The 288,358-nt window shown below is 28.9% G+C and overlaps 4 protein-coding genes and 1 long non-coding RNA gene across 8 annotated transcripts in view; 3 read left to right on the top strand and 2 right to left on the bottom strand.

Moving 5' to 3' along the window:
• The first annotated feature begins 62,373 nt into the window (after window positions 1–62,373).
• Window positions 62,374–186,864, top strand: LOC130665126 (zinc finger protein rotund). Of its 3 annotated transcripts, XM_057465408.1 has the most exons (14): window positions 84,839–84,926; window positions 85,835–86,639; window positions 94,638–97,819; window positions 98,557–98,667; window positions 127,155–127,485; window positions 158,743–158,936; window positions 176,253–176,385; window positions 178,947–179,159; window positions 179,347–179,469; window positions 180,610–180,747; window positions 181,237–181,434; window positions 182,363–182,586; window positions 182,703–182,859; window positions 182,974–186,864. In XM_057465408.1, the coding sequence occupies exons 3-14, from the start codon at window positions 96,722–96,724 to the stop codon at window positions 183,093–183,095; spliced, it is 3,042 nt and encodes a 1,013-aa protein (XP_057321391.1). In that variant the 5' UTR covers window positions 84,839–84,926; window positions 85,835–86,639; window positions 94,638–96,721; the 3' UTR covers window positions 183,096–186,864. The 3 variants fall into 3 exon arrangements, with proteins under 3 accessions (XP_057321390.1, XP_057321389.1, XP_057321391.1); XM_057465407.1 differs by lacking the exons at window positions 84,839–84,926; window positions 85,835–86,639 and adding an exon at window positions 62,374–62,796 and having other exon boundaries at window positions 127,167–127,485; window positions 158,743–158,927; window positions 178,992–179,159; window positions 182,363–182,604; window positions 182,703–186,864; XM_057465406.1 differs by lacking the exons at window positions 84,839–84,926; window positions 85,835–86,639 and adding an exon at window positions 62,374–62,796 and having other exon boundaries at window positions 178,992–179,159; window positions 182,363–182,604; window positions 182,703–186,864.
• Window positions 186,865–262,832: 75,968 nt separating this feature from the next.
• Window positions 262,833–268,091, top strand: LOC130665377 (aminomethyltransferase, mitochondrial). The gene is made up of 5 exons (XM_057465719.1): window positions 262,833–263,154; window positions 264,970–265,310; window positions 265,372–265,691; window positions 267,544–267,626; window positions 267,704–268,091. Exons 1-5 carry the CDS (start codon window positions 262,968–262,970, stop codon window positions 268,042–268,044), a joined length of 1,272 nt encoding a protein of 423 aa, XP_057321702.1. The 5' UTR covers window positions 262,833–262,967; the 3' UTR covers window positions 268,045–268,091.
• Window positions 268,092–272,201: 4,110 nt separating this feature from the next.
• LOC130666093 (uncharacterized) lies at window positions 272,202–272,700 on the bottom strand. The gene is made up of 3 exons (XR_008989608.1): window positions 272,616–272,700; window positions 272,433–272,546; window positions 272,202–272,335 (listed from the first exon to the last, which is right to left on the bottom strand). It is a non-coding gene; the product is annotated as an uncharacterized LOC130666093 (long non-coding RNA).
• A 4,166-nt stretch (window positions 272,701–276,866) lies between these two features.
• On the top strand, window positions 276,867–282,191 carry LOC130664568 (probable ATP-dependent RNA helicase DDX23). The gene is made up of 3 exons (XM_057464530.1): window positions 276,867–279,087; window positions 279,157–279,331; window positions 281,964–282,191. Exons 1-3 carry the CDS (start codon window positions 277,051–277,053, stop codon window positions 282,185–282,187), a joined length of 2,436 nt encoding a protein of 811 aa, XP_057320513.1. The 5' UTR covers window positions 276,867–277,050; the 3' UTR covers window positions 282,188–282,191.
• A 42-nt stretch (window positions 282,192–282,233) lies between these two features.
• Window positions 282,234–288,358, bottom strand: part of LOC130664569 (venom acid phosphatase Acph-1-like) — a 7,200-nt gene continuing 1,075 nt past the window's right edge. For both annotated transcript variants that reach the window (XM_057464531.1, XM_057464533.1), the window contains exons 4-6: window positions 287,455–287,694; window positions 287,164–287,349; window positions 282,234–282,785 (exon numbers count right to left, since the gene is read on the bottom strand). In XM_057464531.1, the coding sequence (XP_057320514.1) occupies window positions 282,270–282,785; window positions 287,164–287,349; window positions 287,455–287,694 (942 nt within the window). In that variant the 3' untranslated portion in view covers window positions 282,234–282,269. The remainder of the gene's footprint in view (window positions 282,786–287,163; window positions 287,350–287,454; window positions 287,695–288,358) is intronic.

The raw sequence follows: 288,358 nt of genomic DNA, 5'->3' as shown, positions 1-288,358 counted from the left end.
ATTTGACAGCATCTCAGTTATTTGATATTTGTAACTTCCCGCTAAGAAAATCGACGATTTTTAAAAGATTGGTAAGTTATTGTTTTCACCCCGATTTTCGAAAGTCGAGTTTTCATCAGATGTCGCAGTTTTGAGGTCCTAGGAAGCTATTCTGACTATTTACATAATGATGTCCGAGTGTATGTGTGTGTGTGTGTGTGTGTGTGTGTGTGTGTGTGTGTGTGTGTGTGTGTGTGTGTGTGTGTGTGTGTGTGTGTGTGTGTGTGTGTGTAAACTCTTTGTAATTTTTTAACTAACGGATCGATTCAGATGGTTGAAGTGGCAATTGAATTGAAAGCTTGTTGGCCCTCAACTTTCCTGTAAATTTCAGATCATTTGATCAAGCAGACTCGAAAATAGTGGCGAATCACGAAAAAAAAAAAAATTCTTTTTTAGTTTTTCAGTGATTTCTCAGAAACGACTCGAACGATCGACTTCAAAATCTAATCAGCTCTAGAACTTTATAAGCCGCGACGAATGCCACCTCAACCATCTCAATCGGTTAATTTGTTCGAGAGATATTGTTGGCGAAAGAAATGATAAAAAACGTTTTTTTTTCGATTATCTTTGAAGAGACTAATCCGATCAATCTCAAAATTTAATCAGCTCTAGAACTCAAGGAAACGCGCCGATTGCCACCTCAAACGTCAAAATTGGTTGATGAGTTCAAAAGATATCTGCGCTGAAAAGTTAAAAAAATAACATTTTATATTATTTCTTCCAGATAAATCAAAATATAATGTGCTAAAATGTGTCTGAATAAATCATTCCTACTCTTTCTCTTTATAGTCTCTCCCGATCATCAGATAATGTCATATAACTTTTTCCTTAGTTTCAAACATATTGTCAGCAAAAAATTCAAAAACCCAGTCTTTAATGTTTTTCTCAGATATTCCATCTATTATTGCTCTGACTTAAGTCAAAACTCATTCAAATCTTGATTTTGATCACTGACATTGATTTCTGCCTCAACACATTTATTTCAGAGAACATAATCGATAATAAAAATTTAAAAGCCGCTTCTTCATTAATAATTTTCGATTCTTAACTTTTAAAACTCTAGCATAAAACGAAACTTGTTTGAGCTTGAAAAGCTCATAAAAAAATGATTTCATGTAATAGCGTTTTCAAGCTCCTGGAGCTCGAAAACAGCAGGAAGTTTTGGGGCTGGCCCGCAGGGTCAACTGACGCCCAGATTTTTTTTTATTCTAGTCTTTCGTCTAAAAACAATAAATTCACATACATCAAGTAATGAATGTTTATTATATACTTGGCGTATTTTTATTACAGAGAATTTTTTATTGGTGAAATTTTCTAGTTTTTTATTATCGTGTTTACGAAGTTTTTCTACACGACAATAAACAATTTGTGTCTCTAGGATTAAAATAATTGATATATTATTGATAGAATAATCAATCGCCTCAATGTTTAAAATTTCCGCTTTCATAAAAATAATATTTTGTTAAAAAAAAAAAAAAAATTTTTAAATCAAAAATTTAAAAAAATTGCGTATATTTGAGATAAAATGAAATATTTCCAGTTCTTGATTATTGAATCATTCTTTTCTAGATATAAAAAAAATTTTTTAAAGATTTTTTGAAAATGATATTTAAGAATATAGCTTTTTGTTCCGAAACATACTTTTTTTTATCACACACATATAAACTACTAATATGATTTATCCAATACAAGTATAATTGAAGGATGCAGTTATTTTGAAAAGATACACTGAAAAAAAAGTTTTTTTCCTCCCAGGATACAAAATTTTTTTTTCCGAGTATTTTAATATCCAGTATAAGTTTCTTAATATTAAAAAACTAGTATTTCTCCCCTGAGAATACCTAAGTTTTTTCTAGAGCTAAAACAATGCTGCGTTACCATAGCAACCGCAGTGGTGGCGCCACCAATTCTCTGATTTCCCGCCAATTCCACAGTGCTGATGTTTGTTTACACTCGAAACGTTTATGGAGTAACCGATATACTGCCAGCTTGTTTTATTATTAGCTATAATGATTTATTTTATATTAAGCCTTTAAGTTTAACATTAAAAATTGAAAAATATTATATAATGTTGCGTCATTGTTTATAAAAATGAAATTTAAATTCAAATTTTATGTTTTGACTCTGTGTAAATTATTTCATAAAAATATACTACTTGTTTTCATCAGAAATTTATAGTTTTTTATTATTTATACATTCTTATCTTATAGTAAATTGTCATAATAGTAATTTCGTTAGTAAAAATATTGACATTAATAAGAATTTGTAAGTTTTTAATGGGTATTCAATATTTAAATTTACTGTAATGAAATGAATATAGAAATCAAGCCGTTCAATAATGGAAGATGTTTAATAATTTTTAGAATTTTTTTAACAAATAGATTATGGCAAAAAAATGAGAAAAAAAAATTGAATTGTAGAAATTAAAAAAAATTAATAGTACAATTTTTGACAATAATTTTTCAGAAAAAATTTATTTGTTAAATATAATTAAAAAATTATCAAGTGGCTACTAACTTTATTCAAGGTAATTATTATTACATCCTAATCACTACATTTCATAGAAATTAAATTTTCCAGTAATTTTATTATAAATACAACTTTTAAAATTAGTAGTTAATTTAATATTATTAAAAAAAGGCTCGTAGTAAAATAAACACTTAAATATGTGTCAACTGAGTGAGGTTAAGTCAGCCATATTTTTTATTTTGGTATTTTGCTGAGAAGGAAACCGAGTTTTTTAGCAATCAAAATACTTATTAGTGTAGGAAAAAAACTTTGGTATTTTAAAAACTAGAATACCAGGTTCTTTACGGGAGGGAAAAATTTTCTAGGTGGAAAAAACTTTTTTTTCAGTCCCCGGAAATCATTTTTTTTTCTTAATTATGGATATATTATGATTGATCTGTTCGAGATTGATCGAAACAACATGGATAAGGGAGCCTGGGGCACGAAGGACCCCTTAAGTCGAATTTTTCTTTTTGTGGCCTTTAACCATCAAAATCGTTTATTTTCCGTCTATTTCGGAAGAATCAGTCGAAATTATGCAAAAAATCGGAAAAGGAATTTTTTCTGGGGCACAAAGGTCCCCTCCCCAAAAAATTATAGAAAAAAAATTATTTTTTTTTTCCCGTCAGATTATGACTTCTGCATTATTTTTATCATATTTTAGGGGGATATGTAATATGTGGGGTAAAATGGAGCACTCAAAAAAAAAGTTTTAACGAAAAAATTAACTTGACGGAAAATGAAAATAAAAATAATTCTTGGAGTTCACTCCTTAAGAATCGATTTTCATATAAGGAGCCCGGTATGGAAAAAATATGAGGAGTAAAATACGTTCAACGAATGACCTCGTTACGACCGTTACGCGTTACGGCTTTCACTTTTCAGGCGTGAGTGTATAGGGTATGCAGACTATATACGTATAGTATAGGGTATGGAGACTATATATGTTTATTAGACTGATTCGATCAATCGACTAATTTCTTTTTTCTTCATTATATCGAAAATATTGTTGAAAATGACGAAAAAAAAAAAAGTGAAATTTTGAGCTATTAATATTAATATTAACAACTGCCGCATCGCAATTTTCTATTTCCCGTTTAAAAAACATGGGAAAATTTATTTTTTGAGCTTTGGAATTTTGTAGCTCTCGGTGGGAATAATACCTTCAAATGTTCAAGACATATTCTTACGGAAAATTTGACGCTCTACAAAAAAGCTCTCCCATAATTTTTTGATATTTTTATTTCTCTAAAAGTTAATCAAAGTTAAAGTGAGATTGACGATAATTTTTTACATTTTTGGATGCAACCATCAACTTTATTGGATAATTTTGAAAAATTTTTCACTGAGAAAACTAAATTTTAGTTGATCTTTGAAGCACCGTAACTTTTTCCCTGTTCGTTTGACGTAAATAATGCACTGAAACTTTTTGTAGAGATTTATTTCCCTAGGAAATTATGCTAGGCAGAATTTGAAAAAAAAAGTTTTTCGAAGCTCTAATAACAAAAAAATTTTCGTGGGAATTTTAAAGGGGAAAGGACACCCTCCTCTGTGATAGCTCAATTTTAAAGATATCTGGCTGAAATTTGGTGAGGATTTTATTTATAATATAAATTAACTTTTGAGCCCATAAGACGTCAAAAAAAAACATCCGTTTTTTTTTGCAACACCTCGTTGTATACTAATACAAAGACAATTTAGTAAAGAATAATTTTTATCCAAAATTGAGGCGGTTTTTATTCTATCAATAATATATAAATTGTTTTAATTCTTGAGACACAAGTTGCTTATTGTCGTGTAGAAAAATTTCGTGTAGAAAAATTTCACAAAGACGATAACAAAAGACAGAAAAACTTCACCAATAAAAAATTCTCTGTAATAAAATTACGTCAAGTATATATCAAACATTCGTTACTTGTTGTGTGTAAATTTATTGTTTTTACACAAAAGACTTAAATAAGAATAAATATCAAATAACTGAGATGCTCTCAAATTATCAAAAATTTTTGTTTTAATATTTTGAAAATATACAAATTATTAGAAAGTAAGTCATTAACTTCGCGCGGACCATGGAGAAAGGCCATAAGTCATTACCTTCGCGTGGTCCACGGAGAAAAAAAACTTTTATTTCCTACAAGTGATTTTCAATGAAACTTTTTCGAACTCCGCATTTTTTCCTAGTTATTTTCATTTTAATTCTAAGAGCTTAAAATTAGATTAATTTAAATTAACTTAAATGTTAACACTCCGGACCGGAGTAAATTGGGAGTGAAATAAAATCCACGTCACTCCGAGATCACTCCGCTAAAAAAAAACTCCCAACTCCGGAGTGATTTTTTTTAAAACTCTGGAACTCCGAGTGGTAGAGGGAATGCAGAGTGAACTCGGATCGAAATGAAATCTGGATTCACTCCCGATTTTTTACAGTACATACAGAGGGATAGTGATAATCGTATAAGAAACTAATGATAATTCATATCATTAGAATATCCTCCAACAACTTATATTTTAAATAAATATAAAATCGACAGTATATATAAAATATATTTTCTGGTACACACATGATGTCAACAGTAGTGTAAAATGGTATAGGGGAGGCCGAGGAACGATGGCTCATCTAAGCAGCTAATTATTTACTGTAGCGTTTAGGCATCAGGTATACATATATACATGTTGTTTCGATCTATCTCTCACAAATCCATCATAATATATTCATGATTAAGAAACAAAAACTTCCGGGGAACGATCGACCACTTCCGAAAAATTATAAGAAAAAATTTGAAATTTTTTGGACTGTTTTTTTTTTCAAATAACTACATTCTTCAATTTGACTCGTATTGAATAGATCGCATGAGTAATTTATATGGGTGTGACTAAAAAAAGGTTAAATCGGAACGGAAAACCCTATTCTTAAATATCATTTTCAAAAATCTTTAAAAAATTATTTTTTGATCTAAAAAAAATAACTTAATAATTTAAAGCTGGAAATATTTTATTTTGCGTCAAATATACTCGATTTTTTATTTTAATTTTTGATTCTGAGAAATATTTTTCTTTTAACTAAAATTTATTTTTATTACAGCGGAAATTTTTAAATTACACTAAACTCACGAATCTAGACCGTAGAAAATTGTTTTTTATTTTACACCTTAACAAAAGCGCTGGAGATGCTTGTTATGATCTATCTATTATTTTCGACTCGTTCACTCATATCAAGGTATCTTTAACTTGTTTGATTACACAAGAATCGTTTCGAAATTAATGTTTTTGGAATTTACTTTTCGTTGATGTTTGAAGCCCTGCAATTTTATTCTCATTCATTTGACATACACATGACATCAGATACTTTTTGTAAGGAATTGAATTTACTATAAGAAGGTTCTCATCACAATTTGAACGAAAAATTGTTTGATAGACTATAATTGAAAAATTTTTGCAGGAATTTTAAAGGGGAAAGGAGACCCTCCTCTGTAATAGATCAATTTTAAAGATATCTGGCTGAAATTTGGTGAGGATTTTATTTATAATATAAAGTAACTTTTGAGCCCATAAGACGTCAAAAAACAAACATTCGTTTTTTTTGCGACACCCTATTGTGTACTAATACAAAAACAATTTAGTAAAGAATAATTTCTATCCAAAATTGAGGCGATTGATTATTTCATCAATAACATATAAATTATTTTAATCCTAAAGACACACGTTGTTCACTGTCGTGTGGTAAAACTTCGTATGTACGATATCAAAAGAGAGGAAAATTTCACCACTAAAAAATTCTCTGTAATAAAATTACGCCCAGTATATATCAAACATTCATTACTTGTTTTATGTAAATTTATTGTTTTTACACAAAAAACTTAAATAAGAATGAATATCAAATAACTGAAATGCTGTCAAAATATCAAAAATTTTTGTTTTGATTTTTTGAAAATATACTGTTTCAGTTTAAATAGTTTATTCAACATCTAATAGTACATTGTAATTTCTTACAATTTACAACAGTAATATAACAATTGGGTTCCTGTTTATCGAAAACATTACCCAGTATAAGGTCTCTTTACAATTTATATAATAGTATGACTAGATAATTGATATCGAATTTTCAGGGAAAAAATTTCAACAAAAACCCTATGCGATACAGAAAATATACACACTGTTAGAAAGTGAGTCCCTGACTACGCGCGGACCATGGAGAAAGACCGTAAGTTAGAAGTGTGTGTGGAACATGGAGAAAAAAAAAACTTCATTGTACTTGGTGTACATAATATATTTTCAGTCGTCTTATATTCTTTCAAAATTGATCTCATAAGTCATTCATTTTTGCATGGGGATATCCTAGTAAGTTCCCAATTAGGTCCCACTCAGTAAAAACTGATGTTGGGTAACTAACTATGGCATTGAGATATCCCAACAAGTTCCCGATCGGGTTCCAACTGCGGTAGACCTTCTGCGCATGCTACAGTGAGTCCCAATTGGGACCCAATATATGTATTGGGACAATTTCTAGTCAGAAATACCTATTTTTGTTATTTTTTAAAGCCCTAGAAAAAATATGTAACAGTTTATAGAATTTATTTGGAATATATTCATAAGTTGAAAAAAAATTAAATTATTAATAAAAAAAATTTTATTTTTGTTAATAATCTATAAACAAGTGCCAATTATGATTTTAAAAAAAAAAATAATTTATTAACTAATCATTTAGACAATGAAAATATTTGAAAAAAAAAAAAAAGACATTTAAAAATTGATGTCACTGAAATTATAGTTCACAATTACGATGTTAACATCGTAAATTTTATTGGAATTTTTTTTGAGTGTATTTTAAGTTAAAGAAAAAAAAATACAATAAACAATTAATAATAAATTATTATTATAATAATAATTATTATTATTTTAATAATAATAATAATAATAATAATAATAATGATGATAATAAAGTAAAGTTATTTTTACTTAAAGAATTTTTTACGTTTGGAAATATTTGGTGGCCCTGAAAAGGGCCGTTTGAGTTTAAAGTCTTAATATTAGTAAAATTTCAATTTTCACATGTGTTAATTATTGAAATTTTGAGGAGCGACGTAGGACACGGATTTTTTTCTTTCTTTTTTGGGAAGGTTTACGAGAATGAATCAATAATCGTTTTTTTTTCTTTCCCTCGTGTCGGCATCTTAATCGTCTTTCCGGTGATTTCCACATACAATCCTTGCACATGAATTTTTTTACAAGATGCCTGATGATGCAGTGGCGACGCAGCGAAATTTGATCAACAAACACCTTTCTACAGGGCTCGAACTCGCACTGGTACAGCTGTGGCTGTACGAAGATGTGTTCCTCGGGAGACGGAACAGCAGGTGTATGATCCTCCGGATTGGTCGAAATGCCACTAGCGCCAATATCGAATATTTGTTGCAGAAAGTCTCCGATTTCCTGGCTATAATCCCAGTTGTCCTCGGAGGAAATTCCCGTACTTGAACGTTCTTCGAAATCCATGAGTGGTACTTCCATGGCCATTCCGACAACTTCTGAACTCTTCAAGACTTTTAAATTTCACTATTGAACGTCCGTACTCTACGGCTTGAACTAGTAGTATAAAGTACTGTATCTTACCCTCAGGTATATATAGATTTTTGCGTAGTTATCGCCGATAATTTTGGGTCTTAATTACTCTTGGACTGTGGCTTCACCTGATTGGTTCGCCTTAGCCGACATCAAGCACGCCAGTGTAAAGACGTAAGTCTCAATTCCCACTCCAGGTATTTTCATACTTCCCAAGAAATGTCCATGGTATACATATATTAAGAAAATGATGTTTCTAAACATAATATTCAACACTACTATCCTTTTCTGAATACTAAATATTACTGTTGGAAGTAATTTTCATTTCCATGAATAAATGTCTTGAAAATTTAATAAAACTCAGTTATTTCACATAAATAACGTCAAGATAAGAAAAGTCAACGAAAATACAAAAGTTGAAACTTGTTTCTTGTGTTAAAATTTTTTTTTTTGATTTTTGTATTTTGTAATATACTGGAAATCTTATATAAAAAATATACATCATACTGTATATTAATAAATATACTGCTTTCAATACAATATATCAATATATAATAAAGTATACCAAGATATATATGCTAATTATATATGAAAAAAGTTATATTGATAAATAGATAATTAATATATTGTAGCAATATATTTTTTTCTAACATATTATCATATATTAATACGGCAAAAATATAAATATTATTTTATATACTGTGCAATATATCACATATAAAATTCATATATTTTAACGTATATTTTTTCACATATAAAGTTTTTTCATGCGAGAAACCAGTTAATTCGTTCGCGAGATATCATGGAAGAAAGAAATGCTAAAAAACAGTTTTTTTCGAAAACAATGGCATACAAAAGTATTTTCGAGCTCGAAAAGCTCCAAAATGTATTCACAACAATGTTTTCGACCTCATGGAGCTCGGGAAGTTTTGGGACTGGCCCGCAGGGTCAACTGACAGACAGATTTTCTTCATATGTAAGTATATACCGACAAAAATATTAAAATCAATGTGAATGAATGAGTCAAAAAGTTTAGAGCGATCATAAAGCACACCAGCGCTTCCGCGCTTGAGGTGTGCCAAAAATCGTTTTGTAGGCTCATGCGATTCTATTCATGCTCATGTCTCCCAATGAAAATAATTTATAAATAAAATAGGGGAGGGTGGGGCAGAGCGGCCCCCTTAAGCCAATTATTATTTTTTGTGGCTTTCAACCATAAGATCACTTTACTTTTGTCCTATTTCGAACAAATTTATGGACATTTTGCCAAAATTCTGAAAAATTTTTTTTTTTTTTTGTGGGGCAGACCGGCCCCCCTTCTAAAAGTGATACAAAAAATTTTTTTTTTCGTTTTTTATTTTTAAATTGTTTTCATCATTAAGAATGTATTTCTTTCTCTTGACAACTATTTTTGGTTTTATATTACCCGAAAAAAATTTTTTAAAGCGTAAAAAATCGTTCACTCTCGATTACCTTAACTACTAATTGTTATTTAATAAAAAAAAAAATCAATTCTACAATTTTACTTTATTTCAAAAATTTATCAACTAAAAAAAAAAATTTAATTTTTATAAATTTTTAGTGACCAAATTTGCCTCTTACATAAAGAAACGGCCGAAAATCATAAAGAAATAATTTTTTCGGAAGTTTCTGCTGGTCCATTTTGCCCCAGGTGTTATGCGTAGGGCTAGAAATGTGGAATTATAATAATTTTTTTTTAATTTGATGATAAAAATATGAAAAAATCACTTTTTAAAAATTTTGGGCTTGTCCATTTTGCCCTAAATGTCATGCGTAGGGGTACCAAATGCGCAAACATATCGGATTTATAGTAATTAGTCGAAAAAAAAAAATTTTTTTTTTGGTCAAAATTTCAGGGGGGCCGCTCTGCCCCACCCTCCCCTATATGGTAAAAAATATAAAAAATATATTACAAACACATAAAAAATATATTTTAAATAGCCATTGGCCGATTTTCGTATAGATTTATTATAATTTTAATATATTAAAGATATATCTTAGAACATATAAAAATATACAAAAAAAATATTTGCTTTTATATTTAAAATGTAAAAAAAATATAGGTATAGTAATATAAAAAAATATATTATTTATATATTTTTTATCTAATTTGACCAACATAGGAAATAAAATATAAAAAATATATTTTTATATTTTTTTTTACCTAGATTGTTTGTTGAATTAAAAACCTATTTTTTATCTAAATTTTTTATACTTTATTTTCTATGTTGGTGATATTAAATTAAAAATACATTACTAGTGTATTTTTTTTATAATATCATACCTTTTTTTTTTAATTTTAAATAGAAAATAAATTTTTTTGTGTATTTTTATACATCTATTTTTTATATATTCTAAGATATATTTTTAATATATTTAAAATATACAAAATATATCCGAAAATCGGCTAAAAGTTAGCTATTTAAATAGTATATTACATACCTAGGCCAGTAAAATAAGAAAAGTCTCAGAGCACATGTGATTGTTGGCCGAGGCGAAGCCGATTTTTTTTAAATATTGTCTTACTGTACTTGCACACGAAAAAAAAAAATACTACCTATTTGAAAGGTAACAGCCTTGTATATCTCTATACTCTAGTCGATTCGAATTGTTTTAAATCATTGTCCTTTATCAGGAAGTAGAATAATAAAAAAAAAATTACTATTTCATAAGTTAAATTTACTATCATAGTTCAATTCTCGACAAAAGTATATCTGCAGATTTTGTCTACGACGCATCAGCAGCTTTATTACAAAAATTAGGAGACGCGAAAAAAAAAAAATTCGATGTTATTTTTATTGAAAATGTGTCATGCGGAACCTCCTACTGTTAATATTAAGAGCTCTTTTTTTCACAGGCGTATTTTGATATCTAAATGAAACTTTAAAACCTGTGTCCAAGAAAGAAAAAAAGTTGTTTATTTTTTTTAACACCCTAGTCTGTACGTATGTCCCAATGATAAAAATTAAAAAGAAAATATGAAAAAAATATATTGGAGAAACATAAAAAATATATGAATATGTATATGAAAAATAGATTCTTAACATTTTCATTATTATATTTTTTAATATACACCCACGCCATAAATTAAAGAAACAGAAAAATTTTAGAAATTTTTTAGCGATTTTTGCAAGGTTGTAACTTCGTGAACAATAATCCTATCGGGATTTTAAAAAAAGTATATTTTATAGCTTGACATCTCTAGTTTCGACGCATTTTGATTTAATTTTTTCAAGAGCTACGGTTATTGCGCAAACATGAGAAACACCGCGAGACGAAAGTTTTCTAAATTTTTTTTTTCTTTGAAGGAGTCCACGCTGTGGAATTTTTTTCTGCTCAACAAACGCATACGTCAGTTAGCAAATTCATTCAGCGTCAATTTGAATTTTTTTTTAGATTCAGACGGCAACTTGTCGCTGAGATATCAGGCTTCAAACGAAAAATCATTATTTTGAACTTGATTATCGATATTTCAGGTACCAATGATCGCACAGTAAATTGGAGGGTGGCGTTAAATTCTTGAATAAATTATCTACAAGACCCTATCATCATTTATATAAAAAAATTTTTTTTTATTTTTAACATCCATTAAAAAGAAGCACAAAAAAAATGCGTTTTTTTGGGGTTTGAATAAATTAACCGCTACTCTACAAATATCGATAAAAAGACTAATATTGCCAGGGATTTTCTTAGCTTTATGTACCTCCAATAACCCTGTAAATTTTAAATTGATTTACTGAGTCGTTTTTCGGGTTCGATTGATCAAAGTTTTGCTAAACAATTAAAGGAACAAATTTTGTTCCTTTCATTGTGTAATCATCATCAAAATGAAAAAATCATTTCCTTTCGGCTTTGTTTTCATTTTTGCGTTGGTAACTAAGTACATGTGAAGAGAAGAGAAAAAAAAAAAAATTCCCAAAAAATAAAAAAAAAAAAATTTTGAACTCAAAAAACAAGTTTTAATTTTTTTTTTTCTTTCACTTTTCATATGTTGACTTGGTTTCTGTAAAATGACTGAGTTTTATTAAATTTTCAAGACATTTATTCATGGAAATGGAAATTACTTTTAACAGTTATATTTAATATTCAGAAAAGGATAGTAGTGTTGAATTTTATGTTTAGAAACATCAATTTCTTAATATATGTATACATTAGACCTTTTTTGGGAAGTATGAAAATACCTGAAGTGGGAATTGAGACTTACGTCTTTACACTGGCGTGCTTGATGTCGGCTAAGGCGAACCAATCAGGTGAAGCCACAGTCCAAGAGTAATTAAGACCCAAAATTATCGGCTATTACTACGCAAAGGTCTATAAATACCTGAGGGTGAGAAACAGTACTTCATATTACAAGTTCAAGCCGTAGACTACGGACGTTCATTTGTGAAATTTAAAAATCGTGAAGAATACAGAAGTTCCGAAATGGAAATCCAAGAAGAGTTCTTCGAGTCCATGGAAGTGCCAATCGTCGATTTTGACGAAGCTCTAAGCATAGAAAGTTTCTCGGAGGACGACTGGTTGTCCTGCGAAGCTATCGAAAGCTTCTTCGAAGAACTGACGACGAGTGACGATAGTGGCAGTTCTACCAATCCGGAAGATGATACACCTGCTGGTCCGTCTTCCGAGGAACATATCTTTGTAAAGCCAACGCTGTACCGGTGCCATTTCAAGCCCTGTCAGGAGGTGTTTATACATCGGATATGTTGGCGTCGCCACTGCATCAGGCATCTCGTCGAAAAGTTCAAGTGCACTTTCTGTATGTTCCAATCACCAGAAGCAAGATTAAGATGCCAACACATAGAAAATAAAATATCATTGTATCATTCTTGTCAACACATCCACAAAAAAAGGAAAAAATCCCATATCTACATTGATCTTTTAAATTTCATTGACCAAAATTTATAACATCATTGGAATTTTAGTGATTAAGACTTCACACTCAAACGGCCCTTTTCAGGGCCACCAAATATTTTAAAACGTATCAAACTATCCAAGTAAAATTAATTTTACTTTATTCTTATTATTATTATAATAATAATTATTATGATGATAATTATTATTATTCATTGTTCATTAACTTTATCTTTTATTTCCAGCTTAAAATACACGGAAAGAAAGTCCACTCAAATTTACGATATTAACATCGTAATTGTGGACTATAATTTCAGTAGCATAGATTTCCAAACTTTATTTTCTCTTGAAAAATTTTTTCTATTGCTTATCATCTTTTTGATATTCTGATTGTTTAAATAATTACTTAATAAATAATTTTTTTTTTTAAAATCATAATTGGCAATGCGTCCGCGCAAAGTTTATGAGTTTCTTTCAAACAATTTGTATATTTTCAAAAAATTTTTGATAATTTGACAGCATCTCAGTTATTTGATATTTGTAACTTTCCGCTAAGAAAATCGACGATTTTCAAAAGATTGGTAAGTTATTGTTTTCACCCCGATTTTCGAAAGTCGAGTTTTCATCAGATGTCGCAGTTTTGAGGTCCTAGGAAGCTATTCTGACTATTTACATAATGATGTCCGAGTGTATGTGTGTGTGTGTGTGTGTGTGTGTGTGTGTGTGTGTGTGTGTGTGTGTGTGTGTGTGTGTGTGTGTGTGTGTGTGTGTGTGTGTGTAAACTCTTTGTAATTTTTTAACTAACGGATCGATTCAGATGGTTGAAGTGGCAATTGAATTGAAAGCTTGTTGGCCCTCAACTTTCCTGTAAATTTCAGATCATTTGATCAAGCAGACTCGAAAATAGTGGCGAATCACGAAAAAAAAAAAAATTCTTTTTTAGTTTTTCAGTGATTTCTCAGAAACGACTCGAACGATCGACTTCAAAATCTAATCAGCTCTAGAACTTTATAAGCCGCGACGAATGCCACCTCAACCATCTCAATCGGTTAATTTGTTCGAGAGATATCGTTGGCGAAAGAAATGATAAAAAACGTTTTTTTTTCGATTATCTTTGAAGTGACTAATCCGATCAATCTCAAAATTTAATCAGCTCTAGAACTCAAGGAAACGCGCCGATTGCCACCTCAAACGTCAAAATTGGTTGATGAGTTCAAAAGATATCTGCGCTGAAAAGTTAAAAAAATAACATTTTATGTTATTTCTTCCAGATAAATCTAAATATAATGTGCTAAAATGTGTCTGAAATCATTCCTACTCTTTCTCTTTATAGTCTCTTCCGATCATCAGATAATGTCATATAACTTTTTCCTTAGTTTCAAACATATTGTCAGCAAAAAATTCAAAAACCCAGTCTTTAATGTTTTTCTCAGATATTCTATCTATTATTGCTCTGACTTAAGTCAAAACTCATTCAAATTTTGATTTTGACCACTGCTATTGATTTCTGTCGGAACACATTTATTTCAGACAACATAATCGATAATAAAAATTTAAAAGCCGCTTCTTCATTAATGATTTTCGATTCTTAACTTTTAAAACTCTAGCATAAAACGAAACTTGTTTGAGCTTGAGAAGATTTTTTTCAGTCCCCGGAAATCATTTTTTTTCTTAATTATGGATATAGTATGATTGATCTGTTCGAGATTGATCGAAACAACATGGATAGGGGAGCCTGGGGCACGAAGGACCCCTTAAGTCGAATTTTTCTTTTTGTGGCCTTTAACCATCAAATTCGTTTATTTTCCGTCTATTTCGGAAGAATCAGTCGAAATTATGCAAAAAAATCGGAAAAAAAAATTTTTTCTGTGGCACGAAGGTCCCCTCCCCAAAAAATTATAGAAAAAAAATTGTTTTTTTTTTCCCGTCAGATTATGACTTCTGCATTATTTTTATCATATTTTAGGGGGATATGTGATATGTGGGGTAAAATGGAGCACTCAAAAAAAAAGTTTTAACGAAAAAATTAACTTGACGGAAAATGAAAATAAAAATAATTTTTGGAGTTCACTCCTTAAAAATCGATATTTATATAAGGAGCCCGGTATGGAAAAAATATGAGGAGTAAAATACGTTCAACGAATGACCTCGTTACGACCGTTACGCGTTACGGCTTTCACTTTTCAGGCGTGAGTGTATAGGGTATGCAGACTATATACGTATAGTATAGGGTATGGAGACTATATATTAGGGTGGGTCAAAAAAATCGAATAATTTTTTTTTTACTTTATACTCTGAAAAATAGGTTCGTAGACACCTAAAAAGAATTCTCTCCAAGTATGAACTCTTAATTATAACGGGAAGGTCCTCCGCTTTGCGGGTTTCTATTTTTTTCGAATAATCAGATAAAAAAATTTATATCTCGCTTCCAACTGCTTGGAAAAATATTCCGTGGCATAGACTTTGTAAGAAATTGAACGCTCTACAAAAAAGGTCTCTTATGATTTTTTCAAAAACCTAACCGATTAAAAGATATTTCTAGTTGAAGTTTGGCTATTTTAAGAAAAAATATTCGTTTTTATTATGAATTTTATAAGTCGATGAAAAAAAATTATTTCGGATTGCGGAACTCATGATTTTGTAGGAAATTTACTGCTCTACAAAAATGGTCTCTTATGATTTTTTGATTAAGTGAAGCCGTTACGAGATATTCATCGTCAAACATTAACGAATATCAATATTTCCAGTTTTTGATCAATAATTCGATAAATTTTAATTTAAACTATGAGTTTCAGGAAAATTTACATAAATTTGAGTTTCGATCGATAAAGAAATGTTATAAACAATTTTTTAACTTCCCGCTAAGAAAATTGTAAATTTTCAAAAATTCGGGAAGTTATTGGTTTCGGTCCGATTTACGAAAATCGAATTTCCATCAGATGTCGACGTTTCGAGGTCCTAGGAAGCTATCCTGACTAATTTCACGATGATGTCCGAGTGTATGTATGTGTGTACGTACGTACGTACGTACGTATGTATGTATGTAAATATTCATAACTCTTGAACGGATGAACCGATTTTGATCGTTGAGGTGTCATTCGACGCGACTTGTTAATGTCTTGAGGCCGTAGAAATTCGAACTTAATCGGTAGGGTGCGTTCAGAGATATCTCAAAAATAAAATTTTTTCAAAAATGTTTTATTTGGATAACTTCCAATTTGCTCGATGGATTGATTCCAAAATCTAATCAGCTCTAAAACTCTATAAGCCGCGTCGAATGCCACCTCAACCATCAAAATCGGTTCATTCGTTCAAGAGAAACCGTTGACGAAAGAATTCAAAAAAAATTTTTTCCTTGGTTTTTTTGAAATTTCTCAAAAACGGCTGAATAAATCAATTTCAAAATTCGACCAGCTTTAGAACTTGATAAAACGCGTCGATTGCCACCTCAACCATCAAAATCGGTTAATTCGTTCGCGAAATATCGTGGAAGAAAGAAATGCTAAAAAATGGTTTTTTACAAAACAATGGCATACAAAAGTATTTTTGAGCTCGAAGAGCTCGAAAATATATTCACAATAATGTTTTCGAGCTCAGCGGGAAGTTTTGGGGCTGGCCCGCAGGGTCAACTGACAGACCGATTTTTTAATATTGTTTTCAGTCTTGAGCTTGTTTGATTGCATTAAAACAAGAAATTATAGCATTTTTTTCGACATATAGCCGATGATTAGTTCAATTTGAAGTGAATGACATATTTTTTTGTCAAATTTAATATGAAAAGTATTGAATCAAGTGAGAAACAACCAGTATTTAACTTTTTTATAGATAAATTTTTTATTGAATTATCAATTTGGAGCACTGAAAATGTACTGATAAAAAAGTAGACAACGAAGATAGTTAAGAAAAACAACATAGGTGGCGCTAGCGTTAGAGTACCAACAGAAGAAGTAATGTAATTCAGAACAAAAAGCCTCTCTCACAAAAAAATTTATGTATAATTGGTAGAATAAAATTTGAAAATACATACTAAACAACCGTAATAATATGAAATGCCAATGCAATTGACATTTTAAATTATTACAAATAAAGCTTACAAAAAATATCATTAGAACAAAAACTTCTTAGTGAATTTTTGAACAAATAACTCCTGTAGGAGTGACTTTTATAATAGAAATTTAAATTTATCGATCGAAACTCAAATTTATGTAAATTTTCCTGAAACTCATAGTTTAAATTAAAATTTATCGAATTATTGATCAAAAACTGGAAATATTGATATTCGTTAATGTTTGACGATGAATATCTCCTAACGGCTTCACTTAATCAAAAAATCATAAGAGACCATTTTTGTAGAGCAGTAAATTTCCTACAAAATCATGAGTTCCGCAATCCGAAATAATTTTTTTTCATCGACTTATAAAATTCATAATAAAAACGAATATTTTTTCTTAAAATAGCCAAACTTCAACTAGAAATATCTTTTAATCGGTTAGGTTTTTGAAAAAATCATAAGAGACCTTTTTTGTAGAGCGTTCAATTTCTTACAAAGTCTATGCCACGGAATATTTTTCCAAGCAGTTGGAAGCGAGATATAAATTTTTTTATCTGATTATTCGAAAAAAATAGAAACCCGCAAAGCGGAGGACCTTCCCGTTATAATTAAGAGTTCATACTTGGAGAGAATTCTTTTTAGGTGTCTACGAACCTATTTTTCAGAGTATAAAGTAAAAAAAAAATTATTCGATTTTTTTGACCCACCCTACTATATATGTTTATTAGACTGATTCGATCAATCGACTAATTTCTTTTTTCTTCATTATATCGAAAATATTGTTGAAAATGACGAAAAAAAAAAAGTGAAATTTTGAGCTATTAATATTAATATTAACAACTGCCGCATCGCAATTTTCTATTTCCCGTTTAAAAAACATGGGAAAATTTATTTTTTAAGCTTTGGAATTTCGTAGCTCTCGGTGGGACCAATACTTTCAAATGTTCAAGACATATTCTTACGGAAAATTTGACGCTCTACAAAAAAGCTCTCCCATAATTTTTTGATATTTTTATTTCTCTAAAACTTAATCAAAGTTAAAGTTAGATTGACGATAAATTTTTACATTTTTGGATGCAACCATCAACTTTATCGGATAATTTTGAAAAATTTTTCACTGAGAAAACTAAACTTTAGTTGATCTTTGAAGCACCGTAACTTTTTCCCAGTTCGTTTGACGTAAATAATGCAACGAAACTTTTTGTAGAGAATTTAATTCCCTAGGAAATTATGCTAGGCAAAATTTGAAAAAAAAAGTTTTTCGAAGCTCTAATAACAAAAAAATTTTCGCGGGAATTTTAAAGGGGAAAGGAGACCCTCCTCTGTAATAGATCAATTTGAAAGATATCTGGCTGAAATTTGGTGAGGATTTTATTTATAATATAAAGTAACTTTTGAGCCCATAAGACGTCAAAAAACAAACATTCGTTTTTTTTGCGACACCCTATTGTGTACTAATACAAAAACAATTTAGTAAAGAATAATTTCTATCCAAAATTGAGGCGATTGATTATTTCATCAATAACATATAAATTATTTTAATCCTAAAGACACACGTTGTTCACTGTCGTGTGGTAAAACTTCGTATGTACGATATCAAAAGAGAGGAAAATTTCACCACTAAAAAATTCTCTGTAATAAAATTACGCCCAGTATATATCAAACATTCATTACTTGTTTTATGTAAATTTATTGTTTTTACACAAAAAACTTAAATAAGAATGAATATCAAATAACTGAAATGCTGTCAAAATATCAAAAATTTTTGTTTTGATTTTTTGAAAATATACTGTTTCAGTTTAAATAGTTTATTCAACATCTAATAGTACATTGTAATTTCTTACAATTTACAACAGTAATATAACAATTGGGTTCCTGTTTATCGAAAACATTACCCAGTATAAGGTCTCTTTACAATTTATATAATAGTATGACTAGATAATTGATATCGAATTTTCAGGGAAAAAATTTCAACAAAAACCCTATGCGATACAGAAAATATACACACTGTTAGAAAGTGAGTCCCTGACTACGCGCGGACCATGGAGAAAGACCGTAAGTTAGAAGTGTGTGTGGAACATGGAGAAAAAAAAAACTTCATTGTACTTGGTGTACATAATATATTTTCAGTCGTCTTATATTCTTTCAAAATTGATCTCATAAGTCATTTATTTTTGCATGGGGATATCCTAGTAAGTTCCCAATTAGGTCCCACTCAGTAAAAACTGATGTTGGGTAACTAACTATGGCATTGAGATATCCCAACAAGTTCCCGATCGGGTTCCAACTGCGGTAGACCTTCTGCGCATGCTACAGTGAGTCCCAATTGGGACCCAATATATGTATTGGGACAATTTCTAGTCAGAAATACCTATTTTTGTTATTTTTTAAAGCCCTAGAAAAAATATGTAACAGTTTATAGAATTTATTTGGAATATATTCATAAGTTGAAAAAAAATTAAATTATTAATAAAAAAAATTTTATTTTTGTTAATAATCTATAAACAAGTGCCAATTATGATTTTAAAAAAAAAAATAATTTATTAACTAATCATTTAGACAATGAAAATATTTGAAAAAAAAAAAAAAGACATTTAAAAATTGATGTCACTGAAATTATAGTTCACAATTACGATGTTAACATCGTAAATTTTATTGGAATTTTTTTTCAGTGTATTTTAAGTTAAAGAAAAAAAAATACAATAAACAATTAATAATAAATTATTATTATAATAATAATTATTATTATTTTAATAATAATTATTATTATTTTAATAATAATTATTATTATTTTAATAATAATAATAATAATAATAATAATAATAATGATGATAATAAAGTAAAGTTATTTTTACTTAAAGAATTTTTTACGTTTGGAAATATTTGGTGGCCCTGAAAAGGGCCGTTTGAGTTTAAAGTCTTAATATTAGTAAAATTTCAATTTTCACATGTGTTAATTATTGAAATTTTGAGGAGCGACGTAGGACACGGATTTTTTTCTTTCTTTTTTGGGAAGGTTTACGAGAATGAATCAATAATCGTTTTTTTTTCTTTCCCTCGTGTCGGCATCTTAATCGTCTTTCCGGTGATTTCCACATACAATCCTTGCACATGAATTTTTTTACAAGATGCCTGATGATGCAGTGGCGACGCAGCGAAATTTGATCAACAAACACCTTTCTACAGGGCTCGAACTCGCACTGGTACAGCTGTGGCTGTACGAAGATGTGTTCCTCGGGAGACGGAACAGCAGGTGTATGATCCTCCGGATTGGTCGAAATGCCACTAGCGCCAATATCGAATATTTGTTGCAGAAAGTCTCCGATTTCCTGGCTATAATCCCAGTTGTCCTCGGAGGAAATTCCCGTACTTGAACGTTCTTCGAAATCCATGAGTGGTACTTCCATGGCCATTCCGACAACTTCTGAACTCTTCAAGACTTTTAAATTTCACTATTGAACGTCCGTACTCTACGGCTTGAACTAGTAGTATAAAGTACTGTATCTTACCCTCAGGTATATATAGATTTTTGCGTAGTTATCGCCGATAATTTTGGGTCTTAATTACTCTTGGACTGTGGCTTCACCTGATTGGTTCGCCTTAGCCGACATCAAGCACGCCAGTGTAAAGACGTAAGTCTCAATTCCCACTCCAGGTATTTTCATACTTCCCAAGAAATGTCCATGGTATACATATATTAAGAAAATGATGTTTCTAAACATAATATTCAACACTACTATCCTTTTCTGAATACTAAATATTACTGTTGGAAGTAATTTTCATTTCCATGAATAAATGTCTTGAAAATTTAATAAAACTCAGTTATTTCACATAAATAACGTCAAGATAAGAAAAGTCAACGAAAATACAAAAGTTGAAACTTGTTTCTTGTGTTAAAATTTTTTTTTTTGATTTTTGTATTTTGTAATATACTGGAAATCTTATATAAAAAATATACATCATACTGTATATTAATAAATATACTGCTTTCAATACAATATATCAATATATAATAAAGTATACCAAGATATATATGCTAATTATATATGAAAAAAGTTATATTGATAAATAGATAATTAATATATTGTAGCAATATATTTTTTTCTAACATATTATCATATATTAATACGGCAAAAATATAAATATTATTTTATATACTGTGCAATATATCACATATAAAATTCATATATTTTAACGTATATTTTTTCACATATAAAGTTTTTTCATGCGAGAAACCAGTTAATTCGTTCGCGAGATATCATGGAAGAAAGAAATGCTAAAAAACAGTTTTTTTCGAAAACAATGGCATACAAAAGTATTTTCGAGCTCGAAAAGCTCCAAAATGTATTCACAACAATGTTTTCGACCTCATGGAGCTCGGGAAGTTTTGGGACTGGCCCGCAGGGTCAACTGACAGACAGATTTTCTTCATATGTAAGTATATACCGACAAAAATATTAAAATCAATGTGAATGAATGAGTCAAAAAGTTTAGAGCGATCATAAAGCACACCAGCGCTTCCGCGCTTGAGGTGTGCCAAAAATCGTTTTGTAGGCTCATGCGATTCTATTCATGCTCATGTCTCCCAATGAAAATAATTTATAAATAAAATAGGGGAGGGTGGGGCAGAGCGGCCCCCTTAAGCCAATTATTATTTTTTGTGGCTTTCAACCATAAGATCACTTTACTTTTGTCCTATTTCGAACAAATTTATGGACATTTTGCCAAAATTCTGAAAAATTTTTTTTTTTTTTTGTGGGGCAGACCGGCCCCCCTTCTAAAAGTGATACAAAAAATTTTTTTTTTCGTTTTTTATTTTTAAATTGTTTTCATCATTAAGAATGTATTTCTTTCTCTTGACAACTATTTTTGGTTTTATATTACCCGAAAAAAATTTTTTAAAGCGTAAAAAATCGTTCACTCTCGATTACCTTAACTACTAATTGTTATTTAATAAAAAAAAAAATCAATTCTACAATTTTACTTTATTTCAAAAATTTATCAACTAAAAAAAAAAATTTAATTTTTATAAATTTTTAGTGACCAAATTTGCCTCTTACATAAAGAAACGGCCGAAAATCATAAAGAAATAATTTTTTCGGAAGTTTCTGCTGGTCCATTTTGCCCCAGGTGTTATGCGTAGGGCTAGAAATGTGGAATTATAATAATTTTTTTTTAATTTGATGATAAAAATATGAAAAAATCACTTTTTAAAAATTTTGGGCTTGTCCATTTTGCCCTAAATGTCATGCGTAGGGGTACAAATGCGCAAACATATCGGATTTATAGTAATTAGTCGAAAAAAAAAAAATTTTTTTTTTGGTCAAAATTTCAGGGGGGCCGCTCTGCCCCACCCTCCCCTATATGGTAAAAAATATAAAAAATATATTACAAACACATAAAAAATATATTTTAAATAGCCATTGGCCGATTTTCGTATAGATTTATTATAATTTTAATATATTAAAGATATATCTTAGAACATATAAAAATATACAAAAAAAATATTTGCTTTTATATTTAAAATGTAAAAAAAATATAGGTATAGTAATATAAAAAAATATATTATTTATATATTTTTTATCTAATTTGACCAACATAGGAAATAAAATATAAAAAATATATTTTTATATTTTTTTTTACCTAGATTGTTTGTTGAATTAAAAACCTATTTTTTATCTAAATTTTTTATACTTTATTTTCTATGTTGGTGATATTAAATTAAAAATACATTACTAGTGTATTTTTTTTATAATATCATACCTTTTTTTTTTAATTTTAAATAGAAAATAAATTTTTTTGTGTATTTTTATACATCTATTTTTTATATATTCTAAGATATATTTTTAATATATTTAAAATATACAAAATATATCCGAAAATCGGCTAAAAGTTAGCTATTTAAATAGTATATTACATACCTAGGCCAGTAAAATAAGAAAAGTCTCAGAGCACATGTGATTGTTGGCCGAGGCGAAGCCGATTTTTTTTAAATATTGTCTTACTGTACTTGCACACGAAAAAAAAAAATACTACCTATTTGAAAGGTAACAGCCTTGTATATCTCTATACTCTAGTCGATTCGAATTGTTTTAAATCATTGTCCTTTATCAGGAAGTAGAATAATAAAAAAAAAATTACTATTTCATAAGTTAAATTTACTATCATAGTTCAATTCTCGACAAAAGTATATCTGCAGATTTTGTCTACGACGCATCAGCAGCTTTATTACAAAAATTAGGAGACGCGAAAAAAAAAAAATTCGATGTTATTTTTATTGAAAATGTGTCATGCGGAACCTCCTACTGTTAATATTAAGAGCTCTTTTTTTCACAGGCGTATTTTGATATCTAAATGAAACTTTAAAACCTGTGTCCAAGAAAGAAAAAAAGTTGTTTATTTTTTTTAACACCCTAGTCTGTACGTATGTCCCAATGATAAAAATTAAAAAGAAAATATGAAAAAAATATATTGGAGAAACATAAAAAATATATGAATATGTATATGAAAAATAGATTCTTAACATTTTCATTATTATATTTTTTAATATACACCCACGCCATAAATTAAAGAAACAGAAAAATTTTAGAAATTTTTTAGCGATTTTTGCAAGGTTGTAACTTCGTGAACAATAATCCTATCGGGATTTTAAAAAAAGTATATTTTATAGCTTGACATCTCTAGTTTCGACGCATTTTGATTTAATTTTTTCAAGAGCTACGGTTATTGCGCAAACATGAGAAACACCGCGAGACGAAAGTTTTCTAAATTTTTTTTTTCTTTGAAGGAGTCCACGCTGTGGAATTTTTTTCTGCTCAACAAACGCATACGTCAGTTAGCAAATTCATTCAGCGTCAATTTGAATTTTTTTTTAGATTCAGACGGCAACTTGTCGCTGAGATATCAGGCTTCAAACGAAAAATCATTATTTTGAACTTGATTATCGATATTTCAGGTACCAATGATCGCACAGTAAATTGGAGGGTGGCGTTAAATTCTTGAATAAATTATCTACAAGACCCTATCATCATTTATATAAAAAAATTTTTTTTTATTTTTAACATCCATTAAAAAGAAGCACAAAAAAAATGCGTTTTTTTGGGGTTTGAATAAATTAACCGCTACTCTACAAATATCGATAAAAAGACTAATATTGCCAGGGATTTTCTTAGCTTTATGTACCTCCAATAACCCTGTAAATTTTAAATTGATTTACTGAGTCGTTTTTCGGGTTCGATTGATCAAAGTTTTGCTAAACAATTAAAGGAACAAATTTTGTTCCTTTCATTGTGTAATCATCATCAAAATGAAAAAATCATTTCCTTTCGGCTTTGTTTTCATTTTTGCGTTGGTAACTAAGTACATGTGAAGAGAAGAGAAAAAAAAAAAAATTCCCAAAAAATAAAAAAAAAAAAATTTTGAACTCAAAAAACAAGTTTTAATTTTTTTTTTTCTTTCACTTTTCATATGTTGACTTGGTTTCTGTAAAATGACTGAGTTTTATTAAATTTTCAAGACATTTATTCATGGAAATGGAAATTACTTTTAACAGTTATATTTAATATTCAGAAAAGGATAGTAGTGTTGAATTTTATGTTTAGAAACATCAATTTCTTAATATATGTATACATTAGACCTTTTTTGGGAAGTATGAAAATACCTGAAGTGGGAATTGAGACTTACGTCTTTACACTGGCGTGCTTGATGTCGGCTAAGGCGAACCAATCAGGTGAAGCCACAGTCCAAGAGTAATTAAGACCCAAAATTATCGGCTATTACTACGCAAAGGTCTATAAATACCTGAGGGTGAGAAACAGTACTTCATATTACAAGTTCAAGCCGTAGACTACGGACGTTCATTTGTGAAATTTAAAAATCGTGAAGAATACAGAAGTTCCGAAATGGAAATCCAAGAAGAGTTCTTCGAGTCCATGGAAGTGCCAATCGTCGATTTTGACGAAGCTCTAAGCATAGAAAGTTTCTCGGAGGACGACTGGTTGTCCTGCGAAGCTATCGAAAGCTTCTTCGAAGAACTGACGACGAGTGACGATAGTGGCAGTTCTACCAATCCGGAAGATGATACACCTGCTGGTCCGTCTTCCGAGGAACATATCTTTGTAAAGCCAACGCTGTACCGGTGCCATTTCAAGCCCTGTCAGGAGGTGTTTATACATCGGATATGTTGGCGTCGCCACTGCATCAGGCATCTCGTCGAAAAGTTCAAGTGCACTTTCTGTATGTTCCAATCACCAGAAGCAAGATTAAGATGCCAACACATAGAAAATAAAATATCATTGTATCATTCTTGTCAACACATCCACAAAAAAAGGAAAAAATCCCATATCTACATTGATCTTTTAAATTTCATTGACCAAAATTTATAACATCATTGGAATTTTAGTGATTAAGACTTCACACTCAAACGGCCCTTTTCAGGGCCACCAAATATTTTAAAACGTATCAAACTATCCAAGTAAAATTAATTTTACTTTATTCTTATTATTATTATAATAATAATTATTATGATGATAATTATTATTATTCATTGTTCATTAACTTTATCTTTTATTTCCAGCTTAAAATACACGGAAAGAAAGTCCACTCAAATTTACGATATTAACATCGTAATTGTGGACTATAATTTCAGTAGCATAGATTTCCAAACTTTATTTTCTCTTGAAAAATTTTTTCTATTGCTTATCATCTTTTTGATATTCTGATTGTTTAAATAATTACTTAATAAATAATTTTTTTTTTTAAAATCATAATTGGCAATGCGTCCGCGCAAAGTTTATGAGTTTCTTTCAAACAATTTGTATATTTTCAAAAAATTTTTGATAATTTGACAGCATCTCAGTTATTTGATATTTGTAACTTTCCGCTAAGAAAATCGACGATTTTCAAAAGATTGGTAAGTTATTGTTTTCACCCCGATTTTCGAAAGTCGAGTTTTCATCAGATGTCGCAGTTTTGAGGTCCTAGGAAGCTATTCTGACTATTTACATAATGATGTCCGAGTGTATGTGTGTGTGTGTGTGTGTGTGTGTGTGTGTGTGTGTGTGTGTGTGTGTGTGTGTGTGTGTGTGTGTGTGTGTGTGTGTGTGTGTGTGTAAACTCTTTGTAATTTTTTAACTAACGGATCGATTCAGATGGTTGAAGTGGCAATTGAATTGAAAGCTTGTTGGCCCTCAACTTTCCTGTAAATTTCAGATCATTTGATCAAGCAGACTCGAAAATAGTGGCGAATCACGAAAAAAAAAAAAATTCTTTTTTAGTTTTTCAGTGATTTCTCAGAAACGACTCGAACGATCGACTTCAAAATCTAATCAGCTCTAGAACTTTATAAGCCGCGACGAATGCCACCTCAACCATCTCAATCGGTTAATTTGTTCGAGAGATATCGTTGGCGAAAGAAATGATAAAAAACGTTTTTTTTTCGATTATCTTTGAAGTGACTAATCCGATCAATCTCAAAATTTAATCAGCTCTAGAACTCAAGGAAACGCGCCGATTGCCACCTCAAACGTCAAAATTGGTTGATGAGTTCAAAAGATATCTGCGCTGAAAAGTTAAAAAAATAACATTTTATGTTATTTCTTCCAGATAAATCTAAATATAATGTGCTAAAATGTGTCTGAAATCATTCCTACTCTTTCTCTTTATAGTCTCTTCCGATCATCAGATAATGTCATATAACTTTTTCCTTAGTTTCAAACATATTGTCAGCAAAAAATTCAAAAACCCAGTCTTTAATGTTTTTCTCAGATATTCTATCTATTATTGCTCTGACTTAAGTCAAAACTCATTCAAATTTTGATTTTGACCACTGCTATTGATTTCTGTCGGAACACATTTATTTCAGACAACATAATCGATAATAAAAATTTAAAAGCCGCTTCTTCATTAATGATTTTCGATTCTTAACTTTTAAAACTCTAGCATAAAACGAAACTTGTTTGAGCTTGAGAAGATTTTTTTCAGTCCCCGGAAATCATTTTTTTTCTTAATTATGGATATATTATGATTGATCTGTTCGAGATTGATCGAAACAACATGGATAGGGGAGCCTGGGGCACGAAGGACCCCTTAAGTCGAATTTTTCTTTTTGTGGCCTTTAACCATCAAATTCGTTTATTTTCCGTCTATTTCGGAAGAATCAGTCGAAATTATGCAAAAAAATCGGAAAAAAAAATTTTTTCTGTGGCACGAAGGTCCCCTCCCCAAAAAATTATAGAAAAAAAATTGTTTTTTTTTTCCCGTCAGATTATGACTTCTGCATTATTTTTATCATATTTTAGGGGGATATGTGATATGTGGGGTAAAATGGAGCACTCAAAAAAAAAGTTTTAACGAAAAAATTAACTTGACGGAAAATGAAAATAAAAATAATTTTTGGAGTTCACTCCTTAAAAATCGATATTTATATAAGGAGCCCGGTATGGAAAAAATATGAGGAGTAAAATACGTTCAACGAATGACCTCGTTACGACCGTTACGCGTTACGGCTTTCACTTTTCAGGCGTGAGTGTATAGGGTATGCAGACTATATACGTATAGTATAGGGTATGGAGACTATATATTAGGGTGGGTCAAAAAAATCGAATAATTTTTTTTTTACTTTATACTCTGAAAAATAGGTTCGTAGACACCTAAAAAGAATTCTCTCCAAGTATGAACTCTTAATTATAACGGGAAGGTCCTCCGCTTTGCGGGTTTCTATTTTTTTCGAATAATCAGATAAAAAAATTTATATCTCGCTTCCAACTGCTTGGAAAAATATTCCGTGGCATAGACTTTGTAAGAAATTGAACGCTCTACAAAAAAGGTCTCTTATGATTTTTTCAAAAACCTAACCGATTAAAAGATATTTCTAGTTGAAGTTTGGCTATTTTAAGAAAAAATATTCGTTTTTATTATGAATTTTATAAGTCGATGAAAAAAAATTATTTCGGATTGCGGAACTCATGATTTTGTAGGAAATTTACTGCTCTACAAAAATGGTCTCTTATGATTTTTTGATTAAGTGAAGCCGTTACGAGATATTCATCGTCAAACATTAACGAATATCAATATTTCCAGTTTTTGATCAATAATTCGATAAATTTTAATTTAAACTATGAGTTTCAGGAAAATTTACATAAATTTGAGTTTCGATCGATAAAGAAATGTTATAAACAATTTTTTAACTTCCCGCTAAGAAAATTGTAAATTTTCAAAAATTCGGGAAGTTATTGGTTTCGGTCCGATTTACGAAAATCGAATTTCCATCAGATGTCGACGTTTCGAGGTCCTAGGAAGCTATCCTGACTAATTTCACGATGATGTCCGAGTGTATGTATGTGTGTACGTACGTACGTACGTACGTATGTATGTATGTAAATATTCATAACTCTTGAACGGATGAACCGATTTTGATCGTTGAGGTGTCATTCGACGCGACTTGTTAATGTCTTGAGGCCGTAGAAATTCGAACTTAATCGGTAGGGTGCGTTCAGAGATATCTCAAAAATAAAATTTTTTCAAAAATGTTTTATTTGGATAACTTCCAATTTGCTCGATGGATTGATTCCAAAATCTAATCAGCTCTAAAACTCTATAAGCCGCGTCGAATGCCACCTCAACCATCAAAATCGGTTCATTCGTTCAAGAGAAACCGTTGACGAAAGAATTCAAAAAAAATTTTTTCCTTGGTTTTTTTGAAATTTCTCAAAAACGGCTGAATAAATCAATTTCAAAATTCGACCAGCTTTAGAACTTGATAAAACGCGTCGATTGCCACCTCAACCATCAAAATCGGTTAATTCGTTCGCGAAATATCGTGGAAGAAAGAAATGCTAAAAAATGGTTTTTTACAAAACAATGGCATACAAAAGTATTTTTGAGCTCGAAGAGCTCGAAAATATATTCACAATAATGTTTTCGAGCTCAGCGGGAAGTTTTGGGGCTGGCCCGCAGGGTCAACTGACAGACCGTTTTTTTAATATTGTTTTCAGTCTTGAGCTTGTTTGATTGCATTAAAACAAGAAATTAGAGCATTTTTTTCGACATATAGCCGATGATTAGTTCAATTTGAAGTGAATGACATATTTTTTTGTCAAATTTAATATGAAAAGTATTGAATCAAGTGAGAAACAACCAGTATTTAACTTTTTTATAGATAAATTTTTTATTGAATTATCAATTTGGAGCACTGAAAATGTACTGATAAAAAAGTAGACAACGAAGATAGTTAAGAAAAACAACATAGGTGGCGCTAGCGTTAGAGTACCAACAGAAGAAGTAATGTAATTCAGAACAAAAAGCCTCTCTCACAAAAAAATTTATGTATAATTGGTAGAATAAAATTTGAAAATACATACTAAACAACCGTAATAATATGAAATGCCAATGCAATTGACATTTTAAATTATTACAAATAAAGCTTACAAAAAATATCATTAGAACAAAAACTTCTTAGTGAATTTTTGAACAAATAACTCCTGTAGGAGTGACTTTTATAATAGAAATTTAAATTTATCGATCGAAACTCAAATTTATGTAAATTTTCCTGAAACTCATAGTTTAAATTAAAATTTATCGAATTATTGATCAAAAACTGGAAATATTGATATTCGTTAATGTTTGACGATGAATATCTCCTAACGGCTTCACTTAATCAAAAAATCATAAGAGACCATTTTTGTAGAGCAGTAAATTTCCTACAAAATCATGAGTTCCGCAATCCGAAATAATTTTTTTTCATCGACTTATAAAATTCATAATAAAAACGAATATTTTTTCTTAAAATAGCCAAACTTCAACTAGAAATATCTTTTAATCGGTTAGGTTTTTGAAAAAATCATAAGAGACCTTTTTTGTAGAGCGTTCAATTTCTTACAAAGTCTATGCCACGGAATATTTTTCCAAGCAGTTGGAAGCGAGATATAAATTTTTTTATCTGATTATTCGAAAAAAATAGAAACCCGCAAAGCGGAGGACCTTCCCGTTATAATTAAGAGTTCATACTTGGAGAGAATTCTTTTTAGGTGTCTACGAACCTATTTTTCAGAGTATAAAGTAAAAAAAAAATTATTCGATTTTTTTGACCCACCCTACTATATATGTTTATTAGACTGATTCGATCAATCGACTAATTTCTTTTTTCTTCATTATATCGAAAATATTGTTGAAAATGACGAAAAAAAAAAAGTGAAATTTTGAGCTATTAATATTAATATTAACAACTGCCGCATCGCAATTTTCTATTTCCCGTTTAAAAAACATGGGAAAATTTATTTTTTAAGCTTTGGAATTTCGTAGCTCTCGGTGGGACCAATACTTTCAAATGTTCAAGACATATTCTTACGGAAAATTTGACGCTCTACAAAAAAGCTCTCCCATAATTTTTTGATATTTTTATTTCTCTAAAACTTAATCAAAGTTAAAGTTAGATTGACGATAAATTTTTACATTTTTGGATGCAACCATCAACTTTATCGGATAATTTTGAAAAATTTTTCACTGAGAAAACTAAACTTTAGTTGATCTTTGAAGCACCGTAACTTTTTCCCAGTTCGTTTGACGTAAATAATGCAACGAAACTTTTTGTAGAGAATTTAATTCCCTAGGAAATTATGCTAGGCAAAATTTGAAAAAAAAAGTTTTTCGAAGCTCTAATAACAAAAAAATTTTCGCGGGAATTTTAAAGGGGAAAGGAGACCCTCCTCTGTAATAGATCAATTTGAAAGATATCTGGCTGAAATTTGGTGAGGATTTTATTTATAATATAAAGTAACTTTTGAGCCCATAAGACGTCAAAAAACAAACATTCGTTTTTTTTGCGACACCCTATTGTGTACTAATACAAAAACAATTTAGTAAAGAATAATTTCTATCCAAAATTGAGGCGATTGATTATTTCATCAATAACATATAAATTATTTTAATCCTAAAGACACACGTTGTTCACTGTCGTGTGGTAAAACTTCGTATGTACGATATCAAAAGAGAGGAAAATTTCACCACTAAAAAATTCTCTGTAATAAAATTACGCCCAGTATATATCAAACATTCATTACTTGTTTTATGTAAATTTATTGTTTTTACACAAAAAACTTAAATAAGAATGAATATCAAATAACTGAAATGCTGTCAAAATATCAAAAATTTTTGTTTTGATTTTTTGAAAATATACTGTTTCAGTTTAAATAGTTTATTCAACATCTAATAGTACATTGTAATTTCTTACAATTTACAACAGTAATATAACAATTGGGTTCCTGTTTATCGAAAACATTACCCAGTATAAGGTCTCTTTACAATTTATATAATAGTATGACTAGATAATTGATATCGAATTTTCAGGGAAAAAATTTCAACAAAAACCCTATGCGATACAGAAAATATACACACTGTTAGAAAGTGAGTCCCTGACTACGCGCGGACCATGGAGAAAGACCGTAAGTTAGAAGTGTGTGTGGAACATGGAGAAAAAAAAAACTTCATTGTACTTGGTGTACATAATATATTTTCAGTCGTCTTATATTCTTTCAAAATTGATCTCATAAGTCATTTATTTTTGCATGGGGATATCCTAGTAAGTTCCCAATTAGGTCCCACTCAGTAAAAACTGATGTTGGGTAACTAACTATGGCATTGAGATATCCCAACAAGTTCCCGATCGGGTTCCAACTGCGGTAGACCTTCTGCGCATGCTACAGTGAGTCCCAATTGGGACCCAATATATGTATTGGGACAATTTCTAGTCAGAAATACCTATTTTTGTTATTTTTTAAAGCCCTAGAAAAAATATGTAACAGTTTATAGAATTTATTTGGAATATATTCATAAGTTGAAAAAAAATTAAATTATTAATAAAAAAAATTTTATTTTTGTTAATAATCTATAAACAAGTGCCAATTATGATTTTAAAAAAAAAAATAATTTATTAACTAATCATTTAGACAATGAAAATATTTGAAAAAAAAAAAAAAGACATTTAAAAATTGATGTCACTGAAATTATAGTTCACAATTACGATGTTAACATCGTAAATTTTATTGGAATTTTTTTTCAGTGTATTTTAAGTTAAAGAAAAAAAAATACAATAAACAATTAATAATAAATTATTATTATAATAATAATTATTATTATTTTAATAATAATTATTATTATTTTAATAATAATTATTATTATTTTAATAATAATAATAATAATAATAATAATAATAATGATGATAATAAAGTAAAGTTATTTTTACTTAAAGAATTTTTTACGTTTGGAAATATTTGGTGGCCCTGAAAAGGGCCGTTTGAGTTTAAAGTCTTAATATTAGTAAAATTTCAATTTTCACATGTGTTAATTATTGAAATTTTGAGGAGCGACGTAGGACACGGATTTTTTTCTTTCTTTTTTGGGAAGGTTTACGAGAATGAATCAATAATCGTTTTTTTTTCTTTCCCTCGTGTCGGCATCTTAATCGTCTTTCCGGTGATTTCCACATACAATCCTTGCACATGAATTTTTTTACAAGATGCCTGATGATGCAGTGGCGACGCAGCGAAATTTGATCAACAAACACCTTTCTACAGGGCTCGAACTCGCACTGGTACAGCTGTGGCTGTACGAAGATGTGTTCCTCGGGAGACGGAACAGCAGGTGTATGATCCTCCGGATTGGTCGAAATGCCACTAGCGCCAATATCGAATATTTGTTGCAGAAAGTCTCCGATTTCCTGGCTATAATCCCAGTTGTCCTCGGAGGAAATTCCCGTACTTGAACGTTCTTCGAAATCCATGAGTGGTACTTCCATGGCCATTCCGACAACTTCTGAACTCTTCAAGACTTTTAAATTTCACTATTGAACGTCCGTACTCTACGGCTTGAACTAGTAGTATAAAGTACTGTATCTTACCCTCAGGTATATATAGATTTTTGCGTAGTTATCGCCGATAATTTTGGGTCTTAATTACTCTTGGACTGTGGCTTCACCTGATTGGTTCGCCTTAGCCGACATCAAGCACGCCAGTGTAAAGACGTAAGTCTCAATTCCCACTCCAGGTATTTTCATACTTCCCAAGAAATGTCCATGGTATACATATATTAAGAAAATGATGTTTCTAAACATAATATTCAACACTACTATCCTTTTCTGAATATAAAATATTACTGTTGAAAGTAATTTTCATTTCCATGAATAAATGTCTTGAAAATTTAATAAAACTCAGTTATTTCACATAAATAACGTCAAGATAAGAAAAGTCAACGAAAATACAAAAGTTGAAACTTGTTTCTTGTGTTAAAATTTTTTTTTTTGATTTTTGTATTTTGTAATATACTGGAAATCTTATATAAAAAATATACATCATACTGTATATTAATAAATATACTGCTTTCAATACAATATATCAATATATAATAAAGTATACCAAGATATATATGCTAATTATATATGAAAAAAGTTATATTGATAAATAGATAATTAATATATTGTAGCAATATATTTTTTTCTAACATATTATCATATATTAATACGGCAAAAATATAAATATTATTTTATATACTGTGCAATATATCACATATAAAATTCATATATTTTAACGCATATTTTTTCACATATAAAGTTTTTTCATGCGAGAAACCAGTTAATTCGTTCGCGAGATATCATGGAAGAAAGAAATGCTAAAAAACAGTTTTTTTCGAAAACAATGGCATACAAAAGTATTTTCGAGCTCGAAAAGCTCCAAAATGTATTCACAACAATGTTTTCGACCTCATGGAGCTCGGGAAGTTTTGGGACTGGCCCGCAGGGTCAACTGACAGACAGATTTTCTTCATATGTAAGTATATACCGACAAAAATATTAAAATCAATGTGAATGAATGAGTCAAAAAGTTTAGAGCGATCATAAAGCCCACCAGCGCTTCCGCGCTTGAGGTGTGCCAAAAATCGTTTTGTAGGCTCATGCGATTCTATTCATGCTCATGTCTCCCAATGAAAATAATTTATAAATAAAATAGGGGAGGGTGGGGCAGAGCGGCCCCCTTAAGCCAATTATTATTTTTTGTGGCTTTCAACCATAAGATCACTTTACTTTTGTCCTATTTCGAACAAATTTATGGACATTTTGCCAAAATTCTGAAAAATTTTTTTTTTTTTTTGTGGGGCAGACCGGCCCCCCTTCTAAAAGTGATACAAAAAATTTTTTTTTTCGTTTTTTATTTTTAAATTGTTTTCATCATTAAGAATGTATTTCTTTCTCTTGACAACTATTTTTGGTTTTATATTACCCGAAAAAAATTTTTTAAAGCGTAAAAAATCGTTCACTCTCGATTACCTTAACTACTAATTGTTATTTAATAAAAAAAAAAATCAATTCTATAATTTTACTTTATTTCAAAAATTTATCAACTAAAAAAAAAATTTAATTTTTATAAATTTTTAGTGACCAAATTTGCCTCTTACATAAAGAAACGGCCGAAAATCATAAAGAAATAATTTTTTAGGAAGTTTCTGCTGGTCCATTTTGCCCCAGGTGTTATGCGTAGGGCTAGAAATGTGGAATTATAATAATTTTTTTTTAATTTGATGATAAAAATATGAAAAAATCACTTTTTAAAAATTTCGGGCTTGTCCATTTTGCCCTAAATGTCATGCGTAGGGGTACAATGCGCAAACATATCGGATTTATAGTAATTAGTCGAAAAAAAAAAAATTTTTTTTTTTGTCAAAATTCCAGGGGGGCCGCTCTGCCCCACCCTCCCCTATATGGTAAAAAATATAAAAAATATATTACAAACACATAAAAAATATATTTTAAATAGCCATTGGCCGATTTTCGTATAGATTTATTATAATTTTAATATATTAAAGATATATCTTAGAACATATAAAAATATACAAAAAAAATATTTGCTTTTATATTTAAAATGTAAAAAAAATATAGGTATAGTAATATAAAAAAATATATTATTTATATATTTTTTATCTAATTTGACCAACATAGGAAATAAAATATAAAAAATATATTTTTATATTTTTTTTTACCTAGATTGTTTGTTGAATTAAAAACCTATTTTTATCTAAATTTTTTATACTTTATTTTCTATGTTGGTGATATTAAATTAAAAATACATTACTAGTGTATTTTTTTTATAATATCATACCTTTTTTTTTTAATTTTAAATAGAAAATAAATTTTTTTGTGTATTTTTATACATCTATTTTTTATATATTCTAAGATATATTTTTAATATATTTAAAATATACAAAATATATCCGAAAATCGGCCAAAGGTTAGCTATTTAAAATATATTTTTTATACATATTATATATATATTTTTATATTATCTATGTATTTTTATTTATATGAAAAATTTTTTTTTTTCATAAATTTTTTTCATGGGGGGGGTAGTCTCAATATTCTGACTCAGAAGTACTCTTGTCCCGGTCCTCTAAGAAGTTAATTAAAATTCAATACTTCTAAATAATTCAACCTTGTTGATAATTTTAAGTAGTCAGTCTAATGTGTAAAAATTCCCAGTTCATTGTCTCCATAGTCTAGACTCTAATGAGTATTTTTATATTTAACGGTAATGACAGATGGGATTATTCTAAAAGACAAATTACCTGAAAATGTTCTGATACGATCATTACTCATAATAGTCTCGTCGAGAAGATGAATACCTGCAAAAAATAGTTACAAGTCTCCTAAAAATATAAATGATGGCTTAAATGATCCGGAATGATGTCTAGAAAAAGACGTTTTTTGGATTTTTTTTTGGATAAATATAATTACAATTGTTATGAACAAAAAACCGTTAAAAAAATTAGCCGTCCAGATTTTTTGGCAAAGTCTAAAAAAGTATAAGTGATTGCTCAAATATTGAAAAAGTTTCTGAAAGAGCAGAAAATTATAGTATAAAAGTTCCTGACTCCTCGAATTGTAGCTCCAATATTTATAATCTTAATTTGACCTTGAAAATCTGCTTTTGCGCGGCAGTTTTGGCATGCGCGCGCCGCCACTCTAGTGAGCGTAGTTTTCAAATAATTTTTTTTTGCGATTAAATATCAATTAAAAAATTTGAAAACATTTTTGCGTCATCTAGACACTTTGAAGAATATGATTTCACCGTAATAAAAGTTGCATCACCATTTTTTAAAAAGTTATTCGATTGTTAATTAACATTTTTTTTACGGGTATGTGTTGTTATAAAAGGCGGTGTCAGAGTTTCAATAATTAATCTATAAATTTTTTGTTCATTGGAGCCCTTTTTATCAACATACTCAACAAGTTGACGTGATGAAAGTTTATAAAATATTTTTATTTCATTAGTTATTAATTTTTGAAGTACCAAAAAAATTAGAAATTTAAAGAATGTATGTTAAATATTCTTTTTTTTAATTTTAAGCTATTACTAATTTCAAATCCTTGCTAGGCATTATATGATTACTTTTTAAATTTTTTCATGGCATTTGTTTATAAATTTTTTATAAACAAATGGATTAATGAAATATTTTAGAAAATTTTTTTTTCACCATATTGTTAGCGTAAGAAAATAAAGATTTTCAAAAACAAATTTTTTTCTTAAAAACAATATCTTAATGTTTATAATAGTTTTTTTCATATTTTGATTATTTAAATAAATAATTAAAGAATCGTTTTTATTCTAAAAATCATAATTTGCATTTCTAAATATATTGGCAAGAAAAAAAAATTTTTTTTGTCGACAATTCAGGCATTTCTTTATTTAAAAATTTGTTATAAACAATTTTTTTCTAGAACAAAAAAAAATGACAAAATCAGCAACCTGCAACAATATAGCAAAAAATTATTTTTCAATTTTTTAAAAAACATTTGGATTTTGGAGCACGACAAAGTCCAAACACTGACTCGATTTGTCAACAAACAAATTGCTGCAACTTTGCAACTATTGCAGATACATTTTTTAACCTTCGGGTCCTTTTTGATACAATATGAGCTAAGCTTTCTCATTAGTTTTTAACCTAATGTTTATTTGTTATAGTTCTCTAACTACACGCATTTATTTCTAAAAATTATTATTTTAAATATACGTATATTAAAATTTAGATCTAATTTAACTGGAGTTGGTCATACGAATAAGAAACTTTATTTTTTATACACAATATAATATATGTTTTTATATATGATCATAATATATTTTTTGTATATGATAGAAATAAATATTTTTATGTATGATAAAAATGTAGTTTTCGTATATAAAAAGAATATATATTTTCATATATGATAAAAATATATTTGTTGTATATGATTGACATATATATTTAATATATGCTAAACATATACGGACTCGTATATGATGAATATTAAATTTTTTAATATAGAAAAAATATATCAGAAAATATAGTTAAATTGGCCACATATATTTTCTGATATTTATCATATATTTCTACATATATTTTGATCATTTATGTTATTTTCATACATGCAACAATAGTACACAAAAAAATTACTAAAAACTAGCGCGCTGTTGCCGTACTTCCGCGTTTATTTTCTAATCACTTATTTTATTAAAAAAAAATTATTCGATTAACAATTAATTTTTTTATGATTTAATGCGATAATAATAAAAATATATTCTGTTAATTCTTAAAACTAAGTCAATTTATAATATTCTTTATCAATGAAATTTTAGAGTGAAGGAGCAGTTGTAGTCATGCAAAAATACAATAGAAAATCTACGAGATCCCTTAGAAAGATAATCGGTCTCGAACCTCCTTTAACTTACACTTGATGGTGTCAAATAATCAACACACAATATTTGACCATTTAATTTTTGTACACAATAACACAAAATTCTCCACTGTCTAGGGATTAGGATCTCTTTACATTTAAGTAATTTTGTAAGCTGATTAGTGATCCTTTTAATGACCTGGCTATTCCAATCCATAACTAAAATATGTATAGTAATGAGATATACTTAAGGTATGATAACATCACTTTCTATGAGTTTAAAACTTAAATTTAAAATCCATCAAGTCAAAATTAACATTTTAGAATCGGCGCCTGACTGTTTATGTCTTATTATGAAAGAGTTTATTTTCTGAATATTGTCTTACTGTACTTGCACACGAGAAAAAAAAAAAAATTCTACATATTTGAAAATTGAAAAGTAACAGCTTTGTATATCTATATACTAGTCAATTCAAATTGTTTTAAATCATTTTTCTTAATCAGGGAGTAGAATAGTAAACAAAAAAAATTACTATTTCATAAGTTAAATTTACTATCATATAGTTAAATTCTCGACAAAAATATATCTGCAGATTTTGTCTACGAAGCATCGGCAGCTTATTATAATAATATCAGGAGACGCGAAAAAAAAAATTTTCGATGTTATGTTTATCGAAAAAAGAAAAGTGCGATGCGAACCTCTTGATGTTGATAGTAATTTTCGCAGGCGTACATTTTGATGTCTAAATAAAACTTTTAAAAATTTTTCCAAGAAAAAAAAAAATTAGTTTATTTTTGTAAACACCCTAGTTTGTATCTTTGCCCCAATGATAAAAATTGTTAAAAAAATGTTTGTTAAAATATAAAAATTAATATTTTGAAAAAACATAAAAAATACATAAATATGTATATGAAAAATATATTTTTAACATTTTTATTATTATATTTTTTATATACATTCACGCCATAAATTAAAGGAACAAGAAAATTTTAGAAATTTTTTTTTCTTTTAAGGAGTCCACGTGTGAAATTTTTTTTCTGCTAAACAAACGCATACGTCAGTTAGCAAATTTATCTGAGCTTCAATTTGAATTTTTTTGGAGATTCGGACGGCAACTTGTCGCTGAAATATCAGGCATCAAACAAAAAATACTAATTTTATGATTATCGATATTTCAGGTACTAATTATCGCACAGTAAATTGGAGGGTGGCGTTAAATTCTTGAATGAATTCCTTACAAGACCCTATCATCATTTAAATAAAAAAAATTTTTTTTATGTTTAACATCCATTAAAAGGAAATACAAAAAAATGCGTTTTTTTGGTTTTTCAGTGGTCAACTGCTACTCTGCAAATATCGATGAAAAGACTAATACATATTATGTCTTGCCAGGGTTTTTTTTTGGCTTAATATAACCCCAATAACCCTGTAAATTTTTAGATAAATATACTGAGCCGTTTTTCGGGTTCGATCGATCAAAGTTTTGCTAAACAATTAAAGGACATAATTTTGTTTCTTTAATTGTGTACACTGTAAAAAATCCGGAGTGAATTGGGAGTGAAATAAAATCCGAATTCACTCCAGATTCAGTCCGCCACTTGGAGTTCCGGAGTTTTAAAAAAAATCACTCCGCATGCAGAGTGAATTGGGAGTTTTTTTTAGCGGAGTGATCTCGGAGTGACGCGGATTTTATTTTACTCCCAACTCACTCCGGTCCGGAATTTTAATACTTGAATAAATTTATATTAAACTGCTAAACAATGTGTGTGTGTGTGTGTGTGTGTGTGTGTGTGTGTGTGTGTGTGTGTGTGTGTGTGTGTGTGTGTGTGAGGGCGAATGTGTGTTTGCGTGCATGTGTGGGTTTGAGTGTGTGAAAATGTGTGCGTGTGTGCGAATTTTTGCGTGTGTGCGAATTTGTGCGTGTGTGAAAATGTGTGCGTGTGTGCGAATATGTGCGTGTGTGCAAATGTGTGCGTGTGTGCGAATTTGTGCGTGTGTGCAAATTTGTGCGTGTGTACAAATGTGTACGTGTGTTAGAATGTGTGCGTGTGTGAAAATGTGTGCGTGTGTGTGTGTACGAGTGCGCGTGTGTGCCTAAATATGTATGTGTGTATGTGTGTGCATATCAGCTGATCAATAATGTAATACGCGAATTTTTACTTCGATTTTATTGAGTGGAGTTATATTTTATTAATAATATTTTCAAAACTCCGCTCCGGAGTGAATTTCACTCCGGAGGGATTAAATTACTAAAAAATTATCTACTCCGCGAAAACTCCCCTGCGGAGTAAATTCACTCCGAGGGGAGTAAATAATTAAAAATTCATTCACTCCGCATTTAATCCGCATTCACTCTGCGATTTTTTCACAGTGTAATCATCATCAAAATGAAAAAATAATTTTCTTTCGGCTTTTCTTCCATTTTTGCGTTGGTAACTAAGTACACGTGGGGAGAAGAGAAAAAAAAATTTCCAAAAAAGTTCAAAAAAAAAATTTTGCACACAAAAAACAAGTTTCAATTTTTTTTTTTTTCTTTGACTTTTCATATGTTGACTTTATTTATGTAAAATTACTGTGTTTTATTAAATTTTCAAGGCATTTGTTCATGAAAATGAAAAATACTTCCAACAGTAATATTTAATATTCAGAAAAGGATAGTAGTGTTGAATATTATGTTTAGAAACATCATTTTCTTAATATATGTATACCATGGACATTTCTTGGGAAGTATGAAAATACCTGGAGTGGGAATTGAGACTTACGTCTGTACACTGGCGTCGTTGATGTCTGGCTAAGGCGAACCAATCAGGTGAAGCCACAGTGCAATAGTAATTAAGGCCCAAAATTATCGGCTATAACTACACAAAAGTGTATATATACCTGAGGGTGAGAAACAGTACTCCATACTACAAGTTCAAGCCGTAGAGAACGGACGATCGTTAGTGAAATTTGAAAGTCCTGAAGAATTCAGAAGCCACCAAAATGGAAAGCCGAAACGAGTTCATTGAGGCCCTACAATTGCCACTCATCGATATCGAAGAATCTTTAAGTGCAGGGATTTTTTCGGTGGATGAGTGGTTGTCCAGCGAAGCTATCCAAAGCTTCTTTGAAGAACTCACAACGAGTGAGGATAGTAGCGGATCTACGGAGCCGGAAGATCATACACCTGCTGGTCCGTCTTCCGAGGAACATATCTTCGTACGGCCACCGCTGTACCAGTGTCAATTCGAACCCTGTCGAAAGGTGTTCATACATCGGGGTTCTTGGCGTCGCCACTGCATCAGGCATCTTATTAAAAAATTAAAGTGCCCGCATTGTAAGTGGGGAGCGCAATCACCGGAATCAAGATTGAGATGTCGACACGAAGAGAATCAACACTATTGATCCATTTCTGTCAACACTCACTAACATATAAAAACATTAGAATTTTAGTGATTAAGACTTCACACTCAAACGGCCCTTTTCAGGGCCACCAAATAATTCAAAACGTATTAAAACTATTCAAGTAAAATTTATTTTACTTTATTATTATTATTATTATAACGATAATAAATATTATTGTAATAATAATTATTATTCATTGTTCTTTACATAATTTTTTTTTTCAGCTTAAAATCCCAGAAAGAAAATTCCACTAAAATTTACGATGTTTACATCGTAATTGTGGACTATACTTTCAGTAGCATCGATTTTCAAGCGTCATTTTCTCTTAAAAAATTTTTTTTATTGCTTATCATTATTTTTTTGATATTCTGGTTGTTGGAATAATTAGTTAATGAATTATTTTTTCCTTAAAAATCATCATTAACACTTCTTCATAGGTTAACAAAAAAAAAATTTTTTTTCATAAATAATTTTATTGTTTGTTAACTTATCAATATATCGAGTTACAGATGCCATAAGGTATACCTGCAAAATATATCGCTGGAAAACCATAAGGGCCTATAAAAATTTTTTGGGAAATTGACGTAATTACTCTTTAAAACGAATCAGTGAAATTCACTTCAAATTAGTGAATATTCACTGGGAACCAGCTATAAGTATACCACTGGTTGAATGAGTGGTATACTTATAGCTGTAGAAATAGTGACTATCCACTGATTCGCGAGAATTTCACTCATTCATTTTTAGAGAGTATGTTCTACAAGTATGATAAAGACGAAAAAAATTTTTTTTCAAAAATCAAATTTTTTTTACACGCCCTTATGTTTCCCGGTGAGGGTAAGGGAGCCGTAAGCGCGTGTAAAAAAAATTCAACTCTCGGAATTAATGTGATAGTGATCTTAGAGTATAAGACTAATAAAAAATATTTCAATTTAGACCAAATTTTTCGTTACTTAAAAAAAAATTTCAATTTTGAAAAAAAAATTTTTTTTTCGTGGTATGAAAAAAAAAAATTTTGAAAAAAATTTTTTCTCTAGTACTATCCTTATAGAACAGAATTTCGTCGATTTCCGAAAAATCAATTTTTTTATACATCCTTATGGCTCCCGGTACCCACGCCGGGAGCCATAAGGGCGTATAAAAGAAATTTGATTTTTAAGAAAAAATTTTTTTGTCTTTTATATACTTATAGGATATAATTACGTTAATCCTCGGAAAAAAATGTTTATATGCCCTTATGGTTCTCGTGTGCCATAAAGGCGTATAAAAATTATACGCCCTTATGGCATTTGTAACGTAATATTATAAAAAAATTCTATAAACTGTTATATATTTGTTCTATAGCTTGAAAAAATAACAAAAACAGGCACACCCGACTAGAAATTGTCCCAATACATATATTGGGTCCCAATTGGGAATCGCTGTGGCATGCGCAGAAGGTCTACCCCAGTCGGAACCCAATCGGAATCTTGTTGGGATATCCCAATGCCATAATTAGTTACCCGACATCAGTTTTTTCTGAGTGGGATTTAATTGAGAACTTACTGGGATATTACAATGCGAAAATCAATGAGTTTGAGATCAATTTTAAAAGAATATAAGAGGACTGAAAATATATTATGCGCACCAAGTACGTTAAAATAATGTTTTTTTCTCTATGGTCCGCGCGATTTCATAACTTACGGTCTTTCTCCATGGTCCGCGCGGAATCAATCACTTACTTTCGAACAATTTGTATATTTTCAAAAAATTAAAACAAAAATTTTTGATAATTTGACAGCATCTTAGTTATTTGATATTTTTTTTTATTTTAGTCTTTTGTGTAAAAACAATAAATTTACATACAACAAGTAATGAATGTTTAATATAAACTTGGCGTAATTTTATGACAGAGAATTTTTTATTGGTGAAATTTTCCTGTCTTTTGTCATCGTGTTTACGAAGTTTTTCTACACGACAATAAACAATTTGTGTCTCTAGGATTAAAATAATTTATATATTATTGGTAGAATAATCAATCGCCTCAATGTTCAGCGCTTTTGTCGAGGTGCAAAAAAAATTTTTCTACGGTCTAGATTTATGAGTTAATTGTAATTTAAAAATTTCCGCTTTAATAAAAATAAATTTTTGTTGAAAAATAAAATATTTTTCAAAATCAAAAATTAAAAAAAAAAATCGAGTATATTTGAGGCAAAATGAAATATTGTCAATTCTAAATTATTGAATTATTTTTTTTTAGATAAAATAGTATATTACACTACAAGGGAAGAAAGTTGAAATTCCTGCCCTGTGTGATAAGATGCCCGAGGCGAAGCCGAGGGCATCATGACACACAGGGCAGGGCTTCTAACTATCTTCCCGTGTGGTGTATACGATTTTTCTTTATACCTGGTCGAAAGTACGTTTATTAATTACATTTTTGAATACTATAAACAACACAACCACGTTCTGCCTTCAGCTGAAAGGTCGGCCATGTTTTTTTTATTTGCTCCCTATTGACGCGCCTCTTTCGGACATACATAAAACTTTAATTTTTTTCCATCTCTCTTTTTTTTTTTGTTGCGTTTTTGATGCCTGCCCCGCGACATTTGAAAGCACGAGCGAAGCGAGTGCGTCTGGTCGGCGGGGGCAGGCATCAAAAACAAAACAAAAAAAAGACATAATTATACTTATAAAAAATAAAAAATAATTATTTTTTTTCGAAAGAAATAAATTTATGCCTATGAACAAGATTTTTTTCCTGCCAATAAATAATATATAAATAAATACATAAACTTTCAATAATTAACTTCGCCTCTGCATCAAAATCTTTTATCACCTCATCCTCGTCCATAGATTCATCCGATGAAACTTTTTCATTCATCTTATTATTGTAATTACACTGTTTAATTAAAATATTACATACAATGAGACACAAAAATACTGACGCATATATAAAGCAACGATCTACGACGTTATCATGAAAAATTTTATTTATAAAGTGGTAGATGATCACTAGATGGCAGCAACCGGCTGTTTCTGTAGGCACGAAAAAATTTTTTGCTCCCGGCGATATAAGTGAGGCGCGTGTAACTCCACCAGGAGAGGGAAATAAGACTTTAGGCCTCAAAATTAGGGAGGGAAGTGCGTACTTTCGACTAAGGTATAAAGAAAAAAAAATTTTTTAAGATTTTTTGAAAATGATATTTAAGAATATGGCTTTTTGTTCCGAAACAAACTTATTTTTCTCACACACATATATAAACTCCTAATATGATTTATCCAATACAAGTAAAATTGAAGGCTGCAGTTATTTGGAAAAGCAAACAGTCAAAAAAAATTTCAAATTTTTTCTGATTATTTTTTGGAAGTGGTCCATCGTTCCCCGGAGTTTTTTTTTTCTTAATTATGGATATATTATGATTGATTTGTTCCAGATAGATCGAAACAATATGGTTAGGGGAGCCTGGGGCACGAAGGCCCCTTCCCCAAAAAATTATAAAAAAAAAATTTTTTACCTAATTTTTGAGGGGGGCCTTCTTGCTCCAGACTCCCCTATACCTGATGCTTAAAAGCTACAGTAAATAATTAGCTTCTCAGGTGAACCATCGCTCCCCGGCCTCCCCTATACTATGTTCTACTACTATTGACGCCATGTGTGTACCAAAAAATACATTTTATATATAATGTCAGTTTAATATTTGATTTAAAAAATAATTCGTTGTAGGAGATTCCAATGATATAATTTTTCATTAGTTTCTTTTACGATTATTACTATCCTTCTGTATGTAGGAGAGGAGGGGGCAACGTAGGTCCCTTATAATTTTTAAAACTTCAAAAAATATGGGGGCAAAGTGGGACCCTCAAAATTTTCTATACGTCAACAAATTTGGACGGATAATAAGCTCATCGAAATTTCTTATATAATGAGGGCTAAAATAGACCACTAAAACTGTTCATTAAATATAATTTATTGAGAAAGTTAAAGATCATAAAATTTCGTCTTAAAGTTATAGGGGAGACCGGGGCAAGACGGCCCACCTAAGCCGGTTATTATTATTTGTGGCTTTTAACCATCAAGTCGATTTACTCTTGTCCAACTTGAACTCAATTCACCAAAATTTTGGTGAAGCTCCTGAAAAAAATTTTTTTTTTTTTGGGGCAAGAAGGCCCCCCTCCGAAAAAAATGAAAAAAAAAAAATTTTTTTTTTTTAATTGTAAAAAAATTTCCCGCGTAACAAATGTTTATGTTTTTCTCTTTAACAACTGTATTTACTTTAATATTACTCGAAATACCCTTTTTTGATATAATACGAGTAATTTTTTCACTTCTGTAGAAAATTGATTATTGGTTTTTTTAACTTTTTCAAGTGCTCTATTTTAATCCAAATCCATATAATTAACCAAAAAATGATATTTCTATTAAATTAATCATGACTAGGTTATAATACTATGAAATACATTTTCTTTTAGAATTTTTGAGTGGTTCATTTTACCCCAAGTTTCACGTATCGGGCTAAAAATGAGTAAATAATCTAAATTTGTGATAATCAAAAGAAAACAAGAAAAAAAAAATTTTTGGTTAATTTTTGAGGTGGGCCGTCTTGCCCCGGTCTCCCCTATCTCGAGTCGGAATATTAGACGTAAATTGCACGTTTTTAACGTTTTGAACGTAATCTGAACGTTTTCGACATTAAAACCTCAATTTAACAGCTTCAACCTATTCAAAACGTAGATTGTAGTATCATAAATCGAAAATGTAACTAAAACCTATTTAGACTTACAATAAGAAAACATAAGTATACTATAACAGGGTATTTCTCAACCTTGCCAAGTTTGGCCCCTTTATTAATTGATCTTAATAAGGGCGCCACTGGAAGATAAGACTCGGCCTTCCAGAACCGGAGATGTTAATGTTATAAATCAGGGTCGTTGAAAATATATAAGAGTGAGGAGATTGAGGGATTAAATTAATTTTTACACACAATTTTAATCGATATAATTTTAGATTTTATTCACTAAATCACAATTTCGCCCACCGGGCTTTTCTTTTACTTATAACTATTTTTAACACGTTGTCCACCGGACTTTTATTCTTAACAACTAATCAACTAAAATTTTGTCCACCGGACTTTTATTAATTATACGAATGAGTCCCCTGGACTTTTACACGAAATGGCCACCGGCCTGATCCCCTGGATCTTTTATTAATTACGACGAATGAATGAGTCCCCTGGACTTTTATACGATATGGCCACCGGCCTGATCCCCTGGATCTTAATTGAACGACGACGAGTCCCCTGGACTTTTTATAACGAAATGGCCACCGGCCTAATCCCCCGGATCAAATTATTTAAAACAATTTGGCAACTTGCCAGATCCCCTGGATCTATTATTTTAAAAACATTTCCACAGGAAACTTAATTTTTCTCTCACACACACACACGTTTTTACATTCGAGTCCCCAGGACTTATTCACACTCACACACACGTTTACAATGTATCATTTTCCCGATTATTTTACACGCACAATTTTATTTAATCTCGATTTTATTTATGTGTCCACTGGATTAAATTTCTATCCGTAATTTTTAATGATTCTACAATTTTATATACTTTCAGTTTTTCGAATATCAAGTTGTTGAGTAAGAATTTACTGACACCGAAAAACTGCCGCCAACGACTGACGCTATCTCTCTTTTATCCATTTACAACTAGTCTTCACGTTAATAACAAATTTGTACAACAAGAACTGATTTCCATTACTAATAAATTTAATTACTTATATCCTTATTCTTTTATCACTAATTTCACTGCACTTTTAATTTTCCTTTAATTTTCGGTTTTGTAAATTTTATATTTTATATTTTTCTTATTAAATAAAATTGATTAATTTATAGTATAACAATTCCTTAATGACTAGATTTATTATTTATAATTTCTGGCCCTCCTGCCGAGAAATTATCAGACGGACCGCGTGTAAATTTATTTTGAATACTGTTCTTCTTGCCGACAATTTATATTTTAATCAAATCGGAAATGGCGACTGCTCACGAATTATTTAATTATTATTAGTTAATTAGTTACTTAATAATTTTTGGCAACCGGCCGACAATTTATTTACCTCTCCTTAAATTTTTCCAGCGATCGTGGCGTCCCTTTTTATAACAGCCTTCCTGCCGATTTCCGTTGACTTGGTTCTTTCCTCCAACTTCTCTTGCTGTTCACGTGTGGTCACTCGTCCGTGTCTTCTGCCGGTCCGTCCGACTGTGTCCGTTTTCACTCTTGTCACTCACTTATCAAATCTAAGTTCGCGATCATTCGGCCCTTATCGGAAAATCCACCACTCCAACTTATTTCTTTATTGGGTCTTGGGGACGAGCCCCTTAAATTAGCGCGCCCGGCGACAAGTCGATAAAATAGTAACGCATATGGGGTACTATGGGTAATTAATCAACCGCGGGAAATTAGGTTGATTTAAAGTTATAATTTTAAATTTTTACCCCGTTACAATACCGAAAAATGTTTTTCATAGATTTTGTACTCCTGGATTATAATCACGTCAATTCCGTAAAACTTTGTCGTCCACCTTTCCGGCTCTTAAAGAAAAAATTCGTATTTTGAAAAAAAATTTTTTTCAGTTTCATACTTCTTTCTTTCTTCTATCTTTCATACTTCTATCTTTAACACTATCCCATACAGGAGCTGCCAGAGTTGAACAACGGGCCCCTACTTGGCCCAGCACTGGGGAACCTAGCTTTGGCACACCTATATTGGCCCAGGCTTGGGCCAGGACTGGGTAACCTAGCCTTGGCCGTCCAATGGCAAGCCAGACTTGGGCCAAGACTGGGTAACCTAGCCTTGGCCGTTACAATGATTACCCGGGCTTGGGCCAAGACTGGGTAACCTAGCCTTGGCCGTCCAATGGCAACCCAGACTTAGGCCAAGACTGGGTAACCTAGCCTTGGCCATCCAATGGCAAGCCAGGACTGGGTAACCTAGCCTTGGCCGTTACAATGATTACCCGGGCTTGGGCCAAGACTGGGTAACCTAGCCTTGGCCGTCCAATGGCAACCCAGCCTTAGGCCAAGACTGGGTAACCTAGCCTTGGCCATCCAATGGCAAGCCAGGCTTGGGCCAGGACTGGGTAACCTAGCCTTGGCCGTTACAATGATTACCCGGGCTTGGGCCAAGGTAGGATTACCCAAGTTTGGATATACCCATGGTTTATACAAGTAGATCATATAAATGTACCAGTTCAACGTTAGTAGGTTCGTCCAGTAGCTACCGTTCGGACCCAGTAATCAGAAGGACGACAGTTCGCGCCCAGAGTCCAGCAGAATATCCACCGAGTTTTTTTCACATCATTTACTCCCCTTAGATAATTAAATCGTTAATGATCATGAATTCTACGAGGTTAATAATAATAAATTTTTTTTAATTAAATTTATTCGTTTCCTGGAAGCCTGGGCCAGGTCTGGCAACCAAGCATGGGCCAGGTCTGGTAACCAAGCATGGGCCAGGTCTGGCAACCAGGCTTGGCCCGAGATTATCATTCCAGGCTTCTACCGAGGCTGGGCCAAGACTGGCTTACAAGCCTGGCCCAAGGTTCTACAAAGTTGGGCCAAGTCTGGGCCAAGCCTGGGCCCGTGGTACTTTCCTCTCTGGGTATATAGTTATACCTGTTCATTTGACTGATTCAAAAAAATCGACTAATTTTGTTTTCTTCATTATATCGAAAATATTGTTGGAAATGACGAAAAAAAAAATACTGTGAAAGTTTGAGCTCTTAATATTAATATTAACAACTGCCGCATCGCGATTTTCTATTTCCCGTTTAAATAACATGGGAAAATTTATTTTTTAAGCATTGGAATTTTGTAGCTCTCGGTGGGACCAATACTTTCAAATGTTCAAGACATATTCTTACGGAAAATTTGACGCTCTACAAAAAAGCTCTCCCATAATTTTTCGATATTTTTATTTCTTCCAAAGTAATTCGAAGTTAAAGTTAGATTGACGATAAATTTTTACATTTTTTTACCCAACCATCAACTTTATCCGAAAATTTTATAGGACATTTTTTGTAGAGCATTTTATTTCCTACAACTTATCTCAAAAAAAATTTTCGATATTTCTCGTAGGTCGTACGTTATTTGCAATTAACTAAAAATTTTCTCAAATAATCTAAATTTTGTTGCTTAAAATTAATTATATTAAATTTTCAGTTAATTGCGAATAACTTACGACTTATGAGAAATATCGAAAATTTTCTCTAAAATAAGTTGTAGGAAATAAAATGCTCTACAAAAAATGTCCTCTAAAATTTTCAGATAAAGTTGATGGTTGCGTCAAAAAATTAAAAAAATGGGAAAATTTATCGTCAATCTAACTTTAACTTCGAATTACTTTGGAAGAAATAAAAATATCGAAAAATTATGGGAGAGCTTTTTTGTAGAGCGTCAAATTTTCCGTAAGAATATGTCTTGAACATTTGAAAGTATTGGTCCCACCGAGAGCTACAAAATTCCAATGCTTAAAAAATAAATTTTCCCATGTTATTTAAACGGGAAATAGAAAATTGCGATGCGGCAGTTGTTAATATTAATATTAAGAGCTCAAATTTTCACAGTATTTTATTTTTCGTCATTTCCAACAATATTTTCGATATAATGAAGAAAAAAAAAAATTAGTCGATTTTTTTGAATCAATCTACTGTTCATATATTATGATATCAAGGTTATGAAAATTGTTATTGCAAATATTGAAATAAATTAATTAATGTTAACATTAAACTAAAATCATAACTCATGGAATTACTAATTTTTTATGAACCAAAATACGTCTAATATTTTGACTCGGTATCGCAGCAGACTATTAGAATAATTCTTCATATTATTAGAATACAATTGTACTACAGTTATTTGCAAATATCACACGTGTAAAGAATAAAAAATAACAAATCTGGAATTTTTTAAAGGGCCTACTTTGCCCCTAATTTTCGATTTTTCAATTTTACTGGACGCAGCATAATGAAGTGAAAATAAGTATCAAGGGTCTAAAAAGTAAACGCGTAAAAAAAGTGAATGATATTATAATTATTTTCCTTGAGGGCCCACTCTGCCCCCCTCTCCCCTACTTAGGAAACAGTCTGAATACAATATAACCGCTTCTATAGAATGAAGCGAAAAATCATGTAGTATACTACAAATTATTATATAGTAATCAAATAATTTATCGTCTATTTTACAAACTTCAGTCCTACACAAAATAAAAATTTATTTATTACGAAATTATCTAAAATGTTGCTGAGAAAATTCATTTAAAAAATACGGCCCAGACATTGTAAAGCTATTAGAAACTGGCGCCAGTCGAAATCTTCTCAGTTATTAAAACATTCAAAGTCTGCATTAAGTCTACTTTAAATGAGGAGTATACAGACAGTCAATACCTACAATATTTTTCAAAAGTAATCCGGTAAAATCCTACTCGCATTTTCTTAAATATTGAGGTACTGTGAGATTTTATTGTTTGAACTAATGGTCACTATACCTGAAAAACTATATGTGTACACAGACATATATAGTACACAGACATACGTATTTATATATATTAGACTGAATTAAGAAAATCGAGTATTTTTTTTCTCTAAATTTTTTTTGAATTTTAATGTTAAATGTTAAATATGTCGACTTTAACTTTGACTCGAAGAGCTCGAAAATGTGTTCAAAATAATTTTTTAAACTTATTGGCGTAAAGAAAATTTTGAGAGGCCCACTTTGCTCCCTTACAATAGTTATTTTGGAATGTTTAAAAGCCATTTAAAAAATACAACTTTTTTTATAAAATTTTGGGGATACCCCGTTTTGGCCCTTCTTCCCCGATTAAACATTTTGATTTATTTAAAAATTTTTTTTTGCGCCCTTATGGCTCCCGGAATAGGTACCAGGAGCCATAAGACAAAAAAATTTTTTTTTGAATCCACGCATAAAATCTATATCAACTGGCGACAAAAAAATGTATACACCCTTATGCATCTGCAGGGGTATTTTTCTACAGTGTACGTTTTAAGGCTGTAACGCGATATGAATTTTATAATTTTGTGAATTATAAATTTCAAGAATTGGTAAATTTAATTTTTTAAATTAGCTTCCAAAATTTTTCTTGGTAAAATTTATTAAGTTTTAACAGAATTTTTATCAACATGTAATCGAAAATTCTAAAAAACATTTGAACGCCAATTGAATCCTCTGATAAAAATATTTTCCAGTCTTAATTTTTTTTATTTTCAACAAAAAATTATCTAAAGAAAAAAAGAAATGTTTGCAATTTAAAAAAAAAAAATACTAAAGGTTCTATTTTTTCTAAATTCTGTATTTTTTTAATAGCCGAGAGTCAGAAAAAAATTTTTACCACTAATTAAAATACGACCGAAATATTTTTCGATTAATTGTTAATGTAATTAACTAATTAATCTCTTTTATTACCAGTGCAAAACTTTTATTTATTTAATTCAGGGCATAGACATTCGAAAATATACAAATATATGTATATTTAAAAAAAAAGCCGACACTGACTTTTATATATATGTTAAAAAATTCACCCCTAACTTTTTTCGAACCCGCGACCCCTAGTTAAATACCCCTAGTACTTTTTTTGTCGGCATCAAGTGACTCAATAAAAAAACACCCAAAGTTTACCCAGGTCCTTTTTTTCAACCGGTAGTTCTTTTGTGGGGTGACACTTGTTCTCTGGTTGTTTAGGGTACACAGAAAAAAACGACGAGGGTCAACAGGTACATCAACAAGTGGACTATTCATTTTGTTATTTGTATTTTCTTTTTTTTTTTTACTCTCAATTTGCTGATTAATTGATGTAACTTTTGTAGAAAAGTTTAATAAATAAAATTATTTATAAAAATTTAATCGGTGATAAAACAGAAATTACGAAACTGTAAAATCCAATGCTGGCATCTAGTGTGATTTCAAGTACACTTACCCTCGGTTAACATGTCGGCAAATATGAATCCTGTATACAATAATAATAACAAAAATAATAATAAGAATAATAATGATAATAATAATAATAATAATAATAATAATAATAATAATAATAATAATAATAATAATAATAATAATAAAAATAATAATAATAATAATAATAATAATAATAATAATAATAATAATAATAATAATAATAATAATAATAATAATAATAAAAATAATAATAATAATAATAATAATAATAATAATAATAATAATAATAATAATAATAATAATAATAATAATAATAATAATAATAATAATAATAATAATAATAATAATAATAATAATAATAATAATAATAACAATAATAATAATAATAATAATAATCATGGTAATAAACCAAAAAATCAATCATTTTTTTTTAATTTTTTTTTCAAAATTAAAAATTAAAAAAAAAAGTAATATAAGAAAATTGAAAATTCTATGACTCGATTCTGAATTATTTTATCGTGTTAAAAAAAAAAAAAAATTGATTTTAAAAATTCAAAACTTCGATTGATTTGGATTTCAAAATTTTCCAACTCCAAAAAAATCCTGCGAATTCGCAGGTGTCAAAATAACAAGGATCTGAAATTCGAAAATTTTCAATTGTACATATTCTTTAGCTGATTTTTTTGTATAGAAAATTTAAGTTTGTTGCTGGGGAATAAAAAGTCAAGTTTGAGTATAAAAACGAATTTTTAAAAACATTTTTTTTGTTAATTTTTTTTTTCAGTGAAAAGTCGACTTTCGATACAACTCTAACTAATTAACTTGGGAAGTTAAAAATAAAAAAAAATTGAAGTTGATAAAAAAGTTTTTAGATAAAAATTTCAAGATTGATAACAAAATATTTATTTATTAATATGAGACTTTTATTTATTTATTTATTTATAAGAAGACCCAACAGCCAGATGGTAAATAACAGGGTCATAGTAAAATATATATATAAGTATAACAATATATAATAATATGGCATCAAGTAATAGCATATATAGTAAATTACAAGATATCTTCAATACATAAATTTGTGTTCAGAACAAAAAAAAAAAATAATAATTTCAGTAAAAACTGAAATTTTTTTAAAAATCTTTACAGAGAATTTTTAAGTTCTGTTGTTATATATATGATCGTATATCGAATGTAAATTTGATTAAATATTAAAAAAAAAATTTTTTCGTACGTTACATTTTTTTTTATTTAAAATATATAAATTTTCAGTATTTAAAAAAAAAAATTCAAATAACGTTAAGTTGCAATTCAAAATTAAATTTCGAAATTATTATATTTCGATAATTTAAAATTTATTTTTATATATTGAACATATTTGTATGCATTTACGAATTAATATCATAGCTCAAATATAAATATTGGAAACTTGATACAATATATAAATATTTATAATATCAAAATAATATAATAATTCTTCTAAAAAAAAAAAAAAAATAATCATAATAATAAATAGAAATAACTTTCAAAGTTTCAAATTTATGTAAAAAATCGTTCCTTTACTTTTTATAGGAAATTTTATTTACTACAATTGTATTTCTATACATTTTTCTCATACATTTCATAGCTTAGCCATAATTGGAATTCAAATAACTTCGTACCCTAAACTATAAAAAAAAAACCTCTTAAAATTTTTTAATTTTCAATAACTTAAAATTCCATCTAAAATATCACAGATACAACAAAAATGTCCTCCAGCAAATTGATAGATAATAAAATTTCCTACAAACTTTATTCTATACATTTTTATCAAATTTCCCCCCATTCAGCCCCAATTTGAAATCAAAATATTTTCCATCAGAAAAAAAAATCTCTAAACTTTTTCCAACTCCAATATGAAAATTCGAGAATTCCAGCCAAAATATCACAGATACAAGAAAAAAGTGCTCTTACAATTTTGTAGGAAATTAAGTGACTCACAAAAAACGCATTATTGCATTTTATCGTAAATTCGATATTTAACGAGATATATGACTTTGAGAGTAGATAAATTAAAAGTATCTTTGAAATTGATTCAAGAATTTATAAATTATTATTTGTTACATAAATCAATTTAATAATAATGATTATAATTATTTATAAGACAAATAAAATATAAATAAGCAGTGTATGGTCAGAAGGAAAAGTTATTCTCATCAAGGCCGTAGTTGCAGTTTCGTCTGTACCATCACATTCGTCTCAGTGATCATGGCCCTCTTGTTGTCTCTCTATCCCCTTTATCAGTCTCCCTCCTCTCCATTTATTCTTTCTCATACATATATATATATATATATATATATATATATATATATATATATATATATATATATATATATATATATATATATATATACATATATATATACATACATATATAAACATATATGTATATATAAATCTTATATAAATTTAAAATAAAAATAAAACCACGAAAAAAATTAAGAAAATGTTTTTTCGTTTTTTTTTTTAATTTTTATTTTGAGTTGAATATTTTTGTAAAAAAAAATTTTGTCGTTTGGGTTACAAACAAAATAAAAAAAAAATCAGTCGTAAGAAGTATTTGCCAATTTTAGAAACTTTTGTTTCTGTATTAAAATTTTATTTTATTTTTTATTTATTTTTTTTTTAACTTACGCTGCCATTTTATTTTCGCGACGCCGACGTCCACGTATGTTTAATACATACAAAAACTCATGATTATTTTTAGGCGTTCTAGAAATCGCAAACCACAAAACCCTCTTCCGCGACTCTTGTCGAGTGCAAATGCGCTGTTTCTAATTTTTTATTTTTTATATTTTTTTTTTTTTATTTTAAACCTTTTATACGATTTTGTGGTAGGTCGTGCCAAGATTTTATTTTTTCTTACATACATTCTACGAATTGAATATTCGTTTATAAATTTACACAGCTACATTTTTTTTTACTATTTTTACCCTCAAAACTACTGATCTTCCAATTTTTTTTTTTTTTCCAAAATTCAAAATCATACAAGAAATTTTTTTTTACAATTTTGGAAAAAGTCCGAGTACAACTTTAAGCTCACAGAATTTTTTATCTTTAATTTTTTTTTGTCTAAAATTTTTGAAATTTTCTTTCATCGAAAATTTGATGATTTTTTATTTTAGATAAAAATTTTTTTTTTTTACTTTTGCCAAAAGACTAAAATTTTTATTATAAATTGAAATTTTTTATCGTTGTATAAATTTTTGAATTCGATATTAAAAATCAATGAAATTGTAAATTTCAAATTGGGTTTAATAAATTAATTTTAATGGAATATTGAAATAAATATATATATATATATAAATATATATATATATATATGAGTAAAAATATAAAGTCAATAAATAATAGATGGATATCGCAAACGCTGGATTGGAAAATGCTAATTAATAACTTAATCATTATATCAGTTAGCAATGAAATTCCTGTGTAGTATCATCTATACAACTATACAACTCGAAATAGCGGAATTCCATCGAGATTCCATTATCATGCAAATGAATGCCCACATATACTCATCTCGTCTCTAAAAAACTTGAAATACTCAAATTTCACCCTCTGCATCAAATATTTTTATTTATTTATACTTCATTTAAATATTCACATATTTTGTTTATCAATCCCATTATTTAACGTGTACTCTATCATCCAATAAATTATTTTGTTATTAATATACATATATATCATACGTATATATTTTTTTCGCATTCAAAATTTGAATTTAATTATGATTATATATAATGGCCTAGAAATTTTGATTGAAATTTTTTTTTTAAAGTTTGATTTCTGGGTAAACTATCAGAAATATGAAAAAAATGTATGGGAACAAATTTGTACAGCATAAAATTTGCTACAAAAAACATTAAAACATTTTTTCCATAAACTCAAAACTTTAGTCGTAATTTAATTTTAAAAATGAAAAATAAATTCATGCCCTTTTTTAACTCAGTTCTTATCCTTTCGAATCAAAATCAAAATTCTGGCTAAAATATTGAGGATACGATAAAAATATATGAAAACAAAATTGTAGGAAATTAAATTTTCTACAAAAAATGTCTCTTTGAATTTTTCGATAAATTCAATAGTTTCAAAGTTATTGCAATGGAAACTTTAATGACCAAAAAGGAGTAAAAATAAAAAATTAAAAATTTGAAAAATGTTCAATTTTCCAATCAGCCAATCGAATACTTTGCTATGGCCCCTTCTACATCAAATTCCAGGAAATAATTCCTCTTCACACACTAACACAAAACACACACACACACACACACATGCACACGCACACACTAGACCAAATGATCATTTATATCATTCGTACGCATGCTCAGCCCGATATCCGCACACTAAATCAGTCTATACATATATTTACATGGGGTGGAATATATACATAAATATATCATTCAATACGTATACGATAACGCTGAATTTTTGTTTTTTTTTTAGAAAAAAAATAAATAAATAAAAAGTAAATGAAATAATATATTTAATATTTTTTTTATGTACTACTTGTTGCATTGGGTTTTATAGTATGAGGTTATACTGATGGTGGAAAAACCGGAAAATAGAGGAAAACAAAAGCAGGAAAATTGTTAAACCTCATCCCGTGTAGCAACTGCCGTTTTCATTCCACTCGGGCTCGTATCATCGCACTTTTTTACTCTTTCGCTTCTGGACACACGTGGGTGTATATATATATGTGTTGGGGGTGAGTAGGGTGAGTGGATGAATAAAAAAAAATGGTAAAAAGCATCGCGGGACACGGATTTAGCCAGGATAAAAAAGGGTGAGCGAGGATTGAGGAAAATAAAAAAAAAAGGAAAATTGAACAAAAAAAAATATAATGGGGCTATTTTACTCACATTCCCGTTCAGGGAATTCATTAGTGTGTGATACACATGTCATTGAGACGCTAAACCATTTAAAACTTTTTTTTTTATTGGTTAATTTATCAATACGAGTTATTTTTAATTACGGGCAACGATTGATATGACGTTTTTTTAGCGGGTTGATGTTTGCTTTTGTTTTAAATAAATATAGAGGGATAAAAATTTTTTTTGCAAACTTTAATCTTGTAGGAAATTTAGTGAGCTACAAAAAAGGTCCAATTGAATTTTTTTGTAAATTTGATAAAAAAAAAGTTATGGCCAGAAAACAGATGGAAATTTGAATTTGATTGGAAATATTTTTTAACTAGTTTTGAATAATAAATAAAATAATTAGAAATGAATGTCATATTGTAATAAATGATTATTGAAATTTATAGGAAATTTTAAGGGCTACAAGAAAGGTCTCATTGATTTTTTCAATGAAATTGAGTCTAATAAAGTTATGGCCAAAAAACGAATTTAGGATCAATAAAAATGATGTAAAAATTTTGTTTTGTTAATGATTAAATATAAGTAGCCAAGCAAATATAATGACGAATAATAAAAAAGTGAGGTGGCTTATTGTAAAATTTATGAGCTACAAAAAAGGCCTCGTATATTTTTTTTCTAAAATCAGTACAAAAAAAATTATAATCAAAAAACAAAATTAAAAATTAGTAAAAATTAGTCATATATTCTATTGTTGTACTGTGAAAATTAAAAGCGGTGTCAAAATGGACTTATTTTAACAACAGTGCAGTGTTTTCTTTCATTAAACTGAACGAATTGCATTAATTTTTGATCACTTATCAAATTAAAAATTTAGGAACAATATTGTAATATTACTTTTATTATAACTGATTATATTTTACATAAAGGACTAAAAAATAACAAATTAATCATTGGTATTTTTGTTTTATTTATCTTGCTGATTCAGTCTGCATAGAGACTTGAATCCCCGGGTCGAAAAGTTGATCTGGTTTTAGTCGAACTAGATTGTACTTGGACTACACTGAGAAAAAAAATACTATTGTCCAAACAAAAATTTTTTGGTTCAAGAAATCCGTTCAAAATATTTATTATATCATTATTAATTATCAATTTCTTGAGAAAATTGTATCAAATTTATTTTTGTTATTATATGAATTTGAAATTATATTATGAGTAAACAAAAGAATAGCTTTACTTGAATTAAATAAAAATTATTTCCTTCGATTCTACGAATTCTTGAGTTGTCTCTTGATTTGTTTCTTTCCGTGTTTTGAAATTAGGCAGCCGAACGTTAAAATGTAATTGTGTGTAAATATTCTTTGGATTTCCGGGTCAAAAATAAAACTTGATTCAGACTCGCTTCGCCTTATTTTCTTTTGAAGTTATCGATTTGCCGACGATTTTTTGATAAGATCTCGACTTTTTCGACTTAAATTTAATTTTTTTCAACTTATTCGTATTTTTTTATCTCAGTTTCAACTTATTCGTCTTTACTTCGAGCACGATAGTTATTCACTTTACTTTTGACTTGCTGAACCAAGTCGAAAAAAAGTCATTTATTCGCCTTACTTTCGCCTTAATATATAAAAATTATTTCACCTTAGTTCTGACTTTTTCGCCTTACATTTTAAGTCGAATAAATCTAAACCAAGTCAATTTCGACTTGATTTCAACTTTTTCGTCTTAAATCGTGACTAAGTAAGCCAGTTAAGTCTAAACCAAAGCGAAAACTTAATATATTTCATACCTCCGTAAAAAAAGTCGAGTTTGTCTTGTGAAAAACGGCTCCAAATTTCGACTTGGTAAACCAAGTCTAAATCAAGTTTTATTTTTGACCCGGGTTCCTTCATAAATTAGTAAAATCTGTCATGCACACAAAAAAAAAAAATTCTCGACTGAAGGTAAATATTCTTGATTCAAGAAAATTTTTTTGGAGACCTAAATTTTCTCAGATAAAGTAGAAATCTTCTCCAATCAAGACGAGTTCTCTTGGCTCAAGAAAATCTTGACTTGGTTCCCGAAAACGTTTGTCTTCAAAAATATTTTGTTGACTCAAGATATCTGTTTTTTTCTGTGTGTCATTAATTTTTGAAACAATAAAAAATGTTTTTTTTTTGTATTTCAAATATTCGATTTCTGATACTTGAAAAATAAAACTACTTTTTTATAACACTGCGAAAAATTTCAACACTGCTACCTGTATTGTTTTAACCCCGTTCTCGGGGTTAAATTTAACACCATCAAAACGTGAACTTACACCATTTTTTTACGGTGAAATTTAATGGGTTATAAAATAAGACATATTTTTTTCTAAAATTGATTACCAAAAGTCAAATTTATTAATTGACAAAAAAATATATACAGTTATATATATATATGAACATAAATAAAAAATCTGGCTTTGGATATAAAATCACATAACGTTTTATTTAAATTAACTTTAAGGCGTTTAAAATAGAAGTTGCTTTGATGAGTTGCGAATAAGCGGGAATAAAATGAGAATGCAAGAAAGGAGGAAACTTGTGCATAACCCTTTTTGTATACTTTCTTTCTTCCTCTCCCTCTCCCTCTTTCTCTCTCTTGATTCTTTATATACACAAAATCGGTGAAATGCATTTTAGTGCAGGATAGAATTGCATGTAACACATGAGAATAAAGAGCGAGAAGCATAGTACACTCATATCATCACAAGTTGACTGGCTCTGGGCAGCATCTCATGAATCCCACATTTACATATGCATACATAACATATACACATCATATATGTGTGATGTCGAATCGCGTGTGCGCGTTGTATTGCCAGTACTGGCACTTTGTCCTATGCCTGTATTTCTATATCTCGAGCTCTGTACTCTTGACTCCTCGTGTGTATACCAGTATATATATATAAACATCACACCGGTATACTATTATATTATATATACATACAATACAATACAAGTAATGCAATGAGTGCATATGCAGGCACATCAACTCCATACCCATGTGAGTTGTTCGAGTTCAGTTGAGTTGCAGAGACACTTTCGTGTGCGTATTACTCGAGCAATTCTCTTCACTATAATCCAAATTTTCACTGTCATATATATGTATATAAATATATAGGGGAGGCTCAAAAAATAAAAAATTTTTCTTTTGATTCTCTCCCTTTGAAAAGTTGGTGAATAATAAAAAAAAAAGTTTTTATTATATTGGCGCGTAAAAATTTGAATTTGAGAGGTCGCTTAAAAATTTGAAAATTTTTTTAATATGAAAAGAAATCAAGTATTTTTTTTTTCGAGTTTTTTTTGGTACATCGGGTGTTACTATAGGGGAGAGTGGGGCAAAATGGGCTGATATTTATATTACATATAAGCCCTCATGTCTTAAGGGGCCCATTTTGGCCCACTCTCCCCAATATAAAATAAATGATCTATTGATTTTTCGAAAAATTTCACCTGAAAACATGAATTTTTGAAAATTGATAGAAAACATCGAAAATTTTGAAATTCATTGAGCGACCAAATGGCTGACAATTTGAAGCATAGTTTTTTTTTTAATTTAAAAATTTGAAGTTTGCTCAAAAATTTCAATTTTATAATTGAATTGAAATTTTTGCTCAAATAACTAGACCATGTTCTATTGTTATTATTAATTGATTAAATATTTTGGTAGATAATTGATTTATTAATTTCAAATTTTCGCATTAAAATTTAGGGGCAAAAAAAGTTTTAATTTTAAGTAATTTGCAAAATGTTCATCGAAAAAAAAATAATTGCAAATAAACGGAAAAAAAAAAATTTAGGATGAAAATTCTCAAGCTGACGACTTTTTAAATTTTTTCAATTTATCGATGAGCAATCAGAAGAAAAACAGAAATTTTTATTTAAATTTTTTGAAGCTTTACAGAATAAACCCAATTTTTTTTAAATTTTTTGATAGCCAACTTGATTTCTGAATTTGTTTGGCCCAAAATCTCTACATGAACTAGATGTCAGACATTTTTTCTTCTGAAGTATTTGTTTAAGCCCAGAGTAATTTCAAAAAAGAAATTTTCAATTTCATTATTTTTGAAATGACTCATTTTACCGCCATTTTGATTTTTCATTATAATGGCGCGTAATATTGATTGGATTAGTTCTTTAGCCAGTAAAAAAAATTGAAACAGTCAAAAAAACGTCACTAGCAATTTTTTTCCGTGTTCATTTTGTTCCCCCTTTCCTTTACGAGGGAGGGTCAAACAAAATGGGGATGCTAAAAAATGCACTTTTTCATTCTAATGATACTAAATCCTTCGACACAGCAAAAAAAAAATCGTCATCAAAATTTTTTTCCTGACTTCAAAAAAATAAAAAAAATCTTCTATATTTGAAAAACGAAAATTAAAATTCAAAATACATTTTAAAAATACAAGTATCCAAAAACAAATTAGAAAAAAAAAATACAGACAATCCCTGAAAATAATTGTCACTAAAAAATTAAATTTTTAATCCATTTTCAAAAATTTCCAGACAATTTTACTCCCGTATTTTTTTTTCCGGTCCAAAAACATTTTCAATCTTTTTTCTGACTTAAAAAAAATGCACAAAAAATAAACATAAAATTTTCCCACAATTTTTTTCATGAAACCCATCCTAGTAATTCAGCCTCAAAAGGAAATAAATAATCCGCGAGTTTTCCTGCGGCCGTACTCGAAATAAAAGCCTATCATAATCCACATAATAAAAGACGTAAGAGCGATACAGGGCTTTTTAAACTTATTAATATTTAAAAGAGTTAGCGCATGCGCAGAAATAATAAGCTCAGTAAAAATAATCATTTCCCTCTCCTCGCTCTCTTACGTCCCAAAACAAATCCATCTTTCTTTCCTTTACTCGTTATTTTATCTCACTCCTTACTCTGTACTACGTACCCTCTGTACTCCACTGTACCTCAATACGTACATACGTACATACCCCACTCCATAACATTATTCCTCTTCTTCTTCTTTTTTTTTCTTTCTCTTTCTCTGTCTATCTCTCTCTCATCTCCTTCTTTCTTCATCATCTTTAAACTCCTCCACTAGCCCTACTAAGGTGCATGCATTCTATGCGGCGTGCACCGCATTAGATGCATTTCTAAGTCGCGCTATCGCATTATCTTATACGCGATCCAAAAATAATAATAATAACAATAATAATAATAATAATAATAATAATAATAATAATAATAATTATAGTCCATAAATTTTTTTATATCAGTGTAAAAAAAAATTCAAATAAAAAAAAAATTTTACAAAAATTATTTTTAATTAATTAATTAATTAAAAAAAAAAGGTAAAAAAATTTTTTTTAATTAAATTCACTTTGTTTTTTTTAATTAAATTTTAATTCAATAAATAATTAGTGCGATAAATTATTTGAAAAAATGTCAAAATTTTTTTTTTTAATTTTAATAAATTTCTCAAAATTAATTTTTTTTATTGTTGCTATTAAATAGTTTAGCTGTGAAATTGACATTAATAATTATATGCTCATAAATATATATATATGTATGTATGTGTGTATGTATGTATATATGTATATATATGTGTGCACGTGGAGATAATTAAACTGGCGCGTGTGATAATAAATATTTAAGTGGTTTTTTAGTGAGTAATTTTTTTTAAATTAAAAAAAAAAATTGTGGATTTTTTTTTAGTGAATTTTGGGATTGTGGAATTATACTGTAATTTCAATAAAAAATGAGACTAGATGAAGATTGGAATAAAAAGACTAGTGGGACGCTGGCGTCCACCGAATTTAAATAAAAACGTTGAAAAAAAAAAATAGAGTTTGAAATTTTAGATGAAAATTAATACGGAGTTAAGTCTAGAATTAATATAGGTAAGACGTGGTGTTGTTAAGACCATTGTTATTATTTGAATGTAATGTTAAATTTTTAGTTTAGAAGGTTTTAAGCTGATGATTGATAATTCGCTTGTGCTAATAACAAATTCATTATTATTTATTATTAATTGTTTTAATAAATTTATTTAAATAAATATTTTATTCTGTCTTTTCTTTTTATAACCTTGTCCTTAGCTTAAGCTTTTTTGCTATATTTTTTTTTTTTTTTTTTTTATAATAATATTAATTATAATTATGAATAATAATTAAAAATTTTTGAAGTTTTAATAAAGGCGGGAAAAAATTGGAGCTCGTTTTAAAATGACAAAAAAAAATTTCGGCTGAAACTGTCTGTGATAGCGGCTCATTTTACCTCGGAATCAATTCGACTAGTGGTCAATAAAATAATTCAAATTAATGAACAGTAAATAAAACTAAATTTAATTTGTTTTTTGAAAATTTAAAATTTACCGCGTTATGGACTGATCAATTTACCCCATCTTTTTTTACAAACTGTAATTAAAAATTTTTGAATACAAATTTGAATAGAAATTTTTTAAACTACTCGAGTAGAAATTTTTTTTTTTAAAAACGATCTTATTTTGCCCGCAAAAAAAAAGTTCAATGGGTCGAACTTCAAAATTTAAACTTTTGTCGAACTTTTTTAACCTTTTGTCAAATTTTCCTTCTCAGAAGAAATTTCGATGACTGAAAAATTCAAAATTTTAAACATTTCTGCAATTTAAATTTATTTGTTAATTTTTTTTTTCTTATTCAAGAAAAATTCTTGAAAGCCGAAAATTTCGGATAATTTCAGAAAACATTCTGAAATTTTTTATTTTGCTTCTAATGGTACCCCATGTTTTTTTTCTGCACTGTATTAAATTTTCAGCATTTGATTTTACAAAAGTTCGATAAAAGATCGTTAGTCTCAAATTTCGACGCTTGTCTGGTCGAGCTTTTTTTACAGACAGAAATAAAAAAATAAAATTAGATTTTACTATTGATCATCCTTGAACGTCTTGTCTCTCTATTGGGACTTCTTCAGCGACTTGATCTTGTAACCTCTATGTACTAATTGTGATATAAGTATTAGAAATCAATAAGTACAGGAGAAAGTAATAAAACATGCTGCTGATCTACTTAATATATCGATATCGTGTACAATGCAATTGATGACTTATCAACTGATATATTTTTACCCACGGCTCAAATTTCGTCAAAAAAAAAATCCACTCTCAGTATCACTTCAAACGTCTACAGCTTAAAATAAAAATTCCAGTTCAACTATCAAAGATACACTAAAAATTCATATAAACAAATTTATTCAAAATTAAATTTCCCGCAAAAAAGTATTCCTTACTTTTCCACAAAATCTTAACCCATCAAAAGTTATCACAGTCCAAACTCCAAAAATTCTTGATAAAAAAAATTAAGACTAAATAATCATATGAATTTATATAAATTCCAGCTAATCTATAAAAGATACACTAAAAATTCACATGAACAAATTTATCTAAAGTTAAATTTCCCACAAAAAAGTATTCTTTGATTTTTCCCTAAATCTCAACCCATCAAAAGTTATCTCAATCCAAACTCCAAAAATTTTTGATAAAAAAAATGAAGACTAAACAAACATATGAATTTATATAAATTCCAGCTAAACCATCAAAGATACACTAAAAATTCACATGAGCAAATTTATCTAGAATGAAATTTCCCACAAAAAAGTATCTATTGATTTTTCACCAAATCTCAACCCATCAAAAGTTATCACAATTAAAAATTAAAAAAATGAAAAGACTAAACAAATATATAAAAATAAAATGAACAATAATAAATCGCCCTTGGAACAAATAATTCATATAAATAAAACCCAAGTCTTAAATTAGTATGAAAGCCAGTGATAGACATTCAGTATAGTCTCAACTCAGCAACATCTGCCAAAGGGTCTCTCTCTCTCTCTCTCTTTCTCTTTCTCTCTTTCTCTTCTCAATACTCGTTACATACCCTGGGAACGTGTGTTGCATCTCAATCGCGATCTCTTCCCTCGATACGAGACACCAAGAACATGAATCTCTCTCAAGCCAAACCCCAACAATATACAATATATATTTATAAAAAATATATATACCTTGACACTACCTGCTTACATCATACACCAGTCGAGTGTTAAATAAAATAAATTAATGTTATTCTGTCATAATGTAACCAAAATTGATGAAAAAAAAATTTTCCGACCCTTGACAAAATATTTTAAATAATAATAATAATAACAATTATTATTATTTTATAAGAAAAGGTAAATGCATATAGATATATATATATAAGACTGACCCTAACCCTTGCATGCATGCACGTATTTATCTCTCGACGCATTTGAATTTAACCCTCGGGGTAAATGACCTAGGCCACAATGAATTATTTTTAAAAATAAAAATTTTTTACAGTAAACAATTACAAGTTTATTTAGTAGTACAGTTCCCTTAAATTTATTTTCGGCTGGTTTGTGTGAACAGGACCCTAGGGGACTGGTCCCAGAGTCTGTAGGGTCAGTTTTAATCGGGACCGCGTCGTATAAACATGTTACGGGTTAAATTTTTGTTATGTTTGTATTCTAAAATTTTTTAAAAGTTTTTTTTATGTTTTAATATGTGAGTTCAGTGATTTACGTAATGGATTATTTATTAATTGGTAAGATTTTTTTATTTTTTTTGTCATGTAGAATTTGAAATTTTTTAAGAAAAATTTTTGGGATTTATTTTCTGCAGTTTTTGTAAGGAAATTTTGGGGGATGAAAAAAAATCCTGAGATATTTTTAGTATAAAATTAATTTAAAAAAAATGACATTTATCAATTTGAAAAATTTTTTTCATGTAATCGAATTTTCTGCAAATGAATACCAGGTATTTTTTGTCAAAAACTAAAACTCGAATTTTTTACTTGCATCCCTACTACTTCAATCCCCAGAACATATTTAAATTAATCTAGTAACTTTTCAAAAACATCCTTTTTCTTGCTATTAAATTCTCTAGAAAAAAACGCCGGACACTTCTTCAAAACCAATTCCCAAAAATTGATTTAAAAAAAATAAACAATTTCAAATTTTTTGGTCTCATTTTTTATCACCAAACAATCCCCGCAACTCAGGTCCATATTAGCGTAGCGCCTTTTTTAAAAATCCATTTTCCTAGTTATTAAATTTTCTACAAAAAACTATCAGACACTTTTTCTCCAAAATCAATTCCCAAAAATTGATTTAAAAATAATGCGAATTCAAATTTTTTTCACTAATTCAATTTTTTAAAATCTCAATAGCCCTATAACTCATGACCAAATTACTCTAGTAACTTTTTTAAAAAATGATGTTGCTCGTAATCAAATTCTCTACAAAAAACTATAGGACACTTTTTTTCTAAAACCAACCCCCAAAAATCTGTAATAAAAAAACCTGCGCAACCCCTAAAATAAACTGATAGAATAAAACTAAAAGAACCCAATCACATGCATTAAACAAAATATTTATATATAAATAAATATACATGTATATACTTTGATGAATGTTTGACGTGGACACGATTGGTCGCATCGAGATTCGATCACAGCCCTCAACACGCTTAAATATCTATATACAACAAACCATTTACAAAATCCCTCTTTGCCTCTCATTTAACTCACCTCCTTCCCACTCATTCCCTCAGCCCCAACTCATGTACCATCACTTCCCTCTCCCTCCCCTTCTTCCTCTTCCCTCCCCCTCACCCTCACCCTCTTCCTTCTCATCGCGTACTTGAATATCCCCGTTTAAAATCACCCCTACACTACCCCCACAAACACTTTGTCCCACTATAGTCCTCAGTGTTTTCGAATAATTAATCGCAAACAGAAATCGACTGCCGGTTGGCCAAAGCCATTTTATAGTGGGGTTAAATTAAACTCCAAACGTTATAATTTCGCTAATTTCTTTTATTTTATACAATTATTTACTCAGCTTTTACTTCTCACTTTTCACTTCTCTCTTTTCTGTTTTATTGAGAGTCCAACAAAATCTTTCTTTTTTTTTTTTTTTTTTATCCAACTGCCCTTCCCTCAGACCCCTCTCCCTACGGTCCTCTACCCACTACTGTACTCCTCTCGCTTGAGCCCTTTTGGGTCTCGGTATTCTTTTATAGAGGAGATATAAAACCGAGGGGATGTCTGTTGTGTTGATGGGATGATTCTTAGGGTGAATCTTCAAGATGGATTCAACCTTAAAAATTTTTCTCATTCGCTTTATTTTACGTTTTTTTTATCCGTATATTCCGATGGGGAATTAACATTCACTGGGGTGAGCTATACTTCAAGAATAAGAAAAATAATTACTTGCAATATTGGAATAATAATGAGGATAAAAAGAGACCTTTTTTTTTTACTGATGATTTCATTATATTTTTTTTTAATTGACATCAAGAAATTTTGGGCACGATTTTTTAAAATTTTTATTTTCAAAAAAATTTTAGTGACAATTTTTATATAAATATATATATATGCTTAGAAATTAAATCAAATTTTGGGGTATAATTGACATGAAAAAAATTAATAAAAACATTCCGAAAAGTTTTTGAGAAATTAATTTTTGATGAAAAAGTTCAAATTTTTGAATCAGAAAAATTTGGAATTTATAATATTTATATTTATTTCTCTGGAATTGTGAGAACAAGATTTGAAATTCTATTCAAGATTTGAGTCAGACTATTGGCTATATATTAAAAAAAAAAGATATCAAAATTTCGTGGTCAGTTTTTGAGAAATAAATTTTTGAAGGCCGACTAAAAATTCAAAACTGCCGATTTGAAGGCAGGTTAAAACTATTTAAATTTATTTCAAAAAAGTACTCAAGATAAAACCTCGTAATGAGGCTCAAAATTCGCGCCTAACTTCCGGCTATAATTTGCAAAAAAAATTGATCTATTTATCTCAATTAGATTTTTTATAATTAATTTCCCAAGCGGAAAAAAAAATTAAAATTTTTAATTTACAGAAATTCAAAATTTGAAATTCGATTTATATCGCAAAAATTACGAATCAGGCTCAAATTTGGACTCCGAATTCCGGTCAGACTTCCTGGTACATTTTACAGAAAAAATTTATCAAAATTTTTCCATTGCTTTTCTCAAAATATCATTTTTAAGTACAAGTTCAAAAATTCCTCGTCTTCAATAATTCAAAATTCAAAAATTGGTATCTCTCGATCTATCAAAGTTACCGGCTCGTTCACGGACTCAAAATTTTTTTCGAACTCTCTACTATAATTGAAATCAAAAATGATTAAAATATTTCCCGCAAAATATGAAAAATAAATTCACAAGCACGAGGTAAAAAATATAATATTTGAATAGTATCAAAAGTAAATAATTTAAATTGAATATTATTAAGTAATTAATCAATTAAACAGAGTTAAATCCACTGACGTTCAATATGTATTTAAATTGAAACAAATAACATTTAAAAGTTTTATAATCAATAAATACATTAAATATTTATTTTATTTTTGTTTCATTCAATTCAAATATTTTGGCACGACGTACTCTTGTTTGACAGTATCAAAGCGACTATTTGGTATTTCATTATCAGCTTTTGTTTAATAGAATAAAAAAAAAATTTTATTAAAATGAAATAAAACATGACAGAAAAAAATGAAAGCTTAATTTCCGCACGTTTCCGGAATCGATCCCGCCTGTTTAATAAAAAAAATAAAAACGAAAAATATGCTAGTCTATCAAGTGGTTAAGAATTTTTTTCATTTTTTAACTTATTTTTTTATTGACTAATTTTTTTTCCTTTGAAAAAAAATCAAAATCAGTTTTTTTTGGAATTCATAAAATTTTTGGAATTTATTCATTTAAAAAAGCGAAACGAAATTATTTCGATTAATTTTTTTTCTGTAAATTATAGTAGAGTTTGAGAAAAATTTTGAGTTCGTGAACGAGCCGGTAGCTCTGATTCGGAAATCAATTTTTGAATTTTGAATTATTGAAGACGAGGAATTTTTGAACTTGTACCCAAAATGATATTTTGAGAAATATAATGGAAATATTTTGATAAATTTTTTTTGTAAAATGTAGCCGGAAGTCTGACCAGAATTTTGAGTCCAAACTTGAGTCTTTCACTCGTAATTTTTGCGATACAAATCGAATTTCACATTTTGAATTTTTGTCAATTCAAAATTAAAATTTTTTTTCCGCTTGGGAAATTAATTACAAAAAATCTAATTGAGATAATGAGATCGATTTTTTTTGTAAATAATAGCCGGGAGTTAGGCGCGAATTTTGAATTTTTTTAAATTTAAAATTTAAAAAGTTTTAACCTGCCTTCAAATCGGCAGTTTTGGATTTTTGGTCGAGCTTCAAAAATTTATTTCTCAAAAACTGATCACGAAATTTTGATAACTTTTTTTTTAATGTATAGCCAATAGTCTGACTTAAATTTTGAACACAATTCCAAATCTTGTTCTTACAATTCCACAGAAATAAATTTAAAAATTCAAAATTTAAAATTTATCTGATTCAAAAATTTGAACTTTTCCACAAAAAATTAATTTCTCAAAAACTTTTCGGAAGGTTTTGATTAATTTTTTTTGTAAATTACACCCAATAATCTGATGTAATTCCTAAGCATATTTACAAATATATATAAATATAAATATTAAAAAAAATTGATCAATAAAATATCAGAAAAAAAAAATGCGGGCTTAAAAAAATATTTATTGATGAGTAAAAACATGATTGGTAGTATAACAAAGAGAAAAATGAAAATCAAGGGTTGCAAATTGGGAACGAGAGTAAAAAAAGGGCGTAAAAATCGAGGGTGAAAAATACGGGGGTTAGTTTTAGGGAGGGGGTGATTCCACCCTTTTTTTTAGCCACTCCACCCTCTATTATACAATATCACAACACTATAGGGTCGTTCAATATGCTTCAGTACCGACTACTGACTACTGACTAGTAACCTCCATCTTTGTTTGTTCCTTCATTTTTATTCCCAACAGAAAGTTAAAAAAAAAATGCAAAATCCCGAGACTCGATGAAACTTGAGCTTGAAGATAAAATATATACGTAAATATATATATTTATAAATTTAATCTTAGTCCCTTTTTTTCCACCCCCGGGCACTGCCACGACCCTTTTTATGTCCATTAGCTCTACAGATCCACGCGTTCCTCAACTTGCAAATGGGAAAAGTTAACATTTGCTACTGATAGAGACGCGATCTGGCTCCTTTGGGGGTTTGTATTTTAATAAATATTTTAATATTATTCTCAATCATTAAGTATTATTATTATTCACTTTTTTTTTTTAATCTTTTTGCGATTTCTTGAGAAATTTAAAACTCTGCGTAAAAATTTGCATTCAATTAAAAATAAAAAAAAAAAAATATTAAAAATATGAACAAATTTTACGGTAAAAATTTTTTACGAAACTCGGATATGGTTAAAAAAAATTGTAGTTTTTTTTTAATTAATTTGGATGAATGAATCCCAGAAATTTTTCAAAAATTTAATATGTCAATTTGAATTTTAAATAAAATTAAAAAAATTTCACCCCTTTCATTAATTAATATCTAAGTTGTAATAAAAATTTTTAATTCAAATATTTATTTATATTTTTTTTTTCATTAATTTTTTTATAAAAATAAAAAATATGTCCTTCTATTTTTTATATTTTAGGTTTTAACAACAAAATTAAAAAAAAAATATTTGAATTTAAATATTTGAAAGTAAAAAATTAATCCCCCAAAATTTATCGTAATTAGAGAATTCAAAATGTACCCAAATTGTTTTCCCGCCACTTTCAAAAAAAATTTATCAAAATTTTTCTATATTGTAATAATTTAACATTTGTTTAAAATTTTTTTTTCAAAAATTTTTCTGAAATCAAAATTTAAAAAATCATCTTAATTTTTATGAAATAATCAGTGAGAATTTTTTTTTTAATGATTTTCAAAAAATCTAAAAGTATAATAAATTATTGAAAAATTATCCCCGTATGAAAAAACAATATATGGTTAAAATATATAAAATCATATAGAAATTTTGGCCGATTCAATATAAAATTATATATGGTAGTAAATATGTGAATTCCATATATATGTAACATATGTTTTTTTTATTAACCTATATATACATCTGCATTTACCTATAATATATTTTATTGATAAATTTTCTCTTATATTAAAGAAATATGAAATTTTTATACGAAATGAAATATACGGTAGCATATATAATTTTTATTACATATGGTACCACATATTTTTTCGTTATATTTTGGCATATATTTTATTCACTGGATCTATATATATGTACATATGTATACTGACTGGGCCGATTTAAGAAAAATTGACTAATTTTTTTTATCAAGGACACACTCAAAAATTTGAGTAGGATAAAAGACGACCCCAGTTAAAATTTGAGCCCTTGAAATTAATATCACGTACTACCTAATTGCGATTTTTTATTTCCCATTCAAATAACATGGAAAAAAAAATTTTAAGTTTTGAATTTTATATCTCCGTAATGACGTATTATACAAATAAGCCCAGGATATATTTTTTCAGGAAATTTAACGCTCTACAAAAATTGTCTTTTATGATTTTTTGATAAATCCATCTGTTCAGAAGTTATTTAAGCTTGAAGTCAAATTTATAGTAAATTTCGAGATCTTTTTACTTTCCCAGCGAAACTATCAGACTTATCACAAAATGTTATAAGACCTTTTTTGTAGACAATTTTATTTCCTATAAATTATCTCTGATAAAGTTTTTCAAAATTTCGCATTTTTTTCTAGTTATTACCATTTTAATGTCAAGATCTTAAAATCGATCCAAACACTTTTTTTTAAGATCTTGACATTAAAACGGTAATAACTAGGAAACAATGCAGAATTTTTAAAAATTTTATCAGTTATAATTTGTAGGAAATAAAATTGTCTACAAAAAAGGTCCCATGACTTATTGTGATAAGTCTAATAGTTTTACTGGAAAAGTAAAAAGATCTCTTAATTTACTATAAATTTGACTTCAAGCTTAAATGATTTTTGAACAGATGGATTTTTCAAAAAATCATAAGAGTAATTTTTTGTAGAGCGTTAAATTTCCTACAATACGTATCCTGGGCTTATCTTTACATTACGTCATTACGGAGGTATAAAATTCAAAACTTAAAATATTTTTTCCCGTGTTATTTTAATGGGAAATAGAAAATCGCAATCAGGGAGAATATTAATTTCAAGGGCTCAAATTTTCCTTGATAAAAAAAAATATACTCGATTTTTTTGAATCGGTCTAATACGGACATATATATGATGAATATTATTTTTTTACATATATTTTCTGATATTTATCATATATTTTTACATGTTATGTTTTCATACAGGTCTGCATTAATTTTATTTAAAAATATCTTACAAATTTATATATAAATATGTATATAAATAGATAAAGATGTATGAGTGTAATTGAAAATATTAATAAATAGTTAAATGGATCCGAGAGTCATAAAGAAAATATTTAAGTAACTGCTAGTTATCTTCGATTACAAATTTAACACTTTTAGTTTTCTTTCCTACCAGCACACTCGTTTATCCTCATTTTAAAGTCTTAAAAATACATCTTAGCCAAATGCATATTGCGTTGCATAACACGCGAGAATAGAATCTGCATAGGGCTAAAAAATATATTTTTTATTTTTAAAAAAAACAACAATTTATTTAAAATCTCGAAGCAAAGAGGCCAGACCAATTATTCGACTGCTTCAATGCGCGAGTGCATTAAAAAAAAAATAAGAAAAAAACTGATGAATTTTAGTAGTTTAAATTTATTGGCCGTTAATTTAGTATGTATATGCATATATGTGGTGATAAATATGAGTTAAAAAATGGCGTGAAGCATAAAAAGATTTTTATAAACCCGCCCAGAAATTGTGAGAGTAAAAAGAGAGGCAGGAGGTTTGTTATAAATATAAATCGCGTTATAGATTGCGTAACGCGCGAGAATAACTTTCAAAATGGTGGATTTTTTGGATCGGTCTGTCGGACATTGAATAAATATTTAAGTACGTCAGCCAATTTTTTTTTTTTATAAGTTTTTCATTATAAACAAATTTTCTTTTTCGTTGTTTTGCTTCTCAAGTTTTGTTGGTTTAAAAAATTTATATTGGTAGTGGGGTAAGTCGGGCTTTCAAAGAGGAAAATTTTTTTACATGGAGTAATAAAGACAGGAAGTGATAAAGACAGTAAGATCTTTAAGTATGGGGTAAGATGGACTTAGAAAGGGGAACATTTTTGAAAAATAGGACAATAAGGACAAGAAGTGGGAAAATCTAAAAAAAATGGAGTAAAATGGACTTAGAAAGAGGAAGAATTTTGAAACATGGGCTCAATAGGGGCAGGAAATGGAAAAATCTAAAAAAATGGGGTAAGATGGACTTAGAACAGGGAACTATTTTGAAAAATGGGGTAATAAGGGGAGGAAGTGGGAAAATCGTGGAAAATGGGATAATAAGGATAGAAGTGGGAAAATCTTAAACAATAGGGTAAGATGGACTTAGAAAGAAGAACAATTTTGAAAAATTGGATAAAATGGTGACTAAAATTTTTAAATTAGAACTTAATATAAAAATTATTTGAATTAAATTTAGAAAAAAATTTTATAGAATATATTTAAAATTCGATTTTTGTCAATGATTTTAATAATCGATAATTAATAATCTAATTATTGTACAATTTATTTAGTCAGTTCAAAAAATTTTAGTATGACTTGTAAGGTAATTAATTTATTTGTACCAAATTATTTTCATTTTTTAATAATAAATTTTTTTAAATATTCAAAATGTCATTTGAAAATTTTTTGCCACTAGTAACTTGGAAACTAATTTCGGTACCAAATTTAAAATAGTGATTTAAAAATTCCAAAATATGTTAATTAAGAAGATAATAAGTTAAAGAAAATTTAAAAAATGGTATTATGAAAATAATATAAATTTTAAATAAATTAATTTAAATACCGATAACTCATTAAGTAATCACCCTACAATTTTTTTTAACCAGTGTTTCAAAAATGCCAGAGTATGTCCTCTAAAACACTTCAATTAATTATTGTCTAAAAAGTGAAGTTAAATACTTAATATTAATTTTCAAAAATACAGTCAAAAAATTAATTACTATAAATTATTTTTCTTTATTTTAATTACCGATAACTCATCATCTAATTACCCTAGAGTAATTTTTCTGTTTCTGAAATTTATGCCCTTTGTGCCTCCAACAATTTATTGACTAAAAAATTGGACCTCAAACTTTAATTTTCACAAAATTTATAAAAAATATTTTTTAATTTATTTTAAAATTCTAATTCAAATTAAAAAAAAATTATGAGTAAAAAAAAAAATAATAATAACAATAAAATATAAAGCTTTAATTATTTCCTTCCTCAAGATATATAACAAAAAAAAAATTTGCATATAATTTAATTTGAAGAAAACAGATCGTGGAGTTGACGATCCGATTAAAATTTAATTTTTCACGGATACTCTCTTAATTAAAACATTAAATTGATTGCGGGGTCAGGCAAGGTGTCACCCAATCTTAGAAAGAGACTTATATATATATATATATCTATATATATATGAAAGAATAAAAGGGACAATAGTAAAGAAAGAGAGCGGGTCTTTAGTTGATTTTGGTAGCTGGAGCAGAGAAAAAGGCATTTGAGTGAAGCGCCACGAGATATAAAATAAATGAAAATGAAAATGAAATTAATTATAAAACTGTTTGAAGAGAGGCTTTTCCTTCTTCAGGATTTTATATATATAGATATATAGTAAGGAAGTAGTAGTAGTGTCGATAGGTGGACGGATGGACCGAAAGAGGTGAAGAGAAAATAAAATTATGAGCAAGAATGTTCTGGTCTTTCACTTCTCTTTCTCTCGTCAAGTGAACGTTCATCATTCGTTCGATCTTTAATTTTCTTAATTTAAAATACAGACTTTACTTTCAATTAAACACGTTATTAATTCAATTATTATTTTTGGGAAAAAAAATTATTATATTTTTAATTTGCTGAGTAAATAATAAAAATTATATTTTTTTTTAACTATATATATCTTGTTAAATATATAAGATAAATATACGTCATATATGGTCATTGAAAAGGAAATTTTGTTTCCTATAATTTTGGTTTCAGTGAATAATTTCGTAAAATCATTTGTTTGAGAATTACAATTGTTTGATTATTTCAATTGTTTAAAAAATTTAATTATTCTTTTCTCGAGTTTTTTCTAAGCTCTTCAAGTGGCTGTATCTTTTAAACTACGAGTCCTAGAATATTTGATATAGGGACTAAAGTTGTAGGAAATATAATTTCCCACTATTTCGGTCTCATTGAAAATTTCCGTAGAACCAATTGTTTAAAAGTTACTATCGATTTAAATTTATAATTTTCTAAACAATTGAATAATTCGTTTTTAATTTTTCTCTAAGACTTTAAACGGCAGTATCTTTTAAACTATTGGTTTCAAGAAATTTTTTGTAAGGAATAAAGTTGTAGGGGGTGAAATTTCCTTTCTAACGACTATCGATGACGTTTGTTTATTTTGAATCGTTACTGAGATATAGTCGATCAAAAAACTAAACTTATGTGAGAGCTTTGGATTTTTAATCAATTAATTAAATGAATAATAATAATAATTATAATAGTTACTAATAAGACAAAAAATATCTTTAGGGCAACAAAAAAAATTTTTTTTCTCGAGTTGAGGCAGACTCGATTTATTATCCCACTAAATCTCACTCTCGACTCTTATTCTTTGTCGTCACTTTTACACTCTTAAAACTTTATTCATCCCGTTCAGAATAAGAAGAAAATTTCATTATTTTAACAAGTAGATAAGACAGGCTTTGCACACTTTAAAATATCACCTAATTAATCCAAAATATAATAATAAAAATTCATTATTTTTTATCTTAAAAAATTCAACTTTTTTATCCTATCACTAAGTTTACTCATCCTTCAAAAATAATTCGCTTATCTGTTACCAAAAATTTTTTTCTTTTTCTAATTGTATTAAAAAGTAAGACCTAGTTCTCTTAAACTAAAATATTTTTTAATTTTAATCCAGTTTCATTAAAAAAACAAAAATTCGTTTTGAAAATTTGATGAAAATATTAAAATATATCGGAAGAAAGAATGGGGGAAAAATGGACACTGGGTAAAATGGACAGATAAAAATTTTTTATAAATTAAAACTTCAAAAGTCAAAATGGACCTCGAATACTTTTTTTTTTTTTTCAAATTTGTACAGGAGAGTCTAGACAATATGGGGAATATACATAAATTTTATCTACGAAAATTGTTCGGAAAATATCCAAAAATTGTTTCAAATTTGTTTGAAAATTTTTCTAAGATTTTCAAACAAAACTTAAAATCTCAGAAATTAAAAATTATAAAAATTTTCTTACTTACCTAGATTGAAAGAATCAAACAATTTGAAAAACTGAGTCCAAAAAAAAATAAAAAAATACAAAATATTTTTTGTAAAAAGTTTTCGGAACGAAAAAAATTAAATCATTGAATATTTGAAAAATATGCGAAATTTTGTCACGTTTCGATGTTCGAGCTTCGAACATTTTTCGTATATTTTTCGAACAATTTTTTTTTACACGTGATGGGCCATTAAAAATTCTTTAAAAAAAATTTTAGTCAGAAATTATTCCCACTAATTTTAATTTAAAAAATTAACTCAAATTTCTGTAATTTCAATAATTTTTTCTAAGGGTTCATTTTACCCCAGATTGAAGATTTTTATTTTTTACGACTGGTTTCTATTGGCCTCAAATATTTATTTGAAGAAAAAAAAATTGAATTAATACAAAAATAAATTACTGGGAATTTTTTTGAAAACGACCCATTGTACCCCTTTTTTATTTTATGAAAATTCCGTTAGAAAATTTGAAAATTTAAATTTCCTGGAGGATTTTCTATGTAAAGTAAAAATTTTCCTCTGAACTCTTGATTTCTATAATTTAAGTGAAGTTTTTTTTTTTGAATAAAAAAAAAAATAAATATTATTATCGATAGTAAGAACCTTATAATTTAAATCATGAATCATATAGATATATATGTAAAAAAAATATATAAGTATAAAAAAGTGTACACAGCTGTACCTGAAGCGTGAGGTCTCCATATGCCGTTTTCACGGATGCCCTAGAATCACAGAATTCTCTTACAAGATTCACAAACATCTGCGGAATTGCCTTTTCATAATAAGCTATTCACTTGCTGCTGAATTATCTTCTCAATAACAATAACAATAACAACAAAAGGCATTGCTTTATTCATAAATATATACCTCCTACTGAATTATATTAAATTATGGTTACAAAAAATCTTGATATAAAGTTTCACTTTTTTTTGGTTTTTTTTTTTTTTCGGGGAAATCTTTAGTGAGATTGTAGAAATTAAGGTCTAAAGAAAATTAAACCGCGATTCTTGAGAAAAAGTTTTTCATGAATTTTATCTGTGTTATCATTCGATTAAAACTGGAGCCTCGCGAGCTTCAGAAAGTGCTTTGATTGTTAAAGTTGATAAAAAAAATCGTCTTTTTTTTTTACATTTTTGTTGCGTCCATTTTCGAACACTTGTAAAAAAGGACTGTGGCTCTTATACTTTTTTTGAAAAAATTTTAGTGGAAATTTTCATTGGTTACCAAAATTGGGGGAGAGGGAAGTGGATTTATTTTTGGAAAAATTCTTTCTTATAATTTATGAATGTCGGGAAGATAATAAACTTTAGGTGGGGGTGGGAGGGATCTGTCGGCATTTAAAAAATTTAAAGAAATTTGGGCTGGAAAATTTAAAAAAATTTTTCATTAAGACGAATTTTGTAATGATGAGTGAAAAAAATTGAAATTAATTATTTTTTTTATTTTTGGGCTAAAAAAATTTTATTATAAAATTTTAGTTTAAAGAAATGAAATTTTGGAGATGGTTTTTTATTTTTTATTTATAAAAGTTTTGAGAACGTAAAGAAAGAAATTTTTTTTTAGTTTGAATTCAAGGAAAAATTTTCTTTATTTTTAAAAAGAAATTTTGAAAAAATTTGAGTAAAATCAAAATTTCTTTTTCTTGATGGTTTTTAAAATAATTTACCGCATAAAGTGATAAGGGATAAATAATATGAGATGAGTAAAAATATCAAAAAAAATTTTGATAAAAATTACAAAAAAAAAAAATTTTTGAATAGAAACGAATCAAAATTCATTGTGATAATTTTGTAAAAGTACACGCAGAGAAACTTTTAGTAAAAATTACCCAGAAAGTTTGATACCGAGGAAATGTGGTAAATATTTAAATTTTTCCCACGCACATTGTAAGATATCCTACTCAATAGCACTGAAAAAAAAAGTATTTATCTCAAATAAATTAATCTATCTGTGGATTTTTTTAAAAATATTTTTTAATGACAAATAAATATATTTAGTACAACAAAATTTGACAGTTGATTCAAATAATTTTATAATTTGACTGAAATATATAATTTATTCGTATGATATATTTGTGGTAAAGATATTGAAGTTGTGACGAATAACGGAAAATTTGGCGATACTTAAGAACATGGCCCAACTAACCTTTATTTCCAGCAATTGGACCATTTCTTTATCCCAAATAAATCACTTATTTCACGCAATTTAATTACTCAATTACATTATATATTTCTCACAATTAAATATTTATTTGGCCATTTCCAAATATACGATATCTTTGGCTCAATTACATCTTTTTTTCAGCCCGGGAAAAAATGTTTTTACAAAATTTTATATTGAAAATGGCTTAGTAAGATTTTATATAGTTTTACAAAAATTTATGAACTTTTGTTAAATTTTATAAAATTATATGAAATCTTATAAAATTTCACCATAATTTTCCAAAAATTGTCTGAAATTGTATAAAATTTTATACAATTTTTTAACACTACACGGAGAAAAAAAAACAGTAATTTTTTCTTTGCAGCATAGGAATTTTCCCTTCTTTCCGTAAGCAAGCTAATATATATGTAAAGAAATAAGTAAATTATCTGTTTTAAAATTTTATATGCATAGGATTTATTCCTATGTTAACATAGTAAATTTCCCTATGTTAGGATAGTAAAAATTCCTATGCGAACATAGGAAAATTACCTATTTTTTTTTCTCCGTGTACAGTGAAATTTTATACTATTTCATATAATTTCATAAAATTTTACTAGACTATTTTCAGTATAAAATTTAATAAAAACATTTTTTCCCGTGTGTGTATGTAAATGAAGTGCAATTTCTACTAACAACATGTAGTCAAAATTTAGTTACTGGCTCGATGTCTTTACAGTACCAAACTTTATGGGTAAAGTTTATTCAAAAATTCTCTGCGTGGAAAAAAAAAAAAAGAAAAAATGAGAAAGTAGTTTTAGAATTTTTGAAGTGGAGTTTAGAATAGCGTTGGATAACGATGGTGGTATTGAGTTGTTTTCCATCAAGAGAGCAGAATAGAATCAACTGAAGCATCAGCATCAGCATCAGCATCGAGAGAATCGATAGGCGTTCGTTGTCCGAGCACGCTCGTGTGATTAGGTTAGTCGGGTAAGGCTAGACCGTGACACACGGGATCGAGTATGATACACTGCAATACTACCACCTATAATATACGTGTGTATTGTTTTATGTAAGTCTACGTAATAGTCTATTTTACGGTCGTGTCATCAAACTCACGATAGACGTTCACTCTGTTCAAGAAAATTATTTTATCCAATAGTAATTTCAAACATTAATTGACTAAATCTATCGATATTATGCTCCGATATTATTCTCAAAAATATTCATATATTTTTTATAAATACTCGGTAACTTCCGGGCTCATTTTACCCCGAGAATAAAAAATTTTGAAGATTTTATTGAATGAAGGAAAGGAATAATTTTAATTGGCGACAAATAATAAAAGAGCAGCAATTTCAAATGTACAAAAATTTTAACTAAAAATTGGGTGACCGTTTTGCCCTCTTTCCTTATATATTAATGCTGCATATATATTTATATAATATGATATTTAAAATATAAGGCGTCGAAAAAAAATAGTAATTAATAATATAAGTTTGTAATTTATATATATTTTTATAATTTAGTTATTTAGTTTTTTTAATTTTTAAAATAATATCAAAGAATAAATTTATATAAATGAATCGTTTATTTGAAAAAGCCCATAAGTCATGTTTTTACGAAATTGGGTTTTTTGCATTTTTGGGTTCTTTGGATGTCCCTCCATAGAAATCAATCAAAATATGCATCAAATCAGCGTTTAAAAAAAAATTAACGGGGTGACAGCAATTTCATTTAATTGAGAAACCCCATAAGTCAATGACTCAAAGAAACATATGCAGTTTTAGTTTTACAGAAATCATTTTTTTTTATTTAAAATTCGCGCTTTTTTGGGAAATTAATTTCAAATGTTTTTTTATTGTTGACTGTTATATGACTAATTAAAATGTTTAAATTAATTATAATTTTTTGTAATTTCTGAGTTTCAGAGTTCAAATACATATTTAATACTTCATTTTATCAGTGTAATAAATGATTTGAGTGGAAACATTTAAAAAAACAATGATTTTATAACTTTTTTTTCCGTTTGGTTGAGAAAACCCATAAGTCAATGAACTTTAAATAATTTTTTTAAGTAGTTTCAGTTAAAAAATTAAATTTTTCTTGTTGGAATCTTTTTCAGAGACGCTAACATTATTGTATTCAATTATTTATTTATTATTTTAATGTCAAGTTTCTCCAAAAAAAAATTTTTTGTGTTTCCTGAAAAATTTTGTTTTCTTAACTTATGGGGTTTCTCAAATAAACGATTCAGATATTTAAAATAGATTAATATCAATTTATTGATTCACGATAAATAAATAAATAAACCCGATTTTTTTGACTCGACTCTTTTTGAATATTAAAATTATTTTTATTTATTATTTTTTATTTGTACATAAAATATTTGATATTTATTTAAATAACTTGGATATTATAATTATTAGTGTAAAATAAAAATATGAAAAGTATTAAATAAAATGGCGCGTAGAAAAATAACAACCCAATTAGTCAAAAAAAATTTTACTCACGTGAGTTCATAATAAACAAAATGTCCATAAGTAAATCTCATAAATCATCAGCTCAGTTTAAATTTTAGTTTAAGAATATTGGTATCAATAACAATCACATATTTGCTGTTAAATAACAAATTATTTCGGTCTCAGATTCATAAGGTTTCAAAAATATCTATTACAAGTTTTTATTTCACCGAATTTATTTCAACTGTGTTATTTATTTTTAAATTATTTGTTTATAAAATTTCTTCACTTTTTATCGCTAAGGTCAAAGCCCCTATACCCGCTCAGTACCATTAGTCGCTCACTTTAACTGTTTAAGGCGTTTTTTTATAATTTTTATAAAAAAAAATTACAACTAAAAATATTATTATTGATAAATAATTATTTGTGAATCTAAATATATTAAAATATGATGTATCAAATTATTTTATAATAGATTATAATTTTAAATTAAATGACTGTTTTCAAAATCGCGCAAAGCCAGGCATTTTTTACTTTAACGTTCATTCGTTAGATTAAATTTAGGTGACGTCAAATTTTTTAAGAATTGTTATAACTATATCTTATTAAATACATTTTTAAAATTCATGAAATTTTATATTATGAAAGAATAAAGTAGTATAATTTATAAATTATTTGTCTAAATCAATAAACTTATCATAGTTTAATTGATATTGTCTTTGAGCGACTATAGGGCCATGTGTTGGTCGAGTAATGGTACATGACAACTTTTAGTGAGCGACTATGGGTACACTCAAGGACCTTATTTAAAAAATTAATAATAATTAATTATCAAGATTATTCTTCAAACTTAAATTTTATTCTAATACTCGAAACTTCAAAAAATAACTATAAAAAAAAATCTGGTTTTTCATTTTATTTATTAATTTATATTGAGTGATTTAATCTCACTCCAATGAAAAGTGAGCGGGTATAGGGGCTTCTACCTTACTTCTAATAATATTTAAAATACTAGTGATATAATATTTTATCGAATTTTTCTAAAAATTTATATCTGCTTTTTGCCCCATAGATTCTAAATTTGTTAATTTTTTTTTTTTGTTTACTTATGAACTATTTTAACGACCAAAAAAAAATATAAAATTCTTATCAATTTACACGACCCATTTTGCCTCGTTATTTATATTTTCAACTCAAAGCCTTGGGTATTAAAATTATTCTCAAAATTACACCTGAAATTTTCATTAAAAAAAAGAATAAATCCTTTCTAAAAAATTTTAGAATATCTATTTTTATTACGGCCCATTTTACCTCAACTTATTTTTTTTTATTTTTATTATCTTTAGTTTTATTTTAATCATTAAAAATTTTCAATAATCGTTAAAAAATTTAATTTTCATGGCGACCTATTTTCCCCACTATCATTTTTTTTTTTTTACTTGAAACTTTTTATACAAAAAAAATTAATAAATTATTCCAACGTACAACAATACATAAAAATTAAAATAAAAAATTTTCCATAGTCCATTTTACCCCACATTCAAATATTTTTTTAACTGAAGCCTAAATTCTTATGGAATCGATCAAAAATTTTCAAAAATATCTCAAAATAATTACAGAAAAATCTTTTAATGTCCTCCCCCTTTACCCCCCCCCCCCCTACCCAATTCTATTTTCTAAAAACCTAAAAAAAAAAAATAACAAATACTCAAATTTTGAAGGGTCCATTTTACCCCATACTCAAATTATTTCCCAACAACAAATTCCGTTATCTCACGGCCCATTTTACCCCAAAGTTAAAAAAAGCGCTCAAAGAAATCTTCACATTGAACTCAATCTCCTTTTACCCCGCGGAAATATAAAGAAAGAGTCTATTGTTTTGACTAATTACCGCGACCGATAATTAGGCGACCAGCCAAATGCTTTCATTCACCTCAGCCCGATAAATTAATCCACATCAATAATTACAAAAAAATAAGTCTGTAATGAATTCAACCCAGTCCTTATTAAACACAAGCTGAAAATAAAAATCATTCGAGCGCGCAATTTAATCGCGTATTTTAAATCAGCATAATTTTAACGCTCCATCTAGACTAAGACCCAGGCCTAGACCTAGACCTAGACCTTAACATAGACATAGACAAAGATAAAAAAAAAATGTTGACACACAAAAGGGTTGAAAATTTTAGTGTCCATCGTTGGACCATCACCTGGCCGCAGCTGCCGGTACAAAAAAAGGCGACCATCTCTATGCCAATTTAATTGTTTTATTTAACTCCCCTCGATTATGGTCCATGGTCAACTTGGGTCTCATCATTTTTATTTTTATTATTATGTAACCCCGTGATCCCTTTGATGCCGATAGACAACATAACACTAGACTAGTGAAAAAGTACGGGACCCTCTTTGAGTTGGCTACAGCCCATGACATTTTAAAACGGATTCTTTCCTACCGGACGTGGACTCCTTGGTATGCAAATTATGGTGACAAAGGCTCCCTTGATTCATTCGCCGAGTGAAGAGTATCCTTTCAGCGGGGCCCAACCGCAAGCAAAAAATATCCAGGTCAAATACTCTTATCCGGTGGTAAATTTATATTTTCATGATCCTGCAACTTGAGATAGACAAAAAATAATGATAATACAGCCAACGGTTTCTTAAGACAATTTCATTTAAGCGTTTTAGTTTTATGAATCATTTCATTTTTTTTATGAGGCCAGTGGGGGAATAGAATAGACGATAGTTTAGAAACACTAATAGGACAACGGTACAATAGTCATTGTCATAGACTAGTTGTCAAAAACGGTTAGTTCGGTTATTGAATAGTCGGATATTTTCAATAGACTTTTTAAGCCATGTTTCTCTACGTGATTAGGATCTTGGAAAACAAAAATCAGTCATTCCATTATCAGTAAATTGGGAAATATGGTCCAGTTTTTGTAATTTATTAGACCAAAAAATTATTTTCCGAAGGTTGCTTTCGATTTTCTTATGACGGATATTTTTAAAATGTCTGTAACTTGTAAAGTATTGAATTTTTTGAATTTTTTTATCAGACATTTTCTTTAGGAAATTAAATTCTCTACAAAAAAGTATTCATTACTTTTTCATGTAAAATCAAAATTTAAAGAGTTACAAGAGGTTCATTAAGAGGAAAAAATCTGGAGACCTGGTAATCGATGAAGATTTGCTACAACCGATAGCTCAAAACAACACTTGGGATACAGTGTGTCTAGAATCTAAGCCACAAGCATTCGAGCCTAGCATCCAGTTCATCGGATCCATAGTCTCTTAAATCTCAACAATCAAGAATCCGAATTTCCCAAGGTTATCCTTCAGCCCCGAGGTTTGCGGTCGTCAGGATTCTAAATCGAATCCGTCTCTTTTCAAGGTGTCTCAGAATTCTCGATAGCTATTTGTGTATCTACCGATACAACCTTACAACCCTAAGCACATGAACAGTACCGAGCCTTATAGAAGCGCAAACTCATGCACAGACAGGACATGGACATGAGACTGGTCGTGTTGGTGGATCCAGAACGTGGTGGTGCATCAAATACACGTTAAAGCCTGGCTATGCAATGACTGTTCTACCACCATCATCATCCAAAAGCATCATCATACCCCGCCTATAGAAGGCTGCGTCCACTCAGATCGCATGTAGGGGTTCGTGAAAACGGACACAACAAGGGGGATTTGGATTTTCAAACGTGTGTGAGGTGGACGTGTGTGTGTACGAGCTGGCCAGGATTATCTGTCCTTTCTCCTCTGCCAGGAATAATAATTTATCCTCTATCTGTTGTCCCTCTCATTCACCAGCATGTTGGTTGTTGGTCGAGGTTGATGGTGCGCGCTCGCGATCAACCAAACCAGAGGAGGGTTGCTGCTGTACATACGAACGAGATTCGGATGGTTTAGGTGAGGTGGCGAGAGGTGAGGTGGGGCCGCCCGGCACGGGGCCACGGCGCAGTTGCTACTCAGACACGGGGATGCTCGCAATGCCTCTATCAAAGGTTTAAATAACGCGTTTTTTAAATATATATTGTGCCTTAAATATAAATTATTGTATAATAAATAATTGTTGTTGTGTGAAAAAAAATATATAAATAATTGACGTGCAAGGATCTCTTGGGGTTGCAATATTTATTGGGTTAACCCGGGCTCCAGTGCTAAGATTTTCCTTGGGTTTTATACTAGTCCTCAGGCGGCAAATTTCTTGACGCGTCATCTAACGCGTCTATAGTTTAACTAGTTGTACCGTAAGAACCACGTGGGTGGTTAAATGTGCTGTTAAAAGTATGGGAAATGCGGTACCGTGCGCGAGTAAACGTTACGGGAAAACGGCAACGTCGCCCGTCTTAACGCGCGCGTCGCAATACCCTTTAAAGGGATGCTTACTAAGTAAGACAAAGATAGCGAGAGAGGGGGTAAGATGGTGGGGTTTGGGGTTCCTTCCTGTGTACTATCCACTGGCAACGGGGTGAATGAACATCGTTCTCAGGGGCGTGGGATCTAGAGAGGGAAGACAAGATTTCATTCGTTCTTACCGACACGTGATCTTTATTTATATTATATACTATGCTCTTTATATATATTTTTCATCCTATACTTCTTCTACGCATACTTTTTTTCAAAATTGTAACCCAGCGGGTTATTTTGTATTCAACATCACGGGAAATCACTCGACGAGAAAATGGCCGACCGACGCGTCATGGATGACTCGATGACTCTATCGATTTTTCGGACGCGTCCCCTGGATTTTTATGAGGGGAAAAATTTATAGGATTTATTGGGCGCCATAGAAATGCTTCAAGAGATTTTTGCTCGTTTTTTTTTTTTTTTTTTTTTTTTTTTGTTATATTTTAAATTTGTTTAGTCAAGGGGAATTTAAAAATTTGAAAAAATTTTTTTTTGATTTCAGACGCGTCGCACTGTGTTGTTATGTGTTGTAATAGTAATTATTTCATTGAAAAATTAATTTTACCGTTAACAAACCTTGTTACGCAACAGTTTTGTCTGTGTAATTATCCACATATTGCCGAAGAATTTATATAAAATCATAACATTATCAAGTCTGAAGAACCAACTCACGTTTTTAAATATTTGTTATTTGACCAAACTGAAAAACATCCTTGTTTATAAGTCACGGATAAATTTATTGAATATTTATTGTTTTATCAAAATTTAAATTTTAATAAAAAAAAAAGTAAACGACGAAGTGATATTTGAAGAAAATAAGAAAAAAAATAAAAAAAAAACAAAAAAAAATTGAAACGGAAATAATTTAAAGAAAATAAAAAAAAAAAAAAAAAGGAAACAAAAATAAGAGTGCGAGAAACTGAGAAACAAAATTAAAGCATTGCCTTAGAAAAATTAATTTTTAACAAAAAAAAATTATTAAGGAACTTAAGGGAGGATACGTTAACTAAAAAAAATAAAAAAGAAACTTTAAGAAATTTTATCGTTAAAAAGTAACCTTTAGACAAATTGTAAAGATACTAAAGTATATTTTTAACAAGTTTTGAGAATTTTAGATTTTAAAAAAAGTAAATTTAAATGACGAATTATTTAAATAATTAAAATAAAAAAATTACAAAGAAAAAACTCAAGAATAATTTAAAAATTAAATTTTAAAAATAAGAATCTTTATAAATAAAAATGTGATCTAAAAGTCGTTGCTACCAAGAAAGCCTTATGTCCTTGTTTCAGTTAGTTCGGTTCAAAACGTAAGTAAAATAACATTTTTTACTATTTTATCAAATTAATTTTACTTGCATGCCCTATTTTACGACAAAGTTAATTTTTTTTTCGAGAACGGGGGGTTAAAATAGGATTTTTGGGGTGAAATGGGCCGTAGAGACGTTCAAAAAAATTTTTATTGAGCTTTCATATGCCTATTTTACCTCAAAGATGTATTTAACTTCTTTGTTTGTATGAAAAAATACTCAATTTTATGACAAAGGAGGAAAAATATGAATTCGGGGTAAAATGGGTCGTAGAGGTGGTCGGAAATTTTTTTTTTGAGCTATCATACGCCCATTTTACCTCAAAAATTTATTTTACCTCTGATTTGTATGAAAATTTATACGATGATATGAAAGAGGAGGGAAAATATTGAGACGGGGTAAAATGATCCGTAAAGATGGTCGGAAATTTTTTTTATGAGCTTTCATATGACCATTTTACCTCAGAAATATTTTCGACTTCTTTTTTTGTAAGAAAAGATACCAACTTTTATGAAAACGGAAGGAAATTATGAAGACAGGGTAAAATGGACCGCTTACAAATTTTTGGAAAATTTTTTTTCTTAAGTTTCCTATGCCCATTTTACCTTGAATATGCATTTAACTTCTTTATTTTATCTGTCTATATATATAGAACTTTATCAAATAACCAAATTACGGCAATGGGGTAAAATGGACAATTAGAACTTTTTTTGGAAAAATTTTTTTCGTAACTCTACGTGTTCATTTTACCTCAAATATTTGTTTAATTTTTCCTTTTCACATTTACAAGGGGAAAAAAATAAGAAGGTGGGGTAAAATGAACCGTCTGAATTTTCCCTAAAAATTTTGTAATTTTTCAAGTCCGAAAATTTGTTTTTGTACGCGAAGTTTTACATCCGGTCGAATAAACGTTAGGCGCCAAGTAATTTCATGATAAAAAATATTTGAAAATTTTCACATTTGCAGATTTTAAAAACTTTCTCAAATTTTGATTTTGACCAGGATTAATTTTTAAATCCCGATGGAAAAGATTAAATAAAAATCATATTGTTTTTTATCCAGACCCACTAAAAGCCCAAGTATTTACTGAATAATATTTTACACCCGTTAAAAAATTTATTTTCATCAATTGAACAGTCGAAAAAAAAACGTAAATTGAATATATATTTTTATCGTCGATCAGTTTTTTTGTTATCTCGGTGTCTATCGGCATTAATAATCGCGCACATTCATTCCACTGGAAATGGTGAAAAATCATTGGGAAAAATAAAAAATCAAAGACAAAGATAAAAAATAAACAAATACGTCTGGCAATAAAATAAAAAATAAAAAATGTTAGCGCCATTTTGATGACGTCGATATATGCAGTAGCAAATGTTTGATATAACTCTATAGTCAGTAAATTTGAAATTTCCTATTTCCTGGCAGTGAAATAGTCGGTGCAAAATCATTGTAAAAGGGGTTGCCGGTGCAGTATATTCTGGGGTAAAGAGGAATGATTGCATTTCAGTATTCCCTCTTTTCCCCCTTTTCTCTCTTCCAACACACACGCGAACGAAAAAACAAAATACAAAAGCGCGTGGAATTACACGCAACGAGGAATCCACGTATAAAACATGGAAACCTGGAGCTGCATACCCGGGAAAGATACGGTTGATGATGGCGTCTATGGGTAAATGAACGTGTGTGTGTGGATGTGTGCATGTGGAATGAAATAGGGAGAAAGCTCGTAGAGGGTGCGATCGAAGAATTTTTAGTTGATGATTTTGTCCGGGGTCTGCTCGTTGCCTGGCTTCGTACCAACACCAACAGCAGTCATGAAGAGGCAGGGACGCTACGGGGGTGCAATATAAAGGGTAGATGACGGTCCGGTGATCGGGAAGGGGTTGTCGAGGGCTGGGCACCACCAGCAGGCTCTTCGCTCGGTGAAATTCATTATTCCGATTTTTTCCTTACCCCGCGTATTGATCCCAGAGTCATTCAAAATGGCGGCCTACCGTAGTCAGCCAATGACTGTCTGAATCGATGACTGCAGCGAGCAACCCCTGGAACGGCCAATGGGGAGGCCAATGGGATCCCACCGACGCCACTACAACTCTACCATTTACCGACTACCACTCCAACTACCTTTAATGTGTGACACGTGTGTGCCACACACACACACAACACATCTGGGGGAAAACTCGTGCTCCTCCCTAGTGAACCGGTGGGGGAACGAGTGCGTCGATGACCTCGCCATGGTAAATGATTTTCACAAAGAATTTTATATAAATATTGCTGGAGATAAAACGAATAAAAAGAGCCGACGAATCGGCTCGGGACCGGTTGAATTGCATTGGGTTGGGTTGGGTTGGGCGCCAGGTCTTGATCAATGCAAACATTGGGTATTTGTGAAGCATGACTATACCCCCCTATGCTATGCTAGTATTTTATCATCAAGTTTATTCGAATTTAGCAGAATCCCCGGGACTCGAATCGATGACTGCTGAAATAAAACCCGGCCGCGGAATAATTCAAACTTTTTAAATCATTATTTACTCGGCTATTTCCCAGATGGTTTGCTTGTTTATTTTGTTGCCTGGCTGCCTTTTTTTTTATTACCGTTGATAAATATGCGATTGGAGAATTAACTCTGCGAGTAATGAGTAGAGTTAATTAAATAATCATCAAATATTATGGTAATGATAGGTTCTGAAAGCGAATGGTATCATCAACCGGGACATTGCTGTCGTATTAATGCCATATCGTGTGTCATTGGCTTTTAAACGGTGTCTCTATTATGCATTGCTGGAAGAGTGTATATAAAGATGATTCTTCATTGGCCTTGCATGCGCTTAATCTATTTTCATAGCTACCGCACTCGAGCAGACGTCATAGACGGTTGTAGATCCTCTTGGCTTTTAGCCATTTGTAAATGTCTTCAATGAACGTCTCAATTATGACGGGATTTCATTACTTTTTTTACTCCCTGGTTAGGGACAGAATTTATCTTCTGCACTTTTATATAAAATTCAGAGCCAGTAAGACAAAGCTCAGCACTCAAAATATAGCATCCAAAAAACATGCAAACATGACTCCGAAAGTAAACTTTGTCATACGGATCCAGTCAGACGGAATACCCAAGTTGGGTTATTTTTCATTTATTCCATAGACCCAGTCCGTAATGCCAGCAAAGAGAATGTCGAAACGAATATATACTTTGTATATTGCATCACACGCTCCCATCCACGTCATATACTCATGCAACAATCTGCACTAGCTCTTAACTTGTTACACTTGTGTGCATACGTACTTAGATTGTCTTCTATTGACAGAGCAAACTGGCAGCTGAGTACAGTCAAGAAAAATACTCAAAAAAACCAGTATTCAAAAAAAATAAGGCAGGCAGGGAGTGAATTCGCTCACCCCTGGAAACTAACAGTCGTCAGACTGATGCTAATGAACAAAGGGTTTAAGTTGGGTTAGGTCCGGCATTTGTAGGGAGTCATCGATAACATCAGGATCGATATACCCTCAATCAGAAACCACGCGCGTTGATGGATATGGAGATGCTACGACTCATCCGAATACTCATGCTTCAGAGCAGACGAGCGAAAGAGAGAGGAAGATAACGAGTTGACGTTGTTTTTAAAATACCCAATTAAATCCGTTAATATCCGTTTAAATGATGAATTATTGATGATTATGCTGACGGTAGTGACAGCAAAAGTGTCATTGGCATCCTTTGTCATTAAATTATTTAACGGTCCATGTTAACTAAGGCTGTGATATATCACAGTAATAATAATGATTATTATTCTTTAGGATTGTTAATAAAATATTTAAATAGATAATGCCCAATAAAATCTAATAAAAGCTTTTCGCTCAGGCTGTACAACTCTTTATGCCTTTTTCTAACGGCAGTTTTTCTATTAAGCTTCATTTGTTTCTTTCAATTGCGTAATATAAAATACCGGACGACGTCGCTCATTTAATCCTACTCTATCCCACTCAGTGGCAACCGTTTCGCTCATACGTAAACGTTTATCCGAGTGTACTTACAAGCCGTTATTTTTTTATTAACATCTCCCCTGATCATCGCTATTTAGTTTGGACATGAACCCTGATAGCGTAGATCCTAGTTGACGAATCCGCCGCGAGACGTCACCTCAAACTGGGGTTGAAGGGTTGCGAGGCAGCTCCTGATGTTCAGCTACGATTTGAATTCTTGAAACGACTCGATAGCAGTACGTTGGTAGATCGAATTGGTTCGCTATTCGATTACTTACTTATTGCTTTCGTAACCCTGAGGTATCGAAAATGAAAGCAATAAAATATTTTGTAGAAAACACAGCTTGCATTGAATATCTATGATCAAAATAATTCAAAATACCAAACAACTGTTCCTTACGCAATGCAAAGAGTTTAAGTACTTAGTGTATGTACTTGAATATAGAGGGTGGAGTTATCTGCAGCTGCCGATAGCGATCAGTGATCAGGTGGCTGAATTGGGCTGTTTATTTTTTAACGGATTCGGATCTTCCACCCACTATCCGGCTGTGCTCGATTATCACCTGTTTTATTCTTCCCCTTTTATAAAAGCAACTCTTTATATCCTTGGGATACTTGGTCTTATTATTATATTTACTTACGGCTTATTTGTAATTTAAAGTAAGTGCGTTTTTTTTTTTCAACAAACGCCCACTGGAAATCTGACCGGATGTTTTAGTGTCCGAATAAGCTATTGGATAAATTTTAAGGTGCTTTTGATCAATGGTCGAGTGATAATTTGGATAAGTTGGGTATGAGAGACACAATGAAGCAAACGAAATAAAAAAAAAAAATAACAAGAGCCAGGGAAATAAAAAGAATATAAAAGGCTTCGAGTAAAAAGTGAGAGGCAACAGATGCCTTTAACGCGCCGTCTCCTGTGGGGTTAGATAAAAGAATGTAGGTGGGATTTTTTTCTCCGTAAGCTACTGGCTCATTGGCTAATTTTTTTACGGTCTGTAAGTTTGCACCCTCCCACTGAGTCACCGGCTCGCTCACCCGGCCACCCCTTAAAGCAACACTACTCATCTCCAGGGACACGTTCTGCTTTAGAAACTAAAAGTCTTTTCTTCTCATGGTATTTTTTTGTTACTGTTATTGTTATTTAATATGGAGGCCCTTTGACAAGCACCTGGACAAAAACAAACTTGACGCGTGGCAGGCACGTGGAAAAAAGGTCCAGTTAAAAAGACCGTTTTGTTAAAAAAACATCTTTCAAAGAAGTTGAGATCCGACCAATAGTGGACTGATGGTCTATTACATCTTGGACTGGTTTCTGATAACTTAAATACCCAAGTGGCCATTGTTTTCCCGGAATGACCTGACCAGAATTCAGTTGGACACTCGGTAAATCAATTGTCCGGATGGAAGGACGGTCAAGTTTGTTGAATAGGAGGTATAATCCCATAATAGATTTGCTCATTTTGATTTAGTTGGTAAAGACCCAAGACTTGTCGAATTGAGAACTGTTTTGACAGCTCGTAGGAGGCGGCGAATAGGTCAAAGTGGGAGGGCTTGCAATAAAAATAATAGATATATTAACAAAAAAAGGTAATAGCGACAGGCGACAGGCGGGGATACTGACCAGTATACTATCAAGGAAAAAGGTAATAGCGTTCGAAGGTTTTTCGTTCGTTAAGACCGTAGTAAGGCACCCTCCCTCAAAACAGTTAGTCACGCATGTGTTGGCATACGGGACACGCGGGATAAAAATGGTGTTCCCTAGCTATTGTCTGATGGACTATCCCTCCTACTGTATATTATTTTTATTCCTCAGGCTATGCCACCCCCTTTTTTTATTGTCAGAAACATAAGGGCCCGGAGTTTTTTTACAACTCAGTACCCTGTCGGAAGCTAGCGAGTGTGGACGCGTTTTATATTTTTCTCAAGTGTTTTCTCTCAAGGCTTAAAAAATTCGAGTAAGAACGGTGTCTTAGAAAATAGAAAGAAAAAAGTAAGACATAAGTGAAAACTGATAAAGGAAACCCCACTCTTGAATCCCTTAGATATTTTCCCCTCTTAGAGTAAAGCTTTTATTTTCTCTCATCCCTTAAAACATCCCCACGCACACATTAAAAGGCAAAGGCGGTTTGGTGGGAGTAAGGGAGAAACGTAGACTACTCGTAAAGCTCTGGCACTCTTCTCCTCAAAGCACCGTCTCTCCTCTAACTTCCAGGCGGTCGTCGTCAGAGCGTCGGAGCGCGCGCCTACGTCTATATATTTAAGCCCCTTGGCGAGTGGGGGTTGAAGTTAAGGTTCGTAGAGGGGGATGACGTGAAAACCTCGGCCGGGTGGACGTCCGAGCAGTTTTTCTGAGTATTCCGTAGCTTTATTTTGATCCGTGGACGGAGGAGGAACCGTTCGCGAGTCTGTATTACTCTCGGGTCTCCTTCGGAGGACCCGGGATCTTACCATCGACTTCCTCCTCCTCAATATTGGGGTTGTTTTAGGCATAATAATTATTGTTGTTGTTGTCACAATGACACATCTCAACACGTGAACGAATCTACGTGTGGAAAGTGAGTGTAACCTAAGAAGAAGCTGAAGAAGAGAAGGATATTTCGCGACCGCGCACCACCTAAGACAACGCCCCTACCTCAGTTCGCGTTCTTTAAGGCACGGGGGGTGGCTTTTAGTCAGACGCACGCGGTCTGAGACGCGCGCCACCACCGGCCACGACGGAGAAGGACTTAGCATTTCTCACGAGCCACAGACTCGAGTCAGTTCGGTTCCTCCTCCGTCAAGGACTCGTACACGGAAGAGGAAGACGCGTCGCGGATAACTTATTCCCGATTATTATTGTTATTATTATTATAATCATAACGTAACAGTTGACTTGGAATAATTATTACGGAATACTTATTCAAGTCCCAACCACCTGGATCACAGTGATATTACACGTGTAAGTTTATCAATCAACCCTTTTTTAAATTTTTAAGTGTTTAGGGACTTGGTCCTCACTGAGTCACTACTCGGCGAACTTACAGTCCTCGGATAGTACCCGGACTTGGGATTACCAGGATATCACTTGACCAGTGTCCGCAAGAGGGGGGTAGTGAGCGCGTGCTATTTGTGCGTAAATTCGTACGTCTGTACACACCGTACAGCTTTCATTTTTTTTTATTATTCACGGTGTCTCATTGTTACACTTCCGTACAATACTGCCGTGGCCCCTAGACAATATCCACTCGATACTCGATCATCAATGGTCAAACTGAAAGCTCTAAGCTGAGCACCAACTGTCGCTAAACCGCAATGTCATGTGCGTTTTAAGAAGTCACCGGGTCACGCTGAGATTAACTTCCACATGTCAGTCTCAGGATTATCTTAACGGATTCATTCAATAGAAAGTGAAAGTTTACTTTCATAAACAAAAAACCACAAGCTCAAAAGTTAACATAATAACTGTTTTTATTATTATTTACTGAGAATAAAAACACAGGACATAACATATGTCAGTTGTGTACGTGTGTGTGTTGACTTTCATTTTCTAACGGACTGTTGACATTTTTTTTCATTTCCGTACCGGGTTTTTCACCGATCATTAAAATAATAGCGATCAACGTCGCTCAACGCGAACTTTAAAATACTTTTATTTCTTTTTTTATTATTCGTTTTCGCGAGCACGTACGTTTATATAAAATGCATTCTCCCTTTCTCTGTATCTGTTAGTTCTGTAACAGGTTGAAAGGAATAAAGTAACAAAAAAAAAGTTTACAAAGGGATGAAAAAAAAAAAAAACCTGTCGTGTCTTCGCGTGATTTCCGTAATATTTTTTAATTTTCCCGCATCAAATATCGACGGAATGAATTCAGTAAATTTCGGATGCGATGCGACGGCCAGAATTTTGGTTGATATGAAATCCACGGGTTAGATATTTAATGGTTTTGATGAAACTGATAACGATGTTTTACAATGAATGATTTTTTTTCAAAAAAATTAATAATTATTGTTGTTTATTTGTTGCAGCTTCGAGCGGGAGACGCATTGCAGCGATAAATTCCCGCGTAGGAGAGGAAGACTGGACAAAGCGGAAGAAGCAGATTAAGACGAGAGAAGTTAAAAAGAAGAGAAGAAGAAGGATTAAGAATTATCAGCAAACTCGTACCGAGATAGACACTTGGGGGGTTTTATTATCAGTTTAAATCTGGATTTAAGTGGCTGATTTATGAAACAGTGATTTTTTTAAAAAAAATATAAAGGATTTGAGGGCGCGATAGATTTTGTTTGTGCTAGTGAGTAACGTATTTTGAAAATACAAGGGAGTAATGAAATTACAAAGTGAAATTCAGGAAAATAATTAAGTGTGACCGTAAGCTTCAACCCCCCGAGTTGTTGATAATCCGCTTGAAGGCCGCATAATTATATATTTCAGTGTGTTCAAAAAACGAGTGTACCTAAGTGCAATATTTATTAAAAAATATTAAAAAAAAAAAAAACTCTTAAGCGATAGTTTAATCGGTTAAGAAAATGCGGTTTTAAAAAAAGTTACATGATTAACAAAGTGATGGTGCAGACTAGGAATAATCTTAAAACTTATTGAGTCGCATTATTATTTAAACTCGAGGTAGAGTCTACGGACATAAAACAACCAACGACTTTTACTAAATAGTAATATTTATAAATATATAAATAAATAAATAAGCAAGAAGGAAGAAGCTGGTAATAAAAATTGACTCACAATCCAGGGGCAGTCGTTCCGTAACTCGATAATAATTACACGGGGGTGATTGTCATTGACGGCGGATATTATTGTCATCAACGAAGAAGTGTAAGAAGGATCCTTGGAAAGACAATACCCCGACACTACACATACGCACACACACAACACGAACAAAAAACGGGGCTTAAAAACTCAGGGCAAAACGGGACGAATGTTGGGATAAAAGTCAATGAGCTTCGAAAAATAAAACTGTTTTTAATTTACAAGTCGTGTCCGTGTAACTCTGTCTCGTTTACACCGTCCGGGCTGGGCAATCCTGAATAATAATAATAATAATTGATAGATTGTAATTAAGGATAATTATTGATAATAAAGAAACCTGAACTTAAGTGTATGATAGATATTCATAAGTAGATAGAAATAAATAAGAGTGTTCTACGCCAGGAACACGCGCGTAATAGATAATAGAGGACAGAATCGAGGAGACGGTCTGTTGAGGATTAGATATATTGAGACAGTGTAATAAGTGTGTGATTAAAGTTAGCTTTGATGAGCCAAGAAAATTATAAAGATTTTAAGAAGAAGCTAAAGAGGTTGACGTCGTCGCTTAGAGGACTGGCGTCGAGGTCAAAAATACGGGAACGATAGTAGGAGGTGAGTGTTGTGATCGTAAGGGTGGCTTTTGTTGGCTGCCCTTGACAATACGTTTAGGATAAAGTTATTGGGATAATAATAGTGATAGTGTCAAATAATAATAGTCACGATAACGCGGTGGACAACTCAAGTAATCGAGCTGGTGCTGCTTAAAGGTTAGAGTTGTGCCAAAAAAGCGGGCAAGCTGCGCCGTAAGGGGGTAGCACGGGCTTCGCGCGAAGGCCTCAAGATTTCGGACGCGACGGCGGCCCTGGACCTGCGCGCCCAGACGCAAGCCCATCCGGATTTTGTTGGCCTGGAGCAGCAGCATCACCATCAGCAGCAGCACCAGGTCCAAACAAGTCCGGATCAGCACTCACAGCAGCAGCAGCATCAACAGCAACAACATCAACAGCAACAACACCAGCAAAGGCATTTGCTACAGCAACATCATCATCACCATCATCTCTCGAATCACCATCACACTGGAGATTCGGGGGGTGGGTTAGGCGGTGGCGGAGCTGCTGGACCAGGACCAGGTGTTATAAGTCCTGGTATCAGTGTAGATAACAATATTGTACAGAATCAAGCTGTCGCAGTGGCAGCAGCAGCAGCAGCAGCCGCCGCAGCAGCAGCAGCTGTCGAGGAAGCCAGAAGGCTGCAAGACGAAGAAGAAGATATCACAGAACGTGAAGACGAGGAAGAAGACGAGGAGCCAAGCTCGCCGGAGCCAGATTTGGAACCGGACCAAGAGCCAATGGAAGTCCAGGCATCAGCGGTCTCCGCTGCAGCAGCAAATCTGCATGCATTACGGCAGCATGTCTTCAAAATGTCAGATTATTGGCAGCAGCCTCAGAGAGGACCACCCCAGACATCACCCGGGTTGCAGCATAGTCCGCTACAAAATTCCCAGCAGCAGATACAGGTTCAGGTTCAACAGCAGCAGCAACAGCAACAACAACAGCAACAGGCACAGCAGCATCAGCAAGTACACAGCCCGATGCACAGTCCGCTGGGGCAACAGCAGCAACAGACTCAGACCAACAATAGTGGCACATTGGGCGCCAACTCGAGCTTGGGGCCTAGTCCTAATCAAATGCACCATGCGATGGCTATGAGCCAACAGAATTCTCAGCAACAAAGTGGGCATCAGTCATCGCCTGCCCCGACGACGCCGTCGCCTCATCAACGGGATCCCCATCAGGCGGGAACCATAAGCTCGACAATGGCTCAGAGCTTACACAATCTTGCTCAAGCTCAAGCTCAAGCTCAACAGCAACAACAGCAGCAGTCAATGTCACAGGCTTCGAGCCCATCGCTGACCGTCCAAGCTGTCCAGGCAGCTCAAGCGCTCAATCAAAACCTTGGACAGGCACTCAGTCAGGCCTTATCTCAAAACATGCAGCAAAATCTGGGGCAGACTCTACAGCATAATCTGGCCCAGAGTTTAACGCCCACTTTGTCGCCTCAGCAGCAACTGCTCAACCAGCCGCAGAATCTCAGCCAAAGTCAGAGTCTCCAGCAGAGTCTGCAGCAGAACCAAGCCCAGAACTTATCACAGTCGCTGCAACAGCAAGCGCAAAACCTGTCACAGAACTTGGGGCAGTCATTGAACCAGCAGGCGCTTCAACAACAGGCGCAAAACCTCTCTCAGAACTTGCAGCAGCAGGCCCAGAGCTTGCAGCAGCAGGCGCTCAACATGGCTGGAGGAATGAACCAAAATGGGGGCATTCCGGGCATGAATGTGCCCCAAGGAAATCAACAAAATTCACAAAATTCAATGATGAGTCCTGGAACTGGGAGCCAGGACTCGCATGACGCCACTCTCACCGAGAAATTAGTTAACGAGCTTCAGGTGAGTTTATCATAATTTATATCTGCTTTTCACTCATTTTGGGATAATGGAAGCGGGTTTTAATCCTGGGTAACCGTCTCTATGTAAAGCTACTTTCTGTCATCCAGACAATATTGACTAAATTCTACAGGTTCTTGACCCGGGTTCATTGATTCAGAAAAGCCAAAACAGACAGTATAAAATTTTTAGTTAGAAATTTAGCATTAGTTACTTCTTTCTATCAGTTTTAATGTCATCATGGCTGTAAATTAATCACTTAAATTTTTAATTCGCGTCCTAAATGTTATAATAGATCGAGACTAGATCTTGCGCTCAAAAATTTTGATAATTTCTTGAGAAATAAATTCGAAAATTAGCTAAGAAAAATCATTTTTTCGCGATTTCACATCTTTTGCTAAAAAAAAGGCCAATAACACTTGCAGTGAATGGTCGATAAAGAAAGTAATTAGTTGTCTTTAAAATAATAGGATCGACTTAGCTAGCGGATAATATCGTAAACAAGACTCTAGGTAAACTTAGGCTTTAGTTAGTCGAGCGCAATGATTATAGACTATGATTATTATCAGTAGGTCATAGAGTTCTAAGTCGGGATCAAAGACACAAATACATCTATCAGATATATATAGATATAGACATAGATATAGATGGATAAAGTCAACATAGACGTAATATGGACGTATTTAAGATCTCTAATGGGTTATTTCCTTGTGCTTTGGGCTGCCCTAAATGAAATCCAGTCTCGTGCTACGGCTGCTGGTCTAGGTGGTGGTGGTCCTGGTGCCGGGGGTGGAGGAATGGCTAACATCAACGAACGCACCCTCGAGGAATGCTGGTCAACTCTGCAGCGAGTGAGTTGAATACTCAACCCACCATTTTATTTATTTTTCATTTTTATTATACTCCTAAATAATACTTACAATTTTTTTACTTATGCTTTGACGTTTTTTTGCTCGGCATGAATTATCGCATGGGTTTTTTTGTTATATTATTAGATTTAATTAGTATATATTTATATTATATGGTACGATGGCTCAAATGTTACTGTTTTGAAAAGTTTAAATGATGATTGTGGCGAAACTAATGAAGATACGGCAAAAGTGATAAGGGACAAATTGATAGGGAATTGAATTTCCTACAAAAAGTGACCCGATCAATTTTTGTCTAATCCTCATAGTTTAGGCGCTAAAATTTTTTAAAGTTGATATTTCGTTTTTAGAAAAAATGTCAATAATTTTTTTGACTTTAGGATCGAAATTATGACTAAAATAATGAAAATATGATAAAAGTGATAAGGAATTATTTTGTAGGAAATTAAATTTTCTATGAAAATTGACCCCATCAATTTTCGTTTAAATCTCATAGTTTAGGCGCTAGAATTTTTAAAAGTTGATATTTCGTTTTTAGAAAAAATGTCAATAATTTTTTTGACTTTAGGATCGAAATTATGGCTAAAATATTGAAGATATGATAAAGATGATAAGGAACAATTTTGTAGGAAATTAAATTTCCTACAAAAATGTCTTTATCAAATTTTGGCTAAACCTCATAGTTCAGGCGCTAGAATTTTTCCAAGTTAATATTTCGTTTTTTTCAAAAATGTTAATCATTTTTTTGACTATAAAATTGAAATTTTCGCTAAAATATTGAAGATATGATAAAAGTGATAAGGAACAATTTTGTAGGAAATTAAATTTCCTACAATAAATGTCCTTTTCAAATTTTATCTAAACCTCATAGTTCAGGCGCTAGAATTTTTCCAAGTTAATATTTCGTTTTTTCAAAAAATGTAAATAATTTTTTTGACTTTTGAATCAAAATTTTGGCTAAAGTATTGAAGATATGATGAAAGTGACAATGAACAATTTTGTAGGAAATTAAATTTCCTACAAAAAAGGTCTCTATCAATTTTTCGCTAGATCTAATAATTCAGCCACTAGAAATTTTTAAAGTGAGTCGAAAATTTTTTATCCGAGAGATTTTTTAAAAATCAATTAAATTTTATCTTGATTAAATTTTTTTTTTTAATTTAATGAGAAAATGTAATAAATTGGAAATTACGATGAGAAAATGAATTGTCTTAAGTAGTTGACCATTTCAAGTACCCATGTACTTATAAGTACTTGGGTCGAATTTAAGTTCGCGCCCAAGTGTCGAAAAAAAAAAATATTTTTTTAGGGTAAAAAAAAAAATGTCACTAACGAGCATTGAATTGCGTTAGTTGGTAAAAAAAAAAAATGTTTAGTCTAGTGTTGCGAGTATTCAGTTTGGGGGTACGCCAGATCGAAAAAAAAGTAAATAAATTAGCGTACAAAAAAAAGGGAAGATAAAATAAAATGCAAAATTATGAGGTTGTAGTTTTGTTGGTACGAGAAAGAAAACTCGTCGGAAAAGTTTTTAAATTCTCCGAGACAGAAGCAACAATTTGTTTCGTTAAGTAGTCAGTTCTTTTGTTTTGCGGTTGCACTTTTTACCTGCTCTTATTGTACACCATTGTCTTTTTTTTGAGGTAAATAGAAATAAAAAAAAAAAAACGTAATAAAAGAATGAGAGCTGCTCCGGGTCTTGTACTTTACTTGTATTTTCTTGAAATTGTTTTATTTTTATTATTTCTACAAGGGGATGGGGATACTTTTTTGTGTCTCTATCTTGCGTGGAAGAAGAAACTTTTGGAAATCGCAAAAACGCGTGGGCACTCAGAGAAAAAGAAATAACGTAAAGTTTCAACGTTTCCGCGGAGATTTAATTAAAACATTCACTTTTCTTTCGCTGAGCTAATTTTTTTTTTTAATTCGTTTTTTAGCTGGTTCTCGACTTTATTTTATGTGGATTTTTTTCACTAAAATATGTTTAATTAATTAAAATATCAAATTAAATTTTTTTTACAATTACAAGTTTTTTAAAACACGGGAATTTGAATTTATTTTTTTAAAGTTAATAATTAATGCAAATAATGAGAGGGGAAGGGGGAGGAAATTTTTACTTTCGGAGTCGAATGACCAAAATTTTTTTGAAGAAAATATTAAGGGTATAATGGACCTATATAGGTTTTTTTTTTAAAACGATATGGAGTAAAATGGATATGGGACAGACTGAGCCGTGGAAATTTTAGAAAATTGAAAAATTGAAATTTTATTTTGATAATTGACTAGAATTTTGCAGTGATACGTTAAATTATTATGATTAATCAATTTAATTTTTTGATGGATAATTGATTTTTTAATTTTTGAATTACGCGGGAAAATTTAGGGACCGGAAAAATGGTAGGATTGTAAGTAATTTTAAAAATGCTCTCAAAAAAAAAAAAAAAAAAAAATTAGTGTTGATAAACGAGAAAAAAAAATTTTATGTAGAAAATTCTCGATTGACCTTTCACTTAATAAAATTTTTCGACTTGTCAGTAAGCAATCAGAGGAAAAACAGCAAAGGATTTATTCTTAACATACAGAAAAAAAATTTCTTGGTGCAAAAAATTTCTGCTTGACCTAAGAAAATTTTTGCATTATGAATTGAAAATGGAAATTTTTTTGAGCCAAGAAAAAAATTTTTTCTAATCCTAAGAAAGTTTTTTTTTTATTTCATAATGAAAAATTATTCTTACGTCAAGAAATTCTTATTTTCTGTGGAATTTTATAAAAATTTCGAAGCTCCATGGGCTAGACAAAAATTTTTTTTTTAATTTTTTAATAGAATTCTTAGCTACTGATCTTTTCCTTGAATTAGATTGACCCAAGAATTCTATACGATCATTGCTCTTAAAAGTCATCAAAGACTAAATTGAATTTTGTATTTCAATAATCGATATCCTATGAACTAGATGTCAAACAGACATTTCAAGTTTTTTTTCTGAAGCCTTCAGTACTTTTTTAATCTTCCAGTAATTTTCAAAAAAAATTTTCAATTTTTCAGTTTTTGTATCCAGTCCATTCTACCCCTAATAAGATTTTTTTTTCCAATGCCTGATAATCATCACGTTAATTACTCCCTTAGTCACTAGTACAAAAAACCAAAATATTTTGCTAACCCCCTCATATTAAATAAATTTTTGAAAAAATTGAATATCAAATTTTTAAATCTTTAGATTGACTCTAAATTTTAGATTAAATTCGACTTCTAATAAAATTCACAATTCGAATCCCGACGTCCATTTAAAAAAAATTTTTTTTTTTTTGAAAAAATTCGAATTTGTAAAAAATGCAAATGTCATGAGGTCAATTAGTAATTTTTTGAATTCAAATTTAATTAAATATTAGAAAAAAAAATTAATTATCGAAAGTAACAAAAGAATGAATTTCCATATTGTATAAAATATTTAGTTCCAATTTACTACTGCCACGAAGCGAAAATAAACGAATGAAAGAACTTATTCTGCGAGGGGTGGAACCAATAGTTAACACCCTCCCTCATATTTACGGGCCGGCAATTTTTTAAGATATACCCACACCAGCGTATGAATTAAAATGAAGGGTGACATAAGTGTCGGACAGAAAAAAATGCTCGTAAAATCAATACAAAATGGCAGTGCCATGTCCTTACAATATATATATATATATATACATATACATAAGTATAATATTTTTTGCTGAGGATCGCTAGTGAATAAAATATATTCATGACACAAAAAAATTGTTAGGAAAATATCACAAGTGTTTTTAAAACAGCGCCGAGTGTTGGTTTAATTAAATGCGAAGAGTTTTAGTTGAAAAAAACTAAAAACTTTTGGGTTTTTTTTTTTCATACGTTTTTAAATTTTTTTCCGTTGTAATGCTTTCACACTTTCCCCGTTCAATTGCCCCTTACCCGCGCATTCACGTCCTCCTGATACCGCAGTCGTACTGGCGTAAATTAAAATCCAATTATATCGTCACCTTCAATCCCTTATTTCCGCGTCGTTCGTTTCTATACCATTCGAATACTGAATTTTTTTTTCTTTTGTTGTAAAGTAAATCGTAAAAATGTTAAAATTAAATGTGGCTATTATTGTTCTGCTTGAAAAAAAAAAATAATAAGTTTATTTTTATTATTTTTTTAAAGGGATTTTGGGTAAATGGAGTTGTAGTGATGTTTAAATGAATGATAAGTCGTGAGCTATTGAGTTTACAAGAAAAAGTGAAGGAGTGTTTTCTGTAGAGAATTTGATGTTCTATAAATTTGTATTGATGTGTTTTTAGTGTATCTTTGATAGTTTAGCGACAATTTTAAGTCAAAGTATTAAATATGAGGACGAAAATAAAATCAATAGAATTTTTTGAACTTTAAATTGAAATTCTGACAAAATTATCATTGATATGATAAAAATGGTCAGATATGAATTTATAGGAAATTTCATGCTCTATAAAAAAGGCAGAGTTAACTTTTAATGTAAGTTTGATAGTTTAGAAGATATTTTAATTTAAAGAAAATAAAGTGTTTTGTTTTGGAAAAAATTTATTTTAATTTTATTTTAGTTTGAAATTTTTATTTAAAAGTACCCATACGAATTATTAAATTTTTATTTTTATTATTATTGAATTGAACATTTGTCAATAATTATGATAATGATGATTAATTTAAAAAGAATTAAGTTTATAAATTTAGTGGGTGTAAATAAAAAGTGACATTTTTAGTTTATTTAATAATTTATTGCCTGAAATTTTATATATTAGGAAAAAACATATATTTATGCGTTATATCGAGGGTTAATAAATATCGGATAATTATTAAGGGAGCTGCGATTATTTAAAGATGAAAAAAAAAATTAGTGAAGTTGATGAAATTTAAATTCGGTCGACTTGTCTCCTAACAAAATAATTATTTAAATATTCCGCGGGCTAAAAATATTAATTTTATGATAACAAACATCTAGGGTCCGTTTATAATATTATTTAATTATTTATCGATACTTAAAATCGTCCGAAAGATTTATTTGTTGCTTTGATTTATTTATTAGGTCTCGTAATCCGGGATTTTATTTTAAAATTATTATTTTACAAAATAAATTTGAGTTTACTGTACTGTCAGTAGTTTGACCCGTTAAATAAAATAACAAATAAGGAGATTATCTTTATTTGTTGATGAGAAAAAAGAGTTGGCTTACATATTTTATAAATTTATTTGTGGGAAATTAAGTTTTCGCTGCCGCTTACGCGCAAGCCCGATCGCAACCCTCATTATTTTGTTTTTTATTATAAATAACCAACTATAAAAATAAATATAAAAATACAATTCACGTTTAATAAAAGTGTTTTTAATTAATTCAAACTTTCATCACTAAAATATTATCATAAATAAATAGACTTCATAATTATTTTAAAAATTTAACATGAATTTAAAAATAAATTACTACTTTTTTTTCTCGACTTCAATTTATTAATTACTCATATTTTAATTACCGTACAATTAAATTTACTAAGTGTTTAAAAAATTCCAAAATTCATTATTCAAAATTTCCAAATTTACTATTAATTCAAAATTTTTATTTTTCGCTCCAAATAAACTTTTTTCAAAATTTATCAAAACATTTTTTTTATTTCTGTAACTCAATAAAAATTTAAACTTTTCGCGCCATCAGAAGTTTAAAAAATCCACACAATTTCTAAGAAAACAAAATTTTTAAATTCTATCTCCCGTAAAAAAAAAAAATGTCGAAAATGAAATTATTTCGACACATAATTTGTTTCATCTCTGAATGATGAGTTGAGTAAATTTAAACATGATACAGCTCGCAGCTGCATCGTAATTGAAAGAGCCCAAAACCGGAATGTTTCGAAAAAAAAATTTTTTTTCGGCAAAATATCTAAATGAAAGGGGCAAATGTAAATTGAATAGGTGAATCTATTGTCTCAGTTAACCCTACACGGATGATGAGAAGACCTCATCCAAGAACAGTTCTCACGTTGCAACCCCTTAGAACTCAAAACTTTACTTTCTCTCTCCATAATATTTTTTTATCACAATTTAGATTTTATTTCAACACATCAAGGATCACTATTTAAATAACGGTTCTTCTCTTTGTTTCAATCCACTCCCTACTTTATAGAGATGCCCTATACATCCATACATACATACATACATATATATATATATACATATATATTTTATATTAATTCAAAAAAGCCTTAAAATAAAATCGAAGCTCATGTTCGTGTCCCGAAGCCATTAGCATCTAAAATATTTAAATTATTACATCTTATCCTTATATTTATTTTCTTATATATATTCTCTCTTATAATTTCTCTTCAATATTCTCGTTCTTTATTTTATTATTTTTTTTTTTTTTATTAAAAAATTTCATTTCAATTTTTTAATATTTAAATTTATGAAGATTAAAATTAAAAGGGATTCTTATATTTATTATTATTGATATTATAATATATTTGTCTATGCAATTATTTTAGGAATGAGTAAAAAAAATTATGAGGGGTAAATGGTCATGAAAAAATTTGGAGTTGAATTTTTGTTCAGTTGAAGTTAAAAATTTGAATAACTTGTTAACTATGGAGTTTATGGGAAAATTTATCAGGACTTCATTTGTAGGAAATTTAATTTTCTACATAAAAGTATCAGATAATTTTTATGGTAAAATCAATATTTTAGGAGTAATTTTAATTTTACGTAAAATATTCAAATTTTTAAAAAATTTCGTAAATAAAATTTTAGTTTTGACAAAAAAATATAAATAACTTGTAAACTATTGAGTTTATGGAAAAATTTATGGAATTATTTTTTCTAGAAAATTTAATTTTCTACAAAAAAGTATTCAACAATTTTTATGGTAAAATCAATATTTTAGGAGCAATTTGAATTTTACAAAAAATATTCAAATTTTTATGAATTTGGTAAATAAAATTTTAGTTTTAATAAAAAAATATAAGTATCTCATAAACTAACGAGTTTATGGAAAAACTGATAGAATCATTTTTTGTAGGAAACTCAATTGTCTACAAAAAATTATTCTGTGACTTTTTGTGTAAAACCAATAGTTTAGACAGAATTTTAATTTAAAAGTACAAACTTTTGTTAATGATTTAAATTTTCGTAATTTGTTGTTACTGTTGGATACTTGACATTTTCTTTTTTGCTCTGATAAAGAATCAGATAATGGTACAAAAGTCGTAAGTTTGTTTGAATAATCATAAAATATTATTTAACATCGAAACATTTATTTTAAAACCGCTTTTTTACTTGAGGTCTTTCTCGCGTAGAATAAGAGCACTCGTTATTGAACGAACTTCAGTGTTTCTATTATTTGTTACGTTCAATAATTATTTTAAATGCTGGTATAATTTATTAGGGACGCGTACGTGAATATTTAATCATAATTGCAAAGTGTAATGATAAAAATGTCTGAGTCCAAGATGACGAAGACTCAAAACTTTCTCTAAGATTTCGACTCCGAAAGAAATAAAACATGATGGTCTTTATTTATTTATTTTTTTTATTACAAGTACCGTAATTAACTATTTTTATTAATATCTGAAGATATAACTCGTTATTCTGTTAATGATTATTTGAATATTCGTAAAATATTTATATTTTTAAAATAAACAAAAAAGTTTAAAAGATTTAAATTAGGGCTAAATAACTAGGCCACTAGGAGCAGTTTTATTTTTTATTGTTCATTTTTTATAGATTATTACTGTATTAAATATGTTAATATACGTATATATGTATTGATAAGGTCGTAAAAAGGATTAAGTTATTAAATTTGATTGATCTTATGGTTAGTTATGAAAAAAAATAGTTGCTGTTAATAACTGGTGCATTTAAAAGCTTCGTCAGTCCCTATCACCGACCGGCTATTTAAAACATCAACTTACCCAGCCTCGATATTCAAAATAAACTCTAAACTATCTATCTGAACCCTTAAACATAAAATAATAACTTTCGTTAAATAATTTTCATCGAGTCAACCCTTAAATATTTATATCCACGTTTATTAGTTTCTCCAATTATTTAAAATGTAAAATATTTATTTTAAAAATGATTTATTTTATTATTTATAAATTTAAACATGTCAGTTATTGGGACATGTCGATAGTCGGGTCGTCGTCAATAATTAGTACACCAAAGCAATCTTATTAAGGTCATATTTATTATATTAATCCCACAGAAAAAAATGATTTCTTGGTGTAAGAAATATTTTGCATTACGAAATAAAAATAAAAATTTTCCGAAGACGAAAAAAAATTTCTTGCGTCAAAAAATTTTTGTTTTTCTTTCAAAAAAAATTTCTATTTTCAATTCCTAATGCAAAAAAATTTCTTGGGGTGAGTAAAAATTTTTTGTGTCAAAAATTTTTTTTTACCCCCAAAAAAATTTTTTGTTGCCTCAAGAAAATTTTGTTTTTGATTCATGGTACAAAAAATTTTCCTGCGTCAAGTAAAAATTTTTTTGAGTCAAGTAAAAATTTTCTTAGGGCGAGTAAGAATTTTTTGTGTCAAAACTTTTTTTTTTACCCCCAAAAAAATTTTTTGTTGCCTCAAGAAAATTTTTCTTTTCTATTCATGGTACAAAAATTTTTTTTTAATTAAGTAAAAATTTTCTTGAGACGAATAAAATTTTTTGTGTCACGTAATCCTTTTTTCCTGGCATCTAAATATAATATTTACAATAATTCAGAGCAATAAAATCCGCAATATCAATATTAAGTTAATATTTATAAACACGCAGTGAGTTAATAAATTAGGCCATTAAAAATACATATGAATATAATATTAAATGTAATAAAAATAATTTAACCTAGGACAATAATAATATTATTGAGATATCTTATCATGGAGGCAAAAGTCGGAGCGACGATCTTACTCACTGGAGTCAATGAACGATAAAAAAAAGGACAGGCAACACAAAGAATAAACTTGTGCCCTCTTCTCCTCTCTTCACGTTTCTTCTTCTTGTTCTTTTATACTTTTAAACTCTATACTCCCCATACTCTTTATACTCAAACTAAAGTCGGTATATAATAATAATAATAATAATAATAATAATAATAATAATAATAATAATGTCTTGGTTGGTCTTATTCTATTGCATATACACCGGCAATGTGCCCGTGTTGTCCATGTTGTGTGTCTTCTCTGGTACTGGCGTTTGTGCGTTAAGAAATGCGAGCGTGTGGGCGAGAGTATACATGCCCGCGGTCTTCCTGGGGTAGGTCACGGTAAAACCAGCCGTTGGTTCAGCTTCAGCTTTAGCCGCAGCCACAGCCTCAGACTTATACTCAGACTCAGACTTACAACATTTACGTGATTTTATTCTATGGTGTATGTATAGAGTAGATGATATATATGTATATATATATATAGGGAGAGTAGAGAGAGAAAGATACCGTTTGTATGGCATCTACCCGCACTAAAATGCATCGGTACAGAGACCGGTACTACTACTTTAGATACTTTGCGGCCGGCGATTTGCTTTACCTCAACTTTAGCTTCTTTCAATCATTAAACTAACACTTATAAAGTCTATCATTACTTTAAATATTTCATTAAGACTATTTTATCATTATTATTACTGTTATTATTGTTGTTAACATTAATAATCATTTTTTTTCTGCGGATAAAATCTTTGTTTGAATGAAAATTTGAATATTACTTGTAAATTATTGAGTATAGGACAAAATTGAAAGAATGGTTTTTTGTAGGAAATTTAATTTTGGATAAATTTGGTCTGATATGTTTTTGTCGTATCTTTGATAGATAACTTGATATTGTGATTTTTAATGACGAGGGGGAGAAAAGATTAATTTGAATTTCAGATTTGGTTGTGTTAAAGTTAGATTCTGATGAAAATATGAAAAATATGAGGAATTTAGAAGAGAGCAATTTTGTAGGGAATAAAATTTTGCGCAAAAAAGGTTAAGGGACTTTTTTTGTAGGCTCGATATTTTAGGCGGTGGATATGATCGAAGTATGGAAAGTAAATTTTTTTTTTTAATTTTAGAGAAAATTAATATTTTTGTATGGGTAGAAAAATTTTTGAAAAATTTTAGTGTTTTTTGGTACTGGAGCGGTGAAAATTTTTTTTTTTAGTGGAAAAAGTAATTAAATTTTGTAGGAAAATCTGCAGCACTTTCTAGTGAAAAATGAATTTTTAAATTACAAAATTTACCGCCATTTCTTTTTTCAAATTCAATTCCCCAAAAACCAAAACAATTATCACGAAAAAAAAACAGGTCATACATTTATACCCCAATAAACTTTTTCTTCAATCCTCAATATAAAAAACCTCAATTATTAATCCCCCCCCCCCCTTAAAAAATCCCATAACCAAACTTTCATAATTTGCACAAAAATTTTTATTTTACACCATAAATTTCAATTCTTAAAAAAATGATAAAAAAATTTCCATTAATAATATTCTTCTAAAAAAATTAATTAAAGATTTTTTTTTCTCAAAAAAAAAAAATAATTTTGAAGTTAGTAGACAATTAATAATTTTCGGATGTTTTCCACCAAATAAATTACAAAAAACAAAAAACTAAAAAATGCACATGTAGAAAATTCAAAAAACTACAGGTGCAATTTTTGCAAATATTTTTTTTTTATAATTTATCGTTTAAAAAAAAATCAAAAAATTATTAGACGTCGGCTAACTTCAGTATCATAAAAAATTAAATTAATTAAATATGGAAATAAATAAAAAACTAAAAAAATGCACATGTAGAAAATTTAAAAAACTACAGGTGCAATTTTTTCAAATATTTTTTTTTTCATAATTTATCTTAAAAAAAAAATCTAAAAATTATTAGACGCCGGCTAACTTCAGTATCATAAAAAATGAAATTAATTAAATATGTAAATAAATAAATAAAAAAAAATAGATTGTAAATATTATCAAGTTAGTATCCATGTTAATATCTAAAAATAGTATTTGTATCCAGCATCGTATTCCCAACCGAGTAAATAACTCGAATCGCGTGAGTTACGTCTGTCGGACACTCGACTCACCAGTATTAAAACTTGCAGAAATCTTTCTCTCATATTCATCTACACACATTCATCTATATATACATATATTTACAATATATATATATAAAGAGTACAGTGTCTTGTAGTACCAGCAGCATCAGTATAAGTGATCAGCCTCCCCCTCTTATAGAATGGAGCCTTAGCAAAAGATCGTTGCCCTTCTAAATATAAGTTTGCAAAATCAAACAGCAAAACTTTTATGCTAAAGCAATAGCAGTAGTAGTATAAGCAGACTCAAGACCAACTGACGGGGGGCCCCCTCATGTGTATGTTACTTTTAATATCCCTCCCCCACTCTCATTTTTATAATTTATATTTATATTTTTACTTTAATTTAAAATTTATTTTTTACTCTCCCCTACTTTTTACTAAAACATACTCGTACTTGTCGGTCCTCCGAAAGAGTCAACTGTCTCGGTACATAGACAGAGAGCTTGAGAAAACCGCAAATGCATTTAAGTGAGAAAGAAATAGTCGAGACAGATGCTAAGAGATAATTCAAAGTGTAACGCTGCCAAGCTATTATTACATCTCAACTCTTATTCTTATTTTTTACTTTTATTTATTCTTCTTTACTTTACTTAAACTTTTTTATGCTGCCGAGGATCTTTTTGCCTGATGCTTTTGAGGGGCTCGCAGACTTGGGATTAACGAAAACGCGATCCGCGAATGAGCTTTCATATTTTTTAAGGTTTTATTATTTTATAATTTTGATTTTTAAAGCTTCTAATTATCATTACTCGTTAATTATCAATTTTACGAGCAAAGTTGTCTCAACACTTTTTGTAGGAAATTTAATCCTCTACAAAAAAGTATTCATTTATTTTTTATGTAAATTCAATATTTTGAAAGTTATTTTGAATTAACGTAAAAGAAATAAATTTATTTTTTTGGAGTAAAATTTTTTTGAACTTTGAACTGCGATAACTTGTAAGCTAATGAATGTATGAAATTATTTATGAAATCCTTTTTTGTAGGAAATTAAATTCTCTACAAAAAAGGTTCTTGTGAATTTTTACGTTAATCCAATAGCTGAGGAGTAATTTTAATATAAAACTTGTAGAGAGAAAAAAAAATGAAGAATTTAAATAAAACCAAAATATATGCGTGAAAAAAATATAAACGTAGTCGTAGGTCAGTAATATCGCTGCGAAGTAGAGGAAGGAGAGCAAAGAAAGCTGACGTGGGTTGCAAGATTCCGGCAGCTTAAAATTTAATCTCATAAAAAAAATAATCAGCAATAATTATAATAAAAAAAAAAATATAAAAAGTCTGATAATAAAAAACTGCAAGATCTGGGTCGCGTTAAAAAATTTATTAAAACTATAAGACCATTCGTATAAATTCTCATACTCGTATTTCCGTTTTGTGAACAAAAGAAAAAAAATTATTTTTTTTTTCTATTATTAAAAATCACAAACATGTGTTGCGTGGGTGAATAGCCTGACCACCTGGGGCCTTATAACGCAGGAAGTGCTCTAACAACCCGCGTATCATCAACGTATGACTTAGTAGCGAAAAAAAAAAATCAATCTAATATCAAAGAATCCTAACCCCTACTGAGCCCACCCCCACTCTTCTTACCCCCTCCCGTTGCCGAATAGTCCCAGTGTAGTCCCAGTCCCCTCCCCGCTGGGGACTCAGCCCCCACTTCCTGGTCTTCGATCTCCCCACTACTGGGTCCAGCGCGAAAGCTTCAGTTCCTTCACGGACCTCAAAATTTTTGTGGAAAAAATTCGAGGAAATTTTTTTTTTATTTCGAGAAAAATTTTTTTCGGACAAAAATATTTTGATTCAATTTTTTTTAGTTTAGTTTGAGAGTTTCAGTGCGCAGTAGCTCGTAGCCAACAGACAGCGCCTCCTTCAACCTTCGCGCCAGTTTCCCCACTCAAATAACAACAAACCAATCGGGTTAGGTTATACGTTTGGAGCAACAGACTCTCCGACACTCACTCACACTCAAGCTGTATTGCGCCCCAACTATTTTATACGGCTAAGACTCTTTACCGAAGTAAGGTGCGCACGCAGCTTTATACTTATTTATATACATATATATATTTTTACACTTTTTAAATATTACTTCTTTACTTTAAATCCACTCTTATAATTATTTCCGATGCGCTTAAGCCATATTTTTATTCAACTCATTTATATTTTTGGTGCGAATATTTTTTTATACGCGAGTGCTGCTTTTTTATTTTAATTAAGTGAAAACAATTAATTTAGTTTTCGATTGACAGTTCTATGACAGACGCCGTCGAGCGTCGCGACGCTCGTGGGCGTGAGGAAAATTTTGAAAAAAAAAAAATTTTTGAAATTTTTTTTTTTTTTTTTTTTAATTTAATTTGAAAAATTTTGTGAACCATGAACTTGTGTGCCATATTTTGTGATTTTTCCTGCTGACGTGTGTAGTAGGAATACCTTTTGAGGTAAGATTTTTTTTTTTTATTTTTTTTTATTTTTTTTATTGAGAAAAAAAGTTTTTACTCAAATTTCATTGTTCTGGTTGGGACATTCTAGAGCAAGGACGACGTGCTCGAAAGAGCGCAAATGACAAAATAACCCGCGATTTTATTTGAATTTAAATTTATTTATTTTTTTTTATGGAAAAAAAAATTTCTTGTGGTTTGTTATTTGAGGGTGAAACTGTTGTGTATTGATTAGTAAATAATAGGAAGTAATTGAGGAATAAATAAGAAACGCGACGGCGCGAACGGAGACCGCGACCTACTCCAACTTGAACGCTGCCGGGCGATTCACTCGCGGCACGCACGGCCTCGTGTTCTGAGTTCGCGGCTCATCTCATTCAAGTATATGTATTTATATATATCCTACAATACCCAAAAATAAATTTCAAAAAATTCTAATTTTTTGAAATCGAAATTATTTTGAATTTTTATTCAAATTTTGAGTCGCTGTGACTTTGATTCAAATTTTCGTATCAAGATGAAAAAAAATTTTGTTTGAAAGCTTTTACTGTCTACTTTACGAAGATTTTAATTTTTTTTCTAAAAAAAATTTATGAAAAAAATTTGAGCTCCAAAATCAATTTTTTTTGTTTTCCTTTCATTTCCGGAATTTAAAAAAAAAGAAAAGGGAATTGAAATTTTGAGTACAAAATTTGAATTAAAATCCTCATGATTCCGTTGAAAAAATTTTTTTTTTCACAAAATTCGGTGAAAAAAAAAAAATCAAAATTTTTCTCAATTTAATTTGTATTTTTTTTTTTATAAATAAGTAAAAAATTTTTTTACTAATTTTGATTAAATTTTTTTTCAAGTTTTAAGATCAAATTTTTTTATGAATTTTTTACCAAAATATCGAGTAAAATTTTGAATTTTTGAATAATAATTTTTTTTGGCGGCAAAATTTTTTTTTTAAATTAAAGAAAAATTATTGAGAGCTCAGTAAAATTTGAAATAAATTTTCAATGCATGTACTCGGGTACTGGGTAAAGAAAAAAATTTTTTTGTTAAATGATTTAATATGCAGCAATAACGCGACTCGCGTTTTATAATATATTTAAAATGGCCTTCCTTTATATATATATATATATATATATATATATATATATATATATATATATATATATATATATATATATATATAAATTTTTTTATTCGCCATGTTATTTTTTTTTCGAGTTCAATGACTCTATATCCCCGGCGAACGTAGCTTAGGTTTGAAAGATGTCAAGAGTGTAGGCAGTAAGCGGCAGGGTGGCTCAAGAAAAGAAAGACCGTAAGAGCGAGCTACTAAACCTTATTGAGTGGATGATAAAGCGAGAGAGATGATAAAGAAAAAGATGTAAGAGGGGGAGGTGAATCCAAGGCAACGAAAAAAAAAATAATGATAATAATAATAATAATAATGAAAAAAAATTGCTAAGAAGTGAGTGTAGGAAGATGTTGGAGAATAAAAATAAGAAGAAGAAGAACAGAGAAAGCGGGTGGATCTGGCAACGGCGCAATGCTGACATAAAACATACATATATGCAAGATCCAGCATCCACTTTAACTCTTTTCTATATAATATGTTATGTTACTTCTTTGATATTTTAAAACTCGACTGCCGAATAAACCAGCCCCGAACTTTCAATGCCTCGCTTACGACACCGATATCTCGGAATGTATTCAAAATAAATCGACGTCATGGATGACTTTTGGATAGGAAATTTTATTGTGAACAATTTTTGTCCCTATAAAAATTTATGGAAAGTCAATTTTTCAAAAGTTATAATGACTTTAATAATTTGATAATTACTTTTTTAAATCATAAATTTTGTATGACTTCTAAGGGCTGTATTTTTTAAAATATGGGTCTTAGGACAATTTTTGTAAGGACCGAAGTTGTAGACAACTAAATTTCCTTTCCAATGACCATACATGAAGTCTATTTATTATGAATAGTTACTGAGATATAGACTAAAAAAAATGTAAATCAGAGCAATTGATTTTTAATTAGAGGGATTTTGAATGAAAAAAATAAGGTAGCGATTTAAAAAAAAAAATTTGAAATACCCGCATACATCTTGGAGGCTCTTCTCATGGAGCGCAATGCGCGGCTGGTGAACCTGACCTCCGACAACACGCGGCGTCGGCCCGGCATTCCCCCGAAGCTCTCGTAGTCCGCGGTTTGTACCACGGCGAGTCACGCCTCGGCGTCATTAAAATAAATTAAAGATTATCAGGCCAGCAGTGGCCTTCTTTTTTTATTTTTCCACTTCATCTTTCTCTCTCTCACTCTTTTATTTATTTTTTTTTCTCTCATATCACTTTAACACTCGCCTCCTCGACTCTCTCCCCCGACTTTGCAATGTATGGAGGATATACGTTTATTTTTTCAATCAGCCATGGCCTCGGTCATTGATCTTTTTTTATATCTGGTTACTCACTCGATTTTTTTTTTTTTAATTCTATTTTTTTTTACTTAATATCTAATTAAAAATATTTCGTTATTACAAGGCTCGTAATTAATTGGTCAAGGCTACATTTTTTATTTTTTTTATTTATTTATAATAATAATAAAAATAAATTAAATTAAAATTCGTTTTTTTTTTAATATTTTTATTTAATTTACATCTATAATTAAAATAATTCATCAACTATTGAATTTACGTTAAAAATAAATCAATATTTTTTTATAGAGAATTTAATTTCCTACAAAAAAGTATTCAATATATTTTGTCATATCTTTGATAGTTTACAAGTTATTTTAAATTTAAACGTAAGGAAAAATTTTTTTGGAGCAATTAAAAAAAATTTAATTACTTAAAATTAAAATTACTCATTAACTATCAGGTTTAGGTAAAAAATTAATCAATACTTTTTTATAGAAAATTTAATTTCCTACAAAAAAGCATCCCATATATTTTTTCATATATGTGATAGTTTACAAGTTATTTCAAATTCAAACGTAAGCCAAATTTTTTTTAGAGCAATTAAAAAAATTTTAATTACTTAAAATTAAAATTACTCATTAACTATCAGGTTTGGGTAAAAAATTGATCAATACTTTTTCGTAGATAATTAAATTTCCTACAAAAAATGTCATAATGAATAATAACGTGGTCTTGACCGTTAATGAGTTATTTTAAAATCAAGTTTGAAATTAAGGGTATTTGATTTAAAATTTCAAAAATAGTTTTAAAAATAAAAATAAATCATTAATAAAATTTATTTAAATGCAATTTATAAAAAAATATAGATTGAATCACGTACAAGTATGATAGCAGTAAAAAATAGATAAAAAAAAAAAAAAAAAAAAAAAAAAAAGGACAACGAACGTGAGGAGAAAAAGAGTTGGGATGATTTAACACACGAGACTTGTATAAGATGAACAAAACTGACCACAGACAAGATTGTTGATATTGTTTTACCTTGGTGTTAGTGACACGATAAAAAAAAATGAAAGATTATTTTTTTACTTCGTTTTATCAACACGCGGATTTGTGTATTGGAGAACATTGTCCCGGTTGTTAGCATTCGTTTGATATGATAAATAAAAAAGAATGAAAAAAAAAAAAAATTCTGTGACGCGGGACCCACAAGGTTACTGCCACGAGGCAACAGACCTCTCATTCTTTTTTTTTTTTCGCTTCTTTCTCTTTCTCATTTTTTATTTATATTCACTCTCTTCCTCACCCTCTGCCGCCCCGCGAGTTTATTCGCGATTTTACTCTCTCTTGTCTCTCGACCTCGCACAATGTGCGATACGATTGACCCGCACAAATCATGTGGAAAAAATATAATGTATGAAACATTTACTGCAGTTGAAATTTTTTTTTTTGTTATGGTGATTTTTGGTTTTTTTTTTTATTAAGAGTGACAGATACAAAATGAATAAATTGGCTGTGAAGTTAAAAAAAAAAATGAATTTTTTTGAGGAATTTTTTAAAAAAATTTTTTGAAAATTACAAAACTTTTTTTTTCCAATCTATAATTTTTTAGAAATTTATTGATTACGATTTAAAAAAAAAAAAAAATTTGCAGTCCAAACAACTTGCATTAAAAATCAAAAATTTTTCGTAGAATTTAAAAAAAAATACAATTTCAATTTGTGATCAATAAAAAAAATTCAAAAATCCATTTTTTGATTTTGGATAAAAAAAAATAAAATGTCATAATTAAAAAAAAAATTTTGAATAATCCAGACAAAATAAACCAAATTTTACCCCCACAAATTTTTTTTCAAGTTTATCGTTTCTAAGTGACAGCCATTCAAAAACTTAAAAAAAAAATTACAATTTTAATCTGTGATCAGTAAAAAATTCAAAAATACAGTTTTTGGTTTTGGATAAAAAAAAAATAAAATGTGTCATTTCAAAAAAAAATTTTTTAAAAAATCCAGACAAAATAAAACAAATTTTACGCCCAAAAAATTTTTGTAATTTCAGTTTCTAAGTAACAGCCGTTCAAAAACTTAAAAAAAAAATTTCCAAAAATTTTGTTTTAAGGTAAAAAAAAAAATGGATTCATTTTTGAAATGCAGTAATTGTAGATTGCCCTAGAATATTAATAGCAATTTTTAAATAAATTCAATATTTTGATCTTGAAATTGAATTGAATCATAAAAAGACAAGCAACGCTATATATATTTTATATATATATATATATATATATATATATATATATTGTCACTCTCAATTGATTTAAATATAACAATATCTATGTATAAATGTTCGGCTATTTAAATCTTGATCAGTTGAAAATTGTTCTATTGAAATATTCACAACTTATTGATTAATAAACGATAATTAAAAATTGCAATCACACGATGAGACACTTATTTTAAAGATAATTAGTATTTTTGATTAATTAAAATTTGATTGTAAAGTAAATAAATCGATAGATTCAATTATTATTAATTATTATTATCGTTATTAATGGTATGGAAATATATGACAAGTAATATTTGTAATGTAATACATTTAATATATATAGATGTATGAAGAAAAATAATCGTGGTCTTCATTATATATAAGACATATACTGCAATCTGATAGATAACACCGCAAAAAAATAATAAAGTATCTTTTAACAATTATTTGCTGAGTTAAAAACTCAAATGTTGATATATTTTTATTACATAAACATATATAAATTAAAAGAAAAATTTTATTTATTTGTAAGGTGATTTTGCGAACTAATTTATGGCGGGAATTTAGTTGACTCATTTGAAGGTGTAATTTGTTATTAAGTCGTAAGCTATTGAGTTTGCGGAAAAAAGTATAAGAATGTTTTTTGTAGAGAATTTTCTGTTCTATAAATCTGTATTGATATGTTTTTAGTGTATCTTTGATGGTTTAGTGACAATTTTAAGTCAAAGTATTAAATATAAAGACGAAACTAAAATCCATAGAATTTTTTGAACTTTAAATTGAAATTCTGATAAAATTATCACTGATATGATAAAAATGGTTAGAAGTGAATTTATTGGAAATTTAATGCTCTATAAAAAAGGTATGATTAACTTTTAATGTAAGTTCGATAGTTTAGAAGATATTTTAATTTACAGAAAATAAAATGTTTTGTTTTGGAAAAAATTCATTTTAATTTTACTTTAGTTTGAAATTTTTATTTAAAAGTACCCATACAAATTATTAAATTTTTATTTTTATTATTATTGAATTGAACATTTGTCAATAATTATGATAATGATAATTAATTTAAAAAGAATTAACTTTATAAATTTAGTGGGTGTAAAAAAAAAGTGACATTTTTAGTTTATTTAATAATTTATTGCCTGAAATTTTATATATTAGGAAAAAACATATATTTATGCGTTAAATCAAGGGTTAATAAATATCGGATAATTATTAAGGGAGCTGCGATTATTTAAAGATGAAAAAAAAAATTAGTGAAGTTGATGAAATTTAAATTCGGTCGACTTGTCTCCTAACAAAATAATTATTTAAATATTCCGCGGGCTAAAAATATTAATTTTATCATAATAAACATCTAGGGTCCGTTTATAATATTATTTAATTATTTATTGATACTTAAAATCGTCCGAAAGATTTATTTGTTGCTTTGATTAATTTATTAGGTCTTGTAATCCGGGATTTTATTTTAAAATTATTATTTTACAAAATAAATTTGAGTTTACTGTCCTGTCAGTAGTTTGACCCGTTAAATAAAATAACAAATAAGGAGATTATCTTTATTTGTTGATGAGAAAAAAGAGTTGGCTTACATATTTTATAAATTTATCTGTGGGAAATTAAGTTTTCGCCTGCCGCTTACGCACAAGCCCAATCCCAACCCTCATTATTTTTTTTCTCACTCTAAACAACCCTTAACTCATACATTACTTACCTATTCTTATTCACAAATTACCAAAATTTTGACCAATGCTAATTTTTTATTAATCACCCTCTAATTTATTTTCATAAATAAATTTAAAAAACTCCCATTCAAAAGAATCAGTATTCAATTGTAATCTTCAAGTATGAACAGTTATATGTCCTCATCAATATCACCCACATATATATAAAATATATATACCTAAATGCTATAACTCTTGTAAATTTAAAATATCCTCTCACTCTAATCAAAATCTCATACATATTAATCTTATGTTAATTAAAATACGTTTTTTGTCTAATTAACCTATAACGTGACGTTAAGAAATATATATAAGAAACATGTATATATATTAAATAAAAATATATATACATATAGAGAGTAGCACGTGAACGGACACGCTCTCACGCGACACGCAAATGTTAATCGCATCTCTATCTCCTACAACATATATATATATATATATAATATATATATATATATATATACACATTAGATCCAAAAGTGTTTAATCCCGTTGTCTTCCCAAAGGAACGCGGAAATTACATTGCGTGTATCAACACAAGAAATATATACATATATATATAAGAAATGATAAAAGACTGAATATAAAATAAAAAAAAAAATTAAAAGATAGATGTAGAAAAAGTGTTAATATAAAGAGAAAGGAATTTAACAAAAAAATATATATAATAATAATAGTAAAAGTGTAAACCAGTTCAGGTTTGGTATAGGTTCGGGTTCGGGACTGAAGATCGTTTACATTTAGCTTTTGTTTCTATTCATATAAAAAGACTAAAGATTGAGATAGAGGGTTTAAGTGCACGCACGTTAAATTGTTTCGTGTGTGTGAATACGTGTGTGGAATAGATTTATGTGTTAAATTTACACGTATGTATTTAATTTAAGAGTTTAAAGGATGGGAGGGTGTGTGCGTGTGTATATGGAGGTAAATATGAATATTGGGTTTACTTATTATTACCCAAGTCGAACTAGTGACGGGTAATGGCTAAAAGTCACGATAGAATTCCGGGTTGATGCGCCAGTCAGCCGATATTTTTTACAAGAATATGGAGGAATCTTTATTTTTTACTCGGGTTTATACTCGAGTCGTTATTTTTTAGTTTTCTTGGGCGAAAAAAATTTTTGAAATTACTGGACAAGTTTTTGAAAAATTGTCGAGTTAATAGGCATTGAAATGCGTGGCGGTATTCAAGTACTTCTATAAGAATATTTAAAATACTTTTTGTACAGAGCTTAGACATTATTTGGAGATTTTTCAAATTTTGGATGAAAAAAAAATTTGACGCTGAGTGCATAAAAAATTTTTTTTTGAATTTTGAATTCGTAGACTTGCGTAAAATTTTTCGAGGATTCAGTTTTTATACTCAAGCAAATTCAAGTCGTAATTGATCGATTAGATATTTTTTTAATTTTAAAAAAAACTTTTTGTAATTTATTGCAACGCTTCGCGCGTAATTTCGCAGAAAAATTTCAAATTCAGCGGGTAGTAAAAAAAATTAACAGGAAGCTTTCGATGCTCGTGACTTTACTGCGGCTAAAAATAAAGCATTAGAAATAAAATTTTTTAAAAATTGACGCTTCGCGCTTAAAACAAATAACTTAATAAAAAATATTGAATTTTTTGAATTTTGAATTTTGAATTCGCAGATTTGCGTGAATTTTTTCAGATACTTATTTTTGATACTCAAAAAGCAAATAGTAGTCATTGTTAATCGATTACATATTTTTATATTTTTAAAAAAATTTTTTGAAATTTATTGCAGTGCGTCGCGCGTAATTCCATATAAAGTTTCAAATTTACCGGGTAGAAAATAAAATTAACAGGAAGCTCGATGCTCGTGACTACTGCGGCTAAAAATAAAGCATTAAAAATAAAATTTTAAAAAAATTTTGACGCTTCGCGCCTAAATATTTAAATTTAATTTTCCTAATATCGAATCAGTGAATTTCAATGAAATTTTTGAAAACATCATTCTTAGAAAACAAATACAAGTTATTATTAATCTAGATATTTTTGAAACGCCGAGTAAAAAGTTTTTTCAAATTCATTGCAACGCTTCGCGCGTAATTCCGTAAGAAAAGTTTTAAATTTAGCATGTAGTGAATAAAATTAACAGAAAGCTTACTTTCGATGCTTTGAACAGTACCGAGACTAAATTTAGAGCAGAAGTAAAAAAAAATTCAAAAAAATATATGACGCGTCGCAATAATTATGCTCGTAATTTTACAAACATATTTTTTTCCTATTTACAGTTACATAGTCATTAAGTATGTCATATAACGTAGACATATAAGAAAAAAAATATTATTTATTTACATTTTTTTTTTTTGTTAATCCTAAAATTCCGACGCGTCTACGAAGTCAAGATTGATTTATATCCCGGAAATTACTGAAAAATTTTCTCAGCACATTTGACTAGTGTATAGATAGAAAATACGAGTAAAAATAAAAAGAGGAAAAATAAGAAGGATAAGAAGAAAGAGAAGAAGAAGAAGAAGCTCATATACACCCGCTGAACGTTTTAGCGATAAACAAATGAGACTTGGCAACGCAGCCTGACAACTGCACCAGCCAAGGTCTGTAAGATCTTTCTTCTTTTATTTATTTTTTATTATATTTTTACTTCTTTTTTCATCTTACGCGATTTTTTCTCTCTCTCCCCCTCTGGTCTGTATTGCGACCCGTCTTTTTTTAACCTCGCGGTTTCTCGTACATGATTATTTTTTCTGAGACCCTAGTGTACTCCCTTTACTTTACTTATGAACCCAAACACGCGGTCGCATACAATGCGGCTCTTATTTATTTATTCCATGGTCAGTATTAAGAAACAAAGAAAAAAAAAATAATACATTTTCCGTTGAATGTTTTTTCGATTTATTTTAATATTTTGCATTGCGCGTTTCCGGAATTATTTCCAACATGTTTGGACAGCTTTGTAGCATTAGTTTACTTTATTGTGGGGGCAAATAAAGTGATCCACGAGATTGTTAGATCGCGGCTTATCGTGACGCGTTACTGATAACGCGCATCATTGCAAAAAAAGTTTTTTAAGATAAAAAATTACTACGCCTACTTTTTTCTAGGCGTTAAATATTTAAAAAATAAAATTTCATTTATTTTGATAAAATAAATTTTTGACTTATGCAATTTTTGAATAAATTTTAAAAAAATTTGTGTAGTTTTTAAAAAAAAAAGGAAAAGTAAAATTTTTTAAGAAAAGAAAAATTTCAGTTGATTTTGTAAAATTTTGAAAAATGATTTCATATAAAAAATAAAAATTTAAAAGAAATTTGGAACCTAAAAATTATCAAAAATTTAGATTTTAATGAAGAAATTTTTTTTGACTAATTTTGATAAATCTAAAAAATAAATAAAGAAAATTTTTATAATCAGTAAAATTTTTTTATTAAATTACAGAAAAAAATTTAAAAATTTACCAAAAAATAAAAAATTTTTACAAACTTCAATAAACCGCAAAAAAATTATTTTAACGAGCACCGAATTCAAAATTTCTCAAAGTACCTCAAAAAAAAAAAAAAAATTACTAGTTTTTAATAAAAAATCATTTAAACCCTGGGCCCTTATCAGAAAATTAAAAAAAAAAGTAACCGTCTTACTGGTCTACTAATGGCTCTACTCAAAAATTGATCCATATTTTGTCCACATCCAGAACCAAGTATCCATAATCCTACTCTACACTTTAAAACGTAGCCCGTACACGCACACGTATAAAAATAACAAAGAAGAAACAATCCCAGCGAATTAATTTGATTGGTCAGATTGAAAGAGTCGTTGCCATTGGTAGAAAAATATACGCAAGAATAATGTTGTTTCAATCGATAACAATTTTTTATATGGATGAATCGTTATCTAGCTAGCTAGCACTACATACATACATATATATAAATATATATATATATATACAGCATAAATGTCGTCTCACCCTTCAGCGCTTCTCCCCTACAATCCTAGCAATATTTTTTCCTTAACATTCGCCCTCCTCATCAACGTTACGTCTACTACAATATATACTAGACACAAGAAAACTTGATATCCCCCCTTAGTTATATTCTTGTCGGTTCGAAAGCGTATGGCGCCTGGTATAATAGACAGTTGCTTTTTTTCCACAGTTATGTCAACGTAAAAACATTATTTTTAATTCTGCAATTATCTATTGCTTAATAAATATATAAATCAACTTTAAGATCATCAAATATTTGAATAAGTGATGGTTTTATTTTGGATAAACTCGTGTACTAAAAATTGACTTGTGATAAAATGAGTGAAGATTTAAGTTTTTTTAAATTTCATGGTTTATCTTAAGATGTATGGTAGTGGTGGTGAAACTGGTACTGGTACTGATAATGGTACTGCTGCTGGTAACGGTGCTGGTGGTGGTGATAGTCATGAAAGTATTGAAACGCCTTGGACACCACCGACTACTAGTGGTGTCCTATTGTCACCGGTATCTGTTGTGTCACATGGACAACTTGGTAACCAGCATGATCATCATCACCATCAGCAGCATCATCAACATCAACATCAACATCAGAATGACAATCAGAATTTAAATCAACTTTCACCCCGAAATGGCTCCTATGAGCACAATCCGTCTTATTCGCCGATTTATCAACACGCGCATCGATTACCGAGTCAGGTAATTTTTTTTTGAGGGCAAGATGGGCTGGGTTGGAAATGTTCAATCAGTACTGAGGTTTTGAAAATTTATAAAACCATTGGGTGAAAACTGATCACTGATTTGAGGGCTGAGAATTTGAAAAAAAGCGCGAAAAAAATTTGAATTTTTTTTTTACGGAATATTGAAAAAAAATTGATGAAAATGAAAATGTTTTTTATAGGCAATTTTAAAAAAAAATTCGATAAATTTTATTGGTTGATTTTCCTGGACTATTAGGTCCCAAATTAAAGACGCGGTTTATTTTCACGACCGATAACTAGAGCGCGCGTAAAAAAATTTATGTAACCACGTATACTGTAAGGAACTTTTGGACTGTAGTGTAAATGACGGTGTAAAAATTTTGGTGTGAAAATTACACCAAATATCGTGTCAAGTTCAATATCATTTGCTGCTCATTGATCAAAATTATGACGACTAACGGAATGGTGTGAAAAAAGTAGATTACACTGAAATTACATGGATGGATAATTTACACCGATCATTCTTTACACTGTTATTTACACCCTACGAGGCCATGTAAAGTTCTTGGGGGTCATTTTTACACCAACATTTTTGACGGTGTATACTCTCTAAATCTAAAACAGTGACTGATTTCACTGTTTCACAGCTAAGTATAACAAGTGGTGTACTTATAACTGTGAAAGTGTATATACACTATTTTTCAGTGGTTTTCACTGTTTCAGATTTAGAGAATAGGCATTAAAATTATCTTTATCTCAACTAACGATAATTTCGTAATTTTAACAGAATATTATTATAATTTTTTTCGGTTTTGTAGAACTTATAACACTACTCTCGAAAATTTGAAATAGTGAAAATAGTGACTATTCACTATTTACTAGTGAACAGTATTTCACTGAAATTCAAATAGTGGTATACTATTCACTGACAATAAGTGAATACTCATACAAAAAAAAAGAATCTGCCCGTTACTGGCTCGTGAATGGCTGCCAATTTTCAAGCATCGGCTAAATATCGGTGGCAATCAATCATCGGCTAAAGCTTGGTATCAAGAGCACTCGATCAAACCGTTGGCCAACGAACGGCGGTTAATTGTGCGCCGTTTTTATATGTAAAAAGACGGCTGCCAATGATTCACCATGCACGGGCCAGTATAGTTAGCCATTTATTGGCCAATCATTGCAAACCAGGCATCGGCCGATATAAGGGAAAATTTCGAAGCTCGGCTTGTATGGGTATTTACTGCCAAATAGTGATTGTCACGTGATTTTTATTATTTCGATTTTAGAGACTAATACTCGTACTCTCATACTCCGATCGTAGTCAATTTACCCCTTATATATACCGTTTTATCATCGATTGAATAACACCGCTACATCGGTGTATTCATTTTTTTACAATAAGTGTTACAGTACACAGTTGAAAAATTTGTGTTAAATTTAACCGAAATCACATGTCCCAAATGGTCCACTAAATTTTTGTGTTAATTGAACACATTCTACTTGTGTCAAAAAATAATACAGGTTTAAAACTTGTTGAGATCAGATAACACATTCAACTTTAGTTAAATTTACACTTGGGGTCAAATAATCGACACTTAATATTTAACCATTGAATTTTTATACATACAAGAACACAAAATTTTCAACTGTGTAAAGAAATTGATTTGTTGAAGTCCCGAAATGAATTTGTAGGGTAAGAGACCCAGTACCTGATCAGGGAACTACCTGATCACTCCGTGTATTTGTATATCTATATCTACCAAATTTTACTAAGTACAGACATACAAATACACGGAGTGATCAGGTAGTTCCCTGATTAGTTACTGGGTCTCTTACCTCACTGACAAAATTTTTTTGTCACCATAAATTAAAATTACTTACACCAACAAATGCTTACTTCACAGTACGACAAACTTCTCAATTACAACACAACTTCATTTGTTAATACAACAAATTGATTTGTTACCGTAAGCTCAACATAACAAAATCTTATATTACCCCGTCTTTTGTTATGACCTTTTTTTTCCTGCATACAAAAAAAAGGGTGGTAACAAAAAGCTTATTGTCCTCTATTATACCCATTGATCATATTTTGCTAGAAATATTCATTTTTATCAGATTTGATAAATTTCCAAAAATCAAAAGTATCCAATTTTTGATGCTCGGATCAAAGCTTATATTAATTACTTTTCTAATGATTTCGAATTAGTAGCTCATTGAACTAGGACAATGACACTTAACCGGTAAAATTTGTGCACCTTTACGTGCAATGTCCAGTGAACATATGCCAAGTACTTAAACTCGGTTTAACTGGCGTACACCCAGCGCGTAGGTGGATGCAGTATGTCACGTATGTATATATATATATATAAATATATGTGTATATATTTATATAGATATATATGAGTCAGTAAGAGTAGGTAAATGGAGAATGGAGAATTAGGTGGTTAGTATGTTGGATGATTGTTGTTGGTGTTTCCTTTTCAACTTTCCTTCGGGCATATGGCAAGCAGGTGAGACAGGACAGCTTTGTTTTGTTAGACGATCAAGTCGATTCTACGACAGTAGAGTTAAACGATCAACGGCTGGATTAAAGTTATCCAAAGATGCGAAAGGGTGAAAGTAGAAAAGTAATGCTTTGGAAAAGGGTTACGTTACACTTAAAATTTTAAATATATTTAACTTGATAACAAACGAGTTCATTGTGGTGATAAATCAGAAAAAAAAATCGTGGGTGTTAAATAAACTGAGATAAAAATATGATTAATGGCTAGAACGAGAGATAAAACTACTGCACCCCTTTTTTTTTTATTTGGGAAAAAAAGAGATAAAAATGGGAATGAATAATTGAAGGAAAAATATTCTTTTTGTGATTCATCAGCCGCGAAATCAGATTTATCTGTCGTAACTCTCACGCGGATTTAAATTGCCCAATGTCGATCAACCCTTTATTAAGATTTTTTATTAAAGAAAAAAAAATATGAGATTAAAGCTGAGAAAATTTTCTAACAAGTTGAGAAAATCTCTTAGTGACAATTGAACCCTTTGCTCATTTATTTTTTTACGTTTCATTTTCTTTCTTTTTTTTTTTTTTTTGACCATTTTACTAAGAACGAAAAGAAACTAAAGATTCTTATACAAAAGTTCTCACGAGGTTTTGTCGATTTTAATTACAGTTTTAACATATTTTAATAAAATTCTTTACTTCTTTTACCGGCATTTCTTTTAATTCCGTCTGCTTTTACAGAGTAGACAGTCGCTTCTACCCGTAAACTTTTTTCAACCCTTTTGTGAGCGGAATGAGTGGGCGCAAACACCTGTGCCCTAGTCAGAATTTTTTTCTTTCTGCTTTTCTTAACATCCATTTCCGGTTTAAAATATATAATTTATTAATTACTGGAACGTTAGATAGTTTATTTAACAATTTTAACAGTAACATTTGAGCTGTATTATTTTTAAAGATAAGTTCAAGGCTTAATTGGATCATCAAGAAAAATTTCTGCGTGACCTTGAAAATATCAAACAAAGAAAACTTTTTTTGTAATTTATATTTTTTAATGAAATTTTACAGGCATGTTGGCTGGGGTATCCACCAACTTTTAGTGTAAAAATATTGTAGAATTTTTGTCAATTAATCATTTTAAAAAAATCATTTCTGAAATGAGTTCATAAATTTTAATTTTTTTTGACATCGTTATTTGAGTATCGAAAAATTTATGTGCAAAAATAAAAAAAAATTAATTTCAAAGCTTAAAAGATCAAATATCCGAAGTGGAATTTCGAATAAAGTAAAAAATTTAATTAAATTTTTGTTAAATCAAACTTTAAATCCTTGATGATTCAATCGGTACCCGTTGGTTCTTTAGAAAGTTCAGCATACCAACTAACCCTAACAGTTCTTCTCGCAGATCTTCATGCACAAGAGCGCGATGCAGAGTGCAATGCACGCTCGAGATCTGGGTCCAGGCGGACTTGGCAGACCAGGTGGAGTTCCCGGCGGTCTTGCTGGTCTTGGAGTCGGCGTTGGCGTTGGACCAGGCGGTATGATTACCGGCAACGAAGTTAAACCACACCAGTGTCAGCAATGTCTTAAATCATTCTCAAGTAATCATCAACTAGTACAACATATTAGAGTTCATACCGGTGAGAAACCTTACAAATGCAGTTACTGTGATCGAAGGTTCAAACAACTTAGTCATGTACAGCAACATACACGGTTACATACCGGTAAGTTAAGTTTATCTCTATTCTATATTTATTCATTATTAGTATTATTTTATTTATCATTTATTATATTTTACTTCCGATTAATTGACTTATCTATTAAGCATACATATTAAATGTCTTAAGTTTAATTTAAAATAACTATGACTTTATCAAATGCTCGCGATCTCGATACTGAGTAATTAGTATTAGTGAGGGCAAATATGTGTCCCATTGGTTTATTATTTAGTCCCAGTTTAAAGAAGACTAGAGTACTGAGGAGTGTGCAGGCTCTGTAAGACCCAAAGAGTAATTACATAAAAATTATAAATTATTTTGTTAAAGAGTAAATAAATTACTGCAGCAAACACACAGTCGGCGGACTTAAATATATTTAAGTTGGCAATGTCTAGTGAGATTTTATTATTTCAACGACTCCCGATCTATTCAAAAACTTTTATTTTCTCTAAAATAAATAAATTATTAAATCCACAGACTTTAATAAATAAAATATTGTTCGTTTATTATTAATTGAAGTTTTTTATAATAATATTAAAATATATTTAAATGAATAGACTTTAAACATAAACATTTAAATAGCAACACCCGACCCACCCCACAATTATTTTATAAGCTTACATAAATATCATAACTTTTTCAATGTTATTACAAATATATAATATTTAGATTTTTAAAAATAAAATAATAACTTTAAGTATTTATTATTTTAACAAACGGGACCTTAATCTTTTGACAATTATTTATATTTTATTTTATAAATATTTATCGGCTAGAAAATTTTCAGACAAATTTAACTGTCGGCTCCTCAAGCTGAACTTCTATTACAAACATTAATAAAAAAATTAAAAAATGTTTAATTAGATCAATGTAGGGTAAAATGACCACCTAGGGCAAAAGGACTTGCCAAAAATTTTTAGTAAAATTTTTTTTACACGGGTCAATATGGTCACCCGAAAACTCTTAATAAAAAATCTTTCTTTTTTCACTTTTACATTTTTTTCAACCCATTTATTTTCAATAAATTTTTTTTTAAGTTTAATTATTTTCAATTAACATATAGACAGCCAACTTACCCCACCCTACACGTCACTATTTTTGATCAAAATAAATGAATTTCTTTCAATAATTATGTCCCACTTTTTCCTCCCTCCCTCCTTTCTCTATATATATATATATATATATCGTTACCAGAATAAAGAATTTAATTAAAAAACTAGTGACTCGGAAAAGATTAGGGTCAATCTTATTTCAAAGTAAAGAAGTCAGATATTTTAAAAATTTAATCCCTTTTTTTTCTTGTTGTTCATAGTTCTTACAAATAAAATATTTATCTTACGAAATTTCGCGAAAAAATACAGCCCCTTTTTTTTATACACAAACTTATGAATTGATTATGAAGTAATTGATAGATTCTTGTCTATCATTATTTCAAAATTATATATAACTGGTTTATAGACAATAATACAGTAAAACAGGTGATTAGAATAGACATCTATAGATACGATCGATGAAAGGTTTGTAACGCATGTCGCGTCGTTTGACCTTGTCTTATGTCAATTTCATATATATCTATATATACATATATTTGTCCTCTTGACAAAGACAATGAAAATTTATCAATTAATATGAAATTCCATCATCATTATTATTATTGTAATTAAGATTTTTTAAATTAATTAATCAAATGATTTAATGAAAATTAAATTACATATATATTGGAAATAATGTAATAATGATAGAATTGAATATTTGACGGAAATTAAATTGAATTGAATTAACATGACAGAATTTACGGCGTCGACTATTCGATGATTTCAATGAATTAAATATAAAAATTTTATTTTCCCAAGCAGACTAAATTGTATTTATATTTGATTGAGTATTGACAGTGAGTGTCGTTTAATGTGTCGCGTGTGTCAAAAAGGGTTTTAATATTTTATTAGATTTGTTGGTATTCGCTGTCGGCCTCGCATAAATTTTTTTATCGTCAAATTTCAAATTTGGCAAAATTTTATTTCATCATTTTTTTATAACTTCTAATCTTTATTAAAATTTTGAAGTTACAAAAAAAAAGTTAGAATAAAAGTTTTAGGAAATTTGATGAGCTACAAAAAAGGTCCTTTGACACGAAGTCGTAAATTTGGAATTTAAAAAGTTATAGGCGTTTTTTAATTTCAAGTATTGAATTTTTTTTCGAGAAATTGTGACGTAATTTAAATTGGCTATAACTCAAAAAGTTTAAAGTCTATCAAAATGTATGTGAGGACCTTTTTTGTAGACCACAAAATTTTCTACAAAAAAGTCTAAAGACTTTTTTACGTATACTCAAAACTTTAGTCATAAATTATTTTATTAGAAAATAAAAAAATAAACTTTTGAAATTTTAAATATTCCCGCCCTTCGAAAGCATTAAATCCTTGTTAGGCATAGGAAAAATGTCTCTAGAGGAGCCTTGTAAAGTCATCCACTCTGTAGCAGACAGGATCGATAAGCCATTTGATGATTTAAAAACCAAAAGTATTAAACTAGATGTAATTACTGATACATAATTAATTGATGGGAAATTAGAGAGGCCGGGGTCGACTACCCGCTATCGTAATCCTGGTGGAATTGACCGTGAGTAAAAAAGTCAATCGAATAAAGAGCGAAAGAGAGGGAGGAAGAGTGTGAATACATTACGGATAGCGCTATCGATACCCGGTCAATAATGGTCAGTAGACAAATAATTTAGGGTTAACCCCTTCTAGATTTTAAACTCAACAGTCTCGCGCATGTGCCCACTAGGGGCGCTGGCACCCCAGATTAACCAATCGCTTCCCTCGAGCCCCCTCTCTGTAGTCACTTCGGTTAAATATCACTAGTGGCGGCAAAAAAAACGCGGGAATTTTTTAATTATTGAAAATACCCAGCGGTCAATAATAGTCTGGATGCGCATACGCACTTAAATGCGCGCACCGTTCAACCCTGTCTTTATTGCACACGGGCTATTTATTTGGGGGGAGGGGGTGGGTGGAAAGTGGGAGGAAGAGATGTCCATTGTACACGCTGGGGAAATTACGAAGCGGGTCGGCGTTGGAAGGGGATATGTTTATGCTCCGGGCTATAGATTATATATTCTGTATAACCAAAATTCGATTTTCAAACTAAAATCTAATCGTGCGGTGGTAACTCGGGTCCTTTAATCTAGTTTTCACCAATATTCGTCATATTTAATTATTTATCATATTAAATTTATATTAAATCATTTTTTTTTATTGAAAAATTGAATTTTTTATTTTTTCAAAATTTTCTATCGCAGAACTTTTTTTTTTTTTAATAAAAAAATTTTTATTCTAACAATAGACTTTTTTTTGAATTTTTGAAGGGGTAAAATAGACGGGAAAAAAATTTGGAATAAAAAAAAAAATTAATAATTTTTAAAAATGCAGAAAGTAAATTTTTATATAGATTTGAAAAATTAATTTTTCCAGTTAGAATTGAGTATAAAAAAATAAATAAGTAATGAAAGTAAAATATTTATGAGAAAATATGTATAAATATTGAAGTAGAAAGACAGGAATACGTAATGACGTGATAAAAAGTTAAAAAATAAATGACAGCCATCATCACAACTACTACAGCAATTATTGAGCATAAAAAGAACTGAACCGTACCCTCTCAATCTTCAAGCAACCCTTTTCCACTCTTTCCCTAACTCCTTTTTCTTTCTTTTTTATTATATACTATCTAGTATCACAGTGTTCTATGCTGTCGAGTACTTTAAAAAGTCGTCACGTACTGCCGGCGAAATTGACCGGACAATTTTAAAGCCTTGGCCATTAGTGCTGAGAAAAATAGCCGTTTCGTTGGTACATGAATTAAAATTAACTTGTTTTATAAAATTCTCATTTATACTTTGACTTTTACAATTTATGATTTTTACTACGTCTAGATTTTTTTAAAATCACATTGAAACAAATATTTATCCCGCATGGAAAAGCTATATATTTTAAAAAATATATAAAAATATATATGGTGAATATGTGATAAATATATGGCGGCAAAAATATATATATTTATGAGTATATGTTTTTTACATATATTGGATTATATATTTTTAATAATATATTTCTTTTTATATAATGTTTTATATTTCTCTATATATATTATCTCATATAATGCTCAATATATTTTTGTCATATATGGATGGTATATATATAATTTATAAAGTATAATATAATAAAATTTATATATATTTTGACTCATATAATTAGTGATATATTGCCTGTATATAATTGATCATACATGGAAGAACTTATATGTTTAAATCTATGGTTTGCGGTATATTGAAGTTATATTTTTCCAATATATTAAAAATTATATTTTTCTCGATATATTTAAAATTATAGTCTATATTTCTATATTTTTTGAGAAGCTGCCTGATAGCATAGAAATGAAAATTACAAACTCAAATGCATGGTTTTTATTATGTAACATACCATAGTACGAAAAATATATATAGTACCATATATTTTGCAATATATTGAACGTTATATATTGCAAAATATATGGAGTACCATATATTTTGCAATATACTGGAAAACTTATATAAAAATATATATCATACTGTATATTAATAAATATACTACTTTCAATACAATATATCAATATATAATAAAATATACCAAGATATATATGCTAAACATACATAAAAAAGTTATATTGATAAATATATAATTCATATATTGTAGCAATATATATTTTTTCAATATATTATCATATATTAATACGGCAATAATATAAATATTATTTTATATATTGTGCAATATATCACATTATAGTATTCATATATTTTAAAGTATATTTTTTCACATATAAAGTTTTTTCATGCGGCCAAACCCTATAATTTTTCATGGCTACTTTAAAATTTTTGTACACAGAAATAAAAATTAACTTGAAACAATAATTTTTTTTTTCGAAATTGAAATCTGGTTTCAAGTCATTCTGATTTTTTAAATAGAGAAAATTCTTCATTCATTTTAATCTCAGTTGGGAAAAATTTATTCTTTATTCAAAAATTATAATTTTTTTAACAAAATCATTATTTTTTTTACAAAAATTTCTTTAGAACCCGTATTACTTAAATTAGTAAACAGTCTGCACATTTCATAAAATTAAAACCTTAATTTTACTAAAAAAGTTAATTTTCGACTCATTTAATCCTTAAACGGCAATTTTTTAGGATAAGTATCAATTTGTACTCAATGGCTTAACTAATTGTTAGAGCCTCATTTTGTTCTCAATGTGAATATCATTAGAGTAAACCGGGGCAAGATGGCCCATTTAAACGCGTAATTATTTCTTGCAGCTTTTGAGTACCGGATACAAATTATTTTCATCTATTTCAAATAAATTTAACATTCTACAACAATTTCGATTTAAAAAAATTTTTTTTGGGACACGATCAAATAAAAAAATTCTTTGTTTCATTTCATAATTTCTACTTGATAATTCTAATCACTTTACATACTTTAGTTTCACTTAAATCATACAAATTTTCAATAACGCATCGATTTTTTTTTTTCTAAAAAATGTTTTTTATTTTTGGAGCCTGACCTTCTTTCAAAAAAATTATAAAATAAAAATGTTCTTTTTAGAAAAAATTTTTTTTTTTTTTCAGTTTCGAAAAGTTTCATTTTACCCCTGATACTTATTTCTGTTCCAAAATTTTAAAAAATTTTCTGATCACGAATTCAATTTTGAAAAAATTTTTTTTTTTACTGAGGAAAAATTTATTTTTCTTTGCTGACAAATTAATAGATTTTATCAAAAAATAAAAAAATAAGTTTGATAATAAACGAGGAAAAAGAAATTTAAATGATGAAAAAAAAAAAGAAGAAAATTATAAAATGTGCTTTTTCATCCTGTTCCACTTTAAAATCACTAATTTTACCCGTTTACAAATTCATGGGACAGAATACCTACTCAGACGTCTCAAGAAAAATCAAAGCTAAATGCCAACTACTGGGCATTGCTTACTCTTTACTCGAGTTTTTATATTTTTAATCCTTTTTTCATCACAAATGGCCTGGAATTAAATATTTAACAAAGTGGAAAACCTGCCTAGACAGACTGTCACACTTTTAAATGCATAAAGGGTTGTAAAAAATTCAAAAATAACTAAATAATAAATAACGATTTCAATAATTTCTCATTTTCGGTTGAAAGATAGCAACTGAAATTTAAAAAAATATAAACAATTTTCATATTTTTAATATTTCAAATTAATTTTATCATTTACTATTAATATCACAACTTAAAAATGGATTAAAATTAGCAAATGCTTTTAATGTTTTAATATTTAATGACTCAACTAATAAATGAGTAATAAATTATTACTTTTGTTTAATTTGGTCTTTAGACTATTTTACTAAATTAATATTTATAAGTAATTAATATTAAAAATTTGTATCCAACCATTAATCAACGACACAAAACATCAAATTTTTAAAAATTTTATATTTTAGTAAATAAATAAAAATTTTTTCTGCTAAATTTTTGTTAGAAATTTTTTTTTTATATTTTTAAATTCAAATTCTGATTAAACTATTAGAGATACGATAAAAATGAACATGAACAATTTTGTTCAAAATTCAATTTTCTACAAAAAAGGTCTCTTTCAATTTTTACCTAAATTCAATATTTTCGTCACTAGAAATTTTTAATCCTCATAAAGTTTTTTAAAAAATCCTCAATACTGTTTCTCAGTTTAAAATTAAAAATTCCCGCTAAAATATTAATAATTCAACAAAAATAGTATGAATGAGTTTTGTAGAGAATTAAATTTTCTACAAAAAAAATCTCCATCAATTTTTATCTAAATTCAATATTTTCGTCGCTAGAAATTTTGAACCCTTTAAAAGTCTTGCCAAAAATTCTGTACATCGTTTCTTAGTTTAAAATTTCAAATTCCCGCTAAAATATCAATAACTCAAAAAAATTAGTTTTTATAAATCTTGTAGAGAATCGAATTATCTACAAAAAAGGTCTCTTTCAATTTTTCTCTAAAACTCATACTTTAGACATAAATTGAAATAAAAAATAAAACTTTAAAAATCCCAAGAATAATTTAGTTGAAAAATTTAAAAAATTTATATAAATTTAAGTTCTAAATAATAAAATATACAAATTTTATACTCAGTTCATATTTTTAAAGGAAAAGCTTTTAAGTCACGTGTTTTCATTTTATTTTCACCGCCAGCTTTTCCGTTAAAATTTAATTATAAAAAAAATAAATAGTAATAAAATAGCGAGCATGCTTAAAGAATATTAGACAAGTTTCCTCTCTACTACCCACATTTTATATCCACAACCCTTTTTATTATACATACACACCACAATACTAAGTATACTTAATATATATGTGCGTCTAATTGAATTTATAAATCGCTTCCGGGTTTAGTGGGTCACCAAAAACCGGTAGACAACAGAATAAGAGAAAAAAAAATTTTAAAAAACGAACAATAAGAATAAGAAATAATGAATTGTCAAAATATTTAATTCATCTCGCAGGAAGTTAAGTAGTAGAATAAGGGAAAGTTATAATTACAGAAATGACTTTTTTTTATATTTATTTTATTGTTTTTTTTTTTTTTAATGACAGTCATAAGGAAACAATTGATGAGGGAGTACCCTGTCATCAGTCACTAATTTTTCATTTTTATTTTTTTTTTTTTTGTTGAGGGTTAGAAGGGTTTAGAATAAATGGGTCGGGGTTGCGTTGGGTCAAAAAAAAAAAATGTGTTTATAAATGCAAGGAAAAAATTTTGTTGAAAGAATAATGGATGGAAAGAAGCGTAGGCGTGATTACTTGTAGTATTGACTTCTATTCAAAATAACCCTTAAGCATAAAAAAGGGGGGGGGGTAAAACGGGATATAGATATTAGGGAGAGTATAAATTTTTTCCACTAGTTTATTTGAGAAATTTTTTATTTTAGTTTTATAAAGTTGGGTTAGAATTCGAGATTTTATTAAAACGATTGTAAGAAAATAATTTTGAATAATTTCTGGTAAATTTTATAATTGCACACATGAAGCGCGAACTAATGGTGCTTTATGAACGGTATTTTTCCGACTATTTTACGCACGCAAAAATATTTCTACACTACTTTAATTACACCAAAATAGGGAAAATTGTATACAAGCATATAGAGAATTTATTAAGGAACAATTTGAACCTAATATTAAGTCGATTCGTTATTTTATTAGTTTAAAATTAATTATTTAAACTCAAGAAACCAGTGCTGTCAATTGTTACGTATGAAACTTCGTAGACACGATAACTCTCGATAGACACAATTAATTGGCCCAACTTTATTTTTATTATCTTTGTATTTTTTATCACAAGAACCCTATGGAAAATCACAATCTAAATCCTTTTAGTTTAATTGTAATTAATTAAAAACGTAAAACTGATTATTCACGAAAAATTTAGCCGCCATTTTTATTTTTACTGTTGTTATTATTTTTTTCATTTTTTCTCTCCATCAACTACTGGCGGCAGCACCAGCGTATCAGTATAGGTTTGAAAAAAAAGAACGACATCTGAGACAAAAAGGCGGGATATTTAAAAAAAATGTTAATAAAAAAATATTAAACTGAAAATAATAAATAAAAAAATCAAATTGATAATTTATAAGTCGAATGAAAATTCATAATAAAAAAAAATAAATTAATATTATAAAATAAAAGTAATGATTAAAAATGAAATGAGCGATTGAGGTGCACTTTTGGATTTCCAGCATTTTTTTATTTTTCATAAAAAAGCTTAAAAGACATCTTAAAGCAAATATTAAGGGCTACACAAAAGGTCTAGTAACTTGAAGGTGTTAGATTGAAAATTTCAAAGTTACAGGGATTTTTAAATAATATATTAAATAAGAATTTAATCGCATAATTTTTTCATCAACCGGTCTATGAACTTTTAGAACCAACTCCCAAAGTTTTCAGATTACAAAAAAAAGTTTTAAATAAAATTTGTAGGAAATTTAGTGACCTATAAAAAAGGTCTAGTAACTAAAAGCCGTAAGTTTGAAATTCTAAAAGTTATACGCAGTTTAAAATATAAAACAACGGCTTAATTTTTTTTCAACTACATCGCGTTAAAAACTTTTTCGATTAACTTTCAAACTTTTGGCTCTAAACAGAAAAACTCCAAGCGAAATTTTTCCAGAATTTCCCGCTAAAAAACAAAAGTGCAAACTGTCAAATTTGAAATTTAAAAGTCGCGGGAATTTTAAAAAATAGAAGATTAATTTTTTCCGTAAAATAAATTGCGATATATTTTTCTCTATTTTATTAATATATATGTAGTAGAGAAAAAATATATCGCAATTTATTTAACTGAGCAAATAAATTCTTTATACTGCGATAATTGCCATGAGAATGTCAATTTATATTTTTTATTTTTTATTATATCTATTTATTTTTAAATCCTCAACGAGTGTTATCTTATCTATCGGCTGATATAATAGCACATAATGCATCGTACAACGGATTGCTTTTTACTCTGCAACGGGAATAAAATTTAAATAAAATTTTCCGAGTGAAAAAATTTAATTGAATATAATTTGAAAAAATTACTAATTAAAATTAAATTAAAATATTAACACTCGATACAATTATTGAATTATGAATTTAAAGTTTGATGTTAAAAACACAGCTTATAAACTTTTAAGACCTCGTATGATATTAATCTTTGACGAGCTCTGTCATTATTTATCCGACACCTGTAATTTATTCTCAGATATATCGGCAGTAAATATATTATGGTTTAAGTACTGATACTTATAATAATAATTAATAATATATCCCGAATGACAAAGAATAACATTGAGTGTTACTTAATTAATAATCATCAATAAGACCATTTTATAGGACGTCATTAGATTGCAATTGTCAACAAAAAAAATATATATAAGTATTAAATTGATAATGAGTCAAGGCTACGGATCTTAGATAATGAAAAAACACTTTTAGTATATTGTCAGGAAAATATGTTACATATTTATTTATAATAATAATTATTATTATTATTTATTTGCTAGAATTTATTGATATCAAAAGATTTTTTTTTTTAAGTGGAGGAAAAAATGGATGGGAGATTTAAAAAAATTTTTACTTTTTTTGCAAAAATTCTGTCATAATTTTAATAAAAAAAAATTAAATTTATTTTTGCTTCGTCTAGATGTTGCACGTAAGTTTCAGATGTTTTTTTAAGAATTTTTTGAGTATTTGTTTATTTTTTTTTATTTCTTGGGGTGAAAAGAAACTTTTTTACTCTAGGTAATTTTTATGGTGACCCATATTACCCTGAGTATGTGATTTGATTAAAGAATTAATAATAATCGCTAATTAAATAGAAATTTTTAGTAAAAAATTTGATTTTTTTTTAACGAAAATTCGAAAATTTTCCGTTATAAAATATATATTTTAGTGTGATGTAGAAAATTTTATCATGGGGTTTAAATTGAGTTTTTTAAAAATGTAACGAACTATTAAAACTATCCGCTACATGAAGTATAGTGACATTTAAAAAAATTGAATTAAAAATTTTTAGGTGAAGCATCAAATTGACAATTTTAATTCTGTTATAAATAAAATTCAATATTTGTAATTAATAATTTGAAGAAATTTATAAATAATATTTATAAAAGTGTTTGAGTATTTAAATAATTTATCAGAGCTCAGTAAAATAGAAATTTGTTGATTGAACGTTTTATAAACTTTACTTTTAATAAATCATTACTTTAAATAATTGATTATTTTCAAACTTCGACCGGTTGTGATTTGACGAAATTTGTCAATAAAAATAAATTTAGATTTTCATCAAAAGTAATCGAGTGTCCTCGATGATTTTAATAATAATATTGTTCTGAGTATTTAAATAAAATTTTTAAACGAGCGCCAGAAATCTGCATTAAAAAAAAATAAGTTACGATTTGGATGTTTTTTTTTTATTTTTCAAATTCATTTTTAAAATTTAAAATATTATTGGAAATAAATAAATGAACATAAAAAAATTGACGTCATTAGGATGGGTACTGCCGATTTCATGTTTTAAAATCATCTATTAAGTCTTTAATTAACAGAATTATATTTAAATTAGTCGGTGCTAAAATTTATTTAGATAATCTAATTAAATATGAGAATTAACAATGACATTAAAAATAAATAAATGGCCACAGAAAAATAAATAAATAAAAATTGACGTCGTTAAGATTCAAACTGCCGTTTCCGTGATTTTAAATCAGTTAAGACTGAATTTAGTCTAATTCTGGTAACAAGAGCCGGAGAAATTTCTTTAAATTAATTAACATAAAAAATATAATTATAAATAAATTAACGGACAAAAATAAATAGAAACTAGAATTTTCGCCATCAGAATTAAAGTCTGCAATTTTCTTATGAAAAAGAAATTAAAGTCTAAAATTTAGTTAAATTATGGTTAAAATAATTGCAGTTTAATTTTTATTCGTTAGCCAGCATTGAAAATATCATTAGTATTAAATAAATACAAATAAAAAAATAAAAATAGTAGTTTACGTCATCAGGATTCAAACTGACGATTTCGCGGCTCAATATCTGTCATGTCTAAAATTTAGTGTAATTTTTGCAAAAAAAAAGCCGGTGTTAAATTTGTTTTATTAAAGTACTAACATTAAAAATATCATTACAAATAAATAAGTAAACAAAACAAAAATAACGTCGTCAAGATTAAAACCTCCTATTTCATTATTCAGATCAATCAGGTCTAAATTAAGTGTCACCACATTAAATACTGTCTGTAACAAGATTTAGTGCAAATAATATTTAACTAATAAAAAAATTTAATTTAACATGCCTAATAATAAATAAAAATTTTCCTATCCCGTCCCCAAAATTTAAATAAAAATTTCCCTATCCCGTCCCCAAAATTTAAATAAAAATTTCCCTATCCCGTCCCCAAAATTTAAATAAAAATTTCCCTATCCCGTCCCCAAAATTTAAATAAAAATTTCCCTATCCCGTCTCCAAAATTTAAATCAAAATTTGTTCTACAAAACCTACATCACAAATTTCGAATTTATCGCTCACATAATCCAAGTATGCCCGTTAAAAATAAATAACTAAATGAAACAAATTTTTCCGGTTTTAAAATTTTTATTACAAAGATCGATAGCACAAGATCGGGTTTGAATGTCGCGATGATTTAATACACGGGGTTACTTTATCGAGGCAGTAATCCAAGCATGTCGACGATGTATATGTCTGCATGCCCAGAGTATACCATATAACCAGCAAACAGCTTGCACATCGCCGGCCCCATAAAATAAGATATAGATTTACATCTAGTACTCGTACTAGTGTACTTTCCTTGCATTTCTTCTTCTACACCACTACAATCTACTACGCGTGACGCGTATGCCATGTATCCACATACAGAATGACCACGATGAGTGCGAAGAGTCTTAAATAAAACGAATGATAGGAAATTTAGGTTTAGAAAAAGGGTTCATGTGGGTGTTAACCGCCATACGGTATACGGACGAAGAGTCCATACCTTTTTTTTTTTAATTTATTTTTTTACTCATGTGTTTCTGTACATCAAGTTGGAGGTGCAGTTATGTGTTACGTTACGCTCTACCTACGTACAAAGTTGCCTTTATATATGCTATGGCTATATATCATGAGAAACTAGAAATTAAGTCTTGATCTAGGCTATAGTTGACTCCTTACTATACACTAGACCATACACTGATGACGCTTTCATCTTGTTTGCAAGTAAGTCTTGAATATTAAGTGGCTATTTCATTTTTTCTATGCCTGTTCAACTGTTCGTGATTTCGTTCTTATCGATTATGATAAATTTTACATTTTTTTTCATTGAATACCAGATACTTTGTTAGAAAACGTGTTCACTTAATTGATAATTATGCTAAAGTATGTTAACATTGCGGACTTTGACAAAAAAAATTGAATTTAGAACATTAGATAAGATCCGGTTTTTTGAAATGAACGGGATTTTGTTGGAAATTCAGGTTATTTGGTTCGTAAATTCCTAAATTAGGCTAGGTTTCACAAAATATATGATCTAGATGCGTCACAACCGGAAACTTTGGTTTTTTTCGGCGATTTTGTGGATTTTCGCCTTTTGGGGCGAAAACTACTTTTGCGAGTGGGTCAATAAAAAAATTTTAAACTCAGGGATCTTTTAGTTTAGGAACCGAGGAATTTATGGCAATAAACAGAATTTCAATCGAACTTACGGTTTGACCGGAAGTGGAAAAAAAATTTTTTTTTTTACGACCGATTTTGAATTTTTTTGAAGACTTTTTTAGAAGAGTAAATTCCGGTTACAAACATATGGTATGATGCAAAAAAATATCAATTAGAGCGCAAGTCCGAAACGAAATAAATTTTCGTTATCTAAAAAGTCAATAGTTAAATAATTAACGAATAGACAAAGTTTGATATTTCAAGCCGTTAACCTCGACGTTAACAATGAGAGGACAAAGAATCTAACCCCTTTAAAAAGTAACTCTCAGAAAGAAACGACAGAAGTGAAAATAATAAAAATTCGCATCTTGGGCATTCATTCAGAGACATTAATTTTTACCCCTTTAGCATCAGCGTATCCAAGTGGTTGCTCGTAACAGGAAGATGAGAAAAGTAGTGAGAGTCTGTGAGTAAAACCACCCTCTTGCCTAATGACCCAAGCATCGGGTGGTACAGCTTTCTTTACGAGTTTTTAAAAAAAAGAAGAACGAGTAGCAACTAAACGAAGAACCGCCGAAATGCGACCGTTAAGTGGTAAGAGAGTTGTCCCCAGAGAGTGGTTTGAGGGTTATACGAGCTAAAAGTTGATGACGTCGTTATTGTGCCGGCCTAGTCACGCATTTTCGCCGCAAAAAAAAACTTTATTTTTATAACAACTCTCTCTCGTGTTTACGACAACGTCTTACACTTTTTTTCTATAAATAATCCGCTCTAGACTTCAGAGGCAATTGGGAAAACGGGTTATTTTTAAATTCTGCTCATCTTAGGGTAGTTTTTTTACGTTCCCCGAACAACCCTCGCTCATGAGCATCCAACTTGTCTAGTGTCCTACTTCCGGTACTTAACAATGCGGCTCATCAGGGATCGAGAATAAATTACCACGTCCGTAGGGATGAAAAATAATCCAATGGAAAGTCTGCTAACGACTCAACAAGCAATAAAGCCCTAAAATTTCGAGTTCGTTGATCGGTAGGTGTGGAAGGATGTGTAAAAAAAAATATATATATAAATATATATGTGTATAATAAAAAAAAAGGATACGTGTTATGGGCATGGAAGACTGGAGGGTCGATGACCCACGACTGCTGGGCCCTATGTGGGTGGACTATCGGGTAAAGCAAAAAAAAGTTTAAAAAAAAGGATCGGCAGGTGTAACGCTTTATAAGTTTTCGAGATACGGGGATCGAGGCATATGCGTAACGTTTTATCCAACCGTTTAAAATTCCCTCGGGGGTACTGATGCAGTTGCTGCTGGGTTCATTGCCCAAAATCATCTTGCAGTTCATCGGAGGTCATCAGCCCTTTTTGAATTTTTGTTTCATTTCTTTCGAAAATTTAATGATATGGCTGTTCATTTTGGGTTTCTTATGATTTTTTGAATTATTTTTCGGCAGTTTTCTCAAAATTTAAACAGACTTGAAATTATTTTGAAGGTTTTTGTCATATTTTTGAGTCACAATATTGTTTTCACTAAAGAGTTAGACTCGAAAAAAGTATTAGTAGTATTTTTTGAAAGATTTTTTGGATTTTCATTCTCGAAATTGATTTTTGAAAATATTCTTCCCGAAAAAAGGAATAAACGACAGCTATTTTTGCATTTTCAATTTAAAAAATATTAAATTTTACTGAAAATTTATGGGAAAAAGTTGTTTTTTATGGATTTTCAAAACGAAAATCTAGTTTTTGATAAATTTTTTTGTATAAAGTTTTAAATCTATTGTAAAAAATTTGTATGATCATAATTTTTGTTTCTGTAGAAATTAAATTTGAAAAATTTCAGAAAATTACTGTCATTTTTTATGCGTTTGATCTCTAAATTTTTTTTCTGTCAAAAATCAACCCAAATACGTTCGCAAAATTATTATTTAGTAAGATTTTTCGTGTCATACATTTTTCATATAAATTTATAAATTCAAAAAAAATTATTTTAGTGTTTTTAATTTCAAAGTGAAACAATTTCAAATTTTTTTTTTCCAAAATTGAGTTCTTGGTCATTAAAATATCCAATAATTCCTAAGAATATTTTTACTCAATTTTATTCCGAAATCATTAGAATATTTTTTCTTCCCCCTTTTTGAATTTTTTCATCCCCAAAATAATTTTTTACGTCAATTTCATAAAAATAATTTCCAAATCATTGAAACTACAAGAGAATAAAAAAAAAAACTACATCTTTTGCAAAAAAAAATTTTTCCACCCCTAAAAATCATCAATCAAGCCCCAGACTCAATAAATCTCCATGGAAACTACGGTATAAAAAAAAAAAAAATGAAAAACAAACAACAGCGGGTGTGTCAAACAAAGACTGTACCCATGAATAAATTCAAAAATACTGATGATGACTGTACTGACACTTAGCAACGGTACGGCGAGGCTTCGAGACCACATCCATGTCTAGTGTCCAAAGCACACACTACACACTCGCCCCCTTACACACTTATCAACACACATACACGCACCCACCAAAATTATACGTAAATTCGAGCTCATACATGTTCACCAGGGGGTAGAAATCATTAAATGGGCGTGGCGTGCCCGTGGTTACCCGGATGACGGTCACGTGAACCAACATGGCCGACTATATATAGTGTTAGCTATATAGTATATAACAAAATATATCTCTATATATATATATAAAGCTTTCCCCTTGTTATATATATATATATATATATATTTACCTTACAGTCATTTGTTATCGGCCATTTTATTTTAATGATTTTCATGCATGCGTGAAACACTTTGCCGCATCGTGTTCTCTCATTTAAATTACTCTGTTATATATATATGTATATATATATATTTATAACAAACATTGGAGATGGAAATTTAAATCCCCACTATTTTTCGCGGGTAAATTTGAAATGATAAATTTAAAAAATCATTTATTTTTATTTAAATATTATTCGAACAATGGTGGCTATATTTTAATGAAATTTACATATATATTATGTGAATTTAATTAAATGTTATTGAATTAGCTATATATTTAATTGTCCTGATTCCCGATAGACTCTTGAATAAATCATTAATCACAATAATGCATCAGCAACAAAATATACTGATTTATTATTATGATTATTATTATTATTATTATTATTATTATTATTATTATTATTATTATTATTGTGACTGTTTTGAATATTGAATAATTGTAGGCAGTTAATTGTGATTTATTTCCGGATTACAAAATAATTTTGGAGAATTGAATCGTTTATTTGAGAAACCCTGTAAGTCAAGAAAACTAAATTTTTCAGGAAACACAAAAAACATTTTTTTGGAGAAACTTGACATTAAAATAATAAATAAATAATTGAATACTATAATGTTAGCGTCTTTGAAAAAGATTCCAACTAGAAAAATTTAATTTTTTAACTATAACTACTTTAAAAAATTATTTAAAGTTGATTGACTTATGGGGTTTCTCAACCAAACGGAAAAAAAAGTTATAAAATCATTGTTTTTTTAAATGTTTCCACTCAAATCATTAATTACACTGATAAAATGAAGTTTTAAATATGTATTTGAACTCTGAAACTCAGAAATTACAAAAAATTATAATTAATTTAAACATTTTAATTAGTCATATAACAGTCAACAATAAAACAACATTTGAAATTAATTTCCCAAAAAAGCGCGAATTTTAAATAAAAAAAAAAAAATGATTTCTGTAAAACTAAAACTGCATATGTTTATTTGAATCATTGACTTATGGGGTTTCTCAATTAAATGAAATTGCTGTCACCCCGTTAATTTTTTTTAAACGCTGATTTGATGCATATTTTAATTGATTTCTATGGAGGCACATCCAAAGAACCCAAAAATGCAAAAAACCAAATTTCGTAAAAAATTGTAATATCGAGTTTTGAAATTTTTAGTCGAAAATTTGTGACTGAATAATTTTGATAATTTTTTTATTAAGTAGAGTTGAAAATTTTTAATAAATTAAAAGCAAACGGTAATTTTTTTTTTTTTTTTGACTGAAATTAAAAATAAAAAAAAATTGAGCAGGAAATTTGAACTCGATTTTACCTCAAAAATTAAGATAAAATATAAATAAATATGAAATATGAATCCATTTGTTATATATATATATATATATATATATATATATATATATATATATATATATATATATATATATATATATATATATATATATATATATTTAGCAATAACGTTTTAATGAATAATGAAATAATGAATTTATAAAACAAGTTCGATGAACGTCATTCTATTTTAGTGAATTTATATTTCGTAATTCGCGATTCGCTTAATCGATAATGAACTCATCTGGTAAAATGTATATAGTAAAAATATATATATTTTTGGGAGTTTTACCTTAAGTATATATATGTATATAAATATGTAGATGTATGAATAATTCAGTAGCGCGCAATGATCGCGACAACAAACCGCGGGAAGGGAATGAGAAGAGGATTTGAGAATTAGAGAGGATTTTTTATTTGTCAGCGTGACAATTTGATATTGTTGAAATTGAGGAAAACGCGGTTTTAATTGTACGCTGGTGAAATTTACAACCCTCTATTTCACACTTCATGTTCACACAAACTGACACTAACCTAAGCCAATCCCCATCAACTGAGGTCATTAACCTTTCTCTCCCCCTCCTCTATTAAAACCGCAGTTTGTCAAATTTGACAGTTTACTTCATTATTTATTTATTAATAAAAATATATGATAGTTCATTCATATTCTTTATTGTGTTAATTGTTATATTTTTTAAATTATATATACACTAGAAAAATTGGCAGTGAATTTGAAATGATTACGGATTTTATTTGAATCCGCATTCACTTCGATTTGGAGTTTCGACTTTTTTATGGTGTAAAAGACTAATATGCGAATAAACGACTAAATCTTGTTACAGACAGAATTTAGACCTGATTGATTTTGAATAATGAAATAGGAGGTTTTAATCTTGACGACGTTATTTTTATTTTATTATTTTTGTTTTGTTTACTTATTTATTTGCAATGATATTTTTAATGTTAGTACTTTAATAAAACAAATTAAACACCGGTTTTTTTTTGCCAAAATTACACTAAATTTTAGACACAACAGATATTGAGCCGCGAAATCGTCAGTTTGAATCCTGATGACGTAAATTACTGTTTTTATTTTTTTATTTGTATTTATTTATTACTAATGATATTTTCAATGCTGGCTATCGAATAAAAATTAAACTGCAATTATTTTAACCATAATTTAACTAAATTTTAGACTTTAATTTATTTTTCATAAGAAAACTGCAGACTTTAATTCTGATGACGAAAATTCTAGTTTCTATTTATTTTTGTCCGTTAATTTATTTATAATTATATTTTTTATGTTAATGAATTTAAAGAAATTTCTCCGGCTCTTGTTACCAGAATTAGACTAAATTCAGTCTTAACTGATTTAAAATCACGGAAACGGCAGTTTGAATCCTAACGACGTCAATTTTTATTTATTTATTTTTCTGTGGCCATTTATTTATTTTTAATGTCATTGTTAATTCTCATATTTAATTAGATTATCTAAATAAATTTTAGCACCGACTAATTTAAATATAATTCTGTTAATTAAAGACTTAATAGATGATTTTAAAACATGAAATCGGCAGTACCCATCCTAATGACGTCAATTTTTTTTATGTTCATTTATTTATTTCCAATAATATTTTAAATTTTAAAAATGAATTTGAAAAATAAAAAAAAAACATCCAAATCGTAACTTATTTTTTTTTAATGCAGATTTCTGGCGCTCGTTTAAAAATTTTATTTAAATACTCAGAACAATATTATTATTAAAATCACCGAGGACACTCGATTACTTTTGATGAAAATCTAAATTTATTTTTATTGACAAATTTCGTCAAATCACAGCCGGTCGAAGTTTAAAAATAATCAATTATTTAAAGTAATAATTTATTAAAAGTAAAGTTTATAAAACGTTCAATCAACAAATTTCTATTTTACTGAGATCTGATAAATTATTTAAATACTCAAACACTTTTATAAATATTATTTAAATTTTTTCAAATTATTAATTACAAATATTGAATTTTATTTATAACAGAATTAAAATTGTCAATTTGATGCTTCACGTAAAAATTTTTTCATTCAGTTTTTTTAAATTTCATTATACTTCTTGTGGTGGATCCTTTTAGTAGGTAGGTACATTTTTAAAAAACTTAATTTAAACAACACAGTAGAATTTTTTACAGCCCGATTCAACTGCAATGTTTCATATATATATTCATTGTGTAACGAGGTTTGAATGTAATTTCAAAACTGGTTTACCTGAAGTTTCGTATACTCTGACGCTACAACTCGTCTCTCGTCGGACATACAACCCCTGGTTTACTCTTCTATTCAAGCTTATACTGTCAGAGAACTGGATTATTTTTTTTTACTTTTTTTTTAACTCAAAAAAAAAATTTTAAATAAATTTAAAAATACCATCATTTAATTTTATGCCATATAATTTGATCATTTTAAAACGTTTCTATTTTTAATTACAATTACAATAGAATTCTATTAATATAATTCAATCAATTATTGACTTTCAAAGGTAAATGTCCTTTAGATTTGTTCAAAACTCATTTCATATTTTCTCTCCAAAATTAGTTATTCTTTCAGGTAAGGTAATAGCCCTTATACCCGCTCACTTTTCATTGGCATGAGATTAAATCACTCAATATAAATTAATAAATAAAATGAAAAACCAGATTTTTTTTTTATAGTTATTTTTTGAAGTTTCGAGTATTAGAATAAAATTTTAGTTTGAAGAATAATCTTGACAATTAATTATTATTAATTTTTTAAATAAGGTCCTTGAGTGTACCCATAGTCGCTCACTGAAAGTTGTCATGTACCATTACTCGACCAACACATGGCCCTATAGTCGCTCAAAGACAATATCAATTAAACTATGATAAGTTTATTGATTTGGACAAATAATTTATAAATTATACTACTTTATTCTTTCATAATATAAAATTTCATGAATTTTAAAAATGTATTTAATAAGATATAGTTACAACAATTCTTAAAAAATTTGACGTCACCTAAATTTAATCTAACGAATGAACGTTAAAGTAAAAAATGCCCGGCTTTGCGCGATTTTGAAAACAGTCATTTAATTTAAATTTATCATCTGTTATAAAATAATTTGATACATCATATTTTAATATATTTAGATTCACAGATAATTATTTATCAATAACAATATTTTTTAGTTGTAATTTTTTTTTATAAAAATTATAAAAAAACGCATTAAACAGTTAAAGTGAGCGACTAATGGTACTGAGCGGATATAGGGGCTTTTACCTCACTATAATTTTTTTTTTCATACCCTAAATAAATATTTGAGCTTGTGAAAATTTACAAGCTTTTTTTGATTTATAAAAAAAAAAATGAATCAAAAGATAGTGATGCGAATTGGAACCACAGACTTTTTGTCTTTTGCTTTACTACCTAATCAGACAATTAAAAATTTTAATTTATCGTACCGTGGCGCCAGCGCAGTAGAAAACCTTAAAATTTATTAAATCATTTTTTTAAAAATATAAAAATAAAAAAATCCTTCTCGATTTTTTTTTTAAATTCTACACAAGTGTTAGTATTTTTTTAAGGATCAAAGTCGGTTTGCTATGAACAATAGTGGGTAAAAGTATATAACAATTGTAAGGATAGTAATTTCCGGTAATTAAAGGATTCAAAAAACGGGTCTAATTAGAAGACTGTCCCAGTGGTTGGACAGACAAATATATATTTATCTATATACCTATTATATATTTATTTATTAAATTTATTTTTTTTTTATAAATATATATGTCTGTCGAGATGTGTCGACATTATTTATTAATTCCACGATAACTAAATAAATAATTATTAAATATTGCCACCAATCTCAGACGTCAAAGAGGTTTAGGACAGACCTAAACAGTCCAGTCTATAAGAACGTTTGAACACCAGCAAAAATAATCGCCCAGTGTTTAATAACTGGGCAACTTTTAAATTATCGGCCACAGTAAATAAACACTTTGCTTCTTATATTTAAATAGAATTCAAAAATAAAATAAAAAGTTAAATTAGTGGATATTTAATAAACAACAAAATTATTTTATTATCTCGGATTAGCTCGACAAAGTTCATGGACACCCGAGTCAAAATTAAAAAACTAGATTCAGCCTCCAAATTCTACTCGAGGGTAAGGAGGCTGAAATTAGTTTTTTAGATAAGCCCAAGCTGTACAACGAAACCTTAATTTCAGCCTAAACTTGGTATTTTTGTCCGCTTTTACCAAGTTTAGGCTGAAATTAGTATTACAGAACCCTAAAATGACCCTCCAAAGCCTACAATTTGAATCAGGTGCGGGGAAAGAAGGGAAAGGAGAAGGAATGGAAATCAAAATGGCTGCCGGGAGCGGGAAAAATTTAAAATTTTAAAATTATTTTTTTATTTATTAATTATAATTTTCAGAAATTTGAACAAAATATAACTAAAATTATCAAATTACTTTAGAAAGAGAAGACGCGAAAATTGAGCCATTTCTGTATTTTTTTTTTTTTTTTTTTTTTTTTGATGATGCATCAGATTTTCGATCATATTAATTTCTACCCGAGTAGAAATTTTTAATTTAGGGAAAAAACGCTATAAATATCAACCGAACGCACACGATTCAGTGGGATTCGAACCCGGGACCTAACGAACGAAAGACCGACGCTTTAACGACTAGGCTGCGCTACCAACAGTGACTGCTAAGTTTACTTGTGCTATATGAGATTGTAAGAATAACTCACTTTTGAAACAGCAAAATATAATTGAAAATCTATTATTAGTAATAACAAAAAAATTTCTTATTTTTTTTTCGTGTGCTATATAATCCTGCGTGTAAGTAATTGTGATATGTGTAATTTTGGTTATATAGTTATGTATAAAACTATTTAAAAAATATATAGGCTCTATATATGGCCATGTACCCCCATGAAAAAAATTTATAGAAAAAATATATTTTTCATATTCAAAAATGTATTAAAAATATATCTTAGAATATATAAAAAATACATGTATAAAAATATATTTGTAAATATAACAAAAATATAGGTATGGTGAGATAAAAAAATATATTCGTAATATATTTTAAATTTATAAAAAATATAATTATCAAAATATCAAAAAATTATATAAAAATATGTTTTTCTGTTAATCAACAACATAGAAAAAGAAATATAAAAAGTTTATGTAAAAAACATATTTTTTATATGTTTTTCCTTACATTGTTGATCAACAATTGTAGATTGACGAAATTCTATGTTCCATGAAATCGTAAAATTAACCTACTTATACTCTTAGTAGGCTGAAGTACCGAAAAATAGGGTTTTAAAGCGATCTTAGGTTTTGGAGGTTGAAAATATTATGCTAAAACACGAATTTCGGCCTCCATACCCTATTTTGAGTATAGTGAGGGTCAAAATAGTATTTCACATTCAGCGGTAGGTACAACATCAAAAGAAATGAGGTTTTTGAGGCTCGAATTAGTGTTTTAATTTTGACTCGGGCACGGCCACCAAATTTGCTGGCATCTAAAGTTAATCAGAAATCGGTTAATTTGACCAGCCCCTTAATATTTAAATATTTATATTACAAATAATTGAATCGATCTTAGTCCTCAAGGATCGAAATTAGTCATTTTTATTTCTATAAATTAATTATTTAAGAAAGAAATTATGCAGCGGGGTTTGACATTTCGGCGGTAAAAAATTATCTTTTAGCTTTTTTTAAAGTTTTTTTAAAAATCTTACTTACGAATCTGCGGATTATTGAGAAAAATAATAAAATTATTGTAAATTTTGTGGTTTAAAATTTAAATAACTTAAAAACAACCGAAATTTTCATTTAAAAGCTTGAGCTCATCGATTATTTTTTCCGAGCTGTCATTATTATTTTTAAAAATTTTCTATCGTATTTAGTGTGGGTGGAAAAAAATAATAGAAACTTACTGCTGATATTGATCGTCGAACAAATAAAATAATAAACAACAAACAAAATTTATTTGCTGACTCAACCAATAAATAAATATTTATTTACCTTTTAATATTTTATTTATTCATTTATTTTTTGAATTTCCATCGAAAGTCAATCAAGACTTTGATCATCGAAGCCACCCATTGATATTTAAATATTTATATTGAAAATTTTTAAAAGTTTTATAAAAATTCAAATTATCAAAATATAAAAATGACTATAAATTTCATTAAAGTGAACCCCTGGTGTAGACAAAACACCCGAGTCATCAATTACTCGTATAAATAATCGAGGGGAGTAAAAACGGTCAGAGGGCGAGTAAAATTTTTTTTTCGTCGTAAAAATCATAGGGATTTTAAAAATGACACGCACTATTTTGCGAAGCGCATCGGCAGTCATTTATAAATTTGAATACGTAGAGAACGGAATGCACATGCAGCGGACGAGGAAAGGGGTTAGAAATGGCGATAGTGGATTTAGAGTGGACAGGGGGTGGGAACGAGGCGAGAGGACGGAAACAAAGGGAGGAAATGTGAGCCAGAGGTAAAGGGAGCGCATGACTGTGATCAGAGTGTGTGTGTGTGTTTGTGTGTTTGTGTGTATGCGGGGAGCTGAAAAGAGGGAGAGGAGGCAGATTGAAATGTGTGTTGGGGGCTGGTTTGGATGACGCTTTGGTTGTATGTGAGTGCGTGCAATTTAATGATTTTCGGGTGGAATTTCGATGACGCCGGGTCATGTCGTTCGAGCTGGATGGGGAATTGCATTCGCCGTTTGGAGGTTTCTGGGGGATGCCGGGGTAAGGGGGAGTGAATTGTTACTGGGGATGAATTTTACCCAACGTCGGCCGGTTTCTGCCTACCAGCCACCAGACAGAGAACAGAGATACAACTATAAGTTGACGGGAATCATGGGGATACCACTGAGAGAACGTTTATTTTATAGTGCGTTCGTTTGCTAGTACCAACTATACAACAAAACTCGAGCAATACTAGTATTGCATTATACATGGATTGCAGGGGACATTTATTTTATGCCGCAGACGTCTAGTGCCAAGTGTCAGAGTACACGCCGATGCCTTTACTTTCATGTTTTACTTTTTTTTTTTTTTAGATCAAAAATAATATTCAGGGGGTGAAAAAATAATTTTATTGGATATTAAATTAAATATTTTTTTAAATGAATCGTTTAGTTGAGAAAGCTCATAGGTCATGTTTTTTACGAAATTGGGTTTTTTGCATTTTTGGGTTCTTTGGATGTCACTCCATAGAAATCAATCAAAATATGCATCAAATCAGCGTTTAAAAAAAATTAACGGGCTGACAGCAATTTCATTTAATTGAGAAACCCCATAAGTCAATGACTCAAATAAACATGTGTAGTTTTAGTTTTACAGAAATCATTTTTTTTTTTTATTTAAAATTCGCGATTTTTGGGAAATTAATTTCAAATGTTTTTTTATTGTTGACTGTTATATGACTAATTAAAATGTTTAAATTAATTATAATTTTTTGTAATTTCTGAGTTTCGGAGTTCAAATACATATTTAATACTTCATTTTATCAGTGTAATAAATGATTTGAGTGGAAACATTTAAAAAAACAATGATTTTATAACTTTTTTTTCCGTTTGGTTGAGAAAACCCATAAGTCAATGAACTTTAAATAATTTTTTTAAGTAGTTTCAGTTAAAAAATTAAATTTTTCTTGTTGGAATCTTTTTCAGAGACGCTAACATTATTGTATTCAATTATTTATTTATTATTTTAATGTCAAGTTTTTCCAAAAAAATGTTTTTTGTGTTTCCTGAAAAATTTTTTTTTCTCGACTTATGGGGTTTCTCAAATAAACGATTTAAATATTTTTAGTGATGACAGAATTTTTTTTTAGAAGAGAAAAAAAAAATTTTGTAGGTTTATAAATTTAGTGATGATTTAATAAAAAGAAAATGATTTTTAAAATGAATAATAATAATAAAAGTGGGCGTTGAGTGGATGTGTGATGTGTGGAAAAAATGTCACATGCGCAGGAGTTATGCCAACCCCTGATAAGATTTTTTTACTGACATTCCACACTCTCAGCTGCCCTCACTACCCTCAGTACTCTCTACCCACTACTGATGTCCCCACCCATATAACGCAAACGCAAACACCGCCGGATATACTCGGGATGCGCGGACCAACGACCAACCACGTGCAGTATGAGTAAATCTAGTTAACACATTTTTTTTTATTTTTTACTTTTTTTTTCAGCCACGGAGAGTTTGACGAGTGGACTAACGAGATTTTATTTTTTAAATAAAAAATTTTAGTTTTTGTTTTACTTTTTTTTGTTGTTGAAAAAACAGCTGCAGGCGAAATTGAAAATTTTTATCGATTGATATTTATATGAAAAATAAATATATTTTTTTTTAAATTATGAAAAAGTTTTTCTTGAAAATTTGAATTTTTTTTTTTGTCATTTATTTAAAAATTATCAATGACGTGGAAAAAAAATAGTCCTGTCAAAAAGCTCATAATTTATTTCGACTGTTTGAATTTTTCAAATTTATGAAATATATATGAAATTTATATATACCGAGTATTTACTAATTCAAGTGTAAGTTTAATAAAAAATTTATTAAGCAGATTTATAAATATCTGCTGTCAAGTATAAGGAAGGGTGAAGTAAAATGGGAGACTTTTTAAATAAAAGACATTTCTTTTGTAAATGTGTATAAATAGTCTCTAACAAAAATATGGGGTGAGTTGGTCAACCCTAGTAAAGTGAACATTTTAATATTTTGCGAAGGGTAAAATTTAAAGTAGTAAATTGTAATGTTCGGATAAAAGAATAGAGAAAAACTTTTGAATTCGGTCCGAAAATTAAAGAAAATTATGATATTTAAGTGAATTAAATATCAATAGTCGAGTCATAGCTTGATAGTTACACTAAAAAATTCGCGGAGTGAATACGGAGCAGATGACTATTTTTTAATCCCCGTGGAATAAAATTCAATCCAACGGGGAGTTACCCTAGTAGAAACGTAATCAAGTATCTGGCCAGTAACTGGCTAGTTTAACTAGACTTAAGCTAGGAACTGGCTAGTATAATATCCAGTAACTGTCTAGTAACTGGCCAGTTTTACTAGATAGCAAATAAAACATGGCGACTCTTGTTGATCTTGAGGTTATCGAGTATTAAATATTGATTTTATTACAATTAAAAATTATAATAATAACAACAACAACAACAACAACAATAATAATAATAATAATAATAATAATAATAATAATAATAATAATAATAATAATACACGGAAAAGTTATAAAATTTATTTATTAATTTATTATATTATATTTTTAAATATAAAACGAGAAACATTAATAACATTGATTGTTTTTATATTAATAATATAAATATTAATATAATAACATGAAATGTTTTTGCACACATTGGCAAATCTGGGATAACTCCTCGTAAAATTTTTAATAATTCGTCTAGATGACAATCTGGAGTATTTGTTTTGATTGCCCACAACCGTAATTCGTTTATTGTGTCGATTTTTTTAACTTCATCCATTTTTTAAAATATATTACCGATTATTTTTATTTTGAAAGACACAATTTTTATTTTTTGTTAATTATTTGTATTGTTTCTTGATGTTTACTAAATATTATTCAACTTACAGGTTAAAGTGAAAAAATAAACATACACATACACTAGTATAAGTAGAACATCAGTGTGACCAATGTTTACGATTCAGTTATAGGTGGCGCAACTTCCAGTTTTTACCTAGTTTCACTAGCCAGTTACTGGATAAGATTGCTGGCCAGTTACTATAGATATGAACGCTAGCCAGATACTAGACTTAATCGAGTAAAAAATTGAACATTTCTACTAGGGTAATTTTGATATTAAAACTTGAATCGAAGTAAATGCGGATTTAAATAAAATCCACAATCACTCCGAATTCACTCCCAATTTTTTACAATGTATAGAATACCCATACAAAGTTGCCGAGCTTTGAAATTTTCTCATAGATCGGCCGATGCCTGGTTTGCAATGATTGGCCAATAAATGGCTAACTATACTGGCCCGTGCATGGTGAATCATTGGCCGCCGTCTTTTTGCTTATAAAAACGGCGCACAATTGACCGCCGTTCGTTGGCCAACGGTTTGATCAAGTGCTCTTGATACCAAGCTTTAGCTGATGATTGATTGCCACGAATGGCCGATGCTCGGCATGCCGTTATTATTCCATATTTAGCCGATCTTCAGCCGATGCTTCAAAATTGGCAGCCATTCACGACCCAGTAATTGGCCGATTCTTTTTTTTTGTATGGGTATTTGTTTAAAAAATTAACGAATAAAATTTTTTAAAGTTTATTTTAGTCCGTAAGTTTTTTTATTATTTTATAGAATTTTTCATAATCAACACGATAAATTTTTTGTACCGTTGCGCATCCCATACAAAAAAAAGAATTGGCTCATTACAGGGTCGTGAATGGCTGCCAATTTCCAAGCATCGGCCGAAGATCGGCTAAATATCGGATGATAATGGTATGCCAAGCATTGGCCAATCGTGGCGATCAATCATCGGCCAAATCATGGCGAACGAACGGCGGTTAATTGTGCGCCGTTTTTATATGTAAAGAGACAGCTGCCAATGATTCACCATGCACGGGCCAGTATAGTTAGCCATTTATTGGCCAATCATTGCAAACCAGGCATTGGCCGATCTATGGGAAAATTTCGTAGCTCGGCGACTTTGTATGGGATATGTATCGAAAATAACTACTTTCGATATTAAAAAATCAATCGATTGCGGCAGTTCAATCAAGATAAATACTGTGTGTTAAATTGACACGTGTTAAAAATTCATCACTCAGAATTTTAACACACACTTTTTTTTACTCTTTGACGATTCTTTTTTTACTGTGTACCCATTCTATACTTTTATAAAAAGTATTTTAAAAATACGTCTTCGTTTCTCAGGTAACTCCCACCCCTTTTTCCATTCTTAAACTATTTTTTCTATACTGTTCATAAATATTTTCAGCCCTTTCATAAAAATTTTCATTAAAAAGAACAACTTGATATTTTCTATACAGAAAAGAAATATAATTCCCATTATATATGTATATATAATAAGAAAAGCATACATAATTTAAAATAATAGATAAATTTCCTCATATTATCCAACCAGTAGTTATATATATATACATTCTATACATAAGTAATTGGCTGTTAATTCATGCTTTTATCCACTAAAAAAAATAAAAACCCACAATTAATATTTTTTTTCTCTTCTCCAGATGTTACTACTGTAGTAAGTATTATCGTAAAAGATATTAGTTGAGTTAAACAACTTCCGGTGGTATCGTCTCATTCACTATAATAATAATAAAGCCGTATGTTTTCATTTTTAGCTTACAATTAAAATCAAATTAATATACTGGACTCTATACTATATTATACACCCACACACACACGCACATACTTTGTTACTTTTTCTTCTTGGTATAATTGTATATACTATTTAATTACAACCCCTTGCACACAAATATATATGAGATAAACGTACACTCTTCTGTATACATAATTAACTTTTTTATTTATTACTTATATATATGTGCGTGTAAATGTGGCTGGAAAAATAATTGTCGTGTACTTTTCTTATAGGATATAAATACTAAATATGTACACCTGTTTTTTTTTTTTTTTATTATATATATTTAATTATCTTGTTATTTTTATTGGGTTATAATTAAAAATTTATTTAATTATTTGTTTCATTGTTAATTTATTTTTCGAGTAATTCTTTTTTAATTCGGTATACGGAGGGTAGTGTAGGATATTTATAACATTGATCATTTTAATAATAGTAGAGTAAAAATATAGATGGGTATATTTATATAAAGAGTTACAATGCGTTGGCAGGAGTTACAATGTTGGGGTTTAGTTATTTATTATTTATAGGGTTTTTTTTTTTTTTTATTAATAAATAGAAGCATTGTACTAAGTACACTGTATAGTATATATATTTTTCTTGATAATAATATAAAGAGAACAGATCTATTCAGGATAATTTTATTTGTGCAAAATAATTATAGAGTGAACTATTAAATATGAAATAGTTTTTGTAAAAGTGAATTTAAAAAAAAAAAGTTTAAATTAAATTGTTTTGTTTAATAATTGAGAGGAAATTTTTTTCTTATAAATTATTTCAAAAATTATATAATTTACGGGTTAGAAATTTTTGAAAGTAATATCAAATTTTTTGGAAAAATATTCATTTTTATTTGGAGTAAATTTCAAAATGAAATTGCGGCTAAAATATCACTGATAGAATTAAAATGACCGGAAATGAATTTGTAGAGAATTTAATTTCCTACAAAAAAGGTCCTCATTAATTTTTGTCTAAATCCGTAAATTTAGACGCTATAAATTTTTTAAATCAATTTTAGATTTAGAATAAATTAGAGTATATTTTTAAACTTGATTTCAAATTAAAATCACGGCTAAATTATTACAGATATAACAAAAATGATACGAGAAAAATTTATAGAAAATTAAATTCCCTACAAAAAAGGTCCTTGTCAATTTTTGTCTAAATCCGTAAATTTAGACGCTAGGAATTTTTTAAATTTATTCTAGATTAAAAATAAATAGGAGTATATTTTTAAACTTGACTACAGATTCAAATCACGGCTAAATTATCACAGATACAACAAAAACGATAAGGAATAAATTTATAGAAAATTAAATTCCCTACAAAAAAAGTGCTCATCAATTTTTGTCTAAATCCATAAATTTAGACGCTAGAAATTTTTCAAATTTATTCTAGATTAAAAATAAATAGTATATTTTTAAACTTGACTACAGATTCAAATCACGGCTAAATTATCACAGATACAACAAAAATGATAATAAATAAATTTATAGAAAATTAAATTCCCTTCAAAAAAGGTCCTTATCAATTTTTGTCTAAATCAATAAATTTAGACGCTAGACATTTTTCAAATTTATTCTAGATTAAAAATAAATAGTATATTTTTAAACTTGACTACAGATTTAAATCACGGCTAAATTATCACAGATACAACAAAAATGATAGGGAATAAATTTATAGAAAATTAAATTCCCTACAAAAAAGGTCTTTATAAATTTTTATCTAAACCCAATAGTTAAGACACTAGAATAAAATAAATAACAACAAATAAAATAGACGAAAGCTTCTAAACAAAGTAATTAAATAATAAATTAATTAATCGTTACAATGTTATAAAAATAACTTATCCCCAATACCTGAAAAAGATTCTCGAGGGAAATCGATCTATAATACTAATAACACGCTGCCAAACCCTCTGTATATTTCTCATCTTTTTTAAACCCCAACCCCCAGAGTCCATTCTACCTCTTACCTCTTTCTCTTCCTCAACCCCAAGTTAAACTCGTGTTTAATAAAAGTACAGCGAATGTACAAACCGGAGGAAGGATATAGTCCAGCAAAAGAACAAAAAAAAAGGAGATCACGATATCCGATATCCCTCCGGTCAATCTTTTCCTACATAGAACCTTTTATTTTATTTTTTTTTTTTTATTATTTATGTTCCTTTAGCTTCCTGCCTACTGACTGCTCGTTTTTATTACACTTGAGGGCGCTGAGATTGTTCGATTAATCGTCGATTGAATAAAAGATGAGCCGAACATACCTTTTTTTTCTCTACAACTGACAAAAAAACTCGGACATGAAAATTTTAATTACTTTATTTTATGTATATAATTTAGATAATAAAAAAAAATGAAAATTTTTATTTAAAATTATGTGATTATTATTTCGTAATTATTATTAATTATTTACATAATTAATAATAATAAACTTCTGTCAAACTTATTAAATCGGCAAATTAAATTTTAAAAAAAGTTAAAATGATCCGTTCGGATGTTCCAGGTGAACGACCGTACAAATGTCATTTACCAGATTGTGGTCGTGCATTTATTCAGCTATCGAATCTTCAACAACACCTGAGAAATCATGACGCGCAGGTAGAAAGAGCTAAAAATCGCCCATTCCACTGCGGCATCTGTGGCAAGGGCTTTGCGACCGAGTCCAGCCTGAGGACCCATACGTCGAAGGTCAGTCATGTATGTACCAAAAAATTATAAATCCGACGTCCATATTTTTTTAAGCTCTTCTTTTATTAACTATTGTGGGGCATCTAATTATTAGATGGATTTTTTGTGCCTAGTAAGGGTTTTTTGAAGTGCACTAGAGATAGAAATTTGAAAACTTTTTTTTTAACGAGTAAGATTTGGAAATTATATTAATTTTAGTTTTGATAAAATTATTTATAACTATTGAAGTTGTGACGTGAGGTAAAAAAGTTGTGATGATTTTTTGTAGGAAATTATAAGGGCTACAAAAAAGGTGCAGTAACTTTAAGTAAAAAAACTGATATTTGAATAGTTATAGTTGTTTTAAAATTTTGGAAAGCAATTTTTGACAACTGACTTTTGAACTTTTATCAATAAGTCCTTAAATTTTGAGTTTACAAAAAAAACTTTCAAACAAATTTTTTAGAAAATTTAATGACCTACAGAAAAGGTCTAGTAGTTTTAAGTCATAAATTTGAAATTTTAAAAGTTATAGTCATTTTAAAATTTTGGAAAGCAATGTTTTCAAAAATTCAATTTTTGACAATTGACTTTTGATTTTTTCTCAATAAGTCCTTAAATTTTGAGTTTACAAAAAAAAACATATAGATAAATTTTTTAGAAAATTTAATGATCTACAAAAAAGGTCTCTTTACTTTAAGTCATAAATTTGAAACCTAAAAAGTTATACAGGTTTCAAACCTTAAAGAAAGTTTTTAACCAATTTTCGACAATTGATCTATGACATTTTCTTAAAATCCGTCTATAACTTCTAAATTTATCAGTTTATCAATTCGTACTTCCAGACCTTTTTTCTACCTCACAAAATTCTCTACAAAATACTCTCACAACTTTTTCACATAAACTCAAAACTTTAAGAGTTACTAATAATTTTATCCGAAAAAATAATTCTCGTTTCAAAAAAACTTCATTATTACCCTGAAATAGTCGATGGCACAAAACCTTTACCAGTCAAAAAAATATCTCCAATAATTAAATGTCCCACATACATATATATAAATATAAATCCATATATTTGTACATAATCATGCAATTACGCACATAACCGGCCAACTAACGCAATACATTTATTTCACACTTTTTATTCATTTCTTTTAACAATTAATTTTATTTTCCATTTAAATGGTGCCGGTTTTTTTTTATTTTTATTCTTAAGCTTTGCAATTTATTAAATATTAATTAATTAATATTACAATAATTATTTACTTAATGTATTAATTAATTACTATTTAATAAATAAATATTTTTTTACGCTTTTAATATTTTTGTGTAGTAATTAAGTATTTATTAAATGTACCAATTGTTTTGTTGTAATTTAAGTTGTCTTTTTTTGTCTTTGAATTATTATTTCAACAATAAAGAGACATATGGCCTCTAAGTAGAGTTCATTTGAGAAAAGGCTACAATTCGAGTGAAATAGACGAGACGATATTGAAATATAAAATAATTATTTAATGTTACTATTCTGTATACTTATAAATCTTTATACACTATAGTTTATTTCTGGTATATTTATATATAGATATGTATATAGATAGTGATAAAACGATCGAAGGTATTCCTCACCCTTAAGAATAGATACAATCGTAATAACTACCCTCGTACATTCCAAGAAAATCAATTTCGTAAATTATTAGACTCTCAAAACTTGTGGTTTTCTTTCGTCTTATATTATTTTATTTAATATCCTCAATTACCGCTTGTTCGAACACTAGGAAATATAAACTTATCTTCTATTATTCCAAATTATTTTACACTCAATAAAAAAAAGAAAAAGTTTTTTATGAGTTTTATTTGATTTTATGGCTTTAAAAGTGAGATTACTTGGAAACTATGGGGTTTAGGAAAAAAATTGTAAAAACTTTTTTGTAGGGAATTAAATTTGGAGTAAAAAATTATTCTTTTGATTTTTTTGTAAAGTTGATATATAATGAGTTATTTTAATTTTTAGATATTTTGAGTTTCTCGGCTTAAACTCAAATTATTTGATTTACTCCCAGAGATTCAAATTTCGAATATTTTATTTTTTTCTCATTTATGATAAAATGAAAAAACAAATTTATGATTAATTATGAGTAATTCGAGTTTTAAATAAATTTTGAAAACGAATTATTTTGAATTTTTTGCAAATTTGAATGCTCGTAATTTGAAAAAATTTTTCTTGCAAACGAAACGGTTGCAAATTTTCAAAATATTTCAGTCGAATTCAAATTTTGAATTTGAAATTTTTAACTGAATAAATTATGATAAAATTCGACAGTTCTAATGTTTCAAAATATCGAAAGCTTGTAAATAATTAAAATTTTTTGAAAATATTCAAAAATTAAAACTTCGATTTAAATTTCGGATAAAATATTAATCGATTTGATAAAAATAATTTCCAAGTAAAAATTTCATTTTAGAATTTGAATCAAATTTTGAATCTATCTCTTAAAATTCAAATTACTCATAAACAATTGAATTTACAGAAAAAGTTACTGATACCTTTTTTATAGAAAATTAAATTCCCTAAAAAAAAAGTCTCTTTTTATTTTTCCATAATCTCAATAGTTTACAAGTTATCGCAATTTTAAATCTTAACGAAATAAAATTTCAAAATTAATTACAAAAATTTTAACGAAAATATTTTAAAAAAAAAAAGGTATTGCAGTATATATTTAATTTATAAATTTATCTACATATATATGTATTTTTTTTTTTTTTTTGATGGTAATAAATAATAAAATCTCGACATCTTCAGGTCCCACGTTTTTATTTTAATTCATAAATAATAATTTATTTTTATTATCTGGATATATGCCAAGTGTTAAAGGGGAAGATAGTTAAATATATATAATATATAAAACAAAAAAATATAAGAAAGAGAAATTCAGTTATTCATTGCTTAGACTCAAGTCTGAGTTAAAAAAAAAAACTAATTTTCTAGCCCGTGTGGATAAAAGAGCCGCGAGAGATTCCCGCGTTGCATCGCTGCTTATTGTACCGGCGAGGGGTGAATTTGATTAAAGACCCCGGAGGCATCTTTCAATCTCTTTTACTTTTTTTACAACATTTTTTGTTTTATATTTAAACCAACATACACCTCTTGCATTATACTTCTATACAACTTTCTTCGTATCCTTTTTATAGATTTTTTTTATTTTTCATTTAAGAACATCCCCTTTAGGGCTGTTTGTCTTGTAAAAATAACCCCGTTTGTGTTCTCACACCACGTGGTATTTATGACAATAACTAGTCTTATTAACAAGCTACCGGTTCTTACGTTATCCCACGATCAATGGATTTTTCATTTTTTCTTTTTTTATTAATTTATAATTTTTAATTGTTAATTTTACTTTTAATTTAAATTACTCATAAACTATAGAGTTTACACAAAAATTTGCTCAGACACTTTTCATAGGAAATTTAATTTTCTACAAAAAAAGGTTCTTGTGACTTTTTACATACAATTAATAGTTAATGAGTAATTATAATTTAAAACAATAAAACTTAAAAAATTTAATGATATTTTTATTAATATTTTTGTGGTTTGTTTCAAATTAAAATAACTTGTAAATTTATGACTGTACGAAAAAATTCACATTGACTTTTTTATTGGAAATACAATTATCTACAAAAAAGGTCCTTATGCCTTTTCACGTACAATTGATAGTTAATGAGTAATTATAATTTAAACCAATAAAACATTTAAAAAATTTAATCAGTTATGGAGTAAATTTTCATGGTTTGTTTAAAATTAAAATAACTTGTAAATTTTTGAGTGTACGGATAAATTTGTAAGGACCTTTTTTATAGGAAATTTAATTATCTACAAAAAAGGTCCTTATGAATTTTTACATACAATTAATAGTTAATGAGTAATTATAATTTAAAACAATAGAACTTTTAAAAAATTTCATTAGTTATGGAGTAAAATTTTTATGGTTTACTTTAAATTTAAATAACTTATAAATTTATGAGTATACAAACAAATTTGTAAGGACTTTTTTTATAGGAAATTTAATTATCTACAAAAAAGGTCCTTATGACTTTTCCCATACAATTAATAGTTAATGAGTAATTATAATTTAAAACAATAGAACATTTAAAAAATTTAATAATTTATGGAGTCAAATTTAAATGTCCTACTTTAATTTGAAATAACTTGTAAATTTATGAGTGTACAGAAAAATTTGTAAGAACTTTTTTCATAGAAAATTTAATTATCTACAAAAAAGGTCCTTTTCACTTTTCTTCTAAATCAAACAGTTTAAAAGATAAAAGCAATAATAATATGTCACCCAATAAAAAAATCGGTAAAGTCGCGTAGTAATTAAAACGCTTAGCATAAAACACTAGACAATCCCTTGTACTTAATTACTATAAAATATATATCTTTATAAATATAAAAACATAGCATAGCTTCAAGGGGTCGTAAGGTAAATAGAATAAGAATAATAAAAATAACGAGAAAATAACTTGAGTAAAATGTCTTATTTTTACTATCTCTTAACTCAGCAATTTCACAACCTCGACTTTTATTTTTTTCACGACGCGCAATAACTATATAGTAATGAAAAAATAAATACTCCCAATTAAAATCTTCCATTTACTTTTTTTTACTTAATCGAATTTTAACTCGACAGATTTCACGAAATTGTCCTCCGTATTTTTAAATACATTACTTATTAATTATAAATAAAAATTATTTTTTTTTCTGTTTAATTGAAAATTTAATTGCAATTAAAATTAATAAAAATGCGAATTTTTTTTTAAATTTTTAATTGTTAATTTTATTAATTAATTAAATTGTCAAGTTAAATAATTAATGTACGTAAAAAAAAAGATTTTTAATTGAAATAAATAAAATTTATGAGTATAAATAAAAAATAATAAATGGATTGTCCGGTTAAAAGTAACAGGAACAAGACACAGGGGATGAATTAGATACGAAATGGTTCGTATTTATCGTGGGTGTGTGGTGGCCAGAAGTAAAATACCTAAAATGTACGTCGGGTTGGGGTGTAAGTCTTAAATGCCGTGCAACACGATACAACAAACCCTTTCCGTAGCTTTCCGGGTTTCTTTCTACGTCGACGACGTACCCTTTGCTTTGCTATACTTTACTTTACTCATTTCACCACCACCCCCAACTCTTACTCTCACTCTTATTCTTGCTCTTACTCTTTAACTCTGTCTTGTTCTACCTGGAAAACCCCTGCTCTTAATTGCCCCACTGAGTACGCTCAGTAAAAACTCGTTAGACACCGGATTTACTTCTATCATTATTATTTTTTTTTCTTTTTACTGCTCAATAATAAATTTCGAATATTTATATTATTATTTTTTTGAAATTTTTAGTTCATTACAAAACATTTTTTCTACAAAAAAGGTCTTGTAGCTTTAAGTCATAAATTAAAAATTTAAAAATTTATAGTCGTTTTAAAATTTTGGAAAGCAATATTTTCAAAAATTCAATTTTTACAAGAAACTTTTGATTTTTTATTGATAAGTCCTTAAATTTTGAGTTTATGAAAAAAACTTTTAAACAAATTTTTTAGAAACTTTAATGATCTACAAAAAAGGTCTCTTTACTTCAAGTCATAAATTTGAAATTTAAAAAGTTATAGTCGTTTTAAAATTTTGGAAAAACATGGGAAAATTCAAATGTTGGATAAAATATTGGATTTATGAGAAGATTAAAAAAAAAAAAAACAATTTTATAGAAAAGTAAAAAAAAGAAAAATTTCTTGGCGGTACGGACACTGAAAATTTAAAAATTAAAAACTTTTTTTTAATTAATAGAGAAGAGAGGGGGTAAAATGAACAAGTAGAAAATTTCAATAGTTTGTTTTTATTTTTGTTGTACTTTTTTGGTCTAAATAAGTAATTGGAATCTATGAAAACCAGCCATGAAAAACTCATGTGGGGCAAAATGGGCTTTTCTAAAAATTTGAACAAAATTAATTTATTTTAATTTAATTTAGTAAACAAGCAGCTATTTGATTACGATATGACTCCGCTCTAAAAAAATCAAAATTTGGGGCAAAGTGGACCTCTATGAAATTGCCCAGGGATTTCAAAAAAAAAAAATCTTCACAATTCTGAATCTTTTGTCCGAATAAAAATTTGTAGAAATGATCAGTAATTTAAGTTTTGTGTAAAAATTGGGGTCACCCAAATCGCTCCATAACCTCCAAGAATTTCTTTTTAATTCCTAGTGGCCCATTTTGGATTTTATAATTGCAGTTTTTGAAAAAATTAAAAAAACCTGTTTCACTTTTTACTTCTACTCAATTTTAATTAAAAATCACGACTTTTTTATTTTTACACTTGAAGTTAAAAAAATGGCTGAACTATCAAAAATATGACAAAAATGTAGAGGACTAAATCTTTCGAAAATTAAATTTCCTATAAAAAAGGTTTCTTACAATTTTTCTCCAAACCCAATATTTCAATTAAAAATTTTGAAAATAAATATTTAATTTTTCAAATATTACTCTATTTGTGTAAAATATTAAAAATCTGAATTCTGGCCAAACTATCACAGATACAAAAAAAATGGCCATGACTTATTTTGTAGGAAATTAAATTTTCTATAAAAAAGGTTTCTTTCCATTTTCGCGTTAAACCAATAGTTGAGTCACCAGAAACTCCTAAAGTCACTACTAAAAATACGGCATTTTTATTCAACGAAATTTTCTTAAGTTTAAAACATAAATGATAAAAAAAAACAATTAAAATTGGCAAATATCCAGAATAAAGTAAAATTATTTCTTTGTCTCTTTTGGTTGTGCATTAAAATAGAAAAGTGGGACGACCCTTTCGCAGTTAATGTGCAGAAGATACTCAAATACATCGAGTACGTACTCGTACATTTAAAATAAATTATAATATATTATGTATATATATTTTAATTAAATTTATCATATATCAAATTACGATAAATTCAATTAAATTTCCATCCATGACAAGAGAAAAAAATTAATCTTTAAAATTCATATTTTCCTTCACTCGTCATAAAAAAAATGCGACCATTTTGGGTGACAATTTTTTTAGCTCCACCCCCAAAGAAACCCGATTTTTTGAGCCCCTAAAAAAACAAGGGGACAGCGATAATGAAATCATTTGATCGTGAATTGAATGGGAGGGATTTTTAAGCTCCACTACCCTTAAAATTTTTTACCCACGTCCCCATCACACTTGAATGACCCACACCAGTACAATAAAACTTTTTAATTTTCTCATTGGCACACAAGACCCGATAGAAACTTGCAATCATTTATTTCTTCAACTTCAATCACTACCCTCTAATATTAATCTAAAGAAAAAAAAAATCTACCCTTTATATTTATTTTTTTGAGTCATCGTTAACGATTATCCGACACGCTCCTAATACTCATGGATTAGTTTCTATTAACAATTTTATTTAAACAAAAAATTTGTATTTACACATGAGTAAAAAAAAAAATTGTTTCAACACTTTTTTGTCACTACTCTTTTTTTTATGCTTAAAATTAAAATTGTGACTAAACTATTGTAGATACGGTAAAAATGGTAAAAAACAATTTTGTAGGAAATTAAATTTTCTACAAAAAAGAACTCTTGCAATTTTTCTCTAAATCCACTAGTTCAGAAGTTATAAATTTTTTAAATTAATATTCAGAATTTTTTCCGAATTATCATATTTATAAATGATTTCAAATTCGAATTCTGGCTAAACTGTCACAGATATGATAAAAGTGATGATGAACAATTTTGTAGGAAATTAAATTTACTTCAAAAAACGTCTCTTCTAATTTTTACGTATATAATTTTTACGATACTAGAAACTTTTAAAGTCAATACGAAATTTATTTTTAAAAATTATGATTTTTTTTTTTTTACTAATCCATTAATTTTTGGCAAAATTATTACTCGAGATAAAATTTATAACATAAAATTTTTAGGACAAAATATCCTATCATAGTTAAAATATACAAAATTTTAATTCCCGAAAAAAAAAATCAAACCATAAAAATTAAAACTTTTAATTTTGAAAAAAATTGAATCTAAGTAGAAATAGATCTATAAATAATATATATATATATATATATATATATATATATATATATATATATATATATATATATATATATATATATATATATATATATATATATATATATATTAGGGTGCTCCGTTTGAAACGAAGATTTTTTTTTTTTCGTTCCCCATCGAAAATCTTGTTCTACATGTAAAAATAAAAATTCAGTAAAATTTTGAGCTCTTAATAACAATTTTAAGAACTGGAACAACGTCGTTGAAGTTTTCCCATGCTAAAAGCATGTAAATTTTGATTCTTTTCTTTTTATCGAATAAAACTCAGCCCCATATTCACGTATCTTATCGGTTCAAAGTTTTCTTGGAAGAGAATTGTATGCTCTCTGAAAAAGCCTGTATGTGCTTAGCAGTACCTTCAACTACAGCCCTCATGGAAGCCTTGAAAGTCTAATTTCCTACGAAATTAGTGGTTTTTTGTTGTTAACTTGTAAACGGTTGACTTTTGGGAAAAAAAGTACATGACATTTTTTGTAGGAAATTCAGTCTTCTACAAAAAAGTTCTCATAAGTCAAATCTCTAAAATCAATATTTAAAAAGATATATGAACTTTAACTAAGTAAAATTCGAAATTTTAGCTAAATGTCAATGTTCAATACTATACAATATATTCAGTTATTAACTTATGGTAAGTATCAATTAATATATATTTATATAAAATATAAAATGCCCGTAATTATTCATCGAAATTGTTCTTAAGTACTAACCTCATTTGTAATTCTTTTGAAATATTGAATGATTAAAACACAGGTTTGAAGAATCTCGTTCGAATTTTCGATGTCCTCGGGACCTAACAGATGGATTATGTTAAAAGAAACATGGTTTATGTAATGGTTTTGAATTATAAAACCGTTAATCTTGACATTTAGCTAAAATTTCGAATTTTACTTAGTTAAAGTTCACATATCTTTTCAAATATTGATTTCAGAGATTTGACTTTGAAGAACTTTTTTGTAGAAGACTAAATTTCCTACAAAAAATGTCATGTACTTTTTTTCCCAAAAGTCAACCGTTTACAAGTTAACAACAAAAAACCACTAATTTCGTAGGAAATTAGACTTTCAAGGCTTCCACGAGGGCTGTAGTTGAAGGTACTGCTAAGCACATACAGGCTTTTTCAAAGAGCATACAATTCTCTTCCAAGAAAACTTTGAACCGATAAGATACGTGAATATGGGGCTGAGTTTTATTCGATAAAATGAAAAGAATCAAAATTTACATGCTTTTAGCATGGGAAAACTTCAACGACGTTGTTCCAGTTCTTAAAATTGTTATTAAGAGCTCAAAATTTCACTGAATTTTTATTTTTACATGTAGAACAAGATTTTCGATGGGGAACGAAAAAAAAAAAATCTTCGTTTCAAACGGAGCACCCTAATATATATATAATTTATACAAATTCGATCCTCGATGATCTAATCAAATTTCTTTAGATCGAAATCACTTTTTCCTGAGGTTAGAAATTTTTAATCACTAAATCAGCGGTTCGAGTCCTGGTCACGTTATTTTTTATTAAAAAAAAAAGTTTTTTTTTTATTTATTTATTTATAATTCTTACATTGAAAAAAAATTACAGAGCGAACGCGGATTAAATTCGGAGCGGATGACTGTAGATTTATTTCATGCCCTTGGAGTAAAATTCACTCCAAATCGGAGTAAATGCGGTTTTCAATAAAATTCATAATGACTCCGAACTTACTCCCGATTTTTTTCAGTGAAAATATTTAAGCTCTGATTGAAATTTAAGACACAGTCCCCTTACCTGTATCTCTATAACCAACACCCCAAGGTGTGGCATAAAAAGGAAGTGGGTGTAGATAAAAAGTTATCGATGCGTAGCATAGAACCGTCCGACCATTTTTTCTTTAAAATAAAAAAACATATGGTCTCAATTTAAATTCCCATCAATTTTATAAATTTCTCTTAAATAAAATTTTTCACCCAAGGGCTCGAATGCAAAGCGAAAGTTATGAGGTCACCAAGTAGAGATTTCGTTAATAAATCGGGTCTTTGGTACGAGGATTAAGCAATGGACATATTCTGAGGGCCAGCGAGTTCGTCACGCCCTCGTTACCGCCGGAAATTAAGGTCGACTTAATACTCATACTCACACAGTCTTGACTCCCAAAGAAATTCTTATCCAAGGCCACCATTTTATTTGAAAAAAAAATAATTTTTATTATTATTTCAGTACTCGTTTACTTTTTGCAGAGTTACTTGCGCGTATTTTTTATTTATCCGCGGGCTGAACGTACGAGGCCACGTTAAAATAAAAAGAAAGAGTCTCAGACAACCTTCAAGGGAAAAGAGATATTACTCATTCGTTTTCTCTCTAGTTACTCTTTTTATATATATTTATTATTATTTTTTATTTTAAAACTTAATCTTTAAGTCTCTCCCGCTTGCCTTGTAAGAGTAACGTCGTTTGTTCGAGATAAATAAAAAATTTAATAAAAGAGTTTGTTCATTTTTTTTAATGGAGAAAATAACAAAAAAATCAAATGCTCCCAAGGTGAGTTTTGTAAAATATATTTTTTTTCTGAGCGATGGTGAAATTTTACTGGCTGATGTAAAAAAAATTTTCTTGACAGTGAATTTCCAAAATTGAGATAATTCTGGACTCTGAGGTGAACATTTTTGGAAATTTAAAATAATTTAAAGTGTGAAAAATTTTCAACTGTAGTTTGGACTTTTTTCGCGGGTTTCAAGTTTTTTTGAAATTTTTCAAGCAAAAATAATTTGAATTCACAATTTTGTGAGTTCAGAATTAGTTCCAATCTCTAATTTTTTAGACTAATTTTGATCGAGTGCAAAAAGTGAAAAAAAAAAAACTGACTTTCCCAAAAATTTCTGATAAAAGTTAAAAAAAAATTAATTATTAATAAATGGAGTAAATAATTAATAAAATTAAAATTTAAAAAATGCGCATTTAACAAATTTTGAATAGTGCATTTTTTCGAAATATTATTTTTTTAATTATTTACTCTAATTATTTATAATTTTCAATTTATTTGATGTCTGCTACATTCACACACGTAAAAATATTATTAAATATTTTCAAAATTTTTTCTTCCCGCCTCATTTATGAATAATTCTGGTAAAAATCGTAAATGTTCATAAGTCCTAATTATTTCCTTTTTTCAAATTTGAAAAATGCGCGGGAAAATTCTACACCAATTCAAAATTGTTCACTTTCTATGATCTTGAAATTAGCCCACACGAAAAAATATATATCCGGGCAAATCTGCATATATGAGACATATATTTATATATATGTTGCATATATGCAACATATTCCAGATTTGCCCGGCTATATTCGGATATATATTTTTTTCGTATGGGAGGAGACAATTAAAAATTTTTGAATTTTTTTTTCGACACTTAAATTTAAAAAAAAGAAAACTAGAAAAATGCACATGTAGAAAATTTTAAAATCTACACGTGCAAATTTTTTTTTATAATTTATCGGTTTAAAAAAAATTCAAAAATTATTAGTCGACAAACTTCAGTATCACTTCATGATTTTTTTAAAATTCCAAAAATATTCAACTTAAAATTCCGAACTGTCTTAATTTTGGAAGTTCACTTTTATGAACATTTTTGTAAAACTTGGAACAAATTTTTTTTACACGGGTGATACAAGAATTTTAAGGTCTGGAAATAAAGTATATATGGTTTGGATAAAAGGGCTAGTTTTGAATTCAAAGTTAAAACATATATGAGCATAAAGAGGAAGTAATAGTTATACAGTTTGTTGTAGACTAGATTTAACAGAGAGTAAGTGTACACTGAGTTTGAGGTTGGAGGAGATTGAGGGTTGAGGATTTAAGTGAAGAAGTTGGGCGGAATACAAAACCGAGGGTTGATATGTATGACGCGATGAAGAAAAGAGGAAAGAGGAGGATTAAGAGAAGGAAAAGGTGAAAGAGGAGGAGAAGGAGGTGATGGAGAATGAGGTGAAGAAGGTGAAAGAGGTTAACGTAGACACGCACACTCGACAACGTATCAAGGGAAACGATTAGACGTCCGCTAGTTAGTTATTGATCGCTTGATGACTTACCGCGTCATCAACGCGTTTTAATGACTTTTTTTTTTTACTATTGCTTTCGTTATTCTGTTTTAATAATTAGGGTAATTATCAGTTATTTAGATTCGCGATAGACTGAATTTTTTAAACGCGTATAATTTGGGAAATTTTCATTTTATGACTTTTTGTTACAAGACCTTTTTTGTAGAGTATGGAATTCTGGACAATTTTATCAGGAAAAATTTTTTTTGTAAAGTCAAAATTTAGAGTTTAAGTCAAAAAATTGCAGGAAACTCGACGAAAAAAAAAAAAAATTTGCGAACCTTTTTCAAGGATATTAGTTTGAAATGCATATAACTTTTTGAATTCAAATTTTAGGGCTTCGAGTTATAAGACTTTTTTTGTCGGTTATTAAATTCTGGACAATTTTGTCAGAAATGTTTTTTTTGTTAAATCGAAATTTACAGAATTAAAATGAAAAAATTGCAGAAAACTCGCCGAAAAAAAAAGTTAGCGAACCCTTTATGGAGATGTGAGTTTAAAATGTATATAACTTTTTGGATTTGAAATTTAGGGCTTCAAACTATAGGATCTTTTTTGTAGGGAATTGAATTTTCGACAATTTTGTCTTGAAACTTTTTTTTGTAAAATCAAAATTTAAAGAGCTAAAATAAAAAAACCACCGAAAACTCAACGAAAAAAAAATTAGCGAACCCTTAATTTATATCTTAGTTTGAAATGCGTATAACTTTTTAAATTTGAATTTTAAGGCTTCAAACTATAGGACCTTTTTTATACGGTATTAAATTCTGGACAATTTTGTCAGGAAAGTTTTTCTTGTAAAATCAAAATTTCTAGAGTTAGAATAAAAAAAAAGCAGAAAACTCGACGAAAAACAAAAATTAGCGAACCCTTTATGTAGATGTGAGTTTAAAATGTATATAACTTTTTGAATTTGTGATTTAGGGCTTCAAACTATGGGATCTTTTTCATAGGGAATTGAATTCTGAACAATTTTGTCAGGAAACTTTTTTTTGTAAAGCCAAAATTTGAAGAGTTAAAGTAAAAAAATTGCCAATAAATCAACGAACAAAAAAAATTAGCGAACCCTTTAAATGTATGTTAGTTTAAAATGTATATAACTTCTTAAATTCGAGATTTAGGGGTTCAAGTCACAAGACCTTTTTTGTAGACAATTAAATTTACTACCAAAAAGGTCTTCTTACTTTTGAGCTTAATATCAATATTTAACGAGTTATTAACGATTTCCACAGAAACAAAGAAAAATGGAGCTTTCTGCACAATTAATAAAATAATTTTTTTTTAAATTATAAACTATTAAAATTCTCTTAATGAACTTCATTATTTTAAATACACAAATAATTTCGAAAGATAACAGAGAAGATATAAAATAGTTGTTATGGGGTCCATGGGAGCAAACGCCCACGCGTTAAAAATTCCTCAGACTTTCATACAGTTCTCTATACTCAAGATGAGTTTAAGTTGGTTACAAAAAGCGTGGATGCTGATGTTGAATAAAAAAAAGGTAATAAATAAAATAAAAAGCACATGAAAACCGGTTTTTTCCAGTTGGGCCAGGTCGGGGCGTCGAACCTTCTTCTGCTGCGAGTCAGCCTCCCTCCGAGAATAACTTGCATGCAATATATCTCTCCCTCTCTGTTTTTACTCGGTTACAAACTCCTCCGCTTGTGTATAGTACTTATTCTTAACTTTTTTTTTATACACATTTTTTATTTTTTAAACGACTCGCGGTCTTTTTTATCCTCAAACATACACGCTCAACCGCGTCTTCGGTGCCCTAGGTCCGGGATTTAAAAAACTTTTATAAAAAAAACAGCAAGAATTTAAAGAAATAAAGGATGTTTGCAATAACCATGAGGGGGAGGGAAAGAGGTGACTGAGGCTGAGGGTAAGGGGAGAGGTTGCGAAAAAAAAAAATTAAGAGAAATGTGTAAAAATAAAAAATGGGAACGAGACCCCCAAATGTTTGCGGTTTGGGGTCATTGCCGTTCAGTCTCGTTTTAGCCTTTTCTCGTCTCTTATTTATTCATTTATTATTTTTTAAGTATTCAGCTTCCTGCCGATATATTTTAAGTATTTTTAATTATTTAACCGATTTTTTTTCATTTAAATGTCTACAAGTTATTTAATTTTCATTTTTATTTCCGCCAAAATTTGAATATTTTTTTCCGGACTCAGTATTGCGATTATAAATTTTCTAACTGACATTTTTCAAAGTTTTTTTTTTAAATCTCATGTGCGCGAATGCAGAATTGTGAAAAAAAATATTAGAATGTCGTAAGTCCTGTAGATTTTTTTTTTTTTAATTTTAAAGGGACAAAAAATTATTTTTCAAATATCGCGCTCTGAATTAATTTTTCAAAATTTTTTTCTCTGATATTTTATGAAAATATTTAAGTGTAATATTTTTTTTCGACAATCTGCAACTCTGAAGATGAGATTCAAAAAAAAAATTTTCAAAATCCATTAATTAGAAAATTTATTATGCCCAAAAATACGACGATACTGAAGTTCGCCGACGTCTAATAATTTTTGGATTTTATTTTAGGCAGTAAATTATTAAAAAAAAAAAATTTGAAAAAATTGCACCTGTAGTTTTTTGAATTCTCTACAAGTGCATATTTTTAGTTTTTTTTTTTTTTGTAAATTATTTGTTGAAAAAAAATCCAAAAATTTCTAATTGTCTGGGCTCAAATAAATATTCAAATTTTTTTTTTACAAAAAATTAGATCTAGTAAAAAAAATTAGTCTTAGTAGTATAATTAGTTAAAAAACGTATAATTTGAAATTTATTTTACAAAAATTAAAATGTGGCTGTGCGTCGCGAGAGTTGATTGATGATGATAAAGACAAAGGACGTCTGATTTAAATTTCCAGTAGTACTTTATTTATAATTATTATAATAATTATAATTATTATTATTATTAATATTAAAAGTATATATTTGCTGCCATTGAATCTATACATTGCATTCATCATCTCTCTATCTCTCATCAAACTTCAAGTACTTGAATATAATAAAAAAAAAGCTAAAGTTTAAAGAAAAAATTTAAACCGAAAAAAAGTAAAAAATATTTGATACGCAAAGAAGCGATCGATGATAGTATTCAGCTGTTTAGTTACCAGATGGATTTAATCTCTGATCTAATTGTCAGTATGTAGATGGTATGTACATTTTTTCAGGTATTTACGAACATGATGTACTAAAAGTATTAAACTGAGTATTCGAGGCCGTTAATATAATATATAAGAATAAGAAACTAAAACACAACTGGCAACGCTGTCACGTCCGAGCACTCACGTGAGAGTAGACCACCCACTATTAAGAGACCTCGTAAAAGGTCCAAAGGTTCATTATGTTCTTATTCGCGTTTTTTTATTTTTTATCATCGACTACACACGCGCAGCAATATGTTGTTTGTTGTATTGTTGATTAAAATTGTTTAGATGTTTTTTTAAGCCCATGAGGGTTTGGTCAACTGCTGATGTAAGGATTTCAAAAAAAAAAATTTTTAAATTGAAGTACTGGGTCGCGGGAAATGGAAATTTGGAGTTGAGTGAAATTGGAAGATTTGGAAATTACGGTCGATAGAAATATTTATTTTTTGGCGGGAAAAATTGGGGACTTGGTTTAAAAGTTAGTTTTGAGTGTGATTTGAGTAACAATTTATTTTTTATCATAAATTTTTAAGAAAAATAGTGACGTTAAATTCTAGACACAATGGACTTTTTTTTTAAATTAATATTTTTTTTTTTAAATGAAAACGATTTCAGTGTTGCATTATGACAAAATTTTGAAGGCTAAATACGAAATTTTGGCTTAATTTAGTTTTTGATAAAAATTTTTTAGACGGCGCCAAATTTAATTATGATCAAAATTTAAATAAAATTAAAAGTAATTATTGTATTGATTTGATAAGGGCTTAAAATACTTTGTAACACATTTTCAATGAGGCTTTTTATCAAAAATTTTTTTAATAATTAAGTTTACGAAAAAAATTTTTTAAAGTTCGCGCCAAATTCAATCAAAACCAAATTTTCAAAATTCTGTAAAACCTGAACAAATTTCTATTTCCGGTGATAAAAATAATTAAAATACTCAGGAAAACTCAACGAAAGTGAAAAAATAAATCTTCAAAATAACGAAAAAGACAACAAAATTATTTGAACCTCGCGCCAAATTCACTCAAAACTCAAATTTTCAAAATTCTGTAAAACCTGAATGATTTTCTATTTCCGGTGATAAAAAAATCTAAATACACAGAAGTATTCAAAAAAATTAACAGAAATGAAAAATAATCGAAGACAAACCAAATTTTTAAAATTCGCGCCAAATTCATTTAAAATAAAAAACGTCATAAAATCCAAACTAATTATCGTATCAAGATGCCCAAGCTCTCACAATACTCAGTATCAAATACTTTACAAGTGCATTAGTAATAAAAAAATTATATAAAATAATTGAGTTCACAATAAATAAAATTTGAAGTCGCGCCAAATTTATTCAAAACAAAAATTTTAAAAACTTGATAAAATATTAATAATCGTCATATTTTGTTGCAAAGAAGCTCAGTAATAAATACTTGACAAACCTAATAATTGAATGAAAACAAATTAATTCTTTAAACTTTAGGCTTGGTTCCAAAATTTCATGTTCGATTCAAATTTATGATGAAACAAAAATGAAAATAAAATAAATAATATTAGAGAGATGTATAAATAAAATGAAGTTATTCGATAGGCAGCAAAAATATATATAAAAAAAAAAAAAAAACAAACAAACTAAAAACTAAAATAACTTGATTGGGCAACTTATAACTTACACACAATTGGTATCGTTTGTTCTGTGCCTATCCTGCTGCTTCTGGTACAAAAACAATCAATAAAAAAAATAACACACGCTCCTGGGGAAAAAAAAATCTAATCTCATAAATATTACTATTGGGTAATATTTGGGTACTTGTTGGTTGGGGCACCACTTCCGGTGTGCGCGAAATAAAATCCTCCGGCTGCTTCTCTACTACTACTGCTACTTCTACTACTACTACTACTTCTGGTCATCATCGTGATCGCAAACAAAAAAAAAAAATAATTATCGCAAAACAAAAAAGGAGTTGCAACAGCGTGTTGTGTTCCAGCAACATGCGGGACTTATTGGAGGGCCCAATGCAACAAGCTGTCCAATCTGTCACAAACTCTTCCTCGGAGGTGAGGCACTCATGGAACATATGAAGATCACCCACAAGGATCCAAATGCTTCTGGTGTTGCCAGTAAGTACCAATAAACAGATTGGATTCATTGTTTTTCTTTGTCTCGATTTTATTTACTCATTAATTTATTTATTAATTATTAATATTAATATAAGTGGTACTTGTTGGTTAGTTACATTATTAACAATTATTGGATACATGTAGTCTGAGACAAAGGAAGACGAGGATGCAATTAGACTTAAGTTACATATCACATATTCCCGATACGCTTTGGCGCGGGCATACGTGTCTCTTCTCGGGCAATGGATACTTTTGGAAACTAACCAAGCATTACTAATATAAATATATACATATATATGGTTACGCGCGTTTTCATCCCCAGACAAAAGGTCCCACGACAAAATCTCCCTAAAAAACACCCATTCAGTTATTTTACCCCGTAATCATATTCAGAGTTACAACAAACCGCCATTTTGATGTTAAACTGACTCATGTACACTTAAATATCTACCATCGGAGGATCAATTGTCCAGGAGATATTCTGTCCGGGGACCAAAACGCGCGTGACCCATGTATATACCCAGGTCAAAAAATAACTTTGAATTTTTGACTTGAATTGAGGTCAGCGAAGCCACGGCAAAGTCAAATTTAACTTTTTTGACTTAAATGGACACTAGGTTAAGTCAAAAATTGATTTTGACTTACTTTTGGCTAACGATCTACTTAGTTTCCATTCAAGTCAAAAAAGTCAAATTTGACGGTTCGGGTCGAGCTGAGATAAATTCATGTCAAAAAAGTCAAACTTGTTAATCTTGACCCGGGTAAAATTCAAATTTTTTTAAAGTGAAAGTCAAATGGAGTAACTGAAATTCTAAGAAAATTTTTCTTATGGTATTTCAAATTTTGGGCTTTAACTATAGATCAGACTTTTGACTATAATTTTAATATAAATTTTCAAAATATGTTGATTTGTTTTTGAAGATGAAAAAAATTAGAATTTTAGATACAAATTTGATTAGGAATTTATAGTTCCAAAATTTTTATAAAAACATGTTTAAAATAAAAGATTTTAGACTCACTCGAAAATTGAATCAGACTAGTGTAAAAAATCTTAAATTTCGCTTGTATAAAATTAGAGTAAAATTTGAAAATTAGTAACTGAAATTATTTAAAAAAGTTCTGGTTTTGCTTAAAATAAAATAAAAAATAAAGAAATTAGTTTTCATTAAAAATTAAAAAATTAATCACCGATGGTCTAACCGCTCAAAAATATGTATATATATTATATATTTGTAATACATTAATTGTGTATATGTTGCCATATATCTTAACATATATTTATGGGAAAAAAAAAAAAATGTCACAAATTTATTGCATACATTATTTCTATGCGGAAAGTCGCAAACTATAACAAAAAATCTTAGTCATCAGCTAAGAAATGATGAAAATTTCATAATCCGGTGAATGCTCCAAAACTCGACCTGAGCCAAAAGTCAGCCATCAAGAATTTTATTTTTAATTACAGTTTTATTATAATGCTCTAAAATATTTTGCATCAAAAATGGTCCATTAAAAGGCCGGTTTTTTGAGCATTCATTCTAACAGCCTACAAAATTTTACAAACCCAAATTACTAATTATAGTTACAATATAAAAAGCATTAATCCATACTACAGATCCCGAGTCGAAATCTAAGGCAACTTTGAACCTAAAGCAGCATTGAAAACCTACATTAGACTTTTTAGGGCATAATCATTGTAAAAGCTTGAAATGGACCTAGGCATACAAAGGCTTGAATAGAACCTACTTAGACTTCTAAAGGCATGAAGTAGACCTAAATAGACATCAATCGTGAAATGAACGTTATTGGAGTTGACAAAAGGAAGGACTTGCAAAGAATACTACAAAAAAGTAAAATTGACAAATTCGCGGACTACTGGAGCATTGATCCAAGTGATCCAGTCATCTCTCTAGTGGGCTAATGAAACCCAAGAGTGTGTTGGGTCCAGGCAGCCTGGGACTAACAAAGGGTCGATTTAAAAAATTCTAAAGCTAGTTAACAATTACTGCGATCCAGCGATTTTATCAGGAGATTAATGACACCTAGGAATGGAATAGAACCTAGACGCAGCCTGAGACCAACAGGGAGTCGATTTAAAAATTTATGCGTTCGTTTCTCGATATATGCCTTTGTAGGTCTAATTCATGCCTTTGTAAGTAAGTTAGTTCATTTCAACCTTGACTATGATTATGTCCTAAAAAGTCTAATGTAGGGTTTCAATGCTCATTTAGGTTCAAAGTATGGCTTAGATAGTTTTCGGTTTTAAAAAATAAAAATACTCCATTTGACTTGTCACTATAAAAAAAAATTCTATACTTGCTTCAGGATTATTTCTCACAAGTATCTATTAAAGAATGAATGTAATTGAAGCTAAAAGTAAAAAGACTTAAAAATGAAAATAAATAATTGGCAATAAAACAAATTAATAATAAATAAGAAGAAGATATTGAATGAACGAATGAAATAATGAATGAGTGAATTAAGATAAGCTTAAAATGTATACACTCTTTGGGTGCTTAAAACCTGCTTGGCATTGACCTCGACATTGTGTCGTACTATTGTTCCCCCTGCTGACTGCACCACCTCGGTTGCTGGGGTTTACCTAGCGAAACGTCGGACTGCGAACCATCCTTGCCCAGTTTGCGGGAAGCACTACGTCAACGAAGGAAGCCTGAGAAAGCATCTGGCATGTCATCCGGAAACTAGTCAACTAAGTACGAATTTAAGGATGTGGCCGTGTTCTGTTTGTCAAGCCGTCTATACCCATGAGAGCGGTAAGTTAGATTTGATACTAGATACAAGATACTAGATATACTAGATACCAGATACTGCAAACAATTTAATTATTATGAATTAAATGTTCGATGTTTGATGTTTGCTGACTTGAGGCTCAGCTCGACCCGAATCAATTTTACTTTACTTAAATGTCTGATTAATAATTGTTATCGTTAATTTTAAAAGGTCTCCTGAGTCATATGGAACATATGAGAATGGATCCTAAGCACCAGTTTGCTGCTCAATATGTACTAAGTCGTGCGGCTGCTGAGAGACGTGAAAGAGAACTATTAGCTGGCTCTAGTTTAGGTGAGTCATTATACCCATTGTCCTTCCTTCTTGGATCCCCTGATGGACAATGTACTCGGTGATTTTCCTTCAATGCATCCCATTAGAGTGTGTCATTAAACTTGTTTTTTATTTAAAATCTTTTAGAAAATTCTGTTATAAATTTTTACAAAATCAAATATTTAAACGACGATAACTTCTTTAATTTTAGATTTAGAGCTTTAGGGTCAAGGACCTTTTTTGTAGGGGATTCAATTTTCTATTAAATTGTCCTTTTGGTTTTCTTTGTAAAGTTAAAATTTTCCAAGTTAATCGTTAATTTTCGTGAGATAATCGATTTTGGGAAAGTTTAATTGCTGTAATGTATAATTTTAAAATCAGCATAACTTTTTAAATTTTAGATTTAGAGCTTTAAGGTCAAGGACCTTTTTTGTGGGGCATTCAATTCTCTATTAAATTGTCCTTTGAGTTTTTTTTTGTTAAGTTATAACATTATAAGTTAATCGTTAATTTTCGTAAGGCGATCGATTTTGGGAAAAAGTTCAATTGCTATAAGTATAGTCTTAAAATCGGCATAACTTTTTTAATTTTAGAGTTACGACGTTAAGGTCAAGGACCTTTTTTGTAGATCATTAAATTTCCTACAAAATTGTCCTTTGAGTTTTTCTTGTAAAGTTATAACATTACAAGTTAATCGTTAATTTTCGTAAGGCGATCGATTTTGGAAAAAAGTTTAATTGCTATAAAGTATAGTCTTAAAATCGACATAACTTTTTTAATTTTAGAATTACGACGTTAAGGTCAAGGACCTTTTTTGTAGATCATTAAATTTCCTAAAATATTTGTAATAAAATTTTTCGTCTACAGTCAAAACTTTAGGATTTATCAATGAATTAATTAAAAACTCATTTTTGGTCTCTTTTAATTGACAAAATAGTAGAGTTAGATTCTAGTAAATGAAATTTTTTGTAGGCAATTAAATGCCCCACAATCTCTTATCATTGATAAGGGCAAAAATTATTTGGGTCTGTAAGCTAAAAGATTTAAAAGAGGAGCAAGAAAAAGACAGCGCGCTAATATCCAATATCCCGTTCACAAGAAAATCCTCTATGTCTCCTTGATGAATCATTTGTTATGAAAATCCATATTCTGTGGATTCAGGAGCAGGTCTCGGTGTGTTGACGAGTCAACCAGGTGGACCACAAAATTTACAGCAACCACCAATGTGCCCATCGCCATCGGCTCATTCCGAGAGCAGTAGTGGCAACGGAAGGCTTTCATCAGCCGGTAGTGAACCTGGTACGCTATCGTACAACATTTTATTATTAAAATCACTAACTCTATTAATCCTAATACACCACAAATGTCCTAACATATTCCAAACACCGAAATTTACGTATTTAATCATCAGTTATTATTATTATTGTTTTATTAAATTAACAATGGGGACCAGAGGGTTGGGACACGCATCATTAAATCTTAATACTTATAATAACCATCGTAATTATTATTAATATAATTGCTAACATTGAAAAATAAGTGTAGTAGAAACAGTCTAATGAGTAATTACTGATTAATAGTCAAAATATAGGGGCTATTTTCAATTATAAGCTTGTCTGATATTCGACGCTCGAGTTTACCCGTTAAATTTGGCGCCCAATTGGTCCGAATTCAAATTGGGATTACTCTGCGGTCATTAGTACTGAGAGCCACACTTATTTTGCGGTGATAATTATAAATATTTAATGGGAAAGTTTAAATAACATGAGATCTAATTTACTTGAGCAGATTTTTGTGCAGGCACCGGACTACTGAACAACAACAACAATAATAACAACAATAATATGGCGTCACCGGGACCAAGTGGTAACAAGTTGAGTGAAATGCTGAGAGCGGGTAGTCAATCAACGGCCCAGCAGTATCACGATGAAATGCAATCACAGCAGCAAAGAATGGCTGTTATGGCGGCTGCTGTTCAAGCTGCTGGTTAGTATTACTCACTAATTTTTATAATAATTGTTTGTAAATTCTGGGCAAAGACTAGAAGGTTGGTAATATTTGTGATAAGTTGATTTTGGCGGAATTTATATTGGATTTTTGTTTTGGTTTTCGTGTGAACTTTGTAAAACAACAAAGGCTTAGGTCTTACAAATAAACAAAAATGTTGGAAAATCGAAAAGTGCACCTCAATCACTCATTTTATTTTTAATCATTACTTTTACTTTATGATATTAATTTATTTTTTTTTATTATGAATTTTTATTCAACTTAAAAATTATCAATTTGATTTTTTTATTTATTATTTTCAGTTTAATATTTTTTTATTAACATTTTTTTTTAAATATCCCGCCTTTTTGTCTTAGATGTCGCTCTTTTTTTTCAAACTTATACTGGTACGCTGGTGCTGCCGCCAGTAGTTGATGGAGAGAAAAAATGAAAAAAATAATAACAATAGTAAAAATAAAAATGGCGGCTAAATTTTTCGTGAATAATCAGTTTTACGTTTTTAATTAATTACAATTAAACTAAAAGGATTTAGATTGTGATTTTCCATAGGGTTCTTGTGATAAAAAATACAAAGATAATAAAAAAAAAGTTGGGCCGATTAATTGTGTCTATCGAGAGTTATCGTGTCTACGAAATTTCATACGTAACAATTGACAGCACTGGTTTCTTGAGTTAAAATAATTTATTTTAAGCTAATAAAATAACGAATCGACTTAATATTAGGTTCAAATTGTTCCTCAATAAATTCTCTATGTGCTTCTATACAATTTTACCTATTTCGGTGTAATTAAGAGTGTAGAAATATTGTTGAGTAAAATAGTCGAAAAAAACCTTCAGAAATCACTCTCAGAGCTTCGCGCTTGTAATAAAATTACAGAACCCAGAGTAATAACTAAAAATTTTTCAGGTCTTCAAAATTCCGTATCGCCAAATTTGTCGCCAGTGGACGTAGCATCCCTAGCAGCAGCAATGAGAATGGGCGGTAACAACAACGATATAAATGCAAACCAACAAGGACAAACAGGTCCCCAACAACAAGGTGTACAAAACAATAATTCCGAGCAGGCATTGCGAATGCATCAAGCCGAAGCACTGCTACGATCACAAGCCGAAGCTGCCCTCAGACTCGCGGTTAGTATTAATTCACAAGTAAGTTATCCGACATCCCATTCCGTAATCAAACCACCAGACAATATTTCCTTCATTAATTGAATATATAATCCTAATAATTGTCTTAAATATTTCAGGTATCACAAGCAGCAGCAGCTGCAGCGAGTTCCGCTGTCGGAAGCGACATGAGGCACCACTTAGGACAGCACAATGGAGGTGGTGGAGCGTCTGGTATGCCAGGGCATCACACAAACCAGCAATTATCGCAACAAGACAGTTTGTCACCAGATCTAGGTAAGTCGCAACAGCAGCATCATCAGATGATGATGAGGGGACTTGGCGAGGACCTACAATCCCAATCCGCGAACAAGCGCGTACGATTAACCGCAAGCCTGATTCCATCATCAGGGGAGGCGCTCCGACTGCAGGAGCAACGATTAGAGCAGGCACTGAGGCTACACGGTGACCCACGTGCCCTCGGGTTCACACTCCAGCACGTTGTTAACCAACAAAACAATCAGCAACCATGAAAGTTCAGTTACTACTGAGACGAGTGGACCCCTTGGGCTAACGAGACGTCCTATCCGGTAGAGCGCGAGTTCCAGCAGCAGCAGAACCAGCAGATGATGCAGCACCAGCTACAGCAGCATCAGCAACAGCTCCAGCAGCAGCAGCAACAGCTTCAACGCTCTATGCTAGCTGACCAGTCTGTCACCGGGCAAGATCTTGAGGACCGCGGTGTCAAGAGGAAGGCCGACGACATGACCGCCGGTGAAAGCACATAAACTCTTGGCCGAATATAAATATCTATCTCATAACCCAAGTGGTCATCAACGAATACACTCATTGTCTCAGCAGTATCGCTAATTACAAACTAAAGTAACAAATTTAAATGATTATTTATTAATAATAATGAATACTACTATCGGACAATATTAATTACTGAATATAATTATACGGATTTGATGATAAGTATCCGTAAAATTACATCCAGATCGATGAAAAAAACCCATTCCATGTTTATGCATCGATATATTTCGTTAAAGGTCTCGTTGTTCTTTATTGTCAAGCTCAATAGTCATAAATAAACATGACTATAAAGCTTGGGTTTGACAATACAGAGCAATGGCGGCCGAAAAACGTGCCATAAAAAAAATGTAACTGTGTGAAATCGTCAAGTGAGGATTAAAAGACGCAATTGACATCACGGGCTTGTCAGTTGTGTCTTATTGTTTCGCTTAAGAACAATATTTATGATAAATCGAAGCACACTGTCTCATTTAAAGACACTGATATGTAAATTAGTCTGCGAAGGTATGTGTGATTTTTGATAACTCATGTACCGACCGACTTGATAACTGTCCTGACCGACTTTATCGACTGACTATAATAAAAAATATATAAATATACTAAACTAAAATAAAATAAATAATTAAATAACGATAATAATAAATAATAAATATAACAGTAAAATATAAATACACTATTACGCGCAAAAAATATTAAAATTGTACACATTTGATAATTAGTTGATAATTATGTGCTTGGCGTGGCACATTTTTAATAATAATTTATTACTCGTAAGTCATATAAATAAATTATTAGCTTAAGATGAACAAAATATTACAGTTATATATATCTATAAATATATATATATATATATATATATATATATAAATATTAAGCGTACATTTACACTGAACACAAACACGCTGATAACGCGCAAGTGACTTTTTTTTTCGTCTCGTAAAATTTCATGAGAGTTAAAAAAAATTTAATTATAAATAAAATGCTATATAAATAAATATATATATATATAAATATTATAAATAAATAAAAGTATAGGGTTTATGAGTCTAGGATACTAGTGTGAATTTGGGGTTCATAAGAATTCGTGCAATTTTTTATTTCTTATTATAAATAAATAATTGATTATTAATTAATCGAGTGGAAGTGCGTGAGATTTGCACGGATACTTATGGACGCGGCTGAATGTTTTAAATAAATTTATGGATGGAAGTATGATTGATATATATAAATATATATATATTTTAGACTGTTTAAAAAAAAAACGGATTTTTTTGTTTTCGTATTGAAAATTTTTGGGCGTTGGCGGGAAAAATTTTCGAGTCTTGCAAATGGAAGAAAAAATGGCGGGTTTTTAATTTAAATTTCAAATGGGATTTTTTGGCGGGAATTTTTTGAGAATAAAAAAAACGGGATAAAAAAGATTTGTAGAGAATTTTGTTCGCTACAAAATTTTTTGAGACCCGAGGTAAATTTGATTGTTAAAAAAAATGGCGGTTTAAAATTCAAATTTGGGGTTAAGTATTTACTGAAATTAAAAAATGTAAACAGTTTTTTTTAAAAGAAGTAATGAGTCATTGGAAAACTTCTGCAGGGAAAAAAAATTGAGTTCAGAGAATATTTTTGAAGACAAATGTTATTGGGAACTAAGTCAAGATTTTTTTGAGCTAAGAAAATTTGTCTTGGTCGGAAATTTCTATTTTATCGAAGAAAATTGAGGTTTGAAAAAACATTTTCTTGAATCAAGAATATTACCTTCAGACAATTTTATTTTCTGTGTGAGTGTAAAAAAAAGTCATGAAATATTAAAAATTTTTAACAATAATTGGAAAATTTAATTAAATTTATGTACAAAAATTAACTTAACCTTCAAAGATCACAAAGGGTCTGCAGACCCCAGCGTTTTTGATTGACTGTAAAAATCAAAGTAGTCAATATTAATACTAAAAATTTAATCGATATTATTTCAAAAATTTGACAAAAAATGGAAAAAGTAACTTTCGCATTAAAAAAAGATAGAAATTGATCAATTTTCAATATTTTCTTCGAAATCTTGTGGTAAATTATTAAGAAATAAATGGACTTGGACACGTAATCGATAAAAAAATTCAAATTTTCAAAATATAAATTTATTCTAATAAACAAAGTTCAAAATTTTCTATTGGAAATAGAAAATTTATCGAAGGAAAATGTGATTGGTTTTTCGCAAATATCTCTGTAAATATTGAGATATTCGAAAAATTGCAAGACAACATTTTTGTAGAGCTTCAAAATCTCTACAAAAAAGGTATCATATATTTTTTTGAAAAACTGAATATTTATTGAGATATTTTGAATTTAAAATTTAAAGAGTTAAAACATTGAAAGTTAGTTTAAAATCGTCTGGGGTCTTCTGGACCCACGTGACTTTCAAAGGTTAAAATAAGGAGAATTTTTAGAAATTTGGAAAAGTTTTTGACTCCAGACATTTTCAATGTCGATTAGTTTCTTAAGAATAAAAAATTTCCACATCTATGAAAATTAATTTTTAAAAAGTAATCGATAGTTTAAAATAAATTTGACTTTTGAATTGCTGTAACTTTTAAACGATTGAATTTTGAGACTTGGGTTTTCCGAACAAACTGATAGAGAATAAAATTCTCTACAAAAATATCTACAGCAACTATTTTTTTTTACTCAAAAAAGTCTCCTGTCAAAAAATAAAAAAAAAATTTTCACTAAAAATTCATAGAAAATTTGAATTTTAAAATTTGCCGCCTGTATTTAAACTGCAAAATTTTGCTAATAATTTTCTATGTCAGCCTAAATTTTTTCCATACGGAAACAAAAAAAAATTTTTTTTTTTTAAACAGTAATATATATGTATATATATGTATATATATATATATATAAATATATGTATGTATAAATATGTATATTAGAGTCCTGATGTGTGGTTGAGGTAATCTGAGGTCCTGTGATCGTTAATAAGCGAAATATTTTTTTATTTTTCGAACAACGTAACATTTGCGTCGGTTTCGAATAATCTTTTATTAAAAAAGTAAATTAACAATTTGCAATATAAACAAAATGAAATAAATAATAAATAAATAATTAATGTAATGTAAAATAAAGGATTTAAAATCGTTACGTTCTCGCAATATTAAAAGAAAATTATTAAAATAATTAAATGGGAACTTTAAATAATTTAAAATGGGGATGGGAGAGATTTATTGTTCTGATAATATATTCAAATAATTATTATTATTATTATTATGATTATTATTATTATTACTAATATTATTATTGTTTTTAAAAATTAAAATTTTTACCACCAATTGGCTTTGAACAATTGAATTGTTTTATTTATTATTATTATTTTTCTAAACATTTTTTCACTCGATAAATTCGGATGTGTCAATTTTAACGTGGCTTAGTGAGATTTTAAATTAAATAACTAGGGACAAGATTTTTGCCTTATTTTTTAAATGAATAGTTCAAATTTTGGATATTACGGGGAAAATATCGGTTTTATGAAAAAAGTTTTCGAACAAAAGTTGTAGGAAATTTAATTTTATTAAAATAATGTCTCTTATAATTTTCTTATACGATCAATATTTTCACCGTAATTTCAAAATTAAGATTTTCATAATTAACAAAATTTTGAATTATTCATTATGAATCTTAATTTTGGAATTACGGGGAAAATATCGGTTTTATGAAAAAAGTTTTTGGACAAAAGTTGTAGAAAATTTAATTTTATTAAAATAATGTCTCTTATGATTTTCTTATACGATCATTATTTACACCGTAATTCCAAAATTAGGATTCATAATGAATGATTCAAATTTTGTTAATTATGAAAATCTTAATTTTGAAATTACGGTGAAAATATTGATCGTATAAGAAAATCATAAGAGACATTTTCTCTAGAAAATAAAATTTTCTACAACTCTTGCTCGAAAACTTTTCTCATAAGAGCAATATTTTCACTGTAATTCCAAAATTAAGATTCATAATGAATGATTCAAAATTTTATTAATTATGAAAATTTTAATTTTGAAATTACGGTGAAAATATTGATCGTATAAAAAAATTATAAATGACATTTTTTCAATAAAATTGAATTTCCTACAACTTTTGTTCGAAAACTTTTTTCATAAGACCAATATTTTCACCGTAATATAAAAAATTTCACATCACTAATTATTAATCATTTTTAAATTAACGCAAAAATCCTGGCCCTATAAATAACTAATAAAACAAAATAATTAACGAAAACGTAACAGACAATATTTATGTTTTGTTTTTTAAAAATTAAATTTCTATAAAAAATTAATGGGATTTATCGCAGACTGAAGAATAAGGAATGAATGGAAGCGCGTCGAATTTCGTTCTGCCCAAAATTTATTAAAATGAAATTTATTATTTTAAATTCCTTCTTCAACCCGTTCCTAAGTCTTTGAAAAAAAAAATGTATATTTTATTATTTTAGTCTTCGTCTAGGCCAGAATTAGTTATTTTTTATTTTAAAATCAAATAATATTAAAGATTATTAATGAAAAGAGAGATAGAGACTTTTAAATAAGAATTTAAAAAACGAAATTACTTTTTTTTTGTTCCCCGGGTGTTTTCCAATCGCGTAGCCTTACTGATTAATTAAATTACGGATTCGAATTAAATAAAGATTTATAGGAAATGCGACAATTGGGAATTTAAATGATTAAATAATTAATAATGATAATGATTATTAATAAATAACATCTCTGATACATATGAGAACACCTAAGGCTGCTCACTATCCGAATGAGATATATATTTGTGTATATATATATACATATAAATATGAAATGTCAAGGATTCATCGTAAAAGCTACAGTTTGCGTTTGGATCACTTTATTTTGATACTTTTTTTTTTGAAAATATCAACCAAATTGAATTACTTCATATTTTTTATTTTTGAAATTTGTCATTAAATTTAAAAAATTCAAATTTTGTAACTTGGGTTCAAAGTCATTTTTAAATTTTGAATCTCGTTTTAAATATTTTTGAGAACTTTTGGTTCTGTAAGAGGTAAAAAAAATTGCAAAAATTAATAACAATTTTTTTTTTAATTTTTTAAAAGTTGATTTCGGACGTAAAGCAAAAAAAAAATTAACTAATTTTACGATCTAGAAATAAGCAGACAATTTAAAATTTTCGGATTTTTTTTTAACGATTTAATTTAAAAAAAAAAAAAAAACTAAAAAAATGCACACGTAGAAAATTAAAAAAACTACAAGTGCATTTTTTCAAAATATTTTTTTTTTTTTAATTTCTCGTTTAAAAAAAACCAAAAAATTACACGTCGACTAATTTCACTATCATTAAATTTTTTTAATTTCCAATTTAAAAAATAAAAAAAAAGTTTCAAAATAAGAAGTGATCCAGCAAAAAAAAATAAAATCTCCAAAAATTATCTTCCCAAAAATTTTTCCGTTACAGATTGTATTCCATTTTAATTTAAACTCATGTACTGTAAATACACCTCAGAATAAACCGCAGAACGATCAGTTTGTACGAGTAAATAATTGCATAAACTACTTCGCATCATAATTAACAGAAAAAAAAAAGTTAAACAGTTATTACAATAAATAATAATACATAGGGTTAGTTTGTCAGTGTAAATACCTAAAGCGTTTGAATGAGTGCATACCCTCATTCACGTAACCAACTCAATAAATACCTTTTTTCATGGATAATAATAATTAATAATTAATAATTCGAGCTTTTTTATGTTCGTCATTATCGGCGTACATAAACGTACCGACCGACATTTCCTATTTATTTATTCGGACTTACACATCTTAACAAAATACACACGCACACTTTTAAGTAATTTATCAATTAAATAAATCAATCAAATAAAATCAACATCTTCAATCAATAAACAATTAAAACAAAAAATTACGGCATTGCGATGGATTGTACAGTTTAATAGGATAGATGTAAGCCTTTTTAAACCAACAACACACACTTTTACACACAATTTTAAATGAAAATTAAACAAACAAATGCACAATGGCACGACTGGCCTTTTTTTAAATTTTTAAATCGGATAGGGACCAATTTATTATTTTATTTATGATACTCAAGTTAGCAGACGTCTAATAATTTTTGGATTTTTTTTTCGACGATAAATTATTAAAAAAAAAATATTCCTAAAAAATTGCACCTGTAATTTACAAAATTTTCTACATGTGCATTTTTTAATTTTTTTTTTTTGGTAATTAATTCGTTAAAAAAAAATCCGAAAATTGTTAATTGTCTGCTAACTTCTGTTTCATATTTTATTTTATTTTCCTTTAATTTTTTTTTTTCCTTACATCCCTTCCAACGAAATTCTTGCTACCATTGACGAAAAAAAATAATAATAATAAAAATCGCACTAAAAAAAATATCAAAATTTAAAAATTAAATAAAATTATTTTGTTAATTTTTCGGGACTTTATTTGGATGAATGGTTTTAAGCAATAAACAAAAAGTGTGTGAATTTGGATGCGCGTGTGGAAGGGAAAAAAAAATATTAGATTTATTGAGAAAATAAAAAAAGCTAATAAAAATTTTTCACAAAAAATTTATTTTTCTAGAAAAAACAAAAACAAAGAAAACAAAACAAATCACTTGAAATAAATTTAACAAAAACTATTAAATAAAATAAATTTAATTAAAGTAAATAATTATTAAAAATTTGAACGGTCCCTAAACATCATTTTTAAAAATCACAGACAATCGTGTTAACAAAAAAAGACGTTTTTTAAAAAAAAATATAATAATAACACCGTACAGCACGCCGTTAATTTGTTGTCACACACATTTAAAAGCCATGGAACGAATGACAGACCTAACAAAGTTTGCCCGGTGCATCCTGCCGTGCGCCGAGGGTCGATTTTCTGGACTCCCGACTACTCAAAAAAAATATAAAAATTCTCAAAAAATAAAAAAAAAATACAAAAAATAAAAAACACTGACGTGATCCAGAAATTATGAATCCCTCGTGGCGCCGACGCGTGCCCGCGATGTATTATAAAAAAAAACTTAAGTAAAAGTTAATTGAAAAATTAAAAATAAACAAAAAAACACACAGGTACAATAGCTCGTAGTGTATGTTCTGTAATCGAAAGAAATAAAAAATTTTTTTATCAGCCCTGCTGGTAAAAGAAACCAAAAAAAATATAAAAAATAATAAAATATAAAAAATAATTTACAAATATATTGATTTACATATGCCCGTACTCATAAGGGGGTTAATTGAGCGGTAATTTAAATTATCAGGACTAAAAAAATCATCGAGTAAATCTAGTTGAATATCTAGATTTAACGCAGAGATTTAAACAAAATTTTGATACAAATAATGAAAATTTATTTGGATCAAAATATTGTACTTTTGTATTTACGATTTAAAAAAAACAAAAATATTGTAAAAATCTAAATACAAATAATTTTTAAGTACAGAGATATCTAAAGCAGCTTTTAATTTAGATATCTGTCCTGATTGATAACAACAATACCACAAAAAAAAAATAAATAAACTGCTAAATGAACCCCATACCATAATCTTAATCTCTTCATGTAAATTTGCTAAATGTTTATAAAATAAAAAAATATTTAAAAAATATGCCATAGCCCGGATGCGCTGGTGTATACTCCCAGCGCATACACATTCACAAATACGACTCGATCATGAACTATTGATAAATAATTTAAAAAATAAATCCGCGAAATAAGTTGTAATGACGCGGTAAGATTGGTCCGACACCAATACAACAAATAAAATGAAATAATTTAAAACAAAATAAATAAAAATAATAAAATATATACAAATACAGACATCTTGTGCGACTATAATCCATAGATGAATTTAAAAAAAAAAATACAGGAAGACACAGTTAATAAATAATCCACTTATCTTTGTTGCCCACTTAGATAATGGATTACAATAAGCCCTGGTTCTCGGAACGCGCTCTCCCGTGCGCGTTCGGAAACACACTTCTCATACACGGGGCCATATTTGTTTCAAGCTAACCTAGAAACAATGTATGGCCTTACAATAATTACACACACCAACACGTCATTACACTTAATTTAAAATAATAATTAAATACTTAAATAATAAAACAAACAAACAATTAAATACTTAAACAATTACACATTACACTTGATAAATAAATACACTACGGATATGTAAAGCCAATTGTTTTTGTAAATTTGCGAAAAAAATAATAAAAATCCTTTCGACAAAATTACGGAAACACGAATAACTAAATTTCGTTAGTTTTTATTTTTACGGCTTTAAAAAATTTCGGTCCGCGTTTCGCGAAGTGTTTATACAAAAAAAGTAAACAAAAAAAATAAAATAAAAAATGTAAACTTTAGTTGAGGATTTATCGGAAAATTCGCGGCCTTTGGCATACGTTTGGATGCAGGTACCGAGGACATTGGAAACAATGCCGACTCGATAGGTAACCATGCGCTCGTTTAAACAAACGGATAAATAATAATAATACATACATACAATCCAAATGTGACTATATATATTAACCCGGATATGACTTATCAGACAAAAAAACATTTTATTTACAAAATGTTATTTTTGTCAAACACGGACTTATGAGCAACGGCTTAGAGAGCCATTGTTTTAGGCACAAACAATTTATTAAATTGAATTTTAAAAAAATTAAAATGATAATGATGATTAAAAAAAAAAAAATAAAAAATATTAAAATAATAATGAACAATATTTATTTGTTTTTAAACGGGTTTTAATTTTTTAATGAAATAATCTTACTATCAGAATATGCGGATATACAAAAAGAGGGATTCCTTGGATTATTCAAAATGATCTGAGTGCAAAAAAAATTATAATAAACGGCAAAAAAAAAAAATCGAAAAAAAAAATAATTGACTTAAAATGTTAAATTTTTTTGTATACCGTGTGTTCTAATGAACCGTAAGTGCGCAGCATGAAAACCGACAGTCTATAGCAGTGCGAGCCGCTCGTCAGTTAAACATTGTTTTCACATGTTTAATTACGCTGTACGAGCCTCCGTGATTAAAACCGGAATAAGTTGTTTACAAATGTCCACTATATAATCGAAGAATCATAGTTGTTAAGGCGGTCAATTCATATGCGTTAAAAAAAAAAAAAAAAAAAAAAAAAAAAAAAAAAATTGGTTCATTCATTGTTCACGAACAATGTTCTGTATTGTATTAATTGGAAACAATAATACGTTAAAATTATAACGACTAACATATGAATCGATCGCATGGTCTGAAGATAACGCGGCAATTATTGTTCGACAATTGAAAATATTAAGATTGTTTTTAAAAAACAATTGAAATTTTTAAGATTGTTTGACAATAATTGTTGTACTGTCTCAGGCCAAAGTAATTTTTTTTTCGAAATATTCTCCGAGCTTTTGTTGACGGGAATATGTTTAAATCCCTAACCCATTGTCTTACGCATGCGTATCCGAGGATTGCCGTATCAAACAAAGAAACAATTGGATCTATTGTTTGTTTTAAAAAAAACTAAAACGATCGCGATTGCGATGAAAATCAAAATATCGTTTGCTAATTGGTAGTTAATAATAAAATTGAAACAATTTAAGAAAACAATCGTACGATTGTGGGTAAACAGTTATATTGTTCGTAAACAATGCCGCTGAGTGATTGCCTTCGTCAGGGTTATACTTTATAGTTAAATTTTTTAGTTACAGTGAAATATTAACTCAGATTTATCTCAAATATAACTCAATACCAATTTATTAATTATTAATTAACAATAACAATAAACAATAGTAGAATTCATAAACAATAAACAATAGTAGGAAACAAGTTATTTAACAGGATATTACGCATTTAAACATTTAATGTAAGGATATAAACAATCAGATTTTAAATATTTAAACAATTAAACAATTTTTTTTTTTTTTTTTTTTTTTTTCTAAAACTTTGAGTTGGAAATTTTTAATTGTTTTTTTAAAAATAAAAAAAATTTTGTCTTCCATTATTTATATCAATTGTTTGTCATTTCTTGCGTGTGATTTAAAAAAAAAATTAAGTTTATATTTGAAAATTAAAGAAAATAAATGTATTAAGTGTTTAGTAGGTTTAGCATTGACAATTAATGCAATTGTATAATCAATTTAAAAACAAATAGATGATGATTAGAATGATGATAATTGAAAAAACTAGAGCATGTCATATTTAGATGCTCGAAAAAAAAAAATAAGTCATTTTAAAAGTAAATAAAATTTGACATTTAATCCTTACATAATTAATGCATATATATTATATATATAATTATTAATAAACAAAAATAAATAAATAAATAATTAATTAATTAAAAATGTTATCCGGATACAATAGATAATAAGCATACAGGTTAAAAAAATACGATTTTCATCGTGTTTTTTAATTCTCTAATCGCGAAGGCATTCACTAGGGGATTTAAATAATCGGAACTCGGATACGAATTCTAAGACGCCTTTGACGCTCGATTAATTTATGTCGAGTAAAAATTGATGGATAAAAAAAAAATGAAATGAGTAAGTAACTGCTGTTTAAATTTTCCCGCGATTGCTCCAACTGGCGCGACATGATTGGTCGAGCGTTAGAGGGTTTCCCGTAATAAAAAAAAAGAGAAAGAATTTTTAAATTAATAGTATCCGAGTAAAATCTTTTTAGTTACAATTAACTTATGGCATTTTAATTTTACACATACAAACTTCCCTTTCACAAAATATCCACCCGACATTTTTCCAATGGTGAAATAAAAATAATAATTAAAAAAAAACATTTAATAAAAATAAATTGATAAATTAATTATTTAAATTGATGATTAATCAGTAACGAATTAATTATTTAAAATAATAATATTTAAAAAAATAAACAAAGCTCAAGGAAGTCCCCGTAATAAATGTTTCACATACACGTTGTTCATGTTCGTTCGCGATATTGTCATTTTTTTTATTGTTTTTTGTTGTGAGTTTTCTTATATTTTTAATTATCTGTCTTTTAATTATTTTTAATAATTATCATTTTTCATATGATTTAAAAAAAAAAATATCAGTTATTTTTTCTGTCAGGAAAAATTCATTTTTCATATAATTTTTAAATTTAAATTTTATTTTGAATTTAAAAAAAAAAAAAAAGTGACAGATAATCAAAAATATTGAAAACTCAAAAAATAAAAAAATGCGAACGTTAAGTTTCTGATTTTAAAATTTTTACGTACAGTTATTTATCTTAAAACACAGCGCAGGTTATAGTTAATTTGAAAAATCATATTTTTTATTATTTAATGTGTTTTCTAATTAACAAAAAAAAAAAAAACTGTTAACCTAAAACCTAAAAACACATTAAATAATAAAAAAAATATGATCGTTAATGGTATTGATTAAGTTTGATCGAAGTCCCCTTTTGGGCAAAAATACACCGACGCACTAAATCCTGCAAACTTTTTTTTTTGACAAAATTATGACTAAAAAAAAATAAATTCGAATCTAGTCAAAAAGTACAAATTGGTAATAATTTTAGAACTTAAAAAAAAAATAAAAGTTTGTAGGACAAACTATCAGCGTTGACAAAAATGCCTCCTTTCGTTACGTCGTTCTCGAGCCGTTGAATTTTTATAAAAAAAATCGGCGATCGGACTCGACAGTCGATCCTTGTAATGCAAAAAAAATCTAAATAAAGTTGAAGTAAAAGTGTGAAAATAAAAAAATTACATGACAATTACTTAAAAAAAAAAAAAAAATGTAGTGCGAATGAATTTTTGAAGCTTCGGTTATTATTTTGTGCGTTTTTTCGTCCCACGCTTCCTATTCGACACGCGTATGTCGTAATTACTTTTAAATAATAGTACGCGATTGATGAAAAAAAACGAAATTTTTGAAAAACATCCGAATTAAATAAATAAATAAAATTTATTTATTTTCAATTTTTGAAATAATTATTAAATTCAATCCGTTACTATTACCGACGTCGCAGATTCGACCGCGTCGACCTACGATATACAATGATTATACTAATATTAAGACAATTGCAAGCGTATTTTTTAGATTAATCAAGTAATTAATTAATTAACCAGCCTCCTATCCGTTATTTCAAATGTTCGTAATCATTATTTTCTGTTTTAACTTTTTTTGCTATTTTAACTTTACCGTTTATTATTATTATTAAATAATTGTCATAGTTATGTTTAAATATATTAAAGGTTAATTATTTAAAAGTTAATGGTTACTAAAATGTGCAAAATGACTGACTTTAAGTTTTTATTTTAATTATAATTCTTAATAATTAATTATTAAACGAGCAATTTTTAGATAGTTAAACTCATTTTAAAATAAAAATCTAGTTTGCTTTTTTTTTGTGAGCAAGTAGTTGAAGTTGAAGCTGGAGAAGATGAGTCATTAATTAAGATTTAAAAAAAAATACTCAGTGTATTTTTTAAAAAATAATTTAGTTAATTGTGGAGAAATATTTGTAGGTTATGTTTTTTTAAAACTTTTATTGGTTAATTTATTGAAGAGTTTTTTAGTTTTGTATACGGGGTAATATGTTAAGAAATTTTTCCAACATTTAAATTAATGTCATTCTAGACCAAAATGAACAAAGAAAATAATTTGAAAATTTTATATTCAAAATTACGGATTTGATAAAAATTAAGAAATTGAAGCTCTGTTGACTTTAAATTTTTGAAATAAAATTCAAAATTTGTTAAATTATACAAAAAATTAACATCGAAGAAATTCCAATTCATTAAAATATTCAAATTTATAATTTCGGAAGTTTAAAAATTATTATTTAAATTTCAAAATTTTTAATTTTTATAACAATTTTCAAATTATTAAAATTTTTTTTTCAAATTTTGTGTCCATTTAATATAACAGTCTATTATAATTATTAATTATAGAGATTTTTAATTAAATTTGTAATTTTGTTTTGGTAATTTTTAATTTAAAAATTCAAATTTATGAATTAAATGAATTACATAAGTCAAAAAGATTGAAATTCATCATTTTTCGAATGAATAAAAACATTTTCCTTTTTTTTTATAAAAAAAATCATTAATTAATTTAAAGAATAATTACGCCGAGTAGTGAAATTAACTCTTTCGTAGAAAAAAAATTTTAATTTGCCATTAAAAGTCAATTTATGAGATTATTGATGATTATAAGAAATATCATCGAGTTGTTTGCTAGTCAGAATTGGTTAAAAAAAAATTTATATAGAAAAAAAGTATACTAGTAATTGAAAATCATTAGAATTTATAAAAAAAAATTATCATTTTAATCAGGAAATTTTTACTTTAAAAAATTACAATTTTTAGTTTAAAAAAATGCATAATTTAAGACTCTCCTGCCAATACTACAACTACTAATTAACAATAACAATAAACTGTCATTATAAATAAAAATAATTATTATTATTTTTAAATTTATCATTAAGTTTTTATTGAAATAAATTATTAATTGTTAGTTAATCAATTAATTATTAATATTAGAATTATTGTTATTGCTATTACTATTAATTAATAGTTAGATAACTTTTATCATCTATAAAATCCCCGTGTTGTATTTTTTAATTGTTTGCGTGTATTTTTATAACTGAATGTGATAAATTTAGTTACGTGTGTTAAAATTATTTTTTAAATAAAATGGAGGCAATCTATTTCTTAATCAATTAATGGAGAAAAAAAAAATTTTTTTTGATTTCACTAAAAGTTCACACCCCGGTTTCGAACTCGGAACTTTGGGGTCCCAAAAAAAAATTCGATTCTACTATTTTATTTTTTATAAAAATCTATAAAATACGCTGATAATTGTCACGAAATTTCTAATGCATTTAAAAATAAATAAATTAATTAATTAATTTAAAATTATTTAATTATACTACGATTTTTATTTTTTTTTATCGGGTTTAAATCGCATTTTTTAAATACATTTTGAACACAAAAAGACAAATACATTACATTTCACACTAACAAAAAAAAAAAAATAATAAATAAAAAACAATTTTTTGAAAAAATAAAAAATGAAAAAAAAAATTTCGAAAATTAAAAAAAAAATTTAATGCGTTCCAATATACCCGATAAATGACTTTTATATTGACTAACAATTTAAGTTATAAATGCTAATATTAATTAGTTAATCAATAAATATAATTAATTTTTATGGTTATTATTATTATAGTTATATTAGTTATAAAAGAAATTTTTTTGTAATAATTTTGTTTGTAAAGCATTTTTATTTAAAAATAAAATTGTTATCAAGTGTTTCGAAAATCTCATTATACTTAAAATAAAAAATTGATTAATTAATTACATAAATTAATTAATAAATTGAACTTGATATAATAAAAAAAAATGTGATTATTGAAAAAAATGTGCAATTTCGAAACAATTGATTGCAGTTAAGAATTTTATTTATAAATTGTTCCATTTTTAATTAATAATTTAATAATGATTATTATTATTATTACTATTATTATTATTATTATTATTATCATTATTAGTTATTAAATTAATTGATTAATTTGTTTTAATGGATTAGCAATAATATGAAAAAAAATTAAATACTTAAAAGACAAGCATCACGATCCATTTATGGATACTGTAAAAAAAATTTTGAAAAAAACGTGCAAAATTTAATTAAGATTTTTTTTTTAATCGAAATTTATTTATCAAATTTTTTGTAATTTTAAGGCTTGTTTGTGTTGATAAAAATTTTTGTATGAGTATTTTTCAAAAATAATTTGAACTGTATGTAGAAATTTGAATTTTCATGAAAAAATTATTAGGAGCAAAACGTGATTTTGAAATTGTTATTAAAATTTCTTTTTGACAATATTTTGTTTTACTTTAAATTAGAATAACTCGTAAACTATTGAAATGACATAAAAATTTATAAAGGCCTTTTTTGTAGGAAATTTAATTTCCTATCAAAAAGTTGTTTATGACATATCTTATAAATTTGATAGTTTAGACGGAATTTCCATTCAAAGTGAAGCATATTAAATTTCTGATTTTTACATGAAAAAATTTCAATTAAAATTTCAAATTTCGATAACTTGAAAATTATTGAAATTACGAAAAAATTTCAAAGGACCTTTTTGATAGAAAATTTAATTTGCTACAGAAAAGATCTCATTCATTTTTTTCGTAAATTCAATAGTTTAAACAGAATTTTAATTTGAAGTAAAAGATAAAATAACAAAATTTTGAATGAACTACTTTTGACTGAATTTTCAAATGACTGTATTCAAAAGAAAATTTTTGGAAATACTCAAACAAATATTTATCATCTTTAAAAACACAAGCCTTTTAATTACACCTTAAAAAAAAACCACAAAAACAAAATATGGACAATTCGAAATTCGGACAAAACCGAAATTTTGAATTTTGTAAATAGGTACTCCCAAAAAAATTAAAGCTTGACAAAAAGTTTGAAAAAAATAAAACTAAAAACAAACATTGACGAGCGATGTTTAAAAACTCAATCATTTGGTAACTTGACAATGAATGAGTGAGTGAAAAAATAAATATTTAAGTACTAAAACAAAAAAGGTTTTAAAAAATGAAAATAAAATTCCCAGCGATATTGCGTAGAATAATTGTAAATTAAACAACAAATTATAAGAACCGAGAATGTGACGTTTTAAAACGAAAAAATTTTAAATAAATTTAAAAATTACCGCCGTTGATAAATTCGATGTCGGCATATTTTCATCCAAATTAATACTTTCTACGTTAGAAATTAATGGTTATAAATATATGTAAATATTAAAATTAAATATATAAAAAAAAACATCTCGAAATGCATTTAAAAAATATGTACATATTTGAATTAATTGGAAAAAATTTTGTAATTAAAATTAATTATTAAATATTTATAAAATAAATATTTAAAACACGAGCTTGCATTTCGAGGTTAGAAAATTTGTCGACATTTTAGAATTTTGTTAACCAATCAACGGCACTCTATTTAATTTTAAGACTAGGAACTAAAAGGAGTGTTTATTAATTAGTAATTTGTTGTAATAATGCGTGTGGTATGAATGGGAATAGCGAAAAAAAAAAGTTAATAATTCTGAGTGAGTGTTACAAAATTAAACTACCAAGTGGACTAGAATCGCAATCGATGGGCATTATTAGGGAGAAAAAAAATATTAAAGCGAATAAAATAAAAAATAAATTTCGGAGTCTTTTGACATAAATATTTAAAAATATATCCGAATAAAGAGCGTCCAATATTTAAAATAAATATAAATAAATAAAAAAAATTGTACCTATTTTCATTTTATAAATTAATAAAAAAAAAAAATATTTATGCGACGACCTAAAACGTTTTATTAATTAAATTAATTAATATAATAAATTAATTAATTAAAATATTTAATGATTATTAAAATAATTGTGGGTATTGTAAAGGAACAAAAATAATTAAATTGAGGACTAAAATTGTATCTATATACGGAAGTGATGATATTAATTGTATTCGAGTCGAGATTATTGTATAGTTAAGGCTTTAAATAAATAAGGATGGGAAAAAAAATTGAATGAAAAATTGAAAAAAAAATTTTGAAATGTTTAGGAAAAAAAAAAAATTAATTATTAATGATAATTATTATTAAAAAAAAAAAAACGGAAGAAAAAAAATTATTCCTTCCGGTGTAATCATTGTACATTGTATGTTGACAGGAGCGTTTCCTTATGAACCTTTTTCTCTAAAGAAATAAAACTAATAAAAAATAAATAAGTAAATAAATAAATTGAATCCCGATTTTGAGATTGTAGGAACAAAGGGTGAACAAGGATTAAAAATGACTAAAAATATGAAAATAATGATAAAAAAAAAAATTATCGGTGAAATTTTGTGAAGAAATCGTAAGATAGTTTAAAAGAAATAAAATGATAAAATTAATATTTAAAACAACACAAATGGAAAATGATGTCTTTTTTTGTTTTTGTAATAACATATGTATAATGAGATATAAAAAAAAAAGTGATAAATATGTTGTTTTTATTTATTCATTTTTTAATATATTGAGTAATTTAGTATTTAAATAAATAAATGGAAAATTCAATAAAAATAATAAATTTTTAAAATTAATTATACTTAAATTATTTTTTTCGTAAAAGTGATATGAAATTTGTCTTTTAAATTTAATAATAAGCGGGTAATTAGAAATAAAAATCACGATAGAAGAGTTGTAGTATTATGAGTATCAAAGGTAAGTTTTTTATTTTAATTTTAAATCTTAGACACAATCAAGGCAATTTAAGTTCTCATATTCTCTTAAAATTAATCAGTGAAAAGTACTGACCATCAGTGAATATTCACTGATGCAGAACTAGTACCAACCATACCACTGATTGACACAATGGTACACTTGGGAAAATATCTCAGTGAATATATATCTCTCAATGAATATATCACTGATGGTCAGTACTTTTTTACTCATACTATTTAAAAGAGTAATTTTAGAAATTTTCAACTCGCCCGGGAAAAAATATTTTTATAAAATTGTATAAAATAATATAAAATTTTATAAAATTTTGTAAGATTTTATAAGATTTTACAGCAAAATTTTATAAAAATTCATACAATTTTATAAAATTTTATAAAATTCAATAACATTTTATAAAGTAAGATCTGAGTACGGAACGTAATAAATAAATGTTATTTTATGAAATTGTATGATATTTTATAAAATTGTATAAAATATAATAAAATTTTATAAAGTTTTACACAATTGTATAAAATTATATACAATTTTATAAGACTGTACAGCGAAATTTTATAGAATTTTATAAAATTTTATAAAATTTTATATGGTAAGATCTTAAAAGGGAAGTAATAATTAGATAAAATTATATATAATTGTACGAAATTTTATAAGATTCTATACAATCTTATATAATTTCATAAAGTAAGATCTTAGTGAGGGAAGTAATAATTAAATGAAATTTTATGTTATTGTATGAAATTTTATAAAGTTTTATACGATTTCATAAAATTATATAAAATTTTATACAATTTTATAAAGTAATTCCTTAGAAGGGAAGTAATATTTAGATGGAATTTTACAAAATTTTATAATGTTTTATACAATTTCATAAAATTATATAAAATTTTATACAATCTTATACAATTTTATATAATTTTATGAAGTAAGTCCTTAGAAGAGAAGTAATATTTAGATGAAATTTTATAAGATTTTATAAAGTTGTATACGATTTCATAAAATTATATACAATCATAAAATATTATACAAATTTATACAATCTTATAAAGTAACATCTCAAAAGGAGAGTAATAATTAGATAAAATTTTATATAATTGTTTGAAATTTTATAAAATAATATAAAATTTTATAATATTTCATAAAACTTTAGAGAATTTGATGTCACTATTGCATCTAGTGTGGGGTAGCATTTTGTAAAATTTGATATAATTTCACACAATTTTATAAAGTTTATTACAAATTATTATAAAAATTGTTAGAAATTCAAAGTAAATAGACAAAATTTTCAGTGGCCATAAAAAAAAAATTTCATTTTTGCGGGCAAAATATAGTGATAAACAAATATGAAAATTATATTATCAAAAATATAATTGATTACCTAAATATATACAGTGTACCCCCAGAAAAATGTAGAAAAAAAAAAAATTCTGAATATTGAATAAGTTTGATTTTATCAAAATTTTTTGTAAGTTATTTACATTAAGAAAATTATATTTTACACAATTATTGGATGCAAAAGAAGATAAAAAAGTTTTTAATAGTTTTTATCATAATACAAAAGTCTTCAACATTTTTCGACCGGCACTCGATTCTTGAAAAAGTTTAACGAAAAAAATTCAAAATAATGCTCAATTATATCTACAAAAGTAATTTTGAGATGGTTTTAATAGATTTAAAAAAAAAAAAATTTTTTTTATAAAATTTTAGAAGTACCTCGTTTTGCCTACTCCCGCCTCCCCTTTCTCTTACGTATTTATATATATATTAGGGCTGTACATCTAAACCGGCTTAACCGGTTAAAAAAGTTAACCAGGTTAATTAGCTGGTTAGCTGGTCAGCTTAGCTAATTTAACCGGTTAACTTCGTTAGCTTGGCTAAGCAGCCAAAGGCTTAACCGGTTAACTCAAATTAGCTAGGCTAATTAGCTGAGGGTTTAACCAGTTAAATGGTTAATTTTTTTTTTTCATCTATTCGCTACTTTATCTTAGAAAATGTATAGGAAATATCATATTTCTTTAATTTTAGACCGAAAAAGCTATAACAAAAAATTTATAGTATTAGTTTTAAAAAAATCACTCCAATTTTTCGAACTATTTAATTAAAAATATATCGCGTTACTAAAGCCAAAAGGAAGTATGTCAAAAAACATTTTATTTTCGTTTTTTTCTGGATATATTTTGTTGTAACATTCCCAAGTTTATCCGAAAAAAAAAATTTTTTAATACGCCTTTTTGGTTCTACAGAGTTAAAAGGGCGTATATTTTGAGATACACCTTTTTGGCATTAGTAACGCGATATATTTTTAATTAAATAATTCGAAAAATTGGAGTGAATTTTTTTTGAACTAATAGTATAAATTTTTTGTATAAATTTTTTGAATAGCTATTCCTCAGGATTGTTCAACGTGAATTTTGAAAAAGGCTCCGGAGTCGGACATAACATAATGAAATTCATAATCACACCAAAAACAGCACAGCTGTAATAGATTGCGCCAAGTACACGTTCAAATTGCAATAATATATTAACTGTACTATTCTACAAAAATATTTGAAATCACTAAATAATGCCAAGTTAAGATACAACATTCTGCAATAAAATAGTTGATAGATCGGTTCAATAGATATGAATGTACTTAATATAAAAGGAAATTGCTAAAAAAGGCGGAAATCATAAAAATATCAAGTATTTGGAATTTTCTTTAATTAAAAAAAAAAAAGTTTTAGAAAATATATAAATGAAAAAAAAAATTAGTTGAACGTACAATCGACGACATTAATTTGTCCCGGATTGTGTTGCCCTCGGCTTGATGAACTTTTCTATTTTAGGACATCTCTTTCGAAACATCTCTAATAAAAATATTTAAATGAAAGATACTTCTAATAAAAAAGTAATCGTTTTTCAGACAAATGCATTCTAAATTTAATGTCTAGAGGATAATCTCTTTAATAAAACAAGACCCAATTTAAATTTCTGTTAAATGAATGATATGTCAAATTAAACAAATATATAACAAAAATGTCGAAAAATAAAATCTCAATTATGCCTAATTTCGTATTATACTTGAGTCCATAAAAGATTTTTAGATCAAATAAAAATTCTGCTTTGGAACATCTCTACCGTAAAAAAATTATATCACAAAAAAAACTGTATCCATACGTTCTTAAGTCGCTCAACGAGAGGCGCTGCTTTTCAGTTCCGAAAAGTAAATTCATTTAAAAAAATTCAAATACGTTCCATCGCGTTCAAATTGAATCTGAATCATTTAAATAGCTTTTTTTTTTATTAATTACGATTAAAATTGTGACATATCCCTTGTAGGAAAAAAAATATTGACAACGGGGCCGGTCTTGGCACAATACTGGGCTACCGAGGCTCGGCTTCCCTAGGTTGGTCCAAGATCCGACCAACGTTCAAGTGACGAGCCTTGGTTTTCCAGTCTTGGGCCAAGATTCAGCCAATACTCAAGTGACAAGCCTTGGTTTGCCAGTCTTGGGCCAAGAATCAACCAATACTCAAGTGACAAGCCTTGGTTTGCCAGTCTTGGAACAAGGTCCAGCTATTACTCAAGTGACAAGCCTTGGTTTGTCAGTCTTGGGCCAAGATTCAGCCACTTATGTAACAAGCAAGTCTTAGCACAACACTGTCACTCAAGCTTGGCTCGGTGTTATCATTTTGATGCTTAGACAGACTTGGGCCAAGCTTGAATTGCAAGCTTACCCCAGAGTTAATAAGTCTTGCGTCAAGCCTTGGCTAAGCTTTTGGCCTGTTGTTACTTCCTATAAGGAAAAAATATTGCCCACCTCAATTCCGAAAACCAAGGCTTGTTACGTAAGTAGTGGCTGAATCTTGGTCCAAGACTGACAAACCAAGGCTTGTCACTTGAGTAATGGCTGAACCTTGTCCCAAGACTGGCAAACCAAGGCTTGTCAATTAAATGTCTGTTGAATCTTGGCCCAACAAACCAAGGCTTGTCACTTGAGTAATAGCTGGACCTTGTTCCAAGTCTGGCAAACCAAGGCTTTTCACTTGAGCATTGGCTGAATCTTGGCCCAAGACTTGCAAACCAAGGCCTGTCAATTGAGTATTGTCTGAATCTTGGCCCAAGACTGGAAAACCAAGGCTTGTCAATTAAATGTCTGTCGAATCTTGGCCCAACAAACCAAGGCTTTTCACTTGAGTAATAGCTGGACCTTGTTCCAAGACTGGCAAACCAAGGCTTTTCACTTGAGCATTGGCTGAATCTTGGCCCAAGACTTGCAAACCAAGGCCTGTCAATTGAGTATTGTCTGAATCTTGGCCCAAGACTGGAAAACCAAGGCTTGTCAATTAAATGTCTGTCGAATCTTGGCCCAACAAACCAAGGCTTTTCACTTGAGTAATAGCTGGACCTTGTTCCAAGACTGGCAAACCAAGACTTTTCACTTGAGTACTGGCTGAATCTTGGCCCAAGACTGGCAAACCGAGGCTTGCCACTTGAGTATTGGCTGAATCTTGGCCCAAGACTGGAAAACCAAGGCTCGTCACTTGAACGTTGGTCGGATCTCGGACCAACCTAGGTAGGCCGAGCCTCGGTAGCCCAGTATTGTGCCAAGACCGGCCCCGTTGTCAATATTTTTTTTCCTACAAGGGAAATATCACAATTTTAATCGCAATTAATAAAAAAAAAACTATTTAAATGATTCAGATTCAATTTAATCGCGATGGAACGTATTTGAATTTTTTTAAATGAATTTACTTTTCGGAACTGAAAAGCAGCGCCTCCCGGTGAGTGACTTAAGAACGTATGGATACAGTTTTTTTTGTGATATAATTTTTTTACGATAGAGATGTTCCAAAGCAGAATTTTTATTTGATCGAAAAATTTTTTATGGACTCAAGTATAATACGAAATTAGGCATGGTTGAGATTTTATTTTTCGACATTGTCGTTATATATTTGTTTAATTTGACAGATTATTTGTTTAACAGAAATTTGAATTGGGTCTTGTTTTATTAAAGAGATTATCCTCTAGATATTAAATTTAGAATGCATTTGTCAGAAAAAAGATTACTTTTATATTAGAAGTATCTTTTATTTAATCATTTTTATTAGAGATGTTGCGAAAGAGATGTTCTAAAATAGAAAAGTTCATCAAGCCGAGGGCAACACAATCCGGGATAAATTAATGTCGTCGATTGTACTTGGTGTGCGTTAACGCAAACAACTTGTTATGTCATAATTCAGTTATTTCATAATTTGTAAATGTTTTACAATCAATTGATATACTTATTTCGCTTTAATAACGCACACCAAGTACGTTCAACTAATTTTTTTTTTCAGAATGACAAAAAAAAAATTTCATGAAAGTTTGAGCCCTTAATATTAATTTCAAGAGGTCTATCATCGCTATTTTTAATTTTAATTCATAATTTGATGTTTTACGTCAAAATTGCTTAAACATTGAAGTAAAAAAAATTCATTTCCACTTATTCTTATGTAAAATTAAATTCCCTACAAAAAAGGTCTGATTAAAAATTTTCGTCAGACAAGCCGTTTCCGATTAATTAAGCTTAATAAATTGATATGTTTTTTCGATTTAACATTTTTACTTTTGAATTTTGTAACTGACGAATCAATGAATATCTAATAAAGACCATGACAGATTTTTGAAGGAAATTTAATGCTCTACAAAAAAGGTCTCTTAACATTTTTCGCTAAATTCACTCCTTCGAAAGTTATTCAAGGTTGAATTTGAGTCAAAACGATTTCAATAACGTGAATAACTTTCGAAGGAGTGAATTTAGCAAAAAATGTTACGAGACCTTTTTTGTAGAGCATTAAATTTCCTTCAAAAATCTGTCATGGTCTTTATTAGATATTCATTGATTCGTCAGTTACAAAATTCAAAAGTAAAAATGTTAAATCGAAAAAATATATCAATTTATTAAGCTTAATTAATCGGAAACGGCTTGTCTGACGAAAATTTTCAATCAGACCTTTTTTGTAGGGAATTTAATTTTACATAAGAATAAGTGGAAATGAATTTTTTTTACTTCAATGTTTAAGCAATTTTGACGTAAAACATCAAATTACGAATTAAAATTAAAAATAGCGATGATAGACCTCTTGAAATTAATATTAAGAGCTCAAACTTTCATGAAATTTTTTTTTTGTCATTCTGAATAATATTTTCGATATAGCTATGAAAAAAAAAAATAGTCAATTTTTTTGGCCCAGTCTAATATATATGCTATGAATTCGAAAAAAATATCCCAAGCAGCGCCTCTATGTTACTTTTTAAGTTATGAAAAGTTAAAAATAATCAATTACCCTGATAGCCACCCTAACCGTAAGTTAGGGCCAGTTTTTCAAACCGAGTTTCTTTTTATCCGGGTTTTAATTAATATTGTTAGTATATCTATATGTTAATAATTATATAGATATACCAGCAATGATAATCAAACCCGGACTAAAAATAAATCTGGTTTGAAAAACTGGCCCTTAACTACAAGCTACTGCCGTATTTTAAAGGTAACTTGAAGGAAAGTGTTGGAGAGCGAGCAGGTTACCTTTAAGTTGACAGTAAATTGTCTGTTAAGTTAAATTCAATTTGACTACATGTATGACTGTCAGACAATGATGCTAAGTTGATTGAAAATTTCACTTCAAATTGACGTCAAGTTTTTCTGTCAAGTTACATTCAAGCTACTGCCGTATTCTGAAACCAACTTAAAGGAAAGTATTATCCAGCCAAGGTTTGCCAGAAACTTTCTCGTTAAGTTAGCCGAAAGTGTTGCTCTGCAGACCTTACTGAGTAAGGTATGGCTATCAGGGTATATAATAAAAAACCTCCAGTAAGTAACTGGTTAAATAACTATATGGCTAGTAATTATGTACAAATTGCAGCTGAATTCGTCTTGAGCGCTGGAAGCCGCCAGCTTTTCAATCCAAGATTCTTAATCTGTGACTTAATTATTGCTAGTATACTTGGATATTTTCATATAGATGTACGAGCAATAATAGTCTAATCACACATTAATCAAATTTCGTATTGAGAAACTACCTTTATGTATACGTGATTATATGTATAGACAGAGTCACTGATTTTACATTTCGGGTAAGTTTTTCAAACCGAGTTTATTATTAATCCGGGTTTGAATTATTATTACTGGTATGTCTATACATTATTAATACCAGCACTTTAATTTAAACTCGGATTAAAACGAACCTAGTTTGAAAAACTGGTCCTTAATAAAATCTGCTTAACATTTGTGTATACTTAAATGCTAAGAACGAAAATATTGTACATATTATAAAATATATATTGATGAAAATATACACAATTTATTGTGTATACTCATGTGCTAAGAAACTAAAATATTCATACATACTAAAATATATATTGATGAAAGTATACACAATTCATCAAAAATTAGAGTTTATAAAATTTATTAAAATTATCAAAAACGGCGCAAGCAAAAATTTAGAAATTTAAAAATGAAAACTCAAATATTAAACTCAAAGATTTCTCATGGAATTGGTAGAGAATGATAAAATATTAATAATGAAATAGGTAAATAACGGATATAATTTATATTTATCTATTAATTAATCAATTTAATCAATCAATTAATCAATAAAATCAATTAAATATGAGAGAGGTTAAACAGGCATATGACACCGGTATAGAGACACGGTCGACTCGCACCGCCACGTTCACACATATGTATGTATATGTGTTTGAACGTGTACTTGGCGCGAGACACGACCGTGTCTTCGGATTAGACACAAAAAAATATATTCATTCAGAATAAAAATATATATTTGTTCGAGGTTAATAAATATATATTTGAACCTAATGATTATTGATTTAAAAGTTATGGTGTTAGGCAGCAGCAGCTGGAGTAGTTCAGTGCTCGCCACTAGATCGCGCCCACCATTTGTGGTGTCCCTGATAAGATACTTATTTCAGAGTTTTTATATTCCGAGCTTGAAGCATTTATGGGACGAGTTATCCGCTGAAAATTTTTGATAGTAATATAGGGGTCTACTGTAATACACTATGACATTAATGTTTAATATTAATATTTTTCCTGAAAAATTTTTTCATAGTATGAAAAAAAGTTCTTGTGAAGGAAATAACTTATTTTTCTAAATATGCATTTATTGAACTGTTGAATAAATATTCTGTCATTTCAAAATAATATTTAATTATTACTAATAACTCATTCTCTAGAATGATCACTCATACATTTCATTATGACTCCTTTATAAACTCTACAGGTAATCAATTTGATTTTATGCTTGCTACTAAACGCGTAATTATCTTTACTAAATATTTTATAGTATCTAATAATTTGTTTTGTTGGTGGATTACAAAAGATTTAGTTAAAACAACCAAATATATGATTGGCAATGGGCAATCAAATCATTTTCTTGTCATAACTAAAATTTAGTTGTCAGAAGAAAATTTTTTTCTCAGTGTAGAAATACTGCATGACTCTTATTATGTTCAAAACTATAAACGGGATTTCGAAACAATTAGTTTCGATTTGCTCACTGCCGTCTTTAGAATCTATTTAATGGATATACCGGTTGATCAAGAAACTTGGAATTTGATTATGATAGAACCGGCGCATGATATGGATGTTGGCACAAGTGAGTATGTTCGCGCTATTGAGATGATCAAAAAACCGATTGGAGAGGTGATTAATAAGATGAGGCAGGAGAAAGTTGTTCATGGCAGTAAAATATCTTTTTGGCACATGGTGACCTGTGACATGAAGAGTTTAGTTAATCTTGCACGAGTTCAAGAAGTAAGGGATGTGTTGATGAGAATTGAGAGCTACGGAGAAAAATATTTTTATTTTTATCAAATATTGAAAAGCCGCTCAAAATACGCGGTGAAAAAAAGTAAACTAATCGACCGAAGCTTAGATGTAATTTGTAATTTATTTGAAAATGTTTTAGGGTACGATAATTTTGAAATGATTGTTAGTTTTTTAAATGATGATGAAATGAATTACCTTGTTAATTAGTTTTAATAATACTTAGACACAAAACGACATATTCATTTAGAATGAATATATATTTGTTCGAGGTTAATAAATATATATATTTAAATCTAATGATTATTAATTCAAAAAATGAGAAATTAATTTAAATCAAAAAAATAACAGAGTGCTATAGTCATTAATTACTAATGAATAATGTAAATTAAATAAATTTTTAGTTGTAAATAGATATCAATTCAAGATAAAAAGAATTTGAATCATTTTAAATTCAATTGATTGAGAAAATAATGTATATACACTAATGCAAAAAATTAAAGGAGCAGAAAAATTTTATAAATTTTTTAGTGATTTTTGGAAGGCTGTAACTTGGTGAAAAATGATCGTATCGAGATTTTAAAAAAAGCATTTTACAGCTTGAAATCTCTAGTTTTGGTGCATTTTTTTCAAAATTTTTGAAAAGCTCCGGTTATTGTGCGAACATGAGAAATACCGCGAGACAAAAAATTTCTAAATTTTTTTTTTTTTCCGAAGAGCCCACGGACCGCGAAAAAATTCTTTCAACTAAACGAATGCATAGTTCGTTCAGCAAATTTATTCAGCTTCAATTTGGTTTTTTTTTAACCTCGTAGGACGATTTTTCGGTGAGATATCAGCCTTCAAACAGAAAATGATCCTTTTGGCTTTGATCATCGATATTTCAGGTACCAATGATCGCACAGAAAGTTGAAGGGCGGCGGTGAAAACTTGAATAAATTCCCTACAAGACGCTGTCATCATTTTTTGAAAAAAAAAAATTTTTTTTATTTTTAACATCCATTAGAAGTAAGTAAAAAAAATGACTTTTTTTGGTTTTTTAGTAAATCAACCGCTACTCTGCAAATATCGATAAAAAAAACAATGTTGCCAGGGACGTTTTTAGCTTAATGTACCCCCAAGATCCCTGTAAATTTATGAATTGATCTATCAAACCGTTTTTTGGGAATCATCGATGAAAGTTTAGCTAAACAATTAAAGGAGCAAGTTTTGTTCCTTTAATTGTGTAATCATGATCAAAATGAAAAAATTTTTTTTTTCGACTTTTCTCAAATTTTTGCGTTGGTGACTCAGCGAATGCAAGGAAATGACAAAAAAAATAAAAAATTTCCAAAAAATGTCAAAAAAAAAATTTAGAACACAAAAAACAAGTTTCAATTTTTTTGTTTTCTTCGATTTTTTTTGACATTTTTTGGAAATTTTTTATTTTTTTTGTCATTTCCTTGCATTCGCTGAGTCACCAACGCAAAAATTTGAGAAAAGTCGAAAAAAAAAATTTTTTCATTTTGATCATGATTACACAATTAAAGGAACAAAACTTGCTCCTTTAATTGTTTAGCTAAACTTTCATCGATGATTCCCAAAAAACGGTTTGATAGATCAATTCATAAATTTACAGGGATCTTGGGGGTACATTAAGCTAAAAACGTCCCTGGCAACATTGTTTTTTTTATCGATATTTGCAGAGTAGCGGTTGATTTACTAAAAAACCAAAAAAAGTCATTTTTTTTACTTACTTCTAATGGATGTTAAAAATAAAAAAAATTTTTTTTTTTCAAAAAATGATGACAGCGTCTTGTAGGGAATTTATTCAAGTTTTCACCGCCGCCCTTCAACTTTCTGTGCGATCATTGGTACCTGAAATATCGATGATCAAAGCCAAAAGGATCATTTTCTGTTTGAAGGCTGATATCTCACCGAAAAATCGTCCTACGAGGTTAAAAAAAAACCAAATTGAAGCTGAATAAATTTGCTGAACGAACTATGCATTCGTTTAGTTGAAAGAATTTTTTCGCGGTCCGTGGGCTCTTCGGAAAAAAAAAAAAATTTAGAAATTTTTTGTCTCGCGGTATTTCTCATGTTTGCACAATAACCGGAGCTTTTAAAAAATTTTGAAAAAAATGCACCAAAACTAGAGATTTCAAGCTGTAAAATGCTTTTTTTAAAATCTCGATACGATCATTTTTCACCAAGTTACAGCCTTCCAAAAATCACTAAAAAATTTATAAAATTTTTCTGCTCCTTTAATTTTTTGCATTAGTGTATAAGAATAGTGTAAAAAAAAAATTTTTTTCAACCTAAAATGAACTTTTCATTTTTTTATATGTCGAGAATAAGTATTTAAAACAACATTAATGTCTTAACGTAATACAAGATATATATTACCATCAAAAAAGACTGCAGTCACTCTGTTGAATAACATGTAAATAAATATTAAATAAGTATGTATATAATGTTAAATAAAAAAACTTGAATAACATGTAAATAAATACTGAATAAATATGTATATAATGTTAAATAAAAACCCTTGGAAATAATTTGTAAAATTTAATGAATTATACGTGTAATATATATTTAAGTTATAATTAATATCAAAAACTAATATTTTTTTTTTGGGGGTAAGGTAAAAAGCCCCTATACCCGCTCACTTTTTCTTGAAGTGAGATTTAATTACTCAATATAAATGATTAAATAAAATGAAAAACCAATTTCTTTTTTTATATTTGTTTTTTGAAGTTTCGAGTATTAGAATAAAATTTAACAGGCGTTATCAGATATTTTCGGCTGAGTTTTTTTCCGGAAACAAAATCTCTAAATACAAAATACAGACCGCACTTTGATGCAATACTGTCTAATCTAGCGGAGTGCGCTTAAATTGTTTGACAATATTCGTTTGTTCAAGAGGAAAATTCAGCCAAATAAGTTTCGATTTACTGCACAAGTGCAACAAAGATAGTACCGTTCATGGACTTGAGTGTAATAGAGAGAGAAGTACGAACCTCTGTTAAGTTTGAAGAATAATGTTGATAATAAATTATTATTAATTTGTTAAACAAGGTACTTCGGTATACCCATAGCTACTCACTAAAAGTTGTGATGTACCATTACTCGATCAGCACATGGCCCTGTAGTCGCTCAAAGACAATATCAATTAAACTTATGATAAGTTTATTGATTTGGAAAATAATTCATAAATTATACTACTTTATTCTTTCATAATATAAAATTTCATGAATTTTAAAAATATATTTAATAAGATATAGTTATCGCAATTCTTAAAAAATTTGAGGTAACCTAAATTTAATCTAACAAATGTACGTGAAACCAAAAAATGCCCGGCTGAGCGCGATTTTGAAAACAGTTACTTAATTCCAATTTATAATCTATTATAAAATGATTTGATACATTATATTTTAACATACACTTATCCAAAAAATTAAAGGAACAAAAAAATTTTATAAATTTTTTGGTGATTTTTGGAAGGCTGTATTATCGTGAAAAATGATCGTATCAGAAAAACAAAAAAGCAAATTAAAGCTCGAAATCTTTAGTTTAATGATCTTCCAGCAAAATATTTTTTCAAGCCACGGTTTTTGCTGAATCATAAGAAAAAGGTCAAGATAAAATTTTTCTCAATTTTTTGGTTTTGTTTTTAAGGTCTACGGGGCCGGGAAAAATTTTTTCAAAAAAACGAATTCATGGCTCGCTTAGGAAATTTATCCAGTTACAATTTGCTTTTTTTTGTTTCTTTATACGTCAATTTGCTGCTGAGATATCAGCCTTTAAATGAAAAAGGATCCTTTTGTTGTTGATTATCGATATCTCAGCAAATAATGGCCGCACAGTAATTTAAAGGGTAGTTTAAGAAACTTAAATAAATTCACTACAAGCTCCATTTTCGATTTTGTCAAAAAAAAATTTTTTTTTAATCCGTGATATCCATTTGAAAAACCCTTAAAAAATGGTCATTTTCTGGTTTTTTAGTCGACTTATCGCTACTCTGCAAATATTTATGAAAAAAATAATGTTGCGAGGTGATTTTACAGCTTAATGTACCCTAAAAAACCCTGGAAATTTTCAGATTGATCCATTGAACCGTTTGTTTGGGCCGATCACTTAAAGTTTTGCAAAACAATTAAAGGAATTTTCTTTCATTTTTGTGTTATTTATTCAGTAAATGTAAGGTAAAGAGAAAAAAAATAATTTTTTTCCGAAAAACGAGATAAAACAAGAATTTTTTTACTTTTTTTTTTACGTTTTATTCAGTTTTTTTTTTCGTGTTTCGGAAAATTTTTTTTTTTTCTCTTTACCTTACATTTACTGAATAAATAACGCAAAAATGAAAGAAAATCCGGAAAAAAATTAAATTTTTCATTTTGATAACGATTAGACAATTTAAGGAACGAAACTTGTTCCTTTTATTGTTTTGCAAAACTTTGAGCAATCGGACCAGACAAACGGTTCAATGGATCAATCTGAAAATTTCCAGGGTTTTTGAGGGTACATTAAGCTGTAAAATTACCTGGCAACATTAACCTTTCCATCAATATCTGCAAAGTAGCGATGAGTCGACTAAAAAACCAGAAAATGACCATTTTTTGAGGGTTTTTCAAATGGATATCACGGATAAAAAAAAAATTTTTTTGAAAAAATCGAAAATGGAGCTTGTAGTGAATTTATGTAAGTTTCTTAAACTACTCTTTAAATTACTGTGCGGCCATTATTTGCTGAGATATCAATAATTAAAGACAAAAGGATCCTTTTTCATTTGAAGGCTGATATCTCAGCAGCAAATTGACGTATAAAGAAACAAAAAAAATCAAATTGTAACTGAATAAATTTCCTAAGCGAGCCGTGAATTCGTTTTTTTGAAAAAAATTTTTCCCGGCCCCGTAGACCTTAAAAACAAAACCAAAAAATTGAGAAAAATTTTATCTTGACCTTTTTCTTATGATTCCGCAAAAACCGTGGCTTGAAAAAATATTTTGCTGGAAGATCTTTAAACTAGAGATTTCAAGCTTTAATTTGTTTTTTGTTTTTGTTTTTTCAATACGATTATTTTTCACGAAAATACAGCCTTTCAAAAATCACTAAAAAATTTATAGATTTTTTTTGTTCCTTTAATTTTTTGGATAAGTGTATATAGTACACTGAGAAAAAATTCCACTTTGGACATTAAATTGGTTTTGTTGAATTCTATTAAACTAAAATTTATTTGGGACAACTATATTTTATTACGTCAATATAATCTATTTTATCATTTTTAACAAATGATAAAATAGACTCTAATTGGTTGACACTAATATTTCTCTCTCTAAGATAATAAAATCATTGGGAAGAGTCAAGAAAATATTTATGTAATGGACAGCTTAACTATTTTCTAGTGCCAACAAATCCAAATATTAGAGCAAAATATTATTATATCAACTCTAATAAATATTAATTAGACACAAAAAAATATATTCATTTAGAATAACTATATATATTTATTCGAGGTTAATAAATATATATTTGAACCTAATGATTATTGATTTAAAAGTTATGGTTTTAGGCAGCAGCAGCTGGAGTAGTTCGGTGCTCGCCACTAGATTGCGCCTACCATTTGTGATGTCCCTGGTAAGATACTTATTTCAGAGTTATTATATTCCGAGCTTGAAGCATTTATGGGACGAGATATCCGCTGAAAATTTTAAAAAGTAATATAGAGGTATACTGTATTACACTATGACATTAATGTTTAATATGAATATGTTCCCTGAGCAATTTTTGTCACAGTATGAAAAAAAGTACTTCTGAAGGAAATAAATTATTTTTCTAAATATGCGTTTATTAAACTGTTGAATAAAAATTCTGTTATTTCAAAATAATATTTAATTATTATAAATAACTCATTCTCTATAATGATCACTCATACATTTCATTATGACTCCTTTATAAACTCTACAGGTAATCAATTTGATTTTATGCTTGCTACTAAACGCGTAATTATCTTTACTAAATATTTTATAGTTTCTAATAATTTGTTTTGTTGGTGAATTATACAACATTCAGTGAAATCAACCAAATATGTGATTGGCAATGGGCAATCAAATCATTTTCTTGTCATAACTAAAATTTAGTTGTCAGGAGAAAATTTTTTTCTCAGTGTACTCTATGTGACAATGTATATAAATTTTATATTCTCGCCTTGACTTTAAGCCTTAGCTTATAAATCCAATAAATAAAAAAAAAATATTTGTTTTATATATATAAAAATCACTATATTTACTGGTATTAATTTTTGTTTAAATGTAAGAAATGAGCCTCATTTACGCACACGCAAAGGGCGCAAGAACAATTTACGTCGTGATTAACCGGTGAATCCGACGAAGTTGGAGGGAATAGTGAATCTACTTTTTTGATAAATTCTGTATCTGCGCGACGCTTTATCGTATAATTTTTCGTCTTCTTAGCTGATGGAGAACAGAAATTACCACCCATAATCTTCTTCGTTGACTCCATTTTGACGTTCGACGGAAATTGAATCCAATATCTGCGACGGAATCACAGTAACTGAATAAATTTCGTTTATGGGTTCATTGTTGTGGAGTCTGTACTTGATGTATTCTTTGCAAAGGGTAACCACAAAAAAATTTTCGCAGTCTATATTACTTGAAAATAGTTTAAACAACTACCGGAACCAAGTCCTACACGGAAAGAATTTTCCTATGAAAATTGCCATGTTATTTATTCTAAAAATTACTCTAAATCGAGTAATCTTGGGCCATTACGACTTTTTACTTTCGAATTACGAAAATTTACTCTTGTAGTGAGTAAAAATCAATCAGATTAATTTTTACTCACAATTCCGAGTAAAAATTACACCTAGCGGCTGTCTGAATAAATTCTCTCTAATTCAATTTTTACTCGTAGGTTATGATAAAAAGTTGATGATTCAATTTATAAAATTTATATTGAATCACAATAAAAATTACAATTAATGGGCTGAAATTTCCATAAAAAATCTAAAAACCATCTTATTGCCTTAGAATATGACTTAAAATAAATATTTTGAAAAAGAATAAAAAAAAATTACTCTCATTGTGCTGGAAAAGAAAAGATACAAATGTTTTTTTAATTTTAAAAAAAATATAAAGTTATAGAGAGATACAGAGATCGTCTTTTTTTCCAAGCATCGTTTGAGTGCGTAACATGTGTAAGTTGTCGCCAGCAAAATAAAAGACATTCAATTGAAGCCGATATTAACCGAAGATTAACGGAGACTACTAAAATATTACTTTGCAGTTTAGAGTAAAAATTACTTCCATAGATGAGAAAATTTATTTGAGTTATAGGCAGTTTTTCATCAAAAAGTTGATGGGTTTAAAAGAATGGTATATTGGGGAGTAAAAATTAGTAGATTAAGATGATCACAATAATCGAGTAAATATAAGACTTTTAAAAAATAACTCAGTATAAGAGTAAAACATGGTCTAGCAACGTTAATATTTAAACAAAAAATATTAAATTTAAAACAAAAAATACCAATTTTTTGCAACGGCCCAGGATTACTCGAAATTACAGAGTAATTTTTATCGAAAAATTCTTTCCGTGTAGGTGTCAAACTGACTTGTCCTGTAAACAATTTATTTGACTAAAATTTTTCCTCTGAATGTGCAATGCAAAGATCACAATGATCATCTTACTAAATACACGTGCCCTATAATAGCACCCAGTTATATATTCCACCCCGGGAAAAAATCACCATGCATGATCATGCATGATTCGTGCCTGATCGTGCAAGATTCATGCATAATTCAGGCTTGATCCTGCATGACTCATTCATGGCCAGGCATGACTCATTCGTGATCAAGCATGATCATGCATGACTCATTCTAGATCAAGCTTGCGCATGCATTAAGTTTGAAATAATTGTATCCAGAGATATTATCCATCAGGAAAGGTCATGCTTGAGCATGCTCTATTATGCATGACCATGCATGGTTCATACTTGATCATGCATAACTCATTCATGGCCAGGCATGACTCATTGGTGATCAAGCATGATCATGCATGGCTCATTCTAGATTAGACTTGCTCATAACTTACGTTATGAATAATTGTCTATAGAGATATTATTTATCAGGAAAGGTCATGATTGAGCATGCTCTGTCATGCATGACCATACATGGTTCATACTTGATCATGTATAACTCATTTGTGATCAAGCATGATCATGCATGATTCATTCTAGATCAGGCTTGCTCATGACTTACGTTAGAAATCATTGTATCTCGAGATGGAATCCCTCGGGAAAGGTCATGGTTGAGCATGCTCTGTCATCCATGATCATGCACGGTGCAGACATGATCATCATCGGTTCTATGCAAATAGTGAAAACTATTTATAAATATTCATGATCATAAATGACTAAGCATACTCGTTCATATTTGTATTCATTCGGGCTATCTATATTTTTCTCAATTTATCTATAAATTGTCTTATTGAGAAGGTTATTTGCATGTTTGCATGTTTAAGTTTCCACTATATATAAATGGTTTTCGCTAAATTTAAATTTGTATTCATAAATATTAATTGTTTAATGCATTAAGTGAATAATATGTTAAAAACAGTTTTTAATGAAAGTTCAAAATAAAAGAACCAATGAAAATTGATAAATTACTCTCTATCATTTGTATAGTACGATTAATTATATACCTTAGTTTCTAATACTTACAGCAACATCTTTCAAATAAATAAGCTATGGGAATGCATGTGCATGCATAATAACGCGTGCTCATGTATGGGAATGCCTGATCGTATTTTTCATAAGCAGCCAATATTTAAATACGACCAAACGTGCTCGAGAGGAATCACAGATTACAAAATCATATGCCTGCTCAGGGAAGATCATGCATGATAATGTATGATCATGCATGATAATGTATGGTCATGCATGATCATGTCTGATCATGCATGACTGGGCACGATCATGACTTCTCAGGCAGAATCATGCATGATCATGACTGCTCAGGCAAAATCATGCCTGTTCATGTCTGGCCAAAATTCAGGCCTGATCATGCATGAGATTTAAGCCTGCTCAGGCATGATCATGCATGCTGATTTTTTCCCGGGACACTATTTGAATTATCTATATCATCAAGTACTATTTAGAATTTTCTAGTAGATCTTCACCTGCTCTAATACATTATGGACATTAGACCTAATGAACTTTTGTCGCCTAAGTAACGGCGTTATTAGCTCATAAGTAATGTCTATCTCATTAAATGGCACTGCTACAAACGTTATATTCATAAAAGCACCTAAGTTCTGAGATTAAAAATTTCTTTGGATAATCAAGAAAGAAGACAGGTAGCAGAATCTTTCGACGACCCTCATCTGTGCCGATTCTTGCAGACAAATGTTTAAATCAAACGTTCATAACAAATATTAGAGTATACTAGGGTGTTTTATTTTTGAGTGAAGTTTTTTTTTCTATCCTACCTGACAAACTGATAATTTTTAGAAAAAAAAATATTCCCGCATCAAAAAAATTCAAGTCGATCAGGGGCTTTTAGCGCATCAAAAAATTCGATTTCACATTTAAATAACATGGGAACTTTTTTTTCGGTTTCAGCTTGATTTTTTGGTGGTAAAAAAATTTTCTTGAAAATAATGAATACACTCAAGGAGCTTGAAAACATTACTCTGAATATATTTTCGAGCTCTTCTAAATCGAAAATGCTATTACCTGCGATTATTTTTTATGAGCTTTTCAAAATCTACCAAGTTGCGTTTTTTGCTAAAGTTTGACAAGTTAAGAATCGAAAATTGTTAATGAAGAAGCGGTTTTTAAATTTTTAATCTCGATTATGTTCAAAGAAATCAATGTATCGAGGCAGAAATCAATGTCAGTGATCAAAATCAAGATTTGAGTGAGTTTTGACTTACCCGTGTAAAAAAAATTCGTTCCAAAAAGATTCCAAAAAAGTTCCGCACGTGGAACTTCTAAACATGAGACAGATTAGAACTTCAAATGGAACTTTTTTGGAACGTTAGTAATTTTGATGGTAAAAAAAAAGTTTTTATGAGCAAATTTAGAGTCAAAAAAGGACGTTCTTGGAATTTTTGTTGGAATTTTTTATGGATGTTAATTTTTGTTGAATAAAAAATTTAAAAGTAGTGATTTTTGAACTATTTTGGCATGTTTTTGGAACGTCTTTAGTCTCTAAAAGATGCAAAAGTAGTGATTTTGGAATCTCTTAGAATGCCTTTTTTAGTCCATAAAAGAGTCAAAAGTGGTGATTCTGGAACTTTTTTGGAATGTTTATATAAAATCCCAAAAAAGTTCCAAAAACGTCCTTTTTTGACGCTAAATTTACTCATAATAATTTTTTTTTACCATCAAAATTACTATCGTTCCAAAAAAGTTCCATTCGAAGTTCTAATCTGTCTCATGTTTAGAAGTTCCACATGCAGAACTTTTTTGGAACCTTTTCGGAACGAATTTTTTTTACACGGGTAGGTCAGAGCAATAATATATGAAATATCCAAGAAAAAAATTAAAAACTGGATTTTCTCAATTTTTTGCTGATGATATGTTCTAAACTAAAGAACAAGTTAAATGACATTAAATGATAATCGAAAGAGACTATAAACAGAAAGAGTTGGTATGATTTCAAAAACATTTATAGTACATTATATTTTAATTTATCCGGAAAACATAACATTTTATGTTATTTTTTTAACTTTTCAGCGCCGATATCTTTTGAATTACTGAACCGATTGTGACGTTCGAGGTGGCATTCGGCGCGTTTTATTGAGTTCTAGAGCTGATTAGATTTTGAAATTGATCGGATGAGTCACTTCAAAGATAATCGAAAAAAACCGTTTTTTATCATTTCTTTCGCCAACGATATCTCTCGAACAAATTAACCGATTGAGATGGTTGAGGTGGCATTCGACGCGGCTTATAAAGTTCTAGAGCTGATTAGATTTTGAAGTCGATCGTTCGAGTCGTTTTTGAGAAATCACTAAAAAACTAAAAAAAAAAATTTTTTTTTTTTCGTAATTCGCCAATATTTTTGAGTCTGCTTGATCAAATGATCTGAAATTTACAGGAAAGTTGAGGGCCAACAAGCTCCTTCGATTGCCACCTCAACCATCCAAATCGATTCATTAGTTAAAAAGTTACAAAGAGTTTACACACACACACACATACACATACACTCGGACATCATTCTGAAAATAGTCAGAATAGCTTCCTAGGACCTCAAAACGTCGACATCTGATGAAAACTCGACTTTCGAAAATCGGGGTGAAAACAATAGCTTCTTAATTTATCGAAAATCGTCGATTTTCTTAGCGGGAAGTTAAAAAAATTAGTTGCTTCACGAAGGATTTTTATATTCTAAAAAATCTGTCAACAAAACTTGTGTATCATGGCGTTGTGCTTCAAATGTAAATTGTAATGTATTAATCCATACAGATTCAGAAATAAAAACTGGTAATTATTTATTCATTTATTTATTTATTTATTTTTTTTATGTTTAAAGCTTATTTTTTTACTTAATTGGTCTTTTTTATTGTTGTATAGGAAATATTGTCGGTGTAATACCTAAGCACGAGCATGCAGGTGATATTGCTGTAGTACAGGCCAAGATTGTAAAATCTAAGATTGCTAAAAAGGCAAGAAAAGGTGATACCAAACCAGCTACTATTGTTACTCAAGCACTGCGTGGTGTGTTATCACCTGTTTCGGCTGTGTTGCCTAATCTTTCATCTATGAGCCGAACAATTAATCGGATTAGAGCGAAAGATAACCCTCAGCTTTTAGCTGTTGCTTCACGTCGCGATTTGGTGTTAAATAATGAATTTAAGCACACTTATACAGGAGAGTTATTTTTGCTCCATGATAATGGTGGTTCGAAGAATAGATTTTTGATTTGTACAACAGCAAAAAATTTGAACGTTTTGAGTCGATGTCATCAGTGGTTGAGTAACGGGACTTTCAGTGTCGTACCAAACATTTTTTCACAACTATACACTGTTCATGGCTTCATGGGTGATAAATCTATCCCGCTCGTGTATATGTTATTACCAAATAAGTCAAAAAATATATACGTCTAAGCTTTGACGGTTTTGCGACAAGCTTTGCCTAATTTTTCTCCTAGTCTAATTACGATTGACTTTGAGAAGTCATTTATTGAGGCTTTCAAGGAAATATATGCTGGTGTTAAAGTTTCTGGCTGTAATTTCCATTTTAATCAATGTTTTTGGCGTAAAATTCAGTCTTGTCGATTACAAGCTCGTTACAACACAGATTTTACTTTTTCATTTAATTTGCGTTTGCTATCGGCATTAGCGTATATTCCACCTGGCGATGTGATTGCTGGATTCGAGTTAATTGTTAATAGTGATTTTTATGATCGCAACAGTGATTTATTGGAGCCTTTAATATATCTTACTTTGAAACAGTTTGGAGTAGTGAATTACGTCATAGTAATAAAAAAAGAAATAAGCCGTTATTCGACATCGAAATGTGGAATTGTTACCGTTCTGTAATTGACAACCTTTTACGATCTAACAATCCAATAGAAGGATGGCACAATGGTTTTAACCGCCGTGTAGGTGTGTATCATGCTTCTGTTGGATTGTTGATTAATAAATTGAAAGACGAACAATCGAGAAGTGAAGCCTTTATTTCGCGGATCGATTCAGGAATGAAGACTATTACTCAAGCTAAAGCTTATCGTGATTATAATGCTCGATTGATGACAGTCGTTTCGAATTATGATCCTGATAATAAATTACAATATTTGAGAAATGTCGCAAAAATAATTTCAATCAATGTTGATAATTAAAGCAGATGTTAGTATTGCCATTATTTCTATATTTTATATACATACTGACATGTTTGGAATTAATTATTTATTTTATTTGATGTTTTTGAATATTTGAAATTATTATTTATGTTTACCCTGGTGGAAAGTTTTCGGACTTTTGTCTGAAAAACTCAGTTCTAGAGTTCTAAAGACTTTTTCAGACAAAAGTCCAAAAAATTTCTACCAGGGCAGTGATAAAATTATGTATTTTTAACTTCCCGCTAAGAAAATTGTAAATTTTCAAAAATTCGGGAAGTTATTGGTTTCGGTCCGATTTACGAAAATCGAATTTCCATCAGATGTCGACGTTTTGAGGTCCTAGGAAGCTATTCTGACTAATTTCAAGATGATGTCCGAGTGTATGTATGTATGTGTGTACGTATGTAAATACCTGTAGCTTTTGAACGGATGAACCGATTTTGAACTTTAAGGTGTCATTCGACGCGGCTTGTCAATATCTTGAAGCTGTAAGAAAATTGAGCTTGATTAGTAGAGCTCGTTCAGAGATATTCCAAAAATAAAATTTATTTAAAAGTGTTTTTTTCAGATAACTTTTAATGTGCTCGATGGATTGATTCCAAAATGGACTGGGCTCTAAGGCTTTATAAGCCGCGTCGAATGTCACCTCAACCATCAAAATCGGTTCATTTGTTCAAGAGAAACCGTTGTCGAAAGAATAAAAAAAAAAATTTTTTTTATTTTTTCTGAAATATCTCAAAAACAACTCGATAAATCGAATTCAAAAATTGATCAGCTTTAGAACTTGTTAAAACGCGTCGATTGCCACCTCAACCGTCTCAATCGGTTTATTCGTTTGAGAGATATCGATGGAGAAAAAATGGTGAAAAACGTTTTTTTTCGAAAACAACAGCATACCAACGTATTTTCAAGCTCGAAAATGTATTCACAATAATGTTTTCGAGGTTTTTGAGCTCGAAAACAGCGGGAAGTTTTGGGGCTGGCCCGCAGGGTCAACTGACAGACCGATTTTTTTTGCTGTTACTACCTATAAGTCTTTCCGTGAGAGTAATTTTTTTTTTTTTTTTACAACAAACTACACAAATATTAGCTTTAAAATATTTTCAAATTTAGTTCAAGTAAAAATGTCGTTGAGTGTAGATGCTAGCAGTGAAAATACCAATAAGAGACCGAGATCATTATTTTCGAATATCTTCAGTGGCCAAATTCACCCCAGGTATATAGAATCAGCCGAAAAATGGGTAAGTATGTTAAATTTTTTATAACTTGGTGATAAAAATATGAAAAAATCATTTTTTCAGAATTGTCGGCTGGTTCATTTTGCCCCAGGTATCATGTGTAGGGCTAAAAATGCGCACATATATCGAGTTATAGTAATAAGAAGAAAAAAAAAATTGTTTTTGATCAAATTTTTAGGGGGGCCTACTTGTCCCAGGGTGTCTTCTTGCCCCACCCTCTCCTCTCCAGATAAATCATTGTATAAACGTGACATTATATTGCAATTTGACATTTTCTATTTTTTTCCGTACATAACAGCAATTAACGAGATTTGACGAGACGATACGAGACGGGCTGTAACGATACGAGACCGAGACCGAGACGAGTGTCTAATTTTTTTCAATTTACGAGATCGAGACGAGAGTTTGAAATTCTCGCCTCGTTTCGTCTCGTGTGAAACCCTACTTAAAATGAATAATTTTAAGTTATAATGGAACATTAATAAGGAATTGTAAAAAAAAAAAGTCATAATATACAGATAAAAGATCTAAGTTATTATATTTGAATGAACATTAAAATGGTTTCAAGATAAAGTAATTTTTAAATTGTGCCAGAAATAAGATTTTATTTACAGATTATCCTCTTTACCTACATAAGTACTTCTAATGTTAATTTTTTTCCCCAGCTGACCATTTGCTACAATTCATAGGACTTATACCCAAGCGGCACAAAAAAAAATTGTTGACTGTATGTTGAATTTAAAACGACAATTTGTTATCATGAATTTAAGTTAACCAATTGTTAACTTAAATTCAACAAAAACTCAACTTTTTTTTTTTGTGCCGCTTGGGTAATTGCTTCGTCGATGGTCATAATAAGTTATTTATCTTTCACTTCCATATTATACGTGTATGTGCTAATATCCTTCGGGATAATTGAGAATCTGTCCTCTGTTTCATTATGTTTTCCTAGAATAATAATAGTTTGGAAACTGCACTTTCACCGAAATATTACAAAATTAAATATGTGGGTACGCAGCTGTTCGAAAATCATTGAGATATTTATCTACTTATCCAACACAATTTTCTCTTGTAAGCAGATTAATTTATTGAGAACTGCAGAATGTTAGTAGGGGAGGGTGGGACAGAGCGCCCCCCCCTGAAATTAAAAAAAAAAAAATTTTTTTTTTTCGTCTATTTACTACAAATCCGTATGAGTGATCATTATAGAGAATGAGTTATTTATAATAATTAAATATTATTTTGAATAATATTTAAATTATAAAGTAAATATGTAAATTATAAAGTAACTTGTGAGCTCATAAGACGTTGAAAAAAAATATATTTGTTTTTTTTTGGGACACCCTAATAAGTATTACCTTTGAGTGTCTTTTGAACCATTAATAACCCTTATAATGACTGTAGGCTACTGATTTTTTATGTTTATCTTTTGCAAAGATATATTTTTGGTAAAAAAAGTTTTCTACGCATTTATTTGTACTAAAAAAAAATATAAGTTTGTTAAAACGCAAGATTTTAAGAAAAAAATGAGTTTTTAATTTTTTTTGAATTGTTCCACCAATTCAAAAATTTCAAAAAAATTCCTGAGTATAGAGGAGTATGAAAGACTTTTTCTGACGAATTTTGGTGAGTGACATATTTCAAAAAGGCTAAAAAAAAAAAGATTATAATTTTCTTTTCTCCGTTAAAAATCGGCTTTCCGTTTGAGAATCACGATCATATGATTTTTTCATGTTTTGGACTCGTAAGAATTAGGAAAAAAATCATCATCGATTAATTCCGAATTTTACTATAAAAATAAAAATAATTTCGAAAAAACACGTTTTTTTGAAATTCTCGAATACCATTTGAGTTAAAGAGCTAAAAATTGAGGTGAATTATTTTCATTCGACACCAAATCGACCCCCTAAGTTTGAGTCGAAAAAGCCATGGGGGCAGAATTCCCATATTAATCCGGCTATACCCTTTCGTTGTTTTTTAAAATAAACTACTGACTTTGATATGATTGTAATGTATGTTTTGGAGTATTGTTAAATAAATTTTTATACTTATAATTTTTGGATTTTTTCATTCATTAATCAATTATATGTCTATATATTTCCCAAGTTTTACTATTACACAACGAGTATATTTTTGTAAAATTTAAATAGAAAAACTTTCAATGGCTGGTAAGAAAAAATTTAATTTTTGCGGGCAAAATGGAGTATGCCCCTCAAACGTAAAAAAAACATTTCACACGCGCTCACCCACACACTCAAACTCGCACACACACACATTGTTTAACAGTTTAATATAAATTGATATAAATTTATTTAAGTATTAAAACTCCGGACCGGAGTAAATTAGGAGTGAAATAAAATCCGCGTCACTCCAAGATCACTCAAAAAAAAAACTCCCGATTCACTCTCCATGCGGAGTGATTTTTTTTAAAACTCTGGAACTCCGAGTGGCAGAGTGAATGCGGAGTTAACTCGGATTGAAATTAAATGTGGTTTCACTCCCGATTTCCTAGAAGTGCATGGAGAGGGATAGTGATAATTATAAAAGAAACTAATGATAAATTATATCATTAGAATCTCCTACAACAACTTATTTTTTAAATGAAATACTAAATTGACATTATATATAAAATGTATTTTCTAGTACACACATGATGTCAATAGTAGTGTAAAGTGGCCGATTCATTAGTTAAAAAGTTACAAAGAGTTTATACACACACACATACACACATACACTCGGACATCATTCTGAAAATAGTCAGAATAGCTTCCCAGGACCTCAAAACGTCGACATTCTAATGAAAACTCGATTTTTGAAAATCGAGGTGAAAACAATAACTTCCTGAATTATTTGAAAATCGTCGATTTTCTCAGCGGGAAGTTGAAAATTTAACACTGAGCACTAAATTTTTGTTGATCTTTGAAGCCCCGTAACTTTTTCCCAGTTCGTTCGACGTACATAATGCACGTACACTTTTTTGTAGAGAATTTAATTCCCTACAAAATTATGCTAGGCAGGATTTAAAAAAAAACTTTTTTCTTATCCCTAATAACAAAAACATTTCCGCAGGAATTTTAAAGGGGAAAGGGAACCACCCTATGTGAGAGTTCAATTTTAAAGATATCTGGCTAAAATTTGGTGAGGATTTTGTTTATAACATAAAGTAACTTTTGAGCCCGTAAGACGTCAAAAAACAAAACATTTGTTTATTTTGCGACACCCTATTTTGTACTCATACAAAGACAATTTAATAAAGAATAATTTCTATCTAAAATTGAGGCAATCGATTATTCTTCCAATAATATATAAATTATTTTAATCCTCGAGACACAAGTTGTTTATTGTCGTGTAGAAAAACTACGTAAATACGATAAGAAAAAACAGATAAATTTCACCAATCAAAAATTCTCTGTAATAAAATTACGCCAAGTATATATTAAACATTCATTACTTGTTGTATGTAAATTTATTGTTTTTACACAAAAGACTTGAATAAGAATAAATATCAAATAACTGAGATGCTGTCAAATTATCAAAAATTTTTGTTTTAATTTTTTGAAAATATAGAAATTGTTAGAAAGTAAGTCATGAACTTTGCGCGGACCATGGAGAAAAAAAAATTATTTAAACGTATTTGGTGCACATAATATATTTTTAGTCGTCTTCTATTCTTTGAAAATTGATCTTACAAACCATTTATTTTTGCATTAGGATATGGGGTAGACCTTCTGCGCATGCCGCAGCGAGTCCCAATTGAGACCCAATATATGTATTGGGACAATTTCTAGTCAGGAGTACCTATTTTTGTTATTTTTTCAAGCTCTAGAAAAAATATGTAACAGTTTATAGAATTTGTTTATGATATATTGATAAGTTAAAAAAAAATAAAATTATTCATAAAAAAAAATTTTTGTTTGTTAAAAAATAATTTATTAACTAATTATTTAAACAATCAAAATATTTAAAAAATGATTATAAGCAACAAAAATATTAAAAAAAAAAAAAAAATGACATTTGAAAATTGATGCTACTGAAATTATAGTCCACAATAACGATGTTTAATATCGTAAATTTTAGTGGAATTTTCTTTCTGTGTATTTTAAGCTGGAAAAAAAAAGTATAATCAACAATGAACAATAAAAATTATTATAATAATAATTATTATTAATTTAATAATAATAATAAAAATGATGATAATGAAGTAAAGTTATTTTTACTTGAATAATTTTATATGTTTGAAAATATTTGGTGGCCCTGAAAAGGGCCGTTTGAGTTTGAAGTCTTAATATCACTGAAATTTCAATTTTCTCATATGTTAATTATGGAAATTGTTTGGAACAATGTAGGAAAGGGACTTTTTTCTTTTTTTTTGGGAAGGTTTACAGGAATGGATCAGTAATAGTTTTTTTTTCTTTTCAACGTGTTGGCATCTTAATCGTGTTTCTGATGATCGCCACATACAATTCTTGCACTTAAATTTTTTAACAAGATGCCTGATGATGCAGTGGCGACGCAAAGAAATCTGATCTGCAAACACCTTCCGACAGAGTTTGAACTCGCACTAGTACAGCTGTGGCTGTACGAAGATGTGCTCCTCGGAAGACGGACCAGCAGGTGTATCATCCTCCGGATTGGTAGATCTGCCACTAGCGTCACTATTGAAGATCTGTTCCAGAAGGTCTTCGATTTCCTGGCTGACATCCCAGTTGTCCTCGAAGAAAATTCCCGTACTTGAACGTTTTTCAAAATTGATGAGTGGTACTTCCATGGCCATTTCGGCAACTTCTGGATTCTTCAAGACTTTTAACTTTGACTCACGAACGTCCGTACTCTACGGCTCGAACTTGTAGTATGAAGTACTGTATCTCACCCTCAGGTATATATGGGGCATTCCACGCCAAATCAACCACTTTTGAACTCGACCCCTTTAATTTGGCTGAAATTTTTTTCTCGTTTTCTACCCTATCAAAAACGTTTCTCATAATTTTTTCAAATTTTTTCACCCAACCGAAAAAAAATTTATGAATTTTTGAAAAAAATGGCTTTTTTTATTTTAAATAGCTATAACTTTTTCAAAATTCGACTGATTGGGACGTTTTTTTTTTCAAAATTTTTGTTTTTAAATGTACTTTTTGAAAAAAAAATACAAAAAAATTATTGCATTCTATCTTCGTTGTTTTTTTGTAGATTTTTAGAAAAAATAAAAAATTTTTCGATGTTTACCATTTTTGATTTTTTTTTTTTATATGAAACTTTGACATTTTCTGCAGATTCTCAAATTTTTTCAGAGTGATGTTTTTTCGATTAAAATTTTTTTTTTCCAATTGAAAAAAAAAATTATTTACAACTAGCCTTATTTTTCATGACAGCATGCTTAAAATTTTTGAGAGTGTTCAGAAAATTTTCAAATTTGGAAAAAAAAAATCCAAACAATAAATTTAAATGGTAATGTTCGAAATAATTTGAATTTTGTTCGAAAAATCAAGTTTAAAAATAAAAGGACCCTCTGAATAATTTTTTTATATTTTTTTCTAAAAACTACATTTAAAAATGAAGAAAATGAAAAAAAAAGTTTTCATTTGGTCCATTTTTGGACAGATGCTGGCAATTCAAAAAAAAAATTTTTTTAACCATAAAACAATGAGTGTAGAAGGAATTTTTTTGACTTGCCAGCATCTGTCCAAAAATGGACCATATGAAAACTTTTTTTTTCATTTTCTTCATTTTTAAATGTAGTTTTTAGAAAAAAATATAAAAAAATTATTCAGAGGGTCCTTTTATTTTTAAACTTGATTTTTCGAACAAAATTCAAATTATTTCGAACATTACCATTTAAATTTATTGTTTGGATTTTTTTTTTCCAAATTTGAAAATTTTCTGAACACTCTCAAAAATTTTAAGCATGCTGTCATGAAAAATAAGGCTAGTTGTAAATAATTTTTTTTTTCAATTGGAAAAAAAAAATTTTAATCGAAAAAACATCACTCTGAAAAAATTTGAGAATCTGCAGAAAATGTCAAAGTTTCATATAAAAAAAAAAAATCAAAAATGGTAAACATCGAAAAATTTTTTATTTTTTCTAAAAATCTACAAAAAAACAACGAAGATAGAATGCAATAATTTTTTTGTATTTTTTTTTCAAAAAGTACATTTAAAAACAAAAATTTTGAAAAAAAAAACGTCCCAATCAGTCGAATTTTGAAAAAGTTATAGCTATTTAAAATAAAAAAAGCCATTTTTTTCAAAAATTCATAAATTTTTTTTCGGTTGGGTGAAAAAATTTGAAAAAATTATGAGAAACGTTTTTGATAGGGCAGAAAAAGAGAAAAAATTTTCAGCCAAATTAAAGGGGTCGAGTTCAAAAGTGGTTGATTTGGCATGGAATGCCCCATATAGACTTTTGCGTAGTTATCGCCGATAATTTTGGGTCTTATTAATTACTATTGCACTGTGGCTTCACCTGATTGGTTCGTCTTAGCCGACATCAAGCACGCCAGTGTAAAGACGTAAGTCTCAATTCCCACTCCAGGTATTTTCATACTTCCCAAAAAAAGTCTATTGTATACATATATTAAGAAAACGATGTTTCTAAACATAATATTCAACACCACTATCCTTTTCTGAATATTAAAAATATTACTGTTGAAAGTAGTTTCCATTTTCATGAATAAATGTCTTGAAAATTTATTGAAACTCAGTAATTTTACATGTATAACGTCAACATAAGAAAAATCAACGAAAATACAAAAATTGAAACTTGTTTTTTGTGTTGACAATTTTTGTTTTGACTTTTTTTGGGAATTTTATTTTTTTCTTCTCCTCACATGTACTTAGTTACCAACGAAAATAGTACGAAAAATGTGTATACTATGATATATTTTGTAATATACTGGAAATCTTATGTAAAAAATATACATCATACTGTATATTAATAAATATACTGCTTTCAATACAATATCTATACTAATGTATAAATCTATAGGCTCTGTCTGTACATAGAGTTTTTATTTCGAATTATGCGTCAAATATCACTTTTGTGATCTACTCATACTGTATTTACCCTTTTTGGAATTTGTCTGTCTGTCTCTCTGTCTGTTTGTACCTTTATAAGTGATCAACCACTCATCTGATTGAGATGAAATTTTTTATACATATACAAGATACTGTCACTTAGAATATAGGCTACTTTTTAAATTAATTATAAATCAGAATTCGGGTATATAAATTATTTTTCTGAAAGTACAATAAAAAAACAGTTAAATTACAGCCATCAATTGTTTTTATTCCATTAGCGTCAATTGTTTTATATATTTTTTTTATAGATTAAATTTTGTTTCATTTATCAATTGTTTCTGTCAACTGAATCGGATATCGCAGTTTATTAAACAGACAAAATAAAAGAGTCTAATCTGACTTATTTGTAACTAAGTAAGAATATAAACTTATTCAATATAGTATCTCTGAAACTATAAGGCTTACGGATTTAAAATTCAGCGTGAACGTTTGATATGTAATGTAGGTATTTTTCATAAGGGCGTTAATAAAATTTACTCCTAACAGAGTTCACGTGGGCTTCAAGCGTTAATATGCTTCCGTTTTTCAAATACATACGTTACAGTATTGAAATTCGGCATGAACGTTATTTAGGGATCCCTCATAAAACGACTTTCATAAAATCAACTCCAAAGGGGGTTCGCGGAAGCGTCAAACGATGATATAGTCCTGTTTTTTGAGTATAGGTGTAACTGACTCAAAATTCGGCCTGAACGTTTATTATGTCATGCCAGTACCCCTCACTAAATAACTATAACAAAATCTGCTCCAAAAAGGGCTGCGCGGGGGCGTCAAACGTTAATATACTCCCGTTTCAAAATATATGTGTTACAGAGTTGAAATTTAGTGTGACCGTTCATTATGTCATGTCAGTATACCCCACTAAATGGCTATGATAAAATCGGCTTCCGAAAGGAGATGCGGGGGCATCAACCGTTAAGATACGACTCCCCTTCTTAGAATATATGTGTTACAACCCGAGTCAAAATTTTAGCCCTAATTTCACACTCATTTTTGGGTTTTGGCCCTTATTTGATCCTCAAAAGAGCAAAGTGAATCTCATCTCGCCCTCAATGGAGATTACTGACCCTCATTTCATACTCAGAAACCTCATGCGACTAAACTGAACCTCATTTCGAACTCATAAACCTCATTTGATACTCATCGAGCCCAGGCACACACACATATATAGATACATACATACATAAAAGAATTCCGTTTAGAAAAAGACTTTTTCCAACTAAAAAGAACTTAGATACATTTTAGTATTACCAAAGAATGTAATTTTTTGGGATAAAAATAAAATATAAAAATACCAATTTTATATATATATAAATATACATAATGTGTTAAATGTTGCAAATTTGTGTAGTGTTAAATACACTAGATGTAAAATGAATTCATTTCATGAAATTAATTTCAATTTAATAAATCTAAATCTATTTAAATAAATTGAAACTAATATATATATATATATACATATATATATATATATATATATATATATATATATAAGTTTGTAGTTTATATATATATCTTTGAATATAAAAAAATACATATATAAAGATATACAAAACAAATATTTACTTTTATATTTAAAATGTACAGAAAATATATTAGTAATATATTGTTAATCTAGTATCAACAACATAGAAAATGAAATATAAAAAATATATTTTTTATATTTTTTTTTACCGAGGTTGTTGCATGAATTAAAAATCTATTTTGTATCTAAATTTTTTATATTTCATTTTCTATGTTGGTGATATTAGATTAAAAATACATTACTAAAATATTTTTTTTATCATACCATGCCTTTGTTTATTAATTTTAAGGATAAAAAAAGTATTTCTTGTTTATATTTTTATACATGTATTTTTCATATATTTTAAGATATATTATTAATATATTCGAAATATACAAAATATATCCGAAAATCGGCCAAAAGTTAGCTATTTAAAATATATTTTTTTTACATCTTTATATTATTTATGTATTTTTAATATATTTTTTTTATATGAAAAATATTTTTTTTTTATATTTGAAGATATTTTTTCTTTATAAATTTTTTGCATGGGGGGTAGTCTCAATATTCTGACTCAGAAATACTCTATTTTTTCCCAGTCCTTTAAGAAGTTAATTAACATTCAATACTTCTGAATAATCCAACCTTGTTGATAATTTTAAGTAGTCAGTCTAATGTGTGAAAATTCCCAGTTCATTATCTCCATAGTCTAGACTCTAATGAACATTTATATATTTAACGGTAGTGACAGATGGAATTATTTTAAAAGACAAATTACCTGAAAATGTTCTGATACGATCATTACTCATAATAGTCTAGTCGAGAAGATAAATACCTGCGAAAAATAGTTACAAGTCTCCTAAAAATATAGTTGATGGCTTAAACGATCCAAAATGGCGTCTAAAAAAAGACGTTTTTTGGATTTTTTTTGGACAAATAAAATTACAATTGTTATAAACAAAAAACCGTTAAAAAAATTAGCCGTCCAGCTTTTTTGGCAAAGTCTCAAAAAGTATAAGTGATAGCTCAAATATTAAAAAAGTTTCTGAAAGAGCAGAACATTTTAGTAAAAAAGTTCACGACTCCTCGAATTGTAGCTCCAATATTTATAATTTTAATTTGACATTGAAAATCGGCTTTTGCGCGGCAGTTTCGGCTTGCGCGCGCCGCCACTCTAGTGAGCGTAGTTTTTAAATAATTTTTTTTCGCAATTAAATATCAATTAAAAAATTTGAAAACATTCTGGTGTCATCTAGGCACTTCAAAGAATATGATTCCGCGGTACCAAAAGTTGTATCACCATTTTTCAAAAAGTTATTCGATCGTTAATTAACATTTTTTTTACGGGTATGTGGTGTCATAAAAGGCAGCATAAAAGTTTAAATAATTAATCCATCAATGTTTTGTTTCTTGGAGCGCTTTTTATAACCATACTCAACAAGATGACGTGATAAAAGTTTATAAAATATTTTTATTTCATTAGTTATTAATTTTTGAACTACCAAAAAAATTAAAACTTTAAAAAATGTATGTTAAATATTTATTTTTTTTAAATTTGAAGCTATTACTAATTTCATATTCTTGCTAGGCATCATATGATTACTTTTTAACTTTTTTCATGCCATATTTTTATAAATTTTTTATAAACAAATGGATTAATTGAATATTAAAAAAAATTTTTTTTTTACCATATTGTTAGCGTAAGAAAATAATGATTTTAAAAAAAAATTCTTTTTCTTAAAAACAATATCTTAATGTTTATTTTTTTTTTTTTTCATATTTCGATTATTTAAATAAAAAATTAGGGAATCGTTTTTATTTTAATAATCATAATTTGCATTTCTAAATATAATGGCAAAAAAAAAATTTTTTTTAAAATATTTGGATTTTGGAGCACAATAAAGTCCAAACACTGACTCGATTTGTCAACGAACAAATCGCTGTAACTTTGCAACTATTGCAGATACAGTTTTTAACCTTCAGGTCGTTTTTATACAGTATGAGTTAAGCTTTATCAGTTTTTAACTTACTGTTTATCTGTTATAGTTCTCTAACTACACGCATTTATTTGTAAAAAGTAGCATTTTAAATGCACGTATAATAAAATTGAGATCTAATTTAACTGGAGTTGGTCATACGAATAAGAACCTTTTTTTTCATACACAATATAAATATATGTTTTTATATATGATCAGAATATATATTTCGTATATGATAGAAATATATATTTTTATGTATGATAAAATTATAACTTTCGTATATGACAAAAACATATATTTTCATATATGTTCAAAATATAAAATTTTTGTATATGATTGACATATATATTTAGTACATGCTAAACATAAACGGACTCGTATAAGTAGATGAGTATTATATTTTTTAATTTAAAAAAAAATATCTCAGAAAATATAGTTAAATTCGCCACATATTTTCTGACATTTATCATATATTTTTACATATATTTTGACCATAAATGTTATTTTCAAACAGGCAACAATAGTACACAAAAAAATTACTAAGAACTAGCGCGCTGTTGCCGTACTTCCGCGTTTATTTTTGAATCACTTATTTTATTAAAATAAAAATTATTTGATAAAAAAAATTTTTTTTTATAATTTTATGCCATAATAATAAAAATATATTCTGTTAATTTTAAAACTAAGTCAATTTATAAGATATTTTATCAATGAAATTTTAGTGTGAAGAAGTTGTAATCTTGCAAAAATACAATCGAAAATCTACGAGATCTCTTAGAAAGATAATCGGTCTCGAACCTCCTTTATAACTGATATTCGATGGTGTCAAATAATTAACACAAAATATTTAACCATTTAATTTTTGTACACAATAACAGAAAACTTTCAACTGTCTAGGGGTTAGGATCTCTTTAAATTTGAGTAATTTTGAAAGCTTATCGGTGATCCTTTTTAATGACCTGGCTATTCAAATCTATAACTAAAATATGTATAGTAATAAGATATACTTAAGGTGTGATAATATCACTTTTTATGAGTTTGAAACTAAAATTTAAAATCCATCAAGTAACAAATTAACATTTTGGAATCGGCGCCTGACTGTTTATGTCTATTTTCAAAGATTTTTATTTTTCCAAATATTGTCTTACTGCAGTATTGGTAAATAGTTTTCATTTCCAGTAATTGCTTCTTAAGTCCCTTTTGTCAGTAAGATGCTATTGTCTAATGTTAATGAGTTTGCACCTGACCTGTCCCTTATCTAATTTCCAGTCCGTACGACGCCATGCCAGTACTCTGGGTCCGCCTAATTGGTCCTCTCTATTCTTAAGTAAGCAATTGGCTTTCCACAATTTGTCTACTCCTCCATCTTTTGTTTAATTACTCCCTCTACTTCAAAATTCTAAGGCTTTTGTCCTCCTACCAAATTGTAATAATTTTTGAACTTGCACCTAGTAGTCATTCTCGTTCTTGAGTTTGTCCAAGAAGCTGAAACTTTGAGTTCAAAAGTAACTGGCTCTTATAATTTTTTGGTGCAATAATTTATTAGATATTGTACGTAACGCAAATACTTGTAATAAACCGAATACGAGTCAAATCAATTTTCGTTCAAGTGGTGTTTCATCAGTGACTTGCTACAGCATATTAACGTATTTTAATTTTTTTTATACACGTCCACATCAAAAATTAACCAAGGAGTTAATTTTTACAAGATCTTCAAGCGACAAAACGGTAAGTTGATGTATTAAATACCATTATATATTTCGTAATTCAAATTATTACTCTTGTTTTTTAATTTCATTCGGAAAATATTGTGTGCGCTATAAACGGTCCGTAATTTTTGTAAATTATTTTGTGCTAAGCAAAAACAATGACGATAGGTTGCAGTAATTTTTTTGTATTTTTTGTTGAAAAGTAAATTTAAAAATATAAATTTTGAAAAAAAAAAAAAAAAAACTTCCCAATCACTCGAATTTCGAAATAATTAGCTGTAAAAATAAAAAAACATTTTTTTTTTAAATTCGTTACTTTTTTTTTGGTTGGGTAAAAAACTTCGAAAAAATTATCTGGAATAATTATTTTTTTTTTTTCAGAATATCGACTTTTCCAATAAATCCGAATTCAGTCAAAATGGAGTCAACAAAGAAGACGATAAGCGGTAATGTCTGTTCTCCATCAGCCAAGAAGACGACGAATTATACAATAAAGCGTCGCGCAGATCCGGAATTTATAAAAAAAGTAACTTCATTATTACCCCCTACTTCGTCGGATTCGCCGCACTGTTAAAAATTTTTGTAAAATTACAATATTTTTACAAAGCAGTGGTGTGGTAAAAATACAAATCAATGTATGTCAATACAAGATTATAAAACAATTTGAGTAATTTTCCATGATGCGTTAGGAAAACTACTAAAATGAGTTGTAATTTTACTATCTTTGTGTATAAATTGTACACGAGTTGTAATTTTCAAAACAGTACTTTGATTTTAAATAAAATGCGTTTAAAATTTACAAAAGATATTTGTAATTCAATTTTCTACAATTTGCCGTAAAATTACAACAAAATATTGTAATTAATATTACAATGAAATCATTGAAATTTTACAAACCTTAATTCTTTTTTTACAAATTTCACCGTAGAATTACAGAGTGTCTTGTAATTTCGCCCTAAATTTTCATTTATTATACACGAGTTGTAATTTTACAAAACAGGACCTTGATTTTAAAATAAAAGCGTTTAAAATTTTCAAAAGATATTTATAATTCAATGTTATATAGTTCTTAGTAAAATTACAACAATATATTGTAACTAATATTACAATGAAACCATTAAAATTTTACAAACCTTAATTCTTTTTTTACAAATTTTATCATAGAATTACAGAGTGTATTGTAATTTTACTATAAATGTTTGTTTAATGGACACGAGTTGTAATTTTACAAAACAGGACGTTGATTTTAAATTAAAAGCGTTTGAAATTTACAAAAAAACTTGTACTTCAATTTTCTACAATTCTTAGTAAAATTGCAACAGAATATTGTAATTAATATTACAATCAAATCATTAAAATTTTACAAAGCTCAATTTTATTTTTGCGAATTTTATCATAGAATTACCGAGTGTATTGTAATTTTACCATACATTTTTATTTATTGAACACGATCGAGTTGTAATGTTACTATACGATACGGATAGTCAAAAAAAGAGGGTTAAACGTGTACAGAAACGAAAAAAATTTGTTCTTATCCATTTTGAACTTATAGATGGACATCCATTACTAAAAAAAAAAAAAATTTTTTTTGAAATTTGTTTTCCCAATTTTGTTTTTTCAGAATTTTTAAAAAATATGAAAAAAATCATGATAAAAGAAAAAATTTTTTTCTTCACTTTTGTTCTTTCAGGTGATAAATAGAAAACTTAATGGAAAAAAAAAAAAAAAAAATTGTACTTTTTCTTGTGCCTCGCTTCAATAGGGTAAAAGGGTAGGGACAAATCGGATCCTCTAAGAACAAACGTGTTTGTATATGCGGATATTTCCAAAATGTGGGAATTATGATATCAGGCAATATTCACATACACACATACACACATGCGCATGCGCATTCTACTACACACTTACATACATACAGTACAACACACACACATACTTTTGCTTAATTACAATATATGTATTCATTGAGTTTATACGTTAAATAAAACGCAACCGTTCTATTAATTACTGTGTGTCTATTGTGGACCCCTCCCACTGCAAAACTCTACACAAAATGTACTTATATGTTTTTTGGCATGGGATGCCGGTAGTCTGCGTTCATTTACTTCATTACAATATGATCCAGTCTGCTTTGTTTTATTGAATCAACTTATCTTCGATATTTTACGAATAAAAGTGACCCTGAACAAATTCTGCTACAGACGCTAAATTGGTTAGTATTAAAATTATTGTTGAATGAAGAAATTTATGATAGCTACATAATTTGAAGACTGAGTATCAATGAATAAGAAATGTTTCTACATAAACTTTTTTATATGATGAAAAAAAAAAATTTGTTAATAAGTAAGTAAATAAAAAAAAAACATCGATAATAATAATATTAATAATTAAAGAATTACAAACATAAAAATGTGATACTCAAGTTTTTTTAAATATATTTAGTAATAATAATACTTTTCTCTACAATTAGTTCCATGAATCGTATTGAAATGTTTTTCTTTTTGACACAGACTACATTTTGAAATCAAAAATGTTAATAAAAACTTCTAAAAAAATAAAAGAAGTCTTATGTAGTGTATCACTAAACTCGGTAGTCACTGTCGGTTGCGTAGCGTAGTCGTTAAAGCGTCGGTCTTTCGTTTGTAGGGTCCCGGGTTCGAATCCCACTAATTCGTGTGCGGTCGTTAATAAGTGTATAGCGTTTTTTCTCTGAATTAAGAATTTCTCATACAATTAGAAATTCAATTATTCGCATACCTAATAATCCCAGCATCGCCAAAATGGTTAAACAAAAAATGAAAAAAATAAATCAATCTGCTTTTTATTTTTTAATTAAATAAAATCTGGTCATGTTCAATGTTTGTAAAATTACAATACTATATTGTAAAATTACTTCAAAGAAAGCATTTAGATGTTTTGTAAAATCAAAGAGAGATATTGTAATTTTACAAACCTGGCTGATTAAAAAATGTGTGTAAAATTACAAAATGATATTGTAAAATTACTTTAAAGAAAGCATCTAGATGTTTTGTGAAATTACAAAACTGTTTTACAATATCATTAATCTAACAGAGCTTCATATGTTTTGTAAAATTACAAAACTCACAATATAAAATTAGTAGACTAACCCTTGTAAAAAGTTTTGTAATATTACTATGATTACTTTGTAATATTCCAAAGCAAATACAGTAGGAAATGTTTTGTATAATTACAATACCTAATTTGAATTATGGCTAAATGTTTTGCCTATTAGCTTCCAATACAATTTTTGTAAAATTACAATAGAAATTTTTAACAGTGCGTTTAATCACGACGTAAGTTGTTCTTGCGCCCTTTGCATCTGCGTCAATGAGGCCCATTACTTACATTTGAATAAAAATTAATGAACTAGCAAATATGTTCATTTGTATAAAAAACAAATATGTATTTTTTTTATTTATTAGATTTAAGTTATTAGTAGGTACTATAAATTTCTAGATGTAAGAACAATTCAAATGTTTAAATTCCATTGTTTTTTAGAATTAATTACTGACATTTATATGATTATAATGTATGTTTTGGAGTATTGTTAAATAAATTTTTATACTTATAATTTTCGAATTTTTTCATTCATTAATCAACTATATGTCCATATATTTCCCAAGTTTTTCTATTACACGACAAGTATATCTTTGTAAAATTTAGATAGAAAAACATTAAATGGCTGTTGATAAAAAATTTAATTTTTGAGGGGAATATGGGTTATGACCCAAAGAAGATGGAAAGAAAATTTCTGGATATTGAGTAAATTTGATCGAATTAAATTTTTTTGCAAGTTGTTCACATGAAAGAAAATTAAACTTTGCATAATTATTGGCTATAAATGAAGAAAAATTAAATCTTACTAGCCGTTTCTATCGTAAAAAAAAAGTTATTAACATTTTTCGACTATCACTCGGTTTTTGAAAAAGTTAAACAAAAAAAATTCAAAATAATACTAAATTATATTTACAAAAAAGATTTTGGAATATTTAAGAAATATTAAAAAAAAAAAATGACCGTTACTAAATTTCGGGGGTACCTCGTTTTCCTCACCCTACTCCATTTTGCCCCCTGTTTCCTATATCAATAAGATAGTAGAAATTTTCGAAATTATTTTTTTAAAAGAATTAAATGATTTTGATTTTTTTTTTCATAAAAAACGAGACGATTTCGGGACCACGATTTCTTGAAATTAGTAAAATTTTAAAAAAGTATTTTTTAGATCGATCATCGTACTGACATTCTCAGGGTAATTGAACACAAAGATCGGCAAAAAAAATTCTCATTTGCCATTTTTTAATTATTTTAGTCAACATAATGTTAATTACGAAATTTTGTATTATTCAAAACTAAAAAAATTTTGACTTTTTAATTTTTAATTTGGTTATTGATAAAAATTAATATAATTCAATTTTTAATTACTTGAAAAATTAAAATTTTTTTTCAAAAATAATTTTTAATAATAAAATTTTTTTTGAAAATTATAGCATTGTTATAGTAATTATCATCAAAAATAGAAATTTTTTCCATTAGAGGAGCCTGGGGCACGACGGCACTGTTAAGTTGTTTTTTTTTTGTGACTTCCAACTATCAAAATCGTTTATTTTCCGTCTACTTCAGAAGAATCAGTCGAAGTTTTGCACAAAATTGGAAAAAAAAAATTTTTTTCTGAGGCACGAGACGACCCCCTCCCCAAAAAATTATAAACAAAATTTTTTTTTTATTGCCCGTCAAGTTACGACCCTTATAATGTTTTTACCATATTTTAGGTCAATATGCGATATGTTGGGCAAAATGGACGACTCGAAATAAAATAAATGGTAATAAAAAAAATTTTTTTTTTATGTTTTTTTTGGGGGAGGGGGCCGTCGTACCCCAGAAAAAAAAAATTTTATCGTCACAATTTTTTTTTTTTGGTGGTCCATTTCGCCCCACATATCACAAATTGGCCTAAAATATGGTAAAAATATTATAGAGGTCACAACTTGACGGGAAATAAAAAAAAAATTTTGTTTATAATTTTTTGCGAAATTTCGATTAATTCTTCCGAAATAGACGAAAAATAAACGAATTCGATGATTAAAAGTCAAAAAAAATAAACAGCTTAACAGGGTCGTGCTCCAGGCTGCCCTAATTGAAAAAATTTTCATTTTTAATGATAATTACTTTAACAATGCTACAATTCTCAAATAATTTTTTTAATTATTTTATTAATAAAAATTATTTTTGAACAAAAATTTTATTTTTCAAGCAATTGAAATTTAAATTATAAAAATTTTTAATTAACAAACAAATTAAAAATTAAAAAATCATAATTTTTTTATTTTTGATTAATCAAAAATTTGTTAATTAATATTATGTTGACTAAAATAATTAAAAAATGGCAAATGAGAATTTTTTTTGCTGCGATCTCTGATGGAACAGAGCTTTAAATATTTTTCTTTAAATAATAAAACCTGTGTTATCAAATAATCAATGTAATATTTTTAAATAAATCAGTAAAAACTACTGACGATCAGTGAATATTTACCGCTGCGCAAAAAACTAAGAAACGCATCAAATAGTTATTGAAATTTTAATGGCATTCTCTTAAGTTTAATCAGTAAAAAGTACTGAAAATCAGTAAATATTCACTGTTGTGTCAATCGCTCAGAGAATTGCAAATAGTCATCATAATTTTTAAAAGTACTCTTGAGCTGTATCAGTAAAAAGTACTGACAATCACTAAATTTTCACTAGAAAACATTCCTACGATACCACTGATTAAATGTCATACGAGGCATCAGTGTCTGTCAGTGATGTGGACATCTATAGATCATCAGTACTTTTCACTGATTCATTTTAAGATAATTTCATGATATTCAAAAAATGACAGCAACTTTGCAAATAATCATAATGATAATTAGGATGTAAATCTACAATCTCTATTCCGAGTTAAGAATTACTAAAAGTAGTCTTTTAAATTGAATCGGTAAAAAGTACTGACGATCAGTGAATATTCACTGAGAAATATTCCTTTTTTTCACCTACCTAGGCCGAAAGTTAGAATTTCGTCCCTTTGAAGCGTGACGCAAGTGACACTTTCTATCCCCGGAATAAATGAACGCGCACGCGCAATAATACCTACATCGGCTCTCGCGCATTGTACGGTTTTCTCTCTAACACATACTTTTTCCGTCTGCAGTTGTTGTTGCGTCATTAGTGCAATTATAATATGATAATGGACCCGCAAAATTTAAGGGGCCCATTTTGCCCCCAAATCATTCGAGGCACTTAAAATTTCAAGTGGCCCACCCCCCTTATTCCCTATTAGGGGATGGTGGGGAAAAATGGGCTGATATTTATATTACATATAAGCCCTCATTTCTCAAGGGCCCCATTCCCCCCCCCCTTCCCCTACTACATATAGAAAATTAGTAGATAATCCAGTTTAATATATATATTTAATATGCATTTAATATATATGTATATATATATATATATATCTATATATATATATATATATTAGTTTTAATTTATTTAAATAGATTTAGATTTATTAAATTGAAATTAATTTTATGAAATAAATTTATTTTACATCTAGTGTATTTAACACTACACAAATTTGCAACATTTAACACATTATGTATATTTATATATATATATAAAATTGGTATTTTTATATTTTATTTTTATCCCAAAAAATTAAATTCTTTGGTAATACTAAAATGTATCTAAGTCCTTTTTAGTTGGAAAAAGTCTTTTTCTAAAAGGAATTCTTTTATGTATGTATGTATCTATATATGTGTGTGTGCCTGGGCTCGATGAGTATCAAATAAGGTTTATGAGTTTGATATGAGGTTCAGCTTAGTCGAGTTAGATTTTTGAGTATGAAATGAGGGTCAGTTTAGTCGCATGAGGTTTCTGAGTATGAAATGAGGGTCAGTAAACTCCATTGAGGGCGAGATGAGATTCACTTTGCTCTTTTGAGGATCAAATAAGTGGCAAAACCCAAAAATAAGTGTGAAATGAGGGCTAAAATTTCGACTCAGGTTGTAACACATGTATTTTGAAAAGGGGAGTATCTTAACGTTTGATGCCCCCGCATTTCCTTTCGGAAGCCGATTTTATCATAGCCATTTAGTGGGGTATACTGACATGACATAATGAACGGTCACACTAAATTTCAACTCTGTAACACATATATTTTGAAACGGGAGTATATTAACGTGTGACGCCCCCGCGTAGCCCTTTTTGGAGCAGATTTTGTTATGGTTATTTAGTGAGGGGTACTGGCATGACATAATAAACGTTCAGGCCGAATTTTGAGTCAGTTACACCTATACTCAAAAAACAGGACTATATCATCGTTTGACGCCCCCGCGAACGCCCTTTGGAGTTGATTTTATGAAAGTCGTTTCATGAGGGATCCCTAAATGACGTAATAAACGTTCATGCCGAATTTCAACACTGTAACGTATGTATTTGAAAAACGGAAGCATACTAACGCTTGAAGCCCACGTGAACTCTGTTAGGAGTAAATTTTATTAACACCCTAATGAAGAATACCTACATTACATATCAAACGTTCACGCTGAATTTTAAATCCGTAAGCCTTATAGTTCCAGAGATACTATATTGAATAAGTTTATATTCTTACTTAGTTACAAATAAGTCAGATTAGACTCTTTTATTTTGTCTGTTTAATAAACTGTGATATCCGATTCAGTTGACAGAAACAATTGATAAATGAAACAAAATCTAATCTATAAAAAAAATATAAAAAACAATTGACGATAATAGAATAGAAACAATTGATGGCTGTAATTTAACTGTTTTTTTTATTGTACTTTTAGAAAAATAATTTATATACCCGAATTCTGATTTATAATTAATTTAAAAAGTAGCCTATATTCTAAGTGACAGTATCTTGTATATGTATAAAAAATTTCATCTCAATCAGATGAGTGGTTGATCAGTTATAAAGGTACAAACAGACAGAGAGACAGACAGACAAGAATTCCAAAAAGGGTAAATACAGGCTGAGTAGGTCATAAAAATGATATTTGACGCGTCATTCGAAATAAAAACACTATGTACAGACAGAGCCTATAGATTTATATATTAGTATAGAAGATATGGTAATACACTTATCCAAAAAATTAAAGGAACAAGAAAATTTTATAAATTTTTTAGTGATTTTTGGAAAAACGAAAAAAAAAAATAACCCCCCGAATGAAACGTAAAAAAAAAAAATGTAAAAAAATTCTTGTTTGGTCTCGTTTTTTGGAAATTTTTTTTTTTCCTCTTGACCCTACATTTACTGAATAACTAACGCAAAAATGAAAGAAAATCCGAAAAAAATTAATTTTTTCATTTTGGTAATGATTACACAATTTAAGGAACAAAACTTGTTCCTTTAATTGTTTTGCAAAACTTTGAGCAATCGGACCAGACAAACGGTTCAATGGATCAATCTGAAAATTTCCAGGGTTTTTAGGGGTTCACTAAGCTGTAAAATTACCGGGCAACATTATTTTTTTTATCAATATTTGCTGAGTAGCGATGAGTTGACTAAAAAACCAGAAAATGGTCATTTTTTGTGGGTTTTTCAAATGGATATCAAGGATGAAAAAAAATTTTTTTTTGAAAAAATCGAAAATGTAGCTTGTAGGGAATTTATTCAAGTTTATTAAACTGCCCTTTAAATTACTGTGTGACCATTACTTGCTGAGATATCAATAATCAAAGACAAAAGGCTCCTTTTTCATTTAAAGGCTGATATCTCAGCAGCAAATTGTCGTACAGAGAAACAAAAAAAAGCAAATTGTGGCTGAATAAATTTCCTAAACGAGCTATGAATTCGTTTTTTTGAAAAAATTTTTCCCGGCCCCGTAGACCTAAAAAACAAAACTAAAAAATTTAGAAAAATTTTGTCTCGACTTTTTTCTTATGATTCCGCAAAAACCGTGGCTCAAAAAAATATTTTGCTGGAAGATCTTCAAACTAGAGATTTCAAGCTTCAATTTGCTTTTTTTGTTTTTTCGATGCGATCATTTTTCACCAAAATACGGCCTTCCAAAAATCACTAAAAAATTTATAAAATTTTCTTGTTCCTTTAATTTTTTGGATAAGTGTATATATATAAAAATATAATATGGACCTATATGCATGATTATACATATATAATTCCATATATATAATTATATATAATTCCATGTATAATCACGTATAATTATATATGATATCTCATATATAATCATTTATACTCAATTGTAATAATTTAAAATCATTTTTGATCGGACAATCTTATGGCAGCGTCAGTCTTCAATTTAATGTTCTTGGATTAAGTGACAGCATCATAGATTGTGTTTTGGAAACGGACCTTGAGGATAATACTTATCTTTTTTGATAATTAGTCTAGAGAACTTTGCGATAAAGCTTGGTGCTTTCTTTTCCCGATCTCTTTTCTTTCTCATAGGCCGGTCACTGTCCAAAATGTTCAATTTAAGTCCAAAACGTTGAAAACGGTCAATTCACGTTTAAAACGTTGAATTTACGTTTAAAACGTTGAATTTACGTCGAATATTTCGACTCGGGATGTCTATACACTAACATGTATCACAAGATATGTCTGTATGTAACTTTTTATAGAGATTAATTGGAAAATCTACCTTCCATTTCGGCTGCCGAATGGCCTTTTTAAATATATAGATGTATATATTTATTCTTTGACTGTGATATAAAAGCGATGATGATCGGTTTTATTTTTTATTTTTATTGAAAATTTGAAAGATTGAGGATACTGCGGTACCTAATTACTGACTCTCGGTAGAGTGGTTTTGGTCTTGAAAAATTTTAAGATGCAACCATGTGGGGTCCGAGTCTGGGGAGGGGGAATTTGCAGCGTCTTACAAAGTATAAGATGTCCCGTTGACGGAACTTAATTTAAGTCTATATTAATTGTGGGTGTCACCACGCATCGGAAGACCATTGAAAAATTAAGTGAAGAGCCGGAAAGAATAAGGGAATGAGAGACATGAGAAAAAGAAAACTGGTACAATTTTTGTACCGCTTAATTGAAGCTATCCTGGTTTCTTTTAAAGAAATGGAATAGCTATTCCTCAGGATTATTCAACGTGAATTTTGAAAAAGGGTCCGGAGTCGGACATAACATAATAAAATTCATAATGAACCAAATTTTTTTTTGCACGGGATTTAAGCTAAATGGAGAAAAATCTTTAAAATAAAAACAAATTATATGATGTATTTATAAAAAACTTTATTATTAACTGTATCAACTTATAATTATGGTATAATTTAAAATTTCAAGAATTATGTAACATAATTTAAAATATTTCATTTTTAAATTATATTTTCCTAATCTTCTCATGGAAGTTTTACACTCCATCTACCGCGATTTAAAAAACAAGAAAATTAGTTTTACACTTCGACTATGGCGATTTACAAAAAAAAAAAAACAACAATTTAACATTTTTTTTATCGTGAATATAAAAATAACAAAAATACATTGTGATTATTGATGAGACTGAAAGTTTTAAACACTAAGTTTGCACAAGTTTTACAATATTTTCTTAAAGAATAATAACAGTTGTAACTGAAATCCGAAAATTACTTATCACAATAGTATTTTTCTTATTTCTTAGTTAAACTACAATCACGGCAGTTTTGTTTTTAGTCATGTAATAATTTCGTAATTAATATTAAAAATTTTATCTTAAAAATACATAACATACAATAATAATGTAGTTTTTACTTTTCATGATACCAGGAAGCGCAAAGCAAAAACAGTATTATCGTACTGAAATTCGTCAAAAATAGTAATACTGATAATTATAATTATACTTAAATCAATAATATGAGTTTAAGCTTTAAAATTTTCTGATAAATATAAAGATAAATAAAATCAAAATCAAAATTATAGTCTTAGCATTTTGTGAGCATGGTCAACAACCAACTTTCTTATGAAAATTCAAGTTCACAATAAAAACTTATTGAAAGACGATTATATAAAATAAAATTGAACTCGTAAATTAAAAAAAAAAAATAAAGAAATAAAAGTAAACTATAAAGTAACGTATAGAGCTACTATTAATTGTTGTAATAAATATTTAGGTTTCCTCCGCCACGTTTAAAACTCCGACCTTTGTTCTGCCAATTTCTTCGCTTCTTCAATTTTTGCGCCGTTTTGAATTTTTATTTGAGTTTTCACTACCTTTTCAAACATAAAAAACAATTTTCGTAAAACACTTATACTTCCAATCATTACATGAGAATGTAAGAAAAATGAAAAGTAAAAAAAAAAACCCAAAAACGAAAAAGCATCAATTAACCTTAGAGTGAAAAACTCTGACTTTAGAATTAATTGCAGGGAAAGTTATGACAAAATTTATGTCTACATTACACTCTTTAGTGTTTCACATAAAAATTCGTCAGAAATTTTTCAAAAGTAATAAACATTTATTATATTAATTCAAAGACGCCAAATGTCTTAAAGAGTAGTAGATGGGAACAAAAAACAAAAAATGAACATAAACAAAAAATATATTTACCTCCATCGAAATGCTGACGCTTGGAATCCATCCTTCCTGCAGCATTTGATGGTGCCTCTGTATAAGTTTGTCCTGGTGGCACTACCTTAGCCGCTTTTTCCACTGCAGCTGGTACTCTGCGATTTGCAGATGGTCCGGTTTCAACTACTGGCAGAGCAACTTCTTGGATTAGTTGATCCGCTGGTAAACCATCTGCAATGGCTGGCAGATTTGCTAATAACCCATTTGCAACTACTGGCAATCCACCTCCTTGCAATGGCTGATTTGCTGGTAGTTCTGCTAAAACTCCATTAGCAGGCGGATTTGCTGGCAGTCTGGCTGCATCTCCTTGAGCCGGCAGATTTGCTGGTAATACAGCTGCATTTCTTTGAGCCGGCAGATTTTCTGGCAGTCTGGCTGCATCTCCTTGAGCCCGCAAATTCGCTGGTAATACAGCTGCATTTCTTTGAGCCCGCAGATTTGCTGGCAGTCTGGCTGCATCTCCTTGAGCCCGCAGATTTGCTGGTAATATAGCTGCATTTCTTTGAGCCGGCAGATTTGCTGGCAGTCTGGCTGCATCTCCTTGAGCCCGCAGATTCGCTGGTAATATAGCTGCATTTCTTTGAGCCGGCAGATTTGCGGGCAGTCTGGCTGCATCTCCTTGAGCCCGCAGATTTGCTGGCAGTCTGGCTGCATCTCCTTGAGCCCGCAGATTTGCTGGTAATATAGCTGCATTTCTTTGAGCCGGCAGATTCGCGGGCAGTCTGGCTGCATCTCCTTGAGCCCGCAGATTTGCTGGCAGTCTAGCTGCATCTTCTTGAGCCAGCAGATTTGCTGGTAGTATAGCTGCATTTCTTTGGGCCGACAGATTTGCTGGTAGTCGAGCTACAACTTCATTGGCGGGCGGATTTGCTGGCAGTCTACTACCTGCATTTCCTTGGACCAGCGGATTTGCGGGTTGTACACCAATGTGGGCCTGATTGTGACGCAATTGATTCATAGCTGCGTAATGTTGGGCAATGAGTTCATTTTCTCGTTGATGCCAGTGCTGTTGACTACGTGCTCTATCAGTCTCTATCTGAGCTATGTAGCGACGTAAATCTTCTACTTCTCTCGCCCGATTCCCTATGTTTCAAAAAGAAAAAATATTTAAAAGAAAAAATAAATAAAAAAAGGGGTTCGCATTGAAAGACGTGCGAAAGGAAGTTATTAAAAAAAAACATATAAAAAAATAAAGTTAATATTTTATTTTTAGTCAAACTAAATATAAACAACGTAAATAAAAATCTCACCGTGCGACATGATCGATTGTTGTTGAAAGAAAGAAAAATTAGGAATCTTGCAAAATTATACTTTAAACTGCGGTGTCTTATTCACAAATTGTATGGTAATCAGCTGGAAAAAAAAAGAAAAAAATAACCATGAGTCGTGCAATAGTAATGAGAAAAAATGAAATCAAATAAATAAAAAATAAATAAGAAATATTTTGATCGTAAAGCAAACTTTAATGATTCGCATTAAGAATTGTGCAATAAATAAAATTTTGAAAAATAATAAAAAAATTTTATCTAATTATCGAAAAATTTAATCATGTTCTATTCAAATGGATTAAAAAACTTCCATCGATAATATTATTTATAACAATATGAGAAATGAGAAATGATGAAGAATAGAATTTCAGTCGTTGGAAACGAAAAAAAAAAAAAAAAAAAAGATCATAATTTGTCCGTAGGTATACGCACGTCGTAATCCGTTAGAAAAAGACACTACGTCTTATGCCTACTTTCTCTCTCTAGCAATTCCCGAAGATATCCGAAGTCCTATTTTTTTTAAGTCCCGTAGCAAGAAATTTTTCTAAGTCCTTATATTGAAAATTATAAAGGAAAAATTTCAAAAAATCGATAAAAATTCGTATATACCATTCGATTCAGAATTTCGCGAGATTAATTTCTGTCGTATCAAAAAAATATATATATTTTTTTTTAATTGTTGATAAATTTCAAAAATTTTCAAAACGGGTTTTTTTATGAAAAAAAAATTTTTTTCAACTGTCATTACTCGTAATTGTTTGGGTAATGGTTCAAACAAAATTATCCATTAGGTCATTTTATTTATTTTTCATTTTTTCTATTTTTTATTTAACAAAAAGTGATTTTTACTTTTTTTAAATTTAAAATTCGAAAAAATTTTTTTGGAAGTTACCAAATTTTTTTATGGTTGATATATGATTTACTAAGAGAATAAAAAAAAAAATTGTTAAAATATCGATTTGCTGCCGAGTTACACTCTTTTGTTTATCCGCGCGCGGACGAAATGACGCGCTTTTTCGTTTTTCGCGCTTTAATAATTTTTATCTCAGCAACTATTCGTCGGAGAGACTTCGTTCAAAATTCATTTTTTTCGTTATTAAATCCCAAAAACAATGATACTAGTTTGTCTCGATAACTTCTCAATACTTTTAGAGATATTTCATTTTACATCTAATTTTTTTATAAAAAAAAAAGATCACCCTTCAAATTTATGATAACTTTTTTCCTTATATTTTTTCTAGTATTTTGAAAAAAAAATTTTTCAAAATCGATCTTTACCCACCGAAAAAATGATCTTAGACCATTTTTTCGTGCGCATCGACTGGACTAATAGCACAAAATAATTTACGAAAATTACGGACCGTTTATAGCGCACACAATATTTTCCGAATGAAATTAAAAAACAAGACTAATAATTTGAATTACGAAATATATAATGGTCTTTAATACATCAACTTACCGTTTTGTCGCTTGAAGATCTTGTAAAAATTAACTCCTTGGTTAATTTTTGATGTGGACGTGTATAAAAATAATCAAAATACGTTAATATGCTGTAGCAAGTCACTGATGAAACACCACTTGAACGAAAATTGATTTGACTCGTATTCGGTTTATTACAAGTATTTGCGTTACGTACAATATCTAATAAATTATTGCACCAAAATATTATAAGAGCAAGTTACTTTTGAACTCAAAGTTTCAGCTTCTTGGACAAACTCAAGAACGAGAATGACTACTAGGTGCAAGTTCAAAAATTATTACAATTTGGTAGGAGAGCAAAAGCCTTAGAATTTTGAAGTAGAGGGAGTAATTAAACAAAAGATGGAGGAGTAGACAAATTGTGGAAAGCCAATTGCTTACTTAAGAATAGAGAGGACCAATTAGGCGGACCCAGAGTACTGGCATGGCGTCGTACGGACTGGAAATTAGATAAGGGACAGGTCAGGTGCTAACTCATGAACATTAGACAATAGCATCTTACTGACAAAAGGGACTTAAGAAGCAATTACTGGAATTGAAAAATATTTACTAATACTGCAGTAAGACAATATTTGGAAAAAAAAACTCTTTTATAATAGACATAAACAGTCAGGCGCCGATTCCAAAAAGGTTAATTTGTTACTTGATGGATTTTAAATTTTAGTTTCAAACTCATAGAAAGTGATATTATTACACCTTAAGTATATTTCATTACTATACATATTTTAGTTATGGATTTGAATAGCCAGGTCATTAAAAAGGATCACCGATAAGCTTTTAAAATTACTTAAATTTAAAGAGATCCTAATCCCTAGACAGTTGAAAGTTTTTTGTTATTGTGTACAAAAATTAGATGGTTAAATAGTTTGTGGTAATTATTTGACACCGTCGAGTGTAAGTTATAAAGGAGGTTCGAGACCGATTATCTTTCTAAGGGATCTCGTAGATTTTCTATTGTATTTTTGGAAGATTACAACTTCTTCACACTAAAATTTCATTGATAAAATATCTTATAAATTGACTTAGTTTTAAAATTAACAGAATATATTTTTATTATTATGGCATAAAATCATAAAAAAAATTTTTTTTTCATCAAATAATTTTTATTTTAATAAAATAAGTGATTCAAAAATAAACGCGGAAGTACGGCAACAGCGCGCTAGTTCTTAGTAATTTTTTTGTGTACTATTGTTGCCTGTTTGAAAATAACATTTATGGTCAAAATATATGTAAAAATATATGATAAATATCAGAAAATATGTGGCGAATTTAACTATATTTTCTGATATTTTTTTTTTTTTAAATTAAAAAATATAATACTCATCTTATACGAGTCCGTGAATGTTTAGCATGTATAAAATATATATGTCAATCTAAGAAATTTCTATTTTTATCATATATAAAAATATATGTTCTTGTCATATATGAAAATGACATTTTTATCATACATAAAAATATATATTTCTATCATATACAAAAAATATATTCTAATCATATATAAAAACATATATTTATATTGTGTATTTTTTTTTTTTTAAAGTTTCTTATTAGTATGACTAACTCCAGTTAAATTAGATCTAAATTTTACTATACGTATATTTAAAATGCTACCCTTTACAAAAAAATGCGTGTAGTTAGAGAACTATAACAACTAAACATTGGGTTAAAAACTAATGAGAAAGCTTAACTCATACTGTATGAAAACGACCTGAAGGTTAAAAACTGTATCTGCAATAGTTGCAAAGTTACAGCAATTTGTTTGTTTACAAATCGAGTCAGTGTTTGGACTTTGTCGTGCTCCAAAATCCAAATGTTTTTTAAAAAATTGAAAAAAAATTTTTTTGCTATATTGTTGCAGGTTGCTGTTTTTGTCATTTTTTTTGTTCCAGAAAAACATTGTTTATATTAAATTTTCAACTAAAGGAATGCATAAATTGTTGACAAAAAAAATTTTCCATTTTGCCATTATATTTAGAAATGCGAATTATGATTTTTAAAATAAAACCGATTCCTTAATTATTTATATAAATAATCGAAATATGAAAAATAAGAAAATAAACAGTAAGATATTGTTTTTAAGAAAAAAATTTTTGTTTCTAAATCATTATTATCTTACGCTAACAGTATGGTGAAAAAAAAATTATAAAAAATATTTAATTAATCCATTTGTTTATAAAAAATTTATAAACAAATGGCATGAAAAAATTTAAAAAGTAATCATATGATGCCTAGCAAGGATATGAAATAAAAAAGAGCTTAAAATTAAAAAAAAAATATTTAACATACATTATTTAAATTTTTAATTTTTTTGGGACTTCAAAAATTAAAAACTAATGAAATAAAAATATTTTATAAACTATTATCACGTCATCTTGTTAAGTATAGTTATAACAAGGGCTCCAAGAAACAAAACATTTATGGATTAATTATTTATACTTTTATGCTGCCTTTTATGACAACACATACCCAAAAATAAAATGTCAATTAACAATCGAATAACTTTTTGAAAAATGGTGATACAACTTTTGGTACCGCGGAATCATATTCTTCGAAGTGTCTAGATGACACCAGAATGTTTTTAAATTTTTTAATTGATATGTAATTGCAAAAATAAATTATTTAAAAACTAAGCTCACTTCAGTGGCGGCGCACGCGTGCCGAAACTGCCGCGCAAAAACCGATTTTCAATGTCAAATTAAAATTATAAATATTGGAGCTACAATTCGAGGAGTCGAGAACTTTTTATTAAAATTTTCTGCTCTTTCAGAAACTTCTTTAATATTTGAGCTATCACTTATACTTTTGAGACTTTGCCAAAAAAGCTGGACGGCTAATTTTTTCAACGGATTTTTGTTCATAACAATTGTAATTTTATTTTTCCAAAAAAAATCCTAAAAACGTCTTTTTCTAGACGTCATTCCGGATCGTTTAAGCCATCAACTATATTTTTAGGAGACTTGTAACTATTTTTTGCAGGTATTCATCTTCTCGACTAGACTATTATGAGTAATGATCGTATCAGAACATTTTCAGGTAATTTGTCTTTTAAAATAATCCCATCTGTCATTACCGTTAAATATAAGAATACTCATTAGAGTCTAGACTATGGAGACAATGAACTGGGAATTTTCACACATTAGACTGACTACTTAAAATTATCAACAAGGTTGAATTATTTAGAAGTATTGAATGTTAATTAACTCCTTAGAGGACCGTGACAAAATAGAGTATTTCTGCGTCAGAATATTGAGACTACCCCCCATGGAAAAAATTTATAAAGAAAAAATATTTTTAAATATAAAAAAAAATATTTTTCATATAATAAAAATATATTAAAAATACATAAATAATATAAAAATGTAAAAAAAATATATTTTAAATAGCTAACTTTTGGCCGATTTTTGGATATATTTTGCATATTTTAAATATATTAAAAATATATCTTAAAATATATAAAAAATACATGTATAAAAATATAAACAAAAAATATTTTTTTTATATTTAAAATTAAAAAAAAAAAGGTATGGTATTATAAAAAACATATATTATCAATATATTTTTAATCTAATATCACCAACATAGAAAATGAAATATAAAAAATTTAGTTAAAAAATAGATTTTTAATTCAACCAACAACCTAGGCAAAAAAATATATAAAAAATATATTTTTTATATTTCATTTTTTATGTTGGTGATACTAGATTAAAAATATATTACTAATATATTTTTTTTACATTTTAAATATAAAAGTAAATATTTTTTTTGTATATCTTTATACATGTATTTTTTTATATTCAAAGATATATCTTTAATATTTTTAAAATATATAAAATCTATACGAAAATCGGCCAAAAGTTAGCTATTTAAAATATATTTTTTATAATTTTTTTTGTATTTGTAATATATTTTTTATATTTTGACATATATTTTTTTTTTTAATTATTTTCATGGGGGGACATGAGCTTGAATGAAATCGCATGAGCCTACAGAACGATTTTTTAAATGTTTTTGTCGATATATACTTACATATAAAGAAAATCTGTCTATCAGTTGACCCTGCGGGCCAGCCCCAAAACTTCCCGAGCTCCTTGAGGTCGAAATCATTGTTGTGAATACATTTTCGAGCTCTTCAAGCTCGAAAATACTTTTGTATGCCATTGTTTTCGAAAAGAACCGTTTTTTAGCATTTCTTTCTTCCATGATATATCTCACGAACGAATTAACTGGTTTCCTGCATGAAAAAACTTTATATCTGAAAAAATATACGTTATAATATATGAATATTATATGTGATATATTGCACAGTATATAAAATAATATTAAATTTTTGCCGTATTAATATATGATAATATGCTAGAGAAAAATATATTGCTACAATATATTAGTTATATATTTATCAATATAACTTTTTTTATATATAATTAGCATATATATCTTGGTATATCTCATTATATATTGATATATTGTATTGAAAGCAGTATATTTATTAATATACAGTATGATGTATATTTTTTATATAAGATTTCAAGTATATTACAAAATATATGGTACTATACACATTTTCCGTACTATTTGCGTTAGTAACTAAATACATGTGAGGAGAAGAAAAAAAAAATTCCCAAAAAATGTCAAAAAAAAATTTTCAACACAAAAAATAAGTTTCAATTTTTGTATTTTGGTTGAATTTTCTTATGTTGACGTTATTTATGTGAAATTACTGAGTTTTATTGAATTTTCAAGACATTTATTCGTGGAAATGGAAATTACTTTCAACAGTAATATTTAATATTCAGAAAAGGATAGTAGTTTTGAATATTATGTTTATAAACATCATTTTCTTAATATATGTATACAATAGACTTTTCTTGGGAAGTATGGAAAGACCTGGAGTGGGAATTGAGACTTACGTCTTTACATTCCGCCTAAAATTCCGCGAAAATTTTTTTGTTATTAGGGTTATGAAAATAATTTTTTTTTAAATCCTTCCTAGCATAATTTTGTAGGGAATTAAATTCTCTACAAACAAGTGTTCGTGCATTATGTACGTCAAACGCACTTGGAAAAAGTTATGAGGCTTTAAAGATTGACAAAAATTTAGTTTCGTCATCAGTGTTAAATTTTTTAGAATTATTTTTCAATTTTAGTCTATACACATGACATCAGATACTTTTTGTAAGGAATTGAATGTACTACAAGAACGTTCTCATTAAAATTTGAAAAAAAATTTTTTTGATAGAATAAAAATGAAAAATAATTCAAAACAGTTTTTCGCTGAGGAAACTAAATTTCTGTAAATTTTTGAAGCCCTGTAACTTTTTCCCAGTTTGTTTGACGTACATAATGCAACAGTACTTTTTTGTAGAAAATTCAATTTCCTACGAAATCGTCCCAGGCGGAATTTAAAAAAAAAAATTTTTTTCAGTCTTAATAACGAAAAACTAAAATTAAAAATTTAATTTAAATTTCGCGGGTATTTTGAATGGAAAAGAGGACCCCTCTCTGTGATAACTCAATTTCAAAGATATCTGGCTGAAATTCGGTGAGGATTTTTTTAACTTCCCGCTAAGAAAATTGTAAATTTTCAAAAATTCGGGAAGTTATTGGTTTCGGTCCGATTTACGAAGATCGAATTTCTATCAGATGTCGACGTTTTGAGGTCCTAGGAAGCTATTTTGACTAATTTCATGATGATGTCAAAGCAAGTATTGAAAATTTTAAAACATATATTGAATTTTAAAAATTCAATTTGAAATTTCATAATACTTATTTGAAAATTCAAAAAAAGTATTTGAAAATCCAAAGTGTTAATTTGAAAATTCAAAAACGTGTATTTTAAATTCTATATGAAGTTAGTAATGAAATTTCAAGCACAAATGTATGTTAGGGTGGTCCTTATTTTGGACATTTTCGAATTTTAATGCTCCCAGAGGCTTATGTGGTTCGAAATAAATAAAAAAAAATATCCTCAAAGTTTCAGGTCTCTATCTCAATTTTAACCCGTGCCGCACAGCGATGTAAGTTTCCCATTTAAATAACACGGGGTTTTTGGCATTGAACAATTAAGTTTTTATTCCGGCTAAAGTAATTGTTCGAAAAATTTGAAACTCTGTAGACTTTATCCTCATATTAGCAGCTACTCCTCAAAATTTTTACAGATTTTCAGCTACTATATTTTTGGGGGTACAGCATGATGAAAAAAAAGGAAAAAAATTTTTTTTTCATTTTTAGCTAAAATTTTTTTCAAATAACAAATCAAATCAGTCTGCATCCTAATCAGAAGTCCTTACTTTTTTTCATTCTCGCACCTAAGTGGGTGAACGGTATATCTTTGTTGCACTAATACAGTAATCAGGAACTTTGCATTAGTGTGCAGTAAAGTGTTCCTTAAAAAGATTTTTTAAATTTATTACGATTACCTCACAAACGGTTTTAATTACGACAGAAAAAAATTCCCTTCAAGTTTGAGCTCTTAATTCCAACGGAACCACGTGTCGCAAATTTTGTTTTTGTGATTTTTTAAGTTTATTATATTTCTTTATAAAAGAGATCTATTTTATTAATAATTTATTATAGTTAGAAAATTGTAAACAAATAATTATTTCGATATTATAATGCACAAAACTATCAACCTTTTGTTTATTATTTATTGCTTAAAACAAATAATAAACTTAAAGGTGACCAACTTATTTAAGCAAATATTGAAAGAAATTTAATTTATTGATAATATTTATCAACTGTTAAACTGAGACATAATATGATTAGTGGCATTGATATACCGATCTCAGATATCAATTGAATGCATTATGTATTTTTGAAAAAGACACATTGTCAAATAACATAAACACAAATATTTCTTGAAAAAATCACAAAAAAAAATTTGCGGTAACTCTTCCCGTTAAAATTAAGAACTAAAACTTTAAGGGAATTTCTTCTGTTGTAATTGAAAAAAAATGCTCCTAATTACTGTATTAGTGCAACAAAGATATGCCGTTCACCCACTTGGAATGAAAAAAAGAAAGAACTTCCGATAAGGATGCAGACTGATTCGATATGTTATTTGAAAAAAATTTTAGCTAAAAATAAAAAAAAATAATTTTTTTCTTTTTTTTCATCATGCTGTACCCCCAAAATTATAGTAGCTGAAAATCTGTCAAAATTCTGAGGAGTAGCTGCTAATATGAGAATAAAGTCTACAGAGTTTCAAATTTTTCGAACAATTACTTTAGCCGGAATAAAAACTTAATCGTTCAATGCCCAAAACCCCGTGTTATTTAAATGGGAAACTTACATCACTGTGCGGCATGGCTTAAAATTGAGATAGAGACCTGAAACTTTGAGGATATTTTTTTTTATTTATTTCGAACCACATAAGCCTCTGGGAGCATAAAAATTCGAAAATGTCCAAAATAAGGACCACCCTAATGTATGTGTTTATTGCGTTATATACAATCTTTGAAATTTCAAACAATTTTTTTTACAGTGTCAAGAAAATTCAAGTAAATTTATTAATCTAGATTATTATTTATATTTGTGAACAGTCCTGTTTTTCATCTAAAGGCGATTAAAAGTAGACTATAAATTGTAGTAAAAAAAGTCTGATTTTGTCCTAAAAACAAATGAACACAGACTAATAATTGCAACAGAAACGTCTGTTTTTAATCTAAAAGCGTTAAAAAACAGACTTAATATAATACAAAACCAAGTCTGATAGTGGCCCGGATAGAAAATAGTACGGACACAAATCAATTAAATTCCCATATTAAATAAATACGATTCAAAAACCTAAATTAAAATAAAAAAATTTGAATTTATCATTTATTTTGAAACAGATCTAATTTTTCGACCCGGGGTATCTTGTCAGGCCCTTCTTTGGATAATATACACGTACATTTTAATGTAATTATTAAATGCACAAATAAATATTTAGTTTAATTTTTATTTCAGTGCACAAGCGAGGCATGTTGCCCTGGATTCACTTGTAAGCCAAATTACTTCAATGATCTAACATGCTCAGCTGACCGTCCTCAATGGGGTTACGACTAAACGTTTTTAATAAATTTGTCTCTAACATTATTGTAGTCTTGTGATCAATAATGATCTATCAATATCTTAGAACAATAAACAATTTAGTTTAAAAAATATCTAAAATTATCTACAGACTTCATAGTCGATAATCCTGATACCCGATTCCTATATTCCAACCTATAACATATTGCTCCGAAATCTGGTAAAAATATATAACTTATTATGGAAATATGATCTGATCTTTTTGACGACTGGCGAATTTCATTAACTACTCGATAAACCGACGTCATTTTACTAGAAAAGTGGTGACAGACAGCGGCAGTAAATTTTCGCCAGCTTTTGGGGAAAGTAGACCATAACTTGCAATCAACCGTTGCAGAGGTTGAGGTTGGAGGCTTAGGTAAAAGGGCAGAAGCCTTAGAATTTGGAAGTAGAGGGAGCAATTGAACGAAAAGATGGAGGAGTAGACAAATTGAGGAAAGCCCTTGCGGCCCTTGCTAACTTAAGAATAGAGAGGAGCAATTAGACGGACCCAGATTATGGGAATGGCATCGTACGGTCGGGCAATTAGATAAGGGATCATTCAGGTGCAAACGCAAGAGCCTCAGACAATAGCATCTTACTGACAAAAGGGACTTAAGTAGCAATTACTGGAAATGAAAACTATTTATTAATACTTGACGATTTCACAAGTGCGAAACAATTAAATAATCTTTATGGCTATAAACTTCTGTCGTCATTACCTTTAAAATAAATTATTTAGAACTTGAGAATAATGTCTTCTAGTCATTATTACATTTAAGCTCATAAGTAATGTCTATCTCATTAAATGACACTGCTACAAACATTATCTTCATAAAGGCGCTTAAGTTCTCAGATTAAAAATTTCTTTGGATAATCAAGAAAGAAGGCAGGTAGTAGAATCTTTCAAATATCGGAATATAGGGGCCGGTGGAGCCTTAAGGCATGGAGACTAGTTTTTTTGAGGTGACTCGGCTCTCCCCACTACCACTGGCATATTTTTCAATATTTTTGAATTAAAATTTAGCAGAATATTCTTGAAATGATGCTTAATAATGTCACAAATATGAAGAATTATAATAAAAACGGCACTCTGAAAAAAAAAAAAAAAACCTTAGCGACGGGAAATTCAAGTCTTCTAACTTGCACCTATACGATTAAATCCTGACCTAAAAATGATTTTTTTTTTTTTCGTACATCACGCATTTTGACCGCGCAGACCTGCGCACATAAGACTCGAGTATTGTTATGGTGGGGACGACAGGATTTTTTAACACTACGGAATGGTCCTGAACAGGAGTGTTAACATTACGGAGATTTTACTGTACTATCATTATTATTCTGTATTTCTATTTCATTTTGGTAGCATGTGTCTCTTTATAATGATTCACATCGTTGTCAAACCGTTTAAGGGGGGAAAGGGGTCTAAGAAACAAAAAAACAAGAGCTTTCATTGTGATTTTTTAACTTCCCGCTAAGAAAATTGAAAATTTTCAAAAATTCGGGAAGTTATTAGTTTCGGTCCGATTTGCAAAAACCATATTTCTTTCAGATTTTGACGTTTTGAGGTTCTAGGAAGCTATCCTGACTAATTTCACGATGATGTCCGAGTGTATGTATGTGTGTACGTACGTACGTATTAGGGTGGTCCTTATTTTGGACATTTTTGAATTTTTATGCTCCCAGAGGCTTATGTGGTTCGAAATAAATAAAAAAAAATATCCTCAAAGTTTCAGGTCTCTATCTCAATTTTAACCCGTGCCGCACAGCGATGTAAGTTTCCCATTTAAATAACACGGGGTTTTTGGCATTGAACAAATAAGTTTTTATTCCGGCTAAAGTAATTGTTCGAAAAATTTGAAACTCTGTAGACTTTATCCTCATATTAGCAGCTACTCCTCAGAATTTTTACAGATTTTCAGCTACTATAATTTTGGGGGTACAGCATGATGAAAAAAAAGATCAAAATTACTTTTTTTCATTTTTAGCTAAAACTTTTTTCTAATAACATATCAAATCAGTCTGCATCCTTATCAGAAGTTCTTACTCTTTTTCATTCTCGCACCTAAGTGGGTGAACGGTATATCTTTGTTGCACTAATACAGTAATCAGGAACTTTGCATTAGTGTGCAGTAAAGTGTCCCTTAAAAGGATTTTTTGAATTTATTACGATAACCTCATAAATGGTTTCAATTACGGCAGAAAAAAATTCTCTTAAAGTTTGAGCTCTTAATTCCAACGGGACCACGTGTCGCAAATTTTGTTTTTGTGATTTTTTAAGATTATTATATTTATTTATAAAAAAGATCTATTTTATTAATAATTTATTATAGTTAGAAAAAAATTGTAAACAAATAATTATTTCGATATTATAATACACAAAACTATCAACCTTTTGTTTATTATATAATAATAATATTTATTATATAATAATAATATTTATTATATAATAATAATATTTATTATATAATAATAAACAAAAGGTTGATTAAATATATTATTAATAAAATAGGTCTCTTTTATAAATAAATATAACAAACTCAAAAAATCACAAAAACAAAATTTGCGACACGTGGTCCCGTTGGAATTAAGAACTCAAACTTTAAGGGAATTTTTTTCTGCCGTAATTAAAACCGTTTGTGAGGTGATCGTAATAAATTCCAAAAATCCTTTTAAGAGGATGTGCCATCTATTCTCTTTCTCACACACATGTAAACGAACGGAACTGTCCTTGTTGCACTTACATTAGCAAATGAAAATTTCAAATGAGCCGTTCTCAGATATAAACTGCAATTTCCGAACGAGAAACATTTCATTCGATAAATTATAAGTTTACGCATCGAATGACATATTTTGTTTAATAATTTGGGTCTTTACCTGTGAAAACGGTTCATTTGAAAATCACCTGGTACACTCTCTTAAGGAACACTTTACTGCACACTAATGCAAAGTTCCTGATTAGTGTATTAGTGCAACAAAGATATACCGTTCACCCACTTATGTGCGAGAATGAAGAAGAATAAGAACTTCTGACAAGGATGCAGACTGATTTGATATGTTATTAGAAAAAAGTTTTAGCTAAAAATAAAAAAAAGTAATTTTTATCTTTTTTTTCATCATGCTGTACCCCCAAAATTATAGTAGCTGAAAATCTGTAAAAATTCTGAGGAGTAGCTGCTAATATGAGGATAAAGTCTACAGAGTTTCAAATTTTTCGAAAAATTACTTTAGCCGGAATAAAAACTTAATTGTTCAATGCCAAAAACCCCGTGTTATTTAAATGGGAAACTTACATCGCTGTGCGGCACGGGTTAAAATTGAGATAGAGACCTGAAACTTTGAGGATATTTTTTTTTATTTATTTCGAACCACATAAGCCTCTGGGAGCATAAAAATTCGAAAATGTCCAAAATAAGGACCACCCTAGTACGTATGTATGTAAATAATCATAACTCTTGAACGGATGAACAGATTTTGATCTTTGAGATGTCATTCGACGCGGCTTGTTGATATCTTGAAGCTGTAAAAATTTGAGCTTAATCGGTAGGGTGCGTTCGGAGATATTTCAAAAATAAAATTTTTTCAAAAATGTTTTATTTGGATAACTTTTAATTTGCTCGATGGATTGATTCCAAAATCTAATCAGCTCTAAAACTTTATAAGCCGCGTCGAATGCCACTTCAACCATCAAAATCGGTTCATTCGTTCAAGAGAAACCGTTGACGAATTTTCAAAAAAATTTTTTTTTTTTTGGTTTTTTTGAAATTTCTCAAAAACGGCCGGATAAATCAATTTCAAAATTTGATCAGCTTTAGAACTTGATAAAACACGTCGATTGCCGCCTCAATCGTCTTAATCGGTCAATTCGTTTGCGAGATATCGTGGGAGAAAGAAATGCTAAAAAATGTTTTCTTAGAAAACAATGGCATACAAAAGTATTTCTGAGCTCGAAGAGCTCGAAAATATCACAATAATGTTTTCGAGCTCAACGAGCGGGAAGTTTTGGGGCTGGCCCGCAGGGTTAACCGATAGACCGATTTTTCTTTATTGGTTGCGTGAAAAAACGTAGTGGGACACAGGATTGTTAACATTAGGGAGAGAATCTTGTTAAATCTAGAGAGAGAGTAACATTACAGAGATTCACATTAAGGAGGTTCTACTGTAGGTTTTTTTTCATGTTTTTTAGGCGGTACTCTATTTTTCCCGCAAAAATTGAAATTTTTTTTTAACGGCCTTTGAAAATTTTTTCGATTTACTTTGAATATCATTAAAAAAAAACAGATTTCGCGTATTTGAGTCTTAGCATTTATTAAGGAATCAGGTACCCCGTTTACCTCCCCCCCCTTTCCCTATATTTATATATTATGAAGTTAAAAAAAAATTTGATTTGAAATGTATCTTTAAATATTTTTATGAAAAAAAAATTCAATAACAGTAATAATACTTGTACTTCGATCAATACAAGCATAATCACGCGTATGACCCCTTATATAGAATAAATTGATAAGACATCCAAACGATCCTGATGTAACGAATAATAAATAAATAACATTGAGTTTATCGTACTGGCTCTGTTATCTCAGCAACACATTTACATACATATATGTATGTATATGTAATATTGAAGTATGAAAAGTAATACTTATTTGAGAGTTTTAAATTAAGAAGCACTCGATGTGAGTTTACAATACATGCAATCAAACATACTTTCACTCATTCATCAACATTATTATATTTTATCATAATCAAGTCATCAGTCTGGCATCAGCTGACGTTTCACGAACATGCTCAGTCTCGCCAATAATTTATTGCATACTACTCAATTTTATTCACGTACTCTAATATCTAATTTTAAAAGAGTTATTAATAACAATAATAATAATTGTTATTATTATTTTAAATCACAACATAAATATTCGACAATAATAAGTAGGAAAACGTGCCTCTATGATTTACACGTCGAACATCAAGGTCAGTATTTCCATTATTTTTTATTGTTTATTTCCTAATAATTAATTAATTATTAAGAGAATAAGAAAAATTTTGTTCCCACCGTATATATATGATAGAATTAGTTGATGTTATTGGAATTGGTATCATTAGATAGGTCTTGACTTGAATTTGTGCCTTTTTATAGTTTAAACTTTTTTTAATTGCCAAGTATTCAGACAAATAGATTTATCTATATCATTCGAATTACATTTAAAGTACGCGAAAAAAAAAGACGATCGTATTTATTTTCGTTAAATAAATTAATACTTTAATTATTCTGTCACTAAATATGACTGAATGTCACTGAATATATAGCTATAGTATTTATATCGCGTTACTTATTCCAAAATGACAGATTTTTCTACTCTCTTTTGGTTTTAGGAAGCTTCTCAAAGCCAAAAAAGTGTGCATAGAAAAAAAAAGATTCATTGACACAAAAAATCTTTACTCGCCTAAAGAAAATTTTTACTTACCCCAAGAAATTTTTTGCATTGTGAATTGAAAACAGAAATTCATTTAGATCTAGAAAAATTTACTTGGTGCAAGGAATTATTTCTTGACCAAAATAGCTATTTTCGATACGTAGGATTAAAAAGAGGGTTTGCGGCATGCTTGGATTGGCGACACAAGTCTTGGGTTATGCCGCATTCTCAACGAGAACGAGTACATACATCTTTCTCGCACGAGCGAAGCGAGTGCGAGAGAGATGTAGGTACGAGTTCTCGTTGTGAATGTAACATATCCCTAGACGAGTGTTGACAATACATGCATACCGTATCCCTCTTTTTAATCCTTTGTATCGAACAATATTTTTTATAACGACTGCCTTTAAAGTTTAATCGAGAGGAATTCAATCATTTAGAGAATAAAAAATTACCTTCTAAATATAAACAATTGTACAAGTGTAAATAATAACAATCTATTCATGTTTTATTTTTCAATTGAATTCTATTAATTAGTTTATTAATTTTATTAATTAAAATCTCTGACTGTTTTTAATAATGTGAAAATTTTTATTGAACGATTAATAATATGATAATAATATTATTTTCACAATACAAACACACAAGTTATGATATTCAATAAGAATAAGAAACATATGATCACTATGCAGGTTTCCAATTGTCGTCTTTCTATTTGCGCATGTGCGAATTTCAGGATAAATGCGACAGTAGGAGTATATGGAGAAAAAAGTATCACTATCTTTTTCTAACTCGAGTGAACGACGGTTGCTAGGTAATTTGTATACATTTCCTATAGGCAATTACTTTTCAGCACAGTAAAATCATGCTGAAAAGTCCAACAGCTGATTTTTCGACATCGTTCTATAGTTTCGTCGAGCTATCGAGAGAAAGACCTATTTTACTCGCGCCACACGACGCTCGAATATTGAACTTTAAAGGCAGCAGTTATAAAAAAATCTTTTCTCGCCCCAAGACAATTTTCGTATTTAATTCATAATGCATATAAAATTTCTTGGTGCAAATAAAAATTTTTTGTGGCAAGAAATATTTTTTTTTCTGCGTATTTCATAAATTTAGCAGTGATATGTGGGCAATCACGTAGTGACTGCAGGTTGCTCGTTATTCAATTAAAATGGAAAAAAAAAATAAATAAAAAAACGAAATTGCAAAATATAACAAATAAAGTCTTATAGCTTTGATCGACACAGATCTTCACAAATTTACACAGATCTATAAATAGAATACTGGATTAAAATATCCATAGATCCAAATTTTTTTTTCGGGGAAGCATTTATTGATCCTTATTAATATATTGTTAATTTATAAATAGGAAGAATAGTCGATTTTGCTGGTTGGTTACTGCCAGTACAGTACAAAGAAGCAATAGCAGTTTCTCATCAACACACAAGAACTCAAGCATCACTATTTGATGTAGGGCATATGCTGCAGACAATAGTATGGGGCAAGAATTCTGGTGAATTTTTAGAAAGTCTGACAACAGCTGATTTAAAAAATCTTAAAATTGGCGGCGCTACGCTGACGGTATTTACAAACGACAATGGAGGAATACTAGATGATTTAATAATTACCAAAGATGGCGACGATCGTTTTTACGTCGTATCTAATGCCGGTCGTAGAGATGCGGACATTGATTTATTTAGCCAACGTAAGGTATGTTAATATATTAAATGACATTGTTGGACATGTTAAACAATATGAGGAATTTCATTAGGATGAGTTTGATAAACGCGGGAGACGAGTTCATCTAGAGTACCTGGATCCTTTGGATCAAGGACTGATTGCTCTTCAGGGGCCGATGGCGGCGAAAGTATTGCAAAAACTTGTTGACATAAATTTAAATACTCTTCTATTTATGAATTCCATTGAGACGCAGATTGATAAATTTAATGTAAGGATTACACGATGTGGTTACACTGGAGAAGATGGTTTTGAAATATCTATCGAAGGGAAATATGCTACTGATATTGTTGAAATGATTTTGGAAAATGATGAAGTCAAATTAGCTGGTCTAGGTGCACGTGATAGTTTAAGGTTCGTATTTTTCTTTTATTAAAACAAGCTTGGGCGTAATGAGCCGCTGTTACTGTGTCCAAAAGATGGTCAGGCAAGTTGGCCCGTCATAAGCCTGATTTAGGGGACGTGGGGAAATTTTTAGTAGTCGACTGTATTTAATTTCTTGAGAGTAAAATTCACTTCGAACGGGAGTTTATTTTAACATTGAAACTCCAGATCGGAGGGAATGCGGATTTAAATAAAATCCAGATCACTCCGAAATCATTCTGCTGAAAAAAAAGCTCCCTGTTCACTCCGTATACAGAGTAATTTTTTTAAAAACTCTGGAACTCCTAATGACGGAGTGAATCCAGATTGAAATAAAATCCAGATTCACTCCCGATTTTTTACAATGAAGATTCTGGATTTAGTCTTTGCTTATTTTCTCGTAATTAAATAATTTTCTAATACATCAGACTTAGAAAGGTACAAAATTTTTAAAGAAATTCAAAAATAGATCAACGAGCTCCAAAAAAAAAAGAGTAATCAGACTGAAAACATCAAATTTTCTGACCCCCGAGTAATATCAGCTGTAAAAAATTAATTTTCAAGAGAGATTTCGGGTAAATCGACTGATTTCTGAATTACTATCGTACAAAAACTTTTCCACATGATCCTCTATACATTTTTTCACATTCATGCTAAAACACGATACAGTAAATCATTAATTTACATAAATTTCTACAAATGAGCGCTAAATATAGCACTTGGCAGTCTAATTATTGATGTAATTAATGAAATAATTACGGTCCTGAAGTTAGCAGATAATTAGAAATTTTTTGATTTTTTTTTAACAATTAAATTTGAAGAAAAAAAAAAATAAAAATATGCACATGTAGAAAATTTAAAAAACTACAAGTGCAATTTTTTGAAATATTTTTTTTATAACTGCTGCCTTTAAAGTTCAATATTCGAGCGTCGTGTGGCGCGAGTAAAATAGGTCTTTCTCTCGATAGCTCGACGAAACTATAGAACGATGTCGAAAAATCAGCTGTTGGACTTTTCAGCATGATTTTACTGTGCTGAAAAGTAATTGCCTATAGGAAATGTATACAAATTACCTAGCAACCGTCGTTCACTCGAGTTAGAAAAAGATAGTGATACTTTTTTCTCCATATACTCCTACTGTCGCATTTATCCTGAAATTCGCACATGCGCAAATAGAAAGACGACAATTGGAAACCTGCATAGTGATCATATGTTTCTTATTCTTATTGAATATCATAACTTGTGTGTTTGTATTGTGAAAATAATATTATTATCATATTATTAATCGTTCAATAAAAATTTTCACATTATTAAAAACAGTCAGAGATTTTAATTAATAAAATTAATAAACTAATTAATAGAATTCAATTGAAAAATAAAACATGAATAGATTGTTATTATTTACACTTGTACAATTGTTTATATTTAGAAGGTAATTTTTTATTCTCTAAATGATTGAATTCCTCTCGATTAAACTTTAAAGGCAGTCGTTATAAAAAATATTGTTCGATACAAAGGATTAAAAAGAGGGATACGGTATGCATGTATTGTCAACACTCGTCTAGGGATATGTTACATTCACAACGAGAACTCGTACCTACATCTCTCTCGCACTCGCTTCGCTCGTGCGAGAAAGATGTATGTACTCGTTCTCGTTGAGAATGCGGCATAACCCAAGACTTGTGTCGCCAATCCAAGCATGCCGCAAACCCTCTTTTTAATCCTACGTATCGAAAATAGCTATTTTTTTATAATTTCTCGCTTAAAAAAAAATCCAAAAATTATTAGACGTCGGCGAACTTCAGTATCATAAATAATTGACATTAATTTTTTCTATACACAGACTAGAAGCTGGTTTATGTTTATATGGGCATGATATCAATGAAGAAACAACACCTATCGAAGCTGGACTTACTTGGCTAGTTGGTAAAAAATTATTTTATTTATCCCGTTAATTTATTGATTTAAATATCACTCTCACTAATTAATTAAAAAATTAACAGCAAAGCGTAGACGTGAAGAAGCAAATTTTCCAGGCGTGGAAAGAATCTTATCACAAATAGAACAAGGGGTACGGAAAAAACGGATCGGATTGACAATAAACAAAGGGCCACCTGCGCGAGAAAATTCGTCGATATTAGACGAATTGGGTGAAAAAATAGGAGTTGTTACTTCTGGAGGACCAAGTCCTACTCTAGGAAAGTCAATTGCAATGGGATATGTACCAACGAAATACGCTAAAAATGGTAGCAATTTATTAGTTCAAGTCAGAGGAAAAACATGGAAAGCTACAGTTACCAAAATGCCTTTTATTAAACCTAATTATTATACTGGAAAAAAATAAATTTTTTTAAGTAATAAACAATACTAGTAATAAAATATTTCAAGAGATTTCGCATTTGGTTTCGCCCCAGGGATTTTTTTCTCTAGAATATTTTATAAAAATATTTCTCTTAGCGTTTGATGCTCAATAATATCAGTCAAATTATTTGATAGCTTCTGACATAAATTAAATTATGGAAATATTTCCCATACTAATTTTTAAGTTTGATGGCATTCGAAGTCAGACATTATTCTGTATGATTTAAAAAGAGATTTTCAGTATTGAAATACGTTGCCGTTATTTGAGGGAATAAAATATGAAAATTGCGGCTGTTCGCAACACGATAACGATAAAAAATATGACTTTTTTTGCAATAGTAGTTATAATAACTACTGGAATAAATATGAGTCAAACTTAAAAAAACTTCGGTTAAGGGGTAATGTCAACGGATTTTAAATTCAATTGAATTCACGGACAAACACATGGAAACCTAAAATAGAGAGTCTCTAGCGTTTTTTAAAACCTTAAAAGAGGGTTAAAAATTTCGTAATTTCACAAATTCTAATTCGTCTCCGAGAAACTTTGTTTTAAATTCTCATTTACTCTCCCTGATTAAAAATATTCATTGAAAAGTATTGAAAATGATGAGAATTGAATACTTTTGAATACTTTCTATACCCCAAGGTTTTCATTTGGACATAAAATTAATACTTTTAAATCCAAAAATAATATAAGAATTTCTAAACTTCCGAGGAATTGGAAAAGATTTAAATGAATTGATATTTTTAATCTTTTTGAATATTTTTCAATACCGTTTCGAATTATAGAGTCACGTATGGGATTGAAAATAATTCAAATGAATTGAAATTTTTGAATCTTTCTGAATCCTTCTCAAGACCAAAATAGTTCCATATTTCGGATCGAGTGTAGGATTGAATAAAATTAAAATGAATTGAAATTTTTGAATCTTTCTGAATCCTTCTCAATGCGAAAATAATTCCATATTGGAAGGTATTGAAATTTAGAAAGATTGAATTCTTCTCAATACTTTTGAATTCCATTTCAAGAATTAGAAAGTATTCGAATGATCGAAATTTCAATTTCATTCAATACTTTCAAAAACCTCCGAGGGATTGAAAAGAATTGAAATAATTTTCAATCCTTTTCAATGAATATTTTTACTCAGGGCTACGAGTGCAACAAAGACAGTCTCGTTTATTTTTCTGAGTGTGTGAAAGAGGCCCAGTGACGATTCCCCTTAAAACTGATAGATAATTTTAATCGAATTTAATCGAAAACTACCGATTGAATCCGATTGAAAATTAAAGTTAAACATTATTTTTTGATTGAAATAAATTACAGTCAATCCAAGAATATTTACTTTTCGGAGTCTGTGAGAGCACTCAGAGAGCGCATTTCGATTGACCGATTGACTTGCGATCGGAGTTTTTAATCAGGGAAGTACTCAGAGTTCAACTTATCTTGTAATCAAACAAAATTGTAAAACTATTTAAATAGTTATACTATTAAAATTTTAAATGTTATTAAAAAAATCACTCACCACGACGAGGAACGTATAGACCAGCAGACAATTAATATACATAAAAATTTTGTATTTTAAGAATTATTTTAGTCTGAACTTATTATTTTTTTTTTCACCTCGGCGGCTGTAATTTCTACTACTCATTATCTGAAGCCATTTCATTTTGAAACCACCTCTGTTGCTCTGAGTTTGAGACTAACCGTCAAAGTTTTGCACCAACTGAAAAATAAAATAAAAAATCTTCATTAGTTTAAAAAAATTATTGAAAATTATTAAAAACTTCAATATTATCGACTAAAATAAACTATGATACTGAAGTTAGCCGGCGTCTAATAATTTTTTGAATTTTTTTCAAAACGATAAAATATTTTTTTTAAAACTGCATCTATAATTTTTTTAATTTCCTACATGTGCATTTTTTTGCAATAGATTTGTTGAAAAAAATTCGGAAAATTATTAATTGTCTGTTAACTTCAGAATCATAAGGCATCAGCTGCTTACAATTTTTTTGCCGATTGTATCAAATGCTTACAATATTTTTTCGTACATAATAATTGCATACTGCTCAGTTGCCTACCAAACTTTATTGCCTACAGTTCTATTACCTACAAAAATAAAATATATATATTCGAATTGCATACAAAATTTATTGCAGACTGTTCTGTTGCCTACTAAAAAAATATTTTATAATATCCAATTGATTACTATTCAACTGTGTGCCCATCAGAGAAATACCTGATTAATGTAGAGAAGCTTCTGATTTATTTGCTAAGAAAATCAAGTACTTATTGATGAGAAATGATGAATGTTCAGGACCGATTTAAAAAAAAAAAAAAACTCAAATGATCTGAAAAATATCAAAACCACGGTAGTTTCCACAATATTAACTGGAAACTTCATTAAGTTTTCTATTAGATTAAAAATTAATTAATATTGTTAATGATTGAAAATATATTCATTTATATGTTCATATTTTTTATTTTTGTAGGCAATAGAACTGTAGGCAATAAAGTTTGGTAGGTAACTGAGCAGTAAGATACTGAGCAGTATGCATTTATTATGTACGCAAAAATATTGTAGGCATTTAATACAATTGGCAAAAAAATTGTAGGCAACTGATGTCTTCCCGGATCATAAAAAAATTACAGAAATTTAATTTATTTGTGAAGTTAACAAAAAATATTGTCAAAATTATAATTCTGTAATTTTATAAAATTGTTATTACCTTAATTATAATCGTCATCTTGAATAATATTATTAAAAATAATCAACTGGTCTCTCATTCATGTCAATTTGAGTGGTGGTTTCACACCCGATTCAAGTGGTGAACTTTGTAAGCTCTGGACCCGTTTTATTCAAAATTTCCGCGGCAATATTCTCATGTTTAGTAAATGAAAACATGCAGGCTATAACAATAGACACCATTGTTACGTATTATGAGTTAATTTTTACTAACGATTAAATTCGTAGGAAATGGACTAGGAAATAAATGAATTAATTTAAATAAGTTGGACGTTTCGTCATTTATTTATGACTTCCTCAGCAACGAAAATCAAAACCCAAAAAATTTTTGTAAGCAATCACATGACAATTGTAGTAATAACATATATTAGATTAGATTGTATACTTTATTCTTATAATTCACTTGTCTAGTACATAGAAACTAAGAAGAAGGACCTGATATATTAAAATTATTGCCATAACCCGACTCATTCTTATTATAAAAGTTTGACTTACATTAATTATTGTTAATTCAACTAAAATATTTAACAATTAAGGTTCTCTCTATGCCACCACGTTTTAAAAATATGATTTATTATTATTTTTGAGAAATTATTGAGTTGAATTAACGATAATTAATTTAAAGTCAAACTTTGATAGTAAGAATGAGTCGGGTTATGGCAATAATTTTAATATCTAAGGTCCTTCTTCATAATTTCTATGTATTAGACGATTGAATTATAAGAATAAGGTATACAATCTAATCTAATATGTGTTATTACTACAATTGTCATGTGATGGCTTACAAAAATTTTTTGGGTTTTGATTTTCGTTGCTGAGGAAGTCATAAATAAATGTACTTAACGTCCAATTTATTTATTTCCTAGTCCTATTTCCTACGAATTTAATCGCTATTATAAAGTATGGACACGAACGTCGAAACGTGAATTTTTACTGTAATTTATAATTAAATTTACACTATAAACTATTGAGTAGATATTAGTAAGTAATTATAAGATTATATCTTACCCTTTAAATATAATCAATTTCTTTGGAGTGTCATATATTAATATCTTTTTATTTAAATTTTATCCCTTTTACTCCTGGAACTTCTTAAATAACTTGACCTGAAAAAATTTGTGACCAAGGACAGCCAAAAGTCCTTCCAATAGCGATTAAGTATATTGGTATCTATATATATATTTGGTCATGTAATATATATATATATATATATATATATATATATATATATATATATATAAATATATACATATATATATTTGTGCGACGGGATAAAATTTCCAGTCATCTGATCCGAGTAAAATAACATAAAAAAAAATAAATATTCAAAAAAATTTTTTCTGTAATTGGTGTGATAATAATTACGAAAATTAATCGATGCCAAGTATTTAGAGCTCGGCATTTAATAGCTTAAAAATATTGTTGAATTGGTAAAACTATTCAATTGTAAAAAATTATACATTTGATAAACGAAGATCACTCACCCCATCCCGAAACTTCCAGACCAGCAGACAATTCTTTTAGTTTCTATAAAAGAAAAAAAAAATATTGATAATTTCTACTATTCAATAGTTCAATGATTGATGAAAAAATTTATTGTGTTACAAAAGTGATCTTTCGTTACCTTGGCTGACGTCATTTCAAATTTCCAGCAAGTTTTTTTTTTATAAAATTTTGGGGGTACCACGTTTTGTCTCCCCCCCTTCCCCTAAATACTTCAATAGTATTTTCGAAAATGCTACTGAAACAAAATTAATTTTATGGAATAAATTAAAAATATAATTTATATTTAAAATATCATTCTTACCATAATTATTATCGTTATTTTCGATAAATAATTGAATAAACTTCTGTGCAAGATAATTCCGACCAGTGAACAAATCAGATTCCAACTGAAAAAAAAAATCCGAAAATTGTTAATTGTCTTTTAACTTCATGATACTGAAGTTAGCAGACGTCTGATAATTTTTGGATTTTTTTTTAGCCAACGCACTGTAAAAAAAAATTATTTCAAAAAATTGCACCTGTATTTTTTTTAATTTTCTACATGTGCATATTTTTAGTTTTCGTTTATTTTAAGTGCAAATTTTACGAGTGCAATTTTTTCAAATATTTTTTTTTTATAATTTATTGTACAAAAAAGAATCCAAAAATTATTAAACGTCGGCTAACTTCAGTATAATGTTAACTTCAGGATCATATCGTTTTTATTTTTTCTTCATTAATCCACCGAATTCGGTCTATTTAAAAAAATAATATTTACAAGAAATGCATTTATTAATTTCAAAATTTTTTAAATGCGCATTTTTTTTTAATTTAAATTTAATTTTCTTAATTATTTACTATATTTATTAATAATTTTAAATTTGTCTGTCTGCTACATTCAAACTCTTGCTAACTTTACTGTCTTTCATAATTTATAAACTAGATTTCTTTTTTGTAGAAAAAAAAAATTATAGAATTTTTACATCAACTTACTTTTACCGCCATTTTAACTTCTAGTCGGCCTGTCTCGACTCAAAAATTAATAACCTTAATTATAAAAACTTACTAAATAAATAAAATTTCGGCAATTATTCAATTACGGATCTGTAATTATAATTTAAAAATAAAAATTTTAATTAAACTCGGACATTTAATAACTTTTATTTAGGTGTTAAAATTACGACAACGAACACGGCGTACATTAATACAAAAACCAAGCCAACGATTTATTTAATTTATTTAAAAGGTTACGTTTGCTGACGCTCTATATTTATTATCTCAAGATGTGTATTAATTATTTAAAAATTTATTGAAAGTAATTAGACATTTGTTACTGAGTTTTATAATAATTAAACTAATTATTTTAACGAAGTCCAGTGAGAATCGTAAGCGACGTTAAAGCGGGAGACTGACTGAGCACGAAACTTTTCCTCTCTACTGCGCACGTCTGTTCCGATTGTCGCCACTGTAGCGCCTCAAATTTGAATTTACCGCCATGACAGTGACAGACAGCTTCGAGTTCGCGATTTAAATAAATAATTAACAATTTTTACGACGTAATTAATTTAAATTTCGGCAAAAAACAATTTCTCTACTACCTAATGAAAATTTAGGAACAGTAATTTTTTTTAGACTCTCAATATAAATAACAAAAATAATTAAATTACTTGATGTCAACTTTTATACCGTCCAGAGCATGGCGCTCGTTAACATTCACAATTAATGTTTTATAAATTAATTATAATTATTTTTATTTATTATTATTAATATGTTAAAGAGTTTAAAAATTGTTAGTGATCAGCTGAGTATTTTTTTTTTCTTTTAAAAATTATTCTGAAACTAATTTTTCACATCCCGAGTGCTCTGACATTTTAAATTGTGTTACTGTGATTTTTTTTTGTTTATTAAAAGTTCTGTGAGTGATAAGTGTTACAATTTTGATCAAAAATATCGTAAAATGAAATATGACTAAAGTTTGTAGTCAATTAATAATTTTTAGATTTTTTTTTTTTCAACAAATCAATTCAATATAAAAATTTAATAAAAATATGCACAGGTAGAAAATTTAAAAAACTAAAAGTGCAATTTTTTAAAAATATTTTCTTTGTAATTTATCGCTTTGAAAAAAAATTCAAAAATTGTAAGACGTCGGCTAATTTTAGTATCATAAATTATGTGTATTTTTACATGATACTGAAGTTAGCCGACGTCGAATAATTTTTGAATTTTATCGGAAACGATAAACTATAAAGAAAACAACATTTCAGATAATTGCACCTATAGTTTTTTCAATTTTCTACATGTACAAATTTTTTTCTTTTAATCGATTTGTTGAAAAATAATCCGACAATTGTTAATTGTCTGTTAAGTTCAGGTTCATGTATTAATTATCAGTGCAAAGTGAGAGCGGATAATTTCTTTTTGTGTTTAAGTGAAGTGTTAGGAAAAGAAAAAGAGGCAAAATGAACCATTAAAGAAAAAAATCAAGTGAGTTTTTTTTAATTACTTAGTCACTAAATCATTAATTAGACGTAGATAGCAATAATATGTCAAACTACAAAAAATCAATTGTTTAGATTTTGGTACCAAATGATCTTTGGTAACTAAAAGATATTTTTCGAATAGTTTAATGTTAAAAAAAAAAATTTTTTTTAATTCACAAAATGAGTGTGAATGTAGCAGACATCAGACAAATTTAAAATTGTTAATAAATAGAGTGAATAATAAATAAAATAAAATTATTAAAAAATGTACATTTAAAAAATTTTGAAATTAATAAGTATATTTTTAAAAATTGTTATTTTTTTGATTATTTACCTTAGTTATATGTAATTTTAAATTTGTTTGATGTTTGCTACATTCAGATTCATAAATCAAAAAAATTGTTGACATCAATAAATTATTTAGGATAAATTTTATTAATTTACAGATATTTAATGTTATGATTCATAAATTTTATTAAAAATAGTGTGATCCTAAAAGTTAGCAGACAATGAATAATTTTCGGATTTTTTTTTTTTTTTTTCGAAAAATCAATTACACAAAAATAAAAAATAAAAATATGCACATGTAGGAAATTAAAAGATCTATAGGCGCAATTTTTATTTTTTTATACATTTTTTTGAAAATTTTTTTTTTCCAATTTTTTTCGATTATCAATCTTTTTGATCAAAGAAATTAAAATTATCGGTGAAAAAAACATTTTGAAATCGAAACAATGAACAAAAACCGAGAAACTACCAATTATGGTGATTTTTGGCAAAATCGATAAATTTAAAGCTTCGGGACACTAAGAAAGAAAAATCGCAACGATTTGAAATTTTCAGGGTTTTTTCAGGACACTTTGAGGTTGAAAAAAAACGACGGTATCCTTTGTTCATCCGTTATATCCAAAGTAATAACAAGATTTCTGAATATCCTTATATATGCGAATTTTTACCTGTTTTTTAATAAACATTATCGCTTAAAAAAAAATTTTTCCATCAAAAGCCACTAATTTTGCCTTATAGAGAATGTTTTGCAGTTTTCAAAACCCTACTTCTATTCTCTGTACGACCAATACATCCGGAGTTATTAATTATCAAAGCCAAAATGGACTTTTTTGCTTTGATCAATGATAACTCGGCGCCAAATTGTCGTAGAGACTTTTTGACGCCGACAAATTAAAGGGCATAAAATTTCCTAAAAGAGTCGTAAGGTCAGATTATCCAAAAAAATTTATTGAAGCCCCTAGACTTGTTGGAAGACGAGTAAAAATTTTGAAAATTTTTTTTTTCGTTGGTTTTCTTAGGATTACTCCAGAACCGTGCATGATAAAAAATTTTAAGTCCAGATCTAAATACTAGAAACTTAAAGCTACAATTTGCTTTTTTTGATTTTTTTCTACGACCATTTTTCACCGAGTTACAGCACGTTGAAAATCACCCAAAAATTTAGAATTTTTTTTCTATCCCTTAATTTTTGGGACCAGTGTATTTTTGCACGACTCATGATGCGAAGCATCAGAGAGTGCTTTATTTTTTATAATTTATAGTTTTAAAAAAATCAAAAAATTATTAGACCTCGGGTAACTTCAGTATCATAAAATAGTTTTAAATCTTAAAACAAAATTTTTTCAAAATAGCGTAATAATTATTATTATTGATATTTACTATAATCTATTTATTAGTGAGTTTAAAACAAATTAGTCATAAGCTAAGTGCATTTATTGAGTTTCTTATATTTAATAATTAGTGTAGAAAAAAATTTTTCCTATCATGAATGATTGCCGCCATTTTACATTTAGATAATGTAATTTTTTTTAAATTTAAATTATTAATACTTAGTAAAAGTAAGAAATTCTTGTGACCATTTAACTTTCAGACAAAAAAAATGGAGTAGAAATGAAATCTTTTAGATAAATTTAAATTTTATTTTTTAAATTTCGCGCCAAACTGACATTTACCGCCACTGCGCTCCGCACTCTCGGACCGTATCCATGTAAACTTTTCTTTAGTATTCCACACATGTGACATCTATGTTTTATAAGTGTACATCACGGAGACTTTAAACGACGAGTAAACGTATCCATATAAATCAACAATAATAATATAACCTAAGTGATATTTATACATAAATATATGTGGTATTCATACAAACAAAACGTTTACAAATATTTGTATTTTGGAGTTTCGTAAGTAGAATTTTGTTTTAAAAAACAATAAAATTTTATAAATAACAGTTCGAATTTGTGTAAATAATAATAATAAAAATATATAATGGTGGGTCACGAAAATAAAAAAATACGCAGAAGTAGATCTCGTGAACGTCTGCATGATCGTCGTGAACGTCGCCGATCTCGTAGCAGATCTAAGGAACGTAAGAAAGATTTATCATCACGCAAAAGATCACGATCGCGCGAACGAGATCGTTCAAGAGAACGAGAACGCGATCGCTCAAGAGAAAGAGAACGTGACCGTGAACGAAATCACGACCGTAATGAACGTGGACGTTCACGCGAACGTCGGGACACAAACGTCAAAGATAAAGATAAAGACAATAAAGAGCCTGGGACAAAAGCAGCCCAAGAAAAAACACGTAAGCCGAGTCCGATATTTATAATCGACGATGACCCGAAAAAAGATTCCGCTGGAGAGAATAAAGAGAAGAAAGACGACGAAGAGGACGAAGACAAATCGAAAAATAATAAACGAGAGCCGCTCAGTCTGGAAGAATTGCTGGCGAAGAAAAAAGCCGAAGAGGAGGCGCGATCTAAGCCAAAGTTTCTGTCCAAAGAAGAACGGGCAGCTCTGGCTCTGAAGAAACGACAGGAAGAAGTTGAAAATTTACGGAAACAGCAGCAGGAAGACAGGAAGAATGCGGGTATCGATGCTGGTTCGTCAAAAGACCCCCGGGATTGGGATGACCGGGACCGCAGGCGCGACAGTCAGCGCAGAGAAGAAGAAAATAAAGACAAAGACAAAGAGAAAGAGGTCGAGGCCATCAAGGAACGGTACCTGGGTCTAATAAAGAAGAAACGTCGGGTTCGTCGGCTCAATGACCGTAAATTTGTCTTTGACTGGGACACTTCTGAGGACACTTCAGTGGACTACAACAACATCTACAAGGAACGTCACCAGGTTCAATTCTTCGGGCGCGGTAACATCGCGGGGATTGACATCAAAGCACAGAAGCGGGACCAGAGCAAATTTTACGGAGAGCTGCTGGAGAAAAGACGGACTGAAGCTGAGAAAGAGCAGGAGAAGATGCGGCTCAAAAAGGTCAAACGTAAAGAAGAAAAACAGAAGTGGGATGACCGGCACTGGTCCGAGAAAGCTCTCAATGAAATGACAGAACGGGACTGGCGGATATTCCGCGAGGATTACAACATTACTATCAAAGGTGGCAGGATTCCTGACCCAATAAGATCATGGAAAGAGTCCGGATTTCCTAAAGAAATTCTTGACATCATCGACAAGGTCGGCTACAAAGATCTTACGCCGATTCAGCGGCAAGCGATACCGATTGGTCTGCAGAACCGCGACATTATCGGTGTCGCTGAGACCGGGTCCGGTAAGACGCTGGCGTTCTTGATTCCTCTTTTACTCTGGATCACAAGTCTGCCGAAGATCGAGCGGCTGGAAGAAGCTGACCAGGGTCCTTACAGTATAATTCTCGCTCCGACTCGTGAGTTGGCCCAGCAGATTGAGGAAGAGACGAATAAATTCGGGCAGCCGCTTGGTATCCGAACTGTCGTCGTCGTTGGAGGTCTTTCCAGAGAAGAACAGGGTTTCAGATTGCGCATGGGCTGTGAAATAGTAATCGCGACTCCTGGACGGTTGATTGATGTCCTGGAAAACCGGTACCTTGTTCTCAATCAGTGCACGTACATTGTACTGGACGAGGCAGATCGTATGATTGACATGGGTTTCGAGCCCGATGTCCAGAAGATCTTGGAGTACATGCCGGTGACCAACTTGAAGCCCGACAACGAGGATGCGGAGAACGAAGAGAAGCTGCTGGCTAATTATAATACCAAGAAGAAGTACCGGCAGACTGTGATGTTCACCGCGACGATGCCTCCGGCTGTTGAAAGACTGGCGCGCACTTACCTACGCAGACCTGCTGTTGTCTATATTGGCAGCGTTGGTAAACCTACGGAGAGAACGGAACAAATTGTCCATATTATGGGAGAGGCTGACAAGAGACGGAAGCTCATGGAGATTCTTCACAGAGGCGTCGAGCCGCCGGTTATTATTTTCGTCAACCAGAAGAAAGGTGCCGACGTTCTTGCTCGGGGCTTGGAGAAAATTGGGGTTTGTATTTTTGAATATTTGGTTAGTTGGTTGGTTGACTCGGGATTTATTTATTTTTTCTTGTTTCAGTTCAATGCGTGTACACTTCATGGAGGTAAAGGACAGGAGCAGAGAGAGTACGCCCTGGCATCTCTTAAAGGTGGCAGCAAAGACATATTGGTGGCGACTGACGTTGCTGGACGTGGTATTGATATTAAAGATGTATCGATGGTCATTAATTATGATATGGCCAAAACTATTGAAGGTTTGTTTTATTTTTTTAATTATTTTGTTGCTTTAAGAGCAAGTGGTTTACATTAATTATTTATTTTAATTTAATATGTACCCCCACTTTGTATAAATTTCCAATGACTTAATTGTCATGATCATGAGCATATAAAAATTTATCAATTGATTAAAAAAAAACTACAGCATGAATTGAAAAAAAGATAACGTAGTAGCAGTAGATTTTTAAAATAAATTACTTACTATTGATATCAATTAGGAGTCAAATGAAATTTGGAAAATAAATTCCAGTAAAATCTTTGTCAATTTTATAATTAGAATTTTTAAATTTTTATTTAACAAATTTCGTTTAACCCCTAATTGATCAGCTGTAAGTAATTTTATTAAAATTCTATACCTCTTCTTTTTTTAATTGAGGTTTTAATTTTTTTTAATAGCCACTGTGAGGATCGAAAAAATAGGTGATTTTCGGGAATTTTTTTGACTGGGATAATAAAGGAATTTAGGGATCGGGTTTTTTTTTGTTTTATAAAGTATACATTGAAGATGATTCTCCTAAATTTTGATTAAAAAATATCATGTTATTACAAAGTTATAAGCATTTTTGTGGAGCACCAAAAAAATTTCCCCCACCACGGTGTCATCTCTAACTCAAAAACGGATTATCAGAAACAAAAAAACCAAACCGCGTTGTAATCTATATGCATGTGGTTATCGTTCCACGTAGGGAATTTTGAAAATTTAGATTTGAAAAAAAATTGCGACATATTAAAAATTTTTTCGTTTTTTTGGATTCAAATAGCCCTAAAAAATCTTAAAAATCAAAATTTTCAAAATCCCCTACGTGCAACTTTAGCTACTGAATAGACGAATACGAAAAAAAAAACGTTGCGAATCGGTTCATATTTATGCAAATTACAGATGCCACCAGTTAAAAAAAAATAGTTTCGAGAAAAACGCGTTTTAAGTTTTTAGTTGATGCAACGGTCAGTTGACGCGCTGTCACAAAAATGACTATAACTCGAAAAATATTGGGAATTTTCATATATAACTCTAGATACGTATTTTTGAATTTATAAACTTTGATTTAATAAAAAAAACAATTTTTTTTTTTAAATTTCACAGTGGCTATCCCCTTGAATTTGAATACGGTTGAATCCCCGAAAACACTATTTTCTTAAGTACCCCGTTTTGCCCACTTTATTTATTGGCTTATTTTGAATCAATACGATAGAAAAAATGTAATCTTATTTTTTAAACCCCAGAGAATTTAATATGATTACTTTAGTGTAAAAAATAACAGAAATTCTTAATTAATTTAAAAAAAATTTGACTAGAAAAAAAAGAATTGTGACTTGACCCGGGTAATTTCGGTCACCAGATGGATCTAGTCAATTTTATTTTTAAATTCAAAATTCAAATTTTTGTTTCAATTTTTTTATTTTATTTTATAATTTTAATAAAAATCAGATCAATGAAATTTTTTTTTTTTTTGTAAAAAAACTTATTATCTATAAGAATTTTTTTATACATAATCAGAGACCTTAAAAATCCAGTTCAAAGTGGAAAGAGTATTTTTTGGCCTTGTCCCAAATTTTTAATCACTTTGATATTTTCTGAAAGCTGATAATTTTTTACATACACCCAGAAAACAAATAACCTTTAGAAATGTCGTATTTACTTTTTACAAAAAATTATGCTATTGAAACATTTCAATTCAAATTTAATATATTTTTCTTAAAATATTTAAAAATTGAATTCCATAACATTTTTTTTATTTTAAAAAGTCAGTTTATTTAAAAATATACTGATTTTTTTTTCTGAAATTTCGAAAATAAATTTCAATTTTTTTCTGTCAAAAAAATTATTTTTTACATTAAACATATAAGGTAAAAGCCCCTATACCCGCTCACTTTTCATTGGAGTGAGATTAAATCACTCAATATAAATTAATAAATAAAATGAAAAACCATTTTTTTTTAAAGTTATTTTTTGAAGTTTCGAGTATTAGAATAAAATTTGAGTTTGAAGAATAATCTTGATAATTAATTATTATTAATTTTTTAAATAAGGTCCTTGAGTGTACCCATAGTCGCTCACTAAAAGTTGTCATGTACCATTACTCGACCAACACATGGCCCTATAGTCGCTCAAAGACAATATCAATTAAACTATGATAAGTTTATTGATTTGGACAAATAATTTATAAATTATACTACTTTATTCTTTCATAAGATAAAATTTCATGAATTTTAAAAATGTATTTAATAAGATATAGTTACAACAATTCTTAAAAAATTTGACGTAACCAAAATTTAATCTAACGAATGAACGTTAAAGTAAAAAATGCCCGGCTGAGCGCGATTTTGAAAACAGTCATTTAATTTAAGTTTATAATCTATTATAAAATAATTTGATACTTCATATTTTAATATATTTAGATTCACAAATAATTATTTATCAATAATAATATTTTTAGTTGTAATTTTTTTTTATAAAAATTATAAAAAAACGCCTAAAACAGTTAAAGTGAGCGACTAATGGTACTGAGCGGGTATAGGGGTTTTCACCTTAGTCAATAATTAAATGTCTATTAATTTACAATAATTATTATTATTATTATTAATAATAAATAAATAATTTAATTCCAGATTACACCCATCGTATTGGTAGAACAGGACGTGCAGGCAAAGCCGGTTTGGCGATATCATTTTGTACTAAAGATGACAGTCACCTGTTCTACGACCTCAAGCAAACGATTTTAGGAAGTCCAATATCAACATGTCCACCAGAGCTACTAAATCATCCAGAGGCACAGCACAAGCCTGGCACCGTCGTAACGAAAAAACGTCGCGAAGAAAAAATATTTGCGTAAAATTTTTTAAAATAATTTTCAAATGTTTAAATAAATAGATCACAGAATAAGTTAACAGTTTATTGTTTTTTTTTAATACTTTTTAAGCTGGCGGTGGTGGGGGAATTTTATAATTCGGGTCGTCGACTTTACACTCTGATTCGTAGTCGTCTATTATCATTGGTTCCATTAATTCCTTAAATTTTTTAAGTGGACACATTTGTTCACAGCCAGGAATAATTAGCGGACGAAGTTCGTAATCTGGTGCATTGCGATAAAACAACTGAACATTCCAGTCGCCCTTGATTTCATGCAACTCGATGAGGATCATCGCATTGAAACCCGGTTCCTTGCCGTCCCACACGCGCATTGACGACAGCAAATTAACAACTGAATTGTCGTGGGCTATGTATGCAAACATTTTACGCGCCTTGGGCTTGAGGTTTCCTGTAACTCGGTCTTCCATCTTGCGGACCATCTTCGATATGAATGGCCCACCTGCTAGGCGACGCAGCTTGTCGTTGAAGACGTTCTGCGAGAGACTGAAACTCATCAGTGATGACATTTTCGTAGGGTAGTACTGACGAATCCATTCAGGCATCGCTATACCCATCGCTTCCTATTTTTTTTTTAAATTAAAGATAAAAAAAATTAGAAATTTATTTAGTTAAATATATAAATTAGACTGGGCCAAAAAAATCGATTATTTTTTTTTTTCGACACAGTGAAAATATTATTCCAGATGACCAAAAAAAATTATTGTGCAAGTTTGAGCCCTTAATATTGATATTAAGAGGTGTATCGTTACGACTATTAGTTTTTTGACAGAAATTTTATTTTTTACCCAAAACTCGTAAATCATCTATCTGAAAAATTTGAGCAATGTATATTCTTAAAAAAGGAAATTGAATTCCCTACAAAAAATGTCTCTTAGTAAATTGACGTAAAACGAGCCGTTTCCTTGTAACCGTGCCTTAAACATTGATTTGTTTTTTAAATTCTTTGTTTCTATTTTGGATTTTTATAACTACTAGAAATATTATAATTTTTTTTGGCCAAGATACATATTCTTGAAGGAAATTTAATGCTCTACAAAAAAGGTCTCTTAACATTTTTTGCTAAATTCACTCCTTCGAAAGTTATTTAGGTTATTAAAGTCGTTTTGACTCAACTTCAACCTTAAATATCTTTCGAAGGAGTGAATTTAGCAAAAAATGTTAAGAGGCCTTTTTTGTAGAGCATTAAATTTCCTTCAAGAATATGTATCTTGACTGAAAAAAATTTTAATATTTCTAGTAGTTACAAAAATCCAAAATAGAAACAAAGAATTTAAAAAACAAATCAATGTTTAAGGCACGGTCAAAAAGAAACGGCTCGTTTTACGTCAATTTACTAAGAGACATTTTTTGTAGGAAATTCAATTTCCTTTAAGAATATACATTGCTCAAATTTTTCAGATAGATGATTTACGAGTTTTGGGTAAAAAATAAAACTTCTGTCAAAAAACTAAAAGTCGAAACGATACACCTCTTAATATCAATATTAAGAGCGCAAACTTGCACAATAATTTTTTTTGGTCATCAGGAATAATATTTTCACAGTATCGAAAAAAAATAGAAATAGTCGATTTTTTTGGGCCAGTCTAATACATATACGTTCTACAGTTGAAATAAAAGCGTATCCTCTTCTAAAAAGTTGATGACCGGATGTCGTATCGTTTTACGTCACTTCTGTGACTATTTTATTCGCTTGTCGATTGGTCGACTGAGATAGTGGCGGGATTTTTGAAAGAATGAAGGCGAGCATGTTATGTCTAGTTCTAGTAAAAAATATGTTTAAAAAAGTATAAGGTCATTTAAAAATTTTTTGACTCTTTGTATAGAAGTTTAAAAATTTTAAAACATAGATTTTGAATTTTTTTATGACTTTATAATCCCGGGATAGGTACCGAGAATCATAAAGGCGAATTAAGTTTTTTTTTATTTGATACTTTAGAATTAAAAATGAATTGATTGTCAACAAAAAAAGTTAGGTCATGGTTCCCAGTAACTAGTGATGCGTACTGACTGTCATTATGTTCAGTTTATAAAATTTATGTCGAATTATTCGAGGACAAATTAAATGTCTTTTTATTGATCACTGTTTAAAAATATATAAATTAGACTGATTCAAAAAAATCGACTATTTTTTTTTTATCAAGGGCACACACTCAAAAGTTTCAGTGGGATAAAAGAAGACGCCAGTTACAATTTGAGCCCTTAAAATTAATATCAAGTACTCCCTGATTACGATTTTCTATTTCCCATTTAAATAACATCAGAAAAAAAAATTTTAAGTTTTGAATTTTGTATCTCCGTAATGACGTAATGAACAAATAAGCCCAGGATATATATTTGTAGGAAATTGAACGCTCTACAAAAAATCTGTCTATCGGTTGACCCTGCGGGCCAGCCCCAAAACTTCCCGCTGTTTTCGAGCTCTTCGAGCTCGAAAATACTTTAGTGTGCCATTGTTTAAAAAAAAAACCGATTTTAGCATTTCTTTATCCCACGATATCTCAGGAATGAATTGACCGATTTTGATGGTTGCGGTGGCAATCGGCGTATTTTATTGAGTTCTAGAGCTGATAAAATTTTGAAATTGTTTGGTTCAGTTGTTTCGAAGATATTCGCAAAAAACTGTTTTTTACCATTTCTTTCTCCCGTGATAACTTTCGAACGAATTATCTGATTTTGATGATTGAGGTGGCAATCGACGTGTTTTATTGAGTTCTAGAGCTGATTAGATTTTGAAGTTGATCGTATAAGTCGTTTCTGAGAAATCAATAAAAAACTAAAATGAAAAAAAAATTTTAATTCTTATTCTTTGTATAACTTGTAAACTACATGACCGATTTACCCCAAAATCTAATCAAGACTAAGTTTTGGTGAGCTCTTTCGATCGCCACCAAGTACGTTCAAATCGGTTCATCCGTTCCAACGATATCGTCGGACAAAAAAAAGTTCACACACACACACACACACACGGACGTCCACCCGGGAATAGTCAGAATAGTTTCCTAGGACCTCAAAACGTCGACATCAGATGAAAACTCGATTTTCGAAAATCGGACCGAAACCAATAACTTCCCTTTTTTGAAAATTTGCAATTTTCTTAGCGGGAAGTTAAAAAGGACTCTTATGATTTTTTAAAAAATCCATCTGTTCAAAAATTGTTTAAGCTTGGAGTCAAATTTATAGTAAATATCGAGATCTTTTTTACTTTTCCAGTAAAACTATCAGACTTATCACAAAATGTCATAGCCTTTTTTTGTAGACAATTTTATTTCCTACAAATTATCTCTAGTAAAGTTTTTCAAAATTCCGCCTTGTTTTCTAATTATGACCGTTTTAATATCAAGATCTTGAAATCGCTCCGAACACTATTTTTTTTTAAATCTTGATATAAAAATGGTGATAACTAGAAAACAATGCGGAATTTTTAAAAACTTCATCAGAGATGATTTGTAGAAAATAAAATTGTCTACAGAAAAGGTCTTTGACATTTTGTGATAAGTCTGATAGTTTCGCTGGGAGAGTAAAAAGATCTTGTAATTTACTATAAATTTGACTTCAAGATTAAACAACTTTTGAACAGGTGGATTTTTCAAATAATCATAAGAGTTCTTTTTTGTAGAGCGTTAAATTTCTTACGCAAATATATATCTTGGGCTTATTTGTACAATACGTCATTACGGAGATATAAAATTCAAAACTTAAAATTTTTTTTTCCCGTGTTATTTAAATGGGAAATAGAAAATCGCAATCAGGGAATACGTGATATTAATTTCAAGGGCTCAAATTTCAACTGACGTCTTCTTTTATCCTACGGAGTGAATTTCACTCCCAGGGGATTAAATAAATCCACAGTAATCCGCTCCGCGTTCACTCTGCTAATTTTTAACAATGTAGACTCTAACTTAGAAGAAAAAATTAAATTGACGTATGAGTGAGTAGAGCGTCCGATATAACTAATAACTAGATGCTACTTCTATCCCAGATAATTAATTTGTACCAACAATTTCTTGAATTTCATCTTTTAAAAGAATATTTTTTTTAACCCTAAACTAATCGAAAAAAAATCTTCTAGTTTCTAATGTAAGAAATTATTTAGTACAAAAATCGGTTTTTTGTCAGTTGACACGTTTTTGCTTATCTACGTCCGTATGCACATAAAATCCACATGAGTGTCAAAAACTAGTTCTTGAACTCTATATCTTTTAAATAATTAACGAGAAACCTGTAGTCACTACGTGACTGCCTAAGTATCACTACTAAATTTATAAAATACCCAGAAAAAAAGGATATCTTGCCGCAACAAAATTTTAATTTGCACCAAGAAATTTTATGCATTATCAATTAAATACAAAAATTGTCTTGGAGCGAGAAAAGATTTTTTCGGTCAAAAAATAATTCCTTGCACCAAGTAATTTTTTCTAGTTCTAAATAAATTTTTGTTTTCAATTCACAATGCAAAAATTTATTGGAGTAAGTAAAAATTTTCTCTAGGCGAGTAAAGATTTTTTGTGCCAATGAATCTTTTTTTTTTCTATGCACACTTTTTTGGCTTTGAGAAGCTTCCTAAAACCAAAAGGGAGTAAAAAAATCTATCATTTTGGAATAAGTAACGCGATATAAATAATATAGCTATATATTCAACGACATTCGGTCATATTTAGTGACAGAATAATTAAAGTATTAATTTATTTAAAGAAAATAAATATGATCGTCTTTTTTCCCGCGTAATTTAAATGTATTTCGAATGATATAGATAAATCTATTTATCTCAATACTTGGAAATTAAAAAGAGTTTAAACTATGAAAAGGCACACATTCAAGTCAAGACCTATCTAATGATACCGATTTCAATAACTAATTAATTCTATCATATAGATATGGCGGGAACAAAATTTTCCTTATTCTCTTAATAATATAGATAAAAAAAATAAATATATTTACCTCAGCATTCAAAGTACTGTAGATATTAGCAACATCACCAGGATTATTCATGGGCCATCCAGAATTTTTTTCGATATAATCGTACATATCTTTAAATTTAATGTTAATTCGCCGCACAATTGGATCGTCATCAACTTTCAGTCGCTCGACAGTTAATTTTGGACATGCATTCCAAATAATCAGGAGCTAATTTACATATAAATTATAAATCCTTCTTAAAAATTAACAAATTATTAGCTAATTAATTTTTTATCATCATTTTTTATTGATGATTATAAATAAATAAATTACTTGATCTTCGGGCCTGGTCCAGTAATGAAGTGCAACTGGTTGCCAATCAATTTCGGATTTAAATTTTTGTTTCTCACTGGGCTTCCACAGTGCCGCGGACAATATCATTGCTGTCATTTTTGCACGATCTGCTGAAGTACTTTGTAGCCAAAATTTATCTGGTGAATAATCTTCGCCTAAAAATTCACCGTAACGATCTCGAAGATATAAACCTATGTTGTAAACATTTAAACGGCCTTTCTGTAGACAAAAAAATAATTGTTTGATTATTTTTGATGATCGAGTTGTCAAAATTTCTGACTTCTAAGACATGAATTTTTTTAAATGTAACTTTGAATGAATATTCTGATTTAACTATTGAAGATACGTTAAAAATGATGAGGCAGAAATTTGTAGAAAATTAAATTCTGGAGAAAAAAGGTTTCAATTAATTTTATTGTAAATCTGATAGTTTGTGAAAAATTTTAATTTCAAATGAAATTGATATTTTTTAATTTATTTAGTAAATTTATTGTTCTCATTTTATTAAAATTCTGCTTGAAATATTGAAGTTACGATAAAAATTACGGAGCACAATTTTATAGAAAATTTAATTCTCTACAAAAAAGGTCCTTTGCGACATTAACGCAAATCTAATAGTTCACCCACAATTTTAATTTACATAAAAAAAAAAAATTTTTATTCCATCATGGGAAATTTATGATTCCCATTTCATTGAAAATTTAAAATTTTGCCTGAAATATTAAAGATACGATAAAAATGACAAATTACTATTTTACAGTAAATTTAATTTTCTACAAAAAAGGTCCTCTGCAACTTTAACGTTAACCTTATAGTTCACCCACAATTTTAATTTAAAGAAAATAGAAAAAAATTTTATTTCCTTTGGTAAATTTATTATTGT

This window comes from Microplitis mediator, chromosome 3 (assembly GCF_029852145.1).
Source record: "Microplitis mediator isolate UGA2020A chromosome 3, iyMicMedi2.1, whole genome shotgun sequence".
In the NCBI taxonomy this organism is placed as follows: Eukaryota; Metazoa; Arthropoda; class Insecta; order Hymenoptera; family Braconidae; genus Microplitis; species Microplitis mediator.
The sequence above is the reverse complement of the archived record's forward strand: the minus strand, read 5'-3'. Positions and strand labels throughout refer to the sequence as shown.

Excerpts from the sequence above, each read along its gene's own strand:
- LOC130665126 (XM_057465406.1), top strand. The coding sequence starts at position 96,722 with ATGGAAGTCCAGGCATCAGCGGTCTCCGCTGCAGCAGCAAATCTGCAT. Across the intron at positions 158,937-176,252 it reads ATACGTCGAAGGTCAGTCAT|CAACATGCGGGACTTATTGG; the intron begins GTATGTACCAAA and ends GTTGTGTTCCAG. Across the intron at positions 179,160-179,346 it reads CGTCTATACCCATGAGAGCG|GTCTCCTGAGTCATATGGAA; the intron begins GTAAGTTAGATT and ends TAATTTTAAAAG.
- LOC130665377 (XM_057465719.1), top strand. The coding sequence starts at position 262,968 with ATGCTCAGTCTCGCCAATAATTTATTGCATACTACTCAATTTTATTCA. Across the intron at positions 265,311-265,371 it reads ATTTATTTAGCCAACGTAAG|GATGAGTTTGATAAACGCGG; the intron begins GTATGTTAATAT and ends GAATTTCATTAG. Across the intron at positions 265,692-267,543 it reads GGTGCACGTGATAGTTTAAG|ACTAGAAGCTGGTTTATGTT; the intron begins GTTCGTATTTTT and ends TTCTATACACAG.
- LOC130664568 (XM_057464530.1), top strand. The coding sequence starts at position 277,051 with ATGGTGGGTCACGAAAATAAAAAAATACGCAGAAGTAGATCTCGTGAA. Across the intron at positions 279,088-279,156 it reads GGGGCTTGGAGAAAATTGGG|TTCAATGCGTGTACACTTCA; the intron begins GTTTGTATTTTT and ends TTCTTGTTTCAG. Across the intron at positions 279,332-281,963 it reads TATGGCCAAAACTATTGAAG|ATTACACCCATCGTATTGGT; the intron begins GTTTGTTTTATT and ends ATTTAATTCCAG.